The following is a 284,530-nucleotide window of genomic DNA, read 5'->3' as shown; positions in this document are numbered from 1 at the left end:
GCCGGATCCTTAACCCACTGAGCAATGCCAGGGATCGAACCCACGTCCTCATGGATACTAGTCAGATTTGTTTCTGCTGAGCCATGACGGGAACTCCTATATATTCCTTTTTTTTTTTTCTTAAAAATTTTTTTTTTGATTTATATTTTTTAAATTACTGAATGAATTTTATCACATCTATAGTTGTACAACATTCCTCTTCTTCCGTCTTCCGTCATGGTCTATCCCAAGAGAATGGATGTAGTTCCCTGTGGAGAAGGTCCTTTCTTAGAAAGAACAGTTGCCTGATTTCTTTTGGACTTGCTGCCGTATGTCTTTTGCATTTTGTTCTCCCTGATCTTGTGGCAAAGGTGGGCACTACCGGAGGGGAGAGGGGACCTGGCCACAGGACAAGAGGGATGGGACCTGCCAGAGAAGAGCTAGGCAGTCTGGGAGGAGGCTGGTGTGTGCCAGGGTGGATGCGTAGGGATGTGTGAGTGAGAATAGGAGGGTGGGGGGAAGAGCTCTGGGGCTTGGGAACCCAGGTTCGAGTTTCGCAGTGCCAAGAGCTCGTGAGAGACCTCAGGCAAGTCCTTTCCCTCTCAGGGCCTCAGTTGACTCATCTGCATAATGGGTGGGCAGGGGAGACTAATCTCAAAGCTGCTCCAGCTCGATTTATAAAAATGTATGGGGAAGGAAATGAATTTGGTTTCCTTGTAGTTAGTGGCTTTTTTTTTTTTTTTAAGCTATCATTTATTAAAAGTCTTTTTTTTTTTTTTTTTTTTTTTTGCTTTTTAGGGCCGCACCCGCAGCATATGGAAGTTCCCAGGCTAGGGGGTGAATCAGAGCTGCAGCTTCCAGCCTACACCACAGCCACAGCCATAGCAACTCAGGATCCGAGCTGCGTCGTCTGTGACCTACACCACAGCTCACGGCAATGCCGGATCCTTGACCCACTGAGCAAGGCCAGGGATCAAACCCGCTTGCTCATGGATACTCGTCAGGTTTGTTTCTGCTGCACCACCATGCGACCTTCTTATTAAAAGTCTTAATAATTACCAAGAACACTTTTTTTTTTGTCATGCCCACAGCAAATGGAAATTCCTGCGCCAGGGATCAAACCTGAGCCACAGCAGTGACCTAAGCCTCTGCAGTGACAGTGCTGGATCCTTAACCCACTGTGCCACAAAGAAACTCCCACCACCAACACTTTTGTACAGATTTCTAAGCATTGTATATACATATGAATTCATTTACCCCTCACGACAACCCTTGGAGGTAGGTATGGTGATCAACCCCATTGTACAGATTAGGCAATCGAGGCACAGAGAGTGCAGCTGAGATTCAAACCACGCAATCTGGCTGCCCAGTCCTTGCTCCTCACACCGCACTTAACATTCCAGGCGCGGTGCTACATGTTTGCCAAATGCTGTCCATTCTGCAGTTGGGAAATCTGAGACTCAGAGGCGTTGAGCAACAGCTGAAGGTCACACAGCTGGGAAGCAGCAGAGATGAGATTCACCGCTGGCCGGGCTCCAGAGACTCTGCTCTCCCCCGCCTGCCTCCTGTAGTCCTGCCAGATCCTCAGGCCCCCAAATCGAGTTTATCTACTATCCCTGGGTTGTAATATCATCCCTTAAAGCAAGTTAGTTCCTCCTTCTGGACCTCAGTTTTCCCAACTAGAGAATAACTGGGATTGGACCAGCCGATTTTTGAGGTCCCTTGGAGTTCTGCAAGTCTGTGACTTGAGAGGTTGGGGCTTCTGGCCAATATGGCAGATCTGTAGCCTGGGGTTGTTACTAGGGAGGATGGGGGGGGCGGGTTGCAGACAAGGGGCTGGAGGTGGAAAGAAGTGGGGGAACTGCAAGAGAGGCAGCGGGGCCGTGGGGGCTGTGAACCTGGGGAGGTGGGGCAGGGCTATGAAGAAGATGACAGAAAGAGAGAGAAAGAGAGGCCGGGGGAGGAGGAGTGAGGGCCTTCCTTCTTCCCAGCACCCCCACCGCCCACCCCAAATTCAAGTCAGGCATGTGAGAGAACTGGGCGAGGGAGCGGGGAGCAGGTCAGCAAACGGCCAAGGTCAGAGCTTCCGAGATACAGCAGTTTGGGGAATGAACGCTGCTGGGAGTTTTGTAAATGCTTGGAGATGTCCAATTATTTTAGAAAAATGTATCGATGCCGAGGTGGCGTGTTTGTGCGGTTGGCCTGGCTTCCTGTTCATGATTGCTCTGTTACATTCCTCCCCTTCAGGAACCCAGGATCATTTTCCCATCTGGAACCTCACTAGCATGTGCACGTCAGCGGCCCCCACACCCCCACACCCCAGTCCTGGTCGCCTCGGGGGGGCCCCCCCAGTGGCCCTGGGGTCACCCCTCCCGCCCCATGGCTCTCGCACCCTCGAAGCTGCACCTGTTAATATTTAACGCGGCTGCTGGTGCCACGGCTCCACGCTGCTGTGCCTGTGCCAGCGTCATCCTTCTCAGGGCACGGGTGCCCGTCTCGGAGGCCAGCTGACAAGTGGGGCCCAGGGCATCCCGAGGAGGGAGGTCATGTGATGTGCTTATGAGATGAGAGAAGGGGCTTCATTACCAGGCAGGCTCCGTTTCCAACCAGGCTCTTTTCACTTTGGAAAATTGATGGCATCACCTTTTGCATGAGGGCCTCAGCTCCCCCCACCTCCAGACCGAGCCCCTGTAGCACCGCGCCCTTCGGACACTTCCTCATACGTCACAGTTCGGACTAACCTCTCTGGCTTGGAGAAGTCGGGGTCTGGGCTGCCATCAGGGCACCTAGTGACATGGATACTGGACCTGTGGTGGGGACAGTGGCGGTTCCTCCATCCTTGCCCCTCCACGGCTGGTACCCACACCACAGAAGGCCCGTTGCTGCGACGATGCTGTTGGCAGGGAAGGTTATGGGCGGACCTGGCTCTCGAGCATCCTGCAAAAGGTGCAGCCTATCACAGGGTCCCATCCCAAGCCCAGGATCCAGGATGTTGTGGTAGATGGCGGCCAGGGAGAGGCCCTCCCTCTGAACAGCAATTTTGAGAGCCGGAGGGGACCCATCAAAGAGGTCCGGGGCCCTAGGTCCAGACTGAGCTGGAACAGAGCAGCAGGATGGTGTGTAAAGGTGACCAAAGCTCCGGGACAGTTCCCAGCCATAGAGGTGACAGGGATAACTGGGTTCTTTTCAAACCAGCATCTCTGGGCCACTGCTGACCGCGCAAGCTTGGGTCCCATCCCATGAGCGCCTCGGGCCCCCCTTGCCCTTCTCTGCCTCTCTGGCCTGTGCCCTTGGAAGGGCCCAGAGTAAAGCTCAGCAGACCTTGTGGCTCTGAGCCCCTCCGAGCAGCGAGGCCTGGGGGAGAAGAGGGATGGGGGGGGGGGAACGTCAGGCGGGGTGTGGGGCTTGCAAAACAAGAACACTCTCATTTGCTATTTACCAAAAAATATTTTTTTCCCTTTCTTTTAAAGCTGTTGTTTCCTCAAAGGAAAACTTTTATTTGTGTACGAGTAAAACGTGCTCTCTTCATGACTTGAAAGCAGAACAGGATGAGAGATTTTTTTTTTTTTTGTCCCCGTCTAGCAAAGAACAAAGCAGCAGCTCTTTGGCCTGCAGTGGCCGGCACTGTCACCCACCCCTGGCCCCCTGACCTTCCTCCTGGCGCTCTCCTCCCACCCTAGCAGAGCTGAGACCTGAGATGGGCCGGCCTCAAGTCCTCTGTGCCCCAGAGCCCTGGCCTGTGGGGAAACACCACATCCCTTTGGCCTGGAGAGCCTGGGAGGCAGCAGCCTGAGGAGAGGCGGCAGGCGAGGGCGCTCGGGATGCTTGGAGCTTGTTTCTTGCTGGCTCGGATGACAGCGGAAAAAGAGAGATGGAGGGAGGGATTCCGAGAGTTGGTTGGACCCCTTCGCGTCCCCGTCCCCCTCCCCCTGCCCAGGCAAGAAGTCGCCCCCCCCCTGTCTCTGGTCGCCTTGCTTTCTGGAAGAGGCTGCCTCCGCCCTTGCATCTCGGGGAGGGCTTCTTTCAAGGCCAGAGGAAGAAGGTGCCAGGTCCCCTCCACCAGCCTAGCTCTCACCAACGCCTGCCCCTTCCCCCCGGAGGGTGTGAACTTGTCTTGGACCCTTGGTTTTGGGTGTGGGGACGGCGGCCTTGCTCTTGGAGTGTGGCAGGAGCTGCGGTGGCTCCTCCGCCACTCGTTTCTTGGCAGCCTGGGTTGAGGTAGCTAGGGTCGGGCTTCCTCTGTCTTCCGTGGCCTTGGGCTTTTCATCACGCGAGAAACCAGAATGGCCAGAACCGCCTTTCCTGCAGCGGCCGTCGGGTTCGGAGTCCCACCATCGCCCCCTCGACCCTGGGGTGGGGGTGGGGTGGGGGTGGGGGTGTCCCTGGGAGAGGAGCCTCTGGTCCAGGCGGAGGAGCCTCCTTAGGGGGAGAAGGTGGTGGTGGTCTCGGCCTCGGCGCTCATGGAGGACCGCCGGGTGTGCCGGCACGAGGACCACTGGCGCAGCCGCTCCTGGCTGAGGCAGCCCAGGTCCTTGAAGAGCTTGAAGAGGTCGCTGCGGAACTTGACGCCGATGAAGGCGTACAAGAAGGGGTTGACGCAGCAGCGGACGCACGCCAGGCTGTAGGTGACGTCGTAGGCGATGTTGAGCTGCTTGCTGAGCTCGCAGCTGGTGCCGCTGGTGATGTTGAAATTGGCCACCGTCTGGGCCAGGACCACGCCGTTGTAGGGCAGCTGGAAGGCCACGAAGACCACGACCACGGCGATGATCACCTTGATGGCCTTGTTGCGCTCGAAGTTGCGCGCCTGGAGCAGGGTGCGGATGATGACGAGGTAGCAGAAGCTCATGGCCACCAGGGGGATCAGAAAGCCCACCACCATCTGGGCCACCTGGATGGTGATCAGGGCCTCCACGTGCTCGGTGATGAGGGAGCACCGGAGCGCCTGCTCGCTGCTGCTCTTCTGGGTGCCGCTGTACAGCAGCTCCGGCGTGGACAGCACCATGGCCAGCATCCAGATGCCCACGCAGGAGAGCTTGCTGATGAGAAGCACGCGGGCGCGGTGGCGGTGCGCCGACACGGCCTGCACGATGGCCACGTAGCGGTCGATGCTGATGCAGAGAAGCAGAAGCATGCCGCTGAAGAAGCTGATCTTGTAGATGCCGAAGATGAGTTTGCAGACGTGGACTCCGAAGACCCAGGACTTGGCCGCGCTGTATGCCCAGAAGGGAAGGGTCAGGAGGAAGAGGATGTCGGCCACGGCCAAGTTGAGCAGGTACGTGTCGGTCATGGTCTTGAGCCTCTTGAAATAGATGTAGGTCAGCATGACCAGCCCGTTGCCCAGCAGGCCCACGAAGCAGATGATGGAGTACATGACCGGGAGGAACCAGGCCTTAAAGGTCCGCACGTCCTTCTTGAAGCACACGGACTCGTACAGCGTGTAGTCCACCGTGGTGTTGTCGCCGATGTAGTCGTCCGTGACCTCATCCTGGCACAGGCACACCTGCGGGGAGGGACCCAGGGGACACGCCGTCCCGCTTAGCTAAGCGGATCTAGCCCCCACTGCCCTGGGATTGTCCAGAGCCCCGGTTTCAAACTCTGCTCAGCATCACCTGCACATTCTCAGATACCCACCAAATCAAGCCTCTCAGGGGCTGGGGGCCCAGGAATCACCTTTTCTAAACTTCCCAGGGGATTCTGTGGTTTGACTTTGTGTTTCCTACATTTCGACATGCAGGAGGTCCCGTCGTGGCTCAGCAGAAATGAATCTAACTAGCATCCACGAGGACGCAGGTTTGATCCCTGGCCTCACTCAGTGGGTTAAGAATCCAGCGTTGCCTTGAGCTGTGGTGTAGGCTTGGATCCTGAGGTGCTGTGGTTGTGGCGTAGGCCGGCGGCTACAGCTCTGATTGGACCCCTAGCCTGGGAACCCCCATATGCCGTGGGTGCAGCCCTAAAAAGACAAAAAGACCCCCCCCCAAAATTTCAACATGCATATGACCTAGGGGATCTTGTCCAGATGATTTCAGAGGCCTGGTGCAGTTCTGATAAGTAGCCAGGGTCTGATTTTTCCAGCTCAGAGAGACTTGACCTGACACGTGCAGACAGTGAACCGGAAAGAGTCTGGGCTTTGGGGTCTCGTGAGCCTGGAGCTGGTTAAACACACTTCAGCTCTCCAAGCCTCAGCTTTCTCGTCTGTGAAATGGAGATAGGTGCCTCTCCATGTAGTTGCTGCGAGCTTCCTCACCCAGGTTCTGGCACCATTGTGTCTCCATGGAGGTTTTATTTGGCCCACAGGAAGCTCCAGGAGAGTGGGATTGTGTGTCTTTCTTTCTGAGCCTCTTTTGGCACCTTGTAGAAAGAACTTTCTGGTGGAGGAGGCTCTACAAAAACACCCCAACTTTTGAGGGCAAATGGCTCGTGGGCTAATGTTGAGTGAGAAGAGAGGAAGGCAAAGCCCCATTAAGAGGCCACAAAGCCCTGGTCTGGGGCAAGCTGCTGAGATCCTAGGTGGTGAGCGACTTGAAGACTTACGGATCCCCAGGGCCCGAGGCACAGCACCCCACATGCAGCGGGAGCTCCGGCGTTGTGGGCCCAAGCACTGACCTCCACGGCTCTCTCAGGAGCGGATGGTGGGGCCGCAGCCGCAGCTGTGACAGAGTCTTCTCGGGCCCAGAAAGGAATCGCAGTCCTGTCTCCACCCTCCCTCTGTGCTGCCATCCCCCCCACCCGCTTGCTGTCTCTTCTGGCAGATCCCAATCAGCCGGGCTCAGCTGCTCTGGGCTTTTTTTAGCCTAACTGCAGGGCTGGGTGAAGGTTCAGGCAGCCTGTTGTGATTTTATCAATGAAGGAGAGGGGACAGCCATAGCTGAGCTGTCCGGGCTGGGGGCTGGGCTGGAGGAGAGCTTCCGGAAGCTCCTGGCCCTTCCTCTGAGAATTGGGCCTTGGGCAGCTCCATGGGATAGACTGTCATAAATTGTGGAATTGGAGGGGCTCTAGAGATGAGAAAGGGGGGCTCTGGGAGAAGCGATGGAGCCGCTCAAGGTTACTCAGCCAGCAGGGGACCCCAGTTTCCTGGCTTCCCTGCATCCTGTCTCTTTCTCACGTCCACATTCCAGACGCTGCCTGGGGACAGGCTGAGGACCAGATCATGTCCAGGAGCCTTTTCTGGGGAGCATGGCTATTTCGAGAAGAAATGTCGGTGGCAACCCCTTTTCCCTTTTCTGGGTGCAGTCACCACCTGGGAGTCCTGAAAGAGGCTGGCTGCCCTTGGTCACTCAGGGTAAGGCCCCGAGGCATCAGTCTGGGGTCCCAGGACATGAGGGGGTTCTGGGCCTCGGAGAGCTGTACACCCGGCCTCCACCAAACGTACTTCCCACCGCCCCATCCTGCCTCCTCTTTCCTTCTTTATATCCGCCCCCTCACCAGGGGCCACCAGGTTTGACGTCTCTGCAGCCCACAGCCCCACCACATCCTGCCCCTTTGAGCCACCCCCACACCCCTGCCCCTCAAAGAGAAGGATGAGCCCAGCTGTCCCTCGTCCCTTCCCCAACCTTCCAGGCTCCACTGGTAGCGCTCCAGCCCCTCCGGAGCCCTGGAAACCGGGGAGGAAGGGGAGGGAGTGGTGATGGGCCGGGGGCCAGGCTGTGGGCTGCCGCCCAAGCTCCAGGGGGCCTCTGGGATGGGGTTTTGGGAGCAGTGCCCAGCCTGGGGCCTGCCTCTGGCCGGAGCTCCTGGAAAGCTGCCTCTCTGGCCTGCAGAGCCTGGGGAAGAGCCAGAATCTGAGGCACAGCCTCTCCAGCTCTGGCCTCAGCCGCCCCCTCCCTCTCCAAGTGAGCTCCCCCACCACCAACAAATGGGGGAGCAGCGACTCCCTGAGTTAGTTTCTTCTAACTCTGGTACTTGGTGGGGGCAGATTTTCTGTCTCCAGTTCTGGGGTTAAGAAGCTGAAACCTGTAAACTGGGGGTGGGGGGTGGGGGTGAGGGTGCTTTGCTCCCACAGAGCTCAGGGCTCTCAGAAAGGATGTGCTCCAGGCCCCCCATCCCCTGCCCCCCACTGCCACCATAGAGGCTCAGGGCTTGGAACAGTTTCTTTGTTTCAAAAAGGGGACTGGGCCTTCAGGGGAGCCTCTGGCTGGAGGCTGGGGGAGGGAGGCCTCTCGGGTGATAAGATAAAAACCAGCTCACATAGGAAGATTAACAGGCGTGGGTGTGGTTGCAAAACCCAGGAACCTCACCGCTTTTGCTTTTGGCAGCTCTTCTCTCTCCAAGAACTCAAAGAACTCAGGTGGAGCCCACGTTTCTGTCTCCAGGATGGGGTGCGGGAAAGTGGGCTGGGGAGGGGAGGTAACTTGCTTCCCCCCACGTTTTCACGTAAACGGAGTAAAGGAGGTGCAGGGAACCCCTGTGGCTTTCTAGGGTCCCTCAGCAGATAGAGAGGGGCAGCCATCAGCTTCATGAATGGCAAATGGGTGTCTGGGTCTGTTTCTTTCCAGTAAATGCCCGGTGGTTCCACCAGAACCCCAGGGCTGGGGTCGGGAGAGGGCTGGGCTCAGGGAAGAGGGCGTGGGGGCCGGGAGGGAGTGTCCTTGACGGCGACCTCACCTGGAAAATGACAAGGAGAGCCACCACCAGCAGGCTCTTCTTCATAGGCTTCCCTGCAGGGGACAAGGTGAGAGTTAGTGCTTGGCCAGGATGGCTCTCGGTGATGAAAAAGGGCCACGGAGACGGGAGCCTGTGGGGAACTCAGCACACACTCCAGGCGCCATGTTTGCCCGGAACCCGGCCGTGCCTTGGGGCCCCGGGCCCAGGTTCTCTGCCCTCGCCTCCTTTCCCGCTGCACTCCCCAAGGTCCTGCAAAGGAGCTGGATCCGAGGCAGACTACCCTGCCCCTGGCTCTGGGCCTCTCCTGGAGTGGGGAAGCCCACTCAGGCTTAGACCACCCTTCAAGGCTGAGCTTTACCTGACCTTGACTCCTGGGTCAGAGAGGCTCCCTCATGCTCCAGGTTATACAGGAAACAAAGCCCCAAAGTGGAGGTGGTGGAAATGGTGTATGTGTGGTGTGTGTGTGGTGTGGTGTGGTGTGGTGTGTGTGTGTGTGTGGTGTGGTGTGGTGTGGTGTGTGTGTGGCGCGTGTGTGGTGTGTGTGTGTGTGGTGTGTGTGGTGTGGTGTGTGTGGTGTGGTGTGTGTGTGGCACATGTGGTGTGTGTGTGGTGTGGTGTGGTGTGTGTGTGTGTGGTGTATGTGTGTGTGTGTGGTGTGGTGTGTGTGTGGCGCATGTGGTGTGTGTGTGGTGTGGTGTGGTGTGTGTGTGTGTGGTGTATGTGTGTGTGTGTGGTGTGGTGTGTGTGTGGCGCATGTGGTGTGTGTGTGGTGTGGTGTGGTGTGTGGTGTGGTGTGTGCGTGGTGTGTGTGTGTTGCACACTGCTGGGGTGCCAGGAGCCAGTGGGGAGCATTTCTCCTGAACCCAGGTGAGTGGGCAGCCACATGTGAAGCCCTGAGAGTTTTCTGAGGGAGGCCGGCTGAGGAAGAATTTCGCAGAGCTCGATGGCAGACTGCTCCTTCCTGGCCTCTCAAGGACAGATAGGAAGGTTCCTGGGGGACCCACGAGGCTTTGCCGCAGCCAGTCATCCAGCTGACATCCAGCCAGCGCTGACCGGCTGTCCACCTGGCCCACCCACGCCGACAGCCTGCCTTTGGGGCCGGAACCTTGTCCCTTCTACCCAGTGCAGACCCAGCACTGAGGGGGTTCCCGGGGAACTGTGTGCTGCTGAGTGAATGAATGAATGAATGAATGTCCGGCTTGCCCTTCTTCCAAGGTGCCCTGAGGGGACCCTGCCCTGTGGCCCTGTGGGTAAAATGGAGACTATTCCCTGTGGTAGCTACCCCCCCCCTTTTTTAGGGCCAAACCCTCAGCATATGGAGGTTCCCAGGCTAGGGGTTGAAGGAGCTGCAACTGCCAGCCTACACCACAGCCACAGCAATGCCAGATCTGAGCCTTGTCTTCCACCTACACCACAGCTCACAGCAATGCTGGATCCTTAACCCACTGAGCGAGGCCAGGGATCGAACCTGCATCCTCCTGGATACTAGTCTGATTTGTTTCCACTGCGCCACAACAGGAACTCCCTCCCTTTTTTTTTTTTTTTTTTTTTTTTTTTTTGACTGAAGTGTGTAGATGCATTTTCTCTCCTTTAACTTTTTTCATGGGAGATGGTGAGAGGGAAGCACGCTGGCTGTGGGAAGGGCCCTTGCCTGACTTGCCCAGAGCAGGGTCAGAGCCTCAGCACTTTCTGGAAGCTAGGAGGCTCTCCTTGGGTCTGAACAGCAGGTTGGGACCCCAGGTTCTCCCTAGGCCTCTTGTGGGACCTGGTGGCTCAGTCTTGCTTTGTGGCTGAGCTGAATCCTGGACCCAGAACTTATCTCCTCCGAGGCCTGAGCAGGGCGCACAGTTCACCAGGTAATTTATATGGAAGCTGCGTCTCACTTAACAGCCTGGGAGCCATGCCCTCCTCACCTTTGTAGCTCCCTTCCTATAACTGGACTGGCCCACAGGAGAGACTCAGTAACCGTGATGCCAGGAATGAGTACAGGGCAGGACTAGCCCAGCCCACTGCACCTCCAGTTTCAGAAGGGTCAATAGAGAAATGCTTGGGACCCTTCTTCTGGCCCCTTCTGGGGACTGGGGGGCCGGGTTCTAGCAAGCAAGAGGTTCTGCTTCCCAAGAAGCAGCGCAGCAGTCTCAGGGAGTCTGTGTCCTTGACCACAGCGCCACCTGCTGGAAATATCGTGGCACGACACCCAAGTTGCAGTATCGCTCGGGAGAGCGTGCCTAACGCCGCCGGATTCTGGGCTTGGGGGATTCTGGGGAACGGGGCGAGGACATGGAGCCACATAAATAAACAAGTACTTCTCCCGAGTTATGCTGCATGCTACTGCGAGACACGCCTTCCTAAAGCGCAGCTCTGAAGTCAACCCCCATCGCGCCCTCCTCCCAAATCCTTAGGATCTCTCTACCCAGCCGTAAGCGTGATGCTCAGATACCAAGCGTGGCAGTCAAGCCCGCCTCTGTCTACTTGCACCTGCCTTGGTAGCTGTGTCTTCTATTTCTGGGGACGGGCACCCACTGTCCCATCATCCCTAGCTTGCACTTGAGTATTTGCAGACCTGGGGGCGGGAGGCAGGAATGGATCCCGTGCAACATCACCGCTCCTTTCCCTCATCGCCTGTTCTGGCCGAAATACCCCGCGAGCCCCTGAACCTTGAGTCCCCCTCTCTACCTCTAAGCACACTCTCTTCAGGGTCCAACGCGCTGCCCGTCCTCCACTGACTCATCTTGGTGTGAAGCGCTCGAGGTTTCTTTGAACACGTACACGTCTTTCGGTTACTCTAGAGAAAGCCCGCTCTGACTGTCAGTGAGAACCGAGAAACCTCAAGGTTTTGATGTCACAACGGGTGAAATACGAGGAGCAAGAGTTGTGTTTCTATTTTACTCCATCAATCCCCTCTCTTGGGCCCTGGCCCAGTTCTTCACCTCAGTCTGGGGGAGGGGAGGGGAGGAGGGGGGGCTGGGGTGTGGGTATAGATGGGGTCTCATTCCAGGTGTGCTGGAGATGGTAGATGGGCTGGGATCTTACAGGACCAGAATAGGCTGTTTTCAAGACAGGTGACCAAATTGGAACTTATGGAAACTCTGGTGTGGGTGGCAGAGGGGGGGCCTGGTCAACGGCCTTGACTCAAATTATTTCTGTCTGTTACAAAGTCATAAAGCAACCGACCTTGGGCAGCAGCCTGGGTAGAACCAGAGAAGCTGGGCATCTCCGGGGGTTGAGGAGTGGTTGACTTATGTGTTGGGTGTTTTCTGAGTTCTTGAGTTTCTAGTAATGATCACAATGAGAAGGAAATTCCCTAGAACTCCAACCTTAGCTCCCAGCTAGAGAAACTAGAGATTAGTAACTTTCCCAGAGTCATACAACTGGCCATTGGTGGGGCTGGGCTTTGAATCCATCTAACTTCAGAAATCACACCCCTAACTTCTCTTCCCTGCTGTCGCTCTGGCTTCATGTACCTCTTCTTCCTAACATCCTGTGAGTTACCTCTTGGGAGTCCCATTCTATATTCCAGAAAAGAGAGACCCAGAGAGGTTAAGCCACTTGTCTGTGATCACACAGCTGCTAAGCGATGGATCTGAAAACTGAATGGCCCTCGTGCTCCTTCCTTTCTGATGAGCCTGCTGTGTTTAGGGGCCTGTGTGGAGCATAAAGGGAGGCCTCACTCTTCTCCATCCCCCTGGCCACCCGGTTCTGTTGCTTCTCTCCCCAAATATCTCAGAGCTGGCCCCTGACAGAAGGCTTTGCGCTCCGGAGTTCCTCTGAAACACAAGTCATGTCCTTTAACTGCCCTAGTTGAAATAGAAAACTCTTCACTGGCTCCTCATTGCTTTCAGGAAAAAGCAGTAATGTTTTAGCAACGCCGCATGGAATCTTAAAGATCAGCCCACCTGTCCTTCCTTCTGACTCTCTTCCTTCCCTCCTCGTTGGCATGGCCGGTTCTTTCTACCCTCCTCAGCTTGCTTCTTTCTTGTCTCCACTAGCTTTGGCCAGAGCTGACCAGCTGGGAGCCTGCAGTCTGAGTCCCCAGGATCTTCTGCTTGGCTACTTGGAATTTGCAAAAGCAAACAAACAAAATGGATCTGGATGCCTTTATGTGGGGCTTATACCCTCCGCGAATCAATTCCCTCCCCTCCCCTCCATTTACTACATCTTATGCCCATTCCCTCAATGACATTATTGGTCTCTGATGGTGATCAAGTTTGCTCCCCCTGCCGCCTCCTGGACCCCTTGCTCCTCCTTGTCTGGTGTGATAACTCCTGCACGTCCTTCAAAACCCAACCTAAATGCTCCCCTGACTCATATTCACTGTTCTCTTCTTGGAGTTTCATAATCAACCTGCTCTTACCCCACTTGCACTGTCTCTTCCCCTGGCTTGCAGTGGTTTATTGACATCATGTGTTTCTTCCCCAACACCAGACTGATCGTGTCTGAATTCCTCCACTGTGGCAGTTGCCTGAAAGTACTGAGCAAAGAGGAGAGATTTCCTAACTGCTCCCCGCAGCCAGGCTCCCCGAAGGCCGGGAGGGATTGGCCCTGAATTCCTTCAGCATTCCCTCTACTGCCATCCCTGCAGGAGATGAGTTTCTCCCAGCTCGTTTTTCTCTTCTCTGCTTTCTAACCAAGGAAGATTCTAACTGAGGTCTTAGGCCCCATTTCTTGAAGATGGGGAAGGCGCCTCAGGGTTGCTCATTCATATCATGAAAAAGACCAGCTCAGCCTTGCTGGGTGTTTTCATTTTGTGTAACAGAAACTTGGCCGACAAAGAGAGAGAAACAGATCCTTCGTGGTCCACCCGCCGTACCAACGGCTGGAGCCCCAGAGACTGATCTGAGCAAAGCACCTCAGTGGTGTCCCCTCCTACCAATATTTGGAGCTCAGCCAGCCGGCCGTTGGGGCGCTCTCGAATTGAGTGAAGCAGTGGAAACATCCCTTTCTCCTGGACCAGAGGTGTCCTGCCCTAAAGGAACCTTCTTCCTCGAATTAATGCCGGTGAATCTGGCATCACCCCACCTAGTCCTGGAAGAGATCCCTCCATGCTGCCCCGGGCCTGTTCTCACGGCTCGTTGAGTCTGCCGTGTGCATCTCTCCGACTCTGTGCTCAGTCATTTCATGGCTGGACATTGACTGAAGCTTAAGATCAGCTATGGCGGGAAAATTTACACCGTGGAAATTGGCATGCACTACTATTCAGGGGAGCCGGTTTTGCAGCCTTTATCAGCACACCACGGGGACCTGCTTGCCTTCCTTTGTGGAGGTCAAACCCAGAGGCAGGAGTGGGGTCTCTAAGGGATGACATCTGCATTCTGGGACTGCGGTCAGTGTGGGTGGGCGTCTGGGGAGTGGGATTAGAGGGCAGGCTGCTGGGAAGAGGGGACGTTGGAAGAGGTTTTTAAAAAACTAAAATGAGATGTTCCTGCTGTGGCGCAATGAGATCAGTGGTGTCTTGGGAGCACTGGGCCACGGGTTTGATCCCGCACAGTGGGTGCTGCAGCTTCAGGGTAGTTTGCAACTCCAGCTCGGATCTGATCCCTGGCCTGGGAACGCCATATGCCTCAGGGTGGCCAATAACACCCCCCCCCATCAGAGTTTTTGATGCCATTCATTCATTCACTCCACAGACATTTTCTGCTCATGTCCCCAAAACACCTGGGGATCAGAGGTGCGAGAATCAGACCTTGCCAACTCAATGGGACAGCCCCTTTAGCCCTTCGATGGCTGTTCGCCAGGCCCACCCAGGGTTCTGGGTGGGAGAGAAAAGCAGGCATGAAGGCAAGAGGCTGTGGTGTGGTGGGGAGGGGTGAGGACAGCACAGGGAACCTTCACTTTTTAAAGCCAACCCCTTGTGGCTTTGAGGCTGCCGTGGTGCTTTGCTTGCTGGTGAGAATGAGCTGCCCAAGAACCTGGCCTTTGTAGCCTCAGCTGAGATTTATAAGTGGGGGCCTCCAGAGCTGGATGAACGCCCCCAGGACCCCTTTAGGGCATCCCTTGGATTCCCTCTGGTTAAGAGGTTAGAAGAGAGGTCGGGCTTTTTCAAGGAAAGAGTCAGCTCCCCAGGTAGAAAAAGTGAGTGAGGCTGGGGGCTGTGCTGGAGGCCCTGGCTTCCCCCCAGCGTCTCATTTCAGGCTGCCCACCCAGCCTTTGACTTGCAAGAGGCTTGCCGGTGGCAGCGGAGAGAAAAGACACACCGCTTGCGGGGTGTTGCCTGGCTCCCTCTGCACAACGCCCTCACCTTTAATCTGCTCTTCCTTGTAACCCCAAGAGAGCAGAAAGTCTAGTCTCTATTTAGCAGGGGAGAAAGGTGGGAATCGGAGGGGGAATGGAGGGTCCGGGGCCCTCCAAGGAGAATTTCCTCGGTTGAAACAGGTCCCAGAGAGCCATCAGCCTGGTCTGAGACTGCTTGAGTGCTGTCTAGATCTCCAGCAACGCCAGCCTGGCCGCCTTTTGCAATCCCTACTGCTCTGGAAAGATACGACCTCCTTGACTTTCCTGGGGCCAGTGGCCACTCCCTGCCCCAGGCCTGAAAAGGTGCACCCTTGGTGCCTGGGAGAACAAAGTGGTATTCCGGGAGTAGCCACTGATCCCCACCAAAGCCACTTGATTCCTCTGGGAGGCTCCCCCAGGTCTTCCACCCGCCCCCCTCCATTCCACAAGATCGGTGTGGGTGATGAAAGGCCCCCAGTTGCTGTTCTTTCTCACCCCGGGGGGAGGCTCACTCACCCAGGTCCATGTCACTCTTGGCTGCTGAAACCACACAGGAAGGTTGTGCCGGGCCTCTGTCTGGGGAGGAAGTGGTAGGAGCCCCTTTTAAGCTGTGAGAGGAGCCACCCTCTTCCCTGCCCCTCCCACCCCGCTCCTCCCTCCAGTCCCGCCTCACTTGGGGTCTGGACTCAGGTGCCTTCTGGGACCAAGGCGTGTGAGGTGTAGGAGAAAGTGACAGAGAGTGACGGTCCCACTCACTCATCATAGGATCATGAATCATCAGGTTATTTACATTCAAAAAGCCCCCAAGGCAGGCCATCTGATCCCAGACAGGGGCCCAGCCCAAAGCAGGGGAGGGGGGGCCATTTATTGATTGGACACCTGTTTCTAGCCTGAGTACCACGTGCCCGGGGTAAGTGAGAGATCCATCCCTGTCCTTCCCTTGCCTGCTCAGCTTCACAGACTACGATTCCCAAACTTCTCTGCCCCCTGGCTTTTGGGCTGGTTTGGCCAATGGGAGGCACTGACAGATGGTAGAAGCCAAAAGGGTAGGGATGTGGCAGGGTGTCTCTTTTTCTCCCTTTTTCCTTTTTTTTTTTTTTTTTTCCTTTTTCTTTTTGCTTTTGAGGGCCACACCTGCAGCATGTGGAGGTTCCCAGGCTAGGGGTCTAATCGGAGCTGGAGCTGCTGGCCTACACCAGAGCCACGGCAACGCCGGATCCTTAACCCACTGAGGGAGGCCAGAGATCGAACCTGCAACCTCATGGTTCCTAGTCGGATTTGTTTCTGCTGTACACAACGGGAACTCCTTTTCTTTTCTTCTTTCTGTTTCCTTTTCTTGCCTTCTTTCTTTTCTTCTTCTTTTTTCTTTTTCTTTGGAGACATGCGGAATCAAACCTGCACCACAGCAGTGACCTGAGCCATAGCCGTGACAACACGATCCTTAACCCGCTTTTGTGGTCTGCTGTATGGATCTACTCCATGTTGTTTATAAAAAATGCTGCCAGGTACAGTCATATATAAGTTTTCGTGTGGACATAAGCTTTTATTTCTCTAAAGTCCATATCTAGGAGTGAAATTGCTGGGTCACATGGTAACTCCATGTTTAATATTTTGAGGAATTGTCCAACTTCTCCCAAAGTGGCATCACCATTTTATTTCAAAATATTTATTTATTTAAACTGATGCATGGCATGTGGAGCTCCTGGACCAAGGGATCAGATCCCAGCTGGTGTTGCCACCTAAGCCACAGCTGAGACAACCTCAGATCCTTAACTCACTGTCCGGGGCCAGGGACTGAACCTGCATCCCAGCGCTCCCAAGACCCTACAGTTCCCATTGCACCACAGCGAGATCTCCTTATTTATTTATTTTTTAGAGCTGCACCTGCGGCATATGGAAGTTCCCGGGCTAGGCGTCCAATCGGAACCACGGCCACCAGCCACAGCCACAGCAACACGGGATCCGAGCTGTGTCTTTGACCTACACCACAGCTCACTGCTGGTTCCCTGACCCACTGAGTGAGGCCAGGGATCCAACCCGCATCCTCATGGATATAGTCAGATTCATTTCTGCTGTGCCACCAGGGGAACTCCGATTGTCCATCTTTATGATTCTAGCCATCCTATTTAGTGGGCGTGAAATGGTTTTGATTTGTATTTTCCTAACGACTAAAGATATTGAGCACCTTTTAATGCTTATTGACCATTTGTAAGTTTTCTTTGGAGAAATGTCTATTTATATCCTTTGCTGTAGCTCCCGCTGTAGTGCAACAGAATTGGTGGCATCTCTGCAGCACCAGGACACCAATCCCTTGCCTGGCACAGCGAGTTAAAGCATCCGGCGTTGCCTCAGCTGCTGTGTGGGTCACATCCCTAGCCTTGCAACTCCATATACCTTGGGGCAGCCAGAAAAGAAAAAAAAAATTTTTCCCGTTTTTATTTTTTTAATCATTTTTAAAATTAAAAAAAATTTTTTGGCTGCACCCATGGCATGTGGAAATTCCTGGGCCAGGGATCAAACCCAAGACACAGCAGTAACCTGATCCTAAAGCTGGATCTTTAACCTGCTGAGCCACCAGGGAACTCCCAATCCTTTGCCCATTTAAAAATTGGATTATTTGCTTTTTATTGTTGAGTTGTAAGTGTTCTTTACATATTCTGGATATAAACTCTCTATCAGATACATAACTTGTAAATACTTTCTCCCAGTCTGTGGATTTCTTTCACTTTCTTGATGGTGTCTTTTGAAGCATAAAACTTTTAAATTTTGAGGTCAAATTCTTTTTGTCACTTGTGCTTTTTGTGTCATATCTAAGAAACCACTGCCTAATTCAAGTTCATGAACATTAATTTTTATGTTTTCTTCAAAGAATTTTATACTTTTAGTTGACATTTAGCGCTGATTCATTTTGAGTTAATTTTTGCTTATCATGCATATTCCCTTCTATTCCTATTTTTTTTTTTTTTTTGTCTTTTTGCCATTTCTAGGGCCGCTCCCGCAGCCTATGGAGGTTTCCAGGCTAGGGGTTGAATCAGGGCTGTAGCCGCCGACCTATGCCAGAGCCATAGCAACGCAGGATCTGAGCCGCATCTGCAACCTACACCACAGCTCATAGCAACGCCGGATAGTTAACCCACTGAGCAAGGGCAGGGTTCGAACCCGCAACTTCATGGTTCCTAGTCAGGTTCATTAACCACTGAGCCATGATGGGAACTCCCCTATTCCTATTTTGTTGGCTTTTGCTAAATGCCTTTTTTGTGTCTATTGAGATGATCTTTTTTTTTTTTTTTTTGGCTTTTCGTCTATTAAATATTACAGAGGTTGATTTTTGTATGTTGAACCTATCTTGAATTCCTGGGATAAACCTCTTAGTCATGCTGTATAATCTTTTTCTATATGTTGCTGGATTTATTGAAAATTTTTGCGTCTGTGTTTATAGAAGATGTTGGACTATAGTTTTAGATTCTTGTGATGTATTTTTGTGGCTTTGGTATCAGGGTAAGTCTAGTTGAAGGTTTGCTAATTTTGGCGATCTTTTCAGCATGCTAACTTTTAACTTATTGATTTTTCTCTGTTTCTCCTATTCTCTATTTCCTTTATTTCCATTCTAGTCCTTGTTATTTCATCTTTTCTGCTTGATTTAGGTTTAGTTTGCTCTTCTTGTTCTGATTTCCTAAGGTAAAATGTTAGGTTCTTTACTTGATATCTTTCTCCTTTTTTTTCTAATATAGGCATTTACAGCTGTAGATTTCCCTCTAAGCACTGCTTTAGCTGTATCGCATACATTTTGATATTTTATGTTTTGGTTTTCATTCATCTTTAAGTATTTTCCAGTTTCCCTTCTGAATTCTTTTTAGACCCATTGATTATTTAGGGGTGTGTTGCTTAATTTTCACTTATTTGTGAATTCTTCAAATTTCCTTCTCTTATTAACAGTGATCAGAAAATGTATTTTGTATGTTCTCATAATTTTAGATTTATTGAGATTTGTTTTACATCCTAACGTATGGTCTATCCTGGAGAGTTCCCTGTGCCCTTGAGAAAAATGTGTGTTTTTCTTTTGTTGGGTAAAGTATTCTATATATGTCTGACCGATGCAGTTCATTCATAATATTTTTTGCAAATTCTATTTCCTTATTCATCCACTGCCTCATCGTTGTATCTGGTGTTGAAAGTAAGGTATTGAGGTCTCTGTGATTGTTGAATTGTGTATTTCTCCTGTTTCTCCCTTCAGGGCTGTCAGTGTATTTTTGGCTTCTGTTGTTTAGGTGCATACATGTTTATTTGCTATGTCTTCTGGAAGGATTGACCCTTTTATCATTATAACATATCCTTTGTCTCTATAAACAAGTTTCGGAGTTCCCGTTGTGGCTCAGCAGAAACGAACCTGACTAGTATCCATGAGGTCATGGGTTTGATCCCTGGCCTCGCTCAGTGGGTTAAGGATCTGCCATTGCCATGGGCTGTAGTGTGGGTCACAGATGTGGCTTGGATCCTCCATTGCTGTGGCTGTGGCGTAGGCCAGCAACTGCAGTTCATATTCGACTCCTAGCCTGGGAACTTCCGTATGCCTTTGGTGTGACCCTAAGAAAAAAGTTATAAACAATTTTTATCTTAAAGTCTATTTTATCTGGCATTAGTATGTATCACCTTTCCAATTTTTGGATGGGAGTACTGGTTGTAAATTTCTCACCACCAGGATATTTCTTTTCTTTTTTCTTCCTTTTTTAGGGTTACACCCACAGCATATAGAAGTTCCCAGGCTAGGGGTCAAATTGGAGCTGCAGCTGCTGCAATGCCAGATCTGAGCTGCATCTTGTTCAGCTTGTGGCAATGCCAGATCCTTATCACACTGAACCTGCACCCTCATGGATACTAGTCAGGTTCTTAACCCACTGAGCCACAACAGGAACTCTCATCATTAGAATATTTCTTTCCTCTCTCTGCTTCCAGTGGCATCTTCTGCCATAGCTACATGTTTTTAATCCTAGAGTCTATCAGCCAGCCCTTACTTCTATGGTGCCAGCACTTGATGAATAATCCCCACCTTGGCTCCAGCTCCTGCACTAGTTTCTGAGGTCTGGTAGCACTATCTTCTTCCTATGTGTCTCCAGCTCTAGGGTTGATGACATCTTCCTGCTGTTACTAATCTCTGGTGACCTCATCATCTCTTGTTTGATTTCTTAGCTCTTTTATCACCTGTATAACTGGCTCCCTAAGTTAAGTTTCTTTCGTCTGAAATACCTAGATTGGGTCTTTTTTTGCTTCTACTCTGACTGATGGAAGGTGATTTCTGTTCCCAAGGAATTTAAGGTAAAATAGTCACCCCTTATCCATAGTTTTGGTTATAGTATGCATGGTCAACCATGGTCTGAAGGTATTCAATAGAAATTTCCAGAAATAGGGCAGGGGAGATGTGGGGCCTGTAGTTTTTTCAAGTACGAAGTGAGGATATTGGATTTCCTAGGAGATACCTAAGCTTTGGCCTCTGAGGCCCTGAAGTGCAGAACTTTCTTGTGGCACCCTGCCCACTGCTGAACCTCTCTCTGTTATTCCAAATCCCCCAAAAGGAGGCATGAGAAGCCCTCCCAGAACTGGAAATTTCCTTACATTCTAAAGGTTTTTTTTTTTTTTTGGTCTTTTTGCCATTTTTTTGGGCCACTCCCACGGCATATAGAGATTCCCAAGCTAGGGGTTGAATCAGAGCTGTAGCCTCCGGCCTATGCCAGAGCCACAGCAATGCAGGATCTGAGCCGCATCTGCAACCTACACCACAACTCACGGCAATGCCGGATCCTTAACCCACTAGCAAGGCCAGGGATCGAACCTTCAACCTCATGGCTCCCAGTTGGATTCGTTAACCACTGAGCCACGACGGGAACTCCCTTACATTCTAAAGGCTTTGGCTGCTCCCATCAGTGGCACTTGGAGTCCTCTTGCTTTTAGGGATGTGAGCAATCTCTTGAACCAGGCGGAAAAGACTCTCAGGGGTTATATCTGGGTAGGGTGTTGGTAAGGAAGGGCAGGGCAACTTCAGTTTGGAATTATTCCAGAAACTTCCTCCTGAAGCCCTTTCCCATGTGCCAGACGCTTTGAAGAAAAACTGCGCTTAGAGACAGAAGACCTGAGTTCCAGTCTCGCCTCTTCTCTAACTTACTATGAGACCTTAGTACGGTCAATTCCTCTCTGATTCTTTTTTTTTTTTTTTTTTGTCTTTTTTTTGTTGTTGTTGTTGTTGTTGTTGCTATTTCTTGGGCCGCTCCCGCGGCATATGGAGGTTCCCAGGCTAGGGGTTGAATCGGAGCTGTAGCCACCGGCCTACGCCAGAGCCGCAGCAATGCGGGATCCGAGCCGCGTCTGCAACCTATACCACAGCTCACGGCAACGCCGGATCGTTAACCCACTGAGCAAGGGCAGGGACCGAACCCGCAACCTCATGGTTCCTAGTCGGACTCGTTAACCACTGCGCCACGACGGGAACTCCCCTCTCTGATTCTTGGATGCTTGTCTGAAAGGTAATGGGATTGGACCTCAAAAGCTCCAGGCTCCCTTTTCAGGATAATGCTTGTTATCCTCAAGCATCTTCTTGGTTCTCCAGCTAGTGTAGGCCCCATGGAAAGTCCAGGATCAAGCGAGTCCATGATATCCAGGGCAGGACTGGAGAGCTTTGTAGTAGATGCATCATGTTCTCAGGGGATAAAAGGCTCTTTCTGATTCTGATCTCCTCTGATGCTAAGCAGTGGTGCCCACACCAGACCCTTTCCCTTCTCTCACTGTCCTTTCCAACTCTGGCTGTGTGGACATTGCACGCAAGGGGGGCTGGGAGCCGCTAGTTTCAGTTTCTCAGCTGGTCTCTGAGCAAGGCAACGGGGATTCCCTAGTCTTTCTCGACACGGATTGGGAGTTTCCCCTCTGCCTGTTGGCATGACCTTCCACGGCCGCTCCACTCTCTGTGAGAGGGACAGCATAGGAGGAGCCCAGGTGACTTTCCAAATTGCTTCCCATCCTTCGAGGCCCAGCAGGTCCCCCCTCACTGCCCTCCCTCTCTGAACTCTCACAGCACTTAACTTTGGGGACACTCCACTTGGCACAACCAGCAATGGCATGTATACTATTTTCCATTCTAAGACAGACGGTGTGCTTCTTGGAAACCAGATTGTGCCATGTATTTGGGGGGTGGTCTGTATTGCTTCAAACCGTGCTTAGTTTTAAGAATATATTTTTAATGTCATTTGGTCTAGTTCAATAATGGGTCCCATGGGTGACCGCCTCTGTTTCATCCCACTTGTCAAGAGCCTGGGTTGCGTGCCCAGCAGGAGACTTGAAGCCAGACCCTTGAGACCGCCACTTTTTTTTTTTTTTTTTTTTTTTTTAACGGCAGCATATGGACGTTTCCAAGCCAGGGATTGAAGCTGAGCTGCAGTTGCAACCTACACTGCAGCTGAGGCAACACTCAATCATTAACCCACTGCACTGGGCTGGGAGTTGAGCACAAGCCTCTGCAGTAACCTGAGCCACTGCCAGCAGATGCTTAAACTACTCTGCCACAGTGGGAACTCCTGTCTGGAGAATCATAAAAGTCAAAGAAGGCACTCTAGGAGTGAAACCCCTTATTCAGGGGCTAATGTCTGTACAAAGGACCTGTCCATGAGAGAAGCAAATGCATTGTGCTTGCTTATATCTGGGGCTTTTTTTTTTTTTTCCCTTTTTTTTGCTTTTTAGGGCGGCACCCGTGGCATATGGAGTTTCCCAGGCTAGGGGTCCAATTGGAGCTACAGCTGCTGGCCTACACCACAGCCACAGCAACGCCAGATCCAAGCGGCGTCTGTGACCTACACCACAGCTCATGGCAACACTGGATCCTTAACCCGCTGAGCAAGGCCAGGGATTAAACCCAAAACCTCATGGTTCCTAGTCAGATTCATCAACCACTGTGCCCTGACGGGAACTCCCTGGTATCTCTTCTTATAAGGACATTTATCTTATTGGGCCATGGCCCCACTCATGACTTTTATTTAACCTTATTTACTTCATTGGAGGCCCCATCTCCAAATACCACTCCACCAGGGATGCAAACATTCATTCCAAAAGAGTGAGGGAGATTGAAAATAGAGAAGCAATTACCCATAAGCATTAAAAGTATTTAAAAAATACACAGAAGTGTATGCACTATATTCAAGACGGGCAAGGGGAGTTCCCATCGTGGCGCAGTGGTTAACGAATCCGACTAGGAACCATGAGGTTGCGGGTTCGGTCCCTGCCCTTGCTCAGTGGGTTAATGATCCGGCGTTGCCGTGAGCTGTGGTGTAAGTCGCAGACGTGGCTCGGATCCCGCGTTGCTGTGGCTCTGGTGTAGGCCGGTGGCTACAGCTCCGATTCGACCCCTAGCCTGGGAACCTCCATATGCCGCGGGAGCGGCCCAAGAAATGGCAAAAAGACAAAAAAAAAAAAAAAAAAAAAAAAAAAAGACGGGCAGGGAAGGGGATGCCCATGGAGAGGGATTTCTAGGAGCTTAAACTTTGTTAGTGATGCTTTGTCTGTGGTAGATGAAGTTCTCATTGGATCTCTCTTCATACTTTTATGAATTAAATAATTCATAATATTTAAAAAATAATGGAAGACAAAATTATAGTCTAATGTAGGAAGAGCCAACATGCCTTAGGAACCATAGAAGGGAATCAGAAAGACTGTGGAAAAGGTGGCATCTGTGTGAGTTCCCGTCATGGCTCAGCGGAAACGAACCTGACTAGTATCCATGAGGATGTGGGTTGGATCCCTGGCCTCGCTCGGTGGGTTAAGGATCTGGTGTTGCCGTGGCTGCCCTGTAGGCTGGCAGGTGCAGCTCCAATTGGATCCTTAGCCCTGGAGCTTCCATATGCCCCAGGTGTGGCCCTTAAAAAAAAATTAGAGAAGGTGGCATCTGAGGGGAGCAGGGGTGACCCAGGCAAAGGGAGGAAGGTAGTGATGGGAAGTCAGGAGCAAGTGCCAAGGCCTGAAGTCTTTTCTCTATCTCTCTCTTTTTTTTTTTTTTTTTTTTGCTTTTTAGGGCTACACCTGCTGCATATGGAGATTCCCAGGCTAGGGGTCTAACTGGAGTTGTAGCCACCGGCCTACACCACAGCTGCAGCAACGTGGCATCCAAGCCACATCTGGGACCTACACCGCAGCTCACAGCAACACCGGATCCTTAACCCACTGAGCGAGGCCGGGGATCGAACCTGCGTCCTCATGGATACTAGTCCTGTTCATGGACGGGAAGGCTAGGCCTAAAGTCTTACCTGGAAGACCTTGAACAGAATTTCTCAGAATCCCTCAATTTGGGTGTTCGGGAAACAGGGAGAGCCTCACTTTTTAACTTGGCTTCCTTACAGGGGAGATGTGGCCTGTGGGCCAGATTTCTGGCCTTTGCTACTTGTAACAATGATCTGGTTGTGTTTGGTACGTGAATCATTTTGCTGTGGCTGTGTCTTTGGAATCACCTTCTCCTTGCTGCTGTGAGCTGTGAGATGTGAAACAGATGGTATGCGGTGGTTTGTTTTGTTTTTTGTTTTTTGTTAAGTCCCACAGTTGACTGCTCCCCACTACTGTCCATTTGTCCATCTGTCCCCTTACTGGTCCATCCAGTAGCCATTTATTGGATACCTACTCTGCTGGGTATTGGGCCAAGTGCTAGGACTTGAGAACCCAAGAAACCATGGTCAGCTCATAACCAAAGAACATTGTCAATTCATGGAAAATGATGTCTCCATATTTGTATGGGGCATCCATATTTCCAAGCCTATTCTTATGTGTTTTTTCTTTTTACAGCCGCATCCGTGGCATATGGAAGCTCCCCGGTTAGGGGTCAAATTGGAGCTGCAGTGGCAGGCCTACGCCACAGTCACAGCAACGTGGGATCTGAGCTGCAGCTGCGACTTAGACTGCAGCTTGTGGCAACCCCAGAGTGAGGGAGGTGAGGATTTGAACCCACTGAGCGAGGCCAGGGATTGACCCTACACCCTTATGGACAGTAGTCAGGTTGGCTATCCCTGAGCCACAGCAGAAACTTCTCCAAGCACATTCTTATATCTTGTGCCATTTAACTCTCAGGTGTTCCCTGTTTGATAGGTTTCAATGTTCTGACTAAGGAAACTGAGACTGCGAAGAGAAGAAATGCCTTGATCTTTAACTCCAAGCTCGGGGCTTTTCCCTCCGTGCCAGGCTGACGTCAGGCGTGACCTAAAGGGCTTGGGCCACGCCTGGAGAAGATCCCTCTGACCAGGCTTCCTGCAGGCTGCCCTGTTCTCTGACATCGGCCACACTGCCTTTGAGGAAGTCCTGCCCTTGAGCAAAGGTTTCTGGGAAGGAGCAGGGAGCTGCACCTCGAAGAAATCTTCACATTCCGTCCCATCAGCCACTGACGCTCTAGGGACCTTGAGAATAAAGAAGAACTTAGCCTACCATAGCTCAGCCCCCTCTTCTTCTTCTTCTTCTTTTTTTTTTTTAACTTTTTAGGGCTGCACCCGTGGCATATGGAGGTTCCCAGGCTAGGGGTTGAGTTGAGAGCAACGCCAGATCTGAGCCACGTCTGCGACCTACACCACAGCTCACGGCAACACCGGATCCTTTAACCCACTGAACAAGGCCAGGGATCGAACCCACAACCTCATGGTTTCTAGTCGGATTTGTTTCTGCCGCGCCAAGACCAGAACTCCTCAGCCCCCTCTTATTCTAAAAAGAAACAGGGTAAGGAAGAGCAGAGACTTTTTCTAGAAGGTCTGAGCTGGAGATACTCCATAGAAGCAAGCAGATGCAGAGTGCCCTTGAGGGAGCATTGCTTTCAGGTCTTAGCTCAGCCAGCCCAGCTTCTAGGAGCCTCTCCTGGGGATGGAACCAGATGGCCTTGGGTATCAGCCTCCAGCAGCACAGTGGTGGAGTCCACCGATCATCTCTCGGAGGGGCTGTGGGGCTCAGAGACGCCCCAGTTGTGCACATTTAGGAGATCCTGGTAGAGCTTTGATTGGAAAGAAAAGACGGAGTCCTGGAGTCATCCTGTTCCTTCCCACGCAGCTGGAGCCCTGGTCAAAGTACCAGTTCCTCGGCTCTACGCAGTGTCCCATGGCTGCCAGTCTCCTGGGCTGGTAATTCAATGGGCCAAGTTCAAGATCACATTTCTTATGCTCCTGCCCCCATCTCCAATCCCTGTTTTGTTTTGTTTTTTTCTCTTGGAAACAACCTGTCCCCATGTGAAGCCAAGGAAACTGGGTCTCCTCCAGTTCTGGGTAACCCACAGGCTGATTTAGGGGAGATGTAGGGCCTTAGTCAGACAGGGACACTCCCAAATCTGAGACAGTTTCTGCTTTGAACATACCTAGAATTTCGTAATCAGAAAAATCTAAAAAAACTTAAAAAGCTCTTGGAGTTCCTGCCGTGGCTCAGTGGCTTAAGAACCCGACTAGTATCCATGAGGATGTGGGTTTGCTCCCTGGCCTCGCTCAGTGGGTTAAGGATCTGGTGTTGCCCTGAGCTGTGATGTAGGTTGCAGATGTGGCTCGGATCCCGAGTTGCTGTGGCTGTGGTGTAGGCCAGCAGCTGCAGCTCCATTTTCACCCCTGGCCCGGGAACATCCATCTCGTGCAGGTGTGGCCCTAAAAAGAAAAAAAAAAATTAAAATAAAAACAAAAAAGCTCTTTTAATTTCAGCTTATGTATATACATTTTGTGCTGGTTGTTCAGTATCAGGAATTATATTTGGAGAGAGAGATGACGGTCTTTTTTGGGTGGAGGCCTTTGAAGGTCTTGATCAGGCCTCAGGCCCCCAAGGACAGGACCTGAAGGTGAGAGGTGAGGGGTTGTCAGGCTGCGGGGAGGAAGGAGACAGCTCTCGAGGAGGAAGAAAAAGGAGGGCTGTGGACAGGCTGGCGGGAAGCCTCAGGTTGCCCTGACACCTGTTGCCACGGCCCGGTGGTGGTTTCCTGTCACTTGTCAGGACACCGCCTGCACAGAGAACACAATGACAAGGAGATGCTTCCTGTTTTGCTGGGTGGTTCATTGTCAGACTTCGAGGGGCAGGGTTCATAGGTCTGTGTTTTTCACGTCGCCGAGTTCCCTGAGGGAAGGGGTGGGGGCAGGTAAGGATGGGGGCCTGGGGGCAGGTGAAGGGGAAAGCGGGCAGGGGCAGCCTCTTCGTCCCCGAATGGCTCGGCAAAACCTCATGCCATTCTAGTTTTGGCCACTTTGAGAGGATGGGGCCGGCCACACTGTCCTCCTGTCCCCAAGAGCTCCAAGCTGGAGCCCCTGTGTGTGGCTGAGGGTGGCCCAGAATCCTCCGTGGCGCCTTTTGTCTCTCAATGAAACCCAGTGTTGACTTCTGCGTAGGCCTTGGTCTTGCCAGGTGGCAAGGGCCACCAGAAACTCAGACCGAAATAGCCTCTGTGGTGAAAGCAGGGGCAGGAAGTGATGTCTGGTCTCGTGACAAGCGATGAGTGAGAAATTCAGCCTGCCTGCTCCCCGCCCCGGACCCGGCCCCCCACGGGGCCAGCCCTGTGTGCTTCATTCACAGCGGAGCTGGTCCATCGTAGGTATTAGAAAGCCCAGGTGTCTTTATGCTTGTTTAGCTCAAGACTCTCTGTTTCGGAGCATGCGGGTCTGGTCTCAGCTCAGCCAGCCCAGCTTCCAGAAGCCTCTCCTCTCTTGCTTTCTCACCTGAGAACTGAACCAGAGGACCGTGGATGTCCTCTCTGGTGGAACACTGGGGGAGTCCATTGAGCATCCTCTGGAGGGGCCGTGGGGCTCAGAGAGGCCGAAGTTGTGCCCATTTAGGAGATCCTAGTAGAGCCTTGATTGGAAAGAAAAGATGGAGTCTTGGAACCATGCGCTTCCTTCCCAGTCAGTTGTCTATGGAGATGGTGTCTGCTTCATCCTCCTCTCGCGCCCTCTTCACAGCCTTCAAAGCCCTTCTCCACCAGCCCTTTTGCCATCTCTGGCCTCAGTCTCTGACTCCCCACCTGTACCCACTTTGTGTTCCCATCACTCTGGACCAGCTCTGAGTTCCCTCGAAGGCACCATGTACTTCCGTTCTTCTAGGCTTTTCTACACGCTCTTCTCTCAGGCTAAAATGCCTCTGGTTCCCTCTTTCCCTCTTAGGCTCTAACTCATCATTCAAGATCCTGCTTAAATAGCCCTTCCCTCCTGAAGAATTCCTGACGCCTCAAGTCCACCCCTCAGTCCAATTTCTTCTTTCTGTCCTACCTAACTTCCTTCTTTTTGCTCTTTCTTTTCCTTCCTTCCTTCCTTCCTTCCTTCCTTTCTTTCTTCTTTCTTTCTTTCTTTCTTTCTTTCTTTCTTTCTTTCTTTCTTTCTTTCTTTCTTTCTTTCTTTCTTTCTTTCTTTCTTTCTTGTCTTTTTAGAGCTGTACCTGCAGTATATGGAAGTTCCCAGCCTACAGGTCTAATCAGAGCTATAGCTGCTGGCCAATGCCACAGCCACAGCAACGCAGGATCCGAGCCACATTTGCAACCTACACCACAGCTCGTGGCAACATGGGCTCCTTACCCACTAGGCAAGGCCAGGGATCAAACTTGCATTGACATCAATACTAGTTGGGTTTTTACTGCTGAGCCACAATGGGAACTCCCTCTCGGTCCATTTTCTATCATAGGCATGTAAATATTTTCTCCCTCCATCAGGTTGTAAGTGGCACCTTATTTATTTCTTGGATGGTTAACACAGAACCTGGCATATTCTTTGTGCTCAACCAATAGACTGAAGCATTTTTGGAAATTGATTTGACCCCAAACAAGCTCCACTGAGAGCTCATGAAATAGTGGCCATTCCTTGATATAGCCAGAAAGGAGCTGGCTGAGGAGAGATCCGTAATGGGCGTGTATCTCTAACTACCTGCCCAGCTACCTGCTCCCACTCCTCAAAGGTTAGTGTCAGCTTTGGCTTCTGAGAAAAACTCCTGGGGTTCCAGCTCTGGGGGAGTTGGCAGGTTGTTAAGGCAGGTTACCAATTTCAAGGATCTCCCCTATTGTTTGAGGGAGGATAAGAGCTGATACTATTCAGCTACTGCGTGCCAGACCCTGAACCACCTCATTTAGTTTCACAATAGTTCTGCAAGGTACCCATTGTACAGATGAGGAAATAGAGACTCCGAGAAATCAAGGGCTTTCCCAAAGGAGAGTCAGAGCCAGTAGCCAAGAGCAAGGAATGGTGCTGCCCTGTCCATTCTCTTCTGCCTACACAATTTGAGCTTGTAATCAGGAACTCAGCTTCACAACTGGTGAAAGCCTCCAAATCGAATGTCTCTGCTGTGGCCACACCAGCAAAAATGGAAGCCCCTGGCAGCCCTGGTGTCAGCACACTACTCACTACGAAGGCAAAATTTTCATGAATGCTTCTGATTGGTGGAGAGCAGGTCACATGCCCATGCCTAGCTGCAAGGGAGGGTGGGAGTTTGAGTTCTCGACTTCTACTTGGGGAGGCAGGACCATAACAAGGGAGTTTTCTCCAGAAAGAAAGGCTATTCATATAATGATGGGCAGCTACAAATGTGACTGATGTCCTCTCCTCTGACTCACCCTGCATATTGCACCAAAGGAAATTATTTTAGAATTTCCTTTTTCTTTTTAGGACCATACCTGTGGCATATGGAAGTGCACAGGCTAATAGTCGAATTAGAGATGCAGCTGCTGGCCTACACCACAGCCACAGCAACACAGGAACCAAGCCACGTCTGCAACCCACACCACAGTTCACAGCAATGCCAGATCCTTAACCCCCTGAGCAAGGCCAGAGATTGAACCCACATCCTTATGAATAATAGTCAGTTTTGTTACCACTGTGCCGTGATGGGAACTTCCCAAAGGAAATTATTTTAGATGACTGAATATACTCCTCTTTCAAATCTTGCTCTGTTTTTGTTTTTGTTTTTTGTTTTTTTGGCTGTGCCCACGGTATGTGGAAGTTCCTAGGCCAGGAATCAAACCCACGCCCACGCCACAGCTGTAACCAGAGCCACTGCAATGACAACACCAGATCCTCAACCCACTGAACCGCCAGGGAACTCCCATCTTCCTCCTTTCTTTAAATGTGGTTCAAAGAATTTGTATTGCATAAGTCTTCAATATATAATTTACATACAATAAGTCCACGTCTTTTAGTGTACAGTTCTAGGGATTTTTCCAAACACATACAGTTGTGTAACTAGTACCACAAGCACGAAGAGTGTATCACAGTTTCACTGCCCCCCTAAATTCTCTCATACTCCTTTGTAGTCAACCCCTTCCTTCATCCTCAGCCGCTGGCTATGACAGATCTAGTTTGCCTCTATACTTTTTGGAGCAAAGACTTTCAAATCAAAGAACAAAAAGCGAACTAAGGAGATTCTATGTGTAAATATCAATCTATGCGTGCCAGAGTCTCCCCCGCCTTGGCCCCTGTCCCAGGGGTGGGGAAAGACAAAGATTCTTGGAAATTAATTGAAGTGGTCAAAAATACAATTTCCTTTCAAATGTCAGGCTTAGGGGTTTAAAAAAAATTTTTTTTTAACTAGTGTATGGTTGATTTATAATGTTGTGCTGTCAGGCTTAGGGCTTAATGCAGGAAGAAGGATGAGGTAACTCTGGTGGCTCCAGCTCACTGCATGAATTCCCACTTAAAGTGACAGGCAACCAGTCCCTTGGACAGGGAGTTCCCGTTGTGGCTCAGGGGGTTAAGAACCTGACTAATATCCATGAGGATGTGGGTTTGATCTCTGGCCTCGCTCAGTGGATCAGGGATCCAGGGTTGCCGTGAGCTGTGGTGTAGGTCACAGATGCGTCTCGGATCCCACATTGCTGTGGCTGTGGCCATGGCAGGCAGCTGTAGCTCTGATTTGATCTCTAGCCTGGGAACTTCCACATGCTGCAGGTGCGGCCCTAAAAAGCAAAAAAAAAAAAAAAAAAAAGCAAAATGCAAAACCCCCTCCTAAACCCCAAAAAACAAACAAACAATAAAACAGCCCCTTGAACAAATGCAGACCTGTCCACACATCCTGATAGAGGGAGGCGCATCTCTGTCCTTCTGAATGCATGCCTCTCTGTCAGATGAAGTGGGGACAGGTCTGTGTGCCCCCTTCTGTGTCATGCTCCAGGTTCCAGGACCCAGAATCCCCTAGGCTCAAGAGGTGGCCGAAGGCTGGCTGTGTCTGGGGGTGTGGTGCAGATGGAGATCAGATGGGAGAGAAGGGGAGCGAGCCGCAGGTCCGGGGCGGGGGGCTGGTGGGACACCCTCCAAGGAGTCTAAGAATTCTATACTTAAACATGGCTATTTTAGGACATTATAAAATAAATTTCACATTATAGAAACATATATTTTTTGGGGTGGGGTGGTGGGGGCCACACCCATGGCATGCAGAAGTTCCCAGGCCATGGATGGAACTTGCACCACAGCAGCGACCTGAGCCACTGGAGTGACAACACTAGATCCTTAACAGCTGTGCCACAAGGGAACTCCAGAGACATATATTTTTGAAATGGGTCGAACCTGTGTTACTTATCAGCTGACTAGCGTGACATGTAATGTAAATAGTTGGGCCTGTGATGGAATTCTCCTTGTGGCAGAGCAGAAACGAATCCGACTAGGAACCATGAGGTTGCGGGTTCAATCCCTGGCCTTGCTCAGTGGGTTAAGGATCTGGTGTTGCCATGAGAGGACCTAAAAAGAAAAAAAAAAAAGTTGAACCTGTGGCATGTAGGCTTCTCTTGTACCCATATGTCCCTCCCCTGCAAATGTTGGAGGCACAGGCCTGTATAAATCTATAGCGCTTCCTCAGAGGTAGTTACCCAAGCTCCCTCCAGGCCAGGCTCCCTGGTGGTAGCCCCGTGCCCCTCTCCAGAGGAGGTGAGAGAGGAGGAAAGAAGGAGTCCATTACTGGGTGCCAGCTATGTGCCTGAACCTGACCTGGCGCTTCCCCTCGCACGACCTCATCTGGGTCTCTCAACTACCCTGCCAGGCGGGTATATCCCTGCCAACCGGAGACGAGGAAGGGGAGGCTTGATGACATGGAAGCGCCTTCAGTGTCCAAGCTGGGATTCCAGCCCGGGTCTGTGTAGCCCAGATCCTGTTAGGGAGGGTCCGACTCACCTCTGCTCTCCTCCTGCCACGATTCGCAAGGGAGCAAGGAGTCCGTCGCTTACACGGTTGCAGGGAAGCCTGTGCCCTGGCTTTGGAGGCGGGGGAAAGGTTACATTTCCAGAAGCTTCTCTGGCTGACCCTATTTTGATTCCAAAGCAGAAAAGGGGGCAAGGCTCAGACAGCGAGAGCGGGGAGGGTGCGAACGCTCAGGTAAAGAAGGTTTGGGAGCAAGAGAAAGAAAGGGAGAGGAGGAGGGTTTCAGCCCAAAGAACTCTGGCTTTTGAGTCAGTTCTGGTTTCAGATCTAGATCCCATTACCGACTAATTGGTTTTGACCAAGTCGCTCAACTACCCAGAACCTCAGTTTCAGTATCTGCCAAAATAGATCAATAATAAATAGATGGGTTTCTTCTGTGAGTCTCCGTGACAGTGAAATGAAGTGGAATCCGTACAACACCTGGTGGGGGGCGGTGGGGGGGGCAGGTTTTCACAGCTCACCCCTCCCAACCTCGTCCTGTTGACTGAATCACCCCGAGCCCATTTTGGCATTGTGTAGCCTTCTACAGCTGAGAAACCTAAAAATAAACTTGAATTATGGTGGGTTGAGCGCTGAGGTCTCTGGCTGGGACTTCTGTATAAATAGCAGAAGTGAAAAAAAAAAAAAAAGCCATTTCATTTCTAGTATTTGAAATGGGAGTGAAAGAACCCCTATCGTGTGGGCGACTCATTGTGGAGGGGTGGGTGGCGAGGGGGAAGGTTTGGTGTTTTTTTTCTCTGTTGTTTTGTTTTTGTTCTGTGATGATGTGGGGGACTCTCCAGAGCCGTGTGTCACAGAGCAGCGAGGGGCTGGGGGAGGTGAAGGCAGGCAGGTGGGAAATTTGATTCTGAGGTCATAGGGCAGAAGTGGGCAGGGGAAGGGGGTGTGTCAGTCCCTAGGTAGAAAAAGGGGACCCCACACTCAGAGATCCCGTGGCTGTCATGACCTTCGGACTGCCAGCTCCGCATCACAGCTGGGCAAGTTCCTTAATTCATTTTTGCTGAACTTCTGAAGAAAAGTCAGCTCCGAGGATTTGACTTATTCCTGAAATGCAGCTACGTCAGAGACTTGGCTTAAAGGGTATATGTGTGCTTTTGTGGGAAACAGACTCACGAACAGAAAAAGCCAGAGGCTGGCTAACTGGACCGTGGTCCCCATTGAGGGGCGTCAGCTTCTTCTGATTCTTCCGATTGCTACTTTCAACACAATGCTTCCCCACTGCTCAAATCTAAGTTGTCAATCCTGCAACCCATGCTTTATAGACACAAGGAGATGAAGAAATTCCCCCACAAGTCCTAAGTGGGAGAGCCAGGGGTTGAATTGGCTGCCTCTTTGTTCTTTTATTTTTTTTAAATGTTGCTTTGATTTTTGTGTTGCCTCTTTATACAAGGCTGGCATTGGCTATCCTAATAATGGTGAGCACGTTGGGCTCAGGACCTGAGGCTTGGGGTTCAAGTCTCTTGAAATCGGCTCTGTGACCTTAACTTTGGCAACTTTCTTTTCTTTCTTTTTTTTTTTTTTTTTTTTTTTTGTCTTTCTTTTGCCATTTCTTGGGCCGCTCCCGCGGCATATGGAGATTCCCAGGCCAGCGGTTGAATTGGAGCTGTAGCTGCCGGCCTACACCAGAGCCACAGCAACGTGGGATCTGAGCCTCGTCTGCAACCTACACCACAGCTCACGGCAACGCCGGATCATTAACCCACTGAGCAAGGGCAGGGATCGAACCCGCAACCTCATGGGTCCCAGTCGGATCCGCTAACCACTGAGCCACGATGGGAACTCCAACTTTCTTTTTTTTTAAATGGACTTAATGACATCGTATGTCATTCTCTTTTTGAAAAGGAGTGAATAATCCAAATGAAAACATACCATATGACGACTGGTATTTGCATTGACCTTGAAGTCTCTGAAGGTGACTTTATGGAGAAGGCCGCCAAGGTGTCCCTTGTTCCGCCACACAAAATAACCAGAGGAAAGGGAGTTGAGTGGCAAGAAGAGGTTGTGGGATAGATCCGAGGGGGGAGCTTCGTGGCTGTCGGGGGTGGATAAATGCAGGAGCCTCTGGAAGATAGAAGTGACAACTTTCTGGTCCCCTGAGCCTCTAGCACCTTTTGGTGTGGGCCCAACCACCACATTTTAACGCTCAGTAGTGACTGTATTCATTCTTCTGGATGCAGTTCACATGCACCCCGCACCCTAGACTTCCCGGCATTGCCGTGAAGAATCATGGGCTTTTCTTCCCTCTGCAGCGTGACTCTGGGTACCTCTATTTAGCATCCCTGTTGCCCTCCCGGACTTACAGCCAAGCTCTTGAGTTCCTCCCTTCTCTGAGCTCCCAGAGGGCGGGGATGGGTTCTGTTCATCTTTGTCACCCGACCCAGAGCAGCACCCGGCACAGAGTCAGCCCTCCCTGAAGCTGTGCTGGACTTCATAACAAGGAGTTACTACTGCCTGTTGGTGGCTTTTGTTTTTGTTTTTAACCTTGTTACATTCGGCAAGCAGAATTGATAATGTTTCTCAAATGCATTTAGCTGCCAGCATGCATAAAAATAGGCACTGTCACACTCCGTTGGTAGGAAGGTAAACTGGCTTTTTGGGGGGAGTAATTTGAATCACTTTGAATTCTGTATGCTTTTTGACCTCATTATTTTCTTTCATTTTTCTCTCCTTCTCCTTACTTTCCTCTCCCTTTCCTTCTTCTTTCCTCTCGAGGAGTAGGTGAGTGGCTTTTCACAAAGTATCGCTGCTGTTTCCTTCATAGCAATTTTTTTTTTTTGGTCTTCTTGCTATTTCTTGGCCTGCTCCCGCGGCATATGGAGGTTCCCAGGCTAGGGGTCGAATCGGAGCTGTAGCCACCGGCCTACGCCAGAGCCACAGCAACGCGGGATCCGAGCCGAGTCTGCAACCTACACCACAGCTCACGGCAACGCCGGATCCTTAACCCATTGAGCAAGGGCCAGGGACCGAACCCACAACCTCATGGTTCCTAGTCGGATTCATTAACCACTGCGCCACGATGGGAACTCCCAATTTTTTTTTTTAAACACTAGCAGAAAAGGGACCAGTGTTAATATGGATTTTGATAAACTGTGGTTTAAGGTATATGATAAAGTACCATGTAACCATTACAGTTGATGATACATGAATGTTTGTTAACCAAATAAAGTGAAAAAGCCAGTTACAAAATAGGATGCATGGTATGGTTGCTTCCAGTTTTGAAGAAAACAGAAGAATATATCTTTGGGAAAATGTCTGGGAGGATTTATACCTAACTGTTTTAACCCTTTATTTGTGTGGTGGGATTTTAGGGCATTTTGACTATCTTTCTTTATTTCTCTGAATTTTCTCAAGTTTCTACCATGAACGTGTATCACGTTTGGAACATGGAAAAATATTTTTCTTTCTTTTTAAAATTCAAATTTGCTTTTGCTTATTTATTGTTGGGCCATGTCCATGGCATGTGGAAATTCCTGGGCCAGGGATCAAACCCACATTGAGGTGGGCACCGCAGCTGTAGCAACACTGGATCCTTAACTGGCTGCACCACAGGGGCACTTCTGGAAAAACATTCTCAATGTCTTGAGTGGATTCTCTGAGTAAACTTGCTGGTCCTCAAGTTCTGAAAACCGCAGAAAGCAAAGTAAAGTGGAGTTCCCGTCATGGAAACGAATCCGACTAGTATCCATGAGGTTGCGGATTCGATCCCTGGCCTCACTCAGTGGGTTAAGGACCCGCATTGCTGTGAGCTGTGGTGTAGACCGCAGATGCGGTTCGGATCCCATGTTGCTGTGGCTGTGGCGTAGGCTGGCAGCTGCAACTCCGATTCAACCCCCAGCCTGGGAACCTCCATATGCAGCGGATGTGGCCCAGCGCGCGCGCACACACACACACACACACACACACACACACAAAGAAAGGAAGAAAGAAAAAGAGAAAAAAAGAAATCTAGGAAAATGTAGGAAAAAATGTAGGAAGTCGAGGTTGGAAGAGCCATGGGAAATCCTTTGGGCTAGAGGTTCTCAAACTTGGCGGCTCACTGGAGTCACCCATGGAGCTTCCAAACTCTGCAGCTTGGGCCACGCCCTATGTGAACAAATCAGAATCAATGGGGTGGATGCGGGCATCTGAGCGTCACATCTCCCCAAGTGACTCTGCTGTGCAGCCAACTGTGAGCTGCTGGTGAGCGGCAGCCTCCAGCCATATACAGTTATTAACAGTGCATTGAAATCAAGTAAAAATAAGTACCTTTTTACTTTTTTTTTTTTTTTGGTCTTTTTTAGAGCCACACCCGTGGCTCATGGAGGTTCCCAGTCTAGGGGTTGAATCGGAGCTACAGCTGCCAGCATACGTCACAGCCACAGCAACGCCAGATCTGAACCGAGTCTTCGACCTACACCACAGCTCACGGCAATGCCAGATCCTTAAGCCACTGAGCGAGGCCAGGGATCGAACCCTCAACCTCATGGTTCCTAGTCAGATTTGTTTCTGCTGCGCCACGACGGGAACTCCAGTAAATTTTTTTTTTAAATTTTAAAATGTATTTATTTATTTATTTTGTCTTTTTAGGGCCACACCCTTGGCATATGGAGGTTCCCAGGCTAGAGAGTAAGTCAGAGCTGTAGCCGATGGCCTATGCTGCAGCAACAGCAATTTGGGATCCAAGCCACGTTTGTGACCTACACTGCAGCTCATGGCAATGAGGGATCCTTAACCCACTGAAGGAGGCCAGAGATTGGACCGGTGTCCTCATGGATGCTAGTCAGATTCGTTTCCGCTGAGCCACAATGGGAACTCCTGTAAAAATTCTTTTGTCTTTTTTTTTTTTTTTTTTTTTTTTAGGACCACATCTGTGGCATACGAAGTTCCCAGGCTTGGGGTCAAATCCTTCTAGCAGTCCCGATGCTCGTGGAACCAGAAGATCCCTAGCCTTGCCGGCTCCAGATCAGCCTGGGCCATCAGTAATTGTGTGCCAGACACAGAGAACAGATCTGTGGTTGCCAAGGGAGAGGGGGAGGGGAGGAAAAGATCTGGGGTTTGGGACCAGCAGATGCAGACTATTGTATAGAGGATGGGTGAACCACAAAGTCCTACTCTATAGCCAAGGGATTATATCTAATATCCTGTGATAAACTATAATGGAAAAGAATATGGACTAGAATATATATATATATATATATATATATATATATATATATATATGCATAATGGAATTACTTGCTGTACACCAGAATTTTTTCTTTTTTTTTTTTGTCTTTTTAGGGCCACACTCACGGCATATGGATGTTCCCAGGCTAGGGGTCCAATTGGAGCTACAGCCACCAGCCTACACCACAACCACAGCAATGTGGGATCCAAGCCACATCTGTAAGCCATACCACAGTCACGGCAATGCCAGGTTCCTGACCCACTGATCGAGGCCCGGGATCAAACCTGCATCCTCATGGATACTCGTCGGGTTCATTACGGCCAAGCCACGACGGGAACTCCGCCGTACACCAGAAATGAACACAACATGGTACATCAAGTATATTTCAATTAAAACAAAAGTAACCATGTGCCTAGAAAGTTCCTTCTGCTTTCTTGGGTCTCCCCCATCCTCCTCCTTGAGCACGGGGAAGTTTCTGCCACAAGATTGTTCTCTACGGCTCGGCAGGCCCAGGCCCTCTCGACCTGGGCAGCCTGGTCGGGCCAGCAGCAGGCAGGCTGTTTACATGGAAGTGGAGCGCTCCGTGGAGGGCAGAGGGGGTTGAGTGTTTTCCACCGCTGCTGAGAAAGGGGAGTGAGCAGAGGCAGAATAACAAAAAGCCACTTCAAAAACACCCCAGAAGAAGTCAGAAAGCACAGGCAATCAAAAGTTTGAGATACACACACACACACACAGACACACACACACACACCTAAAACCCTGACAAGAGAGCAAAAACAAGTCAAGGGAGAGCCTCCAGACCTTCTGGTTTCGAGACAGTCGCGGTTGCTGACTTTGAGAACGGGCCTGTCCCAGCCAGTTCTGAGAGGAGCCAGGAGCTGGGGCTGTGGGGGCTCAGAAACTTCACCTGTGTTCTGAGAACTGCGTGGCCCGGTGGTGGGACAGCCCCTGAGCACCGCTGAGTCTCTGGGAAGACAGGGTGTGTGGGAATGGCAGGGTCTGGCTGGCTGGGGGCGGAGCCTGGGGGCTGCTTTACCCTAGAGACTAGTGCCAGTGAGAAGGTGGGACCTACCGCCTGGGAGGTGGATGGGCAGAGGCAGATGTAGCCCATCAAGGACTTCATGGGCAGGAGTTCCCATTGTGGTGTGGTGGAAACAAATCCGACTAGTATACATGAGGATGTGGGTTCGAACCCCAGGCCCGATTAGTGGGTTGCTGTGAGTTGTGGTGTAGGCCGGTGGCTGCAGCTCTGATTCAACCCCTAGCCTGGAAACGTCCGTATGCCACGGTGAGACCCTAAAAAGCAAAAAAAAAAAAAAAAAAAAAAAAATAGGCACAGGCCACCCATGTCTGGGAAGCCACCCTTTCAGGACTCAACCATGAAGATGCTAAACCAGAAAAGGAAGCTTCGTACCCCTCTCCCCTTCCACCTCCACTTCCCAAACTCTGCCACAGGGCAGGGAAGGACAGTGAAGAGAGCCTTGGGGTTGCAGGATTTGGCTCAAGTCCCAAGCGCTGTCACTTACTTGCTGGGTGACCTTGGGTGGGTCCGTTTACCCCTCTGGACCTTGGTTTCTTGACCTGTAAATTGTAGAGTTGGTCTAGACCAGTGGTTCTCAAGCCAGGTGACATGTTGGAATAATGCAGGGAGCTGCAAAAATAAATGAGACTCTGCTTATTCTGAGATACAGCCTGGGCATCAGGATTTTTCAAAGCTCCTTAGATGATTCCAGTGTGTAACCAGAATTGAGAACCACTGGTCTATCCAAGTTCTAAATGAATCATACCTAGGCGTCATTTGGTTAAAATTGAGATTCAAATTCCATAGGCCTGGCGTAGGGCCTGAGAGTCTGCCTTTCTCACAACTATATTTGGAGCAATAGCAAGTCTTTTTTTTTTTTTTTTGTCTTTTTGTCTTTTTAGGGCCGCACCCTCGTCATATGGAGGTTCGCAGGCTAGGGGTCAAATTGGAGCTGTAGCCGCTGGCCTACACCACAGCCACAGCAACGCTGGATCCGAGCCACGTCTGGGACCCACACCACAGCTCTCGGCAACGCTGGATCCTTAACCTACTGAAAGAGTCCAGGGATCCAACCCACGACCTCATGGTTCCTAGTCGGATTCACTTCCACTGCGCCACGACGGGAACGCCACAAATCTATCTTTAATGACCCCTTTGCTCTAACCGGGAAGCTGAATTTCAAGCTCTCTGTTTCTGCTTGTTGCTTTGGTAGCTGGCAGCAGTTGCGTGTTTCTGCCAACAGACCTCCTTCTTCTACACTCTTTCCTTCTCCTCCGTCTCCTAAGAATCATTTCCCTTCTCACCGTTTGAACTGATTAGGAGCTGTGGCTGTGTATCACACAGGGATCTTCCTTTCAAGGGCAGAAAGTGACAGATAAAGCCAGACAATGACGTGAGTTCAAGGTGGGACAGAAGCCGTTTTTCCCGGAAGGATCAGGAAAGACTCTGTGTAGCAGATAATAACAGTTAACGAGCCTTCACCTCTGCGGGGCACTGATCAAGTATTTTACACAGTTGTCTCATTTAATCCTCAGAACACGATGGCAGGTACTGATAAAATCCCCCAGTTTATACACGAGGAAGCCGAAGCTTAAAGAGAATCTGAGGCTTTGCTAAGTAAGAAGCAGTGCTGAGACTTGGACGCACAACTCTGTGATGACTGTTGGCCCACAGGGGTCATGGGCAGTGTTTGAACTGCACGCCCAACCAGAATCAACCAGACCCCATCTGATGCTACCAGGTCCAACCAAACACAGCAAGACTCAGATTCAACCAGGCCCACTGAAACTCAGCCCAGACCCACGAGAGTCAACCAGAACTAACCAGACCCAACCAGACCCAATCAGACCCACCCAGACTTAACCAGACCCACCAGACCCAACCAGACTCAACCAGACCCAACCAGACTCAATCAGACCCAACCAGACTCAACCAGACCCAACCAGACCCAGCTTCTTGGCACCAAGTTGTTGTTGACAGGGAGAGGGGTGGGATAGGGTTTGCATGAGTCTAGTCTACTTAAGCAACCTCTCCACTCACCTTCCAAACCCCTCACCCAATCAGAAAAGGGCAGAGACAGCAGATGGTAACAGTTTTCTACCTCCAGACCCTGGGCCTCAGCCTCAGGGCCCCTGCTTGGAGCCTGGCACCTGGGTTTCCACTTTTCCCCACTTGGCTACCTGTTCTACCTAAACCTCTGTGGCCTGCACCCTTTTCTACTTGTGTCATTTTCTTTTTTTCAGGGGAACAGGCAGTGGGTCCAGGCTTTTGAATGTTTTCTTTTTTGGTAGGCTTGTCCCTCACTAGGAGCCTAGCGTATTACCCCCTCATGCCCAAATGATGCTGCATAGAAGATGGTCTGAAGCTACCATGATTGCAGCCAATTCTTTTTTTTGTTTGTTTGTTTGTTTGTTTGTTTTTAGGGCTCAACCTGCGGCATATAGAGGTTCTCAGGCTCGGGGTTCAACTGCAGCCTACACCACAGCCGCAGCAGTGCCAGATCCAAGCCATGTCTGTGGCCCATGCCACAGCTCACAGCAACACCGGATCCCTAACCCACACGCGTCGTCACGGATACTCGTTGGGTTTGCTACCCCTGAGCCACAACGGGAACTCTGATTGCAGCCAATTCTAAACATCTCAGATTCCACTATGTTCTTGGCCCAAATGGCAGCCAACAGCACAACCTAAGCTGAAAGAGTCCAGGGATCCAACCCACAACCTCACAGAGCACTTTTCCAGTTTGACCCAACCCATCTTGTCTCACTTCCTCACATCAGGGTTGTGGGGCTGGGTTGGGGGCAAGAGGGTGAGAAAGCAAGGATGGAGGCTCCTTTGCATCCACACTAGGTTTTGAGTTCCTGGAGAGGGGTTTTGTCTTGTCTTTCCTGTATCCCCGGTACAGAAAAGGATGCTGGGCAGCAAGGTTCCTACTGATGTCTATCCGATGAGCAAACGAAGGTGACTTGGGTACATTTTATGACTGCACTGAACGAATGGCAGCACCAAGAGCTTGTCCTGCTTGGTCCTCAGGCAGGAGTCACCTGGCACAGGCTTCAGCTTGTGAGGTCCCTGGAACCCTGTGAGCACCGTTGCGGGGAAGTCTTTCTTTTTCTCATCTGCTCAGGTTCTGCCGCAGCTCAGGAAGGGGAGGTTTTCTTACAGAGCCCAGGTCTTTGATATGCTGGGTGAGCTGTAGATTATACCAAGTTAGGGAGCGATCAGGAGAGACCCAGTACTCTGAAGGCGGCCCAGGGATTGTAGAACGGGGTTCCCATGGAAGGGGAAGACCCCTCTTTTCCTGCCTTCCAGAGAAGGGGTCATCTTACTGTAGTGGGTATTTCTTAAAGCTGGGATGACAAAGGTGGAAGGGTTCGATTTACATGAAAAATTTTTCATCGGCAGATAGTTTTTCTCCTGTCATTAAAAAGGAAAAAAAGAAAGAAAATACTAAGGAAAGAAAGCAGGAGTTTCCATTGTGGCTCAGCAGATCCAGAACCCGACAAGTATCCATGAGGATGCGGGTTCGATCCCTGGTCTCGCTCAGTGGGTTGAGGCTCCAGCGTTGCCGCAAGCTGTGGTGTAGGTTGCAGATGCGGCTTGGATCTGGTGTTGCTGTGGCGGTGACAGAGACCTGCAGGTGCAGCTCTGATTTGACTGGAAACTTCCATATGTCTCGGGTGCAGCCTTAAAAAAAAAAAAAAAAAAAAAGCCACTATATATATCAAGATGTCAAAAAAATCTAAAGAGACTTTTTGTGGGTCCACTGGACCCACCAGTGGAAGGTTTCCATTTACTCAACTTGTGTAAAGACAAGAAAACGTTGCTCAGCCAACTCCGTAAGAATCCTCCTTGTCTTTTGAGAAATACGCCTCCACTGCTGAGGTGCCTATTCTAAGGGGAGAGGGGCCAGCACGAGGGGCAGAATTAGGAGAGGCCCCCACCATTCTAGCTCTGGCATCAGATTGGTGCGACTCTTGGCATCACATTATTGCTGGCCGCCCAAGCGTCTCCCTCCAGCTTCCCGAGGAAGTGGTTAATCCAGTTACCCCATCTCCTCTGAAATCATCCTTCACCCCAGGGCGAGGTGACTGGTGATTGGCCTTATTTCCATCTCCTTCCTCGAGGAGCAGCTGCCTTTCTAAAGTGTAATTGCCAGGGGTAGAGTTTTTGATGGTGTGGAACCCTAAGGTGTGCCTGGGGGAATGGATTAATTAATCTGTGTTTAACTAACATCTCACCTTGAGTGTCCATTGACTCCTGTGACCTTTATCTGTATGTGATTGACTTTTAAGCCTATTTCCTTGCTTTGACCACTTTAATGTGAAACGTTCAGAGTTCCCATAGTGGCACAGGAGAAACAAATCTGACTAGGACTCATGAGGTTGTGGGTTTGATCCCTGGCCTCGCTCAGTGGGTTAAGGATCCGGCGTTGCCATGAGCTGTGGTGTAGGTCACAGACGCGGCTCAGATCCTGTGTTGCTGTGGCTGTGGTGTAGGCTGGCGGCTGTAGCTCTGATTCGACCCTTAGCCTGGGAACCTCCATATGCCGTGGGTGTGACCCTAAAAAGCAAAAAAAAAAAAAAGAAAAAAGAAACTTTTTATTTTTATTTTTTTGTCTTTTGTCTTTTTTAGGGCCGCACCTGTGGCATAGGTTCCCAGGCTAGGGGTTGAATCGGAGCTGTTGCTGCTGGCCTATGCCACAGACACAGCAACATGGGATCCAAGCCGCATCTGCGGTCTACACCACAGCTCACAGCAATGCTGGATCCTTAACCCACTGAGTTATCAGTGTCTATCATTTATATCCAATTTCCTCTCTCTTTCTCTCTCTTCCTTTTGTTTTGTTAAAAATATGAGTTTCATGCTATATTCAGACTTTAGCAATTCCTGTCTGTTTCTTTCATGCAGGACTCTCTCTCCACTAATGTAATGGGGAGAGGGCAGTGTGGCCTTTTGGTTCCAACTGTAAGCTGTGGATGTAAAACCTAAAAATGTCTGGAGTTCCCGTTGTGGCGCAGCGGAAACAATCTGACTAGGAACCATGAGGTTGCGGGTTTGATTCCTGGCCTCACTCAGTGGGTTAAGGATCCAGCAGTACTGTGAGCTGTGGTATAGACCGACAGCTATAGCTCCGTTTGGACCCCTAGCCTGGGAACCTCCATATTCCGCAGGTGTGGCCAAGGGAAAAAAAAAAAAAAAAACCTAAATGTCCAATGACAGATGGATGAATTACGAAGATGTGGTACCTGTATACACTGAAATACTACTCAGCCAAAAAAAAAAAAATAACAAAATAATGCCACTGGCAGCAACATGGATGCAACTAGAGACCCTCATACTAAGTGAAGTAGGTCAGAAAGAAAAAGACAATGGCTCAGTAGGTTAAGAACGCGACTAGTATCCACGGGGCCTTGGCCAGTGGGTTAAAGATCTGACGTTGCCGCAAGCTGTGGTGTAGGTTGCAGATGCAGCTCGGATCTGGTGTTGTTGTGGCTGTGGTGTAGGCTGGCACCTGCAGCTCTGATTTGACCCCTAGCCTGGGAACTTCCATGTGCCACAGGTGCAGCCCTAAAAAGAAAAAAAGAAAGAGAAAGACAAATACCATGTGATATCACTTATATGTGAAATCTAAACTGTGACACAAATGAACCCGTCTACAAAACAGAAACAGACTCGCAGACACAGAGAACAGACTTGTGGTTGCCCAGGGGGAGGGGAGAGGGAGTGGGATGGATGGGGAGTTTGGGGTTGGTAGATGCAAATTATTCCATTCAGAATGGATAAGCAAGAGGTCCTGCTGTACAGCACAGGGAACTATATCCAGTCTCTTGGGATAGACCAGGATGGGAGATACTATGAGAAAGGGACTGTCTCCATATGTATGACTGGGTTGCTTTGCTGTACAGCAGAAATTGGCACAACACTGTAAATCAACTAAACGGTCATAAGAAATTAAAAGAACAACAACAACAAAAAAAACCCCCGAACCCACCTATCTTCAAGTTCTAGCTCTACCATTTTTAGCTGCATGATCTTAGGTAACTCCCTTGAGCCTCGGTGTCCTTACCTGTAAAATAGCTCTAGTGACAATTCCTTCCCCCCAGGCTCCTCGAGAGGATTAACCAAGACCACCCACGCCAAGTGTGGAGAGTGGCGCCAGGCACTCAGCACCTTCTAACTCTTCATGGTGCGAGTTTCACAACCAACGATGTTTTGTTTTCTCTGCCTTACGTTGTTCAGGGTTACCTTCCCTGGGAACAGGAGGAAATAAGGGAGGATCTTGGTGGATTGTTATGACAACCAAATAAGAGTCTACCTATGAAAATGCTTTGTAACCTCTTTAAGGTTGAGGTGTGAAGTGTGATGGTCCCCGAGATCACACAACTGGTACAAGGTGGTGCCCTCCCGGGATAGCCACACCCACACCCAGCCCAGACACACGCACACAGTGCCAGCACCAGCAGCAAACCTCCAGCTGGTCTGATCTCCCGGCATCCTTGCTCTTTGGTTATTTCAATAGCCACTCCTGAAGAACTCCAGGCCTTCTGAGCAAGCAGCTGTGGAACAGAAAAAGAGGAAAGGCCCTTGAACTTCACCTCCAGGCTTACAACATAGCAGGGGGCACGTGAGCCCATGTTATTCTAAACAAGGCCAAGGGACCCAAAAGCAGTAGCAACAGAGAGACAGGACGGGGAGCTTCAGGGCGGAGAGGAGGCTTCATGGCAGGGCTGGCCCTGGGGCTGGTCTCTGATGGATGGGTGGCGTGTTAATTTGCTCAGGCTACCAAAATAGAAGACCACAAACCAGGCGGCCTACAAGACACATTTATTTTCTCACAGTTCTAGGGGCCACCTGTTGTTTTGTAACCTACGATTATTTGGGGGGGGGGGCATGTCCTGTGGTGTATGGAGTTCCTGGGCCAGGGATCAGATCTGAACTGCAGTTTCCACCCACGCCGCAGCTGTGGCTGTGCAGAAGCCTTTAAAGCACTGTGCTGGGGCCGGGAATCGAACCTACGTCCTGGCGCTGCAGAGACGCCACCAATTCTGTTGTGCCACAGCGAGAACTCTATAGCCTGCAATTTTCACTTGACCACTTTGCTCTGAGGATATACTCAAAGTAGTTGACGGATGGTGGGATTTCAAATAGCCAGACTGGGGTAGAGAAGACGTGCCTTTATGGACGGAATGATCTGACTCGAGGGGCACAGTAGTTGGTCCCATGGGCTTCAGCAAACGGAGCCCGAGAGTTCTCAGAATCGTGTAGATTACCCTTAGAAGAATGTATAATTTTTTTGGGGGGGGGTGGAGGTGAAGATATACTGAGGATGGGCGGATGCTGCCGCTTCTGAGAAGCCTTGAAGGGTCCCAAGAATGGGCCAGCGGTGCGATTTACGTCTGACTCATGAGCATCTCATTTAGACCTTAAGGTCAACGGAAATTCAATATTTGACTCTACAACATGAGACCGAATTCGATGAACACGTAACCATTTTAATGGAGATGCTGCTTTTTTCCTGAGTGACACTTCAGCATGATGGCTGTCCCCATCCCCCCCTCCCCTCTTGTCTTCCCCACTGCTCATTCCCCGCGAGGAGAAACCTTTGGTAAAACGAAGCCAGGCACCCCGGGACTTGGAGATTTTTTCGTCTTGTTTCACACTGAAGATGCTAAAGGAGGCCAACGGGAAGTTCGAGGTGGAGCAGGAGGGCTTCTAAGAGAAAGAGGAGGCAGGGAGGGGGGGTGGGGGGTGGGGGTGGTGGATGCCACCCGCGTGGATTTCAAATGACCCAAAGGGCAGGTCAGAAGGGGAAAGATGCTTAAGTTTCTTTGGCTCCATCCTGCAGGCGGGAGAAGAGGAACGTGTGAATAACTTTCTTGTGATTTGATAGAGAAAACCTGCAGAGCATTTGAGGGAGGCAGAGATGTCGGCTGCAAGGTGATTTCATTTTTTTTTTTAAGGTCACACCCGCAGCATATAGAGGTTCCCAGGCTAGGGGTCGAATCGGAGCTGTAGCCGCTGGCCTACACCAGAACCACAGCAACGCAGGATCTGAGCCGCGTCTGCGACCTACACCACAGCTCGCGGCAACACTGGATCCTTAACCCACTGAGCAAGGCTAGGGATCGAACCTGCAACCTCATGGTTCCTAGTCAGAGTTGTTTCCACTGCACCATGATGGAAACTCCTAATTTCATTTTTTGGGACAGTGCTGCATGTGGAAGTTCCTGGGCCAGGGATCAAAACCTTGCCACAGAAGTGACCCAAGCCACAGCAGTGACAATGCCAGATCCTTAACCCGCTGAACCACGGAACTCCTGCAATGTGATTTCTAAAACAACCCATTCTCCAGTGAGAAAACCAGTCAGACTTACAGATGTCTTTGGGAGCTGTCTCTCTCTTTTTCTTTTTTGGCTGCCCAGAGGCACATGGATTTCCGAGCTAGTCGCGACTCCATCACAGCTGAGGTAATGCCAGATCCTTAACCCATCGTGCTGGGCCAGGAATCGAACCTGCATCCCCAGCTCTGCAGAGATGCCACCAATGCTGTTACACCACAGCAGGAACTCCTTTGGGAATTCTTTTTTTATAGGACACAGCAAACATTTCTAAAGCATTTTACAGGGATCTCACCAGACCCTTTGGTTGACTGAACATGTCCAGGGACAGAGTTATTCTTTTCTTTCTTTCTTTTTTTTTTTTGTCTGTCTTTTGAGGGCCATACCTGTGGCATAGGGAGGTTCCCAGGTAGAGGTAGAATCAGAGCTGCAGGATCTGATCTGAGCCTACACCACAGCCATAGCAACACAGGATCTGAGCTGTGTCTGCGACCTACACCATAGCTCACGGCACCGCCAGATCCTTAACCCACTGAGCGACGCCTGCGTCCTCATGGATACTAGTCAGATTCATTTCCCCGGTGCCATGATGGGAAATATGGGGACAGAGTTATTCGAACTGAGGCTGAGAAGAGCGATGAAGATCAAATCTGCACCTTGCCCGCAAGAACAAGACATGTTCTTGGGAAAATCTTCACCCTGATACCTTATCAGATCTGAAACTCTGAAGTGCTTTGTGTTTGTTTCGTTGTCTGTTTGGCCATGCCTACAGCTCGTGGAAGTTCCTGGGCCAGGGATCAAACCCGCGTGCCACAGTTTCGACCTACGCCACAGCTGTGGCAACAGCTGGATCCTTAACCCACTGTGTCACAAGGGAACTTCCTAAAGTGCTTTTTGGATCTAGGGAGGCACCACTCCCTCCCCAGCTTTGGGGTGAGAGGTCAAGTCCTCTTAGTTCCTTCTTAGGTGTTTATGAACGTGGCCCGCATTTGAGGGCGGGTGGGGGAGGGATTTCATCTGTTGGCATTACAGGGGCCAAAGCAGGCCTGCTGAGCTAAGTTTTACCAGCAGAAAAGGGAAAAGAATAAAGAGGAAGTATCTATTAATTGAGCAATGCAGAACATATATATATATATATATATTTTTTTTAGGGCTGCACCCGCGGCATGTGGAGGTTCCCAGCCTGCCTACACCACAGCCACAGCAACACAGGATCTGAGCTGTGTCTGTGACCTACACCACAGCTCACGGCAACGCTGGATCCTTATCCCCCTCAGCAAGGCCAGGGATCAAACCCGCAACCTCATGGGTCCTAGTTCCATTCGTTTCTGCTTCACCAGATGTGAACTTTTTTTTTTTTGTCTTTTGTCCTTTTAGGGTTGCACCCGCTGCATATGGATGTTCCCAGGCTAGGGATCAATCAGAGCTGTAGATGCCGGCCACAGCCACAGCCATAGGGACGAAGGATCAAAGCCACATCTTCGGCCTACACCACAGCTCGTGGGAACGCTGGATCTGAGCTGCATCTTCAACCCACACCACACCTCACAGCAACGCGGGATCCTCAACCCACTGAGCGAGGTCAGGGATCGAACCCGCAACCTCACGGCTCCTAGTCGGATTCATTAACCACTGAGCTGAGACGGAACTCCTGTTTTCCATCCTTTGGATTCCCTTCGATGACGGAAATGCAAGGCTTTCTTCTGGTGAAGGATTATACTGACACCCCTCCCTCGGGCGGTGGGTGTGAAAAGGGTTATGTAAATCATTGCTACTTTTAGGAGCTGGCAGTCCCTCAACTTGAGCGAGGACGTAGGGAAAGCGAATCCGGGAAGGAGGCAATTCACCTCAAACCTTTCACAGATTCACGAAATGAACATACCATTGAGATGTTCTTCTGTAAGAAAGGACAGATCACTTTGCAGCAATTCACCCCGTGACGACTTGAAGCAGATAGTTCTCGCGAGTTTTAGATCCTTTTTTTCTTTCTTTCTTTTTTTTTTTTCAAAGATGAATCTCTGTTGAGATGGCAATGTGTGCCTCGCTCTGAAGGAAAACCACATAAGCCAGGTCTTGAAGGTCTTGAAGGCGGATGCACGCCCTTTTCTTCTGTGCAAGTGAGTTTTTTGGTGTCTTTTGGCACCTGCCTCCAGCACCCAGTGAGAGGGTCGTACCTCCCAGGAAAGTGGGAAATGCTGCCTAGGAACAGCACCCACGTTTTCTCCCAGACGGCCGTCCTGATGGCTGGCGACCTCTCTCCAAACACTTGCCAAACACCATGAGCAAGGGTCTAACAGACTCTGCAGGAAACCAGGTAGCCAGGGAAGCTGTGGCGGAAGTCTGGGACAGTGACGTACCGAAGCCCCAGTGCGGGCAAGGTGCCCAGGGCGAGAGCAGCCAACAGGACATTTCTGCCTCATCTGATTGTGAAAAACTGACTCTATTTAATTCATTTGAGTTAACACTAGAGGGCCAGGTCCCCCTCAGGATGGAGGACCCTCTCTGTGGATGCAGAGTGAGATTTGAGGACCAGGAAGCAAAAGTGCCACCTCCTCTGCATCTGTCACTGATGACTGAAATGGCACCATGTCACCCTTCTAGTTATGCTTCATGAGTTCTCTTGGAAGGAAGCCAGGCATCACTGGCGCCTTAATGTGCTAAAGCCTCGGGGCCCGGGGTGGGCAAGGAGAGGGGGGGAGGGGAGGAGATAAGTGTGTCTATGAGTCAAAAGGCAGTTGGTCTTCTTCCGCGTTGAACAGAAACTCCTCGAGGGTGGAGGGTTTTGTGTCTTGTTCATTGATGTGATCCCAGCCCCTAGAACTGAGCCTGGCACCTCTTAGGGGCTCACTAAATATTTGTGTAACGAGGGATGCTCACATGCTGAGTGGAGCAAGTCCTTCCAATGGTGCGGTCACTTGACCATGAAACCTAATGGGCAGCAAATGGGGTGAAGGTTGGGCGACTGTCCTGAGGTCTGGCCATAGGCTAGCCCTCTAGCCCTGTGACCCCTTGGTATTCATTCGTTCATGGGACATTGACCCAGCCCCTCTTCTGTGTATATCATATACACAGAATATATATTCTGTAGATATATATAGAATATAATATGTAGACATATATAGAATGTATATAGACACATATGGAATATATGCTGTAGATATAGAGAATATAATAAATATAGAATATATATATAATATTATACATAGACTATATTCTGTAGATATATAGAGATATAGAGAGATACATATATAGAATAATACATAGAATATATTCTGTAGATATAGAGAATGTATATAGATATACAGAGAGAATATATTTTGTAGTCATATATAGAATATATATATACATAAGATATTTTATATATAGAATATATTCTGCAGCATATACATATATAAAGAGAGAATAGAATATACACCGTGTATACGATGTGTACTAGTCACTGGGGCCCAAAGATGAAAGTCAAGAAATACTCTTTAATATCCTCCTGGAGCAGTGCTCTGGGGATTCCATGGGGACTCAGTTGGGACCACATGGTCAGCAGGAGATACAGACTGTTAAAAGGACAGACTGGGAGCATCTCACTCCATCTGGGAGAGGAGGGGCTGGGACGAGAGAGGAGGGCACGTGTGGGCTGCATCTAGATGGTTTGTGAGGCTGGGATGGGGCCTGGGGGAGCATTCAGGCCCCAGGTGTCAAGATGTGGCATCTCTCAAAGACACCCTGGGGCCACCCTCCAGCAACCCCTCCTCACTCAGAGCCACCCCACCACCAAAACCACTGAATGGGTCCTTCATGGTTTACTGCCCGCTTGGCTCACCCCAGGGCCTGGCTCTATAGCACAGGCGTGTGTGATTATTATAATAATCCCAGTAAATGTAGGAATTGTTTCCAGACCTCGGTGACACTATTGGTGCTGGTATGGCTTGGGAACTTCCCTTTAGCTGCTGTTTGTTGGTCCGACTCCCTTGGGAACTTTGGGGGGGGGGCAGGTGAGCAGGATTAGGGATTCCTAGGCTCTCTGTACTGCTGAAATCTCTCAAGGCCCCACTGAGAGCCAGTGGAGGGTGGGTCCCCGCTGTTTAGCATAACACAGAGCCAGGGCCACCAGGGTAGACTGCCCAGGCTGGAGACCCTCTGAGGGCCATGTGGCGGCACCTTGGACCTGCGGGCCTTTCCGCCCCCATGGTTTGCTCTGATGTAGCCATTCCTCAGGCCTTGGGTCTGAAACGTCAGAACCCAGTCATGTGGCTGCTACCGAAAGATACCATTAAAATGCCACAAGAAGAATGTTGTTTGGTACTTTTACACATCAGCTGCTCATCTTTGCAGGATTTTCCCCTTCCCAGGGTAAGGCGAGAGAAGAGGAAGTGAAAACAGGAGGGGAGAATTTTCATACAACACCTCTCGCCTTGTAGACAACAACCAAAAACCCCCTGGGTTGTGAACAGAGCCTCGTACTTTCTACAGCTCCTCTCCTTCCCTGGATTACCTCCCTCAGTTCTCAGAGCTCCCCCAGGTGGGTGGCACAATTCTGAGCTGCCCTCATTGCTGCTCCCGAGCTCTGGGGCGGGAGGCAAGGGCTGGGACTGCCTATTGCGGGAGGAGGTAAATCTTCTGGAGAGGCTCCGGGGCTTTCTGAGCTTCTCTGGGGAGTCTGGGTGGACGCTTCTCCATACCTGGTGGAGAAAGACCAGAGAGAACCAGGATCTGAGCTGTCTTCTGGAGGAGCCCTCCAGCCGCGGGCTGCAGCAGAGCTGGGCTCTCCAGCACTGAGTTACCATCTGCTGCGCTCTCCCAGCCACGGGACTCTCCAGGGTGCTGGGGTTCCCCTACCCCAAAGCTCAGGACCTCTGAGAGCTCCTGATCGCTGTATTTGCTGCAGAGAAAGCCGCAGAGCCTCAGCAGGCATGTCTCAACCTCCCTGGTTGCTTCACTAAATCTCTGCAACAGCTCGTTCCTACGTCTCTTGTCTCCTATGTCAGGAGGACCGAGGTGAGGCTGAGAGTCGGTCTGGACTGGGTCAGAACCCTCCCAACAGCTTTGCCCGCTCCGCTTATGCAATGGGATGATTGTGTCACCAAAGCAAACTTGGGTTTGCCCTGAGCTGTAAAGCCAGTCTACTGGGGATTGTGGCGAAGGGCGTGAAGCAAGGAATATGAGTGGCGAATGCTTGAATGACCTGAACTCCCCAGGGGATTTCAGGGAAAGGATTTTATTTGTTTTATTTTATCTTTATTTTTTATGTTAATTCCTTTTTATTTCATTTCATTTTAATTTTATTTTTACAGCCATACCTGCGGCATATGGAAGTTCCCAGGCTAGGGATGGAATTGGCACTGCCGCTGCCTGCCTACGCCACAGCCACGGCAACGCTGGATCTGAGCTGCACCTACAACGTAAGCCCCAGCTTGATGCTGGATCCTTAATCCACTGAGCGAGGCCAGGGATTGAACCTGCATCCTCATGGAGCCGACATCAGATCCTTACCCTGCCAGGCCACAGTGGGAGCGCCTGGATTTCAGGGAAAGTTTTTAATTTTTTTTAAATGATTTTTATTTAGCTGGTTTACAGTGTTCAGTCAATTTTCTACTGTACAGCAAGGTGACCCAGTCACACATTCATATACACATTCTTTTTCTCACATGATCCTCCATAAGGCTCCTTCGTAAGTGACTAAATATAGTTCCCAGTGCTTATCTATTGCAAAGGATCTCCTTGCTTGTCCATTCCAAAGGCAATAATTTGCCTCTATTAACCCCAAATTCCCAGTGCATCCTGCTCCCTCCTCCTCCCCCTTGGCATCTTGAGCCTTCCCCTCAGGGAAAGGTTTTTACCTTTTTGCCTTTTCTTTTTAGGGCCCCACCCACGGCGTATGGAGGTTCCCAGGCTAGGGGTCGAATCGGAGCTGTAGCCGCCGGCCTACACCACAGCCACAGCAATGCGGGATCTGAGCTGCGCCTGCGACCTACACCACAGCTCATGGCAACACTGGATCCTTAACCCACTGAGCAAGGCCAGGGATCGAACCCGCAACCTCATGGTTCCTAGTCGGATTCATTAGCCCGCTGAGCCACGACAGGAACTCCGAAAGGTTTTTAAAGACAAGGTGAGGGAGGGGGTTGCTTGTGAACATTCTTCCGATTGGTGGGTGGTGAGGTAATTAGGAGCCAAAGTCATCAACCTTCTGGTTCCAACAGCTCTGGGGTCTGCGGACTTGTGGTCAGCACGTGGTAAACTTCCTCACCCAGGGGGGAGGGGGTGGGGGTGGGTGGGGGGGTTCAGCCTCAGCAAAACATGGCTCAGAATATTATCTATAGCCCTTGAAGAGGAACTAAAAGTCCTTGACTTTGTGTAATGGCTAAACAATTGTTATTCTGTCTTGCTTGAGTGTTTTCCTTTGTTTCTGCATTTTCTCACTTCTCTGATTAAATCTGCTCTTTGGAACTTGGGGAAGGTCTAGGAGGCTAAAGTTTTTCTACAAACAAGAGGCAAATGGAGGACGTGGTTGGGGGGAGTCAGTCCTGGGAAGACCCCATAGGGTCCTGCTTGGTTATAATCCCCCTTTTCTTCAATACGCCTCAGTCTTGAAGGGCAGCAGGTGAGAATAAGAAAGAGCATAAAGTTTGGGATAGAGGAGTTCCCGCTCTGGCAGAGTGGGTTAAGGATCTGGTGTTGTCTCTGCAGCGGGTTGGATTGGAGCTGAGGCTTGGATCCCTGGCCCAGGAACTTACGTATGCCGTGGGTGCAACCAAAACAGAAAAAAATGTTTAGGAATAGAGAGGTTAATCAAAAATTCAGCAGAGGTACTCGTTTCGGCGTTTCAATTGCTGCTCTTTCCATCTCTGCTCTGCTGTTTCCACCAGGGCCTGCCTTACCTCCCAGCGGTGCCTCTCTGTCTCCTACCACCCTTTCGGATCCAGCTCAGACACTGCACTTCCAAAGGCTTCCCTGGTGTCCAGGAATGTTTGCTTCTCTCTTCTGGCTCGTGGGACCATGAGCTCCAGGGACCACACGCTCCAGGGACCACGCCTGCGACTCCCGCCGGAGGTGGTCAGTGCATTTCTCTTCTCTTCCCCCGAGGGCCCAGGTCCCCCTCATCTCCAAGGGTACCCATCACAGGGCTCCCTTTTAAACTATCGGGAAGCACTGAATGAATGAACGCACGAAGACCCATCACCGGCTCCTCCTGCCTTTGCCTACCATCTTCTTTCTGGAGAAGAGTCAGTTTGTCTGCATCTGAGAAGAGGTGGGGGAGAGAGCCAGCAAGTCCTCCCCCTTCTGCTCCAGGATCTAGGAGACAGGGAATCTCATCGGGGGAGGGTTAGGGGCCCCCAGCCGGGGTGACTCGGAATAACAGAGCAGTTTGCTGGTCTGGGCAGAAGGATGGGGCAGAAATCCTTACCAACAGGGCCCAGGCACTGGAGGAATCTGACCGACCTCCAGGCTTTGGGGCTGTGTGTGTGTGTGTGTGTGTGTGTGTGTGTGATCGGTTTCCAGGTGAGACCAGGAAGGGTCTATGCAGGCGTATTCCAGCTTCTGGCTTCCTAGGGCATAGAGGGGGCTGGATGAAAGGAGCCAAGATGCTGGGCAACCTGCAGGGGGCCCCCCATTCGCCCCAGGACCATGTTTCTAAGTGGCTAAAGTTCAGGGACAGAGTTGATTCAACCCCCCTTCAAATCTCCTACAAGCCCATACCTACTTCCTTCTCCCCAATCCAGGGAGGGGGGCCCGGTCCCTAAACAGGTGGAGCCTTAATGTGATGCGGCTTCCTTGGTGTTCCCTGGAGTCTTGAAACTGGATGAACAGGAAGCATCCTGTTTAAAACGCACAGAAACTATCTCACAGCCTGTTCAGAAGGATCCACAGAGGGGAGGGGAGAACCTGCAGTGCCGTGAGGGAGGGCGCAGCCTCGCCCTGGCACCGGACCCACTTCTGATGCCCAGAGCAGGGCCCACTTGGCTGGGAACCTGTACCGCTGGCCTCCATCTCTCCTTAGTCATCTGCACACACCCAGGGCTGTAGGAAGCTCAGCCCAGCCCGGAGGTTGAATCCGTCTCCATCTCTTCATACTGATGGCAGCCTGGCATTGTTATCCTTCACGGATCATCTCTTGGAAGGACATCAGCCTCTTCTTACATCTCCCAGCCCCCCTGGGGCGCTGCTCAGCTAATCCAGCATCTTTGGCTCCTGGATTCACTTCTGGCCTGGGTGTTCCGATACCACGTCTGGCACCAGTTGAGTGGGAAGATGGACAAAATAACTACGCCTCATGAGTAGAAAGGAGAATTAATTCCCCTGTACAAACTTTTGTGTCTCCTCTTCCTGGGTGACTTCAGATGTGTTAATCCAGGACTGTTCGTTTTTTCCTTTTAAGGTCTAATTTATAGCAGCACCCTTTTTGCTTTTTAGGGCCACGCCTGCGGCACATGAAGGTTCCCAGGCCAGGGGTCGAATCAGAGCTACAGCTGCCGGTCTCCACCACAGCCACAGCAACACCAGATCCGAGCCGCGTCTGCGACCTACACCACAGCTCACGGCAGCACCGGATCCTTAACCCACTGAGCAAGGCCAGGGATCAAACCCAGCACCGTTTTGTTTGGTTTTGTTTTGTTTTTTTTTCAACTGTATTTCTCATTAGAATGTAGTACATGTGAACTCTATAGCATCAAAGATATCTTCCTTGTTTCCTATGAAAATGATTTAACTATATCAAACCCAGTTTTGCAAAGAGAGGAATAAAAGATCACACCTCATGTAACCGCAAACACACCGGCTGCAGTTTCTGCATTTTCCTTTCTAGTCTTTGACTGCATATTTCATTGTACACGTGTGTGATCCCAATAGACATTTATTTTATTTTTGGCCACCCTGAGCGAGGCCAGGGATCGAACCCGCAACCTCATGGTTCCTAGTCAGGTTTGTTGACCGCTGAGCCATGAGGGGAACTCCTACATCTACTTTCTGAAAGACCCTAATCTGAGAGTGTATGAATGCATCCAATGCCCCATCTTGCTACATGTTCTTTCTCACCATCATTAACGCACAGAAAACCTTTAGTGTCACAATTTATTTCATCAAACGCCTGTGGCTGGAAAATGAATGGCTGCTTCTTTTTTTTTTTTTTTTTTTTTTTGTCTTTTGGTCTTTTTGTTGTTGTTGTTGCTATTTCTTGGGCCGCTCCCGCGGCATATGGAGGTTCCCAGGCGAGGGGTTGAATCGGAGCTGTAGCCACCGGCCTACGCCAGAGGCACAGCAACGCAGGATCCGAGCCGAGTCTGCAACCTACACCACAGTTCACGGCAACGCCGGATCCTTAACCCACTGAGCAAGGGCAGGGACCGAACCCGCAACCTCATGGTTCCTAATTGGATTCGTTAACCACTGCGCCACGATGGGAACTCCGAATGGCTGCTTCTTTTTGGCTTTGAATCAAGGTGTTCCCCCGTCTTTTCTGGGCTCTGTTAGTCCCTGTGGGCCAGGCAGGGACGTGATCTAGCTTCAGAACAGAGTCTAAACGACTTCTTTTGTGCCCCCTGGAACCCTGGGCTCCCTGGAACCCTGACCTCTGCCATGGGGTTCCTGTTATGCTCAGGTTCCCACAAAAAGGAGTTCTCCAGCACTCTGGAGGGAAAAGGGCATTTCCAGGGCACAATTTGGCCACGTTTTTCATTCATGAAAGTACTCACCCACTGGGCTCTGACCACGTGTGTAGACACCTCCTCTACCAGACAAAAGGCAAGGGACTGTGTCATGCTGGATCTTTATTACCAGTGCCTAGGAGGGTTCTTGGAATATAACAGATCTCAGCAGTTGGGGGCTGCATGAATGAAAGTCAAAGGAAGGAGCTACATCTCACAGGGAATCCTATAACCTTCTTTTCCCAGCCTGGGCTGCTGATTTGGCACATGGCTCTGCTTTAGGGCTGAAGAGCTTGGACTCAGGGCAAAGAGCCGCGTTAGTCAACAGCTCACTTTTCCCTCCTAGGTTGCCCCTGCACCTTTTTCCTTCGAATTCTGCTCCCATTCCCACCCCCGCAACTTCAACCATAAAGCGGTGACGACCATTTCATAGTGCAGGATCCCCATCCCGCCCCTACACCCAGATTTAGGTCCCCCTTTATTTACTGGGTGGCCAGTTTGCTTCAGTTCGTCCAGGATTTTCCCAGGTTTAGTCCTGAAGCCCCCTCCCTTCGACCCCGTCCCCCGGAAACAAGGCCGGTTTTGTCCTCATTCCCTGCATCCAGTTCATAACAACGTCCTGTAGAGGGCGCTGGAGGCACAGCGCAGGAGACAGGTGCGGCGGAGGATGGAGCCTTTGTCTGCCCTCCCAGGCGGGAGGTTAATATCACAGACGTCTTCAGAGAAGCGGTTCCACCTCTGGCCAGAAAATAGACCACTTCCTTCCCTCGCAGCAGGGAACTGACCCCTGTTGGAGAAGAGGGAGTTACTTTAGCCCCAAACCTGGTGCTCAGAGCCCTCTCTGTTTCTGGCTCCTGAGAAAGCAAACCACAGATAAATAAACCGCAGCTCAGTTTCAGGCTATCAAGCCGCCCAGTGTGCTCTGTTCCAGCGCTAACTGCCTGGACAGCAGGACACCCAGTTGCACTGACCTAGAAGACCTTCAGCCACAGCAGAGCAAACTAGTTGCTTTCTTTCAAGTGTGTCTATCAACCCTCCAGCTTGCCCTGGTTTATGGACCTACCTTGGGAAATCATTAAGTTTACTTTCTTGTTTTTCCCTTCTTTTATTTATATATTTATTTTTGTCTTTTTAGGAATGCACCCGCGGCATTTGGAGTTTCCCAGGCTAGGGTTCCAATTGGAGCTGTAGCCACCAGCCTACACCACGGCCACAGCAACCCGGAATCTGAGCTGCATCTGCAACCTACACCACAGCTCCCGGCAACGCCGGATCCTTAACCCACTGAGTGAGGCCAGGGATGGAACCCGTGTCCTCATGGGTTCTAATCAGGTTCTGTTACCACTGAGCCACGACAGGAACTCCTGGACATCATAAAGTTTACTTTCAAGGTGAGTGGCGACAGTAAAAAAAAAAAAAAAAAAAAAAAAAAAAAAAGAAATTCTTGCTACAACATTCTGAGACCAAATTGCTGCTTCTCTGATGCACTAGATTCCTAGGTAGCCTGTAATTCGGCAGGCTTGGCTGGGGCCAGGAAGCCTTTCCTGAGAAGATTCTGATCCCCATTAATTTGAGAAATGTCTACCTAGACTGATATTTGACTTTAAAGCTAATATCCCAGGAAATGTGGAGTGTTTTTTGAGGCAGAGGACAATCCAGCCAAAGCACCCACATGGGTGAGGGGCAGGTCAAGCTCAGAGCATAAGTAATGCAGCCTAACAGCCATCTGATGTTGGTACTTGCTGAAATTTCAGAAACTCAACCAAGGAGGTCTTCTAAAATGTTCCCCAGGGCTCACCGATTGACAGGAAACCACAACAGGGGTAAAATGCAAACACAACACGCCCGCCCTCTCAGAAGCCAGGGCAGTTCTCTCAGCCGAATGATGGCTCTTATCATGGAAAAGTTTCTAAGCAGTTTGTTTTAAATCTGTGTGTTTGTTTCATTTTGGTATGATATGGACAGTTCTGGAGGAAAGGAGGTGAGAATTCAACTGGGAATTTTTTTTTTTTTTTAGGGCTGCACCTGTGGCATATGAGGTTCCCAGGCTAGGTGTCAAATCAGAGCTATAGCTACTGGCCTACACCACAGCCACAGCAACGCAGGGTCTTTAACCCACTGAGTGAGGCCAGGGATCGAACCTGTGTCCTCATGAATACTAGTCAGATTCCTTTCTGCTGAGCCACTATGGGAACTCCTGGAAATAATTTTTTTCACATGTACCTCTCCTGTTATAAGAATTCTGATCTCCACGAGGTCCCCCTTGTGGCTGAGCGGTAACAAACCTGACTAGTATCCATGAGGATACTAGTCTCACTTGGTGGGTTAAGGATCCCATGTCTCCGTGAGCTGTGGTGTAGATGGCAGACGGAGCTCAGATCTGGTGTTGCTGTGGCTGTGGTGTAGGCCGGCAGCTGTAGCTCCAATTTGAGCCCTAGCCTGGGAACTTCCATAAGCCACAGGTTCAGCCCTAAAAAGACAAAAAAATAAAGAAAACCAAAAAACCAAAAAAAGCCCCACTGATCGCCAAGTAGATTCTTTTGTCCTGAGTCTTTTGGATTATTGATTCAGGGGGGTGATTGCTCTAGGACAAATCTTCAATTGCCACATCATTTTGCACCTTGTGCTACAGCCTGAAGCTTTTTTTTTTTTTTTTCCCTAAGAAAACTTATTTGGAGGAATTGATTGAGCCCAAGGTTATAAATGTAGATTTCCTTGGTAAAGTGAGCGACACTAATACTGAGTTTGAAAATAAGACTCAAAAGTATGGGAGACACATGGGCATATGTTAAGTGCTCAACAAATGCCAGCTTTTATTATTATTAGGGGATCATGGGATTAACTTTAAGAATTTGCTGTCAAGTTTCAACAGCTGTTGATCCAGGGACAGTTTTTAAAAAGACAAGTTTCCTGGAACTCCAGGTAGTAGGAAATATAATTTTCCTTAAGGGCAGTCCTCCCCCAAAAGCTTTATTCAGATTTTGTGGGATCCCTCAGATGCTTTTAGATGGTGTGCAGACCTTTTAAACCATGTTCTTCAAAATAGTATGTCTTGGAGTTCCCGTCATGGCGCAGTGGTTAACAAATCCGACTAGGAACCATGAGGTTGCGGGTTCGATCCCTGTCCTTGCTCAGTGGGTTAACGATCCAGCGTTGCCGTGAGCTGTGGTGTGGGTTGCAGACGCGGCTCGGATCCTGTGTTGCTGTGGCTCTGGCGTAGGCCGGTGGCTACAGCTCCAATTCGACCCCTAGCCTGGGAACCTCCATATGCCACGGCAGCAGCCCAAGAAATAGCAAAAAAAGACAAAAAAAAAAAAATAGTATGTCTTTAAACATATACATAACCAAGAAAATATCCATGTTTGAATATATTTTTATGACAAAAGGCAGTGGTTTTGCATTTATGCTTATATAAAGTTTCCTTTTCAAATAAATGGTTCAAGTGGAATAAGTAAGTTGATTAAAAGAAAGCTGTTAAGTAATAATAGTCCAGGTGGTACCCAGAAATGGTAAAAATTGTGGTGATGGTATGCAAATGATTGAGTTTTGAGAAGTGCTGGGTGATGAGCTGAGTCTGCCTGTTCCCCGTTTTGCTACCTATGAAAACATGAACACGCATAGAGTTTGCATCTATTGCACAGCTGTATTTTCGGGCTGGACAAGCCCTTGAGATCCTCACAGGCCATCATTCCTTGTTTTAGACAGGTGATTTCTGAGGTCTAGAGATGCTGTGTCTTGATTAAGATCAGTACGTGGCGGAGGCTCAGGGATTTGACCCAGTGAGAGAAAACATTCCTGCTTTCTTGGTGGTCTAGCCCTCAGAAGAAGGACAGGGATGGTCCTTTCCCCCTGTGCATCAAGAGATACGTCGGAAGAAACTTCGTTCTGTGGCAGGATCTGAAGGGGCACCTGTCTTTGTAGCCGAAACTGGCCTCTGTCCGACGGCACCAGTTAAGTCTCGGAGACAGAGTTCTGGGTGAAGCAGAAAGAAGGGCTTTACTGCTTTGCCAAGCAAAGGGGGCCGCAGCAGGCTACCACCCTCCAAACTGTGTCCTCCTTTGAGAGAGGATGGCGAGAGGTTGTATGGGTCTAGTTTGAAAAAACAGGGCTGCCAATAAGGGTGCCTGCAATCTTCTTCCGCCACAGATCATTTCAAAGTCATGAAGGCTGGAGTCAGGTGGTCTGGTGACAGCTTCTGGTGGTCTTTGGGGTTATCTCACCTTGACCTTCTCTCGGCAGTGAAGATTGCTCACAAAAGGATGTGGGTGTTAGGGAGTGTTTTAAAGGCAAAGAAAACACGAGGTGCGATACGCCTCTAACTAGAAAGTAACCATTGTAAAAGAAAGCAATTAAGGCGTTCCTGCTGTGGCTCAGCGGTAATCAGCCGGACTAGTATCCATGAGGATACAGATTCGGTCCTTGGCCTTGTTCAGTGGGTTAAGGATCCAGCGTTGCCGTGAGCTGTGTGTGGTGTTGGTCACAGATGCGGCTCAAATCTGGTGTTACTGTGGCTGTGGCGTAGGCTGGCAGCTGCAGCTCCAATTCAACTCCTAACCTGGGAGCTTCCATATGCTGCGGGAACAGCTCTGAAAACACACACACAAAGACAAAGACAAAGAAAGCAATTAAGCAAGGAAGGGATTATTATTATTATTGTCTTTTTAGGGTCACACCGGAGGCATCTGGAAGTTCCCAGCCTAGGGGTTGACTTGGAGCTGGAGCTGCCAGCCTACACCACAGCCACAGCAACTCAGGATCCTTAACCCCTGGAGCAAGGCCAGGGATCCAACCCTCATCCTCATGGATACTAGTTGGGTTTGTTACCACTGAGCCACAACAGGAACTCTTGGAAGAGATTACTTGTGAAAAGACAGTTAGAGTAAGTTAGTGGGCAAGGCAGGACATAACATCATGGAGACTGTTTGGGCTGGTTTTTAGCCGTTAACTCTTAATCCTTAACTCCTAATCCTTAACTCTTAGGTCAGCCTTTTGAGACTGAGGGGAGGCCTGGAGGCTAAAGGAAGAGTCTTTACTTCAACGTGCGAAGACTCGGGGGCTTGTACGCCATTTCATCTTGAAATATTCAGAGGTCTTTTCTTTGGAAGAGGGTTACATTTATTCTATTTGACGTCGAGGTGTAGAAGCAGAACCAGGGGGTGAGATTATAGAAAGATCTTAGCTTAATGAGAGGAAGTGCTTTTCATTCACTCAAGAAGGAACGCGCTGTCTTAAGAGAGGATGGGCTCCCTAAGTCTAGAGGTGTTCATTTTATCAATTTAATTTAATTTAATTAATTTATTTTTAGGGCCACACCTGCGGCATATGGAAGTTCTCAGGCTAGGGGTCAAGTCGGAGCTGCCCCTGCCGGCCTACACCGTAGCCACAGCTACAGCGACGCCAGATCCAAGCTGTGTCTATGACCTATGGCACAGCTCATGGCAACGCCGGATCCTTAACCCCTTGAGTGAGGCCAGGGATCGAACCCACAGCCTCATGGATACTAGTTGGGTTTCTTACCCACTGAGCCACAAGGGGAACTCCCTAGAGGTGTTCATTTTTAGGTGACACCCTTAGGGGACACGGGGAAGGGAACGCTCCATTACCCAAGGCTGGATGGGTCCTCCAGGTGGCTGACCCACAGTCCTTGCCACTTCTGAATGCCAAGGAGTCTGAGGCGGCCTTTCCTGTCTTTCAAATGGCTCATTATTGGGGGCCATTATCTGCAGTTACTGTCTCAGTTCTATGTAAAAAACAAATCATTTGGGAATTTCCCCTCCCCACATAACAGTTTTTACTCTTGAATACATGCAAAAAAAAAAAAATTATATATTTTTGGTGCTAACTGGGGAAACATATGACTCTAAACCAGTTAGTTTAACTATCTGTTTTCTGTGATATATTTTAAAAACCAGGCTGTTAAATACCTGATGGTTTAGGGGTTTGCATTTTAGTCAGGGTTGTGTTTAACAATATGCAGGAATGATTAAAAAGTGTATCAGTCAGTCTGGACAATCCAAAGTTCCAGCCTTACACACTCAGAAAACTGCTATTAAGAGCTCATCGGAGTTCCCTTCGTGGCTCAGTTGTTAATGAAACCGACGAGGATCCATGAGGACCCGGGTTTGATCCCTGGCCTCGCTCAGTGGGTTAAGGATCTGGCATTGCCATGACCTGTGGTATAGTTCGCAGATGCATTGCCGTGGCTGTGGTTAGGCTGGCAGCTATGTCTCCGATTGGACCCCTAGCCTGGGAACTTCCATATGCCCCTACACTGGCAGTTTCCTCTGGTTCAACCTAATACCAAGATGTTTGTAAACAGTTTTATGATTACTAATGCCTATAGACGTTTTTGACTAAACTCAGAATTTTCTCGACCACACAGATCAAGAAAAATTATCACCATAAACCAGATGATAATCTAGCACGATTTCTTCTCAAAAGTCCCAGAGTTCCTTTCAGCTTGTTATCTATCGCACAGTGGATTTTTTCACTGGTAAAAATGCTAAGCCCCTAGGTGCAAATTACTAAGGCGGCATTTGTGGTTGTTCCAGCAAAGTTTGCCCAGTGGTGAAAGCCAACAAGATAAAACTCCTGTACTTGCTGAAACCAGGCGGGGAGACCTTGTGTGGCAGTGCTTGGGGTGAAGGGGAATGGCTTCTGAGGTGAGGATTTTAACACAGGATAATCCTCGCTTCATCACCTGTTCACACGAGAGACCAAAGCTTCAATTTAACTGCAAGCGATAGGAGTTTCATACTGTCAGCACCAATTGTCTAAAACCTCAAACGAGTCTCTAAAAATGGGAAGGATCAAAACTGAAAATCTGGAGGGATTTAAACTCCAGAGTCTCTTTCAAATCTAGGGACTCAAGGATTCTATCTTTTCAATAGGATGCTCGTATTATCGTGTTAAAATGAGCTCACTCCTAGTAACCTTTCCTGAAAGCTCAGCTTAACAGAGTACATGCTTTTCGTGGATGGCAGGAGAGCCACTTAAAAAGACATGCTTGTCGACAAATGAGGAAACAGGACATTGGAAACTCCTGTAAGAAAACCAGGGAACTCTGCGGGATGCCCCTCTCTCCCGTTTGTTGTTAAAAAGTAATAAAAATGTGGAGTTCCCGTCGTGGTGCAGTGGTTAAGAAATCCGACTAGGAACCATGAGGTGGCAGATTCGATCCCTGCCCTTGCTCAGTGGGTTAACGATCCGGCGTTGCCGTGAGCTGTGGTGTAGGTCGCAGAGTTGCTGTGGCTCTGGCGTAGGCCAGAGGCTACAGCTCCGATTCGACCCCGAGCCTGGGAACCTCCATATGCCGCGGAGCGGCCCAAGAAATGGCAAAAAGACAAAAAAAAAGAAAAAAAAAAGAGTAATAATGTAAGCCCTCACACTTTATGCATTCCTACTCAAAAGAAATGCATGAAAAATCATGGATATTTGGAGAAGGGGATGGAAAGTGGTTCAATCTATTTCATGGATGGAACAGGCTCAGAGGGTTTAAGGGACATGCCCAATGTCTATTAAACATGGGACAAAAATCAGAGACTTTTGACTATATTCCACATTCTCGAAGAAACTAGGAAACAACTCAAATATTCTTGGTTTCTACGTTATCACTGTGACAAGGGGGGATTTTAATTCGGTCTCCCCCCCCCCATCCCGTTGTGGGTAAAAGCGGCCGAATCCCACCTGACTTAATTTCAGCAGGTTTCCCTAGCATCGTATGGGCAGGCGTGGTCTAGATATGCTTATTTTCCCTCTGCCATCTCCAGCTGAGCAAAGGAACTTCCATCCACTGAAAGAGACTTTTGTTTCCTTGTGGCACAGTGGGTTAAGGATCCAGCATTGTCGCTGCTGTGGCTCAGGTCTGATCCCTGGCCTGGGAAACTTCCACACGTCGCGGGTGCAGCTAAAAGAGAGAGGGAGGATTTCCCGTCGTGGTGCAGTGGTTAACGAATACGACTAGGAACCATGAGGTTGCGGGTTCGGTCCCTGCCCCGGCTCAGTGGGTTGGCGATCCGGCGTTGCCGTGAGCTGTGGTGTAGGTGGCAGACGCAGCTCGGATCCCGAGTTGCTGTGGCTCTGGCATAGGCCAGCGGCTGCAGCTCCGACTCGACCCCTAGCCTGGGAACCTCCATATGCTGCAGAAGCGGCCCAAAGAAATAGCAAAAAGAAAAAAATAAAATAAAAAAGAGAGAGGGAGAGGGAGAGAGACTTCAGTACCAGAGAAATAACCTGCCCTCTTGAACGGGCACTGTTTTCCATTCACATTATTTTGCATCTCTGCCCAGTTTTGATAATGTTCAAGAAAGGGTATCCAGTTTGTTGGGGATGAGGTGGCTAACTAAAGTCCTTAGCCCTACAATGCCCTACACCCAGAACTGATAAATTACAGTTTGAGTCAGGAACAGGAGAGGAGTTTCTGTTGTGGCTCGGCAGGTTAAGAACCCAACACAGTGTCTGTGATGTCTCGCTCAGGGGGTCAAGGATCTGACATTGCTGTGAGCTGTGGTGTAGGTCACAAGTGCAGCTCAGATGCGGCACAGATGTCTGTGGCATAGACCAGCAGCTGCAGCTTCAATTCGACCCCTAGCCTGGGAACTTCCAGATGCCACCAGTGTGGCCCTAAAAGAAAGAAACAGAAAAAAAAAAAAAAAAAAAAAAAAAAAAGGAGAATGAACAGGAGACGGATTCCATGTTTTAAGATAAACAGGCACTGAGTGATGCTTCTGCCCATCTTTGCTTTCTTTCCTTCTCTCTCAAGAGGCTGAAAACAGTGGAGTCAGTCACTACGTGCCCTGAGCTCAGTAGCAGTGAATTCACTATAAATTAAATCTTGCCCAGGAGTTCCCGTCCTGGCTCAGCAGAAACGAATCTGACTTGTATCTATGAGGACACAGGTCCGATCCAGGACCTTGCTCAGTAGGTTAAGGATCTGGTGTTGCCATGAGCTGTGGTGTAGGTCATAGATGAGGCTTGGATCTGGCGTGGCTGTGGTATAAGCCAGTGGCTACAGCTCCAATTGGACCCCCTAGCCTGGGAACCTCTATATGCTGCAGATGTGGGCCTAAAAAGACCCCCCAAAAAAAAAAAAAGGAAAGAAAAAGAAAATCTTGCCCCGTAGAAAAGTTACCTACATGGAAGCCGAGGGCTTACCTTTATATTTATCGAGCCATATTTTCAATGTACTATTTTTCCCTTAGATGTAAATGTAGAAACAAGTACATTTAGAGCCAAAGACTGCACGTGGCATGGCTATAATGTGAGGAAAGTAATTTTCACGTGTCTTGTCCACACGGCCTTACTACTCACAGTGGTTTACAGAGTTAGGTGAGAAATGACTTTATCTAAAGGTGCAAATTCCTAACAGCCGAGAGAGGCCACGGCGTACTGCCACTGCATTGTAACATTATGAGCTTGTCTTGTGTAAAAATATTTAGTGCATTAAAAACACTGAGACTCTTTTTTCCATTCTTTTATTACATTTGGACTTTTAAGAAACATATACCATCAGATAAACCACTATTCAGTAAAAATCTACTCTAGTTTTTGAAACGCGTATGTGTCACAAACTATCTTGTTTCTAGTCTCTAAAACTTTACTAAGAGTTTATCAGAAATGTGGGCTCCGATCTATGGGATCCTGAGCCTTGAGGTTTTAAATATTTTGACTATTGTAAAACAATTGCCAGTGGATGAACTTAATTCCCAGCTGTTTTCCTTCGAGAAAGGGCTAATCCTTTTGACGGTATATACTCCATCACAGGAATATTCAATTCCTTCAGCTTTGTGATCTATTCTGTCTTTGGAAAACTTGATAAAAAAGTTAGCATTCCCCCCCCGCCCCTGTACAATAGAGATGAATTCACCAGACCATATCCACTATTAATTGTAACAAAAGGCAGTACAGTTAAGTGTGCATGTGCCATGTTCACTTTAATGACTGTTTCGTAAGCCAGGAACTACTCTAACTATGGAGACTACCTCTGGATCAATACACTCCAAGTGTGGTTGTAGGTACACTCAACACCTTAACACAACTCTTGGTAGCTGACATTGATTAAAAAGAAAAAAGGGCACGTGAACAAATCCATACTCACACATGATTACGTTCTCAAGAAGCTACTCTGGACGCAGACAGGCGGGGAACCTGCAGGGAGCTGCTGAAGGGGACTGGGACGGGTTAAAGCTATGGCTTTGGTGAGCACCCAGGTGAGCTGTAGGAAGGCATTTGTAAGAGGAGACGCTGCAGCATTGATTCTCTAAGAGAGGTGGGCATTTTCTCAATTAATTTACATTCTGAGGCTTCAGCAGTTGAGAGGGCTAGACACAAGACCCCAAGAAAGGAACCACCTTCACAACCGCTTAAGAAGGGGGACCGTGCCATTCAGCTCATGATGCTAAATGGTCCAAAAGCCTTTGGTGGTGTGATATGGACAAGAAGACTTATTATATACACAAACCACATAACACCGTTAAAACGCAAAAAACATTTTCATTTAAAAAAGTATTTAGAACACATAAAACAAGGCAACAGTTATTCTTTTTTCTCGTCTTCTGGTACGGGATCCGTTGGTGGTTCCTCCGCGGTTGCGCTGTTGCTCTCTGAGCCAGTGTTACTGTCACTGGTCCCTTCCTCTGCCATACTGTCCACCCCCTCCTGCCCGCTCTCCTTGTCCTCAGGAGTAGACGTGCCTTCTTCCCCGTTCTGCTGGCTTTCTGTCGTTTCTTCCAGGTGTGTCTCCTCTGCAATCACACATGGTTTTCACTGTTAGTTCCAAGACCCAAGCTTACTCTCCTCACTGTGCTGACAGGCCAGAGCTGCACGTGTGCCTGGCACAGCAGCTAGTGCGACAAGGCACTCTGAGCACGTTTAAAACAATTGGGGGTTGGAAAACCATTTACTTTTTAACTGTAAATTTTGAAATCGAAACACAGATCAAATGTTTTTGTTACAAATTTAGTTCCGAACTTGTGCTATGAGTATAAAATATACATCAGGTTTTGAAGACTAATAAAAATTTCACTTTTCTTTAAAAACATGTCAGCAGTAGAAATTCGAATTACAGTGACTTATATTCCTACGGGACAGTGCTGCCGTGCAATGCTCGCACTGGATGAGTGTGAAAGCCGGTGTGGAAATGGTTTTAAGTCTGCTATCTAAGGTACTTTGTTAAAAGTCACCCTGGGCTGTTTCCTGCTAGAAATCAAGAGCATGAGGTTTTTCACTCTAATAGGCCCCAACAATTTTCTGCAGTCTCTCCCCCTTCGGCTAGAAGGATAAATGCGAGTAAGGACCCACAGGCACTCTCTCTTCATAGGCTATAAAAGAGACGCAGAGGACTGAGTGTTTCTAGTTGCAAAATGAGCAAAAGAACCATCCTCTAATCTCAAGCTCCTGCTTTAACCACAAAAGGTGTTCATGCTCCAAACCAGTTAAGATAAACTTGTTCACACAAAACAGAAAACGGCTCAGATAATGAAACTTAAAATCTGACTATCTGAAATATTAATCTGCTGAATTAAACTGTGTAGAATTATCTGGTAAAGTGGTTATATTCCATTTAATGTTTTCCAGATATCAAATCGGAAGTCGTCAGTTGAGAACCACGTATGCCTGTGGTCCCTCCCACTTCTTGTAATGATGGTCCCGGCAGCCTTGCTTTTTTTTTTTTTTGCATTTCTAGGGCCGCGCCCATGGCATATGGAAGTTCCCAGGCTGGGTGGGGGTTGAATCAGAGCTGTAGCTGCCGGCCTACACCACAGTCACACAGGATCCCAGCCGCATCTGTGACCTACACCACAGCTCATGGCAACACTCGATCCTTAACCCACTGAGCAAGGCCAGGGATCGAACCCATGTTCTCATGGATACTAGTTGGGTTCGTTACCACTGAGCCATGTCGGGAACTCCCCGTTTCCCATACTTTCAGCTCAGTCCTTTGTATTACGCAGTGCACTGAGCAGGGTTAAAACATGCCATAAGGTAGGGTCCTCTCAAAATTTCAAGCAGTATCTATTTAATCAGTACCTCAGGTAAGCCTTACATGTTACTGTTTGCCTTGAGGAATGCTTTTCATCAGGAAAAATCAGTAGATCTGGAAGTCTGAATTCCTCCAGGAGGGAGTCAACAAACACTTACTGCTTACTGCGAAGGCTAGTCAATATATTTTGGGTTTTGTGGGCCAGGCAGTCTCTGCCGAAACTACCCAACTCTACTGCTGTAGCCCCAGAGCAGCCACAGACAATATGTAAACAAATGATTCCAACAAAACTTAATTTACAAAAACAGGTGGCAGGCAGGATTTGGCTGCAGGTTTTATTTGCCCAAGCCTGTTCTAAGACACCAAAGATGACTTAAGAGCAATGACCACATCTTGTTTGAATAACTTCCGCAAAAAGGTTAAAATCTTGAGTGTTTACACCACATCAAATCCAGTTATATGCTTTTATGTACATTTTCTTATTTATCCTTTAGAATTCTCTCAGATACAGGAGCTAGAATGCTCAGAAATGAGGAAACTAAGACTAAATAATTTCCCCAAAGTCACAGTGCTAGCAGTGGTGCAGCAGCAGTAGACCTAGATCTGTCTGTATCCTTAACCGTTTATAGCATCACGCTTCATATTCTCAAGCCAGGGAATGACACGAATCAATCCAGGCAAAGACCTCAAACAGCAACACTAAAGACAACACATCACTGCTGTTTTGAACCAAAACCATCGGTTTAAGTGAATCTACTGTGAGAGGTTAAGATGTGCAAAGAAGTGGGAGGGTCAGATGGAGAAGAACTCAAGAGGCAAGATTAACAGAGCGATGTCCGAGCAGCACCGAGAAAGGGAAAGCGGAATTAAAGACAGCGGGAGAGACCCTGGGTTGACCTTCATGGTGGTGTGACCTGGCAGGTTACCTGTCTCCACTGGCATGCTTTCGTCTTCCTTCTTTTCTTCCGTCTTATTAGCTGCTTGCTCTTCCTCAGGAACGATACTGCTCTGGCTGCGCTCGGCTTGCTCGGCTGCCTCTTTCTCCCTTTCCTCCTGCCTTTTGCGAGCCTGTTCCTCGGCCTGTGCAATTTCAGCTGCAATTTTTTCCATATCCACTTCTACTTTCAAACCACACAACTAATAGAAAACAAAACCCAAGAAGCTCTCTTAGTGATGTTCTTTCCTCATAATCTCTGAACCAGAGACACTGTCTCAAAAGTGAGTTTCCTTGGCTAAGAACTGTACACACGTATAAGGCAGAAAAAAAGAAGCTGGAGGTCTTCTCTGAAGCTCTCAGGTCTGCAGAAAAAGTTGCCCTCGCAGCCATGTGACATCAAGGATCACAGGAGAGGGAGTTCCTGCTGTGGCTCAGTGGAAACAAATCCAACATCCATGAGGACACAGGTTTGTTCCCTGGCCTTGGTCAGTGGGTTAAGGATCCGGCATTGCCAGGCGCTTCAGTGTAGGTGGCAGATGTGGCTTGGATCCCGAGTTGCTGTGGCTGTGGTGTAGGCCAGCAGCTGCAGCTCCGATTCGACCCCTAGCCTGGGAACTTCCATATGCTGTGGGTGCGGCCCTAAAAAGACCAACAAAAAAACCAACCCCCAAAAAGTACTGTTTTATATACAAACCTCCCATTTTATATTTCAGGCTGCCAAACATTACTTTTAATGTCTTAAAACAAAGTACGGAGTTCCCGTCGTGGCTCAGTGGTTAATGAATCCGACTAGGAACATGAGGTTGCAGGTTCAATCCCTGGCCTCGCTCAGCGGGTTAAGGATCCAGTGCTGCCGTGAGCTGTGATGTAGGTCATAGACGCGGCTCGGATCCTGCGTTGCTGTGGCTGTGGTGTAGGCCAGGCAGCAACAGCTCCGATTAGACCCCTAGCCTGGGAACCTCCATATGTTGTGGGTACAGCCCTAGAAAAGACAAAAAAAAAAGTACAAATTGTGAACTACAGCTAATGAAGACCTTTAATGAAAAAATTGCAAAAAAAATGAAAATAATTTATGACTGCCTGAGTGTACATTAAAACATCAGAGGGTTCTAGAGTCCAAGGCCCAGTACATACGTGTACACTACATGATATTTCAAACATATTGTAGTTTTGCCAGAAAATGGGAATTATTTTACCGTGCAAACATCTTACCAGTTATAGCAAAGTTAACACTGTTTCAAAGTGAACAACGTTCCTTAAAAACACTCTTTTCGGAAAAAACACAGTGATAAAAGCATAATTAACATATTAAAACTGATACCCTTTTAAGTTCATTATTAAATGAATCTGTGCTTTCCAGGAATTTCCTCTTCTTTTCCTGATGTCGCTCCTCTATTTGAAGAAGTTCAGCTTCCAGCTTTCGCTGTAAAACATATGACCAGGCTTTGTTACTACCGAGTATCTTCTCGAGAGCAAATATCAAACACAGAAAATCTTCTTTTTTTAAGAGTCCATACTTTCTCATAGTGGGATAGATGTTTTGAATTTTTCATTTAAATTATTTATCACATGTGTCCAGCTAAGGTTTAAAAAGTGTGAAATGCAGTGGAGAGGAACGACTGAGAGGTACATGTTGAGGCATATGGTTTCTGGCCTCAGGGATTTCTATGGAAAAAAATATTTATGACAGCCGTAGAAGTTATTAGGATGTCTCAAAATTCTTAATGCAAATACTTTCTCTGCCAAAAGGCTCTGTCACCGTTTTAATGACAAACTTATTAAATCTCTGGGAAACTTAGCTACTCCCTCAAGCCTCTTCCCCGAATCAGGAACAGGTCAGACTGAACATAAATTTAAGAGGCACACGGACGCATGGTACAGAATCAGGTCGCCTGGCACCTGTGGCCTAGGCACATTTTATTGTACCAAATGGTCTGTGACTTTACCTGATGAACCATTAAGGACTGGACCTGTCGTTTGAGGACCTGCATTCTAGCTGTTGTGACAACAGACCGGACGTCTGGCACCACACTCTCACTGAGGATTTCACTGATGAGGCGGTGGTTTCTCTGGAAACGGGCAGTGGCTGTATGCTTCATTGAAAAGCCATCATCATAATCTGGAAAAAACAAGATGATCTGGAAATCAGGTCACCAGTAACCGTAACTGGGAGCGTGGAACAAGGTTAACTCTTAATTACCAAGGAGCCAGGGCCCTCACTGGTCTAACAAGTGGGCCTACAAGGCATCCAGGGAACACTGGGGCAGCCATTTCATCATCCCACATAGGATACACTGGCTAAGGCACTGGTTTTTCTCACCAAGTCTTTAAGTGATGGTGTGAGTCTGAGACGGCCTGGCTGAAGCACAAATGAGATATAACCATGTGTCTTTGGCCTCGAAGTTGACTGAAGACTGCCCGTGAGAGCAAAACTGAGCTTTCTGCCAAATGTTTTGCTTTCTGGGTACTAATTTAAGGCCTTTACAACTGATGATACATAGCAACTAGCTGGTGTCTTTGTTACCACAGCACTTTGAAGTAATGAAAATGACCACTGCAGAGAAAACAGTATCTCCAGCAAGATTCCCCAGACTGGCATATATATTTTATTAGATTAAAAAACCACTAAGGCCTTAAACATGTTTAATTCTAAATTTCACTTTTAATTTTAAACGACACACACACACGTTTGTTAGTGTACAAAGGTATTACACATTGTTGTCATCCACTCAAATATGTTCATAAACGTATAGTTTAGATCTGGCTTATAAGCTTATTTATTTTTTATTTTTATTTTCTTTTGTGGCCACTCCTGCGGCACATGGAGATTCCTGGGCCAGGGATTGAATCTGAGCTGGAGCTACAACCTATGTCACAGTTTCAGCAATGCAGGATCCTTAACCCACTGTGCTGGGTTGGGAATCGAGCCTGTGCCTCCACAGAGACAAGCCAGATCATTAACCCATCGTGCCTCGGGGGGGGCTTGGGGGGGGACGACTCCCTATATGCTTGCTTTTAATAGCTATCACACCAGTGTGGCCTTAATCTCAACCGCTACTCTACTACTACTAGCTGTTGACATATCTGTGAACAACCTCTGCTATTATTTACTTCATATTTTTATTTACATCAACTTACTTTAAAAAAAAAAAAAGAGCTTATCTGGTTATGAGCAATACACATTAAAACAAAAGTTCCTCTCTGAATCACCTAACCATCTCAGGGTGCCATCAGGGGTGGGGACCACACTTTAGGTAACTCTGCTACAAAGGCCCAGGTTGTGCTGCAATGTCATAGCTTAGCGCCTCCCTTAGCATCTGGTTCCTAAGCAGTTTCTAAAGCTCTTCTTACCATAACCACCACTACAAGAACTGTTGTGTAAATTGCTTTTTGTCTCAAGAAATTTCTTTAGAATATATATACCTGAAATTCAAATTACTGAAATAAAAGGTCTGATACTTTTACTTCTTAAGGAAGAGTTTTTCATATTCACAGTTAAGACCAAATATGGTACCTCTGTGCTAGGTTATCCATCTAGGTTTCTTCTGTTTTCTCCTTTTGTTTATATGTCCCCAGTGCTGACCACTGGTAGGGGAAATAAACTCTTAGCAATTTGGGCCTGTCTTTCCTTGCACTTTAGTTGTCTGATTTTTGGGTGGAGGGGGGCTTATATTTTCTAATTCACCAGGTATTTACTTTATGTCATGAATACTCTCTGGAATGTCAGTTAGAAGGACCTTCACTGTCTTGTGTGGATAAGACTGCCTTTGTCTGGTAGGCCTCTCAAGAGTCTTTGTTAAAGAAGTTAGCAGCTGTTTTACTCCTAGACATGCTGTCTTTCTCTTGGTTTTATGTACATTTCCACCTCCCAAGTCGGCTTCTTTCTGCTCAGTTCTGAGGGAAAAGGTCTAAGGTCTAAAGTCATTCTTATCCTGACATCTTAATTATTACCACCTTTCCTTACCAGCAGCTTTGAGATCCTATCCTTTTTTTTTTTCTTTTGTCCTTTTAGGGTCGCACCTGTGGCATATGAAGGTTCCCAGGCTAGGGGTCTAATCAGAGCTGAAGCCACTGGCCTACACCACAGTCACAGCAACATGGGATCTAAGCCGTATCTGCAACCTACACCACAGCTCACAGCCACGCCAGATCCTTAACCCACTGAAGGAGGCCAGGGATCGAACCTGCAGCCTCATGGTTCCTAGTTGGATTCTTTTCCCCAAATCCTTCCAAATATTTGTAGACTGTATTTTCTTCTACTTTTCAGTTCTGTATGTTTCCTGCATTCATTATCCAATTTGAGCAATTAAAGTCTGCACACACTAGTGTGTCTCTAGCTTGTCGGATTCTGCTTAACATGCTCAACTGTTTCTATTCCCTATCCTATTCTTATTAAATTACTGTATTTTGTATTTATAAGAATATCTGTCAATATTGTTGTCCATTTGAAAAAAAACCCAGTTTTTTTTTCTTGCCTGTTATATTGGCGAATTCATGTCTTTAGGTGGTATTCTTGCTTTTCTTTTTTTTTTTTTTTTTGTTTCTTTTTATGGGCACACCTGTGGCATATGGAAGGTCCCTGGCCAGGGGTGAAATCAGAGCTGCAGCTGCTGCCTATGCCACAGCCACACCAGATCTGAGCCACATCTGCAACCTACACCATAGCTTGTAGCAAGGCCAAATCCTCAACCCACTGAGCCAAGCCGGGGATTGAGCCCACGTCCCCAGAGACAACACTGGGTCTTTTACCTGCTGAGCCACCATGGGAACTCCTCTATGACTTCCTTTCTTAAAAGTCTCTTTTTTAAGTGCTTACAAGCTTCTTCTTTGTCAATATTATTTAAAAATGGGATCTTAAATTATTTTCTTGATGTTTCTGTTGCTTGTAGCTAGAGCGTCCAACCTTTCCCACATCACAGCAGCACACAAAGGAAATATTATTTGCATAGCACGCTTGCTATGTGGATGAGCACACTCACAGCTGGAGGTAGCTGGCTCTGAAGCTCCTTGCAACTTCAGACCCTGCATGGCTGCAGAGAACCAGAGGTGCAAGAGCACACCTGCGAACTCTTCACAGCCTGCCAATCAGGAAACTCTGCTGTGTGTGTGTGTAAAATTTGTATGTGTGTGCCCTCACATGCCAAAGTGTTGTTGTGAACTGTATTTGTGAAGTCTAGCTGGATTTCTGAATTTGCTAGAAGAGAGTTCATAATGCCTCTGCCCACTCATTAACTTTCTCCCTTAAGAGTCTTTAATTCAGCCAATTTAGGGAACCAGTAACAAAGCAGAATCTAACTTGAAGGCATTTAGCTTTTTAAAGCATTTGAGGAAAAATTCTGATTGTGACTAAAAAAACCTTTCATGCATTCTGAGTACAAAGATTTTGATAAATGATAAATAGTTTCGCTATTTTCCTTTTTTCAGTTTTTGTTATTTTCTGCACGAAAAAAGGGTATCTCTTTTTCTTGTGGGAAATTCACATACAAGTCTTAAGAATTATCCAAAATATTGAAATGGCACTTAAATTATGCTTTGTTTTCCATTTAGAATAGGAACTAAAACTTAAGAGCTTTCTCATATTTCAATTTCCAGAGAAAGCATCAACGAAACCCCACTTTTTTTTACCATCTGGATCTTCAGCAGGCTGAATGCTCATGTAAGGTTCTCCTTTCTCCATGCGAGACTGCCTCTGTCGACTTTCTTCCTCTAAAGCAGCTTCTGCACGACTTTTTGCATTTATGTAAGCGAGGTATGCGGGGGAATTGTGATAGGCCTTCATAGATTCATTGTACTCTATCTGAAATTCAAATTTTTTCAGTTTTAGAATTAACATTTTGTAGGTTACATCATCTCATCTGAATATCAAAAGACATGCTAATAATCTCCTTTTTACAGACAAGGAGTCTGAAGTCAAGGGAAATTAAGTGACTTGACCCAGGCAGACAACGCCTCAGTGTAGCCTCCATCCTCAGATGGGATTTTACGTTTCTTTTATAAACAATAAGTGTATGTTTATGAATTCTACATTGTACCCATCCCACTATAGTCCCCATTCTACCTTTTCTGCTTCGTATTCGTTTAAATATTCTTGTTTTTCTTCATCAGTGAGATCTCGCCACATGCCACCAATAATCTTGCCAATCTCCCACAACTTTAGGTCAGGGTTGGAAGCCTTTACTTGGTCCCAGACCTTGAAAAGGAAAGAGTTGAAATTTTAGTATCGATGCCTACTAAGACACAGATCTTTAAAAATACTTTAAAAAAATTTTATGGCTGCCCTTGTGGCATATGGAAGTTCCTGGGCTAGGGAGTGAATCCAAGCCACAGCTGCAACCCATGCCACAGCTGCAACCTACGCTGCAGCAATCATGGATCCTTCAACCCACTGGGCTGGGCTGGGGGTCGAACCTGTGCCTCCACAGTGACCCATGCCACTGCAGTCCGAATCTTAACCTATGGCGCCACAGTGGGAACTCTGTACTTCTTAATATAGAAACCTTTAGTCAACAACAAAAACACTAAGTATCAAATCCCTGGGTTCTCATAAACCCGCTGTAACAATCATCAAGAGTTCTCCACTGGAGCTTGGACCCCTCCAATCACTGCAGACACTTACAAAGAGCTAACTCCCTAACAGTCTACTTCTTCCTAAAAACTCAGGAAAGCTTAGCAGGAATGTGGTTACTTTGCATAAGAGAATACACCATCTCGTCAAACACATACACAACAATTATGACCAAAGACTTAAATATTTTTAAATAGTGGTGAAAACAGCTAAATGTTCTTGTCTTTAATAAAGATATCAGCTCTACCATTATTTTATTTTTTATTTTTTTTTGCTTTTTAGGGCTGCACTCGCGGCATATGGAGATTCCCAGGCTAGGGGTCCAATTGGAGCTAGGGCTGCTGGTCTATACCACAGCTGCGGCAACATCAGATTTGAGCTACGTCTGTGACCTACACCACAGCTCATGACAACAACGGATCCTTAACCCACTGAGTGAGGCCAGGGATCGAACCCAAAACCTCATGGCTCCTAGTCGGATTCGTTTCTGCTGTGCCACGACAGTAACTCCTCTACCATTATTCTGAAGTAATACATGGAGTTCGCATCGTGGCTCAGTGGTTAACCGACTAGTGTCCATGTGGACGCGGGTTAGATCCCTGGCCTTGCTCAGCAGGTTGAGTATCTGGTGTTGCTGTGAGCTCTGGTGTAGGTCACAGACACAGATCAGATTGTGAGTTGCTATGGCTGTGACACAGGTGGCAGCTACAGCTCCGATTCGACCCCTAGCCTGGGAACCTCCGTATGCCGTGGGTGGGGCCCTAAAAAGACAAAAAATAAATAAGCAAATAAATAAAGTAATACAGAGGTTCATCACCCCTCCCCCCCCGAAGAAGAAAAATTCAAGGAAGCACGAAAAAAATAAAAATTACCATAGGCTTATATTTAGAGAGAACCACTGTCTTCTAGGCTTTTTTTCCCCTTCAAACTAACATGAAGTTGCTACTATTTTTATAAAACTAAGATACTAATACATGTTGTCTAGTATTCCTTTTGTCATGTAACATGTTTCTCATGTCACTAAATATTTTCCCAAAGACTTATTTTAACCGTTTATTAAATCAAGTTCTTATTGGATTGCAGTTCTGGAATTTTGAAATCAGAACTAATTTTCTTTAAAGACTGCAATTCTTTATCCTTTCCTCTGATCATGCACCAAAAAGCTGGCTAAGCCAGTCTGAAAGCTGATAAAGCAACGAGGCAGTCCACTTCTTGCTGGCTCCTGGGCACCTACCTTTCTGCTGTACCTCATGTAGGGCATCAGCGGCTTATCTGGTGGCTTTGGGGGTTTTGGAATCGTAATACCAGAGGATGCCTACAAAAGAGTTAAACACATTCATTACTCAGTTGCAAGAAGCTCACCAGCAAACTGAAAAGAGAGCCCCTTAAAAAATTCTAATGCGCCTTTCTTCTACTCGTCCATGGATACAAGAGTCTTAGATTTTCTTCACTGAAAATAGCTATCACTGCAAATTCAGAAATGTTCGCATCAAAAGAAAACAAAGAAAAGGACTTGGAGCACATAAGTTTTTGATACGTTACTTAGCAGTTAACTGCCACTGCTTTGACAACTTGGCTGTAAGAACAAATAAAATATTACACAATAATCCATACAGCAAAAATATATGGTTATACACAGCAAATGCCTCAGACTTAGGACATTACCTGGCACCCTTTTATTTTGCTGAATTTACCGTTAAGACATACAGTCAACACTTGATTATCTCACCGGAAGCTGAACTCCTTCAGCTCTTATCACTCCCCGCACTGCCTACCGGGACTACGGACTATTCGTACTGTTTCAGGGACGCAGCCCCGCATCAACAATAGCCACCTCGAGCTCTACTTCCTAGGTTCGAACATGGAAAATGAAAAGAACTTAGCTCCTCCACTCTGACTAGAGATTTTTTATCTTTCTTAAAGTTCAACGTGGTATTAATAGTGCTTTCTTATAAAGGAGATCAAGAAGTGTGAACTGAAGTCACGCCTTTTTTTTTTTTTTTTTAGTCATAATCACTGTGTAGGAGCGAATCAGTGTATCAGGTTTACCAGGAACAGAGAAATGGCAGAAACAGGGCTCGATTAAGTTATTTTTGAGAATTTTCTATCAAGAATTTCCACTAGGTTAAAAAAAAGAAAAAAAAGAAAAAAATTCTGGTTTCGTGGGGAAGACAGAGGGAGGAAGGGAAAGGAAAAGAGAAGAAAAGGAGAATGAAAAATAGTTTTTAAAAAGGTAAAGAAGAAAGAGGGTGAGCAAAAAAAAAAAGGAAAAGAAAGAAAGGAGAGATCAGCTCTTTCGAAGGGCTCAGTCTAGGCAAGAGACACCAGACAGCTCCTAGCGGGCACCCCACCATCTCCAAGGCAAGGGTGCCTGCTTCTGAACCCAGTTTCATCTCTATGCATGTGGTTGCATTTGATCCAAGGTCCCCGAATCAAGTCAGGGCTGAATCACATCTGTTTCCCCAAATTTCTGAGAGACTCCTGATACTGATTCTTCTGGCCCGGCTGGAGGGAACAAACAAATGCTGGCTTCACACTAATATCAAAAGACAGGAATCAGCAACTCCCTTTAAGGAAACCAAGGTGACAGTCTGTTCCCTTGCCCTGAACGATGCTGCTGTGATAAAACCCAAGGGAAACTCCTCCATTCTGGGCTGAGACCCCAATCATAACCTTAGTGTTCAACCAAGGGCTCAGGGACTGGCGGGTCTGTATCCCCCTCCCCAGCTGCCGAACACTGCTTCTTCCTGGGGGGGAGGTTTCCCTTCATCCCTATAGACCTGCCAATAGCTCTGCTTCTTCATACGTGGACTTATATGAAAGTATGTCACCCTGGAAGCAGTATTTCCTCTCTTCCCACTCCTCCCATGTATTCTTACCACACCTCCTGCTGATGCCCATGGACAGAGCTTGTTTTTTTAGCCAGCACTGGGCGATGGGGTGAGGTGAGCCACGGGGGAGGGCAACCGTCACAGAGGTGCTATGAACAGCCAGTAAGAGGAGATGTGTCTCAGGGCTGTGGGAGTTCTTTGGTGCGGGGTGGGGTGGGGGGGAAGTTCTACAAAACTAACCTTATGTTATAAATTCAGAGCAAGAAACCCAAGTCTGATTCTTTAGAGTTATTAAAAAGCATTTCCAACTTATATCCAACACAAACCTTCAGAATTCCACGAAGGAGGGTACAAAGAAAGCTGGAATTGGGCCAATAATTAAAGCTGGTATTAACAGTGTTAACAACTTCTCAAAAAAGAGGTAAAGAATTCCAAAACATCTATGTTTAATATGAATTAAAACACTTTAAGAACAAAGTACAGCAATATTTGCTCTTTGATTTTTTTCAAAGAACGGTATTTTAAAACAATGAATTTACTTATTTCTCTTCTGTTCTCCCAAAGGAAGGCACCCAAATCCTTTACAAGGTGAGGTCTTATTCTCATTACACTGATTAGTCAATTTACGAATACAAACCAAAATAAACCAAACCCCAAACAACAACATAAAGTTAAATTCTAGCTGGTTTTCAAGATAAAGGTTGGTATCATTAAACACCTGTAATTTATTAACCATCTCAAACAGACATCTTCCTACAATGTCTCAAACGTTTGTTTCTCCACTCTTTAAAAAAAAAAAATAAGAAAAAAAAGAAAGCAGTTTGCTCTGAACACACTTATAACAACCACTGCTTTGCTATAAACCTCTGGTTTGAGGTGTGAAAACTTGTTGGCCCCTTTATTAAGTGGCCTGGTGGTTATGTTTTCAGAGGGCATGTCTCCTTTTTTCAGCTCTTTCTTTCCCTTGCTGCTCTCAGGAAACCTTTCTCTAGCACAACTGTCCCCCTTTCCCCCTGGCAATGGGTTGGGGGAAAAAAGCCATCACACTCGTTAAGACTGTGCTTACAGGAAGAGGAAGGTCCTGGGAACCTCCGATGAACACAGTCCATGATTTTGTGAAACTGTGGCTACTCAAGAGACTTTTGTTCTTACTTCCCCATTTTTAGCTGTAACTCCGGTAAGATCTTATTTAAAGTTTTCTTCTGGGATGGAATTTCCATGAAGGCACAGAAACAAGCTGCTTTTAACATTTCTGTCTCAGTCTGTTTTCACACTTGTCCTTAAAAGAATGTTTCACATCATCTGATGAAGAACTGACTAGAAGTGAATTCCATCTCATAGCTCCTGTAAGCACCCCAAAAGGTTTCAACACGCCATGTATGCATATATATACACACATATATGGTGTTTATTGTCTAAAAACTACTCAGGTGTACTGCAGTCTTTGGGAAAACATGGTCTGTAGACCCTACAAGAAGCTACTTCACAGGGTGTCACCGACTCATTCCTTCAAATCTATGACTTCAAGCAATTTGCAGACAGTAACACCAAAGGGGAGCGCCCTGCAAAAAGTAACACATTAAGTGGGGTCATCTTAAGCTATACTTTTATAAAAGTCAAAATCAGATTTACTGAGTCCTAACAGAGCTTAAATTAGGGGTATTTTTTAAAAAATTAGTGTAAGACTTTAGGCATAACTAAATTTCTTAGAGAATGACTCAATGACCTGAGAGGTGACTGATAAAGTTGTAGTGGCTGGGATAAACACACAAAAAAACACCCACATTTTCGAGGAGTTTTAGGTTAAGTCTACAGACCACTCAGATTACATTTCAGTCTGGTTTTGAAAGGACAATAGTACAAAGAAAACAACCGTAAAGAACCAGAGCACTAACTTTTCCATGCTCCACAACCCCCCAGACTAATCTACCCTGAAGCTAGTGCCTCCCCTAAACACTGGGGTCTAACATCCCCCAGAAGGAAGGGGGACAAACAGATCACTGGGCCAGACCCTGAGACGGTGACTGCACTTTTCCTTTTCCTTAAGTCTCCACTGAAGGACCTCACTTTATTAACAAAGAATACATCCACAGATACATCCGCGTTCAGTACAAAATGCTTTCAGGAAACAGAAATACAAATGATTCGAGTATTACAGTTACCACCGCTTCTTTTCCATTAACACGGATAATCAAGAGCTGACTGTATAGCGCTACATTAAAATGTGATCATATTTTTATTTACTGCCCATGAATAATTTTCTGTATTAACACGAATGACCCAAAATTGATTCTGCTCCTTGTTTAAATTACAATGTTCTTTATCATTGGATAACTTGGCCGCCCATTACACTTGTGAAATAACACATTCAGGCCAGGGAAAAACAAGTATCGATGCACATAAAAATTGTATGCATTTCGCAATGCATACATACACACACTTGGTCAGAATTCTTTTCAGATACCATGAAATGTGCATGGCACATAAAACTCAATATGCTTATGAAGTACAAATTATGCAAGAAACAATGAAAAATTTAGACAAACAAAACCTATCGAGCTAAGCAATATGCTTACCAAGATAGACATACAGTTGGATAGTTACAAGCTTTCTGCTCTAGCTTTACTACAGGGTGAGAGGGCTTTTTCGAAGTCACACTAAATGAATTACTTTATGAATACAGCAAACAAAAACCAGGTATTAAAAAGTTAACAGCCATTCAGGGTTGTATAAATTCTCATCAATACCACATTCCAATACATGTTGGTATTTGGCTTTTGGATTTATTATTTATTTTTGGTAAATCATCTTTGCAGTTATTTGCTTCTTTGGTATCTAAACCTCCTTAAAGTTTAGATGATTCTCAAATACAAAGTCTGAAGTACATCATCCAATTTTGGTAACTTAGGCTGACCATTTAAATGAAACATACTGGAGTTCCCATGATGGCTCAGCGGAAACAAATCTCATAGTATGTATCCATGAGGATGCAGGTTCCATCCCTGGCCTTGCTCAGTGGGTTAAGGATTCCGTGTTGCCGTGAGCTGTGGTGTAGGTCGAAGACGTGGCTCGGATCTGGTGTTGCTGTGGCTCTGGCGTAGGCCGGCAGCTGCAGCTCCGATTAGACCCCTAGCCTAGGAACCTCCGTATGCCACGGGAGCAGCCCTAAAAAGACAAATAAACAAATAAATAAAACATACTAAGTTTCAGAAATTATATCCCTTATTGTATGGGTTAAAATACACTTCTAGCTCTAGGTATCTATAGTAATTCAAACTGAATTTCATTTGACTTTCATTCTGCAATTCTTCGAAGTGACATAAAAATCTTTTTAACTAGAGAGCAATGAATCTCAGGTCAAATGTTAAATCCAAAAGACAAATAATTATGTGCAGCAATTCAAACTTGTAGGGCAGTCAGCAAAAGCCAGGTATGTAAGCCCAGCCTTTATTAGGAAACTGAATTCTTGAGCCAATTACCTTAAGGGAAAGATACTCTCCATCTCAAAAAGGGCATCTTACCCATAGGAATCCTAGGTTTGTCTACATAAAATATTAGCATTAAGTGCCCAAGGCTTTATCTCTAGCAACCACCAAACAGAATGAATTCTCTTCTTTTACATACATATCCAGATCTCACTATTTTTTTTTGTTTTTCAGTGTAAGATTGCACAATGAATATTTAAAATAATTTAAAAGCCAGGTGAAATTTTCTTTTTTAAATGGCTGTGCTGATGATTCAAAAGGACCTAACTCTGAAGGCATTTCTGGTCAATTCCAGTTGTTTGCCGGATGCTGTAATAGTTGATTCTCCTACCGTGACCCGGCTGTTGGTGCCCGGGTTCCCTCCCAGCCTGTAGTTGTTGTAGGCGAGATGACTGTATGGATTGTATCCCACAAACCCTGGTGTGCTGGGCATTTGCTGATGGAAACAAATGAGACAAAAACACGAATGAGAAATGAGCTCAAACGAGGAAAACACAGAAATGAAAAATGATCTGCATATGGCATGCAAAAGCAACCTGAATTTAAACAAGCAATGATGGATTGTAATTGTTCTTTTTCTTTCATCAAAAAACCAATCTGCAAGTGGTTTTTTTTTTTTGCTCTCTCTTTCTTTCTCTTTACAGGGGCAAGTGGTGTTTGTGTGAATGTGTGGTTGTTTGGGGGGATAAGCAATAGACTGAAGTGTCTCAAACATTCAGGATTACTTTATGGTCCATAGTAGGATATAACAACTTAGCAATATATGTCTGAAATAGGAAAGCTTGAAATGTGATCATCTAGGAGTCTGAAAACATTTTACATGCAAAACAAACTATGATTTATTTGACAATTAATGAATGCTGCCAATGTATTTATCTACCAAAAACAAAAATAGGAAATGGATCACTTTCAATGACAGCTTTAAATCATTTTATACAGTGTGAGAAATGAGAAGAGATTCAAATTAGGAAGCCAGAAGTTGTCAATAGAAAAGAACATATGTGGGATTCAATGGATGTCACATACATGATTTCAAAACAAAGACTTGTAAGAAATGCATGGATTTCACTCTGGGGGTACTGCCTGATCTTTTTAACCCAGCTATTCCTTTACAGGCTTTCTTTTCCATCTCTTCTTTGATCCATCGTCCACAGGTCAATCATGAAAACTCTGCATTTAGTTTTTTTTTTTTTTTTTTTTTTTTTGTCTTTTTGTTGTTGCTATTTCTTGGGCCGCTCCCGCGGCATATGGAGGTTCCCAGGCTAGGGGTTGAATCGGAGCTGTAGCCACCGGCCTACGCCAGAGCCACAGCAACGCGGGATCTGAGCCGCGTCTGCAACCTACACCACAGCTCACGGCAACGCCAGATCGTTAACCCACTGAGCAAGGGCAGGGACCGAACCCGCAACCTCATGGTTCCTAGTCGGATTCGTTAACCACTGCGCCACGACGGGAACTCCCTCTGCATTTAGTTTTAATGTGAACTACTTTTCTAGTAGACAGAGGTGAAATTTCTCATCTAGTTTCCAGATAGCTCTAGCTCTTTCAAACCACAAGTGCTTGTTGCAGCAACAGAATTTTTGGCTTGTGTAAATTATGATGTGATCACAAATGGGCTCTTACACAGCAGTGCCCTGTGTGGTTACTAAAATGACATCCAATGTTCATGAGAATCAAGGTATAAGGCATAAAAAGGATGTAGCAAAGAGAGACCAAAAGTAGGGTATTTTACCCAAGGAAACTCAATCAAAACAAGGGACAGTTATTTCATTTTAACATGCAATTAACAGGATCAGTGCTGAATTGTATAATGTAAAATAAACGTAAAGCATCCCAACTAAGCTGTAGTTGTTATAAACTCAATTTTCTAAAACATGCCACTGCACATATCCGTACTGTCCAAAAGAAAGACATTCCAGCAGATAAAATATTTGATATTCTTTAGAAGAGAACAACTCATCAATTTCTAGTCTATGTAGTTAGAGGAGACGCAAATCAAGCATATATAAGTAGGCAAAACAAAGATGAAGTATCAAAGGCACAAAAGAAATGTATTATTACTTGTAGTGGTACATTTAGGTGGTGGTGGTGGTGGTGGTGGTGGTGGTGATGGTGGTGGTGGTAGAAGAAATGGAAAAAAAAGGAAGGAGGATAACTCGTTTAATATCCATCCTGCTGGATGTCCTAACCCCTAGTCTTCTGTATTTTATGTGTAAATGTGAAATTATAATGGTAAAGAAGTATGACTAAAGAAAGATAAAAATATTCCCTTCTACACTTAAGAAGTCATAGGGTTCGTTTCTGAGCTATTTTTATTATCTCAAAAAAATCAAGTTTGTCTTCAAGATATTAAACACCGTCAGAGGTAGTGTCTGTGTCAAAATGACACCTTCAAAGGCTGCATAAAAAATGCTATTCACTGTTCAACATTATGAGGCAATAACGTAAGAAAATTAAATTAGGGAACTAAAAAAAAAAAAAAAATTGAAACTAAAACATTACAATAATACCATTTCCAAAAATGAAGTACGTGGTTAGCTCTTTGAGGTCAGGAATCTCAATTGTTCAAGTCCACCTGTATAGCCACTAGCAGAGTGCCAAGGAGATGGTCATAAGAAATGTTCTTTGATTTAGGAAAGAAAACAAACCAAACACAGGACTTTAAAATCTACTGGAAGTACCTTTAGAGACTGCATGTTATATAAATTGAGCTGGGAACGTGTGATACAGCATCTTTTTTTAAAAGCATCTTACTAAGGAAAAACAAATTGCTGGCAAACAACAAAACATACAGCTGAGGGTTAGTAAATAAAAGTTTATCTAGTGGAGAAAACAAAATTACACAAGGGTCTAATTAGTAAACTAGCCTGAACTTTAAGGGTAGGGGGTGTGGAAGAAGGGCTAACAGCTTTAGTTAAAGAACTACTTTTGTAGGATATGGTCAGTGTTAACAGTGTTTTGTTTCTGTTTTTAAACAGCAAGGAATCCATTTCAGGAAGGCCTGAATAGTTACTGTTAAATCTGTTTTGTGGACAATTATTTTACATGCTGACCAAGCTGGGTCAGAGCTTGCTGGGTGAAAAAACTAGTTCACAACTATTATTGAGACACTTTGAAACACCAATTCTCAAACCAATAAAATATTGTTTATGGAGTAAAATTCAATAGCAGGATCTGACCCACAGATAATGAAATCCTCACTTGAACAGCTTGAAAATAAAGATTTACAGTAAGTGTTATTAGAGAAGTTTTGTTTGATTTAACATGAAAATTATATATTGACAAGGAGAGAAAAATGTAACCAATTGAAGGTTAGGTTTAGAAATAATGAATGCCAGAATGAGCATTCATTTCATATTAACTTTCAAGACTCTTAAGAGATTAATAAGAAAGAAGTGCTAAACTTGTCACCTATTCCCAATTAAAAAAAGAACTGAGCATAGGAGGTTGGCATTTCAGCAGTATGTTTCTTTAAACATTGGGGCTGGTTCGAGGTAAGATGCAGAGTTATTCTATTTAATAGGAAGCGCTGTTTTTTTTTTTTTAGCTGAATTTTTCATCCTGTTGCTGTGATGACTGAGTGACTGTCACTGGAAGACATCTGGGTTTTTGTATCAAGGCCAGACTTGGCTATTACATTAACAAGAAAATTAAAACTTACTGTTGCAGGAGCTGGGGTGGGAGGTGGGGCATAAGATGGTCTTTCTGTTTGAAAGAAAATAAATAACTTCTTGTAAACAACTGAGATATAATACTATGCAACAAAACTACCAATGGTCCTGTTTTGAAGAAAAAAAATGAGAGTATTTTGGAATTCCCATTTGCTAGGGCATTAGTCTCTTATTAATATAGATTGATAAATATAAAAAATGAAACTTACTTGACATTTTGGAAGATTAAGTTCTCAGTTCCTTAAGAATGAATCTGAGACACTAAAATAAAAAAAAGAAAAAAAAAGAAAAAAAAAGATAATCAAAACTCGGTAAGCAGAAGAGAGAATTTTTCCCTAAAGAAAAGGGTAGTTTAATTGGTATTTCTTAGTAAAATTACATTATCTTCTAGTAATCAAGCTTTTTAAAATTTTTACTAGCCTTTAGGTCATTTGGTTGATCAGAATTAAATGACTAAAACAAATTACTGGGGATATTAAAAAGTAATATTAGGCATGTACTCAAAAGGTTTTGTTTTTTTTTTTTTGGGATACCGAGCCACCTCTTGTATTGAAAACAATTTGCCGATGCCATGGCAATACTTAACCAGATTGATAAAAATATAGTGACAATAGAATGTGATGTATTATCGGGGCCTACCTCAACAAGGCCTACCAGATCAGCCGCAGCTCTGCCTTCCTTTTGGGACAACAACTTCTATTAAAATGGAGCCATATTTTATTCCGGGAGGCAGTGCAAAAGGCAATTGGTGTGGTCATGAACTTTACATTCTCTTACGGTGATAAATAGCTTTATAACTGCTGGGAATACATTTTGAGAGTCTCCCTGAAAAAACTCTTTATTAAACCTTTCAGCCCGTTTCAAAATGTAGCTTCCTCAATGGAGCTTTCCTGACAAATCACTCGTGCAGAATGAATTGCTTCCTCATCTGCACTCCTACCCAATTTACACAGCTCTATGGTATCCTATTAAACCTGTTCACACGGCTAGACTGGAAACAGGGACCATCGAATTCATTATTGTAGTCCCAGGACCCGCCTCAATCCTTGAGGAATTTTGTCTTGGTATTACCAGCCCACTGCGTGACCGTGCACACACGAGCATCTTCCTTACCTCAAAACATATCACACACGGTGCCTACAAAGACATGTCATTTTTTTTTTTTTAAAGGCAAACAACTTGTATGGCTATTGGAGTACTTTCATCCAACATTATGTGAAACAAACATGATTTTAGTTTTTTGCTTCTATTTTGCATTTGAAGGGAATTCCTGAAGCATTATGAATAAGAGGCATGGTGTGGAAAAAAAAAAAAAAAAAAAAAAAAGGTGTTTCTCAATGGCCCGACCTGGGAATCTCCCTCTCTCCTTAAGGAACAGGCAGGAAACTACTGAGTCAGGTGCAGATTTCCTCCCTGCTCACTTTCAGGTAGGCTGTCAACGTCCAGTAGGCCTTGCTGTGGGGAGCCCTGACAATAACTGCCACAGACTCCCTGGTACATCACACTTGATTGTTAATACTTTAAAATTACTGATCTCCTTTGCTAGACTCTAAACTCCATGAGTGAACTTGTACATTTGTCCACCACCGGATCCATCCCTGGATCCGGCGCCTGGCATAAAACCCTAGATAAATATTTGAATACCTTACACCGGGACAGGCTTATTACTTACACCATCTGGTTTCACAGTCACAACTACCAACGAGATGTGTGTATTCCCATTTTACAGAGGAAAAAAAGGGAGTCTCAGCGAGTTTAAGTAACCTGTCCAAAAACACACCGCCAAAAAGCGCCAGAGTTGGGTTTCAAACCCAGGCCAGTCTGTTTCCGAACCACATCGTGAGTCCTCAGCTCGCTGCCTGAAGCAAGGGGAAACAACCTTCCTGGGGGTGAGGAGCACGGGCTTGGCTTGCCCCAAGGGCTTCCTCTGAGGTCGTATCCTTTAGGTTTGTTGTGAAGGATGCACTTGAGCAGCAACTCTACTAAAGAGGAGTGGGCAGGGGTGCTTTGATCAATTTCGCGGGGTTAGTGGAAGGGGCGCATCTGGCCGCTAAGAAGGAGCCCCAGATGGGACTGCTTCCCCACCCTCGCTCCGCTAGGCCTCGGAGAGGCCGCAACTGGCCCCTGGCTCCGGCCCCGCGGCCGAGCCTGAACCCCAGCAACCCCGGGGAACTCCGGGTCCGGCCAAGCCAGGACACCACGCCTCGGCACCCTCCCAACCCAGTCCGGCCCAGTCGGGAACACTCACCCGCGGGCAGAAAAAGCGCCCGCAGCTCCGGCCTCGCTTCCCTTTGTCCCGCGCACGCCCCGCCCCTCGCGTCCGGAGCTTCCGCACTCGCACTTTCAACACTCTTCTGAATTCCTTTCCAAGCCCCACCAGACTCTCTTTAGAAAAATAAACCTTCTCGAGGGGGCGCGGTGGTGCTTAGTACAGTCAAGGATTTTTTTCAGGCTCCATGTGTTCCTCAAAACTCCCCGAATTTGGGCATTTGCCAGCCGGCGCCGATTCGTCACGGCGGAGAGGGCGGAGGTGGCCCGACCGCGGGGCAGGCCCGGACCCCGGGCGGTGAGGAGCTGGAGCGGCAACCGGTGACGCGGCGGGAGGTGCGAGGCTGCGCCGAGGGGAGGTGGGAGCGCGGCCTCGGCTTCCCCGCGCGGGGCCGGAAGGCGGCGGGAAGCGCGCCCGGCCGCGAGCCCCGGAACCACTGTGGCCGCGCGGGCCGCGCGCCACCCGGGCGAGGCTGGGGCTGCGCACGCTCCCGCCTCCGCGGGCTTTTTTTTTTCTTTTCTTTTTTTTCTTTCTTTCTTCCGGTCTTCGTTCCTGTTTCTGTGGGAGCCGGAGTGTATACGTCAACAAGTCGGGGATGGAGGCGTGGAGCGCCCGGTTCGCCGAGTTTGCGTTGTCCCGCGCGCCTCCCAGGGCTGCCTGCCTTAAAGGCCGGGCAGGAGCTTGGCGAAAGCACCGTGGCACTTTTCTAGGTCTCCCAAGCGCGAGCCTGGTGTGACTGGCACAGGTTTCTGATCCAAGGCCCGGAAATGTTAATCCTCTTGCCCCAGGTTGTGTACCCTTGCAGCTCTTGGCAAGGGTCCCTGTCCCAAGGCGCCTTGGCTCATTCGGTTCCCTCCCCTGGGAACGATGGTTTTCACTTTTTAGCTTAAATGCAAGTGACCTTCTGGATCCAGCTCAAATTCTGTTTGTGATGCCCTTCGGAAGCTCTCTTCTCCACCCTTAATCCTTCCTCTAACTCCCAAGGTTCTTTGGTAGCATTATTATAGACTTTACCTGATACATTGTATCAGACCGTCTTTGTCATCTTCCGTTTAACAGGAGAGCCTCCAAAGCAAAGGTTCAGTCTTGATCATCTTGGCATCGCCAGTACCCAGGAGGAGCTTGACTCATTGTCAGATGATCAGTAAACACGTTATGGAGGCAGGTTCTGGCCTAGACCAGGGCTCTTTCTACTAAATCATAAATAAGTTGGTTTACTGAATGGATAGTAGCCTTTCCTTGGATATATAAACACTTGGCCGATGTTGCAGGCCACAGTGGAGGGAGAAGGATCTGAAATTACCCGAAAACACTGTTGACGTTTAGAGTGACTGCGTGAATTCCTCTGCTACCCTTAGCCGCCATCCGCCATCCTGAGTGTGCCATCAGAGACTAGGGCAACTCTAGAAGTCTGCCAAGCCAGAGAACGAGTGACTCTCTGTCTAGTTCTTCCACCTCCAATATTTTTATACTCATGATTAGAGATGAGTGAAATTGAAAAGCATATTGAAGGGAAAGACTGAAAAAGAAATCATCAAAGGATGACGGGCAGCCTGAGTGGTGCTTGTGGTAATGTACACGAAGTTGCTTTTTTAAAATATAAAGGCATTGGAGTTCCCTGGTGGCCTAGTGGTTAAGGACCTGGCATTGTCACCCAGAAAGCTTTGCACACCACAGGCACAGCAAAAGGAAAAAAAGAAAAAAGAAAAAAAAATACACCCTCCCCCCACACACATACATATGTATTCATTCCTGGGTGCTAGGAACAAAGCATGCTAGTGGGAAATGGGTGGCACAAAGATGGTGGAGAAGGGAAGAAGGGGATCTCAGAGGAGCAGTGACATCGATATCTTTCTCACCTGGTCTGTAATCAGATGTCACTTTCTCAGATTTTTCCTGACCTATTTAAAATTGCAACTCATTGGCCAATCTCCACTCTATTCATGGTCTGTGCTTTGTTTTTTTCTACAGTGGTTATCACCACCCAACATAGCCATTATGTGTTTATTTTGTTGTCTTTTTCTTCCCATCAGAATGAAAGCTCCTTGAGAGTGGGGACTTTTGACACCTAGATGCTCAACATTTGTGGGGAGATACTTGAGTGGCTATCTCATTTTCTTCTCTTTCGTCTTTCTCCAAAGATTTGCAAAATTAAGAAAGGAAGTATATAGACAAACTATTACAGAGAAAGCCCTAGAAATTAAGACCAAAGAGTGAAATATCAGAGTTCCCATTGTGACTCAGTGGAAATGAACCCAGCTAGTATCCATGAGGATGTGGGTTCGATCCCTGGCCTCATTCAGTGGGTTAAGGATCTGGTGTGGTATAGGTTGCAGACGTGGCTTGGATCCCATGTTGCTGTGGCTGGCAGCTATACCTCTGATTTGGCCCCGTGCCTGGGAATTTCCATATGCTGCCAGTGTGGCCCTAAAACAAACAAACAAAAAACAAACAGTGAAATATCCAGCAGGATGGACTCTACTTACACTGAGTTGCTGTTTTTTTCCCCCCAGGCAAACATGGGGACATAGGACCTTGTGTGTACAGGGATATTTATGGGGACCACAGGACAGACTTTTGGAATGGTGATTATTCCTGGAAAATATGGGGTGCATCATTAATATGACTGTTTACGCTGCATGTAACTGTAAAGTTGAGAGCCCTTGCAGGTGCCTAATGGTAAACCCCAGAGATAGTCTTAGGACCAAGTAGTTTAATTTTCTTTCTGGCAGCAAAATCCAGAAACTTGGCCTGCTTTCCTCTCTGATGCTGTTCAAACTTCCTTAAGGGTCGTCTTCTTTCCAACCAGGGAAGCCAGAGCTACTAAGTGATTAAGCTGGGACTGAAACCCAAATGTCTTTGATTTCTTTCCATAGTGCTATGGGGAGAAGCTGGGAGGGAGACATTTGGGGGCAAAAGAGAACCATGTCTGGGAAGGAAGAAGAGGAGAGCATGGGAGACAACAAGGAAAAACCCATAGTCCTTGGACTCCTAGTAGTCCGTGAATTGGCTCTAGGAGGTTTATTCCTTTAAAATCCTTTAGAATTGTACAAAATTTTTAGGGGATTTTTCTTCTTTTTTTCTTTCCAAAACAGAGGGTTTCAAGTTGAACAGAGAGGTCTGTGACTCAAAAAAGATTTTGTTTTTTGGCGGTTTTTTTGGTCTTTTTTTTTTTTTTTTTTTAGGGCCACACCTGAGGCATATGGAGGTTCCCAGGCTAGGGGTCAAATCGGAGCTGTAGCCGTTGGCCCAAGGATCCGAGCCACGTCTGCAACCTACACCACAGCTCACAGCAATGCCAGATCCTTAACCCACTGAGCGAGGCCAGAGATGGAACCTGTGTCCTCATGTAGTCAGATTTGTTTCCACTGAGCCACAACTGGAACTCCTCAGAAAAGATTTTGAACCAAACACTGAGCCATGCAATTTACCTGTAGTTCATTTAGTGCTGCTGTTCAGCTGTTTGGTGTTTGGTTTGTTCTACTTTCATGTCATCTCCAGTGAGCTGATACAAGTAAGTGCTCTTGTCCTTCTCTCACTCTGTCTCTTTTTTCTTTTTCAGCCGCACCGTGGCAAATGGAAGTTCCCAGATCAGGGATCGAATCTGAGTTGCAGCAGTGACCTATGCCTCAGCTGCAGCAACACCAGACACTTAACCTGCTGTGCCACAATGGGAACTCCTTGTTCTTCTCTTTTTAAAATGGATTTTTTTCCCCCTTAAAATAGGGAAAGGGAGGACAGAATTCTGTCTGAGCCAATTCGCTTATAAAAGTCTGGCTATAGGAAAAACTGTGAAATAAGCTAGTTTCCTCAGCCATTTCTGTGAAAGAAGTGATGGCTGTTTCAGTTGCTGTCACTAGAAACAGTTATGAAATATTGAAAGCCATTTCCAGGACTGAGTGATTAATGATCTTTTCTAGACTTTGACAAAGTATAGCTTGCTTTTTTTTTTTTTTTTTAGGGCCGCTCTGGGGGCATATGGAAGTTCTCAGGCTCAGGGTTGAATTGCAGCTGCAGCTGCCGGCCTACACCACAGCCACAGCAATGGGGGATCTGAGCCTCGTCTGCAACCTACACCACAGCTCATGGCAACACCAGATCCCCGACCCACTGAACCAGGCCAGGGAGTGAATCTGCATCCTCTTGGATACTAGTTGGATTCCTTTCCACTTTGCCACAACGGGAACTCCCAAGTATGGTTTGCTTTTACAGCTTTCTGCATTGCCATCAAAACACCTGGGGATTTGGGACATGAACTTTGACATGTGGAGTGAAAACAGAGGAAGTATTTGAAAACAGGGTGGTCCTGGAGAATCTAGGGAGTGGTCTGTCATCCAAAGATAACCATAAATAACCCCCTTATTTGAGGGTTTAGGGCAGGTCTCAGCAAACTGCAGGTGCTGGCCAGATCCGGGCTGCCTCCTGTTTTTATAGTCTTATTACGACACAGCCATGCTCACTTATTTGCCTATTATTTGTGTAACAGCTGTTTTCAGCTGCAAGGGCAGAGGTGTATAGTTGCTACAGGGAGTGTATGGCCTGAAAAACCTAAAATAATTGCTATGTAGGTTTTTAAAAGTTTTCCAACCCTTGTCTTGGGTCTAAGTGGGTGAGGGAAACTGGAAAAGACTCGTACTGATTTGCACATATGCCTTATGTCAAAATGTTTGTTTGTAGTGTGCTCATGAATATTGGCAATCTGTGTGTACATGATGGCCCTAAATTATAAACACAGAACCAAATTCTACCCTATGCACGAATTTTCATTTCATGTGTTGCTAATTTGAGTAATGTGTGTATGCATATTATTTAAAGTTTATTTCTGGCCCCTGCCCCAGAACACCATTCCATTTGAAAATTTCAGATTATTTTAAGCATTTTTCTTTTTGACTTTGGAGAACATTTTGTGTTTTAAACTGTCATGGTAGAACAGTTCAAATTGAGTAACTCATTGGAAATGAACAGTTCTTCTGGCAGTAATTGAAGAATTTAAAAAATTCTCTTTACCTCTTGTGTTTTGAAGTATTAATTACTGTCAGCTATCACTGTCCTCACAAATTCTTCTCTCCCAGTGACAGTTTTCATCCAAATAGTACTGGGTTGTGTTTTGCCAAATAGTTTCACATTATAGCAGTAGTAGTACTTTTTTTTTTTTACAGCTGCACCGGTGGCATATGGACGTTCCCAGGCTAGGGGCTGAATTGGAGCTGCAGCTGCAGGCCTAGGCCACAGCCATGGCACTGCTGAATCCAAGCTGTACCTGCGACCTATGCTGCAGCTTACGGCAGTGCCAGATAATTAACCCACTGAGTGAGGCCAGGGATCGAACTTGCTTCCTCACGAATACAATGTCAGGTTCTTAACCCACTGAGTGGCAGTGGGATCTCCCACATGTGTATTATTTCAAACAGTTCTGTGAGGTAGGCAGAGTAGGAATTGTGACCAGGCACCCTCTTCCACTTTGTTTTCAGGTGTGAAAATGGAGACCCAGGGAATTTGTGATTCCTCTGTGGTTACAGGTGTCATTAGCAACAGCTCCAGGGCTGGGATTCTACAAGTGTTGGTAGCTGGAATTAATATTTACTGTTATATTTTGTTATAGAAGCATATCTTTGAACCATTGTACAGAGATTGAAGAATGTTAATTTCTATTCATCCATAAAATGAGGATAATATTGTTCATCTCGTAGGATTTTTGTAAGGATTAGACAGTGTGGGTGAAGATGCCGAGTATAAGGCCAGAAGCAGAGTGAGCACTCAGTAAATGGTGGCTGCTGCTATGATACTTTCCCCAGGTTTATGGGGTTATTTTTATTTTAATTGGAATATGTCATTTATTAGAATATGCCATTCTTAATTTTTCTGTTGTTAAAAAACATATGAAAATTGTGCTCTCTCCACCATGGCTGCAGTTTTCTTCATTCTCCAAACCAGCTAACAATATTGGAACAGTTAAATTCAGTACAATATCTCAAACTCAAATACAACGCAGGTTTATAGTTCATATTTCAATTTTTTTATTATAGTGGTATCATTTACTTTGGTAAATTCATATCCCAGTTTAAAATGCCCCAAAGCAAATCAAATCAAAGTTTGTTATAAATTCAGGTACTGTATTTTAAAATGTACACGTTATACGCACAGTAGCTGCATAGTGGAATTACTATAACAAGCAGTTACATTCATGATGCCCAGTTCTAAGTTTTTAACACTGCATGTAGATTTCACTAGATATATTCCTTTATTATGATACTGTTGCTTAGTACAGTAACTTTAGTACAATAGCATATATGATTGCATTTTCAAAGCTTTAATAAAGCTGGCAGCATTTAACTAATACTCAATGAAAACACTTTTATGTACAGGGTGTATTTTAGGTCAGATGCTTATGCAAGAATAAGCACTTAACATGCTGTTGTATCCTTGACAAAACAAAATCATCCCTTTCACAAAGAGCATAAGCCAGGCTGAAAGAAATATGAAGTAATTGAAAGAAAATTTAAGTGTTATTCCCTGTATTATGTTAAAGATTATTTAACATAATTGTATTCTGGTTAAAATATTCTTTTTTCTTTTCATTATTATTATTTTTTGGTTGAAATAAAGAAGAGAGTTTGCAAAGGCTGTATTAGTATACTAACAGCTGTAGCCCTTAGATGATACTTTAGCTTGGAAAAGTTATACTGCTTTGTACTCAATGTTTTTTCTGCTTAGAAAAAAATTGATAACTTATAAATTTCTAACTTTTTCTTTTTTAATGGCTGCACCTGCAGCTTATGGAAGTTCCGGGGCCAAGGACCGAATCCAAGCCATAGCTGCAACCTGGGCTGCAGCTACAGCAGTGCTGGATCCTTTAGCTCACTGTGCCAGCTGGGGATCGAACCTGTGCCTCCACAGTGACCTGAGTCATTGCAGTCAGATTCTTAATCTACTGTGACATGGTGGGAACTCCTCTAATGTTTTAAAACAGAAATTTATTATTTAATGTCTTTATACCTGTATTAAACAAATTAGTTTGTTTAAAAAACTTTGCAACAATACTTGACTTATTCACAAATATATTTTCTATCCGTATTTATTACAGTTTGAACAATTTAAAAACATAAATCCTGCAGATACTGTTAGCTTTGATAACAATACTGTTATCTTAATTCACATAAATGACTGCAAGAAATATTTATAATATTTTATATAGTGTCTTTATCTAATGCTCGCATCAAAGACAAATTAATCACATTTAACTTTACAGATGGAAAAGTTGGGATGGTGAGAGTTTGGATAACTCTGATCTAGTAATTGCAGTAACTAGCTTTCATGTTTTGTTTTTGCAGCTGGCCTTCTGATTTTCTGTGGGGGAGGACACAACCTTTAAAGTTCTTTGAATAAAGTAACTCTTCTGGATATCAGGTAATGATTACAAAAAACTATTAGGTGATGATTAGTTTAATCATCACTTTAGCCCTGGGGTATGTTCTATAGTTCGCTCAAAATATCTCAGTGGAAAGTCACTTATTTTTCTATGGGTGCAAATTATTGTCCCCAGAGGAAAACATTTGGTCAAGGGAATAGTGAGTCCTCTTTAAAAATTCATTTATGATTGCTTTCCTTTTTAAGTAGAAAAGTCTTTTTAGATATAATCAGTCATGGACTAATGATGAATAACGTAGTGTGGTTCCTTACATGGTATAATCAGAAGTAAACAGACTCTTCCTTTTCTCTTTGAGTGTTCAGCCATCGAGTACAATTTAAAAGACTTAAGCAAACCATTTTAATGCCTCCAGTCTCTGATAAAAATTTCTAGGGAAAAAAAAGACTGTATTTTTAAAAAATAAAATGGAAACTGTTTTACATTTCCGACTTTAAGCTCCCCCTGTCCAAAAACACCCCCAACAGCTTATACCTAGGGTCAGAGAAATTTTGTACCTCCATCTTTTTTTTTTTTTTTTTTTTTTCCCAAAGAGAGTCACCCATTGGTCAGAACATACTTTATCACTTACGTTTTGGGACAGAAGGTGGTCAGCGTGGCCTCCCACCTTGGTCCATCCTAATGGCATTTTCACATCAAGCCAAATACTGTCTTTGGATTAATTAGCTGCTGATGGAGGTTTGATAGAGGGGATGCTGCATGATCTTCTCATGATAAGCCTGACTTCTATATCTGGTAGATTATCCTGCTTAGTCTGTAAACACCCTTCATCAGTGGCGGCTAGATGAAGATCAAAGCGAAGAGAAACAGACTTTTTCCTTAATCGAGGGTTATCTTTAAAGAAGGAACCTTCCCATTCTTTAATAACTTCATCCACTCTCTCTGTCCTGAAATGATAAAATAAACCTTTCTATATGAAGAAGTATGGCTACAGTAAAAAATGTGTAATATGTATTAGACATGACAGAGAAATAGAGAACTTTATAATTTAAATTTTAAATTATAATTTATAATTTACAATGTAGCATTTATAATTATATTCTTTAAAAATCACATGAATATAAGTTCTGATGGATTCTATAGGATTCTCATGTTTCGGTTGTATTTTTGGAAAAATGATGAATTAAGGATTGAGTTTTTGTTGATATGTATTTATTCATGTCATATTAAAAATCACAAATATATAAAATTATTTTTGGAAACATTCAAAGATTACTGAGTTTTCTCAGCTGAAGTTAACTTTTTTGCATATGTTCATTATTATTTCTTTGTTAAAATTATTTTACTTACTGAATAGTGCCGTGAGCTTCAGTGCTTTCTTTCACGATACTTCCATTTAATATTGCCTGTTTGGTCACTGTTTCTACTTTTTCATTCTCATACTTTTGTGGGACTTTTGTTGAAAAAGATATTTCATTTATAATGGCTGTGAAAATATTATTTATGAATATTAAATTACAGTGTTGAGGAATTAATCACAGCTAATTTATATATCAAACTTTACTCAAATATTGCTTGTTTTTGCTACTTTAGAGTGGTTATTTATAATCCCCAAATATGGTACTTCACTTTTCAAGTTAGTTTATTTATATCAGAAACTCACCTGAAGGTAACACAAACCCAACTCTACTTGTGGTAGGTTTTTGTTCTTTTTTCCCACCTTGGATACAACCATAATATCTGAAATTGGAAAGAATTATATTATAAGAGCAACATTGTATTAGCATGTAATTGAAACAAATGCTCCCCAATAAGAGAATGGATAAACTGTAGTATAGTCATACCAAGGAAATACTACTTAGCAGTGAAAATAAATGAACTAAGGGTAACTGTATCTGTATGGAACAATCTCCCAAGTATAACACTTGAGTGGGGTAAAAAAAGACAGATTGTAGCTAATTTTATAAAGGTTAAAATAATATGCAAAACAATTTCATATTTTGCTTAGGGGTACATTATGAAACTAATGAGACTAATAAGACTCAACTTTTTTTTTTTTTTTTTTTTTTGGTCTTTTTAGGGCCGCACCTGCGGCATATGGAGATTCCCAGGCTAGGGGTCGAATCAGAGCTACAGCTGCTGGCCTTCGACACAGGCACAGCAACGCCAGATCTGAGCCGCGTCTATAGCCTACATCACAGCTCATGGCAACGCCAGATCCTTAACCCACTGATCGAGGCCAGGTATCGAACCCACAACCTCATGGTTCCTAGTCGGATTCGTTTCTGCTGCACCACAAACAGGAACTCCAATAAGCCTTAACTTTTGGGAACGAGGTTAGACTGAGGGAGGAGGATGAGATCAGTGGGGATGTGGTTTAGGGGGCAGGGGGAGGAATTGGGGGAGACTTTGACAACACTGTGAATGTATGAACATGAGAGTTCATTATATTTTTCTTGATACTTTCCTGTGTATCTCAAATATAGCATAAGAAAAAATTTTAAATTTTATTAAAGGAATATTAAAGACCACTTTATCAACATCTTGAATGATTAAGCATTAATTAAAATTCACAACCATTTTATTTAATAATAAGTAAATTATGTGTATGTAGCTCTATGGATACTTACATCACATTGTTTTAAGCACTTTGCAAACATTAATTCATTTATTCCTCACAGCAATTCTATGAAGTAGGCAGTATTATTCCCATTTTATAGATGAGAAAACTGAGACAGAGAAGTTCAATAACTTGTGACTTACCAGCATCACTCAGCTAGTAAGTGGTATAGATTTAATTCATGTTTTTCAAAAATTTAGTAAATGTTAAGACTTATTATAGGTGAAAGTACTTTCATTTGGTTTTGTAGCAGACTCAGAATTCTGAAGCAGACAGAAATAAAAATTTCCTTTTATGGGAACATGGAAAATTGTTGGTCGTACTGTGCTTAGAGCTATAGGACCTTATAAGTGATTGCAGATTATGAAATTGTGTGAATTAATAAGAATTCCTCTTTTGACATCTTTTGTTACTAGAGTATCTGGAAGTCTTTCTTTTCTTTTCTTTTTTAGGGCTGCACCCTCGGCATATTGAAGTTCCCAGGCTATGGGTCGAGTCAGAGCTGCAGCTACCGGCCTACACCACAGCCACGGGAACACCGGATCTGAGCCATGTTGGCAACCTATGCCACAGCTCATGGCAATGCCAGATCCCCAGCCCACTAAGCAAGGCCAGGGATCGAACCCATATCCTCACGGATGCTAGTCAGGTTTGTTACTGCTGAGCCACAATGGGAATTGGAAGACTTTCAAATCATGTACACTGAACAGTATTGCTTTCCATGGTTGTCCTATAATAATGATAATAATAAACTTAATAGTAATAATTGCTATTGTTTTTATTTTAGTGTTTGATGTGTACTGGGAGTGGGCCCTTGTGGGAGGGGAAATATGGTAATATGAGAATTTTTCAAAACTTTCTTTTGGGCGGCTCACAAAAGGTACTGACTAATTTGAAAAGAGGTGAATGGCAAGGAAAATGAGGAAGTTAAGGAAGGCCATTTTAGTAGCGGTGGAGAATTATTTACATTTCGTTCTAGGCTTGCTGTGCTCTTTGTTGTAGCTAATGTTCCTGACTTTGGCTAGTCTGTTGGTAATTTGGGGAGGCTGGAAATAGTTCTTCCACATATTTTTTGCAGTGCCTTCTAATCCTATTTTGTGGCAGGAACCCAGTGAGTGTGCACCGTGGAGGTAATGATGAGGTTTTAAATCTTTTGTTGTTTATTTATTTTTGGCAGAGCTGGTGCATGCGGAAGTTCCCAGGCCAAGGATTGAACCCACATCACAGCAGTGACAATGCTGGATCCTTAACCCACTGAGCCACCAGGGAACTCCGATGATTTTTTTTTTTTCTTTTTTAGATTTAATTTCTCTGACTATAGCAGTGACACAGGTGGCTCTGTATTTCTAGTTATTAACTACATGGAACGAGGTACCTGATTTCTTCCTTTTCTAAGAGGCGGCGATAAGTTGTGATTTCTTGTTCTAGCCGCATCTTCGTGTTGAGAAGCATCTCATGCTCTTGAAGCTGCTTTTCGATGCCACGCCTTACTTCCTGTAGCTCTTTTTCTAGTCCTTCAATCACTGCCTCTAGGTCTTGAAGCTGCATCTGGTAATGTTGTTCGCTGGCATGGAGGGAGTTTTCAAGGCCCCTTTCCTGTTTTACACAGATTTTCATCAGTAAATCAGGGAAACAAAATGTGTTTCTGAAGCCTGATATGCAATGTCTCCATTCTACTGAGTTCCCTTCTTTCTTAAAAAGGTTGCAATAATTGTACATCACTTATGCAAGAGGTGTTTCCTGATAGCTTTATGTATGACCCAAATTGTTAAAAGTTATATTTTTCTGTCTGTGGCTAGAGAGCTTACTGTTTCAAAGGAATCCTGTGATAATTTTTATCCCCCCCAATCTACAGCGATTAGTTTATTACCACGCTGATTTATTTGAGTTTGTTGTTGTTGTTCACCCGGAGGTCTCTGGAGTTCCCAGGCTAGAGATCATATCTGAGCTGCAATTGCAGCCTGTGCTGAGCTGTGGCAGCGATGGATCCTGAACCCACTGTGCCCCGCTGGGGACTGAACCTGCATCCCAGGGCTCCAGAGATGCCGCCAGTCCTGTTTTGCCACAGCCAGAACTCCTATTTGATTTTTTAAATATTGAAAATACAGAATATGGAATATCACAGCCAGGGCAGACTGCTTATAAAAGGCATTTTAGGAGAGGGTTTAAATATTTTTCTATTAGCAGTCTCAGTGGTGTGGAGAAAGGACTCTCCACTGTTATGACTTTGGGTCATAATCACAGAGTTTTGGGTCATAATCATACTGTTTTGACTTTGGGGTCATTATGGCCAAGGCTCTATCCTCCCACTCCAACAATTAGCAAACGCACCCAGGTGATAAGCAAGGGATAGTTCATGTTTATAGGTGTGGACTAAGCCTTGAGGGAACTGATAATCGCCATCGCCATGACAGAAGCAGGGGATTAGTTGAACTAGGTCCACAGATAGAATTCTGTGGCCTGATTTTCAGTTTCTGACTGTCCAGTGATGGACATTATTCCTTTCCCTCTCTTAATCAGGGAACACCTCGGGACTCAGTGGGCCAGGTGCTTTTGAGGTCATTCTCACCACAGCATGGAGAGATTCAATTTCCACTTGCAGGTGGTGCCACTGGCGCCGGGCTTCCTTGAGCTCTGCCTGAGCCGCCTTTAAAGCCTCTTCATCTTTGTCCATTTTTTTGCTTAGATCTTCTTCTAGCTAGAAGGAAGCCAACAACAACAATAACAGCAACAAAAAGAGTACTCTTTTGAGAATGAGACACTTAAAAGCACTTATAGAAAAAGAGACATCAAGTCATTTTTTTTTCCTTCAAGTTGTTATATTACAGATGTTTGTTCTGGTGCTCAGGTACTGATTAATTAAATATGTGAGCAAGGCAGTCGTACTGTCAGCCTCAGTTTTCTCAGATGTAAAACGAACCTCAAAAGTCCCTTCTTGCCCACGTGGTCTATGAAGTGCAGAAAGAGGGATTTTAAGAAGTAAGTTTGTAGGACCTAAGTTTGAGATCTCGGATTCTTTCCATTATTTATTGCATTATCAGGGAAGAAAGAAATATAGTTACATATTTTCTTGTAGGCTGCTTTATAAAAACAGATAAACAGCTATATATCCTAAACTGAACATTTCTGAGACTGGGTATGTGGACAGGGAGTAAATAATGCTAGAAAGTATTTTATAAATAATTTAGAGAAATAAGATATAGGGATTAGCAGTTCTAAAACAGACCTAAGAGAACCCACTGTTGATGTACCTTCTTCAAAATGATCTTTTAAGGAGGCATGTTAATTTTGGGTATCTAGGGTAGTGGCAGAAATGACTTTCTTAAAGATTGTTTTGTAAACATTCTATTAGATAAGGGGATTATTTTGTATTCAGCTTTAAGTGTTCTCATGCTGATGCTGGAATTAAAGGGAAGTATCTTTTGACAGAATTCTCAACACTTGGCCCCAGGAGTAGTCGGAGCAATATATGGAATTGATTGTAGTTTTTTTTTTGTTTTTTTTTTGGCTATACCCACAGCAGGCAGAAGTTCCTGGGCCAGGGATTGAACCACGCCACAGCAATAACCAGAACTACAGCAGTGGCAACGCTGGATCCTTAACCCTCTAAGCCGCAAGGAAACTACTGATTATAATAATTTGAAGCAAAAATAAGAACTTTTAAATGTTTATATAAAAATGCATCTTAAAATGTAAAAAATTTGGAGTTCTCATTGTGGCTCAGTGGTAACGAACCCAAGTAGTATCTATGAGGACTCAGGTTTGATCCCTTTGCCCCAATCAGTGGGTTAAGAATCTGGTGTTGCTGTGAGCTGTGGTTGTAGGTCACAGGCTTGGGGCTTGAATTTGGCATTTCTTTGGCTGTGGTGTAGGCCAGCAGCAGTAGCTCTGATTAGACCCCTAGCCTGGGAACTTCCATATGCCACGGGTGCGGCCCTAAAAAGACAAAAGAAAAAAATGTAAAAAATTTAGGAGTTATCATGCGGATCAGCAGGTTATGGATCTAGCATTGTCACTGCAGCAGCTGGTGTTGCTGCTGTACTGGGGTTTGATCCCTGGCCCAAGAACTTCCGCATGCTGCAGCTGTGACCCCCAAATTTTTAATTTTATGGTATAATAGGTTTTTTAAAAATGGAAATGTTGGATTAAGTGAAAGGCTTCATAGGAGTTCCCTGGTGGCCTAGTGGTTAAGGATCTGGCATTGTCACTGTTGTGGCGGTGATTATTGCTGTAGCTTGGGCTTGGTGCCTGGCCTGGGAACTTCCACATGCCACAGGTGCAGCCCAAAAGAAGTCCGAATAAAGTTTAGCGCAAGGTATTAGAGAACAGAATTCATTCATTTCTTTTGGTTTATTGTATCGTATCACTTATTCTTAGGGTTAAGTTGCAAAACCAAGCAGCCACACATATCAGAGCAACTACAAAAGAGGATGGCAAGAATTTAGGAAATGGGAGGGCATAAAAATGCTGGTAGCTCCTGGTCTTTGGATTTTGAGTGAGGAACTGGCAGCTAGGTTGGGTGGTAGCTAGATTCCAAAGACGGCTCCTGGTGAATCACACCTCCTAAATTCATGTCCTTGTTTGGTCCTCTTCCACACTGAATCCGGATGACCCATGCCTCGCTTTAGCCAGTAGAATACAGACAAAGTGCCAGTTGTAGGCCAAAGCCTTAGGAAGCCCCGACAGCTTCCATTTCTGTGCCTTTGGGAGCCCTGGGCCAACATTAAGAAGTGTGGATACCCTGGGGAGAGATCCTGAGGGGCAGCCAGATGGAGAGAAACAGACCCAGTTGTCTCAGCTGAGCCAACCCTCCAGAAATGCCCTGCCAAGGCAGCAGACACAAGAGTGAGCCATGTTGGATGTGCCCACCTAGCTGTGCCCCAAGATATCTGCCGGCATAGCCAATGTCATGTGCAGCAGAAGAATCACCCCCACTGAACTCAGTCGACCCGCAGCATCAAGAAAGAGGATATAATTGTTTTAATCCACCACATTCTGGAGTGGTTTGTCATACAGCAGTAAATAACTAAAATAGCCTACATTTCTTTGGTAATAACTAATCAAGATTTCTTGAATTTATTCCACTTGACTTTTTAGAATTCTTTGAAAAGAAAAAAAAAAACAAAACTCTAACATAGTTTTATGTTAGGAAGACTAAGCAAAATTTACTGTAGTCTTATTTTTTTCACTTTATTCATTTCAGCATTGTGACTTGTAAACTAAGGGACTTATATATTGCTATTATTGCAAACTAAAATGTTTATTTGGTTTACAGTTATCTGGTATAACTTTGAAAAGGTGAGTGAACTATTCCAACACTTAAATCAAATATCCCAGTGAATTTGCTTAATCTAGGATGCCAATCATTCTTTATGAAAACTGAAAATGTTACCCAGAGGCTAAACTTATGTTACTAAATATGAATTGCTAATGCAATAATGTCCTGTGATTTCCCAGCAATATTTTTTCCCTTTCGGAATTTTTCTTAAGTAAATTCTTTGCTGTATTTGGGTGCTTAGAATAGATCTTGAACTCAGATATGATAGCTAAACAAACAAACAAACCCCTGAATTTCTGAATTTTTCTTTTTAAAATATTTGTACATTTGTTTAACGAGGAGACTTTAATTAATCACTAAAGGTGATTATCACTTTAAAACAAAGTAAGTCTATGAAATTAGAATTTAGCCCTTATTTAACTTGGCTCTCTTTAAAATAAATACTTACATTTGCATGCTTAGTATTAGAAATAAACAGTTCTCATCTTTTAGTACAAAAAGCAAAAATCTATAAGTGGGGAGTCTTTATCAATTTGGGTAATTTTGATTGTCCTAATTTATATCATTGTTTTTGAATGCTATGATCACAAATTCAGTTGATTTCTGTTTATAACAATCTGGTGGTATAAAATCGAACTCATTAAAAACACGACAGAAACCTTTTAGAAATATTTTGCTTGGTTTTATCTTGCAAAGTGTGCAAGCTAATCAATCTTACTCTAAAGGTTGTTCTTTTAACGATGGCATTTAAATGATCTCTATAAATAACTCCGTAATACCTTCGAAGGGTATCTGAAATGCTTCCTTCCTGTCGGATGTCTAAAAGAGGTTAGAGTGCACCATTTTATTGTATGTTGATCCCAGGTTTTGTTCATGACAGTAACGTCCTGCTTTATGCAAAATCAAAGGCATCAATCAACCTTCATTTAATGGTCACCCAACAGTATAATCACAGCCTTGCCCCCTGTAGTCCCAGTCACATCGCAGTAAAACCTAAATTCCTTCCCCAGTATATGCTGCATTGAAAAGGAAATACTGTACCTCAGAGAGGCCGGGACAGGAATTGGATAGACATGGATTGTCTCCTTATCCTGGAAGATGCCTGTCTGTATGAAATCATTACCTGGATCCTTGTTGAAAGCACGGTCTCTATCTGATTTCTGGTGAGGAGCTTTTCATAGTTTGCCCTGATCTCATTGAGTAGCTGGGACAGCTCCATTCTTTTCCCATCCTCCACCTTGGCTAACTGAACCTTATTGATAGGATGAGTCTCTGCGGCAGAGCCTGCTCTGTCTGCATCGCGAGCAAACAGAGCTCCGAGGAGCCTTAAAGATGCAGAGCTCCTTTTTTTTTTCCTCAGAAGCCATTGGAAACCCTGGGTTTCTGATCAATTATGCAAGTATTTGGTAATCCCTTTCTCCTATTGTTGTTGGTCTAGTAGAATTATCAGACTCCATAAAGGAACAAAGAAATAAAAACATTCTCAGTATTCCTGGATTGGTTCTCTATAAAATTGAGCACATTTTCTTTGCTGTACGCTTGAAACTAATACAACATTATAGATCAACTATACTTCCATAACATTTTTTGAAAAGTTGAGGAGTTCCCTTGTGGCACAGCAGGCCAAAGATCTGGTGTTGTCACTGCTGTGGCTGTGGTAACTACTGTAGTGTGGGATCGATCCCTGGCCCAAGAACTTCTGCATGCCAGAGGCATGGTAAAAAAAAAAAAAAAAAAAAAAAAAAAAAAGAGCACATTTTGGGGGAAGAAGTTAATTTAGCTTGTGGAAAGGAAATGGGGCATGACGTAAAGAAAACTGTATTTTGTTTTCCCAAGATAGTGCATGGAAATAAATCTGGACCCCAAATGCGATCCCTAAACTTTTATGATTTTCCTCATGATTTGGAGGAATTCAACAGAAATGCTGTGGGAGGGCATTGGAATAGTTTGTAAACCTGACCATCATTGGGAAAAGCTACCATCAGATTCAGCTGACAGTTGTCATTCGCCCCAGGACTGACTGAGTGTGTTTTTCTTAAATACTAGCTGCGTGGCTCATGGTGGGCTGCCCGCCTGATGGCAGGGTTTGATGTATTGAGGTGAATTCTCGAAGGTGTATTACAGATGAATCTATGGCTGGAATGCTAATATACTGTGAGACCTGACAATTAACATTTTAACAAGGTTGAGGAAATATAACCATATGGTCCCTATGCAGGGCGTATTCATCGAGGTAAGATGTACAGTGGGGTTACTCCTTCATGAGGAAGCAATAGTTAAGGACAACTCCTACTTGTAAATATAACACTTGTGCAGCTCTTCTAACTTTATTTATTTATTTATTTATTTATTTTTGTCTTTTTGCCATTTCTTGGGCCGCTCCCGAAGCATATGGAGGTTCCCAGGCTAGGGGTCCAGTTGGAGCTGTAGCCACCGGCCTACGCCAGAGGCGCAGCAACACAGGATCTGAGCCGCGTCTGCAACCTACACCACAGCTCACGGCAACGCCGGATCGTTAACCCACTGAGCAAGGGCAGGGACCGAACCCGCAACCTCATGGTTCCTAGTCGGATTTGTTAACCACTGCGCCACAACGCGAACTCCTCTTCTAACTTTAAAAAGCACCTTTATACCATCATTCTATCCAATTGTCACAATCCCTGTTACTTTCTAACCTGTAAAGATGATATGCCTGAGGCAGGAGTTAAGACGTCTTTCCCAAGGTCATATGGTGATGTAAGGCATCCTTGGCTGTGTTTCAAAGGTCGTCCCATCTGACTCTGCGTTCTGTCTCTCCCCACCTAAATTCCTTGTTTAATCCAGCCAGCTGGTTGCTAGATATGACTGCAATGTTTTTGAGAACAGATTTATTGCTGTTGTTCTTTGCATAGTGGCTCAGCTGAAATTGTACCTGGAGTGTAGTTCAGGAAATAATCAATCTTTGGCTCTAGTGCTCCTAGGGCCTTTGAATGTGCATCACGCTCTTTTAATTTCCGAATTCATTCACTGCCAGTCAGCCCAGTCTGTGCAGGACAGTCCCATAGTCCCCTCCAAATAAAGCTCACCACCCAGAGTCCCTGCTGAGAGGTGGGGTTCCAGGTCACTTCTGTACTCTGTTTAATTTGACCCACACCTCCTCCAGCCTCCTCACTAGTCACAGTAGATTGGCCAAGGGGTGGACACTTGACCTAAGGAGAGCCAGTCTGTCTTTGAGACCTATGAGGTAGCCTGACCCAAAAGGTCTGATTGAAGAGCATTATTATTATTATTATTATTATTATTTTGTCTTTTTTGCCATTCCTTGGGCCGCTCCTGAGGCATATGGAGGTTCCCAGGCTAGGGGTCCAATCGGAGCTGTAGCCACTGGCCTACGCCAGAGCCACAGCAACGTGGGATCCGAGCCTCGTCTGCAACCTACACCACAGCTCATGGCAACGCCAGATCCTTAACCCACTGAGCAAGGGCAGGGATTGAACCCGCAAGGTCATGGTTCCTAGTTGGATTTCTTAACCACTGTGCCACGACGGGAACTCCTGATTGAAGAGCATTATTTATGGTTATTTAGGCCAAAGTGATTCCCCCTTTTAGTAATTGCAACTGAGAAATAGGAGGAGTCAGGCATTGGTAGTGGGAGGAGAATCAAGAAAGAATTAAACTCTTGTTACTTGGTGGAGTTCCTGCTGATCTCTGCCTAAAATACAGAGAACTGAGCTAGAGTCTATAGCCTGGCAACCCACATCATCTTAAACAGACTTCTAGGTCTTTCTTTCTTTCTTTCTTTCTTTCTTTCTTTCTTTCTTTCTTTCTTTCTTTCTTTCTTTCTTTCTTTTTTTTTTGTCCACACCCATGACATGTAGAAGTTCCCAGGCCAGGGATCGAACTCAGCAGTGACAACAACAGATCCTTTTTTTTTTTTTGCTTTTTAGGGTTGAATCTGTGGCATATCGAAGTTCCCAGACTAAGGAGTCAAGTTGGAGCTACAGCTGCTGGCCTACGCCACAGCCATAGCAACACAGGATCCGAGCCGTGACTGTGACCTACACTATAGCTCAAAGCAGCGCCAGATCTCCAAGCCACTGATTGAGGCCAGGGATCGAACCATAATCCTCATGGATACTAGCTGGATTTGTTTCCACTGCACCCCAGTGGGAACTCCCAACCCATGAGCCACATGGGAGCTCCCTCTGGATATTAGGTACCTGAAAGCAGTGCTTCCCAATAGAAATAGAGTGCAAGCCACAAGTGCAAACCACATATGTAATTTAAATGTTCTAGTTATCATATGAAGAAATAGAAACAAGTGCAATGAATGTTCATATCACATTTTATTTAACCTGATGTATCCAAGGTGTATCACGTTATTAATATAAATTATTAGTGAGGATTTCCCGTCGTGGCGCAGTGGAAATCAATCCGACTAGGAACCATGGGGTTGTGGGTTCGGTCTCTGGCCTCGCTCAGTGGGTTAAGGATTCAGCGTTGCCGTGGGCTGTGGTGTAGGACGCAGATGAGGCTCCGATCTGGCATTGTTGTGGCTGTGGTGTAGGCTAGCAGCTGTAGCTCTGATATGTAGCCAGGGAACCTTCATGTGCTGCGGGTGTGGCCCTAAAAGACAAAAAGACCCCCCCAAAAAAAATTATTAATGAGCTCTTTTACATTCTTTATTTTTGATACTGTCCTTGAAATCCAATGTGTATTTTTATGCCCATCTCAATTTGGATGAGTCACATTTAAAGCACTCAGTAACCATGTGGCTAGTGGCTACAGGGTTTAACAGTGCAGTTCTAAGATTTGGGCCCTGCTGGCCACACAAATGAGAGTTCCATTTATGGGACATTTTACGAGCATACTAGACTAAAGGAAACAGTGCCTGATTTTTTTTATTGGGGGGGGGGGAGGAGGAGAAATGTATTCTACAAGCACGTGAGTAATAAAGTTTATTAATTCAAGATCTCAAATGTCACTTATCAAGGAAAAATTTTGCTAATTTACTTTTTTTTGGTCTTTTTTGCCATTTCTTGGGCCGTTCCCGTGGCATATGGAGGTTCCCAGGCTAGGGGTCAAATCGGAGCTGTAGCCACTGGCCTATACCAGAGCCATAGCAACACAGGATCCGAGCCGCGTCTGCGACCTACACCACAGCTCATGGCAACGCCAGATCCTTAACCCACTGAGCAAGGGCAGGGACCGAACCTGCAACCTCATGGTTCCTAGTCGGATTCATTAACCACTGTGCCACGACGGGAACTCCCTGCTAATTTACTTTAAAAACATACTGTCCTTTATTAAAGAAATCAATAATAATAGCTCATTAAAGGCTGTGGCGTATATAACATTGCAGGATCCATGCAGTTCTCAGTGCATAAACTGTAGTTACACCCCATTCTTTTTTATCTTTTTGCTTTTTAGAGCTGCACACTCGGCATATGGAGGTTCCCAGGCTAGGGGTCTAATTGGAGCTTCAGCTGCCAGCCTACACCACAGCCACAGCAGTGCCAGATCCAAGCTTCATCTGTGATCTATGCCACAGCTACGGTAATGAGGGATCCTTAACCCACTGAGCGAGGCCAGGGATTGAACCCTCAACCTCATGGTTCCTATTTGGATTTGTTTCCACTGTGCAACAACGGGAACTCCTACACCCCACTCTTTATGCTTGAGAAATAACAGAGTGCACATAAGACAAGGGAGTCGTTCTGATAGGGATTATCTTGAATACATTCTAGTTATTAGAGAAGTAATACATTTGAAAATGTTAAACTTTAGGAGTTCACTATTGGCCCAACAGCTTAAGGATCCAGCATTGTTACTGCTGTGGCTTGAATGCTGTGGTGTGGGTTGGATTCCCTGGCCTGAGAACATCTGCATGCCTCAGATGCAGCCCAAAAAAAGGAAAAGAAAAAAAAATGTATTTTAGGAACAAATTAATTAAAGCATGCCTCACAACTGCCAAAATGCTATGACTGAGAGCACCAGCTCTAGGGACATTCACAAGAGTGAGCCCCAGATCCTCTGGAGTTAGAATTCAAGATGAAAGTCATTCATTCATTCTTTCGGTTTGAATGATGGCTACTGTTTGCACAGAGGTGTATTCAGTACAGATAAAGTGCTAGAAGACTTCCAAAGAGGTGACCTTTGGGGGCATACCGTGGAGAGAAGGGGTAGAGAAGGTGTTATAGAGAAAAAGTTAAAAAAAAAAAAAAAAAAGTGGCGCTCCTGTCGTGGCTCAATGGTTAAAAAACCCGACCAGCATCTATGAGGACGTGGGGTTGATGCCTGGCCTCATTCAGTGGGTTAAGGATCCAGTGTTGCCATGAGCTGTGGTGTAGGTTGCAGACATGGCTGGGAATCCCACGTTGCTATGGCTCTGGCGTAGGCTGGCGGCTACAGCTCTGATTAGACCCCTAGCCTGGGAACCTCCATATGCCGCTCGTTCAGCCCTACAAAGACAAAAAAAAAAAAAAAAAAAAAAGTGGTGGTAGTTCAGGGTCAGACCACAGCAAGGCAGCCTACAAAGACTGAATTTTATTTGACAGGTGATGGAGAACCATTGCTGCTTTATGACATGGGGAGCCACCTGGCCAGATTAATTTGGGAGTAGTGTGGAAGGTTTCAGAGTAAGGACACCAATGGGAGAACCAGTGTTCACGAAAAGGAACCTAAAGATATTTTGAAGTTCTGGCTGGGAGGTCATAGGAAACTGGGTTTGAGTAACCATGGGCATGGGGCGGGGGCATGCATGAAATCAGGGCGTTTTAGCAAGTGATTATGAAGGGAGCGGAGGGGAGGGCAGAGATGATTCAGATTTACTCTCTGGGAATAGAACATTAGTGGTTAGTGATTCAATTCAATCCAGACCCTTAAAAGGGAAAAGATCTGGGGTCAAGCCTCTGCCTGCCAATGATTAGCGAGGTGTGCTTGGGTTAAATTACTGACACTCTTTGAACTTCAACTTCCTCATCTGTAAAACGAGACTAATGGTACACCCCCTCATACTATTACTACTACTAGCATTGGGAGGTACTATCATCATCATTGTCCTCATTTTATAAATGGAGATGTTGGCAGTCCAGTGAAGTGCAAAGCCAAGATCCAAAGCCAGGCTGTCTGACTCCTGAGCCTACCCTTTAGAACATAACTGCTAGGTAATTTCTTGGTGATCAGACAGTAAAACACTTGGCACATACTAAAGGGCTTTAAATCCTTGCTTGTTAGAAAGGCAGACTCCCAGACCCTATCCTGGACCTCATAGATTGGAATCTGCATATTTTTAATATATTTTTTTTGGCTGTGAAAGTTCCTGGACCAGGTATTGAACCTGGGTCTCAGCAGTGACCTGAGCCACTGTGGTGACAATGCCTGATCCTTAACTGCTAGGCCACCAGAGAAGTCCTAGAAGCTGCATTTTAAACAAGATTTCTAAGTGACTTGCATGCACACTGAAGTGTGAGAAGGACCATTTTAAATGATTGGTTCTCCGAGTTCCTGCTGTAGCTCAGTGGTAATGAACCTGATTAGTATCCATGAGGTTGAGGGTTCGATCCCTGACCTCACTCAGTGGGTTAAGGATCTGGTGTTGCCATGAGCTGTGGTGTAGGTCGCAGACGAAGTTCAGATCCTGTGTTGCTGTGGCTGTGGTGTAGGCCGGCAGCTACAGCTCTGATTTAAACCCCTACCCTGAGAACTTCTATATGCCGTGCGGGGGGGTGGGGGGACGCGCGCAAAGTAGACTAAATAAATAAATAAATCACTGGTTCTCCAACTTGGCCGCAATGAACTCACTTGGGGAACTTTCAAAGCCGGTACAGACCGTGTTTAATCAACTCAGGACGTTGCCTGGGCCTGTTTTCCCTGGCTCCGCCCCCTCTTGGCGCCGCCCTCCAGCCGTTCTCAGCGTTTAAAAAATTTTCCAGGTACCGATACAACCCGTTTACATCGCTGTTCGCAGATGAAACATTAACTAGTCCTCCAATTAACTAGTCTAATGTGCAACGAAATTTGAGACACTCTTACAAATGTTAGGTTTCCTTCCAGTCATTTCCCTCTCATGCTTCACTCAGAGAAAATGGGTTGTTAGTTCAAGTGTCTGAAATCAGACTCTCAAAGTTAAACCCTGGCAAGTCCTCGCGCTGGCTGTAGTTGGTGCACATCTGAGTCCATAGACGCAGGCAGACAGGACATATACGTTGCTGTATTTTTCTGTAACAAATTAATCTTTATCTTGCACGTTGATTCTGTGGAGGTTGTGCAATTAAATCTGATCGATTGGGCTTCTTGCCTTTTCTTCAGAACATTGCATCTAAGTTTGGGGGAACTTCTATAGTTGTGACTAGGCCCGCCCCCAATATCATCTTTGATGTCATCTGTCCAAATCTGGGGTCACAGAGTCAGTCCTTATTCTTCTCACTTGTCCCATTTGCATTGATGGGGAAACAGTTAATAAAATCTCCCAATCCAGAAGTCCTCTCCACCATGGTAGTAGAGAAAAAAACCTCTTTTGCTGTTGGCTAAGCATTACATTAGAATGTGATGCACATCTCAGGAATTGCCAAGAGAGTGCAAAAACTGAAGGAAATCTTACCCTTCTGTAGCCAAGCAGATACAACCCGTTTACATCTCTGTTCTCAGCCGAAACATTAACTAGTCCTCCAGTAAGAAGACTTGATGGCACCATTTGTCACACATAGTTCATCTGGTAATTAGGGTCACCATCTGTGTCTGCTAATAGGCTTCATATAAAGGAGAACAGATTCCTTCTAACAGGAGGTAGTTTTAGAGAGAGGTTCCTACTTTCCTGCAGAAACTGGGAGACAGGGTTTTATTTTTTTCCCCTTGGATGTTTACATTCCAAAATGTGGTTCCCAGGTCCTTGAGAAGGACATTGCTGAGTCTGTAAAGCTGGCCAAAGACTTATTTAGCTTTCAAAAAGATTTACTTAGATTTAGAGACAGAGGAAAAACATACAGTTACACGGTTTCTAAAATAAATGCGCTAAGAAAAAGGAGTAGGGTGTGTGTGTGTCTCTTACCTTATTTCAACAGGGAAGAGTAAGCCTCTTAGTTTGAATTTGTATTTGCCCTTGTAGCTTCCCACCGCTCCCTTCCTTACTTCCTTCTCTGCTTGAGAACCATCCTGATGCTTCAGTGCACTGGTGGCATGGAAATATCAGGTAGATTGTGGCTCCATCTGCCCAGACACACTGCTCAACCATGACATTTTTGGCTCCCATCCCTTTCCTGGGGCCAAAATCCAAGAAGCAGGGTGCAGTGCTCTTAAGCCATCAGGTCCCCGCACTCACATCCCGTTTGGCTGCTTTGCAGGGGCTCTGACTCAGAAGCAGGACTCAGGGCTCCTCTCTTGGGGACCCACTGCTGCCCCCTGTCTCTTCACTCCTTTCTCCCCCCTCCCTTCTGTCCAAGGGAAGCTCTCCTATTCTTGAAGATTCTATCCTAGAATGTAAGCCCCAAGATCTGTTCTGTTCCTCGCTCCCTTAACACTTTCTAGCTCTGTGTCTGGCAGTGAGACGGGAGACAGGAAATATGTGTAAAAGGAATGATGCTTCTTCTAAAAGTTTGGATTGGGAGTTGCTGTTGTGGCTCAGTGGTTAAGAACCTGACATAGTGTCCATGAGGTTGTGGGTTCAATCCCTGGCCTTGATCAGTGCGTTAAGGACCCAGCAATGCTGAAACCTTCGGTGTAGGTTGCAGATGTGGCTTGGATCCAGTGTTGCCCTGACTGTGACGTAGGCTGGAAGCTGCTGCTCCGATTTGGCCTGTAGCCCAGGAACTTACATATATAACAGGGGCAGCCATAAAGATAAATAAATGAATAAATAAAAATTTCATTTGGACTCTGAGTCCTCTTCATTCTAAGACCAAGGACTTTGCTTCCCTCTCCCCTGAGGCAAGGAACACAGGGTACCTGTTTGTTTGGAGGAGGTGGGAGTGGGGGTGGTGGACGACCAGGAGACCAGGAGACAGAGAAGTACTTCAGAACCATTACACTCCCCACGTTTTTAGTGTTCATAAATGCAAACAAGTCACGCACATGTCCATCCTCCATCTTTAAAAAAAAAAAAAAAACAACGAATTTTTTTGGCTCCACCCTTAGCCTGTGGAAGCTCCCAGGCCAGGGATCAAACCCACGCCATCGCAGCAACCCACACTGCTCAGTGAAGTCGCTGGATCCTTACCTCACTGCACCACACAAGAGAACTCCCATTCTCCATATTGGGGGATTTTTACTGAGTGATGTGTTGGGACTTTTGCAGGAAGGGGGACCCCTTCTAGGGCCTGAGAATGGGCTCTTGTCTAACTCTCAGAAATGAATTGTCCGAGGAGACCCAGGGGCTGACAAAGCAAAAGACTTCGTTGGGCAGGAGCACCTGGGAGGAGAACAGCACGTTCAGGGAACCCACCAGAACTGTTCTGCCATGTGGTTCAAAGTCTCAGGTTTTATGGGAACGGGGTTAGTTTCTGGGTCCTCTCTGGCCAGTCTTACTTGGCCCATATTCGATCTGACTCAGGGACCTTCCTGGTGGCACATGCACCTCTCAGTCAAGATGGATTCTAGCGCCAAGGCTCCTGGGAGGTTGGTCATCTCCTCCCTCCTACTGCCCCCTCCCCCTTCCTCCCTGAAGAACCACGTTCTTATCAGGGCCTCCTGTTGTGAGAAAACTCTTGTAAGTGGCTGTTACTGTGCTTGGCCAAGGTGGGAAGTTTCAGTCAATGGTCCCCTAATACTTTGGCATTTAACCTTTGAGGGAAATAGCATCTCTTCTAAGCTGTTGGCACTTAAGATTGGATTTCTGCTTGAAGGAAAAAAAATATTGAAAGGAAAATAATAGGTTAATTTCTTTGTGCATAATGCCTTTGGGCACATATGCATGTGCTACTGATGTAATGCGCTCCGACATCCATTAAGGTACTTAATTTGTTTTATACGGGGTCACAAATCTTAACCCATTTAATGTTTTGCCTGTCCTACACATAAATGTCATGATCAGTACCAGATAGAACTGATGATGCCACAAGTTTCTATCCAATGGATTTCTCCTTCAGGCAGTCATCAATATGAATCTCTTTTCTTTAGGCAGATATATCAGCTGATCTTTTAATTGGGGGGATAATCTTATAGAGCTTGGGTATTATTTTGCTTATTAAGTGTAATTTCTTCAGCACCTTAAGATATCGTTTCTTTTTTAAATCAATCACCTATTTAATAGTATTATAGATGCATAATTCATCAGCAGAGAACATACATGTCTTTTTTGGTACTTAAAAAAATTGTTATGAGCGACGGGCTTTTATTTTACTTGTTTGTGCCCTTTTTGTTATCGTGTTGATTTTTCTCACAGGAGCATGTCTCCACATGACATGGATTAATCTTGTGTCTCATGTATGAATTAAGAATATAATTAGACAGATTTGTGTTGGAACGTGTTTGTCAGCATTTCCCGGCATGTTTCAAGCTGCAGGAGCAATGCTGACATGCATTTCGTATGTCCAGCACGTGCATTGCATTGGAATGATGAATCAGGGCATCGTACACACAGGGGTGTGTTCTTGGCAGATACCGAACACATTCTTTGCTGCTGTAACGCAAAAGTGAAAACCAGGGCTACTTCTTGAACCAAAGACTTGGCCTTTGGGTCCTCTGGCGTTTTCTGTAGCGCTTCCCCTTTCTATCGTATTCATTGCAGTCCAACATGTGGATGTCTCATGCTCCCAAAATGAGCATTACTGATAGGGACGGAGTAGGATAGTTACACAGGTAGTTGTACAAGTCCCAGTAGGGGACCATAGATAGAGAGGGAAACCTAGGGAACTTTGGGAGATCACCGTAAGTTAATAATTGCTCAAAAAAAGCCATCAGAACATCGTGGGAACAGGCTTGCTTAACTATAAAACTGTAAGTAAAAGCATGAGCTATGCCTTAGATCAAGGTGAAAGTTAAAATGAGGCCCGCATTCAAGTTCAGCAAGATAATGAAGGGAAGGATGACCTTCCAAAGTAGGAGACCCTCATTATACGGAAACTTGAGATTGTTCAGCATGTTTTGCATATGTTACCACCCTTCTGCTGACTTGAAGAAACATCATGACAGTCCTAGTTTGACCCCATAGGGAGGTTAAATACTCTCTTACCCAATACGAAGGAGGAGCTGGTGATGTAAGCCTGATTGATGTCTGCTCCAAGAGTGAGGAAGAAGGTGGTCTTTTCCCCCCTCCCTACTCTCCTGGGATTATAAAACTGTAGCCCACCTCATCCTCAGGGCACAGCCTCCTTGCCTGCCTGCTTGTATCCCTCACAAGAGTCCTATCTTAATAAATCTATGTCTTGCCTATCACTTTGTCTCTTGCTGAATTCCTTCTGCACTGAGACACAAAGAACCTGAGTCTCCGTAAGTCCAGATACCAGGTGAGTGATTCTAATGAAAAAACTGTGGGTTCAAGTCCCAGTCTGGGTTTAGGCTGGGTTTGAGTCAGAGGTGTTTAGGTTTCATTACTAAAGGGTGAGGCCTGTTTAGGATCCCAACTGTATACAGATTCAGTGTATTACAAATACAATTCATGTTGTATTGTTAGCAGTGCAGACCATAAGCACTAAACAAAACTGTTTAGAAATCCAGTTTCCTTTTCTCCATCCCTTTTTCATCTGGCAGTCCCAATCTTTGAAGTTACAGTTCTTAGGCTAAAGTTGTACACCCATCACTGGTCTCACTTGAGCAACAATATAGCCTTTCTTTTCTGGTCCCCTGGAGAGATCTTTGTTGGGTCTTAAGGACATCATTAATTTGACAGGTGTTCCCTTGGCTTCCCTTCCTGCCTTTGAAACACTGGTTTTTCTAAAGCTCCTTTCTCTAACTGATGGCATTGACCCTGCTGTCTTCTAGTAATTGTCCTGGAGAGTTTAGTCTTAGTTATTTTCCCTTCATCTGAGTTTATTCTATAGACAATTTGATCCCTTTTACTTGCATTCATCCTTTCTTGGATTTTATATTTTTATCCTCTTTTTGTCTCTCTTTAAATATTAAAAAATTTATATTATTGAAGTATAGTTGATTTAAAATATTGTGTTAATTTCTGCTGTATAGGAAAGTGATTCAGTTATGCATGTACATATGTGTGTGTATATGTATACACACATATGTATATAAACATATATGCACATACACACACATATATACACATATATATGCACATTCTTTTTCATAACCTTTTCCATTATGGCTTATCATAAGATATAGATATATATGTGTGTAAACATGTATGCATGTGTGTATATATGTATATGTATATATACACACACACACACACATATATATATATATATATATATATATATATATATATATATTCCTCTTTACAGATGCACCTACAGCATGTGGAAGTTCCTGGGCCAGAGGCCGAACTGGAGCTGCAGCTGAGGCTATGCCACAGCTTACAGCCTATGCCACAGGTTACAGCAATGATGGATCCTTAACCCACTGAGCCGGGCCAAGGATTGAACCCGCATCTTCACAGAGACAACAGCAGGTTCTTAACCTGCAGAGCCACAATGGGAACTCTAGTTTATCAGGATATTGAATAGTGCTCTCTGTGCTATACAGCAGGAGCTTGTTTATCCATTCTATATACAGTAGTTTGCATCTGCTAATCCCAAACTCCCATTCCATTCCCCGCACCGCCTTGGCAACCAGAAGTCTGTTCTCTATGTTTGTGAGACGGTTTCTGTTTTGGAGATAAATTCATTTGTCATATTTTAGATTCTACATATATGTGATATTATAGATATCATATGATATTTGTCTTTCTCTTTCTGACTTACTTCACTTAGTATGATAATCTCTAGGTCCATCCATGTTGCTAAATTTTTTTGTTTTTTGGCTCCACCTGGGGCATGTAGAAGTTCCTGGACCAGGGACTGAACCTGCGCCGAAGTTATGGCAACTGTCTTTTTTTTTTTCCTTTTTTGGCCAAACCCACAGCAAATGGAAGTTTTTCAGGCCAGGGATCCAATCTGAGCCAGAGCTGCGATGTTTGGCCACAGCCACAACAATGGTGGATCCTTAACCCACTGCACCAGACTGGGGATGGAACCAGTGCCTCCGCCAGAGAAAAGCCGTATCATTAACCCACTGTGCCACAGCAGGAACTCCAATGTATTTCTCTTTATAGCATTTCTGTAACTATATATATGTGTTTATTCAAGGTAGAAGCTGGGAAATGCCACAGGGAAGGCACCTCTGAGGAGAGAGTAATTACTTTTTGTTGAGGAGATCAGAGAAGGCTTGTAAGGGCAAATACAAATTAAAAATAAGAGGCTTAATTCACCCTATTGAAAATAAGGGACCGGCCTCCCCCACCCCTTTTCTTAGGGCAATTACTTTAGAATTCTTTCTCTGTCTCTTTCAAATGTAAGCGAATCTTTTTAAAAGCTAAGTAAGACTTTGGCCAGCTTTATGACCTGGGAATGTCTTCCTCAAGGACCTGGGAACCATACTTTCGGATGTAAACATCCAAGGAAAATAGCACCCCTTTCTCCCAGTTCCTTTGGGAAATCCATTCTAAACTACCTCCTGCTACAGGAAGTGTACTTTTCCTTTATTTGAAGCCTATTAGCAAACACAGATGGTGACCCCAATCGCCAGGTAAAGTCACCCCGACTACCAGATGAACTCTGTGTGACAAATGATGATGTCAAGTCCTCTTACTTGAGGACTAGTTATCCTTTATCCTGAGAACAGGGATATAATGGGTTGTATCTGCTTGGCTATAAAAGTGTAAGGTTTCCTCCTATCTGCAGTCTTAGTGGATTGAATGTGATTTGCATCACATTCTGGTTTATTGCTTACACTAGCCAAAGTGTTTTGTTTTTCTTTTCTTTTTTGGGGGGGGGGGTCTTTTTGTCTTTTCCAGGGCCGCACTTGCGCCATATGGAGGTTTCCAGGCTAGGGGTCTAATTGGAGTTGTAGCCACTGGCCTACGCCCAGCCACAGCAACGTGGGATCTGAGCTGCATCTGTGACCTATAGCACAGCTCATGGCAACGCTGGATCCTTAACCCACCGAGCAAGGTCAGGGACTGAACCCGCAACCTCATGGTTCCTAGTCGTATTCTTTAACCACTGAGCCATGACGGGAACTCCCCAAAGTGTTTTCTTTCTCTAATACCTTTGTGGAGAGGCTTTCTGGATGAGGATAACATTTTGTTTTTCATTGTATTTCCCCAATCAGCTTCCCAGAGCAAGTAGTGTCCAATCTTATCTATGAAGGATAGCCTACATGTTACAGGCAAGCTATTTTAAAATATCTGACATTTCCTATTTATTTGTAGTTTAGCCCACAGGTAGGATCCTATTTTAGGTAGGTGGCAACTGAGGCTTTGCCTTGCAGTTAAAACATTTTAATTGAGGTGAAATTCACATAATGAAATGAACCAGTAAAGAAATGTACAGTTCATTTAGTAATTTCACAACCTTGGGTAGCCAACACATCTATTTAATTCCAAACTATTCCCATTCTGATACCCCAGCCCATGTAACCGTCAATTGGCTTTCTATCTTTATGGATAGAAACACTAATCATAATATCCCAAAGATGGGAGTTCTTGCTGTGGGTCAGCAGAAACGAATCCGACCAGTAACTGTGAGGTTGCGAGTTTGATGCCTGGCCTCGCTCAGTGGGTTAAGGATCTGGTGTTGCCATGAGCTGTGATATAGGTTGCATATGTGACTTGGATCTGATGTTGCTGTGGTTGTGGGGTGGGCTGGTGGCTACAGCTCTAATTGGACCCCTAACCTGGGAACCTCCATATGCCACACACACACACACACACTTATATATGTTCAAAAAAGTTAAAAAAAAAAAAAAAGAGAGATTCTGTTGTGGCTCAGAGGGTTATAAACCCGACTAGTATCCATGAGGATGCAGGTTCAATCCCTGGCCTTGCTCAGTGGGTTAAGGATCCAGTGGTGCTGCACTCTGTGGTGTAGATCACAGATGCATCTCAGATGTGCCTGTGGCCTAGGCCAGCAGCTGCAGCTCTGATTCCACCTCCAGCCTGGAAACTTCCATAAGATGTGTGTGTGTAGCCCTAAAAAGGCTTTATATATATTATATAGGAGCAGTTTTCTCAGGGTTGCTTGAGGTGTTGCCTCTCAGGCTTAAGTCCTCAGATTTATCCACTGAATGAAACATAACTTTCAACTTATAAAAATAAAATACATGGGTTAATAAAGATTTTATTAGTTCAGGACCTTTTACGTGAGGTTCACAATGCTTGGTAATTGTTTTCTCCTTAACTAGACCGTGAACTTCTCAAGGGCAACATGTGCATGTCTCATGTTTCTTTGGAACCCGCCCTAATTCCCACTAACTAATTTTGTGGGTGTTCCCACAAACCCCTTAGACTTAACGCTTATTTAGCGCTTTTGAATAAATGAATGAAGACCAGAGTAGACTATCTGTCATTGACTTCATAGCTTGTCCTGAAAATAAGTTGGTAATTGTTGAACTTCTCTTAAAAGTATGTTTTGAGGTCTGGAATGTTCATGGCAAGGCCCAGGTTTGTTTTGACTTTCTTATTGTACAATCAGGAGAGAAGTTGCTCTGTTAGGGATTACTGTTGTATGCTTAGGATTGAATGTGATAATCTTTTCCTCTTGGGTGTGGGACTGTGTTCCGATTAAAGACACCAGCATACCAGCAATTTTCAGTTTAATGCAATTTAATTACACCTATAGATTGTATCATTTTACATGCATATAACATTTCTACTTCCGTGGAATAATTCTGAGCATTTGGAGGAAATGCTGGAGTCTGGAGATTTTACCCTTAAGAAATCATTATCTTTGAAGCCTCCCCAAGCGGCCCTAAGACTAGATACTTAGGTCTTGAAAAAGATGTTCATTGAAGTCAGCACTGTTTGAAAATTAGGAAAACATTTTCTATTCTCTTTGGTAAATTCTCAGTGTTAAAAACTGAGTGTAACAGAGCTCACCCTTTTCTCAGCTGTGTGATGCTATATGATACCGTCAGTGGTTTAGCTATGTCCCTTTTTTACTTTTAACTATAACTTTGTGTAGTTAACAGTAACTTTTGAGCTATCTTTGAAAGATAAGCTGTTAATAAGGTAAAAGTGTCCAAGATTCATTTTCTGATTTAGTGCTTAACACAGTTGTTGACTTGTTTTTTATTTTTATTTTTTGCTTTTTACAGCCATACCCGTGGCATATGGAGGTTCCCAGGTTAGGGGTCGAATCAGAGCTACAGCTGCCAGCCTACACCACAGCTCAGAGCAACGCCAGATCCTTAACACACTGAGCGAGGCCAGGGATTGAACCTACAGTCTCATAGTTCCTAGTCGGATTCTTTTCTGCTGATGGGAACGCCTTAAGATTTTTTTTAAATTTGTTTTTTTATTTGTTTTGTTTTTTTGTTTTGCTTTTTAGGGCCACACCTGTGGCATATGGAGTTTTCAGGCTAGGGGTTGAATTGGAGCTGTAGCTGCTGACCTACACCACAGCCACAGCAATGTCAGATCCGAGCCTCGTCTGTGACCCACACCATAGCTCACGGCACAACAGATCTTTAACCCATTGAGTGAGGTCAGGGATCGAACCTGTGTCCTCATGAGTGCTAGTCAGATTAATCACTGAGCTGTGAAGGAAACTCCAATCTCTCCTTGTTTTAAAAGCTTCCAGCTTCCAGACTAGTTCAGATTGTAATGTTTGTGTTTCACATAATCTAATAGGGAACTATGACAAAAATTTTTATTTTTTAAACATAAATTTTATTGGAATATAGTTGACTTAGAAAGCTGTGTCAGTTTCAGGTACACAGCAAAGTAAATCCGTTATACATATACATATATCTGTTCCTTTTCAAAAAATATGGAATGCTTCATGAATTTGCATGTCATCCTTGCTCAAGGGCTATGCTAATCTCTGTATCTTTCCAATTTTAGTACATGTGCCGCAGAAGCGAGCATGTTGCTGACTTCTTGAAGACTGTAGTCTGCAAAACTATTTGTGGTACAAAATGTTCTGACATTTATGAACATTTAAAAATTTCCTTTTCACTTTTTGGGCCCCTCAGTTTGACTTTTATTTCTCTTCTACTTCTTACACCACTGGTGCTTTCAGTGAAGATAAACAAAATAAAGTTTAATACATTTTTAGATGTCTTTTAGCTTAAGATACAAACAATTGCATTTGGAAATTAATAAACTTTCTGAAGTTTAGTCCAGCCTATATGATCGACAAGGCTGTTGGTAGGTGAGAAGAGCAGCCTTTCCGTGATTCCACATTCTGCTGGACTTTGCAAATACGTCCATTAATCCATTAAGGATACGTGGAGTGAGCCACGGGTGAGAGGAGACATTTGAAAAAAGCAATTGCAGAGTTCCAATTGTGGCTTAGTGGTTAAGGAACCCGACCAGGAACTTAATCCATTAAGTTTCAGCTCTTTCGCAATTGCTTTTTTCAAATTTGTTTTTTGTTTTGTTTTGTTTTTTGGTCTTTTGTCTTTTTAGAGCCGCACCTGCGGCATATGGAGATTCCCAAGTTAGGGGTCGAACCAGAGCTACAGCTGCCAGCCTACACCACAGCCACAGCAACACCAGATCCCAGCCCCATCTGTGACCTACCCCACAGCCCATGGCAACACCAGATCCTTAACCTACTGAGCAAGGACAGGGATCAAACCCACATGTTCATGGTTCCTGGTCGGGTTCCTTAACCACTAAGCCACAATGGGAACTCTGCAATTGCTTTTTTCAAATGTCTCCTCTCACCCGTGGCTCACTCCACGTATCATTTTTGACTCCAGAAGTGAAACGTGGTGCTATGTGGACATATAGGTACCATAAGCTCATTTGCCCTTAAAAATCATTATCTTTGAAACTTCTCCAAGTAGGCAGAAAACTAGTGACTCATGTCTTGAAAGAGATGTTCATTGAAGTCAGCAGTGTTTATTTGAAAACTAGGGAAACGTTTTTCAGTTTTCGTTGACTCCAAAATGTTAATCTTTTAGGATTAACTCTGATCTTCTTTCAACCGTATGAATAGGATACTTTCAGTAGTTTAGTTCTATTACCTTATTACTGTCCTTGCCTATTATAAACAATCAATAACTATTTTTGGAGTGAAGTCGGGTACCTATAAGACAGACTTTGCATGATTCTGTTCTGAATATGTATGTTTTTGTGTCTGACTCACTTCTGTAAAGGACCTCTCTGTTGTGGTTCTGGAGTTGAGATAATTCATACCTCGAAATATATTTAGTTCTGAAATTTCTAGAGTTTTTTTAGTGGTAAAGTGATTTTTAAAATGTACTCTAAACATTTGAATGTTTCCTAGTTGGTTAGGACTTTTGCTGTGTATAATAAATTTTACATAGCAATTAAGGCATAGTGGATTAAGGATCTGGTATTGCTGCAGCTGTGGCTTAGGTCACAGCTCTGGCTTGGATTCAGTCCCTAGCCTGGGAACTTCCTTATGCCACCAGCGCAGCCGAAAAGAAAGAAAAACAAAAAAGACTGTTGTGTTTTTCATGCTTTACTTAGCTATCTTAGTGCAACTTGTAGGCAATTGTCCATTTGTATCTCTGGTTTTCTCTTGAATATTTCCAGTTGGGTCTTCCATTGTTACATCAAACTCAATATACTTACAACTCGCTCTATTATCTTTCCTTCGAATTCTGCTCTTCCTCCCCATGTGCTAATTTTTTTTTTTTTTTTTTTTTTGTCTTTTTGCTATTTCTTGGGCCGCTCTCACAGCATATGGAGGTTCCCAGGCTAGGGGTCGAATCGGAGCTGTAGCCACCGGCCTACGCCAGAGCCACAGCAACGTGGGATCCGAGCCGCATCTGTGACCTACACCACAGCTCACGGCAACGCCGGATCGTTAACCCACTGAGCAAGGGCAGGGACCAAACCCGCAACCTCATGGCTCCTAGTCGGATTCGTTAACCACTGCACCACGACGGGAACTCCCCCCATGTGTTAATTTTTATTCCACTTTGAAACTTAAAAAATTTTGTTTACTCTGAGCTCTTTAAAGTCTTATAATGAACCAAATCCTATCTCTCAGATTCTTTACTTCTCCTAGGATTATTTCAGTTCAGAAAAATGTCACTGTATCCCTGAATTGCTACAGTAACCTATTCACTGTGTCTCTGGTCTCTATTCCGATCTCTCTAATCCGTCTTGCATGCAGAGGGTATATTAATTTTCTTGCTCAACCCTTGGTAGCTTACTCCTAAGCTAAGGCTTTTAAGAGTTCACTGTGGAACTTAAGATTATTCTTTTCTCCTCAGAGAAGCCCTTAAAGACTCTTCATGGTTTGACCTTATTTCACGTATCTAGTCTTACCCCTGTGGTTCTCCAAGGTGAGTTCTTCACTCTGCAGATTCAGCTTCATAGTTGCATGTAAATCATGGTCTATCCCATTACTTTGTCTTCATTCATGTTGGCTTCATGTCTTGCCTATTCAAATCCTTCCTTCAAATTCAAACATTTTGGAAGTTCCCATCATGGCTCAGCAGTAATGAATCCAACTATCCATGAGGATACTAGTTCCATCCCTGGCCTTGCTCAGTTGGTTAAGGATCCGGTGTTGCCCTGAGCTGTGGTGTAGGTGGCAGATGTGGCTCGGATCTGGTGTTGCTGTGGCTGTGGTGTAAGCTGGAAGCTACAGCTCCGATTCAACCCCTAGCCTGGGAACTTCCATATGCCGTGAGTGTGGCCTTAAAAAAACCAAAAAACAAAGAAACAAACAAAAACATTCAAAAACATTTTTGGAGTTCCCATTGTGGCATTGGTCACAGCTGTGGCTTGGATTTGATTCCTGGCCTGGGAACTTCCATATGCTATGGGGGAGGTCAAAACAAAAGCAAAAACAAAAACAAACAAACAAAAAAAACCGGAGAGAGAGAGAAGTTCTTTCCTTGAATCCCGTAGATTTTGAGTCTTGACCTCCCTGAAGAGCATCAGATTGCACACCCCTCCTTGAATGGAGTGCCTTTCATGATCCTTGATGAGGAAATGGAACTTAAAAAACTCTTATAGGAGCTTCTTTGTGGCTCATTAGATTAAGGATCCAGCATTGTCACTGTAGCAGCTTGGGTCACTTGCGTCAGTTCCTGGCTTGGTAACTTCCACATGCCATGAGCAGGGCCAAAAAAAAAAAAAAAAAAAAAAAGGGCTATTACATCTGGGCCCCTCTTCACCTCCGAAGGTGCCCTCTCCATCCTAAGAGTCCAGTTTGTCACAATAAAAAATAACATGTACAAAGGATGGAACAACTACGTCTGTCTAGGACTGTGGAGGAAGTTTTCATAGATGAGTTGGGTGACTTTGAACTGGGTCTTGGGGAAGGAATAGGCGTTTGCCAAGTAGAAAAAGCAAAGAAAATGTCAGGGAGGACCATTAAGGGAAAGAATAAAAAAATTAGCAAAGCATTAAGAACATGGGCTCTGGAGCTAGACTGCCTGTGTTGGAAACTTGGAAAGGTCACTTAACAGCTGCCTTGGACAAATTCCTTAACTTGCTTTGTGTCTGATTTTCCTCACCTGTAAAATGGGGATAGTAAGAGTTTTCTTCCTCAGGTCATAGTGAGTGGTGAATTAGCTGATAAATATAGAATCCTTAGACCAATGTCTATTCTACAGGGAGGTGAAAGAACTTGCAAGTTTGGGGAACAGAGGGAAGTTCAGTATGGCTGGAGTTTAAGGTGCCTATGCAGGGCAGGACCTGGGGGTGGCTTATAGGAGAGAGGAATGGAGAGAGGAGTAGATGCGAGTCAGATGGTGAAGCGTGTGGGGTCTTATAAAGGCAGGAGGGAGCAAGCAGGGAGCCGGTGTATGTGAAACCTCAGAATGATGTGATGTGAATTTGGGAGCTGTTCTGGGGCAGCCGTGTGGAAGGGGGACTGACGGAGGGAGAGACAGCCTGCATCCATCCCCCAGATTTCAAAACAAAACAACGCAGTAGCTTTCCAACTCTTCACTGTAGCTCACAAGAGGAAATACATTTTATACCACGACCTCAGTACACAGCACACACACACATTTATAATTTAAAAAGACCTTTATAGGAGTTCCCATCGTGGCGCAGTGGTTAACGAATCCAACTAGGAACCACGAGGTTGCGGGTTCGGTCCTTGCCCTTGGCTCAGTGGGTTGAGGATCCGGCGTTGCCGTGAGCTGTGGTGTGGGTTGCAGACGCAGCTCGGATCCCGCGTTGCTGTGGCTCTGGCGTAGGCCGGTGGCTCCAGCTCCAATTTGACCCCTAGCCTGGGAATCTCCATATGCCGCGGGAGCGGCCCAAGAAATAGCTAAAAAGACAAAATAAATAAATAAATAAATAAATAAAAAGACCTTTATAAAATAATATCTACCATTTGTAGATAACATGTACTTTGATCATTTCTATTCCATTCCATTTAATAATGCTGATTGTGTCCCCATATTTTAAAAGATCTACTAACAGTTCACAACCCGTGGCTTGAAAAACAGTCTTAAACTAGTCTACAACCAAAGTTTAAACTTTGTTTCATCACCTTTTATCTTCCATTGAACATTTTACCCTATTCTGTCTCCTTTCCTTCTTTACCTCCTTTGACCTTTCAGAGTAAATGTACATAAAAATGTCTCCCCACATTTTGAGTTGAACAATGGAAGGAAATCATTTAAATGTGATGTAGTAAGCGCTTCTAAGATGTTTATTATTATTTATGTAGGTGTACATTTCAACCCCTTGCCACCAGCCCCACCCGATCCCCTTCTTCATTAAACCTGAAGCTTCTCCCGTAGCAGCCCTGCCTCTAGAGCAGGCAGTGGCAGGTCTCAATTTCCTCCCGCAGGTGCATCTTGCTTGGTGTCCAGGAGCTGCCGGCGGTCTGTGCTCTGGCTCTCGGTCTCCCTGCAGACTGCGAGGAACTGGATCAACAAGGTGCCCGTCTGCCCCCGGTCTATGAAAGCTGGCCTTTGGTTCTGTTAGCTCGGCTTTCAGGGATGTTTCTTGAGGGTGCAGTGAAGTTTGACATTTTCTCAAGAGAAAAGACGAAAGGAAGATTTAGGTAGATTCGTTTCAGAAAGTGTTTCTATTCACTTTTCAAGAAAGAAGTCGATAACACAAACATTCTCTCTCTTCTGTTCTAACCCCTTCTCTTTCAAGCAGGGGTGCGGCCCTAAAAAGACAAAAGACACCAGAGGTGACCTTTCCCACTTGGACACCATGTTTTAAGGGGGTGAGGTTTTGGATTTGAGGGAAGGGGGATATGTCATACTGTGTGTTTCTTACCAAGCTGAGCATTTGGTACCACGGTGAACATTTGCTTTGGTGGGTAGGAAGAAGCTGCTTTCATACTGGAGAGAAGGAATTCTCAACAGGGGTTATATATGCACTTCCTTTGCTGGGGGTTGGGTGGAGCATGGGGCTGGAGACACGGGTGACCCTGTTTCAAGACATTTTGGTTGTCACAGCTGGTGATGGGGGATGATTCTGGTGTCTAGTGGTTGAAGACCATAGATGCTGCTGCATGTCTTACAAACCACAGGACGACCACCCCCTCGGCAAAGAATTAACCAGCCTAAAATATGTAGAGTGCCAAAGTTGATACACTGTACTTAGAACCTGATGTTGGAGGTAATGGATCACCAAAGTTTCACCAAATTCCTTGAATTAGGGTAAATCTGATCCCCCCCCTTTTTTTTCTTTTTGTGGCCACACCTGTGGCATATGGAAGTTCCTGGTCTAGGGGTCAAATCAGAGCTTCAGCTGCTGGCTTACACCACAGCCATGGCAGCACCAGATCTGAGCTGCACCTGCAACCTACGCTGTAGCTTGCAGCAATGCCAGATCCTTAACCCACAGTGAGGCCAGGGATTGAACCTGCATCCTCATGGACACTATATGGGGTTCTTAACCCATTGAGCCACACAGGGAACTCCTGATCTCAGTTTAATTCGCTATAACACTCATTTCACCACCTTGATAATTTTCTGATTGTTTTTAAAATTGAGTTGCATAGAGTCGTAGATTTTAGAACAGTTAGGGATCACCATCTCCACTGTTTTACAAATAAAGGGAAAATGAGGTGGAGAAATGAGGTGGATAAGAGTGACTTATCTAAGGTTATATACTGAGTTTAGAGACAGTCCGGGACTAGGGCTCAGGTCTACCAAGTTGATACAAAATATAGCAACTTGCTAATGTAGAATTAGTTTAATAAAAGCTTCCCTACGGTGAAATTGTAATTCCCAGAAGATAGAAATGCTACCTCTGTCCTGACTCCAATCTCTCTGACCCTGAAACATTGGACACTATAAATGCTCATCATGAACCATCTTAGTTTTTGGAGTATAAGTGAAAATTGATTTAAAAAGCAAAATAAAATATTTTGTAATAACTTATAAAGGAGGAGTTCCCGTCGTAGTTCAGTGGTTAATGAACCTGGCCGGTATCCATGAGGACGTGGGTTCTATCCCTGGCCTCACTGAATGGGTTAAGGATCTGGCGTTGCCGTGAGCTACAGTGTAGGTCGCAGACGCGGCTTGGATATGGCTTTGCTGTGGCTGTGGTGTAGGCTGGCAACTATAGCTCTGATTCGACCCCTAGCCTGGGAACCTCCATATACCTTGGGTGCAGCCCTAAAAAGACAAAAGACAAAAAATTAAAAAAAAAAAAACTGTAAAGGAAAATAATCTGAAAAAAAAGTATAGCAATCATTTTGCTGTACACCTGAAAAAACCCAACATTGTAAATCCACTATACTTCAATTGAAAAAAAAATGATAGGTAAGGATATTTAAGAAAAGCAGCGAGGCATTCTCTTGTGCTGCAGCAGGTTAAGGATGTGGTGGTGTTGCTGCAGCTGCCTGGCTTGCTACTGTGGTTCGGGTTCGATCCCTGGTCCGGAAACTTCCACGTGCCTCAAGCCTGATCAAAAAAGGGGGGAAACATTATTATTCAAGTTTAAGTGTATTAAATTTCCTTAATTAAAACGCAGTATATACACTTTTTTTTTTTTTAACTCAGTGTGCGGCATGTGGAAGTTCCCTGGGCCAGGGATTGAACCCACGTCATAGCAGTGTCTAGAGCCACAGCAGTGATAATGCTCCTTAACCGAGAGGCCACCAGGGACTCCTATACTCCTTGATACTGAATGAAATCCTAGCTGATCTACAAGAAGACATTTTATCTAGATTAATACCCTTAAGCTTTCAGACAGCAATCTCACCCCACCACCTAGGGTAGAAACAAGTGATCTTTTTCTGGAAACAAGCCAGCCTAGTGTTCCCCTAACAATGATCTCACATTGATAACTGCGGTGTCTCAGCTAATTCAGGGCCTGTAGTATTTGCAGAATAGAGGCTAATCTGTGTAGTTAATAATTTTGCTTCCAGACATGGAAACTTTCCTGTCCAAGTTACTGGCTGAAGAAGTCCAAGATGGCGGAATTTTCTTAAGGGATTTTAAAAATAAATATTAGGGAATATCATATTTTGGAAGCATGTTGCTGAAGTGAAATCATAAAATTATCTGTATGGATAAATTGGTGTTCAGTGTATTGATCCAGGGGGAGATTTTTACCTACTAGGGCTCCTGCAGACTGAAGTTCTGGCACCAGGGCTTGAAAAGTCTGCTTCAGTGACTTCATTTCAGTCTTAGCAGAATTGGAGGCATCAGCAGTGATAGCCATCTGCTGCTGTAGCACTCTGCTCTGAAATACCCTTCAAAACAATCATTTACCAGTGAAGGGAGGTCATACTAATTTTCTGACCTTGAATGTGTTTTTAGTTTACCTTGTTTTTGAATGTCATTTCAGCATCCCTGGAGTTTGGCTTGGTCACTGCTTCAGAGTGAGATCTAATAGATTAGTAACCATTGATTAGCTTGGTTAGATCAGCTTCAGAGGCAGTGTCCAGCTCCACGCACCTATCAAGAGCCAGCATCAGGAGTTCCTGCTGTGGTTCACTGGGTTAAGAACCTGAAATAGTGTCTGTCAGGAGGCAGGTTCCATCCCTGGTCTCGCTCAGTGGATTAAGAAACCTCTGTGATGTAGGTTGCAGATGCAGCGCCGATTTGACCCAGCCTGGGAACTTCCATATGCCACTGGGTACAATCATAAAGAGGAAAAAAAAGAGAAAGAAGGAAAAAAAGAGCCTGCATCAGCTGGTAGGCTTTTAATGTCCTGAATTAGAAACAACCATCAAGGAATTCTACGGTGGAATTCCCTTCATTTACTAATGTTCTCTTTGACGTCATCATTACATTGAAAATGAAGACACCAATTACGTAAGGAAGGGGCCAGTTGTGCCTCTGTGTGGGGGCACGGCATCTTCGTGTTTCGTCTTGAGATCAGCTAACTCCTCTGCCCGTTTCCACCTGCGTTTCCAGATCAGTCTCGGACAAAGTCAGGTCCGTTGATGTCAGCTGGCACAGGGCCAATTCAGTCTTAAACCTGGAAAAATTTTCAAATGCTTTCAGTGGCTGTTAGGATAGTGTTAACACTCTATTCTCAACAATCTCTTTCAGAGCTGTCCCAGAAATGCTAAGCTAATTCAGTTCACTCTTTCTTGTAAATAGCATTTGCTCTTAACATTTCGCATTGTTAGTACTTCATATAAAATGCTGACAGCTTTGGGGCAGAACCCTCCCAGCATTTTTATATCTTGGGACAGCCTTGCCACACTTTATTTCCTCTGGTTTGTTGAGAGCCTTGTATGCGTGCACACAGAAAGGAATAAATTAAAGAGTCTCAGAAACACATAACGGCACTTTTTAGGAGCCTCCCTTAAAATATACCCGATACATAAAAATTCGTACTGATGAGACATAAATCAGATGGCGATTCTTCAAACACTAAACGTTCTTCCAAATAGTGGCCACCTAGAGCGTATTTAGCTAAAATATTTGTTCATTTTTAGGATTTCATTTATCTCTAAAAATAAATTTATTGCATAACTTGTGACTCTAGCATAAAAATAAGCATAGCTTTCCGTAGTGTTTCTCTCCTTGGTTTATATTTTCCACTGTGCCATTGAAGGTAACCACATCCTCTTTTTGTCTGAAGCCCTTGGCTTCTAGTTTTATGTTGTCAGCCTGCAGCCTGAAGCTGGTGCTGTTAATGGTTGCATCTGATATTTGGAAAAGCAGGACACACAAAAAAGTTGTGTTTGTTACATCCACATGCTGAGCGTCTGTGCATTGGTATTTAGCAATGCCAATTTTAGGGTCTTGAAAAAATTTATACGTGTGTGATTTGCTAATGACACAGACATTAAATAATTGTCTAAATATTTCTCTATACCATTTATCTCTTCATCTAAGAGTAAAATGGCTAGATGTAATTTACTTAAATTTTTATTTAAGTACTTGGAAACATTTCTAGAACTCTTTCTATAAAATGAACCATATAAAAGTGAGCAAAATAGAAGAAAAAAAAAACTAACATAGCTAAGAGGTATATTCTGTTGCTTGTTAAACTCCTTAATCTGGTTAAATTGAGAAAAGTTCAGGTATATGTAAGATGGTCCCAATCTTTTAATATTTTGTCATTTTTAGTGTAGTTCTTCTTGCAGCAGTAGCTAAGCTTCTTACCTTGTTTTGAAGTTCCTCAATTATCTGATGGTAGAACTTTTTGTAGTCCTGTTTTTCTCCTTGACCATTAGCCTCAAGTACAAATTTCTTTCCTTCCATTTTTTTTTTTCTTTTTTATGCCACCTCCATGGCATAATGAAGTTCCTGGGCCAGGGATAAAATCTGGAGGCAGCTGAGACCTATACTGCCATTGTAGCAATGCTGGATCCTTTAACCCCCTGCAGTGGGCTGGGGTCTGAACCTGAGCCTCCACAGTGACTCAAACCACTGCAGTTGGATTCTTAACCCACTTGTGCCATAGCAGGAACTCCCCAAATTTCTTTTACGATGCTTTGATTTTATGTTCAAAGGTACTGTTTTCCTGCTCAAGATCCCCACCTGGTCCAGGTAAACTGTGAATATGTCATTTAGGTTTCTCATCCTCTTATTCTCATTTCCAGAGAGCACCAGCTCTTACCTTCTTCCAAGCTAACACCCCCAAAGTTGGTGCGAAAAGCTCCTTAGAAGCCGCTTAAGCCATATGTCCCCCCTGTACAATTCTTTCTTTTTCGAAGTCTAATTGCCATAGACTTGATTTGAGGGCAAAGTGTGACATGATGAAAATCTTCAACCCTGAGAAACCCAATGCCTCCAGGAAAGTGTCGAGAGTTATCAATTGGTAACTCCTTTTAGTAGCTGATAAAGTGGTGTTCTGTCTCTGATAGCATCGCCTTAAGGATTTTTAATGATATCTGTAATACTAAAATATCATTTCGGTAATTATTTGTTAAACTCCTTAGAATGTCTTAGTTACTTAAAGGCACAGAAACTGCCTTTAGGTATCTATTATCAAAATTTGGAGAAATGAAGCCAAGAATATGTACATGATATCAGCCTAGTTATAAACCTGTCTTTTCCCTTAGGCTCTCATGTTTTGTTTTGTTTTGTTTTTTTCTTTCAGGGCTGCACCTTCAGCATAAGGGAGTTTGAAGGCTAGGGGTTGAATCAGAGCTTCAGCTGCTGGCCACAGCCACAGCCATAGCAACATGGGATCCGAGCCAAGTCTGCAGCCTACACCACAGCTCACAGCAATGCCAGATCTTTAACCCACCGAGTGAGGCCAGGGATCCAGCCAGCACCCTCATGGATACCAGTTGGGTTCATAACCTGCTGAGCCATGATGGGAACTCCCTCGTATGTTTTTTTTAATGATGGTGCTTATTACATTTTATTTCCCTTTGGCATTGTGTGACAAGTATGCCATCTCTTCAGATGAGCTCTTTGAAAGCAGTTTTAGGGATTTCTGGTGACGTAAGAGAAAGTGGCTAATCCTTAGCTTCTATAATCTGAGCAGTAAATAAGAATAAAATGTAGAAAGAGAAAAGGATCTCATTCATTTTAGTATATTCATTTCAATATTCTCATATTATGTTTTTCTTGAATTTTGTCAATTGCAGGAAAATAAAATCTTAAGTTTAAAATTTTCTTGAAGCCTGTCTTGGACTTTCAACATGATCAATGCTATCTAATTTTATATTATTTTATGAAGGTATAAGACCCTCGAAAACTTAAAGTGAAATGGAGGAGCTGATATAATACAGAGTTCTGGGTTAGTATTAAATAGCAAACTTGTAAGTTTCTCTAGGTTCTTATATAAACCTCTGTGGTGGCTGCTTCATGTTCCTTTTGCAGCTAAAATGACTTTTGCAGATCCTGAATTGTAGCAGAAATGCTCATCTGATAATAACCGTGACATACTATACCTCCTCTCCCAATCCCTTATTATCGTGGGGAAGCCCCTGCCCCCATGACTTCCATATTACAAAATGTATTTTCCTTCATCTATCTATCTGTCTATCTATCTACTTTTTAAAATTGAAGTATAGGAGTTCCCGTCGTGGCGCAGTGGTTAACGAATCTGACTAGGAACCATGAGGTTGCGGGTTCGGTCCCTGCCCTTGCTCAGTGGGTTAAAGATCCGGCGTTGCCGTGAGCTGTGGTGTAGGTTGCAGACGCGGCTCGGATCCCGCGTTGCTGTGGCTCTGGTGTAGGCCGGAGGCTACAGCTCCGATTGGACCCCTAGCCTGGGAACCTCCATATGCCGCGGGAGCAGCCCTAGAAATGGCAAAAAGACAAAAAAAAAAAAAAAATTAAATAAATAAATAAAATTGAAGTATAGTTGGTTTACAATGTTGTGTTAGTTTCAGGTGTATATAACAAAGTGATTCAGTTATAAATATATATGCAGATTCTTTTTCATATTCTTTTCCATTATGGTTTATTTCAGGATGCTGAATATAGTTCCCCATGTTATACAGTAGGGCCTTATTGTTTATTTTATACGTAGTAGTTTGTATCTGCTGGTCCCAAACTTCTCATTTGCCCTTCTCCCCCCGTTTCCCCTTTGGTAACCGTAAGTTTGTTTTCTTTTTTTTTTTTTGTCTTTTTGTCATTTCTTGGGCCGCTCCTGTGGCATATGGAGGTTCCCAGGCTAGGGGTCGAATCGGAGCTATAGCCGTCGGCCTACACCAGAGCCACAGCAACACAGGATCCGAGCCGTGTCTGCGACCTACACCACAGCTCACAGCAATGTGGGATCCTTAACCCACTGAGCAAGGCCAGGGAATGAACCCACAACCTCATGGTTCTTAGTCGGATTCGTTAACCACTGAGCCACAACGGGAACTCCGGTAAGTTTGTTTTCTATGTCTGTGTGTCTGTTTCTGTTTTGTAACCAAGTTCATTGATATCATTAAAATTGTGTGATTTGTTTTAAGTTGCTATGATTGTGATCGAAATCACACACATGCTAATATTGGATCTTCGTGGAAACTTTTGGGTGTGGAATGCTCAGTAGGGATAGCAAAATGACCTCATTTTGAAATGGTGCAATGAAGCCTATGTTTGCATAAAAACATGGAGATTTAAAAATCTGACATTTTGATCTTAGGCAAAATCATAAAAAATTATTTGACATAATTTATTTTACATGTAGCTGCCAACAACGAGTAAAGCTAAAAGCAGAGTATGTCTCTAAAGATGAGGGTATAAAACTTAGTCGACAGAGGGTGTGAGAGTATGAAAAGGTCTTTCTACAAGGTCAGTAAATTCCAGGCACTAATAACCTCAGTTATGCATGGTACCAATAGAGGATTTTCAAGGATAAGAGGGGATGCTTGGACTATGATTATATTTCTCAAAACACGTGTGTGAGTTCTTTACAAAGTCGTCTCTCCATCTTATAAAAATTTTACAATGGATCTTATCAGATTGCATGTCATCTGTGCTTTTGTGCATAAAAGTGAAGTTTTCAGAGTTCCCTTGTGCTGCAGTGGGTTAAGGATTCGGCATTGTCACTGCAGCAGCTTGCCTCATGGTTCCTAGTCGGATTCGTTAACCGCTGAGCCACGACGGGAACTCTAGGATACTCTGTATTATAACTCAATTTTTTTTTTTTTTTGTCTTTTTGCTATTTCTCTGGGCCGCTCCCTCGGCATATGGAGGTTCCCAGGCTAGGGGTCCAATCGGAGCTGTAGCCACTGGCCTACGCCAGAGCCACAGCAACGCGGGATCCGAGCCGCGTCTGCAACCTACACCACAGCTCACGGCAACGCCGGATCTTTAACCCACTGAGCAAGGGCAAGGACCGAACCCGCAACCTCATGGTTCCTAGTCGGATTCGTTAACCACTGCGCCACGACGGGAACTCCTATAACTCAGTATTATAACGTATTATAATGTTATATCCTTGGTTATTGCAGTTTCCTGAAAACAATTTCCAGATCTTTGGACAATTTTTGTAGTGGGTGGACTGGAATACAGTACCTGTCTCTGAAATGCCGCTGGTCCCATCCAGCTGACAGCCAACCAGTGTTTCTGGACTGAGTTTTCTATCTTTCTTGCTCTCCCATCTCTGGGTGGTTCTTGCCTCTCTTTTGGGAAAGGTCATGTGGAGTTCCCTGGTGGCATAATGGGTTAAGGATCTGGTATTGTCACTGCTGTGGCACAGGTTCAATCCCTGGCACAGGAACTTCTGCATGCTGTGGACGTAGCCAAAAAAAGGAGAAAGACAATGAAATTCTCCTAAAAGTTGTGAGTGATTCCTGGCAACTTGATGTGGAAGTCAATGTAAATTTTTTTTTTCTTTTTATGGCCGCACCTGAAAGCATATCGAAGTTCCTGGGCTAGAGGACAAATTGGAGCTACAGCTGAGGCCTATACCACAGCCATGGCAACACTGGATCTGAGCTGCAGCTTGTGGCTATGCAGTGAATGAGGCCAAGGATCGAATCGCCTCCTCATGGAGACTTTGTTGGGTCTTTAATCTGCTGAGCCACAGTGGGAACTCCCAGTGTAAATTTTCTATTGTAACTTATAGATGAGCATTTGCAGAACATTACAATAATACTTTTGGGGGTAGTCTTTTCTTTCTTTTTTCGGGCCGCCCCTGTGGCATATGGAGGTTCCCAGGCAAGGGGTCGAATCAGAGCTACAGCTGCCAGCCTGCACCACAGCCACAGCAACATCAGATCCGAGCTGTGTCTGCTACCTATGCTGCAGCTTTTGGCAGTGCAGGGTCCTTAATCCACTGAACGAGGCCAGGGCTCAAACCCTCATCCTCACTGACACTGGTTGGGTTTTTAACCTGCTGAGCCACAATGGGAACTCCCAGTTTTTCTAATTTGGGTTTTCACACCAAGTCCCATGTTCTTTTCTTGAGGTCTGGCTTGTGGGATGGGTGATCTAATTTGTGGCCTGGTCATACCAAACTCTTTGAGTGGGAGAATTCTTACCCAGTGTGGCTTTCTCCCATGCCTGTTTCTTCCTGGGCCTGACCTGCCCCACCTCCTGCCTTAGGTTAAGAGACTTCATTTCCCAAGCAAGATAAGACAGTGTTCTGTGGACCACACATGGGGTAAAAGCCTTCAGTAATTGAGGCTGGGAAAAGAAAACACCAGCTTGGCTAGATGACAGTTTTTGGTTAGAGGTGCGGCTGGACTTGACAAGGGAGTAAATATCCAAGCATCGCCTCTCTTTGGAATGTTCAGGGTTTTCAGAAATCTGGCACCGTATCATCTATCCCATCTTGCCTCCCGAGACTTTTATTTTGACCAGTCTCCTAAATATTCTGCAGACACACACTTGTCAGATTCCTGTGGCGCTTCTGGTAGATATTGTGGAATTAAGCCCTTCTCTGTGAACACCCTCCACTCTTTACTGTCTTTGTGTTTTTAGCTTTCCTCTCCATCTAAAATGTAAGTTTTGTTTTTTTTTTAAATCTCATGAAATACTCCGTTCAGTGTTCAGTGATGGACATAAAGAAACTAGAATAATAATTATAGATGGAATAATCATTATAGATTGATTATTCAAATAATCTCATCCTTCTTGGTGGGCTAAGCGGTTGGTGGTTTTTTTAGGAATGGTGAGATCCAGTTTCAGCTATACCTGAGTTCTAAGGCGATGTTATTAAAATTTCCCACCCACAAAATGGTTATAACCTTGATTATTATGAAGATGATACTATATAAATAATGTATAATGTATACATTCTTATTAGTAACAATGTAGCTAGATCGGAACTGACAGCTTCATTTCTGGGTAAAATGTTGAATTTCTTTGAAAAATCAGGAGTAATTTAGTTAACTTGCAAAAGTAAGTTTATTGAAGCATAGAAACAGAGCAAAGCTGTCAACTTTTTCAAGAGCATTCTAGTAAGAAAAGGAGAGGATGCAGAAAAATTAGTTGGTCATCTATTTCTGGATGAAACTTTCTCCTGAAGTTGTCCAGAAAGGTGGCAGATTGATGCAATTTCTTCATCTGTGTCCTTTAGATTTTTTTTTTTCTTCTGAAAGACACTCTTGTTGATCTGGAAACTTGCTTATTTAAGTTTCACCTCAGAAATATTGCTGACTTGAGATGAGACGACTTTGCCATCCACCACCTCCTCCACGATGGTCTTAGTCACTCTTGACTTGCTTGGATCTGAAAATCATGGAATCGAAATGTCAGTCCAGAAACTGTCACAGATACATAGATCAAGAGAAATCCAGGTGCATTTCCCGATAACATGGTGTAACGTTACCCAGAGAGAACATACCATGTTCACATGGTATGATGTGAAGCATGGTATATATTTTCTACGTGACAAGCAAAGCATGCCTTTACTTTTCAATGATAAAGTGATCAGGAACATGAAGAAAAAAGACGTCTACCTCTTCCTTGGACAGAACAGCTTCCAGATCTTGAGTCACCAGACACGGATGAATCCCTGGAGCCTATGTTTCTGGACCCTGTGTTTCTGGATCCTGAGTTTCTAAAATCACATCCTCCAAAACCAGAACCACTGGAAGAAGAAAAAAAAAAGTTTTCCTTTGTAGTTTGCAAAGGCAGGAGAAACCCTCCAGGCAGAGGGCTCTTTATGATGAAGCCAGCTATCTTTTGATCAGATTGTGTCACTGACACTGTATAAATACAAGTCCCATTCCCCAAGCCCCTTTTTGGTTTCATAATGTAAATACACCAAGGTATGCATTTAGCGTGGTCCTGTTTCATTTACCCTCCTTCTCCATCGAGCAGGCGGCGGTAGGTCTCAATCTCCATCTCCAGGCGGGTCTTGATGTCCAGCAGTTGCTCATATTCAGCGTTCTGGCATTCGGTCTCGCCCCGGATCTGGCAGATCTGCTCCTCCAGGCTGCTGATCTGAATCTGGATTTGTGACAGCTGCGCCATATAGCCAGCTTCTGTGTCAGCCAAGGTCCCCTCCAAGGAGCTTTTCTAAGAGAAAAAACATAAAAATTTCATGATGAAAATAAATCACTGGATGATTAAAAATATACAATACTTTATAAGATGCTACAAGTGTACTTTCTCAGAGTTACAAACTCTATTGCTCTATCCATGTTTCCTTATTTTTATTTTATTTTATTTTTTTTGCCGTGCCCACGGCGTTATGGATGTTCCTGGGTCAGGGATTGAACCCACACCACAGCAGTGACCTGACTGCAGAGACAGTGCCAGATCCTTAACCTGCTGTACCGCAAGAGAACTCGTGTTTCCTTAATTTTTGTTGGCATTACTTTTTAAAAGCTAAATCTTTTATGGAAACAGTATATTACCTTTAACTGGAATGTTTTCTGCTTTGACAACCGCAATACAGTCATCCTTTATCCTGCTTTTATGATGTGTCAAGTGGAATATCTTGGCAAAGCAGAAAATCGAATCACTCAACTACCCATTGGAGATTTTTGAAAAGCTGTTTGCACAAACCATGACCAGTTGGGACTGCAGCTCAATTTCCAGGGCCTGTAGGGTGCGTTTCAGTTCTGTTATCTCATTCTTGGCGGAACTGGCTGCCCCAGCGTCAGTAGAGATCTGTGCTTGCAGGGAGGCACTCTAAATACAAATAAAATGCAATCATTGCAGGCTGATGCCAGGAGCCAAGGTGGCTTGTGTGTAGCCGCGGGCTCAGAGGCTCAGGGTGAAGATCTACCTGCTTCTTGAACTGCTCCTCAGCCTCGCGGCGGTTCTGCTCAGCCAGCTCCTCGTACTGTGCCCTCATGTCATTCAGTAACTTAGTCAGATCTGTTCCTGGGGCAGCGTTCATTTCCACTGTCACGTCGCCTCCGGAGCTTCCTTGCATACTCTTCATTTCCTAGCAAGAGGGAAAAAAAATGACAGTAGGGATGAAAACAGAAAAGCGATGACTTCCTAAAGTGTGAATACGCCAACAAAAAGCTAAAACTGGGACACAAAAGGGAAAAAAACCAACCCATCAAATATACACATAATTTGCTGTTATGGCTTTCCTCCCCCTTCCTCCCTCCTTCATAGAAGTTGGAAATCCATTCAGATGGAATTTAAGTTATTTTATTTTATTTATTATTTATTTATTTTTAGGGCCACACCTGTGGCATATGGACGGTTCCTGAGCTAGGGGTAGAATCAGAGCTTCGTCTGCCTTCCTATGCCACAGCTGCAGCAAGGCGAGCTGTGTCTGCGACCTGCGCCACAGCTCACGGCAACATCAGATCCTTAACCCACTGAGTGAGGCCAGGGATGGAACCCAAATCCTTGTGGATACTAGTCAGGTTCTTAACCTGCTATGTTACAACGAGAACTCCAAATTTATTTTATTTTTATGGAATGGATGTGGAGGCATCTTTGTAGGCCAGAGTCATTGAATCGTGGCTTGAGTGCCTACCTCCTCGTGGTTCTTCTTCAGGTAGGTCAGCTCCTCCACCAGGTTCTCCATCTGCATCTCGAGGTCCGAGCGAGTCATGGTCAAGTCGTCCAGGACTTTCCGCAGGCCGTTGATGTCGGCTTCCACGCTCTGCCGGAGATACAGCTCATTCTCGTACCTGGAAGAGTATAGTTCAGCTTGTTTCAAAGAGTACAGTCCATTCTTACACATTAAAAAGACATTTTCCTCTCTGAGCAGTTTGATGGCCAATGATATTTTTTATAACGAAAACGCCTGAAATGGCCTCTTTCTTTTCTTGCTGGTGGAATGATGGTTTTTTAAAAATTTGCTCTCGGGATGTTTGTGAATTTTAGTCTTGGGCCCCTAAATGATTCTTTAAAATTTGGAATAAACTAAGCAAATGGACTGAATTTTATTTTTTCCTACAAATCTTCATTTTTCTTACTTCAGTCTGAAGTCGTCAGCAGCCAGTCTGGCATTGTCAATTTGCAGGACGATCCCAGCATTTTCAATAGTGGCAGCAGTGATCTAGAAAAGACATTAATAGCGAAAAAAATCATGGATGCTTTTTACCTGCGTCTGCTTGTAAATGGGTCAGAGTCAATGTACCCTGAGTTTACTTTCAAAGGGGAATTGCTCAGAAAATCTACTTAGTAATGACTCCTGCATTGATATCCCTGATATACATAGACTACGGAAATGAACAGTTTGCGCATTTACTGGTATATGCCTGGAACATTGTTTTGTCGTTTGTCTTTTGAGGGCTGCACCCATGGCACATGGAGGTTTCCGGACTAGGGGTCTAATCAGAGCTGTTGCTGACGGCCTACGCCAGAGCCACAGCAACACGGAACATTGTTTTATGGGATGCAACCCTCTGCACATTTCAGCTGTTTTGGAAGATCAGTTATTCTCTGAGCGCTTTCAGAAAATAGTGTGAAACATAAATTTCACTTCCAAAAAAGCCTTAAAAATATATATTTCTCATACAACTGTGGCTAAATGTTTTAGATTTCACTACATTCTCATAGTTTCTTTGCACCAGATTTTCTAGGGAGAAAAAGAGTCTTGGAAAAAGAATCTTAAATCTAGTAAGACATTAAAATATGTCAACCTGCCAGAATTAATCACAAAATGACTAGATTAAGTTAGTGTCGACTCATAGCCATACTCTTAGGATAATTAGCTACTGGCATGGTACGCATTTTACTCTTATGTAGAAATATTCAAACGTGAGATGCAGACAAAACTGATGCGATTGGATGTCATCTATACAGTACTTACTGTCATAGTCAAAACACACCAAGTCCCGCTTTACACAGACAGTGAAGCAGATATGCTTTCAAATAATTCCTTGACTTAAATTCATCATTACGCTACACGAGCTGAATACTCGGGAAAGGTACAGAAATAACAGACACTCAGCAATGAAGAGCTGCCTCACCTGTTTCCTGAGATCGTCAATGATTGGATAGTATTTGCTGTAATCTCTTCCTGATCCAACATCTCTAGACCCAGGTCCAAATTTGTCATACCACTCCTTGATTTTATGCTCCAGGTCAGCGTTGGCCTCCTCCAAGGCCCTGACCTTGTCTAGGTAATTGGCCAGGCGGTCATTGAGGTTCTGCATGGTTTGCTTTTCACCTCCAGAGAAGAGCCCCCCATCGCCAACACCACCACCCAAACCACCACCGTAGCTATAGAAGCCTCCACTGGCACCCCCACCGAATCCAGAACCCCCACCAAAGCCAGAGCCCCCGCCAAAGCCAGAGCCCCCGCCAAAGCCAGAGCCCCCGCCAAAGCCAGAACCTCCACCATAGCCAGCCACAGAGCCTGAAGCTCCTCCAAAACCGCCTGCCACGGAGCAGCTACCAAAACCCCCTCTAAAGCTGCCTCCGAAGCCCGAGCTGGAGCCCCCACTGAGGCCACAGCTGCCGGCTCCTCCTCGGAAGCCCGGGGCAGAGCCTGCCCCCAGACCGCATCGGCTCCCGCTGCTGAAGCTGCTGCCACCGGCAGACACCCTGACGGAGCTGCTGCCTCTGGCCCTGGAGGAGGACACGCGAGTTGAGCAAGACATGATGTCCCCGCAGAGGTTTAGCTTGTCCAGGTGAGGAGGAGAGGGGACGGTGAAGTGCCTGTTTGCAGGCTGCCTTTTGGGCCCTTATATACACACTTTTAGGGTGTTCCTTGCCTGTGTCACTTCTTAATCCCTGTTACAGCCTTGCTAATCCACCCATTGATAATTTTTTTCCCCCTGGAACCCACGCTATACTGGCTCTTCTTCTGAAGCTGGGTCAGAGCCTCTGGGGCATCTACTCTATCAAAAAAAAGAAAATAAGGTGGAGCAAAGCAAAAAACAATTTTTTTTTTCAGATTTACAGTTTTAATCTTTCAGAGGTTTTGATGACTAGTAATTCTCTTCTGAGAGTAATTTTGTTAAATTTGCTTCATGATTTCCCAACTGCAAGGCACATCCCCAGATTAACAGATGTAATTAAAATACTTAATATGAGGCGAATGAAAATTTCCCATCAAACTTGTGACTTTTCGTTCCTATTATTCTTTTAATGTTGAAATGAACTTCAGCATCAGCATTTGTTTCAGGTTTACTTAATTGTCCTTCTCTGGGATTATTTTGATCAGCATGTTTCTAAGGTGAAGTTTGTGATTTTAGATGATTGTTTTGTTTGTATTTTGAGATCAAATTATATATATATATATATAATATGTATATGTATGTATGTATGTGTGTGTGTGTATATATATATATATATATATTACTCTTAGTAAGAAACACTGAAACAAATAATAGTCTTCCATGTACATGTTATTAGATCTTAATGCAGGCTTATTCAAGCAGAGAATGTCTAAGAAAGATTGGAAAAATATTTAGGCAGAATGTTTTTGGCCTCAGACCAGAGTTAATAGTGAGATGCTGTGTGACAAAGACGCTTTTTTCTCTGATTGAATTAGAGTCTAATATAGTGCTACCAACTTCCCTCTTTAGAATCAAATCTTAGGAAATGAAAAGATAATATTGATTTTGTCGCTGTCTGGAGAAGAGGCTGAGTCACTTCTTTTAACATTTGTTTTTTATTTTATTTATTAAAAAATTGTTTTAAAATTATAGTCGATTTACAATGTCGTGTCAATTTCTGCTGTTCAGCAAAGTGACCCAGTCATACATTCATACACATTCTTTTTCTCATTTTATCTTCCGTCATGTTCTCTCACAATCCCTGTGCTATACAGTAGGACCTAACTGCTTATCCATTTTCAATGTTATTTTTTATTTTATTTAAAAAATTTTTTATTTGAATCACTTCTGAGAACCCGTGTTAGGCCTGGAGTCATTTTGCAGATACCAAAATCTGGAGTTCCCCGTCTACCACTCTGCTTGGGTTTTTTTCTGTTTTTGTTTAAAAGATATTTAGAAAAGAGGATCTGTATCCATTTCCGATAACTAATGTTATGATTGGGGTTATATTTTATAGATACTTGACATCTAGAATCCTCCTCAGTTCACTTTCTGTTTCCTGTTTTTCTGTGTTTTTGTTCTTTAGACTATTTCCATTTGCCTCTGCTGGGAGTTTCTCAGGTTTGAAAAGTTTTTTTTTTTTTTTTTTTTTTTTTTTTTTCCTAGACAAATCTGTATGATTCTATCTATATGAGGTACCGGTGTAGTCAAATTCAGAGACAGAAAATAGAATAGTGGTTGCCAGGGTTGGGGGAGGGGCAATGAGGGGTTTAATGGGTACAGTTTTAGTTTTGCAAGATAAGAAGTGTTCTGGAGATTGGTCACAGAGCAGTGGAAATGAACTATACACTTAAAACTAATTAAAATGGTAAATTTTACGTTACGTACATTTTACTACAATTTTTTAAAGGGTTTTTTTTTGTTTGTTTTTAAAGTATAGGTGCTTCCAAAAATACTTCTTGCTCCTGAACTTTAGGCTCAAGTAGCTGACTTGTGTTTATTTAAAACTTTCTTGCTTATCTTGGCAAGTCCTGGCCCTCCGTTAACTATGTGTATGCTTTCGTCTTTAAATTCAGTCGTTTGTGTTTCAGTGTTCTGCCTTCTTTTAATTTTTCCTTCGATTGCCTTTGATTGGGACACCTTATTAAATACGTGGCAATTCCCTTTACTGTGTAGCCCTTTAGGTTATTGGCTTTTATGTCTTAACCACATCATTTCTGCAAGTGGCGCCTCTTCTCATAGTTAGCGTGCCACCGCTTCAGGGGGTTCAAGGTATTTTATAAACTTTGATAAATCGTTAAGCTGGGAGTAATTCTCATTATGCCTTTCTCAGGTAGGTGCCAACAGTCTATGGGTCATCTTGCCTCACCCCTCCCCAAAGCTATGAAACCAAAAGAAGTCTCAACACTAATGCCTAAATGACATGCAAATCATGTTGGAGGTGAGAGGAGCCACCCCTTTCTTTTCCTCCCTTTTAAAATGATGAAACATAATCTTTCCACTTTCCTAAGGGCTGGCATTTGGCTCAAAGTTTTAAAGAAAGGAACAGTAGCTAAGTGAAATAAATGTGATGAAACTTAGAAATTTCAGATCCTATGCAGAAAGAGCTTTAAGTGGAAAGCATTAGAAAAGACACAGTTTAGCAATATTTTTGACCTCTGAATTTTGCCGGGGGCTTGTGGAGTTTTTCTTTAGTTGTCTTCTGAGTTGTAGCAGTTTCCGTTTGGAAACTTTATGTGTCTTATGTTTTGGGATATTTGGACATTTGGGTCTCACTTGAGGAAGCTTGTGATAACAGGTACTCTATCTTGTTTCTTTTTCTTTTCTTTAAGCTTTCTTCTTGACACAATTTTTGATGCTGACATCTATCTCATCTTTATTTTTAAGATTCAGCTTAAAAGTTAAGTTATTCTGGAGTTCCCACTGTCACACGGTGGGTTAAGGATCTTGTGTTGCTGCAGCTGCAGTGTAAGGTGATGCTGTGGCTCGGATTCGATCCTTGGACTGGGAACTTCCATATGCAATGTGTGCGGCTGAGAGGGGGGAAAATAAGTTATTCTGAGGTGCTTCTCTGACATTATTCTTTTATTCTGTCAGAGATGACCGCTGGGAAGGGCGTTTAGTGACTACCATGGCCATTACTGCCTCACATTCTTTGCTTAATGAGGCCGTGTGTAAATCAATGTAGAGGTGAATCCGTAAGATTTTCTTCTGTTTGTTAGTATTTCCTAAATGCATTTTTATGCTTTCTTTTTCTGTATCTATGTCTCTTTTCTTTTATAGGATGAATCTATCCAACAGACCAATCTTGAGTCAATGACTTGCAAACTGTCTAGAATGTTGGTGCTTTGAAGATGAAAGGATTTTAATCACCTATAAAAATTAAGTTTTGTTCTTGCCTGCAGTGTTAGAATTCTTTAATAAACATTAGTCTCCATTGTTCTGAGACATCCCTGAATTGAATGCTTCCTCTCTTTGAAATAATGATTTGCCGAAGATCACAAATTAGTTCTCGGCATTTCTTTCATCTGTAAAATGAAAGCTTCAAGAATCTGGTGAGGCTCCAGCAAAAGAGAATGTTCAGAAATGCTGGCTTCAGTGCCTGAGACCCTGTAGTTGTTCAACATATGATTATTTAAAAGCAATGGACTGAACCCCAGATGTCAGGCTCTGCCCTCAGTTATATGTAGTTTTGTTTTTTCTTTTTACTGCCGCACCTGCAGCATATGGAATTTCCCAGGCTAGGGAATTGGAGCTACATCTGCCAACCTCCACCACAGCCACGGCAACACCGGATCCGAGCAGCATCTGCCAACTACACCGCACCTTGCAGTAACACTGGATCCTTAACCCATTGAACCCTCCATCCTCACAGAGACAACGTCAGGTCCTTAACCCCCTGAGCCACAACCAGAACTCCAGTTACATGTAATTTTGATTATTTTGTGATTAGCAGTTTACTTATTTATTTTTTTACCTGTGAAGAATTATATATAGCACATTTCATTATAGAATATGGCTTTTGTATTAAGTGCAGATTGATTTGCCAATAGTAACCATCAACATTTTTGTGATAGATTTGTATTTTAAAAAATGTCAGGTGGCATGGAGAACAGACTTGTGATTGTCAAGGGGGAGGGGGAGGGAGTGGGATGGACTGGGAATTTGGGGTTAGCAGATGCAAACTATTGCTTTGGAATGGATAAGCAATGAGATCCTGCTGGGAACTATATCTAGTCACTTATGATGGAGCATGATAATATGAGAAAAAGGAATGTATATGTGTATGTGTGACGGGGTCACCTTGCTGTACAGTAGAAAATTGACAGAACACTGTAAACCAGCTATAATAGAAAAAAAAATCATTAAATTAAAAAAAAAAAAGTCAGATGGGAGTTCCCGTCATGGCTCAGAGGAAACGAACCCTGCTAGTATCCATGAGGATGTGGGTTCAATCCCTGACCTTGCTCAGTGGGTTAAGGATCTGGCAATGCCGTGAGCTGTGATGTAGGTCGAAGATGTGGCTTCAATCCCTCATTGCTGTGGCTGTGGCGTAGGCCGGTAGCTGTTGCTCCAATTTGACCCCTAGCCTGGGAACTTCCATATGCTGCAGGTATGGCCCTAAAAAGACAAAAATAAAATAATAAGATAAAATAATAAAAAATGTCAGATGAATAAATTGCATATTTTTATATTAGAAAGGAAATCAAACACTGAAAGATATGGCATGTGGCTCTCAAGTTGAGAATAGGATGAATTCAGGGCTTCTGCCTTGTGATCCTTCCAGAGAATATTCTGTAATGAACCTTCAAATAAAAGCACAAGGTCAGATTAGCCAAGGGGAGTAAGTGGGCACAGAGCATTTGTTGAGTGTCGGCAGAAATTTTTGTGGCAGACAGTAGCAAAAAAGGAAAAGCTCCAATTTGATGTGTGTACAGCTTCTTTGCAATACGTAACATACTGTAGAGAGACAATTTGGTCCTTGAATGAATGAAAAACATCACAGCTTGACCTGCTTCATGAAGACTTTGATGACATTTGTCCTTTACCATGTGTTCTGCCTTCTGAACCTTTATTCTTCACCAGCTGATCTGTAATTCTGTGTGTGTGCGTGCGTGTGTGTGTGTGTGTGTGTGTGTGTGTGTGTGTGTTGGAAGTGTTGTTGGTGAGGGGAGGTGTTGTCTGAGGAGGGGGCAGGGAAAGATGTGCCAGAATGACCCCGGGCCTCCCCAGTAGAGAATCATTCTTCAGGTCAGTGTCCTGATGGTGCCTCAACTACTCGGAGGAAAGGAAAGACTCTGAAATAATATATGTCCTGAGAGGCCACTCCTTGTGGATCTGGTACTATCCCTAAATCGATTTTAGCCCAGTGCTCTTGTCAGATAGATACCAAGGAAGTTAAAAATACTGTAAAGACGGAGCAGAGATACACGGATGCTGTGTTTCTCTTTCTCCACGGCTTCCTCTTCTTCCCTAACTCCTTTTCCACTCTTCTCTCAAAAGCTTCAGTTAAGCGTGTCCATTTGAAGGCTCCCTCTTCTCCACTGGCCATCTGTCCGGTCACGACATTTTGCCAAATTTTGTTCTTTACTTGTCATGTTTGAATGCTCTCGAGTCCCTTTGCACATCTCGATTTTCTAATTTTCCTGAAGGTCATTTCCTCAGTTTCTGCAGAGTTAAGTGAATGAGCAAGTGTGTTTGCAAGGGTGAAGGTGCTTCTGTCTTCCAGGGTCCAGAGTTAAGACAGATTAAATAAGCACAGAGTTTATTGATTATTTTGGTTTGAAAGGTCCTTTTGGATCTTTCTTTATACCAGAGACACAATAGCTTCTATTCAGAGACCCCCATGGACATAGGTAGCCCAGTTTGCTGTGGCTCTGGCTGAGGCTAAGTCAGTCCGCTGGGCATTCTCCCCTCTCTCTGTCTCTCTCTGACTTTGACCTTCAGTGTCCCTGGCCCTTCTGATCCCAGAGGCTACAAACCTTTGGTCAAGGAGCCCTATAGTTCCTATAGGCCTATAGTTCCATGGGAAAGAAATGGGATGATATTTTATCTCTAGGTTCAGGGGGAATACTTCACCTGTTTATGTCCTCTGTCCCTGTCCACCAGGACTGTGACATCTTATTTATTTTATCTTTTTAAGTTTTTTGTTTTGTTTTTTGGCTGCCCCATGGCATGAGGCGTCCTTTGGTCATGGTTCAGATCCAAGCCCCAGTTGTGACCTATACCGCAGCTGCGGCAATAGGGGCTCTTTAACCCACCGTGCTGGGCTGGGGATTGAACCTGTGTCCCGGTGCTCCAGAGATACTGCCAATCCCATTGCACCATTGCAGGAACTCCCTATGACACTTTATAAATATTATTCTCAAATCCCGACACCTCGGATGTCTCTAGATGAGGTCACAGTCTCCCAATCTATGGGATTATTACATTGGACTCAATGATTTTCAGGTTTCCTTCAAGCTCTGATATTTAGGAATTTGGTTATTAGTGCATCATTTCTTGGTCAGATTTAGGAAGTGTATTTATTTATTTATTTATTGCTTATTTATTTGCTTTTTAGGGCCACAGGTGTGACATATGGAAGTTCCCAGGCTAGGGGTCAGAACTGGAGCTCCAGCTGCCAGCCTATGCTACAGCCACAGCAATGCAGGATCCGAGCCAAGTCAGTGACCGACACCACAGCTCATGGCAATGCTGGATCCTTAAGCCACCGATCGAGGCCAGGGATCTATCCCGAGTCCTCATGGGTACTAACTGGGTTTGTTACCGCTGAGCCACAACGGAAACTCCAGGAAGTGTTTTAGTTAATAGTTAGGAGGGATTTCCTTTACTGACATTTAAGCTGCAAAAGTTCAGCACTTGTACTTAAGAACTGGGTAGAGAGTACTGCTTATTTAATAGAAATAGTGCCAAATTAGAGGTTAGAAGTTAGATGTGCTCCTGAGCTGGCCTGTGTGTGTCCACCCCAAGGGAAGTCCTGATAAGTGCAGTTGCCTGAGGAAGAGGGTGCTTGCCCGGGAATTCTGCCAAGGCAGTGTTCCAATCCGAGTTAAATGGACCAAGTGCTCATAACAGCTCTGTTCTTGTCCTGTACTTTGTCTTGATCTTGTCTGGTCTTGCCTCTCTCTTCCCTATAGGCCCCTGAACTCTGCTTGCCCTCAAGCTTGAGCAAGCACAGCAAAAGATAGAAGTGCCCTCTTATCAACATTTCCTGTGAATCAGCTGACCGCAGCGAGACCTTTTCCTGTTTGATCCCAGTGGTCATCCCTCTTGTTTGTCCTGCTTCCCTCCAGAGTCTGCTTATCTCTGCCTGCCTCCTCTTTCATTCTATAAAAGAAAGCCCTTTCCCTGTATGATTTTGACGTACTTGCAGATTTCTGAGATCAGAGCAAGCTCCCTGTGACAATAGTCTTTGCAGTGAAAGTTGCTTCTCATCTACATCTGGATTTGTTTTTATTTGGCATGATTAGAGTTTGATAATAAAAAGACAACCAGAACCTTAATTTGTAAATTCAGAAACATTCTCCGAAATAGCTCTTAGACCAAAGGAAAACAAATTCGATCTTATAAACCAACTAGAGAGTAATAAAAAGAAGAAAACTTTGTACCTGAACTTTTGGCTTGTAGCTACAATTGTAGAGGAAAATTTATGGCCTCAAAAGGCTGCATTATTAAAGAGTGACTAATAATGAAGAAGAAACTTAATTACAAAAAAATTTTTTTTAAAAGAGCAACAAGGCAATATCCACTGGGATTTCAAAAGAATGGTACAAACTTCATGGAATTTGATTTCAATAAAGTATTCATTAAAAAGAGCAATGAAATGAAATAAAATAGATGAAAAATAAATTAATACAGACAAGAGCTGAAATCACTGAGATAGAAAATAGCACACACAGGGAGTTCCCGTTATGGCTCCGCGGGTTAAGAATCGGACTAGTATCCATACGGTCTCGAGTAATAGGTTAAGGATCCGGGTTGCCGTGAGCTGCAGTGTAGGTTGCAGACGCAGCTCTGATCTGCTGTAGCTCTGCTTCCACCCCTAGCCTGGGAACTTCCATATGCTGCAGGTGTGGCCATAAAAAAAAAAAAAAGAAAAAGAAAAAAAATAACACATACATACAGATGCTCAAAAACTGGTTCTTTAAAGACACCATTAAAATAGCTCACCTCTTTGTGAGCCTGGTTAAAGAAAAGAGAGATTCAAGATGTACAAGATTAGAAACGGGAAAGGAGACATGAGTGTGGGTACAGGAAGGGTTAAAATTGTTATAAAAGAATACCACGTACAAGTTAATGGAACACACTTGGGATCTTTCGAGTACTTTGCCAAATTATTATTTGCCATGAGTGAATCTCTGTGCTCATCAGAACCAGTCCCTCCAAGGCTCATCCCAGGCACAGGGACTGGGGCAGGGTCAGGCGGACAGTCTACCTGCACTGGCCCCGAGGCATGCTGGGAGATGAGGAGAACATGCTGGCACCAGGAGAACAGGGCTGTCAAGAAACCATTGCAGAGCTGTGGCCTCAGATGGGACAGGCTCACAGGATAAGACAGGCCTGAATAGAAAGTCTATAGATCTGGGCCAGGCTTGAGAGGGTTGGCTGTGGGGTTCGGGTCTAGGGAGCCACCCTTTATGGTTACTATTGTGTGGAGGGAATCCATGGGAATGCTGGCTAAGAAGCCAGATCTTTCTAGGAAGAGAGAAAAGGAGTAAGATTCAGCTCTGATATGGGGCTTGATCAGATGAGTGAGGAACAGGTCCCAGCAAGCGATTATTCTCCTCTGATACCTGTGCCCTGGAGGGAGACGGAGAAACCAGGTGTGTGGGAATCCTGGATTGCAGGGTACCTCGTGAGCCTAGCATCCTTCCCACAGTGGCCTTCTTCAGCAAGTCCAGGGCCTATCGTTGCCCTTCTGGGTGCAGAGTGGACACAAGTATTTCTAAAAAAGGGCTAATGGATGATGTATATGTACTGACCTGTGACCTCTTCACTCTAGGAGACTGGGTATTTCTAGAAGCACTTGGACGTGATTAGTCCTGGAGCCTGGGACCCAAACTCTGTCCTGTTCTCTTCTTTCCATGTATCTACATTTTGCCACCTTTCAAGTCCTGTCTCTTCTAGAACGTTTTTCTTGCCCCACCCACCAACTCCTACTAATCTACCAGCTTCTCCTCCTCCCCACACATTTCTTCTTTCTTAATTGTCCTTAAAGTTTCTACCACGTTACTTACCATTTGACTACTCTTGTATTTATTTATTTCTGTATTTTTGTCTTTTCTAGGGCCACTGCCGCGGCATATGGAGGTTCTCAGGCTAGGGGTCTAATCGGAGCTGTAGCCGCTGGCCTACGCCACAGCCACAGCAACTCGGGGTCCGAGCCGCATCTGCGACCTACACCAGAGCTCACGGCAACACTGGATCCTTAACCCATTGAGCGAGGCCAGGGATCAAACCCACAACCTCATGGTTCCTAGTCGGATTCGTTAACCACTGAGCCATGACGGGTATGCCAACTCTTTTATTGTTTTCTTAAAAATTAAAAAAAAGGAACATATTCGTTGTGAAAGCATCTAAACATACAGATGGTTTTTCTTCAAAGATTTAAAAATCTTACTAGAAGTATGTATTTATTTCAGAAAATTTAGAAAGTGTATATAAACATGTAGCAGGAATAAACATCACCCATATTTCCACTACCCATGAATAGTCGCTGTTAGCGTATATTGTTTCAAAAAAAATTTTTTTTTCGGCTGCACCTGCAGCATGTGGAAGTCCCCTGGCCAGGGATCAAATCCAAGTTGCAGCTGTGACCTATGCCACAGCCGTGGCAACACTGGATCCTTAACCTACTGCACCAGGCTGGGTATCAGACCTAAGCTGCTGCTGCAGAGACAACACTGGATCCTTAACCAGCTACACCACAGCAGGAACTCCTGTTCCCTTTTAATAAGCATGTATATAATTTTATACAATTATTTTCCTTACAAAAATAGATCAGACTGTATTGTCTTGGATTTCTACTTTTCATTTCTCAATTGATGGTTGACATCTCTTCAGATCAATACATGACCTTGAACATTCCTCATGGTCACATGACACTCTTCTGAGGGACTTTGATGGATGTTTTCTAACAGTCCGTTGATTCTTCATTGTTGGATATTTCATTACGCTTAATTTTGCACTATGATAAAACACTTCTGGGAAGAATGGGCATATAATAAATAACTGATTATTCAAGAATAAATTTCTAGAAATGGAGTTGCTGGCTCTAAGGATATAGTCTTTTCTTTTCTTTTCTTTTTTAATGGCTATACTGGAGGCATATGGAAATTCCCGGGCCAGGACTGCATCGGAGCCAAAGCTGCAGTAACGCAGAATCTTTTAACCCCCGGCACCGGGCCAGGGATTGAACCTGTGCCTCTACAGCAACCAGAGCCGCTGCAGTTGGATTATTAACCCTCTGTACCACAGCAGGAACTCCAATGCATTCTTTTTATAAAGTTTTTGATACCTGTTCCTAAAATTTTATGAGATTTTTGCCAATTTACATTCCATCCATCAATGTATTAGTGTCTTTTCCCTCTACTCTCGATAAAATGGGTATTATCATTAAACAATACCTGTGGACCTGTTTTATGCCTTTCTTTGAATACCGGAGACATTGGGCACTGGGCACTTTTGAATGTTCGTTGGCCATCCACACTTTATGAATTGCTTATATGTATCATGTATCCATTTCTGATTGATATGGTTAACTCTTATTTATCGATTTGTTCATAACTTTATATACTGGGGACATCAGTCCTTGAACAGGCGATATGACAAGTACAATGAACCCTGGTACATTGCTGAAAATTTAGATACAAAGTGAATGGCCCCTGGCTCCCAAGAAGGTGGGCTTAAGCTCCTATCTTCTGGGATGAGGAGGGGAGATAGAGCAGGTGGACAGTCAGGGCTGGGGAGCAGTGGTTAAAGGGGAGTTTTGGGAATGGGGAAGCTGAGGATGAATCTGGCCACCTAAACAGGCTGCAGATTCTTGGAAAGGCATCTTTCTTGGGAAGTCAGCTGGTCCCAGAATTCTCTCTTAATTTTAGACAGAGAATACGGCTGCCAGCAGGTGGCGCCAAACTGCAGATAGGGCAAGATTTAATTTGCACAGCCCAAATCTGGAGTTGCTTAGGCTGGCTAGCTGCAGGGATTCCCCTCGCTGTTGGAGTGGGTTTTCACCACATTCTATTAAGGTTTAAAGGGTTTTTACTTTTATTTTTTTGTCTTTTTGTCTTTCTAGGGCCGCTCCCGTGGCATATAGAGGTTCCCAGGCTAGGGGTCGAATCGGATCGACAGCTGCTGGCCTACACCACAGCCACAGCAACACAGGATCGGAGCAGTGTGACCTACACCACAGCTCACGACATCGCAGGGTCCTTAACCCACTGAGCAAGGCCAGGATGGAACCCACAACCTTATGGTTCCTCGTCGGATTCGTTTCTGCTGCGCCACTATGGGAACTCCTAAAGGGTTTTTTAAGTAAATTAAAACAGAAAAAAACCGTACTTATATTTTCTCTGATTCTTTTTGTTAAAATGAACCTTGAAGAAAATGCTTGTTTTGAAGGTGTGGAAGAAAAGCATAGAGGCATGATTCTGTTTGGTGATAAATCCCTCTGTTCGGTTGGGTTCAGTTTCCATATTCATTTATAGGTCAGCACTTGTCGGTTTTCAAGACATCAGCTGGGTGGTTGACCTCCATTTTGTTCTGTAGATAAGCCCCATGTTGATACCAGTGCTTTTGGAAAGTGGTTAAAAATTGGTTCAAGTAAGAATATTTCCAAGATATTTTTCTATTAAATGATATGCCTTCTTTCTGCTCTCTAGTCCAAAGACTTTAGGCAAGTTTTGAATAATTCTCTAACACTTAGAAGGGGATGAAGAAAGTATAATAATTTAAACCAATTCATTTCTTTTAGAATTAAAAATTTAAGACTCAGAGTGATGATTTCATTAAGCTCTCATAGTACTTAATGGTATTGCTTAAATAAAGCTCCAAGCCATCTGCATTTTAATTTATTTACTCATATGATAAAGAATATTCTCCATTACATTGCTCTGTAGATTTTGGTTTTGTGTCTGAGGAGGAAGTTGGACCCAAAATATCTGTTTGAATTAACTGAAGTCATGTCTTCCTATGAAGATTTTTTATACCATGAGATTTTTTTTTTCGCTTTCCATGTTATTTCATTTAATCTTTTTACCATTCCTATGGAGTAGGTTGTAGTTTGTATTTAAAAACGGAGACTCAGAGGGGCTAAAGGAAACTTCCCAGGCAAGGCAGGTGTGTAACATGGATTGAAAATCTCTGTAAGGTGATAGGGATAGATTTCTTTTTATTTGTCTTGCCTGGGATTTGTTGGGATTCCTGAAACTGTGAATTTAAGTCCTTCACCAGTTTTTGGAAAGTTTTGAGCCATTATCTCATTACATCTTTCTTCTGACCTATTTTCTCACTCCAGTTAAATGTATATTTGGCCTTATCAGTGTCTTCTTGCTGTATTCCCACTGTTATTTTTCTTACTGTCTCTTCTCTCCTGTGTTTTTCTCTTTCTTTCTTCCTTGCTTCTTTTGGGATTGAATGTTATGTGTGTGTTCATTCTTTACTCCTTCATTTTTACCTTTAATCCCGTATTCTAATTTTCTCTGCAGTTGTGTCCTAAATGTTATCAAATATGAGAGGATTCTTTAAATTATAGATGGGAATTTTGATACCTTCATAATAATTTATTCTTGGGAAAGGATACATTTCATGCCTACTTTCTTAATTGCTTACTTTATATGTTGTTTAACAAGGTAATATGATTATTTCTAATTCATTGTATTGTTTATGATGAATATAATAGTTAATAATTGCTGCTATTACTTCATTCATTTACCATTCACCTCTTATTCTATTCAGTTATGGCTCTATTCACTTATTAATCTATTATTTGTTATTCAATTTGTTATTATATTGATCAATTATTCTATTCTATTTCCTATTTATAATTCTATAATTTATCTTTCTATTATTTATCTTACTATTTTATTGCTCTATCATTCTATCATATTATTAGTTTATATTTTATACACTAGTAATAAGTCAATTCTTATCAATTATTAATTGAGCATCTTGCAGAAAACACTGTGCTAGATCTTGGGAATAAAATTGACAAGTCTCTGATCTTAAAGAACTTGTGTACAATTTTTGTTGCATTTTATTTATACGATCACAACAAGTCTTCTCTTATAATATTTTCACAATATTGAGTAAGTGTCAGAAAAGCTATTTACTTAAAAAAAAAAAACAACAGGAAACAACAGAGCTTATTTACTGTCTCAGTGGTTGACCTAGTTGTAGACTCTCGGTTGCCGATGGCTTATTTGTCATCTTCCCTTACTTACCCACAGCTGCCCTAGTTAGAGACCCAGTTTCCCTGTAGCTTGGTCCTATCCGTGCACCTTGTCCTCCCACTATGTACTTCATACCACCTTCGGTCACAGACTTGCAGTCATATCCTGCTACCCAGCTGTAGAAATCCAAATTCTCTCCCTAGTTTTGCTGCTGAATCTCTGAGCTGTGGTCCCGTTGCTAAAACCAAGACCCCATCTGTCTCCTGCTGCCAAAGACTTGTGCCACCTCCATAAGGCCCATTTGCCCAAATTCCTTTCCGCCGTCAAGCTGCTGGGACCACGGTGGGTGATGCTGGAGAGAACACCTCTGTTCCTGCTGTTGGGCTCTCCAAGTCGTTCTAGAATGTTCATGTTGTTAGTGGAGTGTCCTTTCTATATTAAATTCAACAAGCATTGATTGAGCACTTACTCTGACAGATACTGTGCTGGGAACCAGAGATAGTACACTGAGTCATCTACAGAATTTCAGCTCTGATGCATGTGTTTAAAATTAGCTAGTGTGGGATTTTATAGCTATTTCTAACACTGTCTCTGCAAGAAAATATATTCATGTTCCCAAATGTCAGCATGGGATGGTGCCTAAATAATCCAGGAGCTACATTTTTGCTCTTCTAGCTCCCTAGTTGTTTTCTCATTGTTTACCAGCTGTGTGACATTGAAAAAGTTACTGAACATCTCTGTGCCTTGGTATTTTCTCATGTGTAAAATAAGGACACTTCATTGAGTTATTGTGAGGATTAAAGAAGTTATGGAGTTCCTGTTGTGGCTTAGTGGTTAACAAATCTGACTAAGCCACAGTCAGATTTGGCTTAGAGATTGTGGGATCCCTGGCCTCGCTCAGTGGGTTAAGGATCTGGTGTTGCTGTGAGCTGTGGTGTAGGTTGCAGAAGCGGCTCAGATCCTGCGTTGCTGTGGCTCTGGCGTAGGCCGGTGGCTACAGCTCTGATTAGACCCCTAGCCTGGGAACCTCCACATGCTGTGGGTGCGGCCCTCGAAAAAAAAGACACACACAAAAAAGAAGTTATGACTGTAAAGGACAAGGAGTAATATGTGACATGTGGCAGGTGTGAAAATTGTGAAATAGAAATAATCATAAACAACTCTTGGAATACAACTCCCTTTTGAACTGAAGGCTGCTTATGTCTTTATTGCAAAATTGAGGTAGTTAGTTATCATTTTGTCCTTGCTCATTTAAAAATAGTTCGGGAAGTTACTTGGTGGCTCAGTGGGTTAAGGATCCAGCATTGTCACAGCTGTGGCTTGAGGTGGATCCCTGGCTTGGGAAATTCTGCATGCCACAGGTGCAGCCAAAAAAATTAGTCCTGGGATTTTGATCATTAGCAGCAGTTACCTAAAACATAGAAATCAAGATTATGTATATATTGTGATGCATTATTTTTTACTTTAAAAATCCCACAGAATTATTACCTATAACAAAGAGACTGAGAAGTTCCTGTCATGGCACGGGGGAAATGAATCTGACTAGTATCCCTGAGCACATGGGTTCGATTCCTGGCCTCGCTCAGTGGGTTAAGGATCTGGCATGGATGTGAACTGTGGTATAGGTCAAAGACGCAGCTTGGATCCCGTGTTGCTGTGGCTTTGGCTGTGGCTGGCAGCTTACAGCTCTGATTCGACCCCTAGCCTGGAACTTCCATATGTCATGGTGTGGCCCTAAAAAACAAAGGGGAAAAAAAAAAAAGAAAGAAAGAGGTTGAGGTGTGTAGGTTTCTTGATTGACTTATCAATTCTTCAATTACCGGATGGCTTTTGCTGGAATCTCAGGCTGGACCAAATCTCTGTTGAATGTGGTTTTTCCAATCAGCAGCTTGTTTATACTGTGTTCTGGTAACGGGGACTCCAGATGGGATGCTCTTCGCCTGGGAGAAGCCCACTGTTGCAGATCCCAGTTATTATATCCTGACATGGCCTTACCTGTAGGAGTGCTTCTCGCCACAGAAACCTGTACTCACCCCTACACTACCACCCCTACTCTGCATCAAGGGTCACTTTTCAAAACTTGGTTCTAATGACTCATCAGATTGAAGACTTGTTGCCCCTTTATGTAAGACCTCATTTTCTTGTCTCTCTCTTGTGTATTCATGCTTGAATTTCTGTGTCACTTTTGCCATTTTCAACCCTGTCAGTGGATGTATTAGTGTATAAGTAAATAATAGTTAGAATTGTGAGAGGCAGTCAGGATATTTTGCAGAGAAAGAAACCGAAGCTCAGAAGTTATGTTTTCCTTTCTGTAATACAATTCATTGGTGCAAGAACCAGGGTTAGAACCTGGGTGTCTCTCTCTCTCTCTCTTTTTTTTTTTTTTTTTTTTTTTGCTTTTTGGGCTACTCGCATAGCATATGGAAGTTTCCAGGCTTGGGGTAGAATCAGAGCTGCAGCTGCTGGCCTACACCACAGCCACAGCAACTCCGGATCCAAGCCGTGTCTTCAACCTACGCCACAGCTCACGGCAGCACTGGATCCCCAACCCAGTGAGCGAGGCCAGGAAATGAACTGGCATCCTCATGTATACTTGTCAGATTCGTTTCCACTGCGCCACAGTGGGAACTCCGGGGGGTCTCTTGACTCTGCCCAACGCATAATTTATTGCATCAAAGCAAGGGCAGGGCTAACACACCTCCTCTAGGCTGTTACCCTCACTGAGGGGGTCCCTGACCCCCAACTTGTGGTGGCGTGGGTTAAAGATGCAGCATTGTCACTGCAGCAGCTCATGTCCCTGCTGTAGCGTGGGTTCAATCCCTGGCCTGGGAACTTTTGCATGGTGTGAGCAGTGTCAAAAATTTTTTTTTATTGTATCTGTATATTAAAATTTTAATGCAATCTATAAATGTAAAGTATAATCACCAATGAATTGTGATGCCAGTGTTTATTTCCTTGAATTCTGTCTTCAGGAGAAATCAATATTAAAGGTGGGAAGGAAGGGAGGAGTGAGTTTTATGCCTGGAAGATGAATTTTATGTCAGACTTAGGGGAATACCCATTTATGCATTCTTTCTTCTTGCATTTCTAGGCCCAGAAACTTAATTGCAGCAATAGGTTAAAAAATAATGTTTTCTGATGTGTCTGAAACATGTCTTTGTATTGATTGAATTTCCCATTTCTGCCTGGAAAGATATTGCAATGAATGTCAGTTTTTCTTAAACTTGCCTTGATGCAGTTATTCTTCACATACACACAAACCTACCCTCCTACATAGTCAGAGCTTCCAAACATAATCAAATGCCTCTGGTCCTGAGTGGAAATTTAGGTTCAGCCAGGGGTAGCTGTTTGTTTGTTTTTTCTTCTTCTTCTTCTTCTTCTTTGGCTGCCATGCAGCGCATGGACTTCCCAGGACAGGTATCAGATCCAAGCTATAGTTGTGACCTAAGCCACAGCTGTGGCAACACCAGATCCTTAACCCACTATGCTGGGCTGGGGATCGAACCTATATCCCAGGGCACCAGAGACACTGCTGATCCCATTGTGTCACAGAGGGATCTCCCAGGGATAACTGTTTTTATTTTCTGTTTTACGTAGGGGCTGAGGGGCTACTCAGTCTTCTCCATGATTGGGTTTGGCTCTATGCACTGGCAGATGGGCAGGGATTTCTAAGGAAGGACACTAAGAGAGAACTCACCTGAAGGAAAGATACACTTCCCCATGAGCTACAGGTGACTATGGAGCCTGGACATCCACGGGACATGGAGGTCTTGAGTGTGGAGTGCTAATCCACCCTGGTGGTCCAAGGGTAGGAGTTATGGGGGCGAGTGTGCTGAAGCAGAGTGGGGCCCTGCTGTGAGATCCACTTGTGTAGTGAAGAGTTAACCCAGAAGGACTGGGATGCACAGACCCTGCATGTTCCAAAGAAAAGTCTGGCCCTTACCCATCTCCTGGGAGGTAACCACTAAGCCTTAGTGCATCCTGGCAGATGAAAGTGTCTTTGTGGATGCAGATAGTTTATGCTAACAATGTGATTCATGGTGGGTCCTTGAGCTACAGTGTATCAGTTACCTCTGAAGGACTGAAGGTTGAATAAGCCTAAGTAACTACGGTGACTCAGTAACTAGGGTTAAATACATGGGTGCTCCATGCCTATAGAACAAACCCTCAATAGAAACCCATAGCACTAAGGTTTGGGTGAGCTTCCCTTGTTGGCAATACTACACACGTCATACCTCATTTTTGGGAGAAATAAGGCTCTTTGTAGAATTGCACTGTGAAAAGACAACTGGAAGCTTATGTTTCCTGGTCTCTCCTATGCACCTTTTGCCTTTGCTGATTTTAATCGATATCCTTTCACTGTAATAAACCATAACCATGAATACAACAGCTTTTCTGAGTTCTGGGAGTCCTCCTGACAAATTGTTGAACCTGAGGATGGTCTCAGAGATCACCCACACACTTGTGCAGAACAGAGCTCAGAGAAGAGAAGGAAGGAAGAGTGTTTCCTTTCTCACATTAAGATGACAACTCCCCAGTTGTTGTCCCATCTTTAGTTTCAATGGCCTAGTGCAGAGCATTAAATTATAGAGGAAAAGGCTAGTTGTCAGAGATTCTATGTGTAGATTTATAGGTGGGGATTAAAGAATTAGAAAAATTAGTGTATAAATGTTAAGACTTTACCTGGCACAACATGTAAATCAACTGTATTTTAATAAAAAAAAAGATGTCACTGATACCTACATACTTTTAATCATGCTTTAAAGTTCCTAAATCTTCTAGATAACTTAAAAATTGCTATGTGTAAATATACCCCTCTTTATATCAAGCAGGTAAGAGGCCCTGATGAACCAAGGCAGTCACATTCTTCTTCCCTTTCTGGAGAGCTTCCAGCTACATCCTACCTTAGACACTGGTTTGAACATGTTAGTGACCTTGCCATGTTGTGCCTCCTCCCTAAGCAGGAACACGTTGGCCTTGCTGGGCGCTGTTTTCCTCCGGGCATGAGCATCACAAAGAATAGGATCAGGAGCTATGCTTTCTCTGTGCTCTTTGTAGTCTTGCCATGTTGGCAGTGCATTCATTGGAATTAGGTCATTTTTCTCCTGAAGGAGTCTGTTATCTTTGGCTGATTTATTCAGTCCATTGCCTGAGCCTTATCCTAAAGTAGGGAGAATTACCATTCAGCTTTTTTGTTTTTTTTTTTTTTTTGTCTTCTTGTCTTTTCTAGGGCCATACCCACGGCATATGAAGGTTCCCAGGCTAGGGGTCTAATTGGAGCTATACCCACCGGCCTTCACCACAGCCACAGCAATGCCAGATCCAAACCGCATCTGCAACCTACACCGCAGCTCATGGCAATGCCAGATCCTTAACCCACTGAGCGAGGCCAGGGATGGAACTAGCAACCTCATGGTTCCTAGTCAGATTCATTAACCACTGAGCCACAATGGGAACTCCACCATTCAGCTTTAAAAGGATTGATAAGATTTCCTCTTTCCTTCTGAGTTCCAGGGCTGACTCGGAGTCAACCCTTCATCCATTGAGGCCTTAGTCCCTTTTGGGGAAACTTGGCAGGGACTTGATCATTTCTAAGCTCTCCTGTGTCTTTAAAGTTCTCTGATATCATGAACTTAATTTTTACATTTTAATTTCTTCATCATATAGCTACGTTTATTTATTTATTTATTTATTTATTTTTTTATTTTATTTTATTTTTTTGCTGCACTCATGGCATATGGAATTTCCCAGACCAAGGATTGAATTCAAGTCACAGCTTTGACGTACACCCTAACTGCGCAATGCTGGATCATTAACCCACTGCACCGGGCTGGGGATTGAATCTGCACTTCTGCAGTGACCTAAGCCACTGCAGAGACAGCACCAAATCCTTAACCTGCTGCGCCACAGCAGGAACTCCCAATCATTTTTATTTTTTCTTCCAGTTGTATTGAGATATAATTGACCTACAGTACTATATAAGTTTAAGTTGTGCAGCTTAATGATTTGACTTACATACATCATGAAGTGATGATCACAGTAAATTTAGTGAACATCCATCATCTCATATATAGAATTTTTAAAACAGAAGAAAAAATTTTTGTGATGAGAGTTCTTGGGATGTACTCTCTTCATTTTCATATATAACATAGAGCAGCGTTAATCTTATCAAGTTGTTCGTTACATTCTTAGTGCTTATTTATTATATGACTGGAAGTACCTTTTGATATAGCTACGTTTGTTGAGGGCTTAAATATGAACCAGGTACTTTTCAAAGTACATAGATTGGATATTTAATCCTCACAATGAGGCAGGAGGTAGATGGGCTCCAGGCTGGACATTTGCAACTAGCCTCTTATTTGCACTTCCCAAAGCAAGAGAGAGGGACAACCAGCCTCACATGTATACTTCTTGAGGCAGGAGATGGTGGGCTCCGGGACAAACATTTGCAACCAGCCACCGATCTGTACTTCAAGGTAGAAATAACAACAGGCGCAAGGGAAATAACTGGTACTTGTCTTCTGTGACTGTTAAACAATGGCAATGACAGGATCAAAAGAGGGGCCTGAGCCCTGCTTGGACAAAACTCCAAGAGGTCATGACACCCCCTCCACAGCATCTGGGAGACGCCCAACCACACACGTGCAGAGTGACGTCTCTGGGTCCGAAGGGGAGGGGGTGCCAGGCTGTAATGCGTGTAGATAACCTTCCCACCATGCTTTGCTTTGGAATCCATCTCGGCCTAAAGGTGTGCATGCAGATTGGGGGAGAGGCCTGGGTCTCATCAGGTGTAAAAGATAAAGGAAGATAATCGGCCCGAGGAGGCAAAAACCCAGAACTGTCCCATGTAAGTGATTGAATCACCTCCGTGGCACGCTTCTCATTCAGGGGGGAGGCCCACACCCCTACTCCTTTGGGTGTGTGGTACTGCTTTGCTTCTGCCTTAAGTAGACTCATCCCCCGTGTGCTCTCCCACATGCTGTACTGTGTTTCTGACGATACACTTGACACCTATTTTTACAGTCTTTGCCTCCTTGAAACATTTTTGCTTTCAACAGGGGGCAAGAATCAGGGCAATTCTGCTTTTAACCATTAGCTTAGTCTAGTGGCTAGGATTCCTGGTTTCCAGCCAGGCTGCCCAGGTTCAATTCCTGAGCAGAGAATTAAGATCTCACTTCAAGCTGTCACCCACTGCTGTCTCTCCAAGCTCAACAACAACCCTCTGAAGTAGGTATCATCATCATTATCCCTGTTTTACAGGTAATGAAATCAAGGGACAGAACAGTTAGATAACATTCTCAAGAACACACAAGTAGAGAGAGGTAGAAATTATTTTGAATCCAAGCAGCTCAGGGCCCTATCCCTTAAGCCCACTTCAGTGGTGCCTTTTCTAAGAAGTAAGTTAGGGAATATATGGTTCCTTATTTGGCTATGTTACTTTGATTCCTTCGTGAGATTGTCATGGTCCTAGCACAGGTCAGAAAAGAATTTCCAGACACAGAGACAAAGTGAGAAGAGAGCTAAGAGATGCTGCTGGCACAGCGGGATGCCCCCGATGATTAGGGAGAGCTGACCCCAATGGAAGTTAGCTGCTTTTTTTTTTTTTTTTCTTGTCTTTTTAGGGCCATATTCACAGCATACGGAAGTTCCCAGGCTAAGGATCAGAGGGATCCAATCGGAGCTGTAGCTGCAGACCTATAGCCCAGCCACAGCAACGCCAGATCCTAGCTCTGTCTGCGACCTACGCTACAGCTCATAGCAATGCTGGATCCTTAACCCACTGAGCAAGGCCAGAAATTGAACCTGTATCTTCATGGATACCAGTCCAGTACATTACCGCTGAGCCACAATGGGAGCTCCCTTGGCTGCTTCTTTTTTTAGCCAGAGGGTGAGGGAAAGGGTGTGGGGGGAGTTCCCGTCATGGCTCAGTGGTTAACAAATCCAACTAGGGACCATGAGGTTGAGGGTTTGATCCCTGGCCTTGCTCAGTGGGTTAAGGATCCGGCATTGCCGTGAGCTGTGGTGTTGGTTGCAGATGTGGCTAGGATCTGGCATTGCTGTGGCTGTGGCATAAGTTGGCAGCTACAGCTTTGATCTGACTCCTAGCTTGGGAACTTCCATATGCTGGGGTGTGGCCCTAAAAATACAAATAAATAAATAAACAAACAAATGGTATGATAATCCCTAGGTTCATCCATGTTGCTGCAAATGGCATTATTTCATTCCCTTTTTATGGCTGAATAATATTCCATTGTATATATGTATCACATCTTCTTTATCCATTCCTCTGTCTGTGGACATTTACCTTACAATAACCACTTGAGAGTGGTACTACTACTATTTTACAGATGAGTCTGAGATATATACATTTTAGCTATTATGAAAAGGAACAGGCTTGTTATATGTCAAAGTATGGCAGTTCAGGGATTTCAGTGGATGTATTTTTATTCCTTTTGAAATTACCTCATTTTGAATTATTGGGAAAGCCTCATGAAAATCTAGGGGGAAATCTGTTAATTATTCTTTAAAGTTGTTCTACACATCAAGAGCTGTTAGGTGTTCATACATCTGTACCACAGACATGAGCATTTTAAAGATAAGGCAGTACCACCAGGGATAACTTGCTAAAGAAAGAAGGTTTATTGACTACAAAGAATTGACAACACTTTCTGGAAGGTAATCAAATGAGTCATCATATTTGTATGTGACTGTTCTTCCAGATGAACGGGAAAATATACTATTGATTGCCCAGATAGAGATTATATTTCAGTAATAGAAAGACACCAAGACAGATTTTTTCCTTAGACTTGCTCATTTTTCCAGACAGATATATGACGCCTTCTCTTCTCCGAGAGTATGTGGCATACGCTCTTTCTTATGTATCAATTTAATTGCTTTGAGATTTCTCTTCCAGAGAGTGGAGCCTGGTGGTAAGTATTTTGCTGCGTTGGTCTACCTCCTCAAGAACTTTCTTGACCACTATGGCTTTGATTGGATCTAAAAGTTAAATGTCAAAAGGAGATTTTAGAAACTTGAAACAAGATGAGTAAGATCACAATAGTTAAAATGTGGCAGCAACCCAAGTGGCCCTTAATAGATGGATACATTATCCATACAGTAGAATATTATTCACTCCCAAAGAAAGGAAATTCTGACACATGCTACAGTATGGATGAGTCTTACAGATATCATGCTAAGTGAAATAAGTCAGTCACCCAAAGACAAATATTGTATAATTCCACTTACAGGATGTGCCTAGAGTAATCAAATTCATAGTGAGAGAAAGTAGCATGGTGGTTTGCCAGAAGATGGGAGGAGGGGGAAATGGGAGCTGTTGGTTAGTAGGTACAGAGTTTCAGTTTTGCAAGATGAAAAGAGTTCTAGAGATGGATGGTATTGATGGTTGCTCAACAATATGAATGTACTTCATGCCACTGAGTTCTATACTTAGAATGCTTAAGATATTTCATTTTATGTTCTGTGTATTTTACCACAATAAAAAACACTGGAGGAGTTCCTCTTGCAGCACGTCGGAAATGAATCCGACAAGTATTCATGAGAATGCAGGTTCCATTCATGGCCTCGCTCGGTGGGTTAAGAATCTGGCGTTGCTGTGAGCTGTGGCACAGGTTGCAGACTTGGCTCAGATCCCGTGTTGCTGTGGCTGTGGTGTAGGCCAAGCAGCTGTAGCTCCGATTAGACCCCTAGCCTGGGAACCTCCATATGCCGTTGGTGCGGCCCTTGAAAGCAAAAAAAAGAAGAAAGAAAAAGAAAAGAAAATGAAGTAGAACATAAGAACAGAGTGCCCTTTAATTACCTTTGAGTTGGGCTCCCATGTTTCCGGATCCGTAATCTTTAGACTTGTAACCTCCAGACTTGCAAGCCCTGTGGACACATATTGTTGAAAACATCACAAAAGAGAGTGATTTAGAGAGAACTCCACCAACTCTAGATTCACTCTTCCGTTTTCCTTAGCTGTTTGGTGAGAACAGTTTCAGTGGGTTACACAGGTGAAAGTACTCTGCTTTAGCATCAAGAGGTGATCTTTTAAATTTTCATACAGGGCTTGTTGCACTTTGGTTTTGTAAGATGTGGCTAATTTGCATCTTGGCAGTAGTGTAATATGTTTAATATTTAGCATTCATGATAGTACACGTGGTCCTTTCACTCTGTGTTCACTTTCTAGGGATCGGTTTCAAGCAGATTTCAGTATATTTCATCCTCCCTGTAAAACATGCCACCTACCCTTCCTCTCCACCGATGAGGAGGCAGTAGGTCTCAATTTCTTTTTCCAGGTGGACCTTGATGTCCAGGAGCTGCTCGTACTCCAGTTTCTGGCCCTCGGTCTCAGTCCTGACCTGGTGCAGCTGCTCCTCCAGGGCCCCGATCTGAGCCTGGATCTGGGCCAGCTGCGCACAGTAGTTGCCCTCCGTCTCGCTCAAGGAGCACTCCAGGGAGTGTTTCTGTCAGGAAACAATAGAGAACTTGAGATATAAACACAGATAATGCAGAAATTTGCTTCAATAGATGACTTTCTCCTCTTGTGAACTTTGCCCATCGTTGTTTTAGATTTCACATCGACACACAGTCAAGAAGACTTAAAAGTCAGCAAGTTGTTCCTTTTTGGTAAAATAGCCTAAAGACACTGACAGTGCTTTTTTAGCTATTATACAAAATTCTCTTCTCAGGAGCTTCTGGGTTGTCTAGTGGATTTGGCGCTTCCACCGCTGTGGCTGGGGGTTCCATCCCTGGTCTAAGAAGCTAGATCCCAGGTGATGCCCCTGCACGCCATGGCCAAAAAAGGGGGGCTGGGGAGAATTTCCTCTTCTTATGTTCTAAGTTAACTACAAAAAAATACGTAAGGATATATTCCTAACATGGTTAAGGGCTTTCACACCCACCAGGACGCATTTTAAAGTGATACCCGGGGAGATGGTAAAAGATCGGCCTTATCGTACCGTGGCTAGGAGAGACTGAAGTTCAATTTCCAGGGTTTGGAGGTTGCGCTTCATCTCAGTCAACTCGTTCCGGGCCGAGGTGGTGGCGCCCGCGTCCTCAGAGATCTGCTGTTGCAGCGAAGCGCTCTGCAAAGGCGTTAGGGAGGGGGTACATCTTAGTTTTGTGAACCTCACTCGAACGCAGCGGGAGTGTGTTCCGGCCTAGACTCACCTTTTCATTGAACCAGGCCTCTGCATCCCTGCGGTTCTGCTCGGCCAGGGCTTCGTACTCCGCCCGCATGTTGTTCAGCAGAACTGTGAGGTCCACACCGGGCGCCGCGTTCATCTCCACGTTCACGTTGCCTCCGGCCGCGCACTGCAGAACTTGCATTTCCTGTGGGCAGGAGGAAGAGCGTTCAGCTCAGCCACGCAGGCGGGTTGTATAAAGGCTAGAGGCTCAGCTTTGGTAGGGTTCCTAGAGTTCCTTCCTCTGGGTCCATCTCCCAGGCGGTGCAGTGACCCCTCCATTTTGCATATTCTGCCTCCTTATGTAGCCTGTTTTATTCTTGAAGAGTTTGAAGGGCTCCAAAGCGCTTCCTTGTGGTGAAGTGAATTCCTACTCCTATAAATTCATCGGTTTTAGTTCTGCAGCACGGGAGAAAGTCTTACTTCCTTTTCCAAATGAAAGTCCTTTAAGATATTTATAATGAACTATCCATCACCTATTTCATTCATTTATGGCCACAAGCGTCTCCCCCTTGGGGATCTGGTCTTCATTTCACTTAGACACCAGCTTAGATGTGTCCTCAGCTCAGTTCTCGCCTGACCACAGACAGTGTGATCTTGGTCCAAGAGCTGAGTCTGAAGAATTCTGAACAATTGAGATAACTATGAATAAATAAATAAATGTTTGTTTATATGTTTATTTATAATTATAAGCATCATCCTCTAAAGAATCCTAGTTATGAATTAAGCTATGAACCTTACACAGAGACATTATCATGTCTCGGTGACTCTGGTGGAGGATGAATCTCTATGGGAACTCTGGTTCTGTCCTGGAATGGTTAAGCTGAGCTTGGGTAAATGCTTAACTATCAAGTCTTAAGCTGAAGTCTTGATTTTCAGATAGGAATAATAAAAAAAAAAATCCTTTCCTGGGATGTTGAAAGATGTGAAAGAACTATTCGTAATAAGACCTGGCAACACTACCTAGTGTATAAATGCTAAATAAGTAGCGTTATTATGGTTATGATCATCATCATAGAAGGTGGAATCAGTTGTGCAGCCCAAGTCTACATGTTATTGCATCTGGAGTGTGGGCTGCTGGGTTGCACTGAGTCTGGTCTAAGACTGTGGGTGGCAGACATCGCTGCCGAAATCATGTCCATTGAAACAGCAGGGATCGGCTTGTGTTTCTGCTGCAGGAACCCTCCTCCCCACCCACGTCCCAGGCCCCGATCGGACCTGGGACAATCACGAGGCTTGCTTTTTTCCCTGCACCAAATCCCCCAGGTAATTCTAGCATTCTTGTCTCCCTGGTAGTCCCTGTACCTCTTGCTCTAGATGGGGTTTTTAGTTCTAAGGATTTAATGAAAACACCTTTTGTTCAGGCAGAAGAAAAAGATATAAATGTGCCTGTGGATTTGTCTGCAAGGTAATCATTTTAAAAAATCAGTTGCACTTAATTCATCAAAAATTTGCTGCATCGGAGTTCTCCTCACAGCTCAGCATTAGTCCTCACTAACATTCATGAGGACTCAGGTTTGATCCCTGGCCTTGCTCAGTGGGTTAAGGATCTGGCAATGCCGTGAGCTGTGGTGTAAGTGGCAGATTTGGCTTGGATCTGTCATTGCTGTGGCTGTGGTGTAGGCCAGCAGCTACAGCTCTGATTCAACCCCTAGCCTGGGAACCTCCATATGCTGCGGGAGCGGCCCTAGAAAAGGCAAAAAGGCAGGAAAAAAAAAAAAAAGAATACACCTTAATATTAAGTATATACACTTAATGTGTGTATGAAGTAAATGTTTATGTGTTTTAAACCCACCACTGTTTTATAGAAATCTGGTTTGCTTAAGATGTCCTTAAAGTATATTTATTTTATCTAATTAGACGTCATCTCCAAGTGTGCCGTTTTAATGTCGCTATAATTACCTCACCGAAACACAGCTCTTATAACCCTGATTGGTGTGGAAAATAAGATTTTTTTCCCCCCATGGGAAATCTGATGAGCGATCAAGGGTGCATCTGTACACATATTTCATCGCTTCTACAGCTAGCTCAGGGCTCACTCCTGTCTGACAGTGGGCATGGGTGCCGATTTCTTTAAGAAGTCATGTCCCTTATCTCCCATCAGATGGTTAGTGTCTGCAGAGGGATGGCAGCATGCCGTCAGCGCTTACCTCTTTATGGTTCTTCTTGAGGTACGTCAGCTCTTCACTTAGGGTTTCGTACTGAATCTCCAGGTCTGTTCTGCACAGGGTGATCTCATCCAGAACCCTGCGTAGCCCATTGACATCACTTTCTACGCTCTGGTGCAGAGCCAGCTCATTCTCATACCTTAAAGATTTCCAGTTGGTCACATGGTTAGAGAAATAGTCACCATTCAATGATCAAATGCTAGAATTCTGAAATTTTCAAGTGACAAATTTGGCCACTAGAGACATTTTCAAAGTCTTTTTGTTGTTTGTTTTTGCTTTTTTAGGGCCAAACCCACCGCATATGGAGATTCCCAGGCTAGGGGTCGAATTGGAGCTGTAGCTGCTGGCCTACACCACAGCCACAGCAACACCGGATCCTTAACCCACTGAGCAAAGCCAGGGATTGAACCTGCGTCCTCACAGATGCTAGTCAGATTCATTTCCACTGAGCCACAATGGGAACTCTGACATTTTCAAAGTTTATTGTGTCTTAATAATTATTTTATTTCGAGCTATTTCTTTGGCAGAAAAAGAACCAGGGTGTTGGACTCTACTTTTATAGCTGTTCATACTTTATATTTCACAGCCAGAGTATAAAAAAGTAAGAACATTCTGTTTACTTGAAATGCATGTTTTACATTGCTGGCATAAGAGTTGGTAATATTTCATGAAGGATCGAAAAATAAGTTCACTCTATTGCGTCCTGTTGATCTCCATGGAGTCTTTTCACTCTATGAGTCTACTTACTTGAGTCTGAAGTCATCAGCGGTCAGCCTGGCATTATCGATCTGTAGAACAGCGTTAGCATTGCTGGTGGTGGAAGCAATGATCTAGAAACAGGAGTTTGACTTTTGAAAGGCAATTCATCACAATCAAGAAAGAACGAAAAGTAGGGTTTTCTAGATTAGGAAGTGGAAATAATCAAAATTAACATAGTTTACTAGGTAGTGACATTTTAAGCCTGACCACTGAATCCACTTAGTGCTTATTTCCAGTGCTAACTTGAAATTTCCTTTAAGAAATCACAAATAGGAGCCATAAGTGTTTTCGGCATTTGTTGAAGAAAGAAAAAGGACCTTTAAAATACAGGCGTTCCCTGGCCTAGCAGGTTAATGATCCCATGCTGTCACTGCAGCTGCCTAGATCAGTATTGTGGCCACAGGTTGGATCCGTGCCTGGGAAACTTATGCTAAAAAAGAAAGAAAGAAAGAAAGAAAACGAAATAAAAGTATTTTAAAAGGATGGCCAAGTGTAAACTCTTACCTGATTTTTGAGATCATCAATTATCGGGAAGTATCTACTGTAGTCGTGATCAAGACCGCGGCAAGAACCGGGTCCAAATTTCTCATACCAGCCCTTGATCTTCTGCTCCAGGTCGGCGTTGGCCTCCTCCAGGGCGCGCACGTTGTCCAGGTAGGAGGCCAGGCGGTCATTGAGGTTCTGCATGGTCACCTTCTCGTTGCCGGAAAGGAGGCCCCCCTCATTCAGAGTGAAGCCGGCGCAGGGATTGCCCCCGACTCCATTGCCTCCTGAGGTGCTGCCACCAAAGGCACATGAGAAACTGCTTCCGATTCCAGGCATGCTGCAAGCATTTCCAGCCCCAAAGCTGGCTCCCCCACCGGAGAGCCTGAGCGATCCGGATGCTGTGGTGGGGCGAGGACAGGCCCTCCTGGATCCGCTGGAAAATCGAAGAGACATGGTATCCGGGCGAGTGTGTGGCGGAGCTGTGTTTGTGAAGACCGGAGTGGAGCGACTTCCCACCCCAGCAATTCTGTTGGCCTTTTTATAGACAATTCTCAAGTGTGTTCTGGATGAAGTTCTGCCTACATAGAGTCAAACACAGCTTGCCAGCCTCAGCAAGTCAGCGTAATTGGATGATTTTTCCTAATTAGTAACCAACTTTGCCCGACTCATTTCTGTAGGAGGGCAGTTGCCCCCAGGTTGGTGGTTATCTGAGAAATGGGTCTTGGGTGGAGTAATTTCAGGTTCCTTATTACATTTTGAAATTGTGAGTGAGTCATTTCTCACTTCCCTGCTTGGTAGATAAAATTTACCAGTCTACCGCACAATAAAAATCTGGCGTGATGGTTTTGGGCTATTCCGTCGCTAAGGCAGATTTTGATGTTTCTGAGACTTTCTCTGCTCCTTTTCTTTCCTTCCTTCCTTCTTTCCATCCTTCCTTTCTTTTTACGGCTCCACCTGCACATATGGAGGTTCCCAGGCTAGGGGTTGAATTGGCACTACAGCTGCCGGCCTGCACCACAGCCACAGCAACGCCAGATCCAAACTGCATCTGTGACTTATGCCGCAGCTTGTGGCAGTGCCAGATCCTTAACCCGCTGAGCGAGGCCAGGGATCAAACTGCATCCTCACGGACTCTGGGTTGTGTTCTTAACCCACTGAGTCACAATGGGAACTCCTGCTTCTATTTTTTTTTTTTTTTTTACAATTCTTTCCACATCAGTAGAGAACAGAATTATAATCATTATTTCTCCAACCTGGATCTTCAGTCACCAATTCCCCCCACCTTCCACTCTTGCCATTGTTTCCGGTGGGTGGTAACTTCCATTTGGCTGACGTGCATCATATTTTGTTGACACTTATGTCTGGGGATAGCTGTCTTCTCATATCCATTTTGGTAATTAGGAACACACCCCTAATTGCTGTTATGGGTTGTGGGAGTTTGGCAGGACATTAACTTAATTCCTGACCCTGCAGAATTTGAAGAAAACTGGAAGGAAATATTTCTTTTCACTTCATCATGGTTTAGCTTAGGCAAAAGTCATCAGTCAGCTGGCTATTTAGTGGATGTGGATTCCTGTATACTTATTACAAAGTCTCAATATTATGGAAATTTTGGAGAAAAAATCTGGAAATTGGCTAATGGACAAAATTTCCATGAATATTTGTTAAGTAAGGCTGTTGTGAACACCTGGGTTAATTCATTCATTTAACCAATATTTATTAAAAACCTACTATGTGCCAATCATTGTTCTGATGCTTGTGATAAGTAGAGTCATATGTTATTTGCCCTTTTGTGACTAGCTTATTTCCCTTGGTGTCTGTGTAAGTAGCATGTATCAGATTTTCCTTTCTTTTAAGGCTGGTTAATGTTTCATTGCATGTTTATACCATATTTTGTTTATCCATTCATCAGTCAGTGAATACTTGGGTTGTATCCACGTTTTAGCTATTGTAAATAATGCTGCTGGGTACATGGGTGTATAAATATCTGTTCCAGTCCCTGCTTACATGTTTTAAAAATATTTTTTTATTATGGAGTTCCGGTTGTGGTGCAGTGGAAATGAATCTGACTAGGAACCATGAGGTTGCGGGTTCGATCCCTGGCCTCACTCAGTGGGTTAAGGATCTGGCATTGCTGTGAGCTATGGTGTAGGTCGTAGACGTGGCTAGGATCCCTTGTTGCTGTGGCTGTGGTGTAGGCTGGCAACTATAGCTCTGATTGGACCCCTAGCCTGGGAACCTCCATGTGCCTCAGGTGCGTCCCTAAAAAGACAAAAAGACCCCAAAAATTTTAAAAAAATTTGTATTAAAGTATCATGGGTTTATATACACTGCAGTGCCAATATCTGCTGTACAGCAAAGTGACTCAGTTATACATATATCTACATTCTTTTTATATTCTTTTCCATCATGGTCTATCCCTGGAGATTGGATATAGTTCCCTGTGCTGCACAGTAGGATCTTGTTCCCTGCTTACATTTTTATGAGAATATATCCCAATGTAGAACAACTCGATCATATAGGAATTCTATTTGGAACTTTTTGAAGAAATGACATACTGTTTTCCATAATGACGCTACTGGACTTCCCGTGTGGCTCGCGGCATAACTGCTCTAAGTTGCTTCCATAATGACTCTTTCCCATATTTCACATTCCCATTCATTGTGCCCAAGAATTCTGACTTGTTCACATTATATCATCACCAATGTTTGCTATTTTCTTTCTTTCTCTCTCTCTGTCTGTCTTTCTTTCTTTTTTGATTTGCGTTTCCCTGATGATTGGCGTAGTTTTGATTGGCGTTTCCCTAAACCTCTTCATGTGCTTATTGGCCATTTGCATATCTTCTCTGGAGAAATGTCTATTGACGTCCTCGGCCCATTTAAGATACCATGTTAGTTTTTGCTGTTGTTAAGTTGTAAGAGTTTCTTATGTAGTCCTGTGCTCCCTCTCAGATGTTACATTTGGATAGTACCTTATGGTCACCCAATCTTCAAGGGTCATTCAAATGCCAGCAGACCTGAGTGGCATGATGATGTGGAAACTGATGATGGAGGGGAAATTGGAATGGCAAGAGATAGCAGATGGAACCAAATGTGGTAACATTATCTTAGTTTTTAAAATTTTATAAAAATTGCTATTTAAATGTAATTCTGGGGCCCCTCTTTGTGCTAATAATGAGGGGCCCTGAAGCTTAATGTGTCATCAGCATCATGGTAAATTCACCTCTCAACCACCCTGCCCACAGCTCCATCCCTCAGCCTGGTCCTCCGTCATACTTGGTTCTTCTAGTTCTGCCTCTCTCCTTGGGTCCATGAGGTCAGCTAGTTACTTAAACATGTTTTTTGTTGTTGTTGCTGTTTTTATTGAGGCTTCTTCCACCATTCTGAACCAGATAGACTTTCTCTATCTGCTTTCTTCCAAAATTCTTTAATCCACCTTTGTTTCTTCTTTTATTGTTATTATCATTATTATTTTAACGGCTGAAAGGTATGGCATAAGGAGGTTCCCAAGCTAGGGGTTGAATCAGAGCTGTAGCTGTCGGCCTACGCCACAGCCACAGCAATGCAGGCTCTGAGCTTCATCTGCAACCAACACTGCAGCTCATGGCAACACCAGATCCTTAACCCACTGAGTGAGGCAGTGATCAAACCTGTATCCTCGTGGATACTAGTTAGGTTCGTTACCTCGGAGCCACAACAGGAACTCCTTATTCTTTTTTATCTTTGTGGTTTTATACCTTTTTCACTCTTTAAATGGGGTGTGGGGAGGGAGAAGAACCCACATGTTGCCAAGTGTGTTTTTGGAAAGAAGGTGCCAGTACTCTGTCTGCACCATGATTGAATGTAGCCTCAAATTAGTCACATTCAAGAATGTGACTTTTGGAGTTCCCAGGTGGCTTAATGGCTTAAGGACCTGGCATTGTCATTGCACCGGCTTGGGTCACTGCTGTAGCATGGATTTGATCCCTGGCCTGGGAACTTATGCATGCTGCAGGTGTGGCCAAAAAAAATAAAGAAAGAAAGAATGTAACTCTTGCATTGGTGCCAGGGGCTCAGGGCACATGTAAAATATCTGAATCAGAGACAAAATGTGGCCTTCCAGATGTTCTCAGGAATTTCTAACGTAGCATAATAACATTTATGTCTCTCCTGTCCAATAAAACTGCGAAGGGAGATCCTGCCTGATTCCCCTGGTCATATCATATTCCAGGGTCCAGGGTCCAAGAGCTCTGATGATGTTCTGTATTCTTATTGGTCTTGACTTTTTCGGGGCAGTACCTTCTTGCCGAGACCAGCTCAGCAGGTAGGGGCTGAAAAACGTGTGCTGTGGAACTTAAGAAAAAAGTTAACATAAAACAAGACAGAGACATTTATCTTAATTAAAGGTGGGAACCGGAGGACTCAAGGTCTCAGGGACCAAGAGCCCCGCCTCAAGAAACCTCACTGCTTCTATTGTGCTCTTTAGGATTATGTCAAGCGAGGAGGGGGTTGTAGGTGCAGGATATAGTTTTTTTTTTATCATTATTATTTTAAAAGTCATGTAGCTGGTAGCTGGTTAAGCTTCTACTCCAACCTTTAGGCATTTAACAATCATTAGCATTGAGGAAGCCTGGCGTCAGCTGTCTGTGCAGAGCATCTAGAGACTCACCATTGCGCTTCCGCAAATGGCGTGCCCATCCGAGGCAACCCTGCCTAGGTTTGCACCTCGTTCTCCGTGCTGATGCATATCCTGCTAACGACCCCTCATAAACCCCCTGGGGCCATGAGGTTCCTCTTTCTCTTATTTTAACAGGACGTATCATGCTGTGCACAGGTTCCGGCATGCCTAGACCAATGCATTATGTCCTCATTCAGCTGACCACATGAATAACTTACGCCTTTAGATCTTGGTTCTTAAGCTTAAGTCATTTACCAGCACTGCAACTGTTTTTCAAGCAGGAATATGGGGTAAAGTAAAGCAGGACAAGGTGGAGTTTTCAGCATAGAAAATAACAGCAGAGAGGCTAAGAAAAGATTGTAGAAAACATGTCTCCCTAAAAGAAAAGAAAAGAAAAGAAAAGAAACATGTCTCCTGACACCTTCTCTGCCTGTTCTGTAAAATATTTGTTTCCGAGGGCCTGAAAGTGAAATGTCTCGGACGCGTTCTGTTTAGCCAAGGTGTCTGAATGTTGAATACCAGAGAAGGTTGGGTAGTTAACAATTAAGAATGCCTGGAAGTTCCCACTGTGGCTCAGTGGTAATGAATCCAACTACCCAACTAGTATTCATGAGGATGCAAGTTCGATCCCTGGCCTTGCTCAGTGGGTTAAGGATCTGGTGTTGCCATGAGCTGTGGTGTAGGTCAAAAACGCAGCTTGGATCCCCAGTTGCTATGGCTGTGGTGTAGGCTGGCAGCTGCAGCTCCATTTCGACCCTTAGCCTGGGAACTTCCATATACCACAGTTGTGGCTCTATAAAGCAAAAAGAAAAAGAAAAAGGAAAAAAAAGAATGCTCAATAAAAGTTTTTGGGATTGATAACAATCTTTCACCTTTTTATTGTATTTATTTATTTATTGGCTGCACCTGCAGCATGTGGAAGTTCCTGGGCCAGGGATCAAGGCTGTGCCAGAGCAGCCACCCAAGACACTGCTGTGACAATGCTGTATCTTTAACCTACTGAGCCAGGCAGGAACTCCTCACCTTTTGATTTTTATTTTTCGCTGAGACTCACTTCTCAGAAATGAGGGTGAGTACTTAAGCTTTCCAGCCCTCATTTCAAGAAGTATGTTGTTAGCTAAAAACATGTATTTATTTTTATTTTTATTTTTATTTTCCCACTGTACAGCAAAAAACATGTATTTTTGAATCATAACTTATACTTGTATTAAATATAAATCTATCTTTTGTGGACCGAGGAGTCTATTTATCTAAATAGGGAACAGCGGGTACAGAAGAATGAAGTTAGATTGTTCTTGGAAAGAATAACAACTCTCTTGGGAACAAGGAGTGACTAGTACTGGGGGGTCGCAGAGAAAGAGAGTTCAACACTGTGGTGTAAGGTGGTGGATTAGCCAAGGGTCTTGAGAGAGCTGAGGCTCTGGCTGTAGTCCTCCAATTCCTGGGAGACAGTGCCTCTGGAGTATCGTCCTTGTTGAAATAAGATGGTAACAAAGCATAATGAGGTCCCCTGTAGGCTAGGAGAGGGGGTTATCCGGTGACCAGGACTTAATCAACATGGGGGCAGAGGAGGTTGGTGCTGGAGAGGAACTGGAGATGGGTGATGAACAGAGAGGAAAAGACTACATCTATGCCCACGAGGATCTGCCTGATTAAGGTCCCTCTGGGATGGCAGTGGAATCTTAGTGTGAAAATAGGTGAAATTCCTATGCTGACTTTTTCCCGGTCACCATGGTGGAGAGAGAGATCTGGATTTGAACCTAGACCCCACACACGTCAACTGTGTAACTCTGAGGAAATTATCTCTTTGAATAGTTATGTCTTCATATGTAAAAGGAAGATAATAAAACACATACCTTTATAAGCCTTTATGAAGAGCCAACTGGTTAATTCACAGAAAGCAAGATTAAAGCACACTCAGTTAACGTAAGATATTGGTATTGTGGTCTTGCAATTGGAAGTACTTCTAACCTAACTCCATCCAATTCTACACCATTGAACTAATGGCTCCCGTCACCATAACTGAGGCCGTGGATAACAAGAAAGCCATGGAAAAAGTCACTTTCAGCTATAGCTCCACCTCAAGAAACTGTGCCTGGGCTGAGGTCAACTACCTTACTTGAGGTAGGAAACAATTGCAAGCTAGGTGGCTTTTGAGACTTGGAAATGCAAGCTTAGTGGGGCTCAGCACCCAGCGATGGTGAGGTTGAGTTTATGGGCCACTTTTTTTTTTTTTTAATTGGAATAGAATTGACTTACTTTATAGGCCACTTTGCATTTACATGTGCTGTAAATACCCTTTAGTGATACCTTATCCTGCACAGTGGAAATCTAGGTTATTGCAGAGTTCCTTGCCTCACCACTCAAATAAAATAAACATCCATAGCCTAGCACCGGGCCGCTGTCTCCAGCTTCACGTTCCAAAATAATCTGGTCAGGATCTTGTGTGCAGGAGGATGTGAGCAACACGGAGAACCACCTCAGGCTTGAGCCATGCAGATCTAAATTTGCTTAGTTACCTCCACGGTAGGGGCAGAGAGATACAGATACATGTATGGCAAAGTGGAAAAGCAGCTCTCCAGATGCCGATTAACAAATTAACATTAGCTGATCAGCCACGTAGGAGAGGCAATATTAGGTTGAACAAATCCTAATGCTCAATGAGTATAATCTTCGATTACATCCCCAGAAACCCAAACCCAAAGAGAACTAGTCATTTACATAGTTAATCAAGAACAGATTTGGGACCAGAGATTAGGGCCAGCAATCTTTCCAATTCATCCTCTCACGAACCAAAGTAAATATACCGTAAGCGAATTTCCACCATGAGTGAGTGTAAGTGAATAAAATTAAGTGCACTTAATTTTATTAGCATATCCTTAGTACGGTGACATTGAGATCAATTCAGAAATTCAGAAGCACCAGACTTATCAAAATAACTCAACAGGAGTTCCTTTTGTGGCTCAGTGGGTTAAGGACCCCAGGTTGTCTTGGTGAGGATGTAGGTTCGATCCCTGGCCTCACTCACTGGGTTAAGGATCTGGTGTTGCTGTAAGCTGTGGCATGGCTGCAGCTGCTCCTTGGATTTGGTATTGCAGTGGCTCTGGTGCAGGCCCCCGGCTGGGATTCAACCCCTGGCCTGGGAACTTCTAGGTAAAGCCATAAAAAGAAGACTAAGAAGAAGAAATCAACAGAAACATTTTTAATGTAAAGGCTAAAATGGCTCCCTAAGTACAAACACAATCCAGGAACAGAGCAAGATTTTTCCTGTTCCTGAGAAGAGTTACATGCAAAGAACAAGAGAAAGGGAAGAGAAGGAAAACGCATTCTGACCCTTTTATCGTGAAGAACAGAAAGCAATGATTTCCTTGGGTTGTTTGGCCAATGGAATTTTGCGAAGGGAGACTTTTTAAAAAAAATAACTCCCCCCCTCTCATTTTGGGACTTTAGAAGGCACTCGTTGCTCCGTTGTAATGCTGCTTATTTTAGGGGATTTTTCTTCAACTGAATGAACCCTTAGTGAAAGGATACTGCCAAGCTGATCTAGTTCCCCCACCACTGTTTTGACAACAGTTTCTTCTTTTGAGTCTAAAATAAAATAAACGCCACGTTGAGTGCTCAATTAACTATTGCCTGCTGCATACAAAATAGATAATTAACAAGGACCTACTGTGTAGCATAGGGACATCTACTCGACATTCCGTAATAACCTATATGGGAAAAAGGAACGGATATATATATATGTATAACTGAATCACCTTTGCTGTACGCCTGAAATTAATACAACATTGTAAGTCAACTATACTCCAATAAAATTTTTTAAAAACCCAGTGTTTGAAAGTTTGCAGTAAATTAAGATATAATACTGTGTTTGAAGGCTATGCTTAGCAAGGCCTGCGGCTGTCTTTCTTGTACCTACCTTTGTTTTCAGAACAATGGGTATTCGAAGGCTTAAGTGAAACACAGATTAAAACTTGTCAGGGAAGTACAGGCCTGGAACAAGTAATATCTTCTTTTAAACACCAACTTGCCCTATTTCTGCAGTTTCAAATAAAGTAGCTCTTCTATCAAACCACTGAAACTGGGAAAAGAATAGGTTCTAAGTAAGAAAAATACTGGGGGAATTGATTCCCTATTTCAGTAACTCCATAATTTTTTTTTTTTTCTTTTTATAGTTGCACCTGTGACCTATGCAAGTTCCTGGGCTAGGGGTGGAATCTGAGCTGCAGCTGCCAGCCAACGCCACAGCCATAGCAAAGTAACTTCGTAATTTGAACGCTTCTATTCAAGAGCAATGTGAAGTACAAATATTAAGAACTGGTATAATGACCCATTATCCCTTCATGCACTAGAATTAAACTTAGAAACAATTTTATTTGGTTTACAAGTAAGTGACTTTTTAAATATGATTGCTGGAGTTTAAAAGAGTGACATTAAATAATAACGCCTTCTAGGGAGTCCCCTTTGTGGTTTAGCGGTTAATGAACCTGACGAGGATCATGAGGTTGCAGGTTCCATCCCTGGCCCCTCTCAGTGGTTTAAGGATCCTGCGTTGCTGTGAGCTGTGGTATAGGTCACAGACACTGCTTGGATCCTGTGCTTGCTGTGGCTCTGGTGTAGGCCAGCGGCTGTAGCTCAGATTAGACCCCTGACCTGGGAACTTCCATATGATACAGGTGCAACCCTAAAAAGCAAGAAAAAAAAAAAGAGACTTCTATACCTTTGACTTGATTTTCAGAATTTATGGGCCCACGTCCTTTTGATTTGTAACATGTTGAGTTGCTTTTTCTGTGAAGAGAAGAGAAAATTATTGCATTTTTTTTTTTTACTTTCATTAGGGAGCTCATAACTAATTATGAATGGGGAATAAAAGTTTTGGAGTTCTAGTTTCAATAAGATTCAAATTCCTCCTATGTTTAAGAGACATTAGTAAGATTTTCATGACTTCAGTATAGTGAAAGAAGAGATTAAGTGGTCGTTTATAATCAGAAATTTCCTCGAGGCAGATATTAGCATATACAGCATGATAAGGATTCCCAATTCTCATTCTGACTTTTCAGTCAGCCACTTGGCCAGTGAACATGTTTAGAGGACCTACCATGCAGAAGGTTCTGGCTGGGTGCTGGAAAAAATATAGAGCAAAGATATAAGCAGTTTACGCTTTTGAAAAGAAATTAAAACATATGCATGTCAAATGTTGTCTATAACATGACATGAATGGTGCTGTGAGAGTAGTGAAAAATGGTTGGGTTAATAAGTGCTTTGGCCTCAAGGGGAAGCAATTGCTGTTGGGTTCTTAGGAGAACAGGCTCCCGAGGGCTGACATTGGCTTTGGAGGATGCATACGCTGTTACTGACTCATGGTGTGACCAGGAGCAAACATTCTTTTTGTTTGTTTTTTCCCTTTTTTTTGGGGGGGGGGTGTTGGCCGCACCCATGGCATATGGAGGTTCCCAGGCTAGGGGTCTAATCCGAGCTACAGCTGACGGCCTACACCACAGCTACAGCAACACCAGATCCAAGCCTTATCTGCAACCTACACCACAGCTCATGGCAACGCCGGATCCTTAACCCACTGAGGGAGGCCAGGGATGGAACCTGCAACCTCATAGTTCCTAGTTGGATTCGTTTCCGCTGTGCCACGACAGGAACTCCACGAGTAAACATTTAGTAAGAACCACTAATTACCAACTACCTTTTATGTGCAGGCCACCGATGCATGCATTTTACCTACAAAGTGAGTGCCATGGTTAAGAGGAGATAAGAACATTTTTGGTGTTGTCAGTTTTACCAATAAGGCAGCTGGGGTTGAAAGAGATTAAACTATGCTCAATTTCACTTAGAGGTGTGACTCGCACCCAGAGCTGTGGCTCTTGGCTAATAAGCTCTGGTGACCTCTCCAAATTAAATCTTCCTATTTCTTCATTCCTCATCTTTTCAAATGTAATAATAACCCCCTTAGTCCAGGGTACATGTGTAATAACTAGTGAAGCAATAGTAAAGCTGAATGTCCCGTGAGAAGACATGTGCCTCAACACTGAATCACGGACAGCAATTTTCCTCCTTAATTGGAGGACAGGAATCGTTCAGCATCCCATATTTAAATGTTTCCTATGTTAATAGGTAGAAACACATTCCATACATAGAAATTTGATTTGACTACCTCTTTTCATTTCACCTGGATGCAGTAATAAATTCCCAAGGCGAGCTCTTCAGAGTAGGAAATTCTAGGATGCGCTATTGGTGTACATGTATACCGAGAAAATCTGGTTGATGTGAGCTTCATTTTTTTTCACAAGGGGATATTTACCTTTCTCCTCCATCTATTAATTTGCAATATGTTTCAATTTCCTTTTCTAAAAATATTTTGACATCTAGAAGCCGTTCATATTCCAGCTTCTGGCCTTCGGTTTCCGTTCGAATCTGCTGGAGTCTTTCCTCCAGAGCCCCGATCTGCTCCTGGATTTGCTGGAGCTGAAGGCAGTAACTGCCTTCTGTCTCAGCCAAGGAGCATTCGTGGGAATATTTCTGAAAGAAGAACAGAGCAAGGCTTGCCTGTGTAACAGAGAAATGACATGTTTCTAGTTTTTAAACATTCTCAAGGTGGAAAGAAATACTTGTACAAGGGTTAAATCTTTTTCATTGAAAATTAGCATTAGCCAGGTTTTTTTGTTTTTTGTTTTTTTTCCTTTTCTTTTTACGGCTGCACCTGAGGCATATGGAAGTTCCCAGGCTAGGAGTTGAATGGGACCCATAGCTGCTGGCCACAGCCACATGGGATCTGAGCCATGTCTGTGACCTCCACCACAGCTCAAGGCAATGCCAGATCCCCAACCCACTGAGTGAGGCCAGGGATCAAACCCGCATCTTCATGGATACCAGTCGGATTTGTTTCTGCTGTGCCACAACCAGACCTCCCTAGCCAGGTTTTAAAAAAACATTTTCTTGAGTTCCCGTTGTGGCTCAATGGTTAACCAAGGTGCAGCTCTAAAAGACACACACACACACACACACACACACACACAATTTTCGAGGCAGTTCCCTGGTGGCCTAATGGTTAAGGATCTCATGTTGTCACTGCTGTGGCTCCAGGTCAATGCTGTGGCATGGGTTCAGTCCCTTACCCGGGAACTTCTGTATGCTGCGGATTTGGCCCAACCCCATCACCCACCCCCAAACCAACATTTTTCTCTCCATTGAAAAAAAATTTCTTTTTCAAATTTTGGGATTATAGAGTCAGAAGTAATATTTATGGACATTGGTATGTATTATATCTATGTCTAATACTTTTTAGTTATATGTAATTAATCATGTATATTCAGTTTTATACACATGTACATATTTAGGTATATATTTATATTTGCATATATGTATGTATTAACACACACACACTCATTCAAAGCAATGCTGATTCCTACGAACCATGGCCATGAGGGACTGAAGTTCTATCTCCAAGCTTTGCAGATTGCATTTCAGTTCCCTCAGCTCGTTTCTGGCTGTCGTGGCTGCTCCCGCATGGTCAGAAATCTGCTGCTGCAGCGAAGCCCTCTGAAGCATAATTGTCAGACGAGTGAGTGACCCGCTCAGTGGTCTCCCGAACAAGCCCTTGGCGTGTGCCTTGCCACAGACGTACCTTCTGGTGAAACCTGGCCTCGGCATCTTTGTGGTTCTGCTCGGCCAAGGCCTCGTACTCAGCCCTCATGTCGTTCAGCAGAACAGTGAGGTCCACTCCCGGGGCTGCATTTATTTCCACAGTCACATTCCCCGCAGCTGAACACTGCAGGACTTTCATTTCCTGGAAAAGGGATCTGAATTAATGATCAAAGTAGACGTCTGATGGATATTCACACAGTGGACTTGAGGAAGGCGATTGGATACTGGATGGAGCCACAGTGCGGGGTTCCTCACCTCCGCGTGATTTTTTTTGAGGCACATCAGTTCCTTACGGAGTGCGTCACACTGTAACTCCAGGTCGGTGGTACAAAGGGCCAGCTCATCCATACCTCCGTGTAGACCGCTGATGTCAGCCTCAACGCTCTGGCGCAGAGCACGCTCATTTTCATACCTAGAGGTTGTTAGAGTGCTTGAGAATTATAATGGTAGGCAGGTCCAAAGCATAACTTTCTCGGAGGTTTTGTATCGCGAAAGAAGTGATGTTTGGTACACAGTCCTGGGGTATATGCCCACAGCAAAGCGAGGAAACTCTTTGGTATACCTACTGATTTCTAAATAGTTGAAAGAGTTGTTTCTTCAGGGTTGATTTTTGGCATCCAATGTGCTGAACAGTTGAATAAAAACATTGTTTCAAACTTATGATCGCTCTTTTTTGGCTGCGGCTGAGGCATACAGGATTGAACCTGTGCCGCAGCAGTGACCCAAGCCGCTATAGAGACCATGCTGGATCCTTAACCCACTGTGCCACAGGAGAACTTATGATTACTTTTTATCATGGCTTCCTTGATTTAATTTCTTCACTGCTCTTTTCTTATTTTATAAAACGTGTTTGTTATTTTAAAGAAATTATTGAAGTGTAGTTGATTTACATGTTGTGTTAATTCCTACTGTACAGCAAAGTGATTCATTTATACATATGTATATATATTCTTTATCAGATGCTTTCCCATTATGCTTTATTGCTGGTTATTGAATATAGTTCCCTGTGCTTTATAAGTAGAACCTTGTGGTTTATCCATTCTTATGTAATAGTTTGCATCTACTAATCCCAAACTTCCCAATCCCTCTCCCACCCTTGGCAACCACAAGTCAAAAACAGGTAGGTTTTTAAAGCAAAAGCTCTGTTCGCTACTCCAACTGTAGTATTTTTATTATAATGAGTTACATTGTTTTCACCTACTTCAGCCTGAAGTCGTTGGCAGTCAGTCTGGCATTGTCCTTTTGGAGAACAACGCCGGCATTACAGGAGGTCTCAGCAATAATCTAAAGAGGGTAGATTGTGCAAAATGTTAAGTGTCCAAAGTCAAGGGAAACTTCAGATTTAAATGTGATTCTTATCTTCTTAACCTCAAGCATTTATTTTAGCATCATTTTTTTCTACATTAAAGGAACCTGGATTTTCTTCAGAGCTTAAGAGGCAAAGCTTAAGAGCATAAGCTTTCCCAAATCACGGACACTCTTATTACTCCTGATCAAAAAATAGGAGCTAAATATAAGATCAATGAAGCAATTATATCTATTTGGAAATGATTTCTCTTTCATTAGTTAATTCTACAAATTCTTTTTTTTTTTTCTTTTTATGGCCACATCTGTGGCATATGAAAGTTCCCAAGCTAGGGATAGAAATGGAACTGCAACCAAGGCTTGTGCCACAGCCACAGCAATGCTGGATCTGAGCGGCATCTGTGACCTACGTCACTGCTTGCACCAACATCAGATCCTTAACCCACTGAGCAAAGTCAGGGATCGAACCAGCATCTTCATGGACACTATATCGGGTTCTCAGCCTGCTGAGCCACAACAGAAACTCCTAATTTCTACAAATTCTTATTGCCAGCAGTGCGCTAAGTAAGCGCTAGAAATGTAGAGTGAGCAAATTCTACATCATGTAAATTTGCTAAGCTCGGTTTCTACTGTCTTTTTTTTAGGTTCTGCGCACCCAAAGTCTGTAGTCAAAGTATCCGTCTTTCTTACCTGCCGTTTAAGATCTTCAATGACTGAGAAATATCTATGATAGTCTTGATCCAAACCCCTGCAAGGACCAGGCTCATATTTCTCATACCAGCCCTTGATTTTCTGCTCGAGGTCAGCGTTGGCCTCCTCCAGAGCACGCACATGGTCCAGGTAGGAGGCCAGGCGGTCATTGAGGTTCTGCATGGTCATCCTTTCATTCCTAGAGAGGAGGCTGTGCTCCTTTCCAAGAAAACCAGCACAGATGCCACTTCCCAACCCTCTACCACCGTTATAGAAACCTCCTCCAGAAGAAACGCTCCCAAGAGTACAAGAAAAACTGCTTCCTGCCCTCGACCCGCCACATGCATTCCCAGCCCTGAAGCCTGTTCTTCCACCAGACCACCGACCGGCACCTGCTGGAGAGCAGAGGCGCCTGGATCCACTAGAAATTGGAAAAGGCATGACGGCAGCACAGCCAAGCGACCCTTTCTCAGAGAGAAGCAAAGCCAAAGCACACCATCCGTGGAAGGTAACTCCCCTGGCCTTTTATAGGATTCAGTAGGTCATTTTAGTCTTAACTCTGTCAATCTATAATAAAGTATTTCTCGCATGCTAATTGTTGTTTTTTGTAATTGTGTGATTTTTAATAGTGTCCAGTCTGTAGGTGGAAAGCAGCCCAAAGGATACCTTTGTGTATGAAAAAGGTACCAGGTGGAGTGATACTAAATCAGTTTCAAAATCAAAATTAAATATGAGTAAATGTATGTCTTTTTGACCTCTGGGATAGAGCTTAGCTTTTCCCCCTCCTGTATAACAAAGGATTCATAATTCAAATGGACAATGTCTGCTGCTTTTGTCCTGCAAATGCTTATGGAGCATCTTCATTTTTCATGTGTTATTTTTCATTTTTTTATATTTATTTTGGTAAATGTATTCGTTAGCATCTTATTTTTTAAAAATTATTGTTGACTTACAATGTTCTGCCAATTTCTGCTGTCAGCAAAGTGACCCAGTTTTTTCATGTGTTATTAAGTGTTTTCTTCCGTATTAAAATCGGATCCTCTCAATATACAGTGATCCTTTGGTAGTGGCAGTTCTTTCACTGATTTTTTTTTTTTTTGTCTTTTTGCTATTTCTTGGGCCACTCTCGTGGCATATGGATGTTCCCAGGCTAGGGGTCAAATCGGAGCTGTAGCCGCCGGCCTACGCCAGAGCCACAGCAATGCGGGATCCGAGCCGTGTCTTCGACCTACACCACAGCTCACGGCAACGCTGGATCCTTAACCCACTGAGCAAGGGCAGGGATCGAACCCGCAACCTCATGGTTCCTAGTCGGATTCGTTAACCTCTGCGCCACGACGGGAACTCCTCTTTCACTGATTTTTTAAGTTGAAAATGGAAATACTAAAAATTCTGTAGAATTTGCTTGTCAATTTAACTAAAATTAATGAGAATGTGGCAGTGACAGAAAATTATTTGAATAGAGATTTCTTGGTTTAGTCCAGAAACAGAATGTCCATTCAACTGACTCCTGAGTCTCCAAATTGTTCATTTTTCTACCTCAAAAATATTATTTCATGTTTTTTAGCTTAAATTTATGTATTTAAGGCATGAATTATGTTGAGATGTGAGATTCATATTTGGCGAGGAGGGAGTAAAATATAGGAAAAGAGGGGTACTTTCATCGCGACCTAGAAAAGCAGTCATTATGGTACTCCAGTGGAAGAAGAGTTGTCACTGGTAAGTAGAGTCTTCTTTCTTTTGCCTTGATGCCCCTGAGAAGGTACCCTGTGTGGTTGTGCTTCTTTTCCCTGTTGGGCGCATGAAAATAATAACGTTACAGAGTCTCAAATGCAGGTTGAACTGTTCCAGTAATTAATGATTATAACACAGTCTGAAGGGCATAAACATTTTGTAAAATGTAATTATTTAAATTATTATAATAGAGTGGACATATCAGACAGGTCAGGTTTCTAAAACTTATAATGGTCCACATTGACTGGTTAACTGATTATGGGTTCAAAGAGTAGTTTTTTTGAGTGAGATTTCTCAATGGTGCGGATAGGGAATGCTTTGAAAAACATCCAGCATTATTTTCTCGAAAAGATATGTAAGATGATTGTAATCACATATCTCAAAAAAAAGTAAGATTACACATGTAAAATATGTAAAAGATTATTTTCTCCAAAAGATTGGTGGACCAGAATCCAGAAAAATCCATGTCTTTGATTCAAAATATTGAAAAACATTTAATGTAAAACTGTAATTCCGACCATTGGTACATGTTTAGACCAATGCGTGATAAGTTAAGAGATGCAGCTCATATTCGGAGACTTGCTACGATTTTGTAGTGACTTGGTCAAAATGTTAACCTTTTGCCCATGTTTCCCATGAATAAAACAAAGAGAAAAACAGGAGCCCGTCATCAGTATAATAGTTTGTAAGTCTTGAGTTACTTGGATAAGAGGTATCATGAGACTGCAAAGTGTTATTAACCTAATCTACTTATCTCTAGATAGTTTATAAATACTAATTAACCTATAATCTTTGGCGTAGTAAGTTAAACATATATTATTAAAATCATTTTGGAGATGAGTTGGCCCTGAAGCTAGGTAGCAATACAGATCATGAAGCATTTCTGTAACAGGGCTGGAATGTATGACGCTTGACTCAATGAAACATTGTTATCTATTTACTCATAAGAGCAAATCTCGATTTTTCTTTTTTTTTTTTTTAATGGCTGCACCCATGACATATGCACGTTCCCAGCCAGGAACTGAATCTGAGCTGTGGCTGCAACCAGAATAGGATTCCTAACCCACTGTACCAGAGTGGGAACTCCTTGAGTTCTTTAAATCATAGATTGCCTCCAAACCCATAATTACTACAAGAGTTTAGCTGTGCTTTTCTGGAAGTGGGAAGTAGAGTTGCCTGATTCTCTAGGCCTTTTCTATCTCTCTATTTCTTTCCTGGCAGTGGTTATTTTATTCATAGTTTGAAACACATATTCAGCTACATCTCATGATCATTTCTTGAGACTCCATTGGGTATTAGAACATTCATTATACAACCTGCATATTTTCGGTTGCATGTTGTTGGTACAATGTGCAAGTCGTAGGTACTCAAAAATAACTGACTTGCAAACTTTAAGTTATGCCTTGTTAATGTCTGCTTATCTCAGGATAAAGTTTTTCCTTATGTAATCTTATTCTAATTGTCCCCCTGATAAATGTGGTGCTGAGCTTCAAATGTGCTTTGATATCTTTTGCTGTTGTTTCAAATTCACATTCTACATTTCTTGAACATGAATGAGATTTGTTTTGTTGGTAGATTCCCAGTTTTTTTCTGAGAATTAGATTTTAATGTGCTAATTCCTTCCACAAAATGACTTCCCTGGTTTGTTTGGAAAGTAGACTTCTGACAACTGCTTAATTTCAGACTGATTGGAGTTAGAATGCACTTAGTAGTTGTTTGTTTGTTTGTTTTAATCCCTCCTCTCTCTCTTTTTCTTTTTTTAGTGGCTGCATCCATGGCATAGGAAGTTCCCAGGCCGTGGATTGAATTCCAGCCATAGCTGTGACCTACCCTGCAGCTGCAGCAATGCTGGATTCTGTAACCCACTGTGCCTAGGGGAAGGAGATGAAACTGGTGCCTCCAAAGCAACTTCAGCAGCTGCCACTGGATTCTTAACCCATTGCACGACAGCGGAAACTCCTTAAATCCCTTCTCTTGACAGGGGTCCATTTTTGTTCTTTTTACGTGTGGATATCCAATTTTCCCAACACCATTTGTTAATGAAACTATTTTTTCTCAATTATGTGTCCTTAGCTCCCTTGGCAAAGATCAATTGACTGTATATGTGTGGCTTTAGTTCTGGGCTCTCTATCCTGTTCCATTGGTCTGTGTCTGTCTTTATAGCAGTACCATACTGCCTTTTTTTTTTTTTTTAATTTTATGGAATATGGTTGACTTGCAAAGTTATGTTAATTTCAGGCATACAACAAAGTAAAGCAGTTATACATATACATATATCCATTCCTTTTCATATTTTTTCCCCATGTAGGTTATCGAGTAAATTTCCCTGTGCTATACAGCCATACTGCTTTTAGCCATAGCAGTAAAATAAATGACAGAACATACAATTATCATTTAACCATTTTTAAGTGTGCAATTCAGGGCTGTTAAATACACTGATAATGTTGTACCCCCACTATCCATCTCCATAACTTCTTACACATATTTCTCAAAAATAACTCCTATTTCTTTCTCCTCTCAGCCCCTGGCAACCACCCTTCTGCTTTCTGTCCCTTTCATTTTGTCTAGCCTAATTGGAATCAGGTATGTTGTACAGTATTGGCCTTTTTGTGACTGGCTTATTTCACTTAGCAAAATGTCCTCAAAGTTCGTCCACATTGTAGCATATGTTAGAATTTCCTTCCTTTTTAAGGCCAAATAATATTTCATTGTATGTATGTGCCACACTGTACTGATCCATTTATATGTTGATGGGCACTTGGGCTGCTTTCAGGTTTTAGTTATTGTGACCAATGTTTTGTTTTGTTTTGTTTTTCTTTTTTAATTTTTTGTCTTTTTTGTCTTTTCAGGGCATATGGAGGTTCCCAGGCTAGGGATCAAATCGGAGCTACCGCTGCTGGCCTACACCACAGCCACAGCAACGCCAGATCCGAGCCAAATCTGCGATCTACACCACAGCTCATGGCAATGCTGGATCCTTAACCCACTGAGTGAGGTCAGGGATCGAACCCTCAACCTCATGGTCCCTAGTGGGATTCGTTTCCGCTGCACCATGACGGGAACCCCTGTTGTGACTAATGTTGCTGGGAACATGGCTATGCAAATATCTCTTCAAGACCCTGCTTTTAATTCTTTTGGGTATTTTCCCAGAAGTGGAATTGCTGGATCATATAATACTTCTATTTTTAATTATTTAGGGAACTGCCATTCTGTTTTCTGCCTCAGCTGTACCGCTTTACATTCCCACCAACAGGGTACAAGTGTTCTAATTTCTCCACATCCTCACCAATACTTGCTATTTTCTGTGTTTTTGATAGTAGCCACTCTCATGGGTATGAGATGGTATCTTGCTGCAGTTTTGATTTGCATTTCCCTAGTGATGAGTGAAGTTGAGCCTGTTTTCATGGGTTATTGGCCATTTGTATATCTTCCATAATGTTTTAATCATTGTACATTAAATATAGTAATATATTTTGAAATGAGGATGTGTGCCAGCTCCGGGTTTGTTCTTTCTCAAAATCTCTTTGGCTATTAAGAGTCTTTGTGTTTCCCTATGAATTTTAGGATTTTTTTTCTATTTCTATAAAAAATGCCATTGGGATTTTGATAGAGATTGTTGGAATCTGTAGATCATGTTGGTAGTATGGACATTTTAACAATATTAATTTTTTCCAATCTGTGAGCATGGATGTTTTTTCATTTATTTGTGTCTATTTTAATTTCTTTCATTAATGTTTCTTAGTTTTCGGTGTACCAGTCTTTTATTTCTTTGGTTAAATTTGTTCCAAAGTATTTTATTCTTTTTGATGCTATTGTAAATGCGATTGCTTAATTTTTTTTTTGATATTTTGTTAGTATGTAGAAATGCAACTGATTTTTTATTTTTTAACAATCTGATTTTATTTTTGTTTATTTATTTGTTTATATGTTTGTTTATTTATTTATTGTCTTTTTAGGACCACACCTGCCACATACAGAAGTTCCCAGGCTAGGGGTTGAATTGGAGCTGCAGCTGCCAGCCTATACCACAGCCACAGCAATGCCAGATCCTAGTTGCATCTGCAACCTATACCATAGCTCATGGCAATGCCGGATTCTTAACCCACTGAACAGGGCCAGGTATTGAACCCACATCCTCATGGATACTAGTCAGTTTGTTACAGCTGAGCCACAACAGGAATTCCTGCAACTGATTTTTTTTTAAATGTTGATTTTGTATCCTGCAACTTAACACACTGAACCACAAGAGTACTCCTAATTCTTCTTTAAATGGTAGAATTCACCAGGAAACCACCTAGTCCTAGGCTTTTCTTTGGTGAGATGTTCATGATTAATCAATTCGGTCTCCTAACTCATTATTACTCTCTTCACATTTTCTATTTCTTCATGATTCAGTCTTGGTAGGTGGTATATTTCTAGGAATTTATTAGTTTCTCCAAGATTATCCAGTTTGTTGGCATATAACTGTTCTAATATTCTCTTATGATCCTTTGTATTTCAGGCATCAGTTGTAATGTCTCCTCTTTATTTATAATTTTACTTGAGTCCTCTCTCTTTTTCTCTTGTTAAAGATTTGTCAATTTTTTAAAACAACTCTTACTTTTGTTGATCTTTTCTATTGTCGTTCTAGTCTCTATTTATTTCTGATTCTTCAACTAAAAACCTTTTTTTTTTTTTTTTTTTTCATGGCTGCACCCAGGGCATATATGGAAGTTCCCAGGCCAGGGATTGAGTCTGAGCCACAGCTGTGACCTATGCCACAGCTGCAGCAATGCTGGATCCTTTAACCCAGTGCTCTGGGCTGGGGATCAAACCTGCACCTCTTTTGCCATCTGAGCCGCTGCAGTGGGATTCCTAACCTCCTGCACCACAGCAGGAGCTTTCGGTCCTTCAATTCTTTATTTCCACTTCTATGAGTACATTGCACTCAGCAGATGGATTTTTTTTTATTCTCATTGCTGATGTTTAGTGTGTACTCAACAAGTATTTATTGAAGAAGGAAGGAAGGTCTAAAATTTTACCAAGATGTGAAAAAGACATGAACTAGTTTGCCTGTTAAATGTACTCCTAACTTGTGAAGACCACTGCATGAAAGAGAAGAGATTGAAAACAAATTCAGCTCCCACTGGGGGGTATATTTAAGTGCAGAGATTGGAGTTCCCGTCATGGTTCAGTGGTTAACGAATCCGACTAGGAACCATGAGGTTGCGGGTTCGATCCCTGCCCTTGCTCAGTGGGTTAACGATCCGGCGTTGCCGTGAGCTGTGGTGTAGGTTGCAGACGCGGCTCAGATCCCACGTTGCTGTGGCTCTGGCGTAGGCCGGTGGCTACAGCTCCGATTCGACCCCTAGCCTGGGAGTCTCCATACGCCTCGGGAGCGGCCCAAGAAATAGCGAAAAGACAAAAAAAAAAAAAAAAAAAAAAAAAAGCAGAGATTGACCAGAACCAGTGAGGATGGCTTGCAACAGGAAGAACTTTTATTGAAACACCACCACAGAGAAAGCCAAAGAAATGTTGTTACTACTCTAAAAATAATTTGTTTTAGTTAATTGTAAGAAAAGCGGAAAGACAGGAGGGCCTTATTTAGGAAGCTAGCTTTGATTTGATATTTTCATCCTTTTGGGGCTCAGGAAGGCACCCGTGGTTCGCTCTTCATGGTGCTGGCTTTGGTGGACTTCTCTTCCATAGCGTGGACTCTAGATGCGAGAGCTTTGCCACGAGGATCTATTTCTTCAACAATTGTTTTAACCATGATAGTTTTGGAGGAATCTAAAATGACACATATGAATTGTGAGAATTTATCACATTCACAAGGGGGAAAATAATTAACTCATCATCTGACACATAGACAAGTAAACACCTAATGCTCATCCCAGCTTTTGTTTACCTTTTATCTGATTTCCTGGTCCTCCGTAGCCTTTTGATTTAACGCAAGAGCTGTAGAAATATAAAGTTTGTACTAATTATCTCACTCTGTGTTTTGCTGAGGAAACGGAGTAAAGACGAATGATTTAAGATGGGAGATGGTTGGATTTTTAACACTAGAAGGGGTTTAGGTAATAAGCATGACCCAGATCACAGATACATTGTACTTGATTTCAAAAACATCTTTTTTTTTTTTTTTTTTTTTTTGACTTTTTAGGACTGCGCTTGCAGCATATGGAGGTTCCCAGGCTAGGGGTTGAAATGGAGCTGCAGCTGCCAGCCGATACCACAGCCACAGCAATGCCGGATCCCAGCTGCATCTTCAGCCTACATCACAGCTCATGGCAACACCGGATCCTTAACCCCTCAAGAGAGGCCAGGGATGGAACCCTCATCCTCAGAGACACTTTGTTGGGTTCTTAACCTGCCAAGCCACAGTGAGAACTCCACCAAAAAACTTTAATAACCTTAAAATAGTTTTCTCAATGGAAATAATACTTAACCCATCCTCTCCATCTATCAGGAGGCAGTAGGTCTCAATTTCTTTTTCCAGGTGGACCTTGATGTCCAGGAGCTGCTCGTACTCCAGTTTCTGGCCCTCGGTCTCAGTCCTGACCTGGTGCAGCTGCTCCTCCAGGGCCCCGATCTGAGCCTGGATCTGGGCCAGCTGCGCACAGTAGTTGCCCTCCGTCTCGCTCAAGGAGCACTCCAGGGAGTGTTTCTGTGGATCCATAAGACATGGTTTAGTAGAAAAACATCACAGTGTGTTTTTAGGATACAGCAAAGCACTTAAGAGATATTTAAGAGCTATCCTTACGTAATAGTCATATGCACCTGAAAGCTTCCTCCTGTTCAGTATCAGTGGTTGCCCTTATTAGATGTCATGGTATTTTTTTTTTAATTGAAGTATAGTTGATTTACAACATCATGTTAATTTCTGCTGTACAGCAAAGTAATTAAGTTATATGTATACCTTTAAAAAAATTCTTTTCTATGATGGTTTATCTCGGGATATTGCATATAGCTCCCAGCCCTATAGAGCAGGATCCTGTTGTTTATCCGTTCTATATGTAACAGTTTGCATCTGCTAACCCCAAACCCCCAGTCCATCCCTACTCCCCCCATCCTCCAGATAGTTTTAGTCTATTTGAAAATAACACAGTTGGTGGTGAATGCTACTCATATCCACAGGAGGGTTAGAAAAGTGTGGGTGTTTTTGCTTAGGGTGCAGTCTAAAGATCTGCCCCCTGTTATATAGCCTGTGCTCGTAGAGTGGCACGATTTGCCACTTTTTCCAGTAATAAAAGTCCCCCTACACTTCGCTCCCTCGTTTGTAATCACGTGACAGCCTTGTCTCATGAGGATAATAGTTCTTCTATTGAAAAGCAATCCTCTAGTGAGCTGCATAAACTTTCCAGAAGTAGAATGACCCCAAGAAAAGAATGATCTTTTTAGGTTTTAACCCATTCAGTTCATTGGCTCGGGAAGTCAAATGGGTTTAGATAGGGTTTCTCCCACAGCTGGGTGCTTGCTGTCGTGGAATGAAGATGAGAGTGTCTTACCCTTTTATTTGCAAGAAATTTGCATACATGTATAGCTTCTCCTGAAGCCTGATTAGCTGTAGGGGAAAAAGTATACTTGGGAGTTAGAAAATGTGGAGAGAAGTTCTGGTTCCTTCGAATCCAACTGTGGGACTCTTGAAACATTGCTTAACTTTGTATCTCAGATTCTTCTCTTGGAAATAATGACATTAATTATAAAATCTGCTCTGCCCAAGCCCCAGGGTTATTGTGGACTCACGTGGGTGAAAGTGCTGGGCAAACCCTTAATGAGAAAGGTTATTATCCTCATCGTGCATATCTTGCTTTATAGGCAACCTTCATGCTTCTATTTTGTTTATGCCACTTAAAAAGGAACCTGTCAGTGCTCTAATTAAGTGGCCAAGAGCTAGAAGCAAAGGTATTTTTGCACCTCATGGACAGTGATTTTTGATCTTTTGACTTGGGAGGGCAAAAATTATTTTCGAGTACCTCAAAACCATTGTTAATTTCCAATGTTTCACAATTATTAGCATATTGGTATAATTCCCAGGCAAAAAGGATTCTGTTGTGAAAAAGGAAAGTATGTTTTATTTGGAGCATAATAATGAGAGGATAAAAATAAAAGTTAATATCAAGTGGCAGGAAATTCAGTTTTTTCTCAACTTGCAAAGCAAATCTTTTTTTTTGGGGGGGCGAATATTCACTTACCATCGCTAAAAGGGACTGAAATTCAATCTCCAGAGTTTGAAGAGTCCGTTTCATCTCAGTCAGTTCATTTCGAGCTGAAGTGGTGGCGCCAGCATCGTCAGAAATCTGCTGCTGCAGCGAAGCGCTCTGAAGACGTTCGGAGTCTTGTTAGGGCGAGGCTTGCCTCAGCACCCGGTGCCACTGTGGCAGCGCGCCCTGACCCTCCTTTTACCTTTTCATTGAACCAGGCTTCCGCATCCCTGCGGTTCTGCTCGGCCAGGGCTTCGTACTCCGCCCGCATGTTATTCAGCAGAACCGTGAGGTCCACACCGGGCGCCGCGTTCATCTCCACGTTCACGTTGCCTCCTGCTGCGCACTGCAGCGCCTTCATTTCCTGAAAGAAATGTGTTTAACCAAGTTGGGATCTGAATGTTTTTAAAGGAGGCAGTCAGACACGACCCATATGGTTAGAAACTTCTGTTAGGGTTTTTTGATTTGGGTACGGGGGTGGGGTGAATAGAATTATTTCAAACAATCTAAGCCATATGGAGAAATTGACAAGCTCCTTCTTGAATGTTGATTCGAGATGTTCGATTTGCCATCTGAAATGCATTTTTAAATGTTGGGAGGAAGGCAGGCTGTGAAATGGGGGAAGCGGGGAGGAGAGCATCTACCTCCTCGTGATTCTTCTTGAGGTAAGCCAGCTCCTCGCTCAGGGTCTCCAGCTGAATCTCTAAGTCGGTCCTGCACAGGGTCAGCTCGTCCAGCACCCGGCGCAGACCGCTGATGTCCGCGTCCACGCCCTGGTGGAGGGCCTGTTCGTTTTCAAACCTTCGAAAAGTATTTGAGACCTTCATCACATTCGTCCTCCCTTTTTAGGTCATTCTAAAACTCGAAACTAAGCTTTCAAGTCAAACTGTTAAAATACACTCAAACCTTCAGGTAGATCATGCATAATACAGAAAATAAATTTCTTTGACATAAGAGAATGGGAATACTCAAAATTCTCTTTCCAAGGATCTTGACACTCATTTGTGTCAATCCCCCAATTTCCCAATAAAATACACAATCCAGCTAGTCATTTTTCTTTGTGTATTTGTTTTGTTTTTTAGGGCTGCAGTTTCAGCATATGGAAGCTCCCAGGCCAGGGGTGGAATTGGAGCCACAGCCAGGGCGGATTGGAGCCACATCTGCAATTTGTACCCAAGCTTGTGGCAAGGCTGCATCCTTAACCCACTGAGGCAGGCCAGGGATTGAATTGGCATCCTCATGGACTCTATGTTATCTTGGTAACCTGCTGAGCCACAGTGGGAACTCCATATAATCCAGCTAGTCATTCTAGTATGCATTTGGTTTAAAACAAAGAAACCAAAACAAAGAATTGAGCTAACCTCAAATAGCCTAAATAAAAGAGAGAAATGCTTAGGTGACTTTTTTTTTTTGGTTTCTTTTTAGCTCCACTTACTTTAGTCTGAAGTCATCAGCTGTGAGTCTTGCATTATCATTCTGCAGGACAATGCTGGCATTACTTGCTGTTGCAGAAATTATCTGATAAATGGAGAGTTAGTTAAGAATGAGAAAATATTTTTTAAAAATTCGATTTCATTGAAATAAAGCCTACTATGAAATTAATATTTTTTGGAATCTGTCTCCAATAATCAGACGATTCTTGAAATGGAAAATTTAAGTACTGCCTCTTGTACTCTCCACTCACTCATTAAAAAAACTCTTTGTATGGAAAAGCTTATACATTTATAGCTGGAAAACATGGAGCAGTGTTTGATATTTTAATACAATTAAAACATAAACATGCATCCTCATGCCAGATGATGGGTGAGCCATGTTCGAGGATTAGAATTTTCATGTAAATTATTTTAATTTTAATTTAATTTATTTATTTTTGGCAGGGCTCAAGACACGTGGAAGTTCCCCAGCCAGGGAGCAAACCCTTGCCACAGCAGGGACCCAAGCCACAGGAGTGACCACAGCCAGATCGTTAACGGGTTGAGCCACTGGGGAATAAAAATATGAATTATTTTAAAATATTAATAAATAAACTACTGAAAATTAGAAGCTGAGAGCAAAGCCTTGCTGTCTGTGATAGCTTATGCACACGTGTGTGGCTCATAACCCTTACTGAGTGTTAACCTTCCTGACAGGACCTCTCTTACCTGGTTCCTAAGGTCGTCAATTATCGGGAAGTATCTACTGTAGTCGTGATCAAGACCGCGGCAAGAACCGGGTCCAAATTTCTCATACCAGCCCTTGATCTTCTGCTCCAGGTCGGCGTTGGCCTCCTCCAGGGCGCGCACGTTGTCCAGGTAGGAGGCCAGGCGGTCATTGAGGTTCTGCATGGTCACCTTCTCGTTGCCGGAAAGGAGGCCGTGTTCATTCCCGGTGAAGGCAGCACAGGAAGCACTTCCTCCGCCCAGCCCCGCGCCATAGCCTCCAGCCGATGAGCTGCCCCCAAAGGCGCACGAGAAACTGCTTCCAAAGCCTGGCACACCGCATGCGCTGCCAACGCCAAAGCCCGCTCCCCCACTGGAGAGCCGCCCAGAGCCTGCTCCCCCGCAAGAACCGAGGCGTCTGGATGCAGGAGAAAAACGCACAGACATGGTGTCCGGACTGCCGCGCTTGGCCCTAGAGTGCAGCTCCGATGGCAAGTGTCCTCCTCAAACGGTGTCGTTTGCCTTTAAATACACATCATCAGGGTGTTTCCTGATGAACTCTGCTACCCATAGCAAAGTGGTGTCTGCCAGCTCACCATGAGTTATTCGTAATTAAGTGGTTTTTTTCCTCTTAGATTGATGCCTTTACCTTACTGTGTCCATTTCTGTAGGTGGAGAGTTACCTTGGGGTTATTTGTTATCTGAAATGGGCAAGGGAGGCGTATTATCAGGATTATTATCGTGATGCATTTCAAATGTAGAATGAGTAATCCTTGGTGTCTTCCAGGCTTTAGGACTATAAAATTCCTATAAGAATAAAAACAAGTGTGGCATTCCTGTTGCGGTGCAGCGGAAACAAATCTGACTAATATCCCTGAGGATGTGGGTTCGTTTGATCCTTGGCCTCGCTCAGTGGGTTGGGGATCCAGCATTGCTGTGAGCTGTGGTGTAGGTCACAGACCAGGCTCGGATCCCGTGTTGCTGTGGCTGTGGTGTAGACTGGCAGCTGTAGCTCGGATTCGACCCCTAGCCTGGGAACTTCTGTGTGCCGTGGGTGTGGCCCTAAAAAGCAAAAAAGTAAAAAAAAAAAAAAAGGAATAAAAAAGTGCGATAAACAAATTTCTTTTTCCTTTGCTCAAACCAACAACACTGCATTTTCTCCAGTAAGGGAGCCGTCATAGTCCTGGATTTCTATGGATAATCACGATTCTTCTTTGGGATATAGTGAACCTGATTTCAAGACCATGGGTTCATGGTAGAAGGTGCTACATGAAAATTCAGGGATTAAGTGGACTCTTTTTTGGAGGCAGAAAGTCTTCCCTTGATCCTTATCCCTCCTGGGTTACTGTTCCATCTTCATTAGTTTTCTGTCTAAGCTCTGTTACTAACCAGGTTAAGTAACAGTATTGGTTAACCTCTCTGGGCCTCAGCTTCCTCATCTGTAAAATGAGGGGACTAGGTTGTGGCCTGTATGTTCCCTTTCTATTCCTTTCTCTCTCTCTTTTTTTTTTTTTTTTTTTTTTTGGCCACGCCTGCAGCGCATGTGGATGTTCCTGGGCCAGGGACTGAACTTGAGCCATAGCCGTGATATCATCGCTGGATCCTTTACCTGCCGAGCCACCAGGGAATTCCTTCCTTTTCTTTTCTTTCTCTCTTTTTTTTTTTTTTTTTGTCTTTTTGTTGTTATTGTTGTTGTTGTTGTTGCTATTTCTTGGGCCGCTCCCTTGGCATATGGAGGTTCCCAGGCTAGGGGTTGAATCGGAGCTGTAGCCACGGCCTACGCCAGAGCCACAGCAACGCGGGATCCCAGCCGCGTCTGCAACCTACACCACAGCTCACGGCAACGCCGGATCGTTCGTTAACCCACTGAGCAAGGGCAGGGATCGAACCCGCAACCTCATGGTTCCTAGTCGGATTCGTTAACCACTGCACCACGACGGGAACTCCTCCTTCCTTTTCTAGTTCTAGATTTCTTGTGTTTTTACATTTCTTCCTTTCATTACTTCTAGAAAAAATTACTACATTCACTTCCTTCACGTTTTACTTCCTACTCACTCCTGGATTTTGGTCCCACCATGTTACTAAAATTTATCTCGCAGAGTTTGCTGATGACCCCGCATCTCCAATCCAGTCATCATTTTTCATATTTCTTCTCCTGTACCCTCTTGGACACATAATGAGACTGACTACCCCAGTCTTAACTGAGTTTCAAACAATTGCTTTCTGAGAATATAGCCCATCTCTGTTTGCTCCTTTTCTTTCTTCCACTCATAGCTTCTGAAAGAGTGGTCTACATGTTGACATGCTTCACAATTCTGTACTGGGTGCTTTTTTTTCCCCCTACCCATTGGCAAGTGCACTCATTTTTGTGGTTTTGGCTCTCTGTGAATTGCTTCTTTTTCTTTTTTTATTATAGTTGATTTACAACAATGTTCTGTCAATTTCTGTTGTATAGCAAAGTGACCCAGTTATGCATATATATATATATATATATATATATATACACATTCTTTTTCTCGAATTATCCTCCATCATGTTCCATCACAAGTGATTAGATATAGTTCCCTGTTCTATATAGCAGGATCTCATTGCTTATCCACTTCAAATAATGGTTCCTAAATATGCATCTTTAACGATGGCTTTTTCCCCCTTCTAGACACCTACCTCATTATGCTTATCAGACGTTTCTACTTGGATGTTCTGTCAGTGCATTGATCTCAACATTCAATCCCCTTGTCATCACACTTTGATCTTTTACGTCTTTGTTATTTGTTGGTGGAATAACTCAATCCTGAGTCATCTCATGATGATTGAGAAAAAATTTAATTGCTGCATTTTCTACCAGCTCTATCCAGTAAGCTCACTAGGTCCTATAGAATCTACTTCTGCCGTTTCTCTTGAAGCATTTTTCTCTTATTGCTTGTTACCATCATTTTTTCCAGGTCAATTATTAGATCCTTAATTGGATTTTTTGGTGTCAAGATCAGTAGGCAGGTCAGGAGGCCAAGGTAGAAGGACAGCAGCATTCCTGCCATTGAAAGAACATGGGCTCTTGAATCAGATCTATCAGCATTTATAAATCAGTTTTGCCATTTTCTATTTGTGGCACTAATGAAAAGTTCATTCTCTTTGAGCCTTGCTTTTTCTTTTCTTTCTTTCTTCTTTTTTTTTTTTTGGTCTTTTGTCTTTTTAGGGCCACACCTGCGGCATTGGAGGTTCCCAGACTAGGGGTCAAATTGGAGCTGTCGTTGCCGGCCTGCACCACAGCCACAGCAACACGGGATCTGAGCCATGTCTGCGACCTACGTCACCGCTCAGGGCAACACCAGATCCTTAACCCACTGAGCAAGGCCAGGGATTGAACCTGCTTCCTCATGGATGCCAGTCGGGTTCGTTAACCACTGAGCCACGCCAAGCCTTGTTTTTTCATTATTAAAATGAAAACATTACTTGTGTTGTTCGGGGGCTATCAGATGGTAGTTAAATATGCAAAACCACTGTGCTTGTCAGTGATATGTGGTCAGTATTTCTTTCCTTTCTCTGCTCTCCTCCAGTTTAAATCTACCAGCCGTAGGCTAGATGAGGCTTCTTTGCCTGACATTTAAGACTTTTTCTTGATGTGGGTTCTACCTACGTGACTTGTCCATTCTTTTATTTTACTCCTCTCCTCCCCCTGTCCTTTTGGTCTTTGTTCAAGTTGTTCTTCTATCTGAGATTATTTGAGATACTCAGATCCTGCATTTGTCAAGGACGGCTGACATCACTTTCAATATATAGACTGAAAACAAAGTTGCTAAAAATCTGAATTTTGGGGAATTCTCATTGTGGCTCAGTGGGTTATGAACCCGACTAGCATCCACGAGGATGCGGGTTTGATCCCTGGCCTTGATCAGTGGGTTAAGGATGCTGTGTGGCCGCGAGCTGCAGTGAACGTCACAGACGCAGCTCAGATCCTGCGTTGCTGTGGCTGTGGTGTAGGTGGGTAGCTGTAGCTCTGATTCAACTCCTAGCCTGGGAACATCCATATGCTGTGGGTACAGGCCTAAAAAGGGAAAAAAAAAATCTAAATTTTCATGAGCTACATCAGAAGTGAATTTGCAGAAAAGCAAGCCAGGAAAAAAAATTCTGTTGATCAATCAAGAAATAGCATTAATTGTGGGGGAAAAACTGTAATTGTAATATATACATGTAAGGATAACCTGACCCCCTTGCTGTACAGTGGGAAAAAAAAAAAAAGAAATAGCGGTAATAAAGCTTTATAATTTATTGCATTACATAAAATGAGGACATCAAAAATGTTTTTGTGCAATTTATAGGTTTCTGTTATTATATATGTATCATTATTACTTCTATTGTATAAGTGATAACATGTTTTTAAAGAAAAAATATTTATACCTCAGTACCTCTAATTGAGCTTTTTCCCTGAATTTGAGCAAGGAGCCCAGTATTTTCACTTTGCAGTAGACCCTGCAAATTATGTGGTCAGCTCTGGTTATTGGGTCATTTTCTAGAGAAGCTGAAGAATCCTAGAGAAAAGGCCTTCAGATACCGGTGCTTGAGTATTTTCCACAAAAGGAAGCTTTCCGCACAACCACCCTGGAGTGAAGTACATACACACATACCCAGAACTTTCAAATATTTAAGATGAACAGAATTTCAAAGGTCACCTTACACTGAAAAATACTCCAACACAAAAGACAAAGACTCAAAGAAAGAAGCAAAAAATAGTACTTGGCAAACAGACGATAAAGGAAGCTGAGGAAAACTTAAAAAGAAACTGTTTATAATTTAGACTCTTCTATGTAACAAAAATACAGCATATTTGAAATATGAATAGAATATCATTAAAGTTGAGCAGCAGAGCACAAGAACGAGGCTTGGAATTAGAAGTTAACTTCCAGGTGTTCCTGTCGTGGCTCAGTGGAAACGAATCTGACTAGTATCCATGAGGACACAGGTTCGGTCCCTGGCCTTGCTCAATGGGTTAAGGATCTGGCATTGCTGTGAGCTGTGGTGTAGGTCACAGACACGGCTCAGATCTGGCATTACTGTGGCTGTGGTGTAGGCCAGCAGCTGCAGCTCCAATTGGACCCCTAGCCTGGGAACCTCCATATGCTGTAGGTGGGGCCCTAAACGCACATACACACACACACACACACACACACACACATAAATAAATAAATAAATAAATGGTAATTTCCACAACTGAAAGTCAATGGATTGGTTGGAAAATAAACTTAAAAAAACCTCCCCAAGAGCAGGACGAAGGGCAAAAAAGATAGATAAAAGAAAAGATTAAAAAATTAGAGGCCTGACCCACAAAGAACCATCTTAAGCAGGCCTTCCAGAGGAGTCCCCCGGTTGCTCACTGTGTTAAGGATCAGGTGTTGTCACTGCCATGGTTTGGGTCACTGCTGTGGGTGCAGGTTCCATTCCCTGGCCTGGGAACTTCCACTGCTTCGGGCATGGCCCAAAACCGGGTGGGCAAAAAAGGAGGTCTTCCAGAAATAAAGGAAGGAGAAATGATTGTTTTATAAACATAAGCTACTGTACACTCAGAACCGAAGGACCAGTTTCTAAATTGAAAATGACCACCAAGGGAGTTTCTGTCCTAACTCAGCCGTAATGAACCGGACTAGTAGCCATTAGGTCACGGGTTCCATCCTTGGCCTCGCTTGGTGGGTTAAGAATCCTGCGTTGCTGTAAGCTGTGGTGTAGGTCACAGACGTGGCTCAGATCCTGATTTGCTGTGGCTGTGGTGTAGGCCGGCAATTGCAGTTCTTATTCGACCCCTAGCCTGGGAACTTCCATTTGCGGTGGGTGCAGCCCTGAAAAGACTAAATAAATAAATCAGTAAATACAAACTAGTTGAGCTTGGAGTTCTTTTGTGGTGTGTTAGGTTAAGGATCTGGTGTTGTCACTACTTTGGCTTGGGCTGCTGCTGTGCCGTGGATTTGATCCCTGGCCCAGGAACTTCCACATGCTGTGGGTGCAGCCAAAAAAAAAAAAAAAAATTGTTGAGTTTGTTTGACGCATTGTTTTGTTAAGAACAAAGTACATAGGCATGTACCGGTTATAAAATACAAATTGTGTAATTTCTGTGATACACAAACTATAGTTTGTGTACGCTTAAATAAATGTTCTTATATTTGGATTTAAAATTGGCATTCTACCATATAAAAATGAATGGTAAAATTTATGACAACTTATAATTTTAATTTTTATTGACTTAGAGTGATGTGACATGGCCAAAAACCCCACCCCCAAATGAGGACAAGTCAAGAGTATCATGGCAGAAAGAAAAATCTTTATTTTAGGGCCTTTTTTTTGTGTGTGTGTGTGTCTTTTGTCTTTTTGTCTTCTTTTGTTGTTGTTGCTATTTCTTGGGCCGCTCCCGCGGCATATGGAGGTTCCCAGGCTAGGGGTTGAATCGGAGCTGTAGTCTCCGGCCTATGCCAGAGCCACAGCAATGCGGGATCCGAGCGGCGTCTGCAACCTACACCACAGCTCACGGCAATGCTGGATCGTTAACCCACTGAGCAAGGGCAGGGACCGAACGCGCAACCTCATGGTTCCTAGTCGGATTCGTTAACCACTGCGCCACGACGGGAACTCCTATTTTAGGGCCTTTAATGACAATTTTTCCTGATTTTTGAACCAGGGACTCCACATTTCCATTTTGCACTGAGCCCTGCGAATTACGCCACTGGTCCTACACATTATATGGTTTAGGGATGATTTCCTCATGAATTTCTAATGTTTGCTTCATTTAATGACCTTTGGCTCAAGATTTTTGTAAAAACTCCATCCTTCACCCCTTCGTTGAACTCCCATGCAACTCGGGTTTTGTGGTAGAATTCCTGCCCTCACTGGGACTTCTTATTAGAATCAAGCCACATATTAGAGAAATTTGAGAGCCGTTCTTCTTTTATGGAACTTAAAATTTGCTGGAAATCCCTACTATACATTTTGATCCAGAAAGATACACACATGCATCAACCTTATGAGATTTTAAGTTCTGGAACAGCTGTTGATGGGTTAAATCTGGTCTGCCACCTGTTTTTGTACAGCCCCTGAGCTAAGGATGGTTTTTAACATGTTTAAATATCTGGAAAAAAAGATTAGAAAAATAATATTTCATGATATGCTGAAATGATTGGCCATTCAAATTTCAGTGTCCATAAATAAAGTTTTATTGGAACAGAGTCATGCTTATTTGCTTACCTATTGTTCATGGCTGCTTTCTGCTACATTGTTTGAGTCTAGCAGTAATTGAAATAGAGCCTAAAATATTTATTACCTGGGCCTTTACTGAAGTTTGCCAATCTCTGCTCTAGAAAAAAGTCATTGTCATGAGGATTATTGTGCAGATCTTTCCAGAGATAACCCTGATTGTGGGGAATGGTATCCTGAAAGTGTCCAGATCTCCAGAAGGGTTTGAGCTAGGCTCATAGGCGAAACCCCAGGAATGCGCCCTCTAGAGGTGGAACTTTTCAATCACAGGAGAATTTCTACAAATTTCCAAATTATGGACTTAACGTTAAACGGTGAAATTTAAAGCTTATGCCTAGTGAATTAATATTTAAGTACCATGTGGTATTGACTATTATTTTATTTTATTATTTTTTGCCACGCCCATGGCATGTGAAAGTTCCCCGGCCAGGGATGAAACTGAGTCACAGAATTTGAAAAACTTATGGTTTCCAAATGAGACAGATTGGGGGAGGTGGGGGGATGCACTGAGGGTTTGGGATGGAAATGCTATAAAATTTGGTTGTGATAATTGTTGTACACCTACAAATGTAATAAAATTCATTAAGTAATAAAAAAAAAAGGAAAAAAGAAAAAAAACGGCACCACAGCTGTAACCAGAGCCACAGCAGTGATGACTGAACCCACTGAGCCAAGAGGGAGCTATTATTTTGAACTAGAGTAAAAGGACAGTTAAAATACACTCCATACATGTCTTCCTATGAATTAGATATGGAAGAAACTCAGCGCAAATAATTACTGTTTAGTCATGAGTGAATGGAAGTCAATGCACATCATTTTTTTAAAATTTATTTGAAAACAAACACCCAGCTTCCTGTAAAAGGTAATTAAGAAAACAGAGGTTTTTGCTAAGTAACTTATCTTTAAATGAAAAATGTTTTGATTATCTCCTTGACATTTAGAATAATGCAGTTGTGCAGGATCTTTCCCCAAATGATTCTTTTCTCGAGAAATGACGACTAGAAAGGAAGCCTTTGTTCTGTCTTGCCATTGGTCACTTTAGATGTCTTCTCTTCAATGGACTGAACCCTCGATGAAAGAACTCTCCCACGTTGGTCTATCTCTTCAACCACCGTCTTTATCAGCGTGGTTTTGGATAAATCTAGAAATAAAGCATATGTGAATACACATATTCAACCTAAAAGATTACATGACAAAAAAATCCATGGCTCATTGTAATATAATATATTTTTGGTGAAGGAGTGAAGTATAGGTTCCTAATAATAGTTTGGGATTGTATTATCCACTTGAAATAATACTTTCAGTTTAGAGCACTTTAGTTAAAATTACCTCAGTATAGACTATTGCCATAGTGTATGACTCATTAATGTAAAAATATTTGCTGCAGTAGAAAAAGAAATAGATTTTAGTACCTTTAGATGAATTTCCTGAGTTTCCTGATCCAAAGCCCTTTGATTTGGAGCATGAGCTATTAAAAAAAAAAAAAAAAAACTCAGTTTGTTCTATAATATTTGCTTATCACTTCATAAATATTCATTAGACCAATAGATGAACCGGCATGCAAGGAAACTTTGTATGCCAAAAACTGATCTGCATTTTCTATAAAGGGAAATAGTAACATTTTCGGGTGTGGGAATTGAAAGTAATTAAATGTCATCTAAAGAGAGCACATAGGCTTGGTGCATTGGGTTAAAGGATCTGGCATTGCTACAGCTGTGGTATAGGTCACAGCTGCAGCTTTGATTCAATCCCTGGCCCAGAAACTTCCATATGCTGAGGGTGCAGCCATTAAAAATAATAATAATAAATGAAGAGAGGATATAAAAAAAGTCAAGTTAAAAAAAAAAAAACCCAAGAATTTGAAACTTAAGGAAAGAAAAATATTTTACATATAGATCCTGGAGGTTTGTACAAAGTATGTGTATTTCACGACAGCAGTGATGTGAGCAATGAACTGAAAGATGGACAAAGCCTGGGGCTGGGGCGGGGAGAATCTTGAAACCACAATGATTAACATGGACAACCAATGGGGACCTCTGTAGGGACAACTGGGGACACCCAAGGCAGATAAAGAAGAGGCTGTGACGTACGAAATACAGAAGAGAGGCCACCAGAGGCAAGAGCTGGCCATGCTTTTCTTTTTTTTTCATTTTTCCTTTTTGTCTTTTTAGGGCTGCACCCTCAGCACATGGAGGTTCCCAGGCTAGGAGTCCAATCGGAGCTGTAGCTTCCAGCCTACACCACAGCCACGGCAAGGCGGGATCAGAGCTGCATCGGCCACCTACACCACAGCTCACGGCACCGCCAGATCCTGAACCCACTGAGCCAGGCCAGGGATGGAACCCTCGTCCTCAGGGATGCTAGTCGGGTTTGTTAACTGCTGAGCCACAACAGGAACTCCTGGCCATGCTTTTCTATAGTGGGAAGGAAGAAGGAAGGCCTGGAAGTCTGGAAGGGGAAGGACAGTGTGTGGTTGTGGCTTAAAATAGGTAAAAACCAGATTTTCAGATGGTGTTACTTACTTTCCGTCTCCATCTATCAGGAGGCAGTAGGTCTCAATTTCTTTTTCCAGGTGGACCTTGATGTCCAGGAGCTGCTCGTACTCCAGTTTCTGGCCCTCGGTCTCAGTCCTGACCTGGTGCAGCTGCTCCTCCAGGGCCCCGATCTGAGCCTGGATCTGGGCCAGCTGCGCACAGTAGCTGCCCTCTGTCTCGCTCAAGGAGCACTCCAGGGAGTGTTTCTGAGGACGCCAAAGGTGTCAGAGCAAGGGGTGAACCACGGTGAGGACTATGTAGACTAGCGTTTCCAGGCAAAGGCAGTGCCGCTCCCTAGGTGAGTTCTGGAAATGTGGGGGGCTCATCGCAATTAAACAGGAGGTAGAGAGAGAGGGAAGGGACTGGCATTTCCCAGGTTCGGGGTGGGGGTCTGGCTGCTGGATGACCCAGCGTGAGAGGCATGATCCTTTGCTCCATCAGACTTTTGACTGTTTCAATGGATATTCATATCTTTAGGAATTATTTCATATTACGATCAACCTATCTATTAAAATATCCTTGTGCGGGATATGATAAGAAATCAATATTGGAAATCTTATATTTTGAAATGACATGCTTATTTTTGAGATGCCTCTTGTTGTTGTTGTTGTTTTGTCTTTTAGGGCCGCGGCATATGGAGGTTCCCAGGCTAGGGGTCCAATCGGAGCTACAGCTGCCGTCCTGCACCACGGCCACAGCAACGCCAGATCTGAGCCGCGTCTTCGACCTACACCACAGCTCACGGCATCATGGGATCCTTAACCCCTCTGATCGAGGCCAGGGATCGAACCCGAAACCTCATGGCTACTAGTCAGATTTGTTTCTGCTGAGCCACGATGGGAACTCCCCCTCTACTATTCTAAGGATTTTTGTGCTGCTGTTTCTTTTTCTAATCTGTCCTTGATTTTTTTTTTTTTGTCATTAACCAAAGGCCTTTTATTAAGCACTTGAGATTGAACGAATGCCTTAACAGGGCTGGGATTTCAAGACAAGACACCTGTTTCATAACACAGGACAGGTCATTATTTCAACACTACTCTAATGAATATTATACATCCTCCCCCTCTCAACTACCATAGTCCATAATTTGTCTTGTCAGGTGACCCCTACTTCAATTAATTTTCCTCTTTCCCTTATCATGTCACATCTGATGGTTATCACTTCTTTGGGTATTAGTTATTATCTGAGTGTCCACCTTACTTCTACTCTTTCATTTTCTTTTTCTTCTTGTGTGGACCAATTCCTGGTCTCACTTTGTTTAAAATAAAACATTCATCAAAGGAAGGTGGAGGCCTCTGTCTCTCTCATTATGTGTTCTAGGGTGGTTGGGCCCAAGTGTGTACATGTTAAATATATTTTACTTGGAGTTCCTGTTGTGGCTCAGCAGGTGAAGGACCCGACATTGTCTCTGTGAGGATTTGGGTTCGATCCCTGGCCTCGCTCAGTGGGGTAAGGATCCAGTGTTGCCACAAGCTGCAGTGTAGGTCGCTGATGCGGCTCAGATCTGGTGTTGCTGTGGCCGTGGTGTGGGCCCCCAGCCTGGGAACTTCCATATGCCCCAGGTTCGACCATAAAAAGAAAAACATATATTTGTATTTTTCTTTTACTTAAAATATTTTTATCTTTCCTTTTAATGGCAATTAAGAAATAATACTGGTTTAAAACAATTTTTTTGGTATGGCATTTCCTGTTGTGGCTCATCGGTAAGGAATCCCAGTAGTATCCATGAGGATGTGGGTTAGATCCCTGGCCTCGCTCAGTGGGTTGAGGATCTGGCATTTGCCATGAGCTGTGCTGTAGGCTGCAGATGCAGCTCGGATCTAATGCTGCTGTGGCTGTGGTATAGGCCGGCAGCTGTAGCTCGGATTTGACCCCCAGCCTGGGAATTTCCATATGCCGAGGATGTGGCCCTAAAAAAGCAAAGTAAAGTTGTATGTGTTGCTGAACATATTATCTACTGAGCTCATCTTTAGGATTATAACGTGGGAGTTATAAAATATTCATGATAACAGGCAAATGCTGGGTCTAGGGGGACTAAAAAGCCCTGCCTTCCATAAACAGACTGATGTATGCATTACAGGGGTGGCACTGGGCTCTCCAGGGCAAAGGAGCAGAGGTGACCAGGATGGTAATGGGGAGGCTGAGACCACAAGTGCCAGGTGTCCGTGAAGCGTGTGCTTTGGCCACTCAAAACTTGAATTTCCCTGACAAAGAGTTCTCATAGGATATTCCTTTTGCAGGTTGCTAACACTCTCCTAAATCAGAGTGGACCACAGCATCTCCATCTCACAGCCTCGTGCTGTATAGGTTTAGCTTGGAGACGAGGAGGAAGGTCAGGCTGTCCTTGGAGGTTTGTACAAGCTCACCCACGATTTGTGTTCTCAACTCTAGAATTCATCTGACCACATAAGAATCTCAGGAATGGAAGTTAGGTTGCATTGCACCATTATTCTGTAATTCAGTTGCAAATGAAAATGGGCTTTTTGGGTGGACTATCTCATGAGTCCAAACTGTAGGAATCCACTGAATCTAATTACTTTCTAACATCATTGCTTCTCTGTGAAAATGCATAAATTCTGCTCTGGGAACTCAGGAATTTCTTTCTTTCAACATAGCTCAGAAATAAAGAGGATTTGTGCTCAGAGGCATGGCAGTAGGAACAGGTCCTCAGGGTTCCAGCTGCAGGAAAGAAGGGAATGGGGATGAGAGGAGGGTTCCAGGACCCCAAGGTGGCAGGGAGGAGGGTCAGGGGTACCAGCCAGCAGGGCGGCACACCTGTTCTGATGGGGTTAGTTAGTGGTAAAAACAAGTCTCCTATCGAAATACCATAAGGTAAGAAAGAACTGCACCTTTCTAGGGTGGCCAAACAAATTAGTCTTCCTACTGTTTTGAGCATTTTTTCCTCCTCTGCTTGCTGGGTTCCTTTGTGTAACAGTGGCTCTTTTCCTTCTTTCTTTCTTTCTTTCTTTCTTTTTTTTTTTTTTTCGTCTTTTTAGGGCCGTACCCACGGCATGTGGCATATGGAGGTTCCCATGCTAGGGGTCAAATCGGAGCTGTAGCTGCTGGTCTACACCACAGCCACAGCAACACCAGATCCAAGCCGTGTCTGCGACCTACAGCACAGCTCACGGCAACGCCAGATCCTTAACCCACTGAGCGAGGCCAGGGATCGAACCTGTGTTTTCATGGATACTAGAACAGTGGCTCTTTTCTTTATGTCACAACCTGGTGTCCTTAGGGAGCCTGAAAGCTCTGATGAAGACAGGGAACCCTTGGGGCACCTGTGTGCCATAATTCTCAAAACCAATTCTCATAATTCCCCTGCACACTGCGGGGCTGAGGAGGCTGACAGTCCGCACCTGGAATCCAATGTGTACCCTCCTTTCCTCTGCCTGATGGAAAGCCCAGCGATGCCTTAATAGGCTTTGATCAATATTAGGCGATGCTGGTGACACCAGCTCTGCCTTGCATGGCAGCAGTATGTAAGCCAGCCACTTAATTTTCAGATGCATCAAAGCTTCCACGGCTTGCTCTGCAACCGAGATGGACCACCGGAAGGAAGGTGGGCATGAAGTGGGCACTGAGCATGGGCGGAAGGAAGTTCCCAGCGACCTCAGGGAGGAAGCGCTGCCCGTCTTTCTGAGCGTCTGTCCTGCCCTCTCTTGAGTATTTGGAGGTAAAGCTACAACAGGGAGGCAGGGAAGGGTTTCAAGTTAGACTCTTTGGACGCGCTGACCTGCGTTCTCGCCTACCGTGGCCAGGAGGGATTGCAACTCGATGTCCAGCGTCTGTAGGCTGCGCTTCATTTCGGTCAGCTCGCTCCTGGCGGAGGTGGCGGCGCCTGCGTCGTCGGAGATCTGCTGCTGCAGGGTGGCGCTCTGCAGGCGGGACGCGCGGGAGTTAGCGGGTCTGTCCCCGCAGGGTGGGTGGGCGTGGGAGGTGGACCTCCGGGCTGGCTGGGCGACTCTCACCTTTTCGTGGAACCCGGCCTCCGCATCCCTGCGGTTCTGCTCGGCCAGGGCTTCGTACTCCGCCCGCATGTTTTTCAGCAGAACCGTGAGGTCCACGCCGGGCGCCGCGTTCAACTCCACGTTCACGTTGCCTCCGGCCGCGCATTGCAGCGCCCTCATCTCCTGCGGGGGAAACGTGGGCGAGACCCCAGAGCCGTGACCTGCGCTCCTGTTACTTTATATCTCCAAGTTTGTGGTTTAACTTCGAGTTGTCTAAGGTAAGGCACAGGATTTTTATTTTATTTTATTTTATATTTCACTTCACCTCATTTCCTTTGATTTTTGATTTTTAGGGCCGCACCCGCAGCATATGGAGGTTCCCAGGCTAGGGGTCCAATTGGAGCTACAGCTGTTGGCCTATACCACAGCCACGGCAACATCAGATCTCAGCCTCGCCTGTGACCTACACCATGGCTCAGGGCAGCTCACGGATGGTGCCCTCGCTGACCCAGGCCAGGGATCAAACCTGCATCCTTATGGATACTGGTGGGGTTGTTCTTGCTGTGCCACAGTGGGAACTCTAGGCACAGGATTTTTTGAATTGACTTATTCCATCTGTAGTCATGACACTCATCTATTTAATTTGTGATTTGTTAATTACAACAACCACAACAAACACCACAACAAGAGGTGTCCTACCCAGAGGTGTCTTATTCTTTTAAGTGAGAAGGGGATACAAAGGCCAGAGAGTTTTTTGTTGCTGTTGTTGTTTGGTTTTGTTTTTTTGCCATGCTCAAGGCATGTGGAAGTTCCTGGACCAGGGATGGAACCCCAGCAGATGCAGTGAGAACAGCAGGATCCTCAACCTGCTGCACCACCACGAAAGAACTCCCTGGAGAGTTATTAAGCATAGAATTCTTTTTTCCTTTATTTTTTAAAAATTAAAAAAAAATTTGAAGTATTGTTGATTTACAATATTGTATTGGTTTCAGGTGTACACCTAAATGATTTGTGTATATATATTATGTATAATATATATTCTTTTTCAGATTCTTTTCCATTGTGGGTTATTACAAAATATTGAATATAGTTACCTGTGTTATATAGTAGGACCTTGTTGTTTAGTTTATATATTGTAATTTGTACCAAGCATATAATTTTTATTTTTAAGGACACTTTTTTTTTTTCCTGCTTTTTAGGGCCGTACCTGTAGCATATGGAAGTTCCCAGGCTGGGGGTCATATTGGAGCTACAGCTGCCAGCCTCTTCCACAGCCACAGCAACGCAGGATCTGAGCTTCATCTGCGACCTACACCACCGCTTATGGCAACGCTGGATCTTTAACTCACTGAGCGAGGCCGGGGATTGAAGCCACATCCTCATGGATACTAGTTGGGTTCACTGCTACTGAGCCACGGTGGGAGCTTCTGACACATGTTTTTATTAGCATGGATCCTAGCCCTTGACAGAAAGTGCCTGGGCTAAAGCAAAACTTGAGGGCTTTCTCCAAGACATGTAATTCTGGATTAAATGTCACTGACAGTGCTCGTTGATGGGACAAGAGCAGTAGGAAAAAAACAATAAAAATCCCTGCCCTCCTGGAACTGTCATCTTAGGGACAACAGCTACCATTTATTGAGTGGTTGTTATAGATCAGACATTGTTTAAGCAGTTTAGGGGCGTTAACTCATTCAAGTCTTTTAACATCTGTATGCGGTGGGTGCTATTCTTTTTTTTTTTTTTTTGTCTTTTTGTCTTTTTGCCATTTCTTGGGCCGCTCCCGCGGCATATGGAGGTTCCCATGCTAGGGGTCGAATCGGAGCTGTAGCCACTGGCCTACGCCAGAGCCACAGCAACACGGGATCCGAGCCGCATCTGCAACCTAGACCACAGCTCACAGCAACGCCGGATCCTTAACCCACTGAGCAAGGGCAGGGATGGAACCCGCAACCTCATGATTCCTAGTCGGATTCGTTAACCACCGCGCCACGACGGGAGCTCCCTATTCTTGGACTTAATTTACAGATTAGGATTAATATACAGAGAGGTTAAAATAATCATCCAAGGTATTTTGTACTTGGAAGGACTGGAATTTGAACATTCCCGGAATTTCAAAAGTAATGTATTATTTTCTTTATCTGCCTTGGCCTTTTTGAGTTATTATAATGAGCATGAATTACTATTGTAATTTAATGCCCTCTGCCCCACCCGCTGCCAGGTATTTAAAATGATTAGAATCAAGCTTCCCCTACCTCGTCATGGTTCTTCTTGAGATAAGTCATCTCTTCACTCAGTGATTCATACTGCAGCTCCTGGTCGGTCCTGCAGAGGGTCAGTTCATCCAGGACTTGCCGTAGCCCATTGATGTCAGCCTCTGTGTTTTGGTGAAGGGCAAGCTCGTTTTCGTACCTTGGGAGGCATTCAGTGACTGTCAGCACATGTTAGACTGGCTTGAGAGATGGAAACATAAAACCTCAGTGGCTTTTGGAGTTCCTGTTGTGGTGCAGCAGAAACAAACCCGACTAGTATTTACGAGGACGTGGGTTCGATCTCCGGCCTCCCTCACTGGGTTAAGGATCCCTTCGTCCTGTGGCTGTGGTGTAGACCAGCAGCTGCAGTTCCGATTGGACCCCTAGCCCAGAAACTCCCATATGCAGCAGGCGCAGCCCAAAAAAAAAAAAAAAAACCACAAAGAACAAAAAACAAACCAGAAACCTCAATGACTTTTAACAGAAAGTTAGAATTTGAATAAGGTCTCTAAATGTTATAAAAATATACAAAGAAAGCCCTCCTCCACTCCTCTCATCAGACTCTGGGAAGGATAATTGGCAATGATTTGGTTACACGAATTCCAACAGGACATCCCAATTACATAGACCATTTTAGAATTTTATCTTAGTTAATGTTTTCACTTTATTGTCAAATATTTATGGACATTTACTTTGCGCTTGGCCCTGTTTAGGCAGGCATAGAAATACAGTGACACTTTGTCTCAAGGATGTAATAAATATGTATAAACTGGGAATCTAGCCAATTGTAATATTATACCTACCATGCTTTGTACTGTTTGGTGTTATCGTATGGTCACATGTGTTACTTTCTTTAATCTTTAAGTTTATGGCTTATTCTACTTGGGGTGAAATTGAGATTTTATTTAGCACACTACGTAGATCAGAAACATGTTCTAGGCAAGATTATTGTCTATGTCTTACTTTAGCCGGAAGTCATCAGCAGCCAGTCTGGCGTTATCAATCTGCAGAATGATATTAGCATTTGCCGTAGTGGAGGAGATGATCTAGGAGAAATCAGGAAGGAAAACACAACTGAGAAATCTGCTCTTATAATCTGTTATTTCAGGAAACAAAAAAATATTGCACAATTAACCTTTTGCATAAAAATCTCACTTCCTTATGTAATAACGAAAATGTTTTAAAATTTAATTTTTTGTTGGGGGGAGGCATGCCCATGCCATGTGAAAGTTCCCTGGGTCCCAGGATAGATCCTGCACTACAACAGTAACCAGAGCCACAGCAGTGGCAACGCTGGGTCCTTAGCCCCCTGAGCCACTGGTAACTCCTAAAATTTAATTTAAAAAATGACAAATATGGTTTTATTTCTTCTCATATAACTTATTTATTTATTTTGCTTTTTAGGGCTGCACCTAAGGCATATGGAAGTTCCCAGGTTTGGACTCAAATCGAAGCTACAGCTGCCGGCCTACGCCACAGCCACAGCGACGTGGGATCCGAGTCATGTCTGCAACCCGCACCACAGCTCATGGCAATGCCAGATCCTTAACTCACTGAGCGAGGCCAGAGATCGAACCCACATCCTCATGGACCCCAGTCAGGTTCATTAACCGCTGAGCCAGCGAGGGAACTCTCTCATATAACTTTTAGAATACAATACTTCCTGCCTAATGAGTGTATCTCAAAAGAAACAATAGTGGAACTAGTTACATTTAAGCTACATTGAAATTCATGAATCAAAGTGCCTGTTGTTAGCTACTAGGAAGAATAATATTTCAAAATAAATAATACAGTATAAATGACAGACAACTGTTATGAAGCATGTCCTGTTGTACATCAGTGTCTTTTGCCAGGTAATTCTTCATTTTAAATACTTGGAGGGGTTCCAAATTTGTGAATTCGCTCACCTTGTTCTTAAGATCTTCAATGGTTGGGTGATACCTGCTGGTGTCATGATCAAGTCCACGGCAAGAGCTGGGACCATGTTGTTCATACCAACCCTTGATTTTTCTCTCCAGGTCAGCATTTGCCTCCTCCAGAGCTCGCACGTTATCCAGGTAGGATGCCAGGCGGTCATTGAGATTCTGCATAGTCACCTTCTCATTCCCAGAGAGGAGGCCCCCCTCACTTCCAGCAAAGCCAGCACAAGCAGCACTTCCAAGGGTACCACCAGCATGGCTCCCGACAGAAGCACTGCCCAGGCCCCCTCCCAAAGCATTGGAGAATCCACTTCCAGCACTAGAGCTGCTGCATATATTGCTGCTTGCAAAGCCAGTGCCTCCACTGGATGGTCTGAGAGATCCAGCGCCAGACCGTAAGCAAATATGCCTGGACCCACTGGAAAATCGGAGAGACATGGTAGCGTGAGAAATGTTTGCCTTGTCTGTGGGCAGCTGTAACGTCAAAGGAGAACAGAACATTGTGTGCTGAGGGTTTACTCTGGGCTTTTATACACAATTATTGGGGTGTCACAGTTGGAGTTGTGCGCGCCAAAAGAAAAAAAGGCACCGTTCAGATAAGCATGAAATTATGTATCATTGGGTGACTTTTGGGGGGCGGGGCGGTAAATGAATGTCTACCATCCTGGCTGTTGCTGTAGGATATTTGTTATCTTCAGTATAATAAGGTTCCTGCTATATTCAGGTCATTATTTTAACTTCTCATGTGGGGTGAGTCATCCTTTACTTTCATCTAGACCCTAGGACTATACCATCATTATCTGGCACAAGTTATTATAAAGTTTTGAAAGTTTAGTAAGATTAAAGTCTCAAAATTAAAGAAGCGGTAAGGTGCCATCAGCTGCAGTAGGGTCTTAATTACCAGAGAATTATATAAAGCATCGTTAACTACAGAAACACATTTCATCCCACCACAGCAAAAACACCGTGGTAACGACTTTGGTCTTAGCATGATTACGACTATTCCTTACCTGGAACAATAACATAAGTATTGACTGATTCCTATATTTAACATGTATGGCTACGATGTTTGGGGTTCAGTGGTAAATGTAAAAATAAAGACGTGGTGCTCCATAACTGCAGAGGTGAAAAATAGATGTTTACTGGAGTTCTTGTCATGCCTCAGTAGTTAATGAGCCCAACTAGTATCCATGGGGACTTGGGTTCGATCCTTGGTCTTTCTCGGTGGGTTAAGGATCCAGCATTGCTGTGAGCTGTGGTGTAGGTTGCAGATGCAGCTCGGATCTGGCTTTGCGGAGGCTGTGGTGTGGGCCAGCAGCTACAGCTCTGATTTGACCCCTAGCCTGGGAACCTCCATATACCACAGGTGCAGCCCTAAAAAGACCAAAAAAAAAAAAAAATTGTTACAGTCTTTAAGAAATGTGTGGTCAGGACCAGACTGGATCATGTTTAGCCTTCTGTCCTAAAGGATTTGGAGTGACTTCTAAGTTGAAAAGCAGAGGGCAGCCTAATCAGGTTGCAGTGGAAAAAGAAGGCCAGTTACAAGGCGAAGACAGTGGTCCAGGTGGGAAGGATGAGAGCAATGGGATGGAAAGACGGAGTTGAGAGGATGTGCTCCTTAATTGAATTTGGACAATAAGGAAGAGGAGAGGGTTGGGGATGACTCTTCAGTGATTGTTTTCAGATGCTGAGAGATATTGACTGAGATAGGGAATATGGGGGGCAAAAGATACCGAATTTATTTATGTATTTATTTAGCTTTTTTTAGGGCCACACCCATGGCATATGGAGGTTCCCAGGCTAGGGGTCGAATTGGAGCTGCAGCTGCCAGCCTATACCACAACCACAGCCACGCCAGATCCGAGCCACATCTGTGACCTGCACCACAGCTCACAGCAATGCGGGATCCTTAACCCACTGAGCAAGGCCAGGGATTGAACCCGCATCCTCATGGATCCTAGTTGGGTTCATTAACTACTGAGCCATGAAGGGAATTCTAAAAGATACGGAATTTAGTTTGGGTCCAGCTGACTTTGAGGGGTTGGAGGAATGGCTCATACAAAGATAGGAAGTGTGAATGTTTTGATTCCGTACGTGGAACTGGGAAAAATACCTGACTAGCCAGGAGTGAAGGGATTGTCAGGAAGAATTTAGGGCCCAGCTCATCTGCTGTTGTTGCTGTTGTTTAAAGGGATCGTGCAACCATTAAATGGCAGCTTTCCAGCTTATTTGTAATGACATTCAGATACGTATTTGGTTTTTTTTTGGGGGGGTTGTTTTGTTTTGTTTGTTTGTTTGTTTGTTTTTTGGTTTTTAGGGCTGCACCTGCAGCATATGGAGGTTCCCAGGCCAGGGGTCGAATCGGAGCTGTAGCCGCTGGCCTACACTACAGCCACAGCAACACCAGATCCGAGCCGCATCTGTGACCTACACCACAGCTCATGGCAATGCCTGATCCTTAACCCACTGAGCGAGGCCAGGGATCGAACCCGCAACCTCATGGTTCCTAGTCGGATCCGTCTCCACTGCGCCATGATGGGAACTCCCAGATACGTATTTGGAAGTTATCCTGGTGTAGGAAGAGAGAAGATGCTGATCAGGCTGATGTGCCTTTGGGATTTGAAGACAGGTTCAGAAGAAGGAAAAAGCAACAAAGAAGTTTCTGGGACTCTTGAGAAAACCGTTGAGGTTGATCAACCGTATGGTCATTTATAAAGAAGGAAGTAAGACAGAGGGTAGATACAGGGGCGAAAGACAAAAGTTGAGTCATTGGGCATCTTCAGGCAGATACAGAATAGAGAGAGTATGAGCAGCAGATTGATAGAGGTGAAGGATGGTGGGTTAAAGACGGACAGTAGAATCCAGAGTTTAGAATTTTAAGGCAGATACAACACTAGATCTTGACAAAAGTCAGTGCATAGTCATGGTACCTGGACCCAACAGTCACTGGAATAAGCTGAGAAATGGACAGATCAAAAGTCGTTGGAGTAGGAGAGTAGGAGCTTTTAGACTGGGGTGTTAAAAATGGGCCATCTGGAGTTCCCTTTGTGATGCAGCAGAAACGAATCTGCCTAGTATCCATGAGGATGCAGGTTCGATCCCTGGCCTCACTCAGTGGGTTCAGGATCTGGCATTGCCATGACCTGTGGTGTAGGTCACCAGTGTGGCTCGGATCCTGTGTGGCTGTGGCTGTGACGTGGGCCAGCAACTGCAGTTCTAATTCAGCTCCTAACCTGGGAACTTCCATATGCCGTGGGTGAGGCCCTAAAAAAAGCAAAAAAAAAAAACAAACAAAAAAAAAAACAAAAAACAAAAAACAAAAAAAACCCCAAAAAACAAACAACGAAGAAAAAAAAAAAAAAAACCGGGCCACTGCATGGCCAGGAAGTCTCCCACATGACACGAGATGTGGGTGAAGTGGACTGTGAACTAGACATCAGAGTCCTTGGATGATGGGAGGGTGTGGTGAAGGGCAACTGGGTGGCATTAGCTTCAGAATAAGAACTTTAACTCAAGAACAAGGTGACATACAGCTGAGTGTGGCACTGGGGCTCGAAAGAACATAAGATTCTGCTTTGAAGTCCATATATTGGCTCTGTGGACCTGGAGTGGGAGAATGAGGAAAGAGGTGGACGGGGAGGTGGAGGAGAGGAGGCAGGAGGGGGAGATGATGGGAAGGAGAGAGGAAATGAAGGATCCGTTTCCAATAGTACAAGGTGCTAGGCCAGTTTTGGGGAAAGACACGTTAAGCGTAATGACATAAAAGATGTCTTTTCAGTTGAACATTTCTGTAGGGAGGCCTGCAGAAAGGGTTCAGGTCGTTGTTAAAAGGTGGATAAAAAGTGTCCACCTTTGTGCGAAATTGTGCATAATTTAGTTGCACGCTGCCTGGCAAATGAAAAGCTGTTCATGGACGTTCCCAGGCTAAGGGTCGTATCAGAGCCACAGCTGCAGGCCTCCGCCAGAGCCACGGCAACGCCAGATCTGAGCAACGTCTGTGACCTACACCATAGCTCACAGCCACGCCGGGTCCCTAACCCACTGGGCGAGGCCAGGGATCGGACCTGCATTCTCATGGATATAGTCGGATTTGTTTCTGCTGCACCGTAATGCAAACTCCCATTGATGTTATTGTGTTACAAACTGGTGCATGCATGCATGTGTGCGTGTGTATGTACCGTCTGGGGAGGTCAAACTGAAAAGGAAGGAGAAATGGGCACGAAATGACCCAAAAAGCCTCTTCTTGAGGCTGTGGCAGGAGAGCGGTATGAAGGAGGCGGGGAGGATGGAAAAGGAGGAGCTCAGAGGACTTGGTTGGACTTGACAGGTTCAGGTTTTGCGGTGGAGACACGTATGAGGTTGTTTTGCCACCAGCGCAGTCAGGGTGTCTTCTGGAATTGCAGTGGTACAGCAGTCTGAAGCCTGATTAGCTGGTGCTGAGGCTGGCATTGACGTGGCATTTAAATGCATTTTCTGGACAAAGTTATCATATCTTTTTGGAGCTGCAAAGTTCAATCCCTGTGTTCAGCAGATGAGGCAACTAACGTTCCGGAAATGTTAAGCAATTTGCTCAGAGTCGCCAGGCACCTGCCAAGGTGTCCTGAGAGTCTGGCATCATGAGCCTATTTCACATATAAGTAATTACTCTGAGTACCTACTTTGTGTATTGCCATCAGTAGTCTTTTTTTGGCCTCACCTGCAGGGTGGAAGTTCCCAGGTCAGGGATTGAACCTGAGCTGCTGCAGTGACAATGCTGGATCCTTAACCCACTAGCATCACAAGGGAATTCCACCATCAGTAGTCTTAAAATGCTGTGGATTATAAAATTATTTTATTTTATTTTATTTTTTTTATATAATTTTTTTTATTTTCCCACTGTACAGCAAGGGGGTCAGGTTATCCTTACATGTATACATTACAATTACATATAAAATTATTTTAAATTAAGTTATTGAATTATTGAAGCTGAAATATTAAAGAATTAGGATATTAAAATATATAAAGAATTGTGGAGTTCCTGTTGCGGCTCATTAAGAACCCGACTAGTGGAGTTCCCGTCGTGGCGCAGTGGAAACGAATCCGACTAGTAACCATGAGGTTGTGGGTTTGATCCCTGGCCTTGCTCAGTGGGTTAAGGATCTGGTGGGGCTGTGGCTGTGGTGTAGGCTGGCAGCTACAGCTCTGATTCGACCCCTAGCCTGGGAACGTCCATATGTCACAGGTGCGGCTGTAAAAATTAAAACAAATTAAAAATATATAAAGAATTGTGATTCTTCAATGCCTGAACATTAAATGTAAATAATAGTAATTCAACAAGTAATTGGTATAACAGGTCTACATCCCACATATGACAAAAAAGGGAAGAAGTTTTTTTTTTTTTTTGTCTTTTCCAGGGCTGCACCCGCAGCATATGGAGGTTCCCAGGCTAGGGGTCTAATCTGAGCTGTAGCTGCCAGCCTATACCACAGCCACAGCAACGCCAGATCCGAGCCGCGTCTTCAGCCTACACCACAGCTCATGGCAACACCAGATTCTTAACCCACTGAGTGAGGCCAGGGATCGAACCCTCAACCTCATGAGTCCTAGTCAGATTCATTAACCACTGAGCCACGACGACGGGAACTCCAGGAGGTTTTTTTTTTTTTTTTTTAAATGTGTCTTAAGTGGTTTCTCCTATTCAGGCAGCATCACCCCTGGCCACCCTACCACGTACATTGCACCTGCCTCTGCCCTTCTCTTTCCACCAGGGGGCACTGCTCACCTGCAAATGGATGTTCCTTGGGGCTGATTCTCCACTCCAGCCGTGGTCGTGGTGATGGTGTCTCACACGCCCAAAGCTGGAAATTATTAAAGCCCTGATAAGAAGCAATCTCGGGAGTTCCCACTGTGGCTCAGTGATTAAAGAACCTGACTAGTATCCATGAAGATGCAGCTTCAATCCCTGACCTCACTCAGTGGATTAAGGATACAGCGTTGCTGTGAGCTGTGGTGTAGGTCACAGACGCGGCTCGGATCTGGCGTTGCTGTGGCTGTGGCGTAGGCTGGTGGCTACAGCTCAGATTAGAGCCCCGGCCTGTGAACTTCCATATGCTGCAGGTGCTGCCCTCAAAAGCAAGCAAAAAAAAAAAAAAAAGCAGCAACCTCAACATTTATCTTTTCAAAGTTCAGAGCATGATGAATATAAAGACAACATTTCCCTATATTTATATCAAGCTTTACAGCTTCCAAAGTGATGTCTTGTATATTATCATATTTGAATCTTACAGTGAATCTGGGAATTAGGAAGAGAGGTTTCCTTCCTCTGATTTAAAGATGAGGAAACTGATGGGGTTCCCTCTGTGGCACAGTGGGTTAAGAATCTGACTGCAGCGGCTGGGGTTAGATCCCTGGAATTTCTAGTCAATAGCAAAATGAAACTTTTGATCATAGTAATGCAATCTCTCGGGTGTTATTTGTTCATTTTTAAATTCAAGAAATATTTAATGAGCACTTACTATGCACCAGGCACTGTACTAGGGGATGACAGGGGAAGAAAATAGATGGCTTCAAAGAGTTGCCAGAACTCAGCCTCTGCTCACCAGTGCCAGACAGAGATGCAGAAACAGAGTTTTGGGCGCAGGAGAAAAAAAAAATAGATTTATTGCTTTGCCAGGCAAAGGAGGGTCACAGCAGGCTAGTGCCTCAAAAACTGTGCCCCCCCTTAGGAGAGATCGGGAGGTGGTTTTATAGTTTTGGGAGTGAAAAATAGGGCTGCAGAGAAGGATCAGGGTAGAGGCAAGCTTGCATTGTTTCAAAGCTGGTGTTCAGTGGTTTGGTGGTCTTCTTTCCAGAATAAAGCAAGCTTCATTAACATCTTCCAGTTGTTGGGGGTTTCGTTCTGCAGAAGAACTCAAAGATATTGTTATCTGTATTCCTTGAGGAGGGACTAGGACCCTGCCCCCAAGCTGCACTATTGTTTCTTGACGGCTCCTCCCTGGTTTCTGCATCCCTTCCCTTCCCTGATCAGCAACTGTGTGAACCTCCCCTTTGGAACTCAGGGAAGGTCATGGAGACTAAAGTTTATTCCCTAAAAAACAAGAAATTGTTACCGGAAAGATGTTACCGGAATCCAGGTTCTTGTTTACGGAGCTGAAGAATGAACTTTGCGAACGCACAGGCAGCAAGCAAGCGAAAGTCTATTACGGGAGACCAAACAGCTCCCAGCACAGACGCTGGGAGGGGGAGGAAGAGTCCCCCTCTCTATTGTTCTCTGAAGGTTTTTATTTCTTAAAAACAGGAGTACCAACCTGGGGTCCAGATGTCAGCGCTTTTCCCCATTGGCCTTGCCCAGTTTACCACATCAGTCCTTGTCCAGTAGGGGTCTTAGAGGTGGATCTGCCCCGTAAGCCTTATGGTTTCTTCTGCTCTTCTGTCCCCTAGACTTAGAGTCACCACTCTTTACAGTCTTGGGCTAACAGTCAAATGTATAGCTCGGGGATTAATTCCCACCTTGATGTCAAACAAATGTACTTTCAATAGTTAATCTTCCAACAAGCAAGGACTCTTTGTCTTAATTAGTTTTCACACATCTGAAACCATGGACATTAATCAGGGAATATAGTGAAGCCCATGTTCCCACGCTGACGACCTGAATTATTATTCTGCTTCAAAAGGGGGACACAGAAAGACTTGTGTGCCCAGGAGCCCACAGGGCCCTGCTTGGTTTCATAAGCTCTTATTGTGAATAATGCCGCTTTGAACATGGCAGGTACAACTAGGTTTTCAAGACTCTGAGTTCACTTCTTTTAGCTGCACACCCAGCAGTGGAACTGCTGGGTCACATGGAAGCTGCCTGTTGTCGTTTGATTTGAACCCATCCAGAACCCAGGTTGGGACTTCAACCCAGGTGCCAGGACTTGAACCCAGCCTCATCCCAGATTGGGACTTGAACCCATGTTTTTAAAATTCGAATAACTCACCCAGTGTCTGGGCTTACTGAGGGTCGGGTTCTTTGTTCCTCAGTGCAGAAGGAATTCAGCGAGAGACAAAGTGCCAGCAAGAAATAGGCTTGTTAAGACAGGAGCCTTGCGAGAGATGCAAGGGGGCAGGTGAGGAGCCTCTGCCCCCAGGATTAGATGGGTTACATTTTATAATCCAAGGGAAGAGGAGAATGGGAAAAGACTGCTTATTCCTCTTTCTTTGGGTAGTAGCTCCTCCTTAATATCAGGCAAGAGAGTATTTGGCCCTGTAAGGTCAAACAAAGACGGTCAAGGTGCTTATTCAAATCAACAGAAGCAGGTCCTTAAATTCCTGCCCTTGGTCCTAAGGATAATGACGTGAGGCATATCTCGGGTCTTTATTTGTCGTTAGCCTGCTTTGTTCTGATGGCTTTCTTGAGCGATAATTAACTTAGTGATCAGGGAGTTCCTGCCCTGGTTCAGGGGAAGCAAATCTGACCAGGATCCATGAGGACACAGGTTCGATCCCTGGCCTCGCTCAGTGGGTTAAGGATCCGGTGTTGCTGCGAGCTTTGGTGTAGGTCTAAGATGTGGCTCAGATCCCGAATTGCTGTGGTGTAGGCTCCAGCTCCAATTCGACCCCTAGCCTGGGAACCTCCATATGCTGCGGGGTAGCCCTTAAAAAAAAAAGAAAGAAAACAAAAAACTTACAGTGCTCTCCCAAAGTTCCCTAAGTTTCCCTCTCTATCTATGATCCCCTTTGGGGACTTCTACAATGATCCTACTCTATCCCTATCAATAGGGTAAATCTATTTTTAAATTTTTTGAGGAACCATCCTCCTGCTTTCTACAGCAGCTGTACCATTTTACATTCCCACCAACAGGGCACAAGTGTTCCAGTTTCTCCACATCCTTGCCAAGGCTCGCTATTTTCTTTTTCCTTTTTTTTTTTTTGTCTTTTCAGGGCCGCACCTGCAGCATATGGAGGTTCCCAGGCTAGGGGTCGAATCAGAGCTGTAGCTGCCAGTCTACACCACAGCCACTGCAACACAGGATCCGAGCTGCGCCTGTCACTTCCATCACAGCTCATGCAACGCCGGATCCTTAACTCACTGAGCGAGGCCAGAAATCGAACCTGCGTTGTCATGGATGCTAGTCTGATTCGTTCGCTGCTGAGCCGCAATGGGAACTCTGCTATTTTCTATTTTTTTGATAGTAGCCATCCTAATGGGGGTGAGGTGGTATCTCACTGTGGTTTCGATTTGTATTTCTCCAGTGATGAGTGATGTTGAGTGTCTTTTTTTTGCTATTTCTTTGGGCCGCTTCCACGGCATATGGAGGTTCCCAGGCTAGGGGTCTAATTGGAGCTGTAGCCACCGGCCTACGCCAGAGCCACAGCAATGCAGGATCCGAGCCGCGTCTGCAACCTACACCACAGCTCACGGCAACGCCGGATCTGTTAACCCACTGAGCAAGGGCAGGGACCGAACCCACAACCTCATGGTTCCTAGTCGGATTCGTTAACCACTGCGCCACAACGGGAACTCCTGAGTGTCTTTTTGTGTGCTTATTGGCAATACCCTTGTTTGTAAATTTTTTTTTTTTTTTTTTTTTTTTGCTTTTTAGGGCCACACCTGTGGCATTTGGAGATTTCCAGGCTAGGAGTCCAATCAGAGCTGTAGCTGCCAGTCTACACCACAACCACTGTAATGCAGGATCTGAGCTGCATCTGCAAGCTTAACCCACTGAGCAAGGCCAGGGATCGAACCCGCAACCTCATGGTTCCTAGTCGGATTTGTTTCCCCTGTGCCACGACAGGAACTCCAATACCCTTGTTTTTGTCTTTATAAAATCTTGTTCACTCTATCAAGATGCATTTTGGTACCCCTTTTTTTCTAGTCTTCCCTTCAGATTTCTTACTTTACAGAATCTTACAGAGGCGCTATAGCTCAAAACTTTAGAATTCCTCTTCCAAAGGGGTCATGAACTTGGTCATGATTTGGCTAACCTTTGAACCTATTTACTATTTATGCTTTCTTAGCAACTCTTCTGAGGAAACTTACTCTATGTAGGAAAGGTTAATTAAAAGCTTAAGTATGCGATGTTTTTCTTTGCTAAGGTCTTGAAGGACAAAACTGTTTTTAGAACACTATGCACATTTTTCCCTAAGATAATGTCCAATATTTATACCAAGTCACAATTCCTTCCTTCTCTAACTGATATTATGCTGAAAAGACCTTTTACTCAGTGTTAGGATATGGATGGTGTTTGCGGGGTTCTTTAATGGCTGCACCTGCAGCCTGTGGAAGTTTCTGGGCTAATGGGTGAATCAGCCTACGCCACAGTCATGGCGACTCCAGATCCCAGCTGCATCTGCAACCTGTGCCGCAGCTTGTGGCAACACTGGATCCTGACCCTGCTGAGTGAGGTCAGGGATCAAAACTGCATCCTCACAGAGACAATATTGGGTCCTTAACCTTCCTTAACCTACTGAGCCACAATGGGAACTCTGATGTTTGTGTTTTTATTTAGAGGCTGAGGCATAAGGTGACCAACCCAGAGATTCCTTCCTCTTTAGGCGTGCCTGTGGGACAACCTGGTTAAAAGAATATATGTATCATTCGAAACAAAAGTCCTTCACACCTAGTTTCCAGACTGGTTTGATTTCTGTTTTGATCACGTATGTCCTTTTGTCACCCAAGGGCACAGCTCGGACTGTTTCTCTCCTGATCGGGGTGACCACACCTGCAGCTTTCAGGGATGGGCAACTCTGACCTCTGGGGCAATCATCTGGTCCTTCCCACTTACTTTCACCAACTTCTTGCCCTGTTTGTGATCTCAGGTTCACAGGACTAGATTAGTCATAACCCTTTGGGACACACTGGAATTTAGTTTTGCAGCCCAAGGACAGCAGCCGGACCTTGTTCTCCACGTCTTGGCAGACCACGTTCGCGGTAACCTACTGTAGCGTCTTAAAGTGATGCTCATGTCCGTAGGTGGAGAAACCGAGTTCTTTAGCCAATAAGCATGTTTCTTTGAAGACTGTTTCTTCAGTACCTACTCCATGGAGGGCATTTTTCTAAAGGCTTTGTAGGTATTAACTCATTTTATCCACACATTAATCTCATATGAGATAATTATCCCTATTGTATAGATCAGAAAACGGAGACTTAGGACAGTTCAAGTAACTTGTCCAAAAGTTACATAATTTGTAAATGCCAGGGCCAGGATCAGATGTCCAGGGATCACTGACTGACTTTGAAATACATGCTTGTGGAGTTCCTGCCGTGGCGCAATGGTTAATGAATCCAGCGTGGAACCATGAGGTTGCGGGTTCGATCCCTGGCCTCGCTCAGCAGGTTAAGGATCCGGCGTGGACGTGAGCTGTGGTGTAGTTCGCAGATGTGGCTCGGGTCCCGCATTGCTGTAGCTCTGGCGTAGGCTGGGGTCTACAGCTCTGATTAGCCCCGTAGCCTGGGAACCTCCATATGCCATGGGAAGCGGACAGAGAAAAGGAAAAAAAAAAAAAAAGAAAGAAAGTAATGCATGCTTGTAACCACAAATGAGCTCTTTCCTTAACTTTTACTCTCAAGATGCAACCTGGGTGAGAAGTACTGAATGAACCTTATTTAATTAAATTTACTCAAGCTATATCCCCTATAAAGCAGACCATAATAAAGTTACTTCTCCATGCCCAGACAAAATATCAAGCCATCATGGACATCAAGGTCAGGGTATAAAGTTTTAAGGCTTTTGGCAGCATGAGGCAAACGCTTTGGAGAAGCAAGTTTTGCTGTTTTTTTTTTTTTTACTATTTCATTTTTTATTTTTCTCAATGAATTTATTACATTTATAGTTGTACAATGATCATTACAATCTAATTTTATAGGATTTCCAACCCACAACCCCAGAGCATCCCCCCACCCCCCAAGGTTTTGCTGTTTAGTATGATTTCACATGAGTGCCAAAATTGGCTCTGCTCGCCTTAGTGGACATTATCCTGCTTAAATAGCAGGTCTCTGTGATAACATTAGAATCTGTAAGAATGTGTACAGGACTTTTTGATAATAGCTGACATGCCTCACCTATGTAGTAAAAGGTAGTGAGCTGTACAGCTAACAATAATTTTTTACTATAAATACCAATGTCGTTAAAATCAAATTATTATTAAATTATTGCTTATTTAGACAAACTGTCTTTGTTAAACTGTCATTTCAGAAACAAGTCAAGAGAGTAGTTTTTTTTTTTTCAGTTTTATGGAGATATCATTGACACATAGCCCTGTATAAGTTTAATGTACAGTATGACAATACATATATCAAGAACTCATGACCACAATAAGATTAGTTAACATCTATCAAGAAAGTAATTCTTTATCAGAGACAAAATAGTTACCTTATCAGAGAAAATTTAATATAAACACTTAAGGAGATATTAGAAGATTTCAAAAAAAAAGATTTCAAAATCTTACTTTTTTTCGAAAGTAAGAAGACAGGACCGCCATGACTCAGACCTTTCAGGGATGAAGGTTTGGGTCACTATCCAGCCAGATAAATAACTGACCAAGATCCTGTCTCGGAGCACCTAACAGTATTTAATCACATATTTGTATTTGTCTCAGACTAGTGTTACTGGATATGAAAACACTTTATTCAGAGTAACGAGAATGGCTATCTCATCAGATCATGAACAACACTCTAGGTCCCAGTGACATATCTTTGTTGATAACTATTTTTGGAAAATAATTTTTTTTTAAACACTTTATTTTTTGGCTGCCCTGTGGCATATGGTGTTCCCGGGCCAGGGTTCAGATCCAAACTGCAGCTTCAGTCGATGTGCAGGTGTGGCAATGCTAGATCCTTAAGCCACTGTGCAGGGGTGGGGATCAAACCTGCATCCTGGTGCTTCAGAGATTCTGCTGATCCTGTTGTGCCACAGCAGGAACACTAAGAGTGTTTTTGAACAGAGGGCAGATTATACCCAGTAGGAGCTCAAGAAGTCCCTACCCAGCAACATCTGCTTCAGAGCTTTACAAGGTGGCATGCTGGGACTTCAACAGACTGGCCCCCAAGAAGGGTGGCTGGTACAGATATAAAAAGACTAAAGCAGAGAATCTATGGTAATATTTGGTGCAGGTAGCTCATGGAGTTTTCTCTATAGGGAAGTCCATTCACACTGAAATAGGGCTTCAGTCATCAATTTGGGGAACAGATGGTAGGGTTTATCCAGAAGTCCCAATCAACTGACCCAGGTTTTGGGTCCTGGGAAGAAATGGAGCCAAATCAGGATGGATACTGAGGAAGGCTGCTATTTGGTGGACATGGGTAATCCAGAAACCCACCAGGGAACACAAGATAGTCTTAGGGGCACAGAATAACTCCAACCCTTACCTACCCCATATACTAGGCAGAGTTAGGAGTAAGTCATGTCAGTTGGGTTCTTTTTAGTTGAAGGATTGACCCTACAAGTACCAGGTCTTTCGTACTGGTCACTGTACTAATTGGTGAAGGCAGAGATTTAGAAGTATCCTTTTGGCTTAATTAGCATCACCACTTCTTCACAGTACTTCTCTTGTTCATCTGATAAGACATCAAATAATTTTGCTGGGGTGATATCATTTTACCGAGCTAGTAAGTGTTGGAAGATATCTTAAGTTGTATAGCAACTGGGGAGAAGTAACATAGTAATGGGAAGAAAGTAAGATCAGGTAAATATAAGAAGTCAAATAATCAGAAGTGAAATTTTCAATTAACTTTATCTTTGGGGTATTATCTGAGATTTCTCAGAATTTCCAGGACCAAAAGAATTCACAGCCAATGAACTGGGAGTTTTCCACTTACTATGTATCTTGAAGAAAGAGTATAAGGCTGGGGACTCATGGACTCATGATATTGGTCCCACATACCCATAAGATGAAAAAACTGACTCAGAGAAATCATAATGACAATCATTCTGTCTTCAGAATTTCCATATAAGTCAGTCTTCAAATGCTATGGTTTCCTAATCTTTAAAGTTAAAACCATGGTCTAATTTAAATAAAGACAATTCCGACCAAATCGAATAGTTTGCATCAGTGAGAAAGTTTATTGAAATTCATTAGTAAATGAGAATAGAAAGGTTTTTTTTTTTTTTTTTTCCATTAAAGAACACTTTCTGGTAAAGTGAAAAGAAGAAATACAGAAACCACGAAACACCGTTTAGACACCTTATTTTCAAGGAGAGACCCTATTTCCATAGACCATTAAGACTGCAGTGTTTTCTTGATTTTTTTCATGCATCAGTGCATAATGGCCTGTGTGAGGGGAGACTCTTTCCTCTTGATGCGGTTTAGTAGTAGTGTTTCTTGGTTTCTGATTCAACCATAGACGAAAGGACTCTACCATCAGGCGCCACCTCCTCAATAATTGTCTTGATTACTCTGGTTTTGTTAGTATCTGTAAGTTAATTACAAAACAAAAAGTAGAATTTAGACCACAATTTGTGGGGTCCTTACTAATTAACAAACAAAATGTCTAAAAGAAAAATATACTCCATTGAAGAAAATTAAATTTTAACGTTGCTTTAAAAAAAACCATCACAGAAAGTTAAAACTAATTCTGATTACCCCAGCTAGTTTCTGCTGACCTTGGTCCCTTAGATGATTGCTCTCCAATGGACACTGAAGATGAGGACTTGAGGCCTCCGCTGGAGCCGCCGCCGCCGCCGGAACTGCCGCCGCCGTAGCTGCCGCCGCCGCCGCCGGAACTGCCGCCGCCGTAGCTGCCGCCGCCGCCGCCGGAACTGCCGCCGCCGTAGCTGCCGCCGCCGCCGCCGGAACTTCCGCCGCCGTAGCTGCCGCCGCCGCCGCCGGAACTTCCGCCGCCGTAGCTGCCGCCGCCACCGCCGGAACTTCCGCCGCCTCGCCCGCCGCTGTGGGTGAAGCCGCCGGAACTACGGAGAGTAAGGGTTACTTTCACTTAACTCTAACGTGGGAAAGGTGTGGGAAGTCGCGTTCCAGGTTATTGTTTCTTCAGAAAATAAGCAAGACGTCTTTTAGGGAAAAACCGCCGCCGCTGACTATGTATTTAAAAACCCATCCTTTTAAAACAATTTTATATACACGCAACCCTGAGAATCATTCCTGGGCAAATTCGTGGGAAATTGAAGCTGGTGGTATGCTTCATTTTGTGTACTCGTCCCCTTCTCTCCACTTTCTCCCATCTTCTGACACATCCTTGGGTTTTGGAAAAGCCTTGCGATTTGGAATATTAAATAAAGGCAACTGGGATACATATAAAAGCATTTATAATTTACCTTCCCTCTCCTTCTAGCAGGCTGCGGTAGGTTTGAATTTCATTCTCCAGTCGGATCTTAATATCCAGGAGTTGTTGGTATTCGGCATTCTGGCACTCGGTTTCGGCTCGAATCTGCTGCAGTTGTTCTTCCAGCGCGGTGATCTGGGACTGAATCTGAGCGAGCTGCACACAGTAGCGACCTTCTGTCTCTGCCAAGGAGGCTTCCAGGGATTGTTTCTATAAAGAAGTGAGAATATATTGTAGTTTAAGGACGTCATTGTTCAGTTGAGTGTAGCGGAGTTTGTTTAATAATTTAATAAGCCATGTAGAGGAATAAAGAAAACGAGTAGTTTTGTGTTTTTAGGTTTAATGGCTACATTTCAATTTCAGCACTTTTAGATGAATGCCAGTAGTGCTTTTCTTTCATTAACAAAGAGCTCCACCTTTATTTCTCCTTTCTTATCACTGACCTTTCATTTTCTCCTGTGTTGCCTATTCTTAGGTGAGCAGGAAACCTTGCATGACAATATGAGGTCATTTCATGAGAGAATTATTAAACTTACCAGGGCTAGTTGGGACTGTAGCTCGATCTCCAGACCTTGGATAGTGCGTCTCAACTCAGTAATCTCAGATTTATAGCTGGACACCTGTTCAATGTTAGTGTTGATTTCTGTAGTCAGTTCCTTGCTCTAGAATATTAAAAACAGGAGAAACGATGAGAAAAATCAGAAATAATAACCAGAAACCTCCATTGGCTTTGCTGTGAAGGAAGGTGAATTACCTTTTCATTGAACCAGGCTTCAGCGTCTCTGCGGTTTTGTTCAGCAAGTTGTTCATACTGGCTTCTCATGTTATTCAGTAGTTCAGTGAGATCAACACCAGGGGCAGCATTCATTTCCACATTCACATCACCAGTGGACACATTTTGAAGGTCTCTCATTTCCTGTTTGAGGAACAGAAACATTTAGTGACTGCAGTGTGACTACAGTGAGCCCCCTTTTGGCTGCAGGAAGTGTAAGATTTTGCATCACCTCCTCGTGGTTCTTCTTCAGGTAGGCCAGCTCCTCATTCAGGCTTTCAATCTGCATCTCCAGGTCGGTCTTGGTCAGGGTCAGCTCGTCCAGCACCCTGCGCAGGCCGTTGATGTCGGCCTCCACGCTCTGGCGCAGGGTTACCTCATTCTCATACCTGAAACAGGCATAATACAAACACTGGGTATAACTTAAATTAGGGACATGTGCCTGGATAGAGACTGTTTGAAAACTGAATAAAGAGTTGTCTTCATGTCATGGCAACATTTATCATATACTAATTCGTACAGGGGTAATTAGTAGTTTAAAGCAAAGAAGCTTGGCAGGTACTTTAAAATGTATTTTCTCCTTTTAATATTGCCAAAAAGGTAATATTGAGATTGAAATTTTCTCAACAACTCCAATACTGTTGAACTTTGAATGGATTCAGGAAAATGTAAATGCAATCATGGGCATCCAAAGTCATTCTTAAAAACAACTCATACATTTGCTGTGACAATAGTGTCCCATATCTGGTGGGCTTACTTCATCCTGAAGTCATCAGCTGCCAGTCTGGCATTGTCGACTTGAATCAGGATATTGGCATTATCGACTGTTAGATTGATGATCTAGAGGAAGAGGCAAAGAAATTAGATACAGATGTGGCTTTTATGGTGGCATACATGAACTACATTTTTATGTTGTTATGTTACTAAATCTTGGGACATTTTTTATTTTAAACATGGACTATTGCAGGCTTACCCATATACTGAAAATTGAGTCATTTGTTCTCTTGAAGCTTCTATAATTTTCTATTTCCATAGCATTCCTTTCTGAAAACCAGCCGAAATTACATAGCTGTGTTCCTGCATGTGTGTCCCGCTTTTGTATACTGTATAATTTCTATGTATTTCAGCTAACTTTTGTCGGACTTATACCTGTATTTGGTCATACAAATATAACTTGTTATAAATATATATTCTAAATACAAGCTGGCACATAGTAGGTGCAATTCACAAATTCCCCAGAGGCAAGCAAGAGCCCGTTTTCATACTGGAGAATTCATGTTTTTTGCAATGTTGGTGATGAGTATCTTTTGCTATAATCAGTCTGAATAGTATTTTGTTCTGATTCACTGAATAATTCTTTCAGTCCCTATACTTGTAAATGTTCTAACATATTTTAACTATGGACTCATTATACACTCATTAAAACCTAAAAAATTCTCAGTAATCCTCCATCCTATAAGACACACTACACACATGTTGGGATGAAAATTGCCATGATCATACCCTCACAAATATTTACCAGTGAAGAAACTGGATTGGTTTTGGAGGCCAGAAAGTAACACAGTCAAACATAGTGAACTTTGTTGTTAATTTAAAACTCATCTAGTCTGAATTACGTGGATAGAAAGAGGTTTAAAGTTGGATTTTTTTTTATAGCGTCCCTTACCTGATTTTTAAGATCTTCAATGATTTTGTAGTATTTGCTGTAATCACGAGGCTCCCGCCGGCCTACGTTGCCATGCTTGTCGTACCACTCCTTGATCTTGACTTCTAGCTCATAGTTGGAGTCTTCCAGAGCCCGAACTTTGTCCAAGTAGGAAGCCAGGCGGTCATTCAGATTCTGCATGGTGACTTTTTCATTTCCGTTGAGAAGGCCACCATCTCCAAACCCACCAAAGCCGCCGCCACCGAAGCCGCCGCCGCCACCGAAGCTGCCGCCACCGAAGCCGCCGCCACCGAAGCCGCCGCCGCCACCGAAGCTGCCGCCACCGAAGCCGCCGCCACCGAAGCTACTGCCGCCATAGCCCCCTCCGAAGCTGCCTCCTCCGCAGCTACTGAAGCTGCTGCTTCCATAGCCTCCACCAAAGCTCCCTCCACCGAAACCTCCTAATCCTCCTCCGTAGCCACCGGAGGAGCCCCCAAAGCAGCCTCCACCAGAGCTCCCACGGCTGAAAGAGCCACCACTGAAGCCCCCTGAGCTAAGTCCTCCGCCGCCGATGGAGCATTTGCTGCTCGAAATTCTTAAGGACGACACTCCTCTTCCTCCCCCTCCTCCTCCTCCACTGCGGGAGGAAGAGTACTGCTTGCTGGAGCTGCGTTGAGTAGACATGGTGATGCTGTGTCACCCAGGGACTGCCTGCTACCAAGGACAGTGACAAGCCTTTATATACTGAGAGGGTGTGTCCCACGTGTGTTGGAGTTTTGCTTACTTGCTTGGTTTTCTTTTTGCCAATTTTGCATCTTTGGCTTACGATTGCATAAATTATCTGAAATAATCACTGGTCCCAATTTGTTCGGTTTTAAAATTTGCCTGAAGAGCAAACAGGAGTTTGGCTATGTTGAAATTGAAAATGGGTGTTGTCCAGATGAACATATGTTTCGTTAAGCTTTTCCACATTTTGAAGAACATTAAGCAACTTAAAATCCATTTCCCCCCACCCTGTGCTAATTTAGTTTGCATAGAATGTTTGCAAAGTTTGGAAAAAGAATCTTAGCTACAAAATTATAGTTAAAACAAGATTTTTCAAATTCAAACAGTTTTAATTAAATGCAACAACAATTAGCATAAATCATACCATAATAGGGATCTGTAGCAAATTGCAAGCAACCAAAAAGAAAATGAGAAAACATACTAAAGAATTTAACAGTATTCAGAAGTTGTCACATAAAAATAATTAAAGTCATAAAAACACAATTTAGGAAATGTGTGTGTACGTTTATAGGGAAATTTTAATTTATTTGGAGAATGAAAATATGTTGATAGTTTCCTTAGGATATTGGAAGTGCACAAAGATTTAGGAGTCTTCTGATTTAGTGGTACTATTTTTAACATTAAAAAATCTAAAATTGTGAAATCATCCTGGATTTTTTTTTTAAATTTTTAAGTTTATCCTGATGAAGGCTTATACGAAGACTGTAGTGCAGAAATCCTTAGCAGAAAATATGAAGAACTAACTGCCAGGACTTTGTTTAAACTGTTTGATCAAAAAGGGAGAATTTAGGTATGTTATGACTGTGAGTAAAAATTTGCTTGCAAGAATATACCAGATTAGAGAATGATACTTGTTTCAAAAATTAGGAGCTGCATCTGTGAACATATGTTTCCAAGCTAGATTCTGTTTCTCAAAAAACTTTTTTTCCCCCTTGAGTTTCCTGTGTATAGAATTTAGTATAACAGTGGGTCTAGTGAAGTCTTTAATTGGGACTTTAATACATGACATAAAAATATTTTTATCTGTTCATTGGCTGTGACATTGCTATTCAAAAATATGCTCATATATGTTTTTACGTATTTTCACACCCATTTTACAGTTATACAGTGCTATTTATGATGCTATGATTTTATAATCTCTGAAACAAGCTGCTGAGACAGGGATGGTAGTTATTGTCTCTATAGAAGAGGAAGTCGAAGCTGAGAGAGATTATGATTTTGCCTGAAGATTTAAAATCGTTGGATGAACGGAGATTAGAAAATTGGTTGTTCGATGCCTAGCTTTTGGCTCTTCCTACTTTATCAGGGTGTGTATATATTCTCTGTTCTGGTGGATTTGATCTGCTAGAACCGAATGCCTCTATTTCTCACCATAAACTTTTCCACATGGGAAGAAACAGAACAAAGCAAAAAGTATTTGGAAGCATGAACATATTGTAAGGGTAGGATATTTGGCATACACTTCCGTTACTAATTGCTTTTTCTAGTTAATGCTGCAGACTCCAATTTATGAAAACTATGGAAATAGTTTCTGCAAGGAAAGGGAAGGTGGTTGGGAACATGAGTGAGGAGTTGATTGTTAGAGTGGAGGTTACTACCCAACAAATTGCAGCTTCTCCAACTTGTTAGCACATGCAAGTGGGGCAGTAGTTAAAAGAAAAAAAAAAGAAACCCAACCATGGGAACTGATCCTTACTGAAGATAACATGCACTAAAGTAAGGCTGTGATAAGTCAAGATGGAAAAAAAAAATTCCATTAAGTTCAGAGAGGATGTTGAAGGCTTGATAATAATGAAAGCAATTTGGAAAGAAAATATTTTAATTAAAGAGATTTTGCTAAATTTTTCCTGTAATTATAACGCATTTTGAATGTTGTTCTTACCAGCGTTGCTTTAGTTTTAGCCTTTGATTTTTTTACCCTAGTGGGAAAATATTAAAATCTCAACCTAGTTTCCATTAACAGGTGGTATGAGGAGATCTGTTACAATCATATTAAATCATAGAATATGTGAAAAGAAACCTTTGCCTGAAAGTACATGGGAACAAATACACCAATAGAAAAATAAATATACATACAGCTATAGAGACTCTTCTAATACCAACCGCAATGTTTAAGCCACTTTTAATCTTATTTGCAAAGTTTACTTATTAACTTACATACTCTAGAAGTTGACTTTTTATTTGCATTGCCATTTGTTAAAAGCAGCCTTGGGCATGTGTGAAGTTCCAGAGGTGCCAGGTAAAAATTCTCCAGCTACATTGGTTGGAAAATTGATGATTGTCAGTTCTTATCTTGGACCATTTACACTCAATTGCCATAATCCACCGTAACTGTAATTTCGTTGTTCTCCATTTTTTATTGTGTCTCTCTGTAAAGCACACTAATAACGTATTTAGATGATAGAAAGATGAATGAATAAGCTCCTGCCCTTAAGGATCTTATCAGCTCTTACAATCTAATCGAGGAGACAAAACACACTATCAATTTAAGCCCTGTATAAATAGTAAGTGAGGTGGGAGGAAGGTGGGGTGAGGAGAAGGAATTGACATTTCCTGAAAGCTGCTGTTTCTAGGTGGTTTACTCTCCTTTGATCCTCCCCCCAGGTTTCCAGCAGGTATTATTTATCTCATTTTATGCCTGAAAAAATTAAGCTTTGGAAAGCTTTGGGAATTTGCCAGGAGTAACATAGATGGTCTATGCTATAGCCTAGTTTTTTTTTTTTTTTTTTTTTCTTCGCTTTTTAGGGCTGCACTCGCAGCATTTGGAGGTTCCCAGTCTAGGGATCCAATCAGAGCTATAGCTGCTGGCCTACGCCACAGCCACAGCAACATGGGATCCGAGCTGTGTCTGCAACCTACACCACAGCTCATGGCAGTGCCAGATCCTCAACCCACTGAGCAAGGCCAGGGATCGAACCTGCAACCTCATGGTTCCTAGTCAGATTCGTTTCTGCTGCGCCATGACAGGAACTCCCTATAGCCTAGTTTTGAATCAGGCCTACGTAGCTTCCAAGATGGTACTGTGTTTGTGACACTGTACTGCCACCTTAAGACTGATAAGCAAGGAGTCTCATTGGAATGGGGTCACCTGGCAAAGTTTCATGTTGCAGGTGGAATTTAAGCTGAGTCTTGTGAAGGATGGGGAGGGTTCTTCCTCGCGTGCAGCAGCGGAGAGGATTGTTCTGGGAAGTGAGGACTGTAAAATGTTATGCAGGTGGAGTCTCTAAATGGACAAGCTTGGCTGGAACAGAACATCTGTATTCATTAATTTCTCTTACAGGTTTTATTGAGCATCTGCAATATTCCTGGGAGATACATAGGTGACTGAGACAGTTCCTGTCCCTCAAGGAGTTGACAGTCTACTTGGAGAGGCAAACGAACATAGGCATGAACCACAGACGAATATTGGGTGATCTGGGCTATACTTAGGCAGGGGATTGAGGGAGGTCAGAGAGGACATCTAATAGTCTGGTGTGTGTGTGAGAGAGAGAGAGGGAGAGAGATGTGTGAGTGCACGTGAAAGGAAATCAAGTTTTGAAGAGAAGATGAGTTTGGTTTGAGACTTGTGAATTTGAAGTACTGCCAGGATATTCATGTAAAAATATCTTCCAGCAGTTAGTTATAGGACTACAGTTTAGGAGAGGAATCAGAGCAGCCGATTTCAGCATAGTGAAGATCTCTGAGGGAAGGCATTCAGAGAAATGAGCAGACGGTCTAAGCCTCAGTGGTTGGGGGCAGCCACTTGAGGGGCTGGCTGGAAGCTAGAGAATAATACTGAGAAGGGGGGGCACTTAGAACTGGGGAAAGTGGGGAGAAGGATCATGGGAGCCAAGGGAGGAAAGAATGCGGATAAAGTGGGGTGATCTCCAGAGAAAGGCAAAGGAGAAAGGGGATTGAGCAAAGGTCATTGGCTTGGCATTTGGGAACCGTTGGCATCCTTCCAGAGGGCAGATGTAGTAGAGCAGCAGTGGGACAACCCGCCATGTATGTTGGAATTGATGACTTTGCTTGTAGTAGTTTATTTTCATGTAGTTTATCAATTTCTCCTTAATTGCGTCTGGATTTTAAGTCATGGTTAGGATGGATGTAGTTGCTGTTCTCACAGGGCTAGTTTGGCAGGGGCTCTTGTGTTGTTGATTTAGCTTTATCATCAGCTTGACTTGACTGTGATGTGGACCTTTCCTATTTTTTTTTAAATTAGAGTATAGTTGATTTAAAGTGTTGTGTCAATTTCTGCTGTACAGTATAGCCACCCAGTAAGACACCCATCTATGTACATTCTTTTTCTCATATTATTTTCCATCCTGGTCTATCCCAAGAGACTGGATATAGTTCCCTGTGCTGTACAGTAGGACCTCATTGCTTTCCATTCTAAATCATACTTCTTTCTTGTTTTGCCTCCAGTAAAATGGTCTTTTGAAGAATTTTTCTGGTTGAACATTCTATTTGCAGGTTTCTTTCTCTGATTGAGTAACTGAGATGTAATTAATAATTTAGAGAGCGGCAGAAAGACAAACATGGTGATGCAGGTTATGTCTCAAGATGGCAAAGTTGATGAGCTACATGTTTAGAATTTTTTATTTATCACATACAGTTTGAGAATAAAAGCCTCTTTTGCTTGAATGTTCTGTAACTGTGTAAATTGTCAAAAGTGCCTTTGTGGTTACCACCTATGGAATCAAAGCCTAGTGGAATGCTGTACCACTGTTTGATGGATTGGGTACCTTCCTCATAGATAGCTGAGTAATTAGGATAACTAAGATATTGACAAAGCCCCTGTCTTCTCATTGGTAAACGTCTAACATTCAGGGCTCCGAAATCTGCGCAGTCCCATATGACACAATTTTTCTAAAACCTCTGGGACTGCACTGCGGTGGAAGCTGTAAAAATATGGAAACTGCATGAAGGCTTTTCAGTGTAGTGTAGCAAAGTGGCTAAGTGGGGGGGACTCTGGAGTCAGACAGCTTGGGTTACAATCCAGGCCCAACTACCTCTCTCAGTTTCCTCACCTCTAAAGCAGGCATAATAATTTTGCTTATCCTTAGTGTTGTAATGGGAGTTAAATGAGTTAATAAATATAAAACATTTAAAACAGTGCCTGGCATATATAGAATAAGGGCTTTAAAAAGGTTTTTCTGTTGCTGTTATTACTATTCCTGTGGTCAGAACTGAACCCACAAGAAGGCCAGCAAAATAGGAGTGAATGAAAGCCTAGGGTTAGGAGTTGAAACACTGCTAGTGAGGAGGAGAAAATGGCTGGGGAGGAGAGAAGCGCAGGGGAAAGGTGTCCGATTTGATAACTTTGTGACGAACTGCTGTTTTTTTCTATATGACACTTACTTTCATTTTTAACTTCATCCTTTTGTCTCCCACATCCACCAAGTTGCCAATTTTGTCACTTTTTTTGTTTCATCTGATACATTTGTTTCTCTTTGTCGAGTCCCACTGCAGCTGTTCTAATCCAGGTTTTCATCGCTTCTGTCCTTGATTACATCACCGGCTTCTGAAGTGGTTTTCTTGGCTCTGCTCTGTCACTTAAGATCTATTCTGTTTACTGCTGCACGATGACTGTTCTTGAAAAAGTACTGTCATCACTTTATCAACATGCTCAAGCACCTGCCGTGGATTTCTTTTGCTGGTGGATTAAGTCTTTTCAGCAGCTTTGCCCTCCTCTGTCCAACCCCATGCTCCCTACCGTGCATGAGGGCGGTGGAGTGGAAGGATTATTGCAATCTCCTCATAAAGTAATATGTGGCCTTGGGCAAGACACTCAGCCTTTCTGTGCCTCATTTTGCTACCCTATAAAATTTGGATGATAATAATAGTAGACACTAAAAAATATATATGTGTATATATATACACACACATATATATAGTCATTATATATAGTTATTATATATATACCTAGTCATAATCATCATCCATGATCCAGTGAAAAAATGTATTAGCATTTCCTTAAAAACCCCCTTTGATTATAAGCAAGCCTTTCTCTTAGATCTTGGCCAGGACACTATGCTTTATCCCATTTGAAGACCTTTGCTGCTTATTCAAATCATTCTACCTCAACCCCAAGCTCCTCTCCTTCATGAAGCTTCTTACCATTAGTCTAGTCATGGCTGTCTCTTTCTTTTCATTTCCTGTGAATACAACCTAGTATTTTATAGTATGATATAATCATTATTATTGCTCTCGATGAGATGACATCCAAGCTCCTTTGGAGAAGGGAGAGTGCCTTACTCTCTTGCTGTACCTGGTAGCTACTTACTAGTTTCTGAATGTTTTCTTATCACCTCAGTGCCTTTTCCCACTTTCTTTTGCCTTTATTTTGGTCTCTAAACTCTTCTTCCATATGTTTTGGTATTATGCAGGTTCAAAATTTAAATAAAGGCTAGTTGAAGACAACTAATTTAATCTTGCTTTAAAGTCAGTTTTAATACTTTCACATAATTGACAATGTTGTATAAGAACAATAAGAAGATGTTCCTGCTGTGGTGAAGTGGGTTAAGAATCCTACTGCAGTGGCTCAGGTCACTGTGGAGGTGGGGGTTAAAGGATGCCGCATTGCTGCAGTTGCGTTGCAGTGTGTAGCAGATTCAAACCCTGGCCCAAGAACTTCTATATGCTGAGGGTGCGGCAATTGGAAAAAGAAAAGAATACGAAATCTAAGATTCTGCATCGACATTTTTAGATATATTTTAGAATATATGTATTGATACATCTATATCTGTCTATATCTTTATTTATATTAAGAAAACATTTTGTTCCTCACTTTTTCTTCTGTAGGTCTTGTCTCTATCCAGGCTAGACTCTGCTCTTACTTTTTTCTTTTCTTTTTACAGCTGCACCTGTGGTGCATGAAGGTTCTCACGCTAGGGCTCGAATTGGAGCTGCAGCCGAGGCCTCCAGGTTCACAGCCATAGCAACACCAGATCCAGGTCGAAACTGCGACCTACACGGCAGGTTGCGGCAATGCCGGATCCTTAACCCACTGAGCATCTTCAAGGAGACTCTGTCAGGTTCTTAAGCTCCTGAGCCACAAAGAAAACTCCTGCTCTTTTGAGGGTGCCTCCTGCTTGGGTTTCTGGAGGTTCTTAACTCTTTGTCAAGATTGTCCTCAGCTTCAGACCAGTCATCAAAATAACAAATCAGAGCAATTAGCCACCTTGCATAATCACAGTGTTAATCTTGTATAATACTGGCTGTTCCAGACAGAGCCTACACCCATTCTGGAGAGTAACTGCTTTTTATCAGTTTTTACTCTTGAGATTTAAACACATGGTGTATGTCCGAATTAATTTAATAGTAACCTATGATGGGAAAGTGTTCTGTTGTTTTGGGATTTTGCAACGTCAATAATTCAAAAGTTATTAAACTTTTTATTTATTTATATTTTTTTGTTTTTATTTTTTGCTTTTTAGGGCTGCACCCGCGGCATGTGGAAATTCCCAGGCTAGGGGTCGAATCGGAGCTATAGCTGCTGGCCTACACCACAGCCACAGCAACGTGGGATCCAAGCCGTATCTGTGACCTACACCACAGCTCACAGCAGCGCTGGATCCTTTACCCACTGCTCGAGGCCAGGGATCGAACCTGCAACCTCATGGTTCCTAGACGCATTCATTTCCGCTGCACCACAGTGGGAACTCCAAATGTTATTAAACTTTTTGATATCTCTCACAATGTAGGGGTAAACTTGTACCCCTACATTGCCGATCGCTTCTTGCATTTGTGAAAGTTGAGCACAGTAATTACTTTCAGTTTCTGTCAAACTAAATTCAAAGGATTGCTTCTGAAGGAATGAAATAAAAGTAAAAAGGTGATTCATTAAAAATTGCTGTGTAGAAAAATAGAGCCGAATGGCATAATCTAAACCACGGCCAAACAGAACTTAATTTGTAGGTTTTTGGGTTTTTTTGTTTTGTTTTGTTTTGTTTTTTGGTCTTTTTGCCATTTCTGAGGCCGCTCCCGCAGCTTATGGAGGTTCCCAGGCTAGGGGTCTAATCGGAGCTATAGCTGCTGGTCTACACTATAGCCACAGCAACGCGGGATCTCAGCCGCATCTTCGACCTACACCACAGCTCACGGCTACGCCAGATCCTTGACCCACTGAGCAAGGCCAGGGATCGAACCCACAACCTCATGGTTCCTAGTCGGATTCATTAACCACTGAGCCACGATGGGAACTCCCTTAATTTGTAATTTTAAGGTTCTTTTTTTTTTTTTTTTTTTTTTTTTTTTTTAAGTCTTGGCATTGTGTCTTTTTTCTTATCCTAATTTAACCTTAAACACAATTACTTTTAATTTTTGCAGTTCAGGCATTAGTCTATGGAGACATAAAATAGTTTGAGAAATCTGTGACCCTTCAGTAACTGTCATTGTGAAGAACCATTTGGATTTTCAAAACAGCATGTTGCAACATTCTTACCAGAGAACATTGGACCTCAGGCTTTAATTCCAGGGACTGGAGCGTTTGCTACAGCTTACCCCTCTTGCTCCTGTTGGTACTTGTCTTGTTAGCAGAAGTCAATACTTGCCCCTTCAGTTCTTTACCCTGAAGTATTAGAGTAGAATAAAAATGCATGCGCTTTGTACCAGCTTTCATGAGCTCTGCTCAATACTGGATAATTTTTTTTTTGCGTGCGATGATGGGTTTACCTTTTGATTACACCAGGCCTCCGCCTTTCTGTGCTTGGTTCTGCCAAGACCTCACTCTGCCTTCTGGTTCCGCAGGGCAGCCAGGGCCACTCCTGGGCCATCTCCATTTCTCCGTTGACTTCACCATGAGGTGATGTTATCATTGTCACCCCTCGTTTCCTGATCCAAAATAAAATCATTAAAATGCCACAGTTCACTTGGTTTGTGCATCTGGACTATGAGAATTTTAATGGATTAAAAAGGTAAAAATGGAAATGTAGATTTACCAAATCGTTTTTAAGATTTTAAACATTTTCTAGGCAATTGCAAAACAATAGTGTTCCTAGATTTAGCCAACGAAAATACAGAATGCCCAATTAAATTTGAATTTCAGACAAACAATGAATACCTTTTTAGTTTAAGTGTGTTTCCTACAGCATTTGGAATATGTTTGTACTAAAATGTGATTTATTGTTTGTCTGAAATTCCAGTTTATTGGGTATTCTTTATTTTATCTGGCAGTCCTATTACAAAAATATTCAGGACCCATGTAATATAAAATAATATTCTTTTATTTTAAAGGTATTTTGATATAAGTGAGTCATTCGATTTTTACCATCACACTGAGGGTTAAGTTTTGCTGGGAGGTGGGGAAAGGAGAGCTGCTATTCTTTAATTAGCACACAGTTGAGACTCAGAGAGTACCAACTCCTAAGAGCCATGGATGGACAAAACATGAACCTGAATCCAAGGCTTTTGGCTCTTAGTCCAGCCCTTTTTCTGAAAATTTTGAGAATTTTGCAAAATACAAAATGAGCACCAAGAATTAAGATTCAGAAGGATGCAGATAATAAGTAAGAAAGACCATTTTCCCACCATCCAGCACCGCTGGCCCTTATTTTTCATATTTGCTTCTGACTGAGTGTCCTTTCCAGGTCAGTGCATTATGATGATGCTCTTAGAAATCCTCAAGTTTGGCAAGACCTTCTCTCATGACCTGGGTCCCTGGGGGCCATTGCTGATGTCAAAGGGCTAAGCAGAGGGAGGGGCTCTTAGAAAGCATCAAGTTTAGCAAGACCTTCTCTCTTGACCTGGATCCCTGGGGGCCATTACTGACATCAGTGGGCTAAGCAGAGGGAGAGAGGTATGAAGAAATCAGTAGATATGTTGACGTTGCAGTCTGCTCCTTTACCTGTGCTTTATGAAATAAGTATCTGTGTGGCCAAGACACAGAGGAACTAGCTGTTGTGTGCAGGAGTAGCAGAGGTCAGGGTTAAAGTGTAGCCTCAAAGTCAGTGCACTGTGGAGACCACTGCAGAGCTCTCACTGTCTCTCTCTCTCTCTGTGTATATACCACTGTAACATGTCATTTTGAATGGGCAGGGTTTTTTTAAAGTATAGTGTTTTGTTTTTGTTTTTTTGTCAACTTAGTTTTTCTGCCTCTTAGTTTAGAGATTGATGAGCCACATATGCTCAAGTGATGTTTCCTCTAGGTGTTGGTTATATGTGATAGAAAACTCTGTGTGGGTGGGAAATACAGAGATGTCCATTCTTTCATGACTTTGTCTTTTGAACCATGATGAATGACTTTTTTAAAAAATTGAAATATAGTTGAGTTACAATTTCGTATTAATTTCAGGTATATAGCAAAGTGATTCAGTTTTATACACACACACATACGTATAATTCCCTGTGCTATATATATATTATATAATCTCTATGTAGTAGTGTATATATATTATGCAATCTATATATAATAGTGTGTATAAGTTAATCCCAAACTCCCAGTGTGTCCTTCCCCCACACGGTTTCCCCTTTGGTTTGATTTCAAAATTTGTGAGTTTGTTTCTGTTTTAAATATGTTATTTTGTATCATTTTTGTTAGATTTCACATATAAGTGGTATATGATATTGTCTTTTTCTCACCTACTTCACCAAGTATAAATCATGGATGGATCTCGAGTATAAATCTCTAGGTCCATCCATGTTTCTACAAATGGCATATTTCTTTCTTTTTTATGGCTGAGTAGTATTCCATTGTGTATATGTACCACATCTTCTTTATTCATTCCTCTGTCGATGGACATTTAGGTTGTTTCCATGTCTTGACTATTGTGAATAGTGCTGCTGTGAACATAGGGGTGCATGTATCTTTTCAAATTATGATTTTCTTCAAGTATATGCCCAGGAGTGGAATTGCAGGATCATATGGCAGCTCTATTAGTTTTTTAAGGAACTGCCATACAGTTTTCCACAGTGGCTGCACCAATTTACATGCCCATCAGCAGTGTAGGAGGGTTCCCTTTTCTCCACACTCTCTTCAGCATTTATTATCTGTAGACTTTTTTGATGATGGCCATTCTGAACGGTGTGAGGTGATACCTCATTACAGTTTTGATTTGCATTTCTCAAATGCATTTCTCGAATGCAAATCATTAATAATTAGTGATATTAAGCATCTTTTCATTTGTTTTTGGCCATCTGTATGTCTTCTTTGGAAAAATGTCTATTTAGATTTTCTGCCCATTTTTTTGATATTGAACTGTATGAGCTATTTTTATATTTTGGAGATTAATGTCTTGTCAGTTGCATCATTTGCAAATATTTTCTCCCATTCTGTAGATTGTCTCTTCGTTGTGTTTATGGTTTCCTTTGCTGCGCAAAAGCTTTTCAGTTTAACTAGGTCCCATTTGGGGTTTATTTTTGTTTTTACTTCCATTACTGTAGGAGACAGATCCAAAAAGATATTGCTGTGATTTATGTCAAAGAATGTTCTGCCTATGTTTTCCTCTAGGAATTTTATGGTATCTGGTCTTACATTTAGGTCTTTAATCCATTTAAGTTTATTTTTGTGTGTAGTGTTAGAAAATGTTCTAATTTCTTCTTTTTTTTCTTCTTTTGTCTTTTTAGGGCCTCTCCTTTGGCATATGAGGTTCCCAGGAGGTTCCCAGGCCAGGGGTCCAATTGGAGCTGAAGCTGCTGGCCTATGCCACAGCCACAGCAGCACAGAATCCGAGCTTCATCGGCGACCTACACCACAGCAACGTTGGATCCTTGACCCACTGAGCAAGGCCAGGGATCGAACCCTTGTCCTCATGGATGCTAGTTGGGTTTGTTAATTGCTGAGCCACGATGGGGACTCCGAGAATGTTTTAATTTATGAATGACCATTTTTTGAAACCCTGCAGGCACTTCTCTAAAGAGACTTTGTTTCCTTCTGACCTTATATTCATATTATTCTCATGATCTTGAGCCCAGCTCAGGTCTCTCTTCGTCTATGTAGCTTTTCAAGCCAATTACTAGTCCATTTCCAGGGAGTCCATGTAGAATAGTGCTTCTCCTTGGGAGTTAAACAGATCTGTGTTTGAGTCCTGGCTTACTGTTTTCCAGCTTGGATAGATATTAGTTCTCTTCTCTGAGTCTCAGTTTCCTTATCTGTGAAACCTTCAAAAGATGTGGGAAAATGAATGAGAAGCAAGTAATAATGCCTGGCTCCTGCTAGTCACGCAGTAAATGTTTGTTCTCTTCCTTTTTTTCTCCTACTTACTCCCCTGCTTTAGCTCATCGTGGTGTCTAAAACCCAGTTATACCTAGGTATTCTACACGTTCACTCAATAAATATTTATCACATGCTTAGTATGTGCCAGGGCCTCTTGTGAGAAAGTTTTGGGCCCTTGATTTGTGACAGTTGTCATGCATGCCTCTTGATCACCGTCCCTCCTAAGCTCAAGGTCTGAGCAAGCGTCGATTCTCAATATTCATGCATACTCCAAACTGTCCAGAGTTGCCTCTGGACAAAATCGTGAAGTTGTTGAAGTTTGTCATTGGCATTTCTACTCTTCTTTCTTTGCTCTTTCTTCTCTTGGTTGAAATCTCCCCCTACCTTTCATCTGAAGCCATGGGCCCTCTTGCGTTTTAACTCTTTTCTGTCTAAAGAGTAGATACGATGCTGTTCATTTGCACTAATGAAATACAGCCTCATGCTCTGTGTGTTGTTCCAGCCACCCAAGCATTTGCATTTTGAATTTTTTCTTCACTTGCAAAATAAGAGATTGTGCCTTGTAATAGGAACTTTGGTTCTTGGTGAGGAGAAGAAAGGTTGTTTTGGGCAGACGTCTGTTGAAATCACAGTTGCCCACTTAGAAGGGCAACTTTTCCGTGTCGGCCTCCTTTCAGAATGCACATGGGGGAGAAGACTGACCAGAAGACACACACGTCCTCAGTCCTCGCTCTGTACACAGGTCTCTTCCTGCTCCCTTGCCCATTTCTCAGAGTTCTCTTCCTGGAGCCTGCTCGGATTTTCAGGAAGCTGCCTCTCCTTTAGACCTTCTCTCTGCCACTTCTTTTTCCTTTCTTCCCTCCCATTCTGCCTCAGAATTACAAATGCCTGTAGTGGAAGCTCTGTGCTACCCCGTTGCCTTATGTCATGACCTCCACTCCAGTCCACTGTACCCCACCACCCTGCAGCGTGGGGATTGTCCTTCCTTTTCTAGGTCAGCTTCCCATGGCCCCGAGGGGCCAAGGTTTTGTGACGTTTGGGTGCACAGGGTGGAGGGGGTGAAAATGCACAGAAAGAAGGGTCTCGGCTTTCATCAAGGTTTTAGAAGTAGACACTGATCATTGGGAAGTTAGATTCAGGACATTTGTCTTTTAAATGTTAGCAGAGAGGAAGAGAATTAAAATTGCATGCATCAGGAAAACTGTCGGTGAAAGCACTAAGATAGCAACTGAGAACCAAGAAAATGGGAAAAGAGAAAACTAGAAATGAATTGTCTGTAGACGTGTAGTAGTAATAATCAAATTCAGGAGTTCCCTTCGTGGCACAGTGGTTAATGAATCCGACTAAGAACCATGAGGTTGCAGGTTCAATCCCTGGCCTTGCTCAGTGGGTTAAGTATCTGGTGTTGCCATGAGCTGTGGTGTAGGTTGCTGATGCAGCTTGGATCTGGAGTTGCTGTGGCTTTGGTGTAGGCTGGCAGCTGCAGCTCCAATTCGACCCCTAGCCTGGGAACCTCCGTATGCCGTGGGAGCGGCCCCAGAAAATGCAAAAAAAAAAAAAAGGCAAATAGGCAAAAAAAAAAAAAAAAAATAGTAATAACCGAATTCAACATACAGGTATTGAATGTGGACCCAACAAAGCCTCCAGATCCACTCTCCACCTTTCTCCATCCTGCTCTCTGCTCCAGGAGGATAGCTGCCCTCTGGCTTTCATTACGTTTTGCCCAGTGGGGACTCAATCAGGAAAATGGAGGAAGGTAAGAAAATGAATTTGGGGTGTTTATTTCCCTGGCCCTTTCTGCGTGTTGGATGGGGTCTTTTTTTGGCCACAGCTATGGCATACAGAAGTTCCGGAGCTAGGGATCCAAACCCATGCCACAGCGGCAACCCAAGCCACAGCCGCCGCAAGGTCAGTTCCTTAGCCCACTATGAAGGTGGCCCTCTGTAGATGACTTTCCCTTTCTGATTCGCCACGCTTCGTCTCTTTGGATGTGTGGGGGACAAGCCACCCCTAGTGGTTTCCCTACGTTATGCCTGTACTTTTGCAAATAGTCCTTGTATTAAACTCACCGAGGTTTCTCCTAATTCCAGTGTGCAAGTTGTTTCCTGCTTAGACTCTGCTGTGTGGTAGGACTTGTAAAAAGTTTTTATCCTCCAGGAGGCTACTAAGAAAATGAATAATTGCAATGCCATGGTTAATAAACTTATTGAATATATATGGCTAATATACTTATTGAATGTATATATTGAATGTACGCTTAATATGCTCATTAAGTCTAAGCTCTTTAAAGGTAGAGATCACATACTGCTTATTCGTGTTTCTTTCTTGACACTTAGCAACATGCTGGGTATGAGCAGGTGCATACTGGGTGGAGGGACAGGTAGAGATATATATGATGGGTGGGGAAGATGGAGATGGGGTTGAGCAACTGTCCCAGGAGGTTCCAGGTAGGCTTTCCAGTGTAGCTACTCAGGGCAGTCAAAAAACAGACTGGTCGATTGTATTAAGCTAAAGAATTTACTAGAAGAATAGGAGTGGCTTTGAGAATCAAAGGAAGGCAGGAGAACAGGTTGGGAAGTTAGACAGGAACTGGGGTGCTCTGTAGAGCTGGTTTGCTGCAAGCACATTCAATGTGAGTGGGGCATCCTCCTGGATGGCCCTTGGCTCCTTTCAGGTGTATCGACACAGGTTTCAGAGGGCAGGAAACGTTTCTGGATACCATGTTATGGTCACTGGAAACTTTCTGGGCTTCTTCCTCCCAGTCTTCCTCTCAGAAACCTGCCCACTGCTGTAGGAAAAGTAGGAAGAAGGCAGATCTCAGGTGCGATCAGGAAATAGAATACGAGGAGATCTAATCCTCTGTGGCAGCCTGAGTCTTGGGATTGCCGAAGCCGGCTCACCTTTCTCTCCCGAGTCTCCTCACTAGATGAAAAGCAGGATAATGGTGGCCGTAGGTGGGGACAGTAGGCTGCAAGAATTAGCAGGAGTTAAGTAACAGTGGAAGATGGGTTCTTCTCTTGAAGAGCCAAGCATGTGTGCAGAGGTGGGGCTGCTTTTGCTGCGTACGAGAGAGGGCGTTTCCCCGTCTCTGGGGAGGAGGAGAAGCTCCACAACCTACCAAAGTTTCCATCACTGAATCTGGGCCTCCCTCCCCTCCCTCTCCCTCCCTCTAGGTCGCCCTGTGCTCTGAAGTTGCTCCCCAGGACCCTAAAGCCACATCCCAGCTGAGTTTGTCCTCCCCCAGCGGGCCCCCTTTCCCTAACTTCTCCTTCGCTTGGGAAACTGTTCAGCCAGCGTGGGAACAGGTTTGAAGAGGATAACCATCTGGTTAGTCAAATTCCGTCTAAGGTGTCCCTTACGGACAGTGGTGGGTCAGCGGAGAGGGATTCACCCACGCTATTTACATTTTACAAGATGTGCCCTTTCCCTGCCTGAACTTTCAGGAGCTTTGGTGATAAACACTTTGCAGAAAGGCCTTTTCTGTATCCTTTCAATGAATACAATTTGACTTTTAGATCAGCTGAGTTAGGAAAGAGCATCACTCGGTTTGTTGCTTGTTTGTTTTTTTGGTCTCTAGGCCTTTTTTCCTCAACCGGAGAGAAGGGGCAGTGCCTTGGCTCTGATTTCCCCATTTTTGTGCAATAATCCCTCACCGACTATGTCTTATGTACCAGAAATTTGATAGGTGTCCTGAAGAGAGGTGACATGGTCTTTGCTCTAAAGGAAGCCATATCCCACTGTGGTGGAATGGGATCGGTGGCATCTCTGAAACACCAGGATGCAGGCTCGATCCCTAGCCCGGCACAGTCGGTTAAAAGATGCGGTGTTGCTGTAGCTGCAGCGTAGGTCATAACTGTGGCTCGGATCTGAGCCCTGGCCGAGGAACTCCATATGCCTCGGAGCAGACAAGAAGGGAGAAAAAAGATAAAGGAAGCCATCTCTTGGGGGCAGAGTGTAGAGGATAAGACGTAATAACAAAATAGGTTAAAAAGTTTGATAATACAGATTTATATAAAACACAGAAAACATGAGACAAGAGAAACCAGTCTTTGGAGGACTTTGGGGAATGCCATTTGGATGGTGTCTTAAAAAAATGAGGAGTTCCCTTCATGGCTCAGTGGTTAACGAACCTGACTAGCATCCATGAGGACGCAGGTTCGATCCCTGGCCTCGCTCAGTGAGTTAAGGATCTGGCGTTGCCATGAGCTGTGGTGTGGGTCACAATGTGGCTCAGATCCCATGTTGCTGTGGCTGTGGTATAGGCCGGCAGCTGCAAGCTCCGATTTGACCCCTAGCCTGGGAACTTCCAGATGTCCGGGGTGCAGCCCTAAAAAGACAAAAGACAAAAAAAAAAAAAAAATGAGTGGAGGAAAAACTTTTCTAACAGAAGGTCTAGCACCTGTAAAGGAGGTGTAAACATGCATAACATAGTTGAAGAACTATGGAAAGTTTGGTTTGGCTGGGACAAAAAGTTAATATGCACGAATGCCAAGAGATAAGACTGGAAAAGTAGGCTGGAGCCAGATGGGAAGGGCCTTTAATGCCAGTCTAAGGAATTTGGATTTGACCCCATAGTCAGGGCGTGGACCATTGAAGGTCACTAAGCGGGGGATGAACGTGATCTTAAGTTTTAGAGAGAGAACCTTGTTCGTAATGTACTAGACGGACTGGAGAGAGGCTCGAGGCAGGGAAGAGAGAGGAGGATGCAAGGATCTGCGGAGAGGGGAGGAGACAGTGACAACTTCAAGAAAGTCTCAGTGAGGTGGTACGAAGGAGAAGTTGGAAGAGAGAAATGGTGCATTTGACTGTTGGCTAGTTACGTGTTGATGAAGGAGAAGGTGAGAGTCTTCAATGACAAGAGCTCTCTAGTTTTGGACTTTGGGGAGTGTCGTCCACGAATACGGGAATGCAGAGGAGGAGCAGAGGTTTCGTAGGAAAGATAAGGAGTCCAGGGCAACAAAGTCAGGGATGCAGAACCTGTCAACATCCAGGTGTAGGTTGGCCATAGGCATTTGCAGGGTGCGTTCTGGGATTCAGAAATTGTGGCAAAAAGCAACCACAGAGCAGGATGAGATTCCCCTGGGAACATGGGCAGAGATGAAGACCAAGAATAAAGCCTTGAGGAACTGTAATATTTAAGGAGAATCAGAGGAGGTTGAAAGGCAACAAAGAAAAAAAGAGAAAACCAGGAGACAGAAGTTTCAAGAAAACCAAGGGAGAGGAGAATTTCAAGAAGATGGGATGGTCATTAAAAGCAAAGATATTCAGTTCCCTTGTGGTGCAGCAGGTTAAGGACCTGGCATTGTTACTGCAGCAGCTTGGTTTACTGTTGCGATGGGCATTAGATCCCTGGCCTGGAAACTTCCACATGCTATGGGTGCAGCCAAAAAACAAAACAAAACAAAACCTCCTACAATTCAACAACAATAATAAAAATCACCCAATTTTTTTTTTTTTTTTAAAGTGAAAGATATCAATAGTTCAGAGATGTGAAGTAGGATGAGGGCTTTCAGTTCGGCTGTTTAGGTTCTGGGAAAGACCATGTAAATCTTGGGGAGCAAATTCTCTCCAAGCTATTAGCAAATACACGTAGGTGCTCATTCTTTATAGTCTGTGAATCATATAACATGACCATTTGCACAGATTAAAGGAAAATTGTAATTTCCTTTAAAGAAAGCATTGGTATGAGAATTTAGGAGAGGGCCTAAGGTCTGAGAATCATTTATATTGAGATGATGTTCAAAACCTCGAGAACAAGTGCATTTTTGAGGCAGAAAAGAGCAGAAAGTTAAGATTGGATGCTGAGGAAAGCCTCAACATTATGCTTAGCACAGAAGAAAAATAAGTGCCTGGTAAAGGGAGTGAATAAGGCGTAGTCTGGAAAGTTGGAAAACCTCCTACAATTCAATAGCAGTAATAGGACATCATAATATAGATTGATGATTCATCCAGTGGAGTTTCCAGAACCTCCTCAAGGTTCTTTGAGGTCTTTTTCTTTTTGGGCCGCACCCACAGCATATGGAGGTTTCCAGGCTAGGGGTCAAATTGAAGCTACAGCTGCTGGCCTACACCACAGCTTACGGCAACGCCGGATCCTTAATCCACTGAGCAAGCCAGGGATCGAACCCACATCCTCATGGATGCTAGTCAGATTCATTCCTGCTGAGCCATGATGGGAGCTTCTTTCAGGACTTGAATTTCAAATTCTGCAGAGAGATCAAGGAGATTGAGGTCTAGAAAAATGTCCATAATATCTCCACAAGATCCTTGAAGATCGGAAAGCGAGAGTTTTCTGGATAGTTCAGGCCCAGAAGCCAAACCATCTGTCATTAGGGAAGGAGAGGATGGAGATGGAATGAAGCCATCTGTGTCTTGTGTCACAACAGCTCCTGAGTGGGCATAAAAGCCAAATGGATGGTGAGGGTGGAAGCAAGGGTGGAGTGCAGACAAGATTGTCGGGTGTAGAATGCACTTGGAAGGAGAAGCAAGTAGAATTTTGGAGCTCTTTAGGGAAATAAGCAAACAAAAAAAGGAACACTGAGAGAGCCAATAAGTGAGAAAGAGGAGTTCCTGTCATGGCGCAGCGGAAACAAATCCGACTAGATACCACGGGGTTTCCGGTTCCATCCCTGGCCTCGCTCAGTGGGTTAAGGATCTGGCATTGCCATGAGCTGTGGTGTAGGTCACAGATGTGGCTCGGATCCCACATGGCTGTGGCTGTGGTGTAGACTGGCAGTTACAGCTCCAATTGGACCCCTAGCCTGGGAACCTCCATATGCTGCAGGTACAGCCCTAGAAAAGGCAAAAAGCCAAAAAAAAAAAAAAAAAAAAAAAGGATAAAAAAGTTCTATATTTTATTTTTACCTTGTTTACCTTAGGGTTTACTCTTTTTTTTTTTAATTTTATAGTATAGTTTTAAGTATAGTTGATTTACAAGGTTGTAATAATTTCCGATGTATAGAGTTCCCACTTTTGATGTTGCATGTTCTATGGGTTTGAACAAATGTATGATACATGTATATCCATCCTTATAATACTCAAGAGTATTTTTACTGCCCTAAAAATCCTCTTTACTCCTTTTTTTTTTTTTTTTTTTTTTTGGCCTTTTCTAGGGCCGCACCCTTGGCATACGGAGGTTCCCAGGCTAGAGGTCTAATCGGAGCTGTAGCTGCCAGCCTACACCACAGCCACAGCAACACCGGATCCTTAAACCGCTGAGCAAGGCCAGGGATCGAACCCGAGTCCTCATGGATACTAGTCAATTTGTTACCACTGAGCTGCAACGGGAACTCCTCCTCTTTACTCCTTGTGTTCATTTCTCCCCTCGCCCTACCTCTGGCAAAAACTGAACTCTTTACTGTCTCCATGTTATTGCCTCTTCCAGAACGCCATGTAGTTGAAATCATACAGAATATAGTCTTTTCAGATGGGCTTCTTTTACTTAATAATATGCTTTTAAAGTTCCTCATGTTGTTTCTTTTTTTATGATTTTTATTTTTTCCATCATAGCTGGTTTACAGTGTTCTGTCATTTTTCGACGGTACAGCAAGGTGACCCAGTCACACATATGTATATACATTCTTTATCTTACATTATCATTCTCCATCATAAAAGACTAGATATAGTTCCCAGTGCTATACAGCAGCATTTCATTGCTTATCCATTCCAAAGGCAATAGTCTGCATCTATTAACCCCAAATTCCCAGTCCATCCCACTCCCTCTCCCTCCTCCTTGGCAACCACACGTCTGTTCTCTGAGCCCATGAGTTTAAGTTCTTTATTTTAGAGGAGTCATTATGGTGAATGGGCATTGAGCCTGGAAAATGTGTATCATTTTCCTTTGGGCTTTTAAAGTGACAGACTTCATTCTTCTGTATCGTGCACTCAGGGACTTCCCTCTGATGCTTGAAAGAGGTGGATGTGACAGTGAGGCATCCCCATGAACTTGGGAGGAAAGGAAATATAGTTGCCTTCCTAACTGAACTAATAAAACCCAAATATCACCTACCTCTGGAACCCAACAACCAGGTAAGGAGTGTGGTTATCAGGGAGTAGTACCAAACGGGGACTTCAGGGAAGGGGCCTTTGGCTTCGTCTTCGGTAGAGAGATACCAAATTTGGTCACATGGACAATCCAGCCACTAGGCAGAGATTCTCGTGTGGAGTGAAGATGTTTCACCTGGCCTCAGTGGAACCTGAAGGAAGTCGAAGGGTCCCTCAAATGTCTGCTCGAATCTGTGCTTATGCAGCAACTTTCTGACTCCTAATTCAACCTATAAAGCATACCTATAGCAGAAAGGAAGTGTCTTGAACATCTGGAAAGAAGTGTCCCTTATTGTTAATCAATAAACTGGAATTCTAATCTGTACATCAGTATTGTATGAATACAATCATTGTGAGTCTGTCATCAAGTGCTAGGTCACCTTTGAATATACTGGTAAAGCCAAGTTTCTGGACAAGAAAAGCTTGTGAGGAATGGATTCTGAACTGTGGCAAGTTTTCCAAAGTAATTTATATATATGCGTGTATTTATTTGTATGTGGGTGTATATATATATGTACGTATATACACATATATGTGTGTATGTATTTTTTAATTAAAAGGAGTTCCCGTCGGGGCATAGCGGAAACGAATCTGACTAGGAACCGTGAGGTTGCAGATTTGATCCCTGACCTTGCTCAGTGGGTTAAGGATCCGGCATTGCCATGAGCTGGGCTGTAGGTGGCAGACTCGGCTTGGGTCTGGGTTGCTGTGGCTCTGGTGTAGGCTGGCAGCCGTAGCTCTGATTCGACCCCTAGCCTGGGAACCTCCCTATGCCTCGGATAGGGCCCTAAAAACAACTAAATAAAATAAAATAAAATAAAATAAAATAAAATAAAATAAAATAAAATAAAATAAAGTAAAATAAAAATTGGCCAAGCCTACCTCTGGCCTGCAGAAGTTCCCAGACCAGAAATCGAACACTGGATCCTGAACCACTAGGCCATCAGGGAACACCTCTTATTTATATTTAAAAAAACCCCTCATGATCATCGGTCTTGTGGGCCGCCTCATGAGTTCCCATACACTCCGTCAGCAGTTTTAGGAATAGTCTCAGTAAGCCTTTCTTGCAACAGTTAGTTGGTAAATAATACAGCGCGTGCATCCACTCCAGAACTGATGATGAAAATTGGTTTTAGGAAACGTGTAGATTAGCGATGACAAACACAGAGCGTTCTTGCTACCACTCCTCTGTCCTGTATTCGTGACAGGCATTACTAATTGGTAATAACACGCTGTCCTGCTGAAGTTTGACTGACTGTAAAACTCTTCTGGTGGCCTCGTTTGGATCCGTGTGAGGCCAAACTCTGCTCTTCCTCAGTTAGGTGAATTGCTAGGGACTCTGGTTAACAAAATCCCGCTGGAATGGACCTGAAGGATGGCTTATCTTTTGAGTTTGATGTCACGGGGAAAGCCCATATTCTCTTTGATCAAAAGTCCCTTGGATATTTGACAGAAATCATACCAGACTAGATAAATTGACGGAAATGATCAGAATGGAGTTATCTAGACCACAGACACATTCAGAGTCGCGATGTCAACCAGGAAAGAATTTTCAAGGGAACTTAGAGGTCATCGGCAGGTTTACATCCAAGCTCTTCCTCTTACTGAGCGTGTGGCAAGTTCCTCAGCATCTTTGAGCCTTGACATCCTCCTGTGAAAACTCACATCCAGCTCCTAAGTTTGAGACGACCAAGATAGATGACACATGCAAAGGGTTTGCAAATGGGGAACGTACAAATGCTTCCTCCTCTTGTTATAAATATTCGACACCGATCAGAACTCTCTTCTCAAATCTCTCTGGATGTTACTTGAATAGTTCTGGTGAAGGGAAGCTCGCAAGGCATTCTATACTGAGCTGCTCTAGTTCCTAAAAAGCGTGTCTTTATTTTCTCTCCTTCTGTCTGTCTTCCTTCCTTTCTTCCTTTTTAGGGCTGCGCCCTCGGCACAAGAAAGTTCCCAGGCGAGGGGTCAAATCGGAGCTACTAGCCGCCAGTCTACACCACAGCCACAGCAACATGGGATCCGCGCCGTGTTTGCGACCTACACCACAGCTCACAGCAACACCACTGAGCGAGGCTAGAGATCGAACCCGCATCCTCCTGGATACGAGTTGCATTCGTTTCCACTGCACCACAGCGGGAACTCCCAAAGTATGTCTTTATATTGATTGGAAAATCTGCCACCCAATGTAGCTTGCATTTTGCCCCTCAGAACGTAGCTTTGAAATCTTTTCCATATTTGAAGAGGAATACTCTACCTTTCTAAATCTTTTATTTTTCTAAGCCTAAAGGATCATTCAGTTGTTCCTTAGACGACACTTCCATTATCATCGAGGTCGCCATAACTTGGATCACTCCCAAATTTGCAGGGTTTATTTGGCCTCTTTTTTTCTGTCACTAGTATTAGTTCAAAGAATATATATATATATATTCCTATATATATAAAATGTATAATTACATATAGTATAGTATAGGAATATATAATATATACTATATGTAATGTGTAATATATATGTATTCATATATATGTAAAGGATGCATATTAACTATGTTTTATTCCTTTGCATCAATCTCCATCATAATATTCCCTCTGGAGCTATGGTACAGAATTTCTTGTTTTCCTATCAAATCTTTAGAAATTATTTAAACTTAGTAGCGAATCATTAGTAATACAATCCTTCTCATTTCTTGGTTTCAGGGCTTGCTTGCAGACTGGCTCAGGTGTCTTGAACACATTTTAATGGAAACTTGTTTTTCTCACCTTTTGGGTTCACCCTCTTGGGTGTGGGACCAAGGCTTGTCACTCAGGTGTTTCTGATTGTGGCGTTGATTAACTGGTTGGCTCCTAAGCTGTAATTATCTTCCTCCTTCAATTAAAATCACATTTCTATATTACAACACCAGATATTGCAAAATCTAATGATACGCATTGGATATTTATTCCCTCTAAGCAACTTTCCCTGACAATTCATATTTTTTTCTTCTGGGTAGTTCAACTGTTAGGTGCTGAGAAGGACATTCTTCCCAACTAAAGATTGATCACTGGGCACTTTTGTGCTATTGTTTTTTTCTGTTTTCCTTTGATCTCACTTGCTGTCGTATAGTGATTAAAGTGAACTCTATCATTATTTCCAGCTTAGAGAATGTCGAGAGACTTAGGCACTAGAGGCATATTGATGTGACAGCGTAATTGGTGCCGAATGAAATATTTAGGCAACGTATGCTTTTATTTTAAACTGTGCCAAGATGGGCTTGATTAATAGCTTTAATTGGATTTTTTTTCCCTTTTTTCATCCACACTGGATCCAAGCTGCATCTGTGACCTCCACCGCAGCTTGCAGCAACCCTGGGTCCTTTACCCACAGAGGGAGGCCAGGGATTGGACCCACATCCTCACGGAGACTACGTTGGGTCCTTAACCCTCTGAGTCAGCACAGGAACTCCCTTAATTGGATTTTACGCAGTACTTTCCCCTGAATTTTTCAGTCATTTGGACAATGTGTAAACTGAGTGTGATGTTTCTAAGCATTGCTTCAACCACCATGTATTTGGCATACCTACATTCTGCCAGACACTGCATTAAGTGCCAGGCATTTATTTCTGCATGGCCAATAATACACCGCCCTGCTTCTAAGGACACACAAACTCGGCTTCTGAAAATACAGTTCAGACGACTGTGGTTAAGGAATAGAGGGTTCACGGAGGCTTACTCAGCATTGGGGGAAAGCCTCCTGGGGGAGATGGTCTTTGGTCCCCTCCTTGCCTACCCACTGCACTTGACAGCACACACTGAGATGTCATAGACTCGTCCAGGCTCAAATGCTTCTTCCGCCAGAAGAGTGGCCCTGATCCTCCTGCCCTAGCCCTGTGTATTCTTTCCCTCTTGCGGCACCTCATCTGCACTTTCTCTCATAGGCAAGTCTCTTGGTACCTTAAGGTAAGGTTATTTGCATGTATCCCTGGGTTTGCTCACGGTTGTTTCCGTTTTAGAGACCCAAGCAGCTGCAGTGACAACGCCGGATCCTTAGCCTGCTGTGCCACAAGAGAACTCCACAGAAGTCTTATTTTAGATAGAACATATTGGTCAGCTAAGGGAGAACAAGTTCTATTTTAGTCTAGGTTGCTAGGCATGTTGAGATTTTAGACTCAATTTTTTTTTTTTTTTTCTGAAAAGCCAGTCTTCCCTCAGTTGCTTGAAGAGAACTCAGTTTTTTATCCATAGCTATTTGGATTGCCTGTGTACAAAGCACACTCTAATGTGAATAAGATTTTGAGGTTGCTTCTACAAATCAATGTACACTTGAATGTACACTTTTTTTCCCTTATAAGACTTCATAGAAATACTCTATTTTGTGAAAACAACTCCTAATACTCTTTAGGTGGATGGGAAAACGTCCTTAGGTTCATCTGCTTAAAAAAAAAGTCATGAATTGAAAGACTGCTTATTGAAACTGAAGATCACTTTCTACTGAATCATCAGGAACAGTATATTGAGCAATGTGATTTTTATCAATATGCCTTGTGAAATTGCCAAAGTAGGAGTTGTATGTTTTGTTTTATTATTATTTTTCAATTTTTAATTTTTTTTTGTCTTTTGTTTTTTTTGGGCTGTACCCGCAGCATATGAATGTTCCCAGGTCCGGAGTCCAATCGGAGCTGAAGCCGCTGGCCTACGCCAGCACCACACCAACTCGGGACCGAGCCAAGGCTGCGACCTACACCACAGCTCACGGCAACACTGGATCCTTAACCCACTGAGCAAGGCCAGGGATCGAACCTGTATCCTCATGGATACCAGTCGGATTCATTAACTGCTGAGCCACGATGGGAACTCCGGGTGTTGTATATTTTAGATAAAAAATTTATGTCTCCAATGACTGTCAGGTATCTTGAAGATGTTCTGAAGATATTCATAGAATCCATTGAATTTCTCAGTAAAATGCAAACAACTTCTTAATGAGTGTTAAGAGTTCCTGATGGAGTAATTCCTTTATTAATATTTAAAGAGAATACGGTAAGTGGCATTCATTTCCGTGTGACTTATGCATTTAAAAAAATAAAGTAACCAAAATTACTAGATTCAGATTAAACACAGAGCATCTTCTTAGTGCCTCCTATGTGATGGCCACTGCTTAGCTACTGTGCATTAATGGCCGTGTGTTTGCATTCTATAAGTTTTATATATTTACTCTGAATTTTGTAATCTATTGCATATAAAGCATTGCATTTACTTAGGGTTTTGCCAAAAGTTATACTATGCTTGTTAAAGGGAAAAAAAAAAACCCCTAAGATTATGAATGATAATCCCCAAGAATGTGGAAAAAATATGTATATAAATGTATAACTGGGTCACTTTGCTGTACAGCAGAAATTGGCAGAACACTGTAGATTAGCTACAATAAAAATCTTAAAAAAAAAAACACCAAGTGTTCTAAGATTTTTCCTCAGCCTGTTTTCTCTGCCCTCTCTTTACTTGTTGGATGAATGAACAAATAAGTTGGTGGATCCAGGAGACATGGAGCTTGACCTAGTTGAAAAGCTACACTTGAAGGATTTTTAGACCAGCGCTGATGGTGGAGTAACTTATTTGGATTGTGTAGCTAACGTTCAGTTTGACTGAGATGCATGTACTTGTTGAAATAACTCTTTCTTATTTGGTGACTTTTTTTTTTTTTTTTTTTTTTTTTCTGACCAAAGCAAACGTAAATGACCCCACACATCCTACAGAGAGAGAAGTTATCATGATGATATAGGGTGTCTGGATATACGTGTCTATAGCAGGTGTTTTATGAAGTACGTTACACATTTTTGGAATGTAGCTTTATATGATGAAGTTTTCAGAGCGCCAGTGTGCTGGAAAATGCAGCTAATAAAGCAACAAATCATTGTGTAATCCGCCGCTTTAGCTTTTATCCTGGGAACTACACTATGATACTGTCCTTTAACTCCTCGTCTCCCTGACTTGCAGCTGTTTGCCGTGTATCTGGAGGTGACAGATGATACTGATAGTGATGACTAAACGTTCACTGGGTTCTCCTCCCTGCTGAGACCTACCTTCCCCTAGAGCAATTCTCATCTTCCCACTGGTTAACTTTCAGGTCTCCTTGTGCCTTCCAGCTCTTCAAGCTGTAAAAACACCCACCCGAGACACGTAGGAGACGGAGAGCTTCCGCCGAAGGCTTTGGTGGGGAATTGAGTCAAATTCTCCCACCTTCATCCCCCGCCCCAAGGACTTTCCCTTAACCCAGCCTCCGACTAATGAAACCGGGAAAGTAAACTTCTTTGTTCTGCTTTATCTGTAACGCCAGTACCTAGTGAATGTGTATCAGTCTGGATCGAATTCTGCAGTGTTTGTTCCAGGATTATCTCTTGATTAGAGGCTGATTGTGTGTGTGTGTGTGTGTGTGTTTGTTTTAAATGATGAAAATCTATCTCATTATACATCATCCTACTCAGTCACTTATTAGATAAGACAAGGATGTTGAACATCAAAATTACTCTATTATCGGAGTTCCCGTTGTGGCTCAGTGGTTAATGAACCTGACTAGCATCCATGAGGACGAAGGTTCGATCCCCAGCCTTGCTTAGTGGGTTAAGGATCCAGAGTTGCCATGAGCTGTGTTGTAGGTTGCAGATGAGGCTTGGATCCCTTGTTGCTGTGCCTGTAGTGTGGGCTGGCATTCACAGCTCCAATTGGATCCCTAGCCTGGGAACCTCTATATGCCGTGGGTGTGGCCCTAAAAAGACAAAAAAAAAAAAAAAAAATTATTATCCAGAACCAGCACATTAGGATTGTCCAGTAGAACATCTTAAAATACCTTGGAGTTACTTTTATCTAATGAAACATGTAATATAATATGTAATTAAGTATTTAAGAACATCATAATTCAAAAATAGGCCCTCAAAGTATCTGTTAAACAGTATGGATTACTCCTTTTAAAACCTATCAAACCCATAAAAATGAATGAGGAGGTGTTATATCTTCTAGAAGGAGTTGACTAAGCCTCTCATACCTTTGTTAAATAATCAGCCTAGGGAGTTCCTGTCGTGGCTCAGTGGTTAAGGAGCCCGACTAGTATCCATGAGGATGAGGGTTCGATCCCTGGCTTTGCTCAGTGGGTTAAGGATCCGGTGTTGCCGTGAGCTGTGCTGTAGGTCACAGCCTTGGCTCGGGTCCCGAGTTGGTGTGGTGCTGGTGTAGGCTGGCGGCTATAGCTCCGATTGGACCCCTAGCCTGAGAACTTCCATATGCTACATGTATGGCCCTTAAAGAGAAAACAGACAAACTAAATACATTTCAATTGGTTAAAAAAAGTTTTATTTGCAGCTCTGTTCACTTGAAATGTGAAATTGCAGACTTAAGTGATTAAAAAAAAAGAACCATAGTATTTTCAAATAAATGAAACATTTCAAAATGGGTACACTTTCCCCAGCAGAAACTTTATGTATATATAATTTTAGGAGGTGAGTTCCAAGCTGATAACTAAAATGAATATATTCTTAACAGCCAAGTTCACAATGCCATGTTTATAGTTTTTTTCACAAGAATTCCAAAATGCTAGGCTAATGTGATTATATTTGATATTATCTTTATCTTTTGGTGGAGATGAATCATTTCAAGTTGAGTAAGTTATTCTGAGTAAAATAATGACTCACTGAAGAAAGCCCAACATACCATCTAGTCTCTATCTGTTAGACCCCATTACCTCTCTGTGGACTGTCTTACAGTATGGTTTATTCACAAGTCTGCTTCCATGATTTTGAAAACAAAAACAAAAACAAAAAAACTTGCTTTTGTTTAAGAGTATTTGTGTAGTGAAACATAAGCAGTGACATCTTTTAGCAACTAAAAACCCACAGTTAATTTAATTTGGAGGAAGACCAGAGTGCAGAAATTGTTTCCAAGAGGCCTAGTGCCTCTGTGTTTGCATGCTATAAAGTTTAAATATTTGCTTTTTGCAGGCTATTGCATGTGTGTAAAGCATTGCATTTACTTGAGGTTTTTCTAAAAATTATACCATGCATGTTAAAGGAAGGAAAAAAAACAAAACAAAAAAACCCTGAAAATGGAATGATATTCCCCAGGAGTCCTAAGGTTTTCCTCAACCGGGTTTTCTTTTTGTTTTTGTTAACCACACCTATGGCAGGCAGGCTGGAAGTTCCCAGGCAGGAATAGAACCTGCGCTACAGCTGTAACCAGAGCCACAGCAGTGGCAACTCTGGATCCTTAACCCGCTGAGCCACAAGTAACCTCCTTGAACCTGCTTTCTACAGCTTGTATTTGCTTTGAGAATCCTCCCCTTCAATCTGAGCAAGTGGTCTTAACAGTAGCCTCTTACAATTCTGACATGATTTGCAGATTACAAAGCTGTTTCACAGAAATTGCTCTTTTTGATGCTCATCACAGCTTGTGGTGTAGGAGGATATATATTATTATTCCACTAAGTCCTGTGAGAAAAATCTGGCCTCTTAGGAGTCAGCTAAGGAGAAATACTTCAGGCAAAAAAGAAAATTGCACACTTCTTTTTCAAAATTGGAATTGTTTGGGAGTTTCCATGAAGAGAAGGAAAAGAATAAGTCTGGGGGTCTGGGAAGAAGTCTGCAAATTCATTTCCTTAGTTGTAGAGTGACTTTTTTTTCCCCCTTTCTATAATTATACCATTTAGTTAATGCTTATCATGTGAAACATGTGAATTAACTCACTGAATCCTGGTAATAGTCGTGGCACTATTATTGCCTTGATTTTTACAGACCAAAGACCAAAGTAGCTGGCTTCTTTTGTTCACCATAATGGTCTTGAAATTCAGTCATGGTGTTTTTGTGTCCATCCTTATTTGTGGGTAGCTTGTATTCTGTTGTATGGATGTACCATAGTTATTGATTCACCAGGTGATTATTTTTCAGCTGTGAATTCTGGTCATATAAAATCCTTTTGTAAGTATGTTGCTGAGTGTTGCAGTCAGAGCTTTTATTAAAAGTCCGTAGTGATGAAGAGGATACATTTAAGGAGTTCCTGTTGCGGCTCAGCAGGTTACAAACTGGACTAGTATCCATGAGGATGCAGGTTCCATCCCTGGCCTTAGTCAGTGGGTTAAGGAGCTGGCGTTGCTGTGAGCTGTGGTGTAGGCCAGCAGCTAGTTTGACTTTGAGTTTATGATGCTAATGTTAAACAGTGACTTTTTTTTTTTTTTTTTGGTCTCTTTTTGCCATTTTTGGGGCTGCTCCCTTAGCATATGGAGGTTCCCAGGCTAGGGGTCAAATCGGAGCTGTAGCCGCCAGCCTACACCACAGCCACAGCAACGTGGGATCTGAGCCCTGTCTGCGAGCAACACCACAGCTCATGGCAACACCGGATCCTTAACCCACTGAGCAAGGCCAGGGATCGAACCCGCAACCTCATGGTTCCTAGTAGGATTCATTAACCACTGAGCCACGACGGGAACTCCTACTAGTTTTCTTCTTTATGCCTTATAAAACTAGAGACTTTCTGGAAACAAATACCATATTTAAATAAGAAAGTTTTAATTTATTAAGTTTGTGCTTTTAAACTGGTTCTTTTTTCTCTTCTTTTTTCTTTCTCTATCTCAAAACAAAACAAAACAAAACAAAACAAAAAAACAAAAAACAAATAAACTCTTGGATTTCCTATTGTGGCTCAGCGGTAACCAACCTGACTAACATCAGGTCTCACTCAGTAGGATAAGGATGAGGTGTTGCCATGATCTGTGGTGTAGTTTGAAGACACGGCTGTGGCGTAGGCTGGCAGCTGCAGCCCCAATTTAATCCTTAGCATGGGAACTTCCACATGCCATGGGTGCGGCCCTAAAAAACAAAAAGCAGAAACCTTCTAGTATCAAACGTCTTGAAAGGCCTGAAAAGCAAGGTTATTTTTTTTTAAAGTTCATTTCCTGATATTCCCAGTAGGGGGCAATCTTACAAAGGCTAAAGAAGGAACTGCTCTGGAAATTTATGTTTGTTTTCTGGATGGTTTCTAAAAAAGGTACAAAAGAAAAAATATTCTTCACATCCCTTTATAATTTCCAAGAGATAAAACTGCAATAAAAATTTAGTATATTCAATATTTTTCAGCCTTTCTCTAGCCTATACTCACAACAAATACATATGAAAGTAAAAATTATAACCAGTAAAATTTTAGATTTTAAACCAATCATAAACAGTATGCTTGTCTCTTGTTTTATGATCCTTTATTTGTGTTTTTTATGAGTTATTTCCCTTTAAGACAGTCCTCTCATTTCTGCAGTTCATTAATTGCTGAGTCTTAAAGGAACTTTCTCGTCTGAACTGAGTTAGGACTTAAGGTCTAGTGAGTGACAGCTGGACTTTCATAAGATGCTGTGCTAATTGCATTGCTTGACAGTGAGAGTAGGGTAAAGAACTTAAATAGTAAGAAATCAGGGGGTTCCTGTCGTGGCTCAGTTGTTAACAAATCCGACTAGGAACCATGAAGTTTTGGGTTCGATCCCTGGCCTTGCTCAGTGGGTTAAGGATCCGGCATTGCCATGAGCTGTGCTGTAGGTCGCAGACGTGGCTCGGATCCTGTGTTGCTGTGGCTCTGGCGTAGGCTGGTGCCTACAGCTCCGATTAGACCCCTAGCCTGGGAACCTCCATATGCTGCAGAAGCGGCCCTAGAAAAGGAAAAAAGAAAAAGAAAAGAAATCAAATGCTCCTTTACCACCTGAAGACTAGAATATTCTTACTAAGATATTATCAGAACAGAACTATGATTTTGGACTTGCCAGATATTTCATGAGCTATGGGGAAATTTTGCTAACAGTGGGAAATGTGGTGAAATCACTGATTTTTCTCAGGTGGATTTCCCCCGCTCCCCGCAACCTCATAGTATAACTTTAGGGGCAGCTAACTTCCCCCAGAATGAGCAAGCCAGACAGAAATGCTTTTGTGACCTAACCTTGGAAGTCGCACATTGTCACTTCTTCAGTAGGGCTGCTGTATTCATTGTGGGAGCGGACAATACCAGGGGCATGAATACCAGGAGGTGAGGGTCCCTGGGGCCATCTTGGAGGCTAATGCAGAAGTAACCAATATAGGAGTTCTCGTTGTGGCTCAGTGGTAATGAATCCGACTAGTATCCCTGAGGACGCAGGTTTGATCCCTGGCCCTGCTCAGTAGGTTAAGGATCCAGTGTTGCCCTGAGCTGTGGTGTAGGTTGCAGATGCAGCCAGGATCCCATGTGGCTGTGACTGTGGCATAGGCCTGCAGCTGTAACTACAATTTGACCCCTAGGCTGGGAACTTCCGTATGCCGTGGGCTCGGTCCTTAAAAAAAAAGTAACCAATACATAGGTGGTGACATATTTAGTTTCAAGCATGCAACGTAATGATCTGATACTTGTGTATCTTGGAAAATAGTCCCACAATGAGTCTGGTTAATGTCTATCCGTAGATGGTTACTTTAGAGCCATGGGATTAGATGGCATCACCCAGGGAGTGAGTGTAGGGAGAAAAGACAGGAGGCTAAAGCCTACATCCAGGCTCATCCACAAAGAAGAGCCTGAGAAAAAGGTTCCAATGAGGTGATGTCTCCAGGAGCCCAGTGGAGAAAATATTTCCAAGAGAAGGGAAGGCTGAGAAACTAAGAAATGACCACTAGATTTAGACATATGCAAAAACCCCTTTCTCCTTGGAGTTTCACACAATTCAGATGTAAGGAAAATAGATGTTATGTATGTATGTACGTATGTATTTTCAGTTTCCAATGTTTGCAATTTATTGAACTTATTTTAATGGTTCATGTGCTATTGAAACATACATATGTGTATATAATGCATAAAGTGATCTAGAGCTGTTAATTCGGTGAAGTTGGTGGGTAGTAAAACAGATGCTATTTCAAACAGTAACTCCTGGGCATTCCCACTGTGGCTCCGAGGAAACGAATCTAACTAGTATCCATGAGGATGCAGGTTCAATGCCTGGCCTCAGTCAGTGGGTGGGGGAACCGACGTTGCCATGCGCTGCGGTGTAGGTCGCAGGCGAGGCTTGGACCTGGCGGTTCTGTGGCTGTGGTGTAGGCCGGCAGCTATAGCTTGATATGACCCCCAGCCTGGGAATTTCCGTATACCTCGGGTGCGGCCCTAAAAGGCAAAAAAGCAAATAATAATAATAAAACAGTAACCCTTTGCAGCCACTTTTGAGCACCGGGTCAGTGGCATCGTTTATTGTTTGAGGGTGCGGAGCTTGTTTAGGAAAAGACCTTGATTATCGCTTTGGGTCTGAAAGGTGAGCTTCTCCTGGGGTTCGTTCTAGGAGATGGTGACAGCTAGACAGAGAGTTAAACTGCCATGTATAATAAAGTCGGAGGGACGGAGCATCTGAAACCACTAGCAAATGTAAAAGGAAGTGCGACTTCAGAATGCTGCATAGGGAAGCGAGTCAACTTCAGATGACCTGATAACCTGCCAAGGGCTTTTGTACCCATCGCTGGACTCCCCCAGGCTTGCGTGGCTCTCTCTCCTTCCCTTCTTCTTTGACATTCCTTGCTCATCATCTCCCTCGGTTTTCCCTAACATTTTTGGTCACACACAGTTAAGGATAAAAGGACGCAAATATTGAGTACTCTCCCTATTGTTTTATATATGTTACCTCATTTACCCTTCACAAACCCACCCCACTTTAAAGATCAGGACACTGAGGCATGCAGGTGGTTAAGTGACTCGCTATTAAGTATTAGGGCCAGGATTTGAACCCAGTCTGGCTTCAGAGGTCAAGCTCTTCATCAGTAAATCTTGCCGTCATTTTCCTTTCAGGGTTTTGAGAATTTGGCAACTTAAATTGAAATCACCATGTACTAGGCTTAGACTTTGGCCACCATCTGCCCCAACCCAGAACATGACATCTGTTACTGACTCATAGGTCGGACCCACCGTAATAGAAACCCCACCCTGGGCCTCGCTGGTGCCAGACAGGAGGAAGGCCATCAAACAAGGTTTGCTCCTGCCCCCTGTGTCCTGTCACTGGTGCTCTTTCATTTTTCTTCTACTTTTTTCTTTTTAGGGCCGCACCCTTAGCATATGGAGCTTCCCAGGCTAGGAGTCGAATCAGATCTATAGCTGCCAGCCTGCAGCACAGCCACAGCAACACCAGATCCAAGCCACGTCTGTGACCTACACCACAGCTCACGGCAATGCTGGATCCTTAACCCACTGAGCGAGGCCAGGGATCAAACCTGCATCTTCATGGATGCCAGTCAGATTCATTTCCACTGAGCCACGATGGGAACTCCCACAGGTGCCTTTCTGTTCTCCTTCTCTACCTGGTGGATTTCTGTATGAAGCATTTGATTGCCTCCTGGCAAATTGCTCATTTCTTCCTCTAAGGGTCCCCTGAACTTCTGTGTGCCCTGTCTCATCATGTGACCATTCCCAGGAGATGTCTATCTCTACCCTCAACTGTGAGCCCCTCCAAGCAAGAACCACATCTTATTCTTCCTTGAATCTCCAGTCTGGCCCACTATGGGGGTTTAAGAAGTGTTTCTTGACTGAATGAAAGAAGGAACCAAAAACATGCACAGGACAACTGTTTTTGCCTATAGTGGACAATACAATTTTTTGGTAACCTTGATGGGCTGATGTAAAAAGGACAGGACTTCTGAAACTTCTTAACCTCCAACCTCAGCGTCTTTATCCCCATGTTTATCTACTTTACTATTAGTATTTCACAAACCTCCCTCTACGCCCTTGACACTGTGGTTGGATTCAAGAAGGCACACGGTTCCCGTCATTACCATCCGTCTTTTATTAAAATGAACTTTATTAAAACCACACTACTTGATCGGAATCCCGTGATTAAAAACATGTTCCAGGTCACCAGAGGAAAGTTTGTTAAAAGACTTTTTGTTAAAAAGTCCAGAAAGATGTGAGACAATTTTGAGTTTTGTCATAAAGACCAACATGGCCACAATGACTTGCAACTGAATTTTGTTTCAGAAGAGCAAAAAAGACTCAAAGTGAATAGGGAATCCAAAGATGAGGAAACAAACAGAAATCGAGATGGAATTAATATATCATCTTACTCTAAAGGGAATAATTTCTACTTGCAGATTTCTTGTTCCTAAGGAACCGATCATGGGGCAGATCGTGCGAAATTTTACATTAGTTCTTCAACTTCCTGAACTTGCGATGAGACCACCTCCCCATTCACCACTTCCTGCACAATTGTCTTGATTTTTCGAGCTTTGGTAGGGTCTGAAGGTAAAAGTGGAACAAAGGAGGCACATGTTAGTGTTTCCAGTATTCGTCTGAAATTGGTTGTGTTGCTGATGGAAGATAGTGAGTAAGGAAAGAGAGAAAAAGAAAGTATCTGTGTAAGCCTGGGTCACTATTCGGTTCAGCAGACATTGACACCACACTGTAAATCACTTATACCTTGGTAAAAAGAAACGAAAACCATAAAATTGGTGGTTTTACCTTAAGCTTCTAAGTTAGATCTTGACTGATACAGTCCGTCAAATTTAAGCTTTTAAAAGTGACTTTTGCATTCTGAAAGTGCATTTTTTTTTTTTTTTGTCTTTTTGTCTTTGTTGTTGTTGTTGTTGTTGCTATTTCTTGGGCCGCTTCCGCGGCACATGGAGGTTCCCAGGCTAGGGGTTGAATCGGAGCTGTAGCCACCGGCCTACGCCAGAGCCACAGCAACGCGGGATCCGAGCTGCGTCTGCAATCTACACTACAGCTCATGGCAACGCCGGATCGTTAACCCACTGAGCAAGGGCAGGGACCGAACCCGCAACCTCATGGTTCCTAGTCGGATTCGTTAACCACTGCGCCACGACGGGAACTCCTGAAAGTGCATTTTATCTAAGAAGACGGATTCAGTGTGCACAAAGGACAGAGATTTTAAAAAGTGTTTATGATTCTCATAATAACCTCCTTGTAGATTTCTTTTTCCTTTCTGAGCTTGCCAAAAGTTTTAACCCAGTACGGACTATGAATTTTTCTGCAGGAAGGCAGGAATATTCTTCCTTGGCTCAGAATACAAATAGGCTTTTGGTTATTGATAACGCTGCAATAGCCAGTGAGCTGGTACAGTTTTAGTCATTAGCAGATGTGACTTATTCTCAGTGATGCCTAGGGAATCTGCATACCTTTAGAGGAGTCAGTGGATGGTGCCTGAGATGTGGAGGCTGTCACATATAAACTTCCGTCCCAACAGTCACTGTAGAGAAAACAAGGGAGATGCTATCACATGATGCTTTCTGGAATGAAGAGGAATAAGGAGTTGGCCAGTTGAGCTTGAAAAAGGGCCAATTAGAGAAGGCATTCCAAACTTCCTGATTAAGAAGTATTGAATGAGGCACCTCAGTCAGTTGGCCCCGTGCACCTTTGTTTCCAAACCTAGTCTGAAATGGGCTTTTTTTTTGGTCTTTTAGGGCCGTACCCATGGGATATGAAAGTTCCCAGGCTGGGGGTCAAATCGGAGTTGTAGCTCCCGGCCTACACCACAGCCACAGCAACGCCAGATCTGAGCCGCCTCTTCGACCTACACCACAGCTCAGGGCGACACCGGATCCTTAACCCACCGAGCCTGGCCAGGGATCGAACCTTAGTCCTCATGGATACGAGTCGGGTTTGCTACTGCTGAGCCAGGACAGGAACTCGTGAAATGGGTTCTTAAAAAGTGAAGCAAACTGGCAATTAACGGAAAACCTGTGTTCCTGATTGACAGTCCTGAATTCTTCCCACTCTAGTCAGGGCTGCTATTATTTTTGGAAAGTTGGGTATAGTGGGTCTGAGGTGGTTGGGTGGTTGTTGTTTGCTGTGTCATTCTCAGCATTGTGCCACTGCCATCAGCACGTGAATGGCTGATTTTTCCAGGGCTCATCTGCAGTTTGCCTCTGTCTGTGGTGCCCTTGTTCCTCCCAGCATTTTAAGAACTTTCATCGAGGAAGATAATGGGTGAGGACACTTTGGAAAATATAGAGCATTCAGTAAATCTAAGGCATGTCTTTACCAGAGATGTTATTTTCTGTCATCTGAAAAAAAAAAAAAAACCCTTCCTGCTTCTGCGGCCCCTGAAGTGCATCCGAGGTTCACTGTCGGTCAGCCACTGCGATTATTTTCACCCTGTCATCTATCTATTCACCCTTGGGCTTCGCCGTCCAGCAGGCGGCGGTAGGTCTCGATCTCCAACTCCAGGCGGGCCTTGACGTTCAGCAGCCGCTGGTAGTCGGCGTTCTGGCGCTCGGCGTCGGCGCGCACCTGCAGCAGCTGCTCCTCCAGGCCGCCGATGAGCTGCTGCACCTGGGACAGCTGGGCGCAGTAGTCGCCCTCGGTTTCCGCCAGCGAGTCCTCCAGGGATTTCTTCTGCACGTGGGAGGGAAATGGCACAGACGGAACTATGCAGGGGACCGAAAGGCGGAAGGCGGCCGCTGGTCTTACTAATTTTGGATGCGAGTCAAAAGGCAGCCGCGTCTTACCATGGCGAGCTGGGACTGGAGCTCGATCTCCAGGTTTTGAAGCGCGCGTCGCAGGTCGGTGACCTCGCTCTTGCTGGACTGCAGCTGCTCCGTGTTGGTGCTGATCTCCTTCCTGAGCTCCCCGCTCTGCCACAGCAAACGGGGGTGAGGAGGGGACGGGAACGAGGCCTGCCCGCCGCGGTCTTCATGCGAATGGGTCAACACCTTTTGTTTTCACGGGTGGTACCTTTTCGATGAACCAGGCTTCGGCATCCTTCCGATTCTGCTCGGCGATGGCTTCATACTGCGCCCGCATGTCGTTGAGGAGCTTGGTGAGGTCCACTCCGGGTGCAGCGTCCATTTCTACGCTGACCTGGCCTGGGCCTCCCGCCCGGAAGCTTTGGAGCTCCTGGGGACAGGGAGTGAGAGAGAGGGGCACAGGGGCCCATTGTGACTTTCCTGGGCTTCTTCCTCCACACACATACACAAAAATGAAACGTTGTATTTTACAACTGCCTTGGTATAAAGACAAACATATTCAAACATTTTTTTTAAAGCCCAGAATTCATGTTTTTCTCCTGCATGGGCCCCTAAACTCACCCGGGGTCCCCCGCCCTGTGCCTGCCATGCCTAAAGGATGCTTTTTGGGGATCCGGGGCCTTTACCAGAAGGGAAGCCCTGGTGGAAGTGGTACCCCTGGGGATTTCAACTACAGCTGCGAAAGGGAGGGCTGCAGGTGGTATCTGCGTTTACCCACTGTTTGTACCATGGTCATTCATTTCCAGTAGAAAGCTCTTTAGAAACCCAATGCCAACGTCACGCACAGTTAATGTCCCTTCTCTATGCCAGCTTCGGATATGCATTTCAGCAGATCAGAGTTCCATGTGTGTCTTACACTGGGTATAACTACTTTTTCTAGCATATATGACATTTATGTATTGTAAGTAGACTTTTTTGAACTTTAAAAATACCATATTTTAAAAAATTAGAAAACGATTATATGTAGACTGTATAAATAGCAAGTTCCTACTGTACAGCACAGGGAACTCTCTTCAGGACCCCGAGATAAAATGGACATGAATATGAAAAAGAATGTGTATATATGTATAACTGAATCACTTTGCTGTACAGCAGAAATAACACAACATTCTAAATCAACTATACATCCAAAAATACATTTTTTAAAAATCACTAAATCAGGGCAGTTAAAATACTGATTATCTTCACCTAATGACGTCAATAACAAGATCAAAAAGTGCCTGTAATCTAATTTAATAGGAACTGCCACCACCACCACCACACACACACAAATTCATTTTACCAGGGACATAATGTATCATCCAGTTCTAACTCCAAATTTGTAAACTTGAAATTGTCATTTCGGGGTCTGGGAGGGAAAAAAAGCGGCTTAGAGAGCTGTGGTTTCTGGCTGACCTCCTCGTGGTTCTTCTTCAGGTAGGCCAGCTCCTCGTTCAGGGTCTCGATCTGGGTCTCCAGGTCGGCTCTGACCAGGGTCAGCTCGTCCAGCACCCTGCGCAGCCCGTTGATGTCGGCCTCCACGTTCTGGCACAGGGCCACCTCGTTTTCATATCTGCAAATGATGGGTGAAAAGTTTAGAGGATCAACGCACCCACTTGAATAAGGCCCCTGTCGTCCTCAGGGCGGCTTTGCACACAAACCTGGCAGCACCATAATATCCAACGCCGTTTTTGGTTTTTTGACTTTTCCTCCTTTTTTTTTAGATAGTCTACTGCTTCTGATAGAAGTAAAAAAATTAACAAGTGATACTTTTCTATCAGCAATTGAACCCTCCTAGCACTGTACCCCAGGCTGCAACTTTTCTGGCTGGCTGCCCCAGCTAGGAACGGTAGCCGCCCCTCTCTAGGTGGAGTTTCTGATAGAATCCTAAAAGCGGCTGAAAAGAAAGCAGTCATTAGTCGTCTTAACTTTTCTTTACGATTTAATTTAAAACATTGACACGGGAGTGCCCGTCGTGGCTCAGCAGAAACGAATCTGACTAGTATCCACGAGGATGCAGGTTCAATCTCTGGCCTCGCTCAGTAGGTTAAGGATCTGGAGATGCTGTGGCTGTGGTGTAGACCGGCAGCTGTAGGTCCAAGTGGACTCCCAGCCTGGGAATCTCCACGTGCCGTGGGTGCGGCCCTAAAAAGAAAAAAAAATTTGATGCTTCTTTAGTAACTTGTACTAAGGAATTTCTGATAGAATCCTAAAAGCAGCTGAAAAGAAAATAGTAATTAGTCATCTTGCTTAACTGTTCCTCATGATTTAATTTAAAACATGGATACTTCTTTAGTAACTTGTACTAAGATTTTACAGGTTCAGGTTCAGGTTCATCACCATTGCAACATCCTGTCTGGAAATTTCATGGAGCACAGGGGACTCGAGTATTTTCTCCTTATGTCTGGGAGGGTGGAGTGTGGGAAAGGAGGAGGGAATAGAAAAATAAGTGCACAGTTAATATTTTAGTTGGATGTGTCATCAAGAGAAAGATCATTCAACTTGCAGGCAAAGCATTATTGATTTTGATGCAGGTAAGATTGAGGTTTAGGACATTGCTAGAATTATCATGGCATGTCCTGAGTTAATAGCAAATGTCAAATATGTCAATCCCAGGAATTCCTGTTGTGGCTCAGTAGAAATGAGACTGGCTAGTATCCATGAGGATGTGGGTTCAATTCCTGGCCTTGCTCAGTGGATTAAGGACCCGGCGTTTTGGTGAGCTGTTGTGTAGGTCGAAGACATGTCTTGGATCCTGACTTGCTGGACCCGGTGTTTTGGTGAGCTGTTGTGTAGGTCGAAGACATGTCTTGGATCCTGACTTGCTGTGGCTGTGGTGTAGGCCGGCAGCTGCAGCTCTGATTTGACCCCTAGCCTGGGAACTTTCATGTGCTGAAGAAAAAAAAAAGCAGTGCCTAGCTCTGGGTTTAAACAACTTATAATTAAGAACATGTAATGTGAATTGTGTTTGACTCTAGGTAGCTTCTAGAATGCCCAGTGTGATTTTCCAAAACATTAAATATGTGGAATGTGCGAACTGTAGAAGATTTGAAATATTTGCCATCAATGAAAGCAGGAGAATAGAGAAGAAAAACATTTTTATGGCTGCACCTGCGGCTTATAGAAGTTCCTGGGCCGGGGATTGAATCTGAGCTGCAGCTGCAGCCATGCCAGATCCTTTAACCCACTGTGCCAGGCCAAGGATTGAACCTGTGCCTTTGCAGCAAGCCGAGTTGCTGCAGCCGGATTCTCAACCCACTGCACCATGGCAGGAACCCCTCGTCAGTCTTCCTTTTATTCTACTCACTTCATTCTGAAATCTTCGGCAGCCAGTCTTGCGTTGTCGATCTGTAAGATGAGCTGGGCGTTTGCAATGCTGGCAGAAATGATCTGGCAAAACCAGGGGATGCACACAAAATGAGGTCTTGAAATACTAGTGTTTTGTAATTGTATTTTTGACAGCAAATTTTTAGGTGATATTAAAGCATTATTTTATTAAGAGTTTAAGGCAGTTTAACTTTTTAGAAGAAAAAGTATTTATAAAGTATTACTTAAGAAATACTTCTTACAGAAACTGTAGTGGAAATCTAGCTACTTCATGGTAAATGATAAAAGGAAATAATATTTTGAGATGAGAAATTACTCCAAATATAGCTGAATTGAAAAATATCTAAGTTTTAGGGGGAACTGTCACTGTAAAATATTGAAGTAGCAAAAAGAAAAGTAAAAAATAATTCCCAAACCCTCTCCGAAAAAATCATGTTATTACCTTATTCTTGAGTTCTTCAATCAATGGAAAATATTTGCTGTAATCACTCTGTGACCTGGGGTCTCCAGTCCCAGATCCACGTGTTTCGTACCATTCTCGAATTTTGTTTTCTAGGTCAGTGTTAGCTTCTTCTAGAGCCCGAACCTTATCCAGGTAGGAAGCCAATCTGTCATTAAGATTTTTCATCGTTTCCTTTTCTGATCCAGAAAGAAGGCCTCCATCGTTGCCTGAGAGAATCCCTGGAGAGCCACCTCCAAATCCAATCCCCAGGCCCCCAAAGCCACCTCCCCCAGCTCCCCCATAACCGGCGCCCCCATAACCGGCACCCCCATAGCCAGCACCCAGTCCTCCTGCAAAGGAACTCCCAGAGCCGCCACCAAAGCCACAGCCAGAACCAAACATGGAAGCAGCAGAAAAGCCTCCCCCAGAGCTGCCACCGAAGCCAAAGGCACTTCCCCCGTAGCTGCTTCCAATGCTTGAGGCCGACGTGCCCCTGGCTCTGCCCAGGGTCCCACCCTGGGAAGACAGCCGCTGGGACAGCCCAGAGGTGCGCACGGAGAGTGACATGGTGCCGCTGGGAAGAGCCACAGCCCGGGGAAGGTGCAGTGTCTGAGGGGCAGGAGGGGTACCTTTTATAGGTCACGGAAGGGGTGTTGCGGTTGAAAAGTTCACTCTCTTCGGTGAAAATCTTCCCCCAACCAAACTTTTTTGACCAGCTCAACAAGAAAATGATTTATGCGTATTGACAATTCATTGGTATGGAAATAATTGAATAATTGCTCCCATGACATATTTGTTATGGGGAAAGAAAATCTGGGTGGAGGATAGATAGGTTGTCATAAATAATTTTTCTTCCCCAAATTCCTCTACTGCTTGTGTGTTCTGTACTGGCTTATGCACACTGGGAAAGCAACAAGTGACTGTTGAATGGATAAACTAATGCATACTTCACTCATATTTCCTGTTTGTTTCCCTTAGAAAACTCGATGTAAACCATCGGGTCATGATCTAGTCTTCTGGCGAAATAAGGTTTCAGAAGCAGTTGTGAAATTGTACTGGTGGAAGGTGGAGAACATATGTCTTTTCCGTATCGATACTGGAATTTGAATTTTCAAGGATTTTATTGTATTTTGTTTTATTTTTTTTTTATTTATTATTTTTTTTGTCTTTTGTTGTTGTTGTTGTTGTTGTTGCTATTTCTTGGGCCGCTCCCGCGGCACATGGAGGTTCCCAGGCTAGGGGTTGAATCGGAGCTGTAGCCACCGGCCTACGCCAGAGGCACAGCAACGCAGGATCCGAGCCACGTCTGCAACCTACACCACAGCTCATGGCAACGCCGGATCGTTAACCCACTGAGCAAGGGCAGGGACCGAACCCGCAACCTCATGGTTCCTAGTTGGATTCGTTAACCACTGCGCCACGACGGGAACTCCTATTTTGTTTTATTTTTAGGGCCGCACCTGTGGCACATGGAAGTTCCTGTGCTAGGGGGTCAAATCGGAGCTGCAGCTGCAGGCCTACACCACAGCCACAGCCACACTGAATCTGAGCCTCATCTGCCATCTACACTGCCCCTTGCTGCAACACCGGATCCTTAACCCACTCACTGAGTGAGGCCAGGGATCAAACCCACATCCTCACGGACACTATGTCAAGTTCGTAGTCCGCTGAGCCACGATGAGAACTCCATAGGGAAGTGTATTTTTAGTTATACTCTCTGTAACCACATCTCCATAGATCTTATAAGCCCTGGTTAAACTTGCACTTCCCACACAGGACCCTGACATTATGGCTGTAAATTATTAGTCACTCACAAGCGACCTCCCCCTAAGACCAAGAGTAACTCTGTTTTCTTGCCATAGAAATGAAACCAGACAGTTCATTGCTTACAGAATCAGAAGGAATGTGCCAGACTCAGAATTGTAACTTAGTGATATGGCATAATATGGGAATATGATAAAATTTTGAACTTGGAACCAACTTTGTGCTTAAATGTATACTTTCCAACTCCGATGCCTATGTGTAAATGTTACGTAATTTTGTTCAATATCCACTCATTTATATTTCTATACATATTGCATATTATCCTAGACTGTAAGCTTCTCAAGTCAGGGCTATATCCACTTCATTCTTTTTTATGCTGAATTTTAGCCTCGTGCTTGGCTAGACTTCATTCCTGCACCCTTGGAGTTATTTCGCGCGAAAGAACTTAATCCTTAATATATGTGCATGTGTCATTTAAAATTCATTTCATGTGAAAATGACTTTGCTCTCATTTACTGGTATGCTTTGACCAAGATGTATTCTGAAGCCAATTATAAATAGGGAGCAATTTCAGAAGTTGAAAAGAGAGAGATTTCTTCTTCAATGGCTTTTTGGGGGTGGGGTGGGGGAGGGAGGGCTAAGTTAAATAATTAAGCCTCCGTTTTAGAGTTTTTAGACGTGAAAGTAACTTTCTTTGACTGCTATAAAAAAAAAAAAAAGGAGGATGGGAATGTATGAAATGGAAAGAAAACTTGTGCTCATTGGCAAAATGGTTACGTAAGTTGAGGCACAGAGAACAGTGGCTGCAACCAGGGTGACCTGTTCAAAAGAATTAAATCTTCCGTTTTCATAGTGTTTAGGGACTATTTAAAATAAGTACTATGATTTACATGGCGTTTGTAAATCTTTAGATTTTTGTTCAGTAAAATGTGTGCTCATCTTCTCATGTCAGATTTGTTGGTTTCCTGGTCTTTGCAGGATTTTCCTTTTGAGTTCTTTCTTTCTCTCTCTCTCTTTTTTTTTCTTTTCCCCTGTAGTTTTTTAGGGCTGCACCCACAGCACATGGAGGTTCCCAGGCTAGGGCTTGAATCAGAGCTGTAGCTGCTGGCCTACACCACAGCCATAGCAATGCAGGATCTGAGCCACGTCTGCCACCTTCACCACAGCTCATGGCAACACTGGATCCTTAACCCACTGAGCGAGGCCAGGGGTGGAACCTGTGTCCTCAGGGATGCTAGTCAGGTTTGTTAACCACTGAGCCATGATGGGAACTCCCTGCGTTCTTTCTCTTAAAGACAGATCTTTTGTGTTGTGCAATTTGCTGATCACTTGGTCTAAAATACCCTTCTTTTTTGCTTGGAATAACCTTTTTTTTAATTTTATTTTTATTTTCCCACTGTACAGCAAGGGGGTCAGGTTATCCTTAGATGTATACATTGCAGTTACAGTTTTTTCCCCCACCCTTTCTTCTGTTGCGACATGAGTATCTAGACATAGTTCTCAATGCTATTCAGCAGGATCTCCTTGTAAATCTATTCTAGGTTGTGTCTGATAAGCCCAAGCTCCCGATCCCTCCCACTCCCTCCCCCTCCCATCAGGCAACCACAAGTCTTCTCCAAGTTCATAATTTTCTTTTCTGAGGAGATGTTCATTTGTGCTGGATATTAGATTCCAGTTATAAGTGATATCATATGGTATTTGTCTTTGTCTTTCTGGCTCATTTCACTCAGTATGAGATTCTCTAGTTCCATCCATGTTGCTGCAAATGGCATGATGTCATCCTTTTTTATGGCTGAGTAGTATTCCATTGTGTATATATACCACATCTTCCGAATCCAGTGATGAGTGAGTAGAAGAATATTGGGTCACTGACATTTTATGCCGTGCTTTTGAGGGAGGCAAGTGTTCCGTGATTAAAGCACTGACACCTTTATGCCGTGTGTTCTGAGATGAGGATGAACAAGGACCCTGGGAGTCACTCTGGAGGAGGATTTCGGGATTTCAGAGCTCGGGGATTCTCAAAGGCAGGGGGGGCTTGTAGGTGGTGAGAGAGAGGAGGAGGAAGAGGAAGCAAGACCCTGATAAGGTGAATTTTGGAAGTGAGTCTAGGAGAGAGAAGGGAAATTAAAAAATTGAAATTAGAAATTCCTGTCTTGGTTCAGCAGAAGTGAATCTGACTAGCATCTATGAGGATGCAGGTTCGATCCCCGGTCTCGCTCAGTGGGTTAAGGATCCGGCAGTGCCATGAGCTGTGGTGTAGCTCACAGGCATGGCTTGGGATTCCGAGTTGCTGTGGCTGTGGTGTAGGCCAGCAGCTGTGGCTACAATTCGACCCTCCGTGTGCCTGGAGTACAGCCCTAAAAAGACAGAAAAAAAGAAAGAAAGAAAGAAAGAAAGGAAGGAAGGAAGGAAGGAAAGAAAGAAAGAAAGAAAGAAAGAAAGGAAGGAAGGAAGGAAGGAAGGAAGGAAGGAAGGAAAGAAAGAAAGAAAGAAAGAAAGAAAGAAAGAAAGAAAGAAAGAAAGAAAGAAATCACTAGCCAATGCCTTAAGTTAGAATTGTTATTTGAGGGTATAATTGGGTACCTGAGACTGCCCCCAAGTGAGTAAGAGTGAGAGCAGAGGGTGCCACTGGTCAAAGTTTAATTTTAATTTAATTTAATTTTAAGAAATTTTATGGCTGCACCCATGGCATGTGGAAGTTCCCAGTCCAGGGACTGAATCCGAGATGCAGCTGTGACCTACACCACAGCAGTTGCAGCAACTTGGGATCCTTTAACCCACTGGGAATTCCAGGTTTTGATTTTATATCATTTCATGTCATTCTTCTTTTTAGATGGCTCTATGTAGAAGTAATTCCCAAAGCCCAAGAAAAATATTTCTGTCCATCTTAGCTTTCCCTACAGAAGTTCTCTGCATTTGAAAGCTCCACTCTGCACTGATGGTTTCATAAAAAGCAATGTAACATCTTTTTTTTTTTTTGCCTTTTCTAGGGCCGCTTCTGCAGCATATGGAGGTTCCCAGGCTAGGGGTCTAATCAGAGCTGTAGCTGCCAGCCTATGCCAGAGCCACAGCAATGCGGGATCCGAGCCGTGTCTGCGACCTACAGCACAGCTCATGGCAATGCCGGATCCTTATCCCACTGAGCAAGGCCAAGGATGGAACCCAAAACCTCATGGTTCCTAGTTGGATTCGTTAACCACTGCGCCACGACGGGAACTCCCAATGTAACAACTTGATGATGATTCTAATGTGTGATAAAGTGATCTATATCTAATGCTCACTAGAATACAATTTATTTATTTATTTATTTATTTATTTATTTTTAGGGCCATTCCTGTGGCATATGGAGGTTCCCAGGCTAGGGGTCCAATTGGAGCTACAGCTGCCGGCCTACACTACAGCCACAGCAACACCAGATCCGAGCCACATCTGCAACCTACACTATAGATCACAGCAATGCTGGATCGTTAACCCACTGAGTGAGGCCAGGGATCGAACCTGAATCTCATGGTTCCTAGTCAGATTTGTTTCCGCTGTGCCACGACGGGAACTCCTAGAATACAATTTGAATATTAAAATAGTTCTCATTTTCCCTCATATATAAAATGGAGATACTATAAGGTCATACCACATTGAAATTGATTTTTTTTTTTTTTTTGGTCTTTTTGCCTTTTCTAGGGCCGCACCCATGGCATATGGAGGTTCCCAGGCTAGGGGTCCAATTGGAGCTATAGCCGCTGGCCTACGCCAGAGCCACAGCAATGCAGGATCTGAGCCAAGTCTGCAACCTACACCACAGCTCAGGGCAACGCTGGATCCTTAACCCACTGAGCAAGGGCAGGGATCGAGCCTGCAACCTCATGGTTCCTAGTTGGATTCGTTAACCACTGAGCCACGACGGGAACTCTGAAATTGCTTTTTTTTTGAAGGTCAAAAATGATCACCTATTGGCAAGTTCGTATGATTCCACCTGATACCCTCATCCTCATGGATAGAAGATATCAATTTAATTGTGAAGATTAAATGAGAAATGCATATAAGATGCTGGCATACTGTTTAGCACATAGTAAATGCCCAATGAATGGTAGATATTACTATTCTTACAGTTTTTTTTTTTTTTTTTTTTGTCTTTTTGTTGTTGTTGTTGTTGTTGCTGCTATTTCTTGGGCCGCTCCCGCGGCATATGGAGGTTCCCAGGCTAGGGGTTGAATCGGAGCTGCAGCCACCGGCCTACACCAGAGCCACAGCAACGCGGGATCCGAGCCGCGTCTGCAACCTACACCACAGCTCACGCAACGCCGGATCATTAACCCACTGAGCAAGGGCAGGGACTGAACCCGCAACCTCATGGTTCCTAGTTGGATTCGTTAACCACTGCGCCATGACGGGAACTCCCAGATATTACTATTCTTAAGTGAATTATTATATTCCGTATAGCAATCACACTCAAAATCCTCTTTGTTTACAAACTTAAATATTAAAATTTAAATCTACGAGTTCCTGTCCTGGGTCAGTGGTTGATGAATCTGACTAGCATCCATGAGGACACAGGTTTGATCCCTGACCTTGCTCAGTGGGTTAAGGATCCGGCATTGCCGTGAGCTGTGGTGTAGGTCACAGATGCGGCTCGGATCTGAAGTTGCACAGCTCTAATTTGACCCCTAGCCTGGGAATCTTCATATGCTGTGGTGTAGCCCTAAAAAGCAAAATAAATAAATAAATCTGAGCTATTCATTTATTAGAATGCAATGATAAGAGGGCAAATTAATTTTTTCCTGTAAACACCTACAGGGCAGTTATTGCTCACTAAAATGCAAACTTAATGGAATTTAGAATTTAGAATGCTCCCTAGAATACAACATGTGACCTTTTGTGTCTGGTTTCTTTCATTTAGCATCGTGTTTTTAAGGTTCATCCATGTGGTGGCATGTATCAGTACTTCATCCCTTTTTCTGGGTTGGCTGCGGGGGGAATTTCCTGGGCCAGGGATCGAACCTGCTCCATAGCAGTGACTCTGGCCGCTGCAGTGACAATGCTGGATTCTTAACCTGCTGTGCCACAAGGGAACTCCCACAGAACTATTCTGTTGTAGGGATACATCACATTTTGTTTATCCGTTCATCAGTTGATGGGCATTTGAGCTGTTTCCACTTGGGGCTATTATGAGTCATGCTGCTACCAACATTTGTATACAAAAGAGCACATGGTGTGATTCCATATGCGTGAAATGTCCAGATTAGGTAAATCCATTAGAGAGAGGAAGTGGATTAGTGGTTGTTAGGGGCTGGGGGTGGGAGGAGAGAATAGGGGCTGACTGCTAATGGAGCTTTTTTTGGGGGGGTGATGAAAATGCTTTAAAGTTAGTGATGATGGTTGCAAAATCTGATGAACACACCAAAGACCACTGAATCGCATACTTTACAAGGACGAATTTTATGGTGCGTGAATTACATTTCATTAGAGCCGTTACTAAAAAAATAGTGAGAAGCATTTCATAACATACATTCACCATGTAAAGAAAGAGAGTGCCCGCCGACCCAATTTATGCGATTTATGCAGTTAAAGGAGAAGCGTTCTGCCTTGCGAAGGGTTTCACTAATTTTGCTTTTAATCGACTCCTATTTCAAGCATAATATATTTCATTCTGATTTCTGCTCAGCACTGATGACTGGAATGGGCTCTCAAATTATTCAGAGCCGAGTTGAGTTTTAAAGGCAGCGGAGACAATGCAAATATGAGTTAAAGCCAGCAAAATTATATCGTGATTGAAAATTCAATGAAATTAACCAAGAAATTAACTCAGGAATCCTGAAACGAGATTTTTGCAATTCAGAAACAGGAGGAATTAGAGAGACATTCATTTGCTCTTTGCATAGACTCCTCTGCTCTGTAAGGTTTAGTGTAATTGAAATGGGCTGTAATTTCCAGGAACATTAGGAATTGATGTTAGGTCATCTATAGCTTGTGGTTAATGCGTTTTGTGATCAAACGGGCAGTAATGATATTTTAAATAGCCCAGTGCTCACTGGATTTCATTTTTGCAGGCAATTTGCAGCTTCTGTGACTAAAACATTTATATTCAATTACAGAGACTGGTAAATGGGCTCCCCCCCCCCAATAACTATGAAGCATTAATGGTGCTTTCTGATGCCGCTTTCTTATATTTCTTCCAAACCTCAGCAGCAGCATCTTCTGACAGCCATTTATATACTTTCTTCCACTTCTTTGACTTCAGATGACACAACCTTGCCGTCCACTACTTCTTGCACAACCGTCTTAATCTTTCTGGTTTTCTTTATATCTGAATTTAGATTTAAATATAAAATGTTAATTCAGACACATGACTCTGCTCATTTATAATCGTCATCTTTAAATTATTATTTTGTATGCATTTCCTTCCTGCAGAGAAAAATCTCGCCCATTCTCTTTCTCAAATCATCTTAACTCCATTTTACAAATAACTGCAGAAAAAGTGCCACTCCTCCCAAATTTACAATTCTCTACTCTCCCACCTTTCAAGAAATTTACAGTACTGAATTAAGTAAAATGCCCTTTTTTTTTTTTTTTTTTGGCCGTGCCCAGGGCATGTAGAAGTTCCCACGCCAAGGACTGAACCTGCGCCACCGCAGTGACCAAGCTGCTGCAGTGACAACGCCAGATCCTTAATCCGCTACACTATTAGAGACCTCCTAAAAAGCACATTTTTTTATCTTATTTTTCCTTCTCAGCATCTCAGGATTCTGTAAAGCATGGGCCAAGAAAATCACTCTGTCTGTCGTAAGGCACATGAGAAGTCTCCCCTTTGGAGGGTTCTTGATGTGAGGTGCTTGATTTTCAGAATCCATTGGGTAATAGCTCTTCACTTGAGAATGATCGCTTTACTTTTCACCAGTGGCAAGAAAAAAGGGGGAAACTACTGAGTGAGAATTCAGTCTTATAGGAACTGTGTGAAGATGGGAACACTTACCTTTCTCCTCCAGGGTGCTTAACTGATACTCTGTAGTTCTGTTTTTGTTAAGAAAAAGAAACAGGCAAAAAGTGTTATTGACATTTTGAAAACGAAACTCTCTTTTGCCTTTTTTGTTTCAAAATAAAGTCTGAGTAGTGTGTGTTGTCCTGCTCTTCCAACCCCCTCCCCCTCACTGTTACAGTACTGGTTGCTTCAAACCTGAGCGCCTTCCTTTTTAATTCTAAATATAAGTAGCTTCAAAACTGGCCTGTATAACATGTACCAGAAGCTTTTGTAATTCAAATGACAGAATTACAATGGGCATTTACATCTTGGGTTCCTCTGTTGCTTTCGTCAGATGTGTTTGATGACAGACAAGTTGTTGCTGCAACACTGATGATTTGCAAACCTAGGCCTGTTTAACTCATGACCTCGAAGTGAGAACTCTAAAAAGTTACAGTGCTTTCAATGATGTCTTAATCGTAAAAATGAATACAATGGGTATCGCTTGCCTAATCCTCCTCTGCCTCAGTCCTATGATATGACCTCAAGTAGGAAGGATGTATTTGGTGCTTGGAGGGTGTGGGTACTTGTTAGTATATTTCTGTTTTGGTGGTGATGGTGGCGGCAGTGGGGTGTGTGTAACTGCTTTTGTGCCAGGGATGGCATTGGCGCTGGGGAATGAATGATGGTGTTTAACGGATGGACATGTATAGCCACTGCCACACACCCCTTGATTCCGAGAGCCTTACTTGTAGTCCTCTCCTTCTAGAAGGCGACGGTAGGTAGCGATTTCCTGCTCAAGCCGGGTCTTTATGTCAAGGAGAATATTATACTCATTGATCTGGTGTTCTGTATCGGTCCGAATCTGCACCAGCTGGTCTTCCAGGGAGTTTATCTGTGTCTGGAGTTTGGCCAGATAGGCACCATAACGAGCTTTGGTTTCCTCCAGCGTATGCTCCAAAGCTGCTTTCTAGGAGCACAAGAAAAAAGTGGACGTTTTTTCGTTGAGGACCTAATGTAAGAAGTGGCTCGATTTTAATTTCTTTTGAGAAGAATTTCTGCAGCTAGTCATTGTGGGCATCCTGCGTATTGCCAGCTTGATCTCCTGCTCTTTCCATCTAGGCTGGGATCACCGGCTCTTGGGCTTTTTTGTTTGTTTGTTTTCAGTTTTGCACTCACTGTCCTCTTACTCTGCTCCAGTGTATTGGTGTTCTCGGTATTTGCGTCCCCTCCCTGTGATTTGGGGCGCCTTTCCTTTTGGAGGATTGGCCTTGCAACTCTGGCTAATGAAATGCAAGTGAAACGGACACATGCCTTTTCTGCAGAGATAGCTTTAAGAGCTGTCATGTGGTCGGGCCACTGCCCTTTGCTTTCTGGCCCAACACTGGCATGCTCCAGGTCGTGCCTACTCCGTCAGACTTAGCCCGGAGTGGAAATATCACGGAGCAAAGCTGTGGAGACCCCGTGATGCATGTAGTGTTGTCGCTGGAAGCCACTGTGATTTGGGGGTTGTTACGATAGCATAATTCATCATGAGCTGACTGAGGTGCTTAGCCTGGAATGTTGTGACCCCTGTCCTCCTATTAAAAATCCGTCTCACCTTTTCGGGTCTACTTTACATGCCACTTTCCCAGTGGCGTCTTCCAGCTGGACTTTTTTCCCTGCAGACCCTGGCAGTGGCTTGCCCTTAGCCTTGACTTCTCTCTGGTTTTTTTTTTTTTTTAATTTTTTATTATTTTTTTATTCATATAAACATTTGTCATTTTTTTTAAATTAGACATCAGTTGTTTGGTCCGTTCTCCTACCTGCTCTGCAAGGGGAGTGGTTATTTCTTCTAGGTCTTTGCATTTTCAGGGTTCCTAATACTTAGGGCCCCACACCGCACTGAGAGTGGAAGGTTAGCTGTGCTTTACCATACTGAGATGGGACTGGAGTTCTATCTCCAGGCTCTGGTAGGTGCGTCTGTGATTCTTTACTTCATCTTTGGCTCCTTTTAACTCTTCCGTGCTCACTGTGACTTCTTGTTGCAGAGTTTCAATCTGAAGTGCCAAAAATGAAAAAAAAAAATAACAGTAAGGAAGAGAAGAAAAAAAAAGAAAGGAAGGAAGGGTGGGGGGTGGGGAGAGGAAGGGAAGAAGGGAGGGAAGGAGGGGGGCGGATGGGCGTTACTTCCTTTTGGAGGACGGCATCTACATATTTGCTTACCCTTTAGGATTATTCTCTTACCTGCAACTGAAACTGTTCTTTGGCCTTCTGAAGGTTCTCCTGGGCCATGGCTTCGTATTTCTGCCTCATCTCACTCATGATGGCGCTGAGGTTCAGGGACGGAGCAGCATCCACCTCTACATTTACGTTATTGCCCAGATGAGCGCGTAGACTCTGCACTTCCTACGAGAGTGAAAGTCCTGCTCAATTAGCGTCTGAAGCACATTCTCAGGTGAGGCTGTGCCCAAGAGACATAGTCAGTCTTCCGGCTTCTTTCATTGGGGATGCGTAATAGGAAAGAACAACTTAGATAGGGCTTACTGTGGTCCAGATACCGCTCTAAGTCATTTAACCCGGACAGCAGCCTTCAGAAAAGGCGTCAGGGCTCCCGTCATTCTCGTCCTCTTCCTCACTGTCACCAGCATCACCAGGTCTTCCTCTTCCCCCTCCTCCCCCTCTTTATTATTATTAGAGCCATGATATTATTTCCAATACCACCTCTGAATCTTTTCTCACCTCCTCATGTTCCTTTTGGAGGAGAGCCAGGTCTTTATTCAGCTCTTCAATCTGAATCTCCAGGTCTGTCTTCGTTAGGGTTAGGTCATCAAAGACATTGTGCAGGCCTTGGAGGTCAGCCTCCACGGCTAGGCGGATCCCCCGCTCAGTCTCATATCTGTGAAGTAATTAGTATGGAGAGGTAATTGAGTCCTTCCGAAGCCATTGTAGAAGAGAATCTCACAGGAGCGAGGTCGACTTTGTATACCACATCACACTGTGTATATCAGTGTCTCCACACAGAGTGTTATGTGGCATAACACGAGATCAAGTTCAGTACATTGTTGTGGCTCCCTTTATACCGTCTGAACATATTCTCGAGAGCCTTGGAATCAGATCATTTGCTTCATAATATAGTCTCTGTGATTTGGAGTGATTGGTTAAAAAAAAGCAACCTGAAATTACTTTTAAAAGTTCCTAAACTCGGAGTTCCCGTCGTGGCACAGTGGTTAACGAATCCGACTAGGAACCATGAGGTTGTGGGTTCGACCCCTGGCCTTGCTCAGTGGGTTAAGGATCCCGTGTTGCTGTGAGCTGTGGTGTGGGTTGCAGATGCGGCTCGGATCCTGTGTTGCTGTGGCTCTGGTGTAGGCCGGTGGCAACAGCTCTGATTCAACCCCTGGCCTGGGAACCTCCATATGCCGCGGGAGCGGCCCTAGAAATAGCAAAAAGACCAAAAAAAAAAAAAAAAAAAAGTTCCTAAACTCTAGATTTTATATATATATATATATATATTTAATCAAAAGATACCTCACTCTAATTACCGTATTAACAAAGTGCTCTCATTATTGGTGTTACATAATGGTTAGTTAGATTTACTTAATGAATACACACCATCAACTTGTTTTTGTTACTTGGTAAACCGATACATACAAAGATCATGCATTCTCTTCTGCAATCACATATTCTCATTTTTATTAAAGTAAACTTTAAAACATGGCAATGCAATGAGATACCCAGAGGCCGAATGGAGTTAATGAGCTTTTACTGCTTTAATTTTCAGCTCTGTTTTGTTTCTTTCTTTTTGATCCCTTGTACCGGTGTTAAAATGTTATCCTTCTTAACCTCAAAAGACTCTTTAGTGCCAATGCCTCCTACAAATTCAGAATGAGGAAGCCCCAGTATAGAAGCAGGTATGAGGAGCAGCTCTGATCA

At 44.1% G+C, this 284,530-nt stretch overlaps 12 protein-coding genes, 2 long non-coding RNA genes and 1 other non-coding gene across 24 annotated transcripts in view; 2 read left to right on the top strand and 13 right to left on the bottom strand.

The window, feature by feature from the left end:
* Positions 1 to 2,574: 2,574 nt before the first annotated feature.
* On the bottom strand, positions 2,575 to 15,368 carry CCR7 (C-C motif chemokine receptor 7). 4 transcript variants are annotated; one of them, NM_001001532.3, is given in 4 exon segments: positions 3,442 to 4,402; positions 4,404 to 5,479; positions 8,581 to 8,633; positions 15,307 to 15,368. In NM_001001532.3, coding segments are annotated over 4 exon segments (1,143 nt in total). In that variant the 5' UTR covers positions 15,317 to 15,368; the 3' UTR covers positions 3,442 to 4,398.
* An 11,068-nt stretch (positions 15,369 to 26,436) lies between these two features.
* On the bottom strand, positions 26,437 to 44,394 carry LOC110256013 (uncharacterized). Its single transcript, XR_002337113.2, has 5 exons — positions 44,160 to 44,394; positions 33,792 to 33,983; positions 31,896 to 32,025; positions 27,474 to 27,606; positions 26,437 to 26,765 (listed from the first exon to the last, which is right to left on the bottom strand). It is a non-coding gene; the product is annotated as an uncharacterized LOC110256013 (long non-coding RNA).
* A 22,146-nt stretch (positions 44,395 to 66,540) lies between these two features.
* On the bottom strand, positions 66,541 to 87,831 carry SMARCE1 (SWI/SNF related, matrix associated, actin dependent regulator of chromatin, subfamily e, member 1). Of its 3 annotated transcripts, XM_021067015.2 has the most exons (11): positions 87,787 to 87,831; positions 85,748 to 85,799; positions 85,529 to 85,572; positions 82,199 to 82,303; positions 76,786 to 76,866; positions 75,045 to 75,176; positions 74,612 to 74,783; positions 70,933 to 71,105; positions 70,308 to 70,409; positions 68,976 to 69,186; positions 66,541 to 66,811 (listed from the first exon to the last, which is right to left on the bottom strand). In XM_021067015.2, the coding sequence occupies exons 2-11, from the start codon at positions 85,752 to 85,754 to the stop codon at positions 66,603 to 66,605; spliced, it is 1,236 nt and encodes a 411-aa protein (XP_020922674.1). In that variant the 5' UTR covers positions 85,755 to 85,799; positions 87,787 to 87,831; the 3' UTR covers positions 66,541 to 66,602. The 3 variants fall into 3 exon arrangements, with proteins under 3 accessions (XP_020922674.1, XP_020922675.1, XP_084840794.1); XM_021067016.2 differs by lacking the exon at positions 82,199 to 82,303; XM_084984668.1 differs by lacking the exons at positions 82,199 to 82,303; positions 85,529 to 85,572.
* Positions 87,832 to 88,022: 191 nt separating this feature from the next.
* On the top strand, positions 88,023 to 189,061 carry LOC106505430 (uncharacterized). 3 transcript variants are annotated; one of them, XR_014821173.1, is made up of 6 exons: positions 88,023 to 88,142; positions 95,139 to 95,214; positions 168,954 to 169,523; positions 183,100 to 183,278; positions 183,403 to 183,636; positions 186,626 to 188,345. It is a non-coding gene; the product is annotated as an uncharacterized LOC106505430 (long non-coding RNA). The 3 variants fall into 3 exon arrangements; XR_014821171.1 differs by lacking the exon at positions 168,954 to 169,523 and having other exon boundaries at positions 183,083 to 183,278; positions 186,626 to 189,061; XR_014821172.1 differs by lacking the exon at positions 168,954 to 169,523 and having other exon boundaries at positions 183,083 to 183,278; positions 183,506 to 183,636.
* On the bottom strand, positions 93,801 to 104,319 carry KRT222 (keratin 222). Of its 2 annotated transcripts, none has more exons than XM_021067019.2 (6): positions 104,113 to 104,319; positions 100,363 to 100,491; positions 99,169 to 99,389; positions 96,837 to 96,913; positions 96,524 to 96,659; positions 93,801 to 96,120 (listed from the first exon to the last, which is right to left on the bottom strand). In XM_021067019.2, the coding sequence occupies exons 2-6, from the start codon at positions 100,465 to 100,467 to the stop codon at positions 95,892 to 95,894; spliced, it is 768 nt and encodes a 255-aa protein (XP_020922678.2). In that variant the 5' UTR covers positions 100,468 to 100,491; positions 104,113 to 104,319; the 3' UTR covers positions 93,801 to 95,891. The 2 variants fall into 2 exon arrangements, with proteins under 2 accessions (XP_020922678.2, XP_020922677.2); XM_021067018.2 differs by having other exon boundaries at positions 104,195 to 104,319.
* LOC146398134 (U6 spliceosomal RNA) lies at positions 120,960 to 121,063 on the bottom strand. Its single transcript, XR_014822172.1, has one exon. It is a non-coding gene; the product is annotated as a U6 spliceosomal RNA (small nuclear RNA).
* Positions 136,301 to 141,057, bottom strand: KRT24 (keratin 24). The gene is made up of 8 exons (XM_021067014.2): positions 140,304 to 141,057; positions 139,305 to 139,387; positions 138,860 to 139,016; positions 138,149 to 138,310; positions 137,926 to 138,051; positions 137,216 to 137,433; positions 136,872 to 137,002; positions 136,301 to 136,641 (listed from the first exon to the last, which is right to left on the bottom strand). The coding sequence occupies exons 1-8, from the start codon at positions 140,934 to 140,936 to the stop codon at positions 136,538 to 136,540; spliced, it is 1,614 nt and encodes a 537-aa protein (XP_020922673.1). The 5' UTR covers positions 140,937 to 141,057; the 3' UTR covers positions 136,301 to 136,537.
* KRT25 (keratin 25) lies at positions 162,846 to 169,331 on the bottom strand. Its single transcript, XM_003131484.7, has 8 exons — positions 168,843 to 169,331; positions 168,327 to 168,409; positions 167,562 to 167,718; positions 165,398 to 165,559; positions 165,187 to 165,312; positions 164,474 to 164,691; positions 164,046 to 164,113; positions 162,846 to 163,225 (listed from the first exon to the last, which is right to left on the bottom strand). The coding sequence occupies exons 1-8, from the start codon at positions 169,275 to 169,277 to the stop codon at positions 163,116 to 163,118; spliced, it is 1,359 nt and encodes a 452-aa protein (XP_003131532.4). The 5' UTR covers positions 169,278 to 169,331; the 3' UTR covers positions 162,846 to 163,115.
* Positions 176,914 to 183,569, bottom strand: KRT26 (keratin 26). Its single transcript, XM_003131482.5, has 8 exons — positions 183,129 to 183,569; positions 182,335 to 182,417; positions 181,389 to 181,545; positions 181,114 to 181,275; positions 180,903 to 181,028; positions 179,791 to 180,008; positions 178,201 to 178,268; positions 176,914 to 177,068 (listed from the first exon to the last, which is right to left on the bottom strand). The coding sequence occupies exons 1-8, from the start codon at positions 183,567 to 183,569 to the stop codon at positions 176,914 to 176,916; spliced, it is 1,410 nt and encodes a 469-aa protein (XP_003131530.2).
* A 1,256-nt stretch (positions 189,062 to 190,317) lies between the features above and the next one.
* KRT27 (keratin 27) lies at positions 190,318 to 195,684 on the bottom strand. The gene is given in 8 exon segments (NM_001244622.1): positions 190,318 to 190,631; positions 190,750 to 190,799; positions 191,291 to 191,508; positions 193,037 to 193,162; positions 193,248 to 193,409; positions 193,690 to 193,846; positions 194,481 to 194,563; positions 195,187 to 195,684. Coding segments are annotated over 8 exon segments (1,383 nt in total). The 5' UTR covers positions 195,631 to 195,684; the 3' UTR covers positions 190,318 to 190,488.
* Positions 195,685 to 203,308: 7,624 nt separating this feature from the next.
* On the bottom strand, positions 203,309 to 213,613 carry KRT28 (keratin 28). Its single transcript, XM_003131464.5, has 8 exons — positions 213,057 to 213,613; positions 212,113 to 212,195; positions 211,153 to 211,309; positions 208,922 to 209,083; positions 208,703 to 208,828; positions 204,939 to 205,156; positions 203,829 to 203,884; positions 203,309 to 203,557 (listed from the first exon to the last, which is right to left on the bottom strand). The coding sequence occupies exons 1-8, from the start codon at positions 213,567 to 213,569 to the stop codon at positions 203,415 to 203,417; spliced, it is 1,458 nt and encodes a 485-aa protein (XP_003131512.2). The 5' UTR covers positions 213,570 to 213,613; the 3' UTR covers positions 203,309 to 203,414.
* Positions 213,614 to 227,066: 13,453 nt separating this feature from the next.
* On the bottom strand, positions 227,067 to 231,436 carry KRT10 (keratin 10). Of its 2 annotated transcripts, none has more exons than XM_003131460.5 (8): positions 230,745 to 231,436; positions 229,836 to 229,918; positions 229,311 to 229,467; positions 229,061 to 229,222; positions 228,843 to 228,968; positions 228,299 to 228,516; positions 227,610 to 227,935; positions 227,067 to 227,439 (listed from the first exon to the last, which is right to left on the bottom strand). In XM_003131460.5, exons 1-8 carry the CDS (start codon positions 231,405 to 231,407, stop codon positions 227,333 to 227,335), a joined length of 1,842 nt encoding a protein of 613 aa, XP_003131508.2. In that variant the 5' UTR covers positions 231,408 to 231,436; the 3' UTR covers positions 227,067 to 227,332. The 2 variants fall into 2 exon arrangements, with proteins under 2 accessions (XP_003131508.2, XP_005668904.2); XM_005668847.4 differs by having other exon boundaries at positions 227,630 to 227,935.
* The window catches only part of LOC146398133 (uncharacterized), a 153,327-nt gene continuing 96,665 nt past the window's right edge, over positions 227,869 to 284,530 (top strand). Inside the window, exons 1-2 of the mRNA XM_084984508.1 lie at positions 227,869 to 227,944; positions 282,875 to 283,052. The gene's annotated coding sequence lies outside the window, so the exon portion shown is untranslated. The remainder of the gene's footprint in view (positions 227,945 to 282,874; positions 283,053 to 284,530) is intronic.
* On the bottom strand, positions 265,808 to 272,466 carry KRT12 (keratin 12). Its single transcript, XM_003131461.5, has 8 exons — positions 271,900 to 272,466; positions 271,438 to 271,520; positions 269,547 to 269,703; positions 268,360 to 268,521; positions 268,134 to 268,259; positions 267,800 to 268,020; positions 266,802 to 266,872; positions 265,808 to 265,905 (listed from the first exon to the last, which is right to left on the bottom strand). The coding sequence occupies exons 1-8, from the start codon at positions 272,464 to 272,466 to the stop codon at positions 265,808 to 265,810; spliced, it is 1,485 nt and encodes a 494-aa protein (XP_003131509.2).
* KRT20 (keratin 20) overlaps positions 279,074 to 284,530 on the bottom strand; it is an 8,781-nt gene continuing 3,324 nt past the window's right edge. The window contains 6 exon segments of the mRNA NM_001444899.1: positions 279,074 to 279,964; positions 280,631 to 280,668; positions 281,365 to 281,585; positions 282,529 to 282,654; positions 282,842 to 283,003; positions 283,337 to 283,493. Coding sequence (NP_001431828.1) covers positions 279,867 to 279,964; positions 280,631 to 280,668; positions 281,365 to 281,585; positions 282,529 to 282,654; positions 282,842 to 283,003; positions 283,337 to 283,493 — 802 coding nt within the window. The 3' untranslated portion in view covers positions 279,074 to 279,866.

The sequence above is a fragment of the Sus scrofa genome, chromosome 12 (assembly GCF_054392235.1).
Source record: "Sus scrofa isolate SSC_HxYL_T2T_F1_AM1 chromosome 12, Sscrofa_HxYL_maternal_Yorkshire_Landrace_v2.0, whole genome shotgun sequence".
In the NCBI taxonomy this organism is placed as follows: domain Eukaryota; kingdom Metazoa; phylum Chordata; class Mammalia; order Artiodactyla; family Suidae; genus Sus; species Sus scrofa.
Note: the sequence above shows the minus strand (reverse complement) of the source record. Positions and strands in the feature narration are given on the sequence as shown.

Excerpts from the sequence above, each read along its gene's own strand:
- KRT26 (XM_003131482.5), bottom strand. The coding sequence starts at position 183,569 with ATGCCTTTTCCAATTTCTAGTGGATCCAGGCGCCTCTGCTCTCCAGCA. Across the intron at positions 182,418-183,128 it reads TTGAAGATCTTAAACGGCAG|ATTATTGCTGAGACCTCCTG; the intron begins GTAAGAAAGACG and ends TACCCTCTTTAG. Across the intron at positions 178,269-179,790 it reads TTAATAGATGGAGGAGAAAG|AAAAAGCAACTCAACATGTT; the intron begins GTAAATATCCCC and ends TTCTCTTCACAG.
- KRT28 (XM_003131464.5), bottom strand. The coding sequence starts at position 213,569 with ATGTTCTGTTCTCCTTTGACGTTACAGCTGCCCACAGACAAGGCAAAC. Across the intron at positions 212,196-213,056 it reads TTGAAGATCTTAAGAACAAG|ATCATCTCCTCCACTACGGC; the intron begins GTGAGCGAATTC and ends GATTTCTCCTAG. Across the intron at positions 211,310-212,112 it reads GCTGATGACTTCCGGCTAAA|GTACGAAAACGAGCTTGCCC; the intron begins GTAAGACATAGA and ends ATGCCTCCCAAG.
- CCR7 (XM_084982880.1), bottom strand. The coding sequence starts at position 6,696 with ATGGCAGCACAGAGGGAGGGTGGAGACAGGACTGCGATTCCTTTCTGG. Across the intron at positions 5,480-6,582 it reads CTCCTGAGAGAGCCGTGGAG|GTGTGCCTGTGCCAGGATGA; the intron begins GTCAGTGCTTGG and ends CCCTCCCCGCAG.
- KRT10 (XM_003131460.5), bottom strand. The coding sequence starts at position 231,407 with ATGTCTACTCAACGCAGCTCCAGCAAGCAGTACTCTTCCTCCCGCAGT. Across the intron at positions 229,223-229,310 it reads TGAAGAAGAACCACGAGGAG|GAAATGAGAGACCTTCAAAA; the intron begins GTGATGCAAAAT and ends TTCCTCAAACAG. Across the intron at positions 227,936-228,298 it reads CTGCTAGAAGGAGAGGGAAG|TTCCGGCGGCTTCACCCACA; the intron begins GTAAATTATAAA and ends TACTCTCCGTAG.
- KRT25 (XM_003131484.7), bottom strand. The coding sequence starts at position 169,277 with ATGTCTCTTCGATTTTCCAGCGGATCCAGGAGGGCCTGTCCTCGCCCC. Across the intron at positions 165,560-167,561 it reads TCAAGAAGAACCATAAAGAG|GAAATGCAAGTTCTGCAGTG; the intron begins GTAAGCGCTGAC and ends TCCTGCCCACAG. Across the intron at positions 165,313-165,397 it reads AGGCCTGGTTCAATGAAAAG|AGCGCTTCGCTGCAACAGCA; the intron begins GTGAGTCTAGGC and ends ACGCCTTTGCAG.
- KRT222 (XM_021067018.2), bottom strand. The coding sequence starts at position 104,290 with ATGGAGCTGTCCCAGCTACTCAATGAGATCAGGGCAAACTATGAAAAG. Across the intron at positions 100,492-104,194 it reads TGCTTTCAACAAGGATCCAG|CTAGAAGAAGATCTAAGCAA; the intron begins GTAATGATTTCA and ends GCTTCCTTCTAG. Across the intron at positions 96,660-96,836 it reads TGGGTTTGTGTTACCTTCAG|CCATTATAAATGAAATATCT; the intron begins GTGAGTTTCTGA and ends ATATTTTCACAG.
- SMARCE1 (XM_021067015.2), bottom strand. Across the intron at positions 82,304-85,528 it reads CCACCCCAGCTCCTGCAACA|CAAATGCCCAGCACACCAGG; the intron begins GTAAGTTTTAAT and ends TGTTTCCATCAG. Across the intron at positions 75,177-76,785 it reads ACATGAGGTACAGCAGAAAG|GTCTGGGACCAAGTAAAGGC; the intron begins GTAGGTGCCCAG and ends TTCCTTTTCAAG.
- KRT12 (XM_003131461.5), bottom strand. The coding sequence starts at position 272,466 with ATGTCACTCTCCGTGCGCACCTCTGGGCTGTCCCAGCGGCTGTCTTCC. Across the intron at positions 268,021-268,133 it reads TCCAGTCCCAGCTCGCCATG|AAGAAATCCCTGGAGGACTC; the intron begins GTAAGACGCGGC and ends TCCCACGTGCAG. Across the intron at positions 265,906-266,801 it reads ATCCACTGACTCCTCTAAAG|ACCCTACCAAAGCTCGAAAA; the intron begins GTATGCAGATTC and ends TTTTACCTTCAG.
- KRT24 (XM_021067014.2), bottom strand. The coding sequence starts at position 140,936 with ATGTCTTGCTCAACTCGCGTGTCCTCCTCCAGGGCCAGAGGCAGCAGC. Across the intron at positions 139,388-140,303 it reads TTGACGATCTCAGGAAACAG|ATCACTGCTGCCACTATTGA; the intron begins GTGAGGCAGCTC and ends TGTCTTTTCTAG. Across the intron at positions 136,642-136,871 it reads CTGTTCTGTCCAAGGAAGAG|ATCCAAGCAAGTCAAGAGTG; the intron begins GTAGACGTCTTT and ends CATGATTTTCAG.